This window comes from Diabrotica undecimpunctata, chromosome 6 (assembly GCF_040954645.1).
Source record: "Diabrotica undecimpunctata isolate CICGRU chromosome 6, icDiaUnde3, whole genome shotgun sequence".
In the NCBI taxonomy this organism is placed as follows: domain Eukaryota; kingdom Metazoa; phylum Arthropoda; class Insecta; order Coleoptera; family Chrysomelidae; genus Diabrotica; species Diabrotica undecimpunctata.
In genome coordinates this window covers 65,443,685-65,732,042 of record NC_092808.1, presented here as the reverse complement: position 1 = coordinate 65,732,042, position 288,358 = coordinate 65,443,685, and positions in this window count along the sequence as shown.

Sequence of the window (288,358 nt, the reverse complement as noted above, 5' to 3'; positions counted from 1 at the left end):
GTAGCGGGTGCCAGGCGGTTAGAAGCGAACGATTATAAGATTTTGACGAGAATGTGCTAGTACGTTGGTAGTTCATACAATTTCAACCGCTAGGGATTTTCTCAGGTTCCTCATGTTCTAACTGACAAAAAGCTCCTTAAAAATCAGGTCTTAGACAGTACTAAGCACAAATATTAACTCAGACTACTTCATGGTTGCAGCCCAGTTTTTACAAAGAATTTCTAACTCAAAGAAAAGAAGAAGTAATAGTCAACTAAACTAAAATTTACATAGAAACAGTATGACATGAGAAAAATTTAACATATTGGTAAGAGACATGAACCCTAACTCAATCCGACGAATTATCTGTATCTAATTACAAAAGAAAAGAAGTATGCGAAATATTTGGAGGGGCCTGTAAAAACAAAATATCCAGGCTCAGATGTAACTTTTACCCACATTATATAATATATGAGCATACGTAAAAAAGACAATCAAGCAAAACTGTTTACTGGACAAGCTATGTATTCCGGGCCCAAGAATCGAACATAATAAAAATAATTATACATAATAATTTTTTAATAAACAATTTTAATATTGCAGCCAGTGATTTCAACTAAAAACCCCAAGTAATGAATTTCGCAGGTATCTTAAGAAGGTCAAAGCCCTCCAAGGGCTGTAGAACCATAACAATAATGGTGAGATTTATAAGGTTAAGCCACAGGTTCAGATGAGGTACATATAGAGATACTTAAATTGGTACATGAAGAAAAAATTCCTATGTTAACCAATAAAATCTACAAATTTTGTTTTCACAAGATTGGTTGAAATCAGAGTTTATATAGGTATATTCCAGAAAACAACAGCACAAACAAATGCAAAAATCTCAGGATAATAAGGACAGTTTGGTTTTAGACAGGAAATGGAAAGTAGAAACGCAATACTTGGGTTATCTGTTATATCACAAAAAATGTAGAGAACAGCACAGAAACGTGTATATCTGTTTCATTAGCTGTAATAAGGCTTTTGATAAAATAAAACACGCAGTGCTTTTCTGCAAGAAAAGGACCGAGATAAAAACGATATTTAATCCTTAAAATACCTATATTGGGAACAGGGAGCATCCGTGAGATTAAAACAAGACAACATGGATGAAATACTTATTAAACAACGATGAGTTCATAAGAGATGTGTGCTATCGCTGTTGTTGTTTAATATATGTTCAGGATTCATCTTTGATAAGGCTTTACTTGACACAGACAAGGGTAAAAAATAAACAGCATTTCAATTAACAATCTGTGATATGCAGATAACACAGATTAAAGCTGATAACCCAGAAACTTTATCAACTGAATAAGCTAATTCAGGAAGGAGATCGACAGGGTCTTAAAATAAATATTACTACAACGAAGATAATAATGTGTCAGAGTAATAATTTATAACCGCACATTACCAGAATACACGGGAAACAGAAATAGTAAAAAAGTTTAAAAGTGAGTAAAACCTGAGTTCCAGGTAAATATCGTACTTAAACCCTGATTTAAATGTTTGATCACGAATAAAGCAAGTAAAATTAGCATTAAAAAAATGAGAAATCTATTATGTAACTAGTCGCTCAACATTAACTTACGTTTACGTTTTATTAATTTCTATGTTCATTTGACTAAATGGACTGACGACCCGAAGCGTGTTAAGAAAAACTGGATGCAAGCCGCATAAGACAGAGACAGATGGAAAGAGCTGAGGGAGACCTATGTCCAGCAGTGGACGCATACAGGGTGATGATGATGATAATGATGTTCATTTAGTTCTCCTATATTGCTGTGAAACTTAAAAAAGCAAAATTAATACTTTAAGCAGAACCCTTGTAATGTGGATTTACAGAAGGCTCTTGACGATTAATGTTCGCAATGAGGAGGTTCTTTAAAGGCTTATTATATAAAAATAGTTGATTTCTAATATTAAAAAAAAAGAACTGCTTACATTGGCCATATCAAATGAAACAGTAAAACACAGCTTTTGAAATTAGTAATAGAAGGGAAAATAAAAGACAAGAAGTGGCTGGGAAGACGTAAACATTTATGTTTAAAAAATAAAAGAGATTTTACTGGTTTGGAGTCATATTCACTGTTTCGAGCTGCACAAGATTGACATCACTTTGCTGAGATTGTTGCAATTTTTAATAAAATATGTTACTATACGAAGCAGGAAGGTAAAAAAAAATAGTAAAATTAAGTAGAAAATAAAATTCGTTGGCTAAAAACGTTTATCAAGATGGAAAAAGTTCAATCAGTCAAAAATGAAACTCATGGTTAAAGAAGCGTCAGATAGTATTTTAAAGAAGTTTCCAAAACTCCTTCAAAGAATATAATATAGATAATATAGATAATAAATAGAATATAATAAACAAAGCAAAAAAGTTTTTATTTATTTTAATCTTTATAACTTTGCTTCCGAAAATGAAGACAAATCTACATTCATAGTAAAACGTATGATATTTTTCACCGATTTTGATTTAAACTGTCTATTTTTTTATTTTTAAGTACCAACCAAGCGTCTACTTTAACGTAGTATTGGCAATTTGTGGGAAAGAAAATTGTATATCTGAGTGAAGACTTCCAACAGCTTAAATATTGTTCTAAAATCAAGTAATTTCTATTTTCCACGGTTGCCAGAGCTGGGTATAAGTAAGCTGCCTTTAAACCATAGAATTAAATTGGCTGGCGTAAAAAATGATACATAAATTTTAAGCTCTTATTTCATTTAAGGACGACGTTAAGAATAAGAAAATATTTATAACGAAAAAACTGTGAATCCTCATTATTACTCATCAATACATAAAAATTACCTTCACAATACATCATAATTACTCATATAGGAAATACGAAAAAAAATTTTTAGGCAAAAGTTGGAGCATAAATAGCATACTTTGAAAATAATTTCAATTATCAGGGAAAACCCATATTGACAGGGTAGAATAAATTTATTATTTTTTTAATTAAACATCCTGTTAATTCTTTCATTTTTGGACCCACTTCTATGTTATCGTTTTTTTAATATAAGATTTTGCAGTGGAATACGAGGTGATTTAATAGATAATTACAATAAATTTTATAGATAAATATAGATACATTTTATTACTTTCGTAGCAAGAATATTAAGACCCTGTAGAATTATAAAGATTTGATACCAAAAAATCTATTTATGTTTAAAGATGTTTCATATGGTCTTATTATTATTCAAATTTATTAACATAGCGAAATATTTACAATTGTTGTTTACAGTATTGCCCGAAACTTTTAAGTACCTATGTTTGGTCAAATGAGTATTTTTTGAATCCTATATAATAGAACACCCTGTATTTTAATATTGTAATAAAATGTTATTATATGATTCTTTATTATTACTTAAGCATTTACAAGCTTAAGTAATAATAAAGTACCTATTCTATATCTATCTAGAGATTAATAAGCTATAGACAATTACTTTAATTTGTGAGTTATTTGTGATTTTTTGAACCAAACATTAATTGCAACAAAAATTAGGTAAAATTTTATTAAGTTGGCCCTAAAAATATTCAATAAAAATAATTTCTTAAAAAAATACATAATAGGTAAACTAGACTGATCCTTAATTACTTATTATTGGATGAGATATGAAAATACCTAACCAATTAAGAATTTTGGTGTGTAAAATGTTAATGAAAACACACATTAACCCCTCAAAACCTACCGTCTAAATATTCATACGCAAAACATACCATTTTTGTTTAAGCTTGCAGCGAAAAGACAGCGCTGGTTTCTGTTTATTGCGTCAAATATCAATTAAACAACGTGTGGTGTTTATATTTTACCGGTTATTTGGTGTATTTAGTTAAAAATATGGCTTCTAAATCAAATCAAAATGACGTGACAACTAAATTCCGTCAAAAGTGGGAGAGGAGGTAAGTCTTTATACAAAAATATTGATAAGTTGTTATGTTTTTAGTCAGATTCTTTGTTTATTTTTTCATTTAGAGGTTATATTATACTACTGTTTAGATTTAGTGGTATACAGAATCACTTTGTGTTACCGAGGGTATTCAAAAAGTAAGCGTATGAAAATTCATACGTTAGGATTTTATGACCATTAGTTTAGTTAGGCATTGTAATTTTATATTTGTTTTTTTTTAGGAGACCACTCACTACCGAAGAGCTAATAGCGTGTCTGGAAGAGTCTGATAGTGACGATGAACTTGCCGGTGCACAATTAATAGACATTACATTGTTTCCCCCTGAAAACGACGGAGACACGGATATCGATGAAGTTCCAGAGGAAGAAAATTTGGTGAATACTAATAGCGTGAATTTATGGTCTACTAGCAGAGTGCTCTCAGGTGGAAATAATTACATACGACCGTGAAAGGATGGAATTGAATTTGGAACCCTCTACTTCAAAAATGAGAACAGAATCAGCAAAGAACATACCTAGGCCTAAAATATTGAAAGTCGAAAAAACAAGACGTTCGTGGAAACCCTTGCATTTTGTAGAAGAGTTGCCAGAGGATTCTAATTTAAAAACAAAAAATCAAATTCAAAATCGACCTCAAATCATAAGTGATATGATCGAGTCAGGAGGTCGCCCAATTGATTTTTTAAGCTTTTCTGGCCATTGGAATTTGTTCAACAAATTTGCGAAGAGTCCCAAAAATATGCGAAGTACAAAAATGGAAATGAATCTTTTACAATTGCTCCTGAAGAGTTCTATACATTTTTGGCTATTTTGTTGCTTTCTGGATATGTGAAACTTTCAAATTGAAGAATGTATTGGGAGAAATCGGCTAACACCTACAACCCGGCTGTGTCAAATGCTATGTCTCGTGAAAGGTTTCTGGTTATTTTTAAATACCTTCATTTTAGTGATAACAACGAAACTAATCCACAGGATAAATGCAGAAAAGTAAGACCATTTTTGAAGCACATGTCATCAAAGTTTCAATTGTATGCAAACCCGTTACCTACTGTATGGTCTCTGGATGAGGCGATGGAACCCTATTACGGTCGTCATCATTTCAAACAATTCACTAGGGGAAAGCCCATTCGATTTGGGTTTAAGTTTTGGTGTTTAAATACTCCTAATGGATACTGCGTTAAGTTTGAACTATATGAGTGGAAAAGCCAAAGAGATACTAATATGCCTTTAGGCAGTTTTGTTACAAAAACGATGGCTTTAGGATGTGTTCCTGAAGGAAGTGAATTTTCCTAGATAATTATTTCAATTCCTTGCTATTACTTGAAGAAATGAAACAGCCATCTTTGATTCAGGAATACAATACTGGCATGGGAGGTGTGGATTTGTTTGATCAGTGGCGTGGTCGTCATCGCATAAACATTAGAAGTCGAAAATGGTATTGGCCAATATTCCGATTTTGCCTCAATGCATCGATAGGGAACTCCTGGATATTATTTAGAAATAGCGAGCCAAAAATCAAACAAATAGATTTCATTCGACAAATAGTAAATCCTATATTATCAACACCTAATCTTCGTACTCCTACACCTCAAAGAACCTCAAATGTCCTTGATGAAGTTCGATATGACAGACTTGATCATTGGCCGATCAAAAATCAAACACAGAGACGTTGTGCAAGATGCCATAAATGTGTAACTTTTATTTGCAGCAAATGTAATGTTGGACTTCACATTAACTGTTTTAAATTGTACCACTTGAGATAAATTTATTTCGTTTATAATTTTAAGTTTTCTTTGTAAACGTTCATTCGTTCATTAGTTTCGTTTCTATTATTGTATAATTTCGAATAAAAACATGGTGTTGTGAAAGCCTAGCGTATGAATATTTAGACAGCTATTTACGACCACCTAGGTATATTTGAAACAAAAATGCCTGAAGTATATTGTATCTTAATCCATTTTATTGCCAAATTGAAAAGAAAAACATTTTTGAATAAGTTTTAAGGGGGTCAGGTTTTGGGGGGTTAACTAAGACTTACACAAAATTACACTATGAAGATAATAGATATTCACACCACAGTAATTATACAAGAACCAAATTTTGTACGCACTAACAAATCATATACTGTATATAGGCATTAGTGTTATGAATTGATTTTCATCATCTCATTAGGTTCGCCATTCTGATAAGTGCTTAATCTCAGTTTTTGTATAGACCCGGTGATGATGCCTCTATTATGAGACGGTGAGAATGATGTTTGAAGACTGTATTTGTCATAACCTTTTAATTTCATATAAAAAAATTACATATTAATTCGTTCTCTATAATGATTTTTTTCCCAAATTCATGTTTGCCAAAACAAATAGGTATATCACAGATATTAATAAATACAACATGAGGTTCTGAAACCATTTTCTGGTCGCTTGTCTAAGTTGCATAATTGTATTTAGATGGTATTGTTACGATAAATATATGATTCATATTTAACTGTAAACATCTTTTTCTAACAAGTATTTTTTAGCAGGTAATACCCAAACGGGTATTACCTTTTATACCTGGTCCTAATTCTCCAGAAAAGGGTCAAATAAATTCGTTGGCCACCGAAGATCAAAGAAGCTTCGAGACAATTCAAGGGTCAACATCCGTGTGCATCGAGAGATTCCAGACTAACGGCTGTTTGCTATAAATAGAGGAATTCTCATGGTGTTAGTTGGTCTGAAAATAATATCGCGTCGAGTTTCTAATTGTAACGCGGAAATAAATATTGTAAATAAATAATATAAATTAAAGTAGTTGTGATAACTGTAAGAATATTGTATATATAAATTAAATAAAGACTTTAAATAAACTAAGTGTAACAATATTTTATAATAAATAAAGTTAATAAATTAGACTAATTAAACTCAGTACAATTGGTGTCAAAGTGAAATATAAAATAAATTGTGAAAATTACTACGATTTATGAAGTCACAGTTACGAATTTAAGAAGACATCTCGAGGATCGAGAATTAGCTTCTACCGGAAAAAAGGCTGATTTAGTCCAACGACTAAAGAACGCTTTGGAGAAAGAGGGTTTAGACCCGGAAACTTATATAATTGAAGACAAACATGTTGCTGCCATTTCGTCGATTTCAAAATTAGAGAACAAAGTTTCTGACGATATTTCGAAAGTTTCTTCTGATATGGCCAAGGTTTCTGGTGGCATGGCATCATTAGAGAACAAAGTTTCTGGCGATATTTTTAAAGTTTCCGGCGACATCGCTTCTTTAGAAGACAAAGTTTCTAAAGAGATTTCTTCTCTGGAAAACAAAGTTTCTGCTAACATCTCTTTGGAAATCTCAAAGTCACTTCTGAGATGTTTGCCCTCGACGATAGAATATCTTCGTTAACAAACCAAGTTGCTGCCGATATGTCGGCCTTCGAAGAAAAGATGAAAGAGATGAAAAGGAAGATGGAGGAAACAGGGACAGCAGAGAGAGGAAACAATCCAATTATAGTAGACAAAAGAAGACGAGACGAAATGTAAGTTGGAAACAAGGCCGAAATTTAAAGGAAGTGGAGGTTGTGTTCATGTTAAAGTCCCAACTTTCGACGGAAAATCGTCATGGAACAACTACATGAAACAGTTCGAATCAGCTGCAAGAGCGAATGGATGGTCTGAAAAAGAAAAGGCTGTAAACCTGCCTATCGCTCTTTGAGGAGATGCCTTAGATGTGCTTCAGACCATAGCCGTAGAGGAGACGGATGATTTCGAACAACTGAAGAAGAGGTTAAATATGCGATATGACCACGAACATTTGGAGCATGTATATCAGTCGCAGCTTAAAAATCGAAGACGTACGATATACTTATCCAACAGCTCTTGAAGACATGATGTAAAAGTTGGTCGTTTAAACGTTTATTGAAGGTCTTCGTGATCATGAAATGCAGAGAACACTGCGATTAGCTCGTCGCAAGACGCTGGTTGATGTCTTATCTGCCGCCCTCGAATATGAGTCAGCTACGCAGGCCTCTGGCGGGCACAGTAAAGTTAGTGAAAAGTATTACATACAAGAAAACGAAGACCATAAAGTCAAGAAACTCGCCATCAGGAAAACTAGAACGACTCGGCCTTAGGGGGGCAGCTTCGACCCGGAACTTTTCCAAAGACCCTCATACTAATAGCTTCTTTGAAATATCGTGAAGATAGGGTATATGCAGATGAAGAAATAAATGGTAAAAGTCATACGTTGTTGGTGGATACCGGAGCGACCAGAACCATTATAAGCCCGACAGTCATAAACAGCCGTAAGAAACTGTTACTAACGGGGTGTTACTTCAAACCGCTACTGTTAGCTGAACAACGTTACCAAGAAAGATAGTTATCCTCTGCCTCGGATCGACAACACATTGGACACATTGGTTGGAAGTAAATTGTTTTCTACTTTGGATTTAAAGTCTGGATACTGGCAGGTAGAAATGGACCCAGTAGATAAAGAGAAGACAGCCTTCACCACAGGATCTGGATTGTGGCTATTCAATCGTATGCCATTTGGACTCTGTAATGCTGCTGCGACATTTAAGAGGCTTATGGAAAATGTGTTGAGAGGGTTATCTTGGAAAACATGCCTGGTTTATCTAAATAACATAATCGTCTTCTAAGAGACATTTGAAGATCATCTGAAGAATTTAGAAAACGTTTTTAATCGACTTAAAGCTGCCCAATTGATGTTAAATCCCAAGAAGTGGCAGATATTTTAAGGTAAAGTCTATTATCTGGGTCATATAGTCAGTAAAGGAGTGGCCGTGGATAAAGAAAATATCGATTCCATTAAGAAATGGCCAGAACCAACTGACAGACATTAAGTGAGAAGTTTTCTTGGACTACGTACTTACTACCGGAGGTTTATTAAGAAGTTTGCAGATATCGCTAAGCCATTAATGCGACTTACAGAGGAAGCAAGAGACTACCGCTGGGGTACAGACTGCCAAAATGCCTGTGAGACCTTAAAAAACCATTTAATCACAGCACCAATTTTAGGGTATCCACTGCCAGAAGGAGAGTTCATCTTAGATACAGATGCAAGTAATGTGGGAATTGGAGAAGTGCTGTCTCAGATTTAAGGAGGATAGGAACGAGTCCTTGGATATTTAAGTAAAGTTCTTTCAAAACCTGAGCGGAATTATTGCGTCACGAGAAGAGAACTTCTAGCAGTAGTGAAATCAGTAGAGCACTTCTATCAATACCTATATGGAAGGAAGTTTTTAATCCAAACCAACCATGCCATCCTTAAGTGGTTGATGCAGTTTAAGAATCCAGAAGGTCAGATAGCCAGATGGATCGAACGACTCCAAGAATACGATTTCAAGATTGAGCACCGGGCCGGAGTTAGCCACAGAAACGCTGATTCTCTTTCCAGAAGGCGAGAAGGCCATGCCCAGCAGAGTGTTCCCACTGCAACAAAACGGAATCCAAGGAAGCAGCAGTGCTAAGAACAACGATGGTCAGCGACGACTGGACGCCTACTAAGATAAAGGAAGAACAAGAGGGAGATCCAGTTATATAAATAATTCGAAAATGGAAAGGGAAAAACCGTCGACCACCTTGGCAAGAAATATTAAACCTATGCTCAGTAGTTAAGACGTATTGGACCCAGTGAAACTCATTTATCATGGAAGATAGCGTGCTCAAACGAGTACTGAAAAATGATGACGGTTCAGAGAAGTGAAGACAGTTGGTGATCCCAAAGAGCAGAATAGCCGAAGTACTTCGTCAGTTACACGACAGTCCATCAGGAGGGCATTACGGTGTAAAGAAAATCATTCAGCGAATTCGGGAACTGTTTTATTAGATGAACAGTAAAGAACTGGTGTAAGGAATGTACTATTTGTGCTACGAGTAACGGACCCCACCGAAAAAGGAGAGCTCCTATGAGACAATATAATGTTGGAAGCCCGTTTGAAAGAATAGCTTTGCCACCACCGTTGCAGATAAGTTGATAGAAAAATAAATATGCCGATTTAGAGTGCCTTTGGACATCCATAGTGACCAAGGAACGAGCTTCGAAAGCGATCTAGTCCAAGCAATATGTGATAGACTATGCATGAAGAAAACAAGAACTACAGCGTATTATCCGCAATCGGATGGTATGGTAGAACGGATGATAGGACAGTTGGCAAATATTTGACAAAGATGGTGTCTGATCATCAGCGAGATTGGGACCAATATCGCTGTGATGACGTTCTTTACAATGGTCTACAGATTTGCTGTTAACGAATCAACAGGCCAGACACCAGCCAAAGTCCTACTCGGACGCGAGATGCGACTACCTTGTGATCTAGAGTTTGTGTGTCGACCTGGAGAAGATGTAGCAGGTGAAGATTATGTGATTAAATTACGAAGAAGAATGGACGATATACACGAGTTGGTTCGTTCCCATCTTCAGATTGCTGGCGCTCTAATGAAAAAACGGTACGATACGCAAGCCGAAAAGGGGGCTTTAAGAAGAACGATAAAGTCTGGCTCTGTAATCCCAAAAAGCGAAAAGATTGTTCTCCCAAGTTGCAGCAGTTTTGGGAAGGTCCATACCTCATTATGGAGAAGATCAACGATGTCATCTACCGAATAAGCAAGATTCCGAGGGGAAAGCCGATGATTGTACACCATAACCGGCTGGCGTCTTTCGAAGGTGACCACGACGTAGATGAAGAAGTGGTAAACCAAGTACAAGATGTCTCTGACCTCACGTTTAAGGAATTCATGATGCTTTACTGGTACCTATGGAGGTACCGGTAAAACACGACATGGTGTTACCACTGGAGAAAAGCAAGATCTACTCGCGCTTCCCGATGACTACTCACTGGCCTTTACCGTCCCGGCCAGTATCAAACACGCACCAGGGTTAGCATCCGTCTTTCGCAGAAAATTTGGTCGAGTTGCAGAACTTCAATGCCAAGTGCCAGCTCCCGTGCCAGCTCCACGTTACCGTCTCTACCTGGTAACAAAAGACACTGCCCGTGACCAACCTACCTACCGAGATGTATGGGAAGCCTTACTTCAATTGATAGAGCACGTACTAGAGTTCGACGTGCAAAAGTTAGCTATGCCAAAGTTAGAGTGCCTCCAATTAGATTGGAGGGTTATCCGAAGTATGGTGGAGGAGATCTTTAAAGACACCGAAGTCCAGGTGTTAGTCTGTTGCAATCCGCATAGTTACTGGTGCGGAGATAAAACCTTCGCTTGTCATTTTTATACAACTGGAAGTTGTAAAAGAGGGTCCAGTTGCCTATACCAGCATACCGTTCCAGTTCCAGTCCCAAAAAGGTCCCAGAAGGAACCATCTTTTAAGAGGGAAGCAATGTTACGATAAATATATAATTCATATTTAATTGTAAACATCTTTTTCTAACAAGTATTTTTTAGCAGGTAATACCCAAACGAGTATTACCTTTTATACCTGGTCCTAATTCTCCAGAAAAGGGTCAAATAAATTCGTTGGCAACCGAAGATCAAAGAAGCTTCGAGACAATTCAAGGGTCAACATCCGTGTGCGTCGAGAGATTCCAGACTAACGGCTGTTTGCTATAAATAGAGGAATTCTCATGGTGTTAGTTGGTCTGAAAATAATATCGCGTCGAGTTTCTAATTGTAACGCGGAAATAAATATTGTAAATAAATAATATAAATTAAAGTAGTTGTGATAAGTGTAAGAATATTGTATATATAAATTAAATAAAGATTAAAAAAACTAAGTGTTAGAATATTTTATAATAAATAAAGTTAATCCATTAGACTAATTAAACTCAGTACAGTAGATTGTCATTAAAATTACATTTTTTGGTTTGATTTTAAAACTTGACTTCTCGATTTCCATTCCGGAAAACGATTTCCCGATAGACTTCCGAATATTTGTAAGGCCAATTAGTTTTTTCCCAAATTTGTTGATACAGCACACTCTCTAAACAATTATTTTTTTCTTGTACATGAGTGCAAGTCGTCCCTGGCTTGAGAGAGTACTTACCATCAAATTTTGTTTTGGTAATTTAGATCATTATCATCATCAATCAGCCAATCGCGTCCACTGCTGGACATAGGCCTCCCTCAGTTCTTTCCAGTGTTCTCTACACTGGGCCGCTTGCAGACAGTTTCCCGCTACACGTTTTATATCATCGGTCCATCTAGTCGGTGGTCGTCCTCGGCTTCTTTTATAGTTTCTGGGCCTCCATTCCCTAATACGTCTTGTCCACCGTCCATCTTGTGTTTTGGCTAAGTGCCCTGCCCAGTTTCACTTAAGCGTCGTGGTTCTTTCGATGACGTTTTGAACTCCTGATCTTTGCCTGATTTATTGGTTTATTATGTGGTCTTGAAGGCTCACGTTCAGCATTGCACGTTCCATGGCTCGTTGTTTAACTCTTAGTTTATTCGCAGATTTTTGCGTGAGTGTTAAAGTCTCTGCACCATAAGTTTGTACAGGCAAAACACATTGGTTATAAACCTTTCGCTTGAGACACATGGGAATTGAACTTTTTAGAATATGGCTTAATTTGCCAAATTCTGCCCATGTCAGGCCTATTCGCCTCTGTATTTCATGTGTTTGATTGTCTGTGCTTATTTTGATCTCGTGTACCAGATATTTGTAAATGTCTGTTTGTTGTATGGTATTATTGTCTATAGTTATATTTTCACTCATTACGAGATTTGTCATTTAGTTTAGTTTTCTCAAAGTTTATCTTTAATCCTGCTCTTTCAGACAGACTTTTAAGCAAATGTATCATGGTAACTACGATGGCCATTCGTAAAATAAGGTTCCCATGAATTTTAAAAAATAGATCGCTTTATTTTTGTTCTTAGTGTTATACATCATTTTAAAACTTAGAACCTACGCTATTCTACATATTCGCCGTTTCTATCCAAACAACAACGATGCTTCAACTTCTCTATTCCCATGTTATATAATTCTACCGCCAATCGTTTTAGGAATCGAGTAACCTCTTCTTTGATTTTATCATCGGTACTCAAGCGTAAGACACTTAAGTATTCCTTTCATTTAATAAATAAGTGATAATCACTTGGTGCTAGGTCCGGACTGTAAGGAGGTGGTGCATAACAGTCCAGACAAAATCTCTTATTAGTTATTCATTTTGATGTGAGATATGAGGCCAAGCGTTATCATGGAGAAGCCTCATACCACTGTGGCACAGTGAGTGTGAGTGTGTATGGCACAAATTGTGATGTGTGAAGTCTCAGGAATAAGGAAAGTAAATTCTCTACACCATTTGCATTCTTACAACCTTAGATTAACTGACGATAGATATCATTAGATGAAGTCCGTTTTGCATTTAAAAAAAGGTGTCTTTACATAGATTTCACATGGAAGGCTGTTAAGCTGGCACTAAGCAGCGCAGTGAAGCGTTAGTGTTGATGCAAGAAAAAGGAGGGATTGATACATAAGGCGCTGTTGACAGATTTCTCTCAGTACGTCGCATTCTTTCTCAACGGCATAGGAAACATTTTTTTACAACTGACTCTCCTATTAGGTTAACGAGCGAGAAGCGTTGAATTCACATTCCCTGGCTAGTAAACCCATAGACCAGTTATTAAGTATTAATGATAAGTAGTATTGCTTCTTAAGGGCATTATTTCGATTTTTTTAGCTAGATAGCCTTTTCATAAATATTCGCGGGTATAATTCTGCACCAAAGTATTTGCATTATACATCTGAATGAGTTGTCATTAGTTGTCCTTATAATTAGTGTTCTATGTATAGATCCGATATAACTATTATCAGTATATTACCACATGCACCTTCAGTATCAAATAATGCATTAAGTGTTCCTTTTTTTCTAGTCTAAGCTCCTCTCGAGATTGTACACAAAGAGCAAAATATTTTCGAAAGATTTTTATTTTTTATATAGCGTTCAAGAGTTGTTTCGTTGTTTTTATTTGTATCATGTCAGACGATTTGCCAGAGTGTATTCTGTTTGATCATGTGATCCATATAGAAATTAATTCCCTGCTGAAGCAGCCTTGAGAATATTTCGTCTAGTTCAGCTGCTCATTATTATTTTATATAAAGCTTAAATTAGAAATTAAACCTTAAAATACGTTCACAGAACAAAACTGTAACAATTTTTAAACTTCATAATCTTATCAAGTTTGCCTATCGACCGTTCTCATTAAATAACTTACAGCGATCTAATTAATACGTAATATACTGACATGACAGTTTTGTGCAGCCTTTTTGTTATGGAGGAAGACATTTCATCAGAAATAAACAGTATGAACAGATCTTTAGCATTTACATTTTGTAAGCGGTTATAAAATATTAATGATGTATATTTTACAAAAATTTGATTGATTTATTGTACGCGATTCTGATTGCTATCGATAAATCTTAGGCGTTTAAGTTGTAGCTTTAAATCTACCTTGATAGATTACGATTTATTTATCTTAATAGTTTCAGAACTAATTGATACACAAATATATGTATATGTATTTAGGAGTATTTTAAAGCGAATAATTAGTAAAACAAGACAAGTTTATATTTGTTAGAAAATTCTTTTTAAGGTAAGTTTTGCACACATTCTAATATTATTTCATTAATTATATCAATACATATTTTTTTATTTAAAACTGCTTCAACCACAAGGGTTATTAGCAATGGTCGATTTAACAGATATTATAAATATATAAAAAACAAAAAATACAATTAGATTTTGTTGATTAGTCTGAGGAAACCAAAAAAATATGGTACGATTGTGGTCACTATGTTTACTTAGAATGTCTTTTATAGTATTAGGTAACTAATTTTCCAATAAAATCCTTTATAAAAGAAATCCAAAAGTAAAACTCTACAAAACAATAATACGCCCAGTCCTAACATATGGTTCAGAAACCTGGACTTTAACAAAAAGCAATGAAAACATGTTAGGATGTTTCGAAAGAAAAATACTAAGGCGCATCTATGGAGCGGTAAATGAAAATGGTGTCTGGAGAAGACGATACAACTTCGAACTCTATAGGATATACCAGGAACCAGATATCGTAAAACACATAAAGATAGGACGTCTGAGGTGGGTAGGCCCTGTTATGCGGATGGAGCAAACCGACCCAGCTAGAAAAACGCTCCTTGATAGACCTATTGGTCAAAGAAGAAGAGGAAGATCCAGAACAAGATTCCTAGATAACATCGATGAAGATATGAGAAATATGGAAATACGTGCTTGGCGGAGGAAGGCGATGGATAGGGACGACTGGAGAAAAATTCTTGGGGAGGCTAGGACCCACACAGGGTTGTAAAGCCAAAATGATAATCCTTTATAAAAAGGTATATAAAAAACCCCGTCGGGCTATGTTAAAAAGACAAAACGTTTTCGGAATAAGTATTCCATCATCAGTGTCCTAAAATATTTAACCACTTAATTAAAAAGAACATGAAATGATTTAAATTTTGACTAAGGTTAATGTGAAATGTGGTTAATACTTACAATATATTACATGAATGAAGCCACTAAATATGAGGGTAAAAACCCTTTAAAAATTAATATATGAAGTTTAGTTTACATTATGTCGTGTTTACAAATAGGATGGTAAAGTTACCGTTGGATTGGTAACATGGCGACATATGACTCTACATTAAGTTGCAAGTCCTGAGACGGTATGTCTACGAGGACTTTATTAAAGCAACTGATTGAAATGACAATCTTAACAGGTTATGACGGAAGTCATGACAGAGCAGTCAGTGTAACTGTATGTGTCTATTTGAGACAGAAGCCACTGTTAATATATGAAGTAATATATTTAAAATTGTGAAAGTTGAAATAAAATTAAAAAATTATAACAGTATCAACCATCATCAGATTAGGTAACTATTCAAGTTGTCTTTCAAATGCGTACAACGGACACTCCACTAATAAGTGATGTACTTTTATATCACTATCACAAGCGTAACACAAAGGTTTGGGTTGCTTCTGTAGTAGGAAATTATGTGTGATCTTGGTGTGTCCTAATCGTAGTCTGGAGATGATAACTTGATCTCTCCTTTTCATAGGTAGCCTCCTTGGTAAGACAGTTTGTTTTGATGAATTTGCCATTGTTTCCTGCCATTTGTTCATTATTTTCTTTTTAAAATCTTGTTTGGCATTAAGGTAGTGACAAGTAGATATTTATAATGAAATTGGTTTCTTAATTGCTTGTTTTGCAACGTTTTCGGCTCATTTATTTTCTTTTATTCCACAATGTGAAGGGGTCTGAAAAACTGAACAGTTCGATGATTGATTTGGCATATTATGAGTTCCGGTTTAATTAAACTTAAAATAGGGTGTTTAGTAAAAAGTTTGCTTAAGAAGGATAATGAACTCAATGAATCACTAATTATTAGGCTATTAACAATGTTATTTTCATTGACGAATTTTATTGTCTGAAGAATGGCAAATAGTTCAGCAGAGAATGTAGTGAATTGCGTAGTAAGTTAAAATTGGAAGAGATATTGTCCATGGTGGAGGACTATCAGAATTTTTAAGTTTGTATATAAGAGGTACAGTGATGTCTAGGTTATTTAGAATTGTGCTAATACGATGATAGAATAGTGGATCTAATCTTATTCTTAACTGAAACGTCGAAAAAAATCTGTCAGCAAAAGTGTTTCTGAAAACAGGTATGGTTGGATTTGCCGCCACCCTCTTAGCATATGAAAGACTTAAATATTCCCTTCTAAGCTGAAGTGAAGGTTTCCCAGATTCACAGTACATGCTCTCAATAGGGCTTGTGTAATGTGCCAATAATGCTATCGTAATTGCGGAATTATGAACTGGATCGAGAATTTTTAGTACTAAAGTTTTTGCTGAGCTGTACGCAACTGCCCCATAATCAAGTTTTGAGCGAATTAGGCATCTGTATAAAGTCATTATGTTTGAAAGTCCGCGCCCCATTGCTTGTGAGCTATACTTCTTAACAAATTTAGTATATTTTGTGTAGATTGTCGAAGAAAGTGCACATATTCTTTCCAAGTTACATGATTATCTAATTTCATGCCAAGAAAATAAATAGATTTTACATATTCAATAGAATTGTTATTTAACACTAGGTTTGGAGGAATTAAACTAACTCTAAAGCTTAAAAGTATAGCTTTTGTTTTATTGGAAGGACATCGCCGACCAGTAGTATTAGACCAGTTTTCTAGTTTGTTAATGGCTCCTAGAATATGATGTGATATTGGTGATAAAAATTTTCCACTTGAGTTGATGACCAGGTCGTCCACAAATAGACAGGCTTTGACTAGATGCGAAAGTGAGGTGGGAATATTATTGATTGCAATAAGAAATAAAGTAACATTAAGAGTGGACCCTTCAGGAATCCCGTTTGATTGGGATTTAATATCAGAATAAGTGCTGTCTATTCAAACATGGAAAATGTCGCTTCAGGGTACATATCAATATTTTTTCATAGTGTATTGGAAGTTATTAGTGCAAATATACAACGTACAAAAATATAACATTAATAATAAAACAACAATAATTTTATGTACTTTAAAATCAGTATCGTAATAGCGCCATCAGATCAAATTTGTACCGCGTTTGACGATCTGATATAATTTAGAACTTTCCGTTCGTTTTCATTAATCTTTTTTGTATAAAAATGTTTGGTTTTTTTTAATTTAAATTTATTGCCTAGACAAAGAGGCTACTGGCACGGAATAGTAAGATATCAAACGCAGAAGTTACTAGAAGAATAGAAAATAAAGTTGAAATATTGTTGACTATCAAAAGAAGAAAATTTGAGTACTTAGGACATGTGATGAGAGGGCCAAAATATTCATTATGGCAACTTATTATTTAAGGCAAAATTCAACGAAAGCGAAATGTGGGAAGAGGAAAAATATCGTGGCTTAAGAACTTGAGGGAGTGGTTTGAATGCAGTAGTGCAGAACTATTTAGAGTGGCACTCAAGAGGGTTCGCATAGCTATGATGATTTCCAACCTTCGATGGAAGATGGAAGTTGAAGAAGAAATAGGATTATATTATATAACTTAACATAAAATAAAACAAATACATATATTTTTATTGTCCCAAAGACAGACAAGAAGATTCAGGCCGTAGAAATGAAGTTCTGAGAAGAGTTCCGAGTTATGACTAAAATACATAGATTAGGTAGTTCCTAAATTATTAGAGAAGAGCTTAAACTTAAAATCTATTCTAAAGTTTATTGAGCATTTAGCTCATATTTGTCTATGGTTGAGTTAAATTCTCCCGTAAAATTTTTCATCTATTTCTATCTTGATCTTCGTGCATTCAACTTATGGGTGGTGATGCGCTTTGTATCATCCGTTTACCTAGTCGGTGGTCACCTCCTGCTTCGATATGACTCTTATCATGGTTGGTTGCCATTTCAGAATATTTCTGGTCCATCTATCTTTCATCAATCTGGCCACATATCCGGCCCAAGCCCATTTAGTCATGGCTATTCTTTCAACTCCGGTTCTTCTTATTTCTAGGTGTGGTACTTTATCTCTGATGGTGATACCTAACATTGATCTTTTTATAGCGTGTTGTGTAACTTGTATTTTATTTATTGTTTTTTTTACCAGAGTGAGTGTTTCTGCACTATATGTGAGAACCGGCAACATATATTGGTTTAAAACCTTTCTTAAAAAAAACTGGAATACAAGACTTGAAAATGTTGTTTAACCTATCAAAGGTATCCCATGTTACACTTTTCCTTCTTTGTATTTCCGTTGTCTGATTATCTTGACTTAACCCAATCTCAGGCACTAGATATTGATATACTTGATCAATGCCATGGCTTTCAATCTGAAATTTATCGCTGACTACAAGGTTAATCATAAAGTTTGTCTTTAAGGTGTTAGTTAATTTTAAGATCAATTTTTTTGACGCTTTATAGAGCGGTTCCAACATTTTTGTAGCTTTATCAATTCTATCAGATAATAAAATGATGTCATCGACCAATCTAAGGTGGTTCAGATCCCTTCCATTTATATTGATTCCCATAATATTCTCTCATTCCATTAGCTTGAAAATATATTCGAGTACAGCTGTAAACAATTTCGGCTAGATAATATCAGCCTGTCTTAAACCACATTCTATTTGAAAATTTTTGGAATTTTCATGAAGTCGGACACAAGGTGCATCAGTTTCGTAGATACTCTCAATCAAGGTAGGCAATATACCGGTAGTCAATGTGGCAGTCTTCTAATACTCGAATCATTTTATGATGATCGATATTATTAAACTTCTTTTTATAGTCTAAGAATATAAGAAAAATAGGCGTATTGTATTCTATGTACTTTTCTATTAGCGTTTTAATAACTTGTAATTGTGATTTGTTTCGTATCTGGAGCGGAACCGAGCCTGTTCGCAAGGTTGGTAACTACCCAGTTTTTTTCATAAGCCGTTTTGTTGTTATCTTCATAAGTAGTTCGCATGTATGAGAAAGCAAAATAATAGATCTGTAGTTATTTAGGTCTGAAGTGTCACCGTTTTTGTGCATTATGATTATAATTGCATTATGACATTGGGAGGGGGTTACGCTTCTTTTTAAACAAACATTTAATATCTTTTTTAACACATTTATTAACGTTTCTACTCTTTCGTTGATTTGTTTAATTACTATACCATCATCTCCAGGTGATTTTATGCCATCAGTATATTGCACCTATTTTATTGAGTTTTGGAAGTTGTAATTTGATTGGAAAGTTAGTAGAATATTTAATTTGTAAACTTATTTAACTTTCAACAAAACCTTCAGGCCCTGGCATACAAATTCTACTCTGCTACCAGAATACAAAAGGTCCACTTAATCGAAAGAGCAAAGACTGCTGCAAGTAAAGAGTGAGTTTATTTGAAAAGAACTTCGAATCTGTGTTTTCAAAGAACCTGAACTGGAACCACTGTTCACGAACTTCAGGTCGTATAAAGACTAAAGAAAGTTTAATTACCAAATAGGCTCCTACGATAAGGAAACCGTAAGCAACGATATATAAAATGGTTAAAATAACTGACAAGGCTCCTACCATTAGGAAACTGTAATAAAAGACATATAATATGGGCATTATAACCGTCAAGGATCTTACAACTAGGAAACTGCAATTAGACATGAAAAAAGGTATCTACTAGCAGAAAAACCTAGACACCCATAAACGTAGTAAAAGAAGAAGGCTAAACATAAATAAATGTTCCAAATAAGATAACAATGTCTTTTAATTCTCGGCACAGTACTAAATAGAGTTCAGCACAAAAAAACATTAGTTTGCAGCAAATATTATAGGTTCTGTACTACCCCAATGGAATGGTAGCACCATTACCCAAAAACGATTTGTCAACCATAAAATTATCGGCTATTGAGTAGCGGCCTGCTACCTACAACTAAGGTATGACTGTGTCGGTTAGCAGGGTTAACGAGTTGTTTTTTATAAGTTACCGCCACGTATAGGCGATAATTACCCAAGCAATCTACAACTTTAACGAAAGACACCCATTTTTCTGTGGTTCTTTGTTTACAACAATGTATGAATAAACACTTTATTCATTGCAATATTGTACTAACAACCGTTTATTGTTTGATAGTGTCTTGGTTTTTGTAAGCGACATCTTGGCTACATATAAGCAGAGAATTAAAACTAATAAAAAGTCTCTTAATATTTTGTCAATGTTTATATATAGCTGTGAAACTGCAACCCAGCTCTTTCATTTTACAATGAAATCTGCAGAGCTATGCTACAATATAATAACTTAATGTAATTAACTACATATTTAAATGTAAACATTATGTATTTAACTATCTAAATTACATTTAAATAGTTAGTTACATTAAGTTATTACATTGCAGTATAGCTGTAAAACTATTTGCTTTGTAAACCGAAGGCGCTCAGCTAGAAATTAAATGCTTTACACACTTTTAATGTACTTTCCTTTATAGAGTGTTAATAATATGTACTCTAGAGAAACTCTAAAAAATTAAACTATAACTCTAAAAAAAAACTATAAACTAAAACTCTAGAAAATTCGAAACTAAAAATTCGGAAAATATAAAGTTAAGTTCTTGCTTTGGGTGAAATGGAAGAAAGTGTTTAATAATATATACTTACAAAAAACTCTAAAAAGCTTATTTTAAAAGTCGAGGAATTCTGGAACTAAGAAGCGTAAACTTCCTCGAAGGCTGGACAATAATCTTGATAAGGCGTTTGTGCTTGAGGATAAAAAAAAAACAAAATTATTTATTTTTATCTTGTGAAAAATAATTCTTTAAACGATAGGTTTAGCCAGTAAATAATAAATATCATCTGCGCTGTGGGTAAATTATTGAAGTTTTAAAAAAATTATTTAAAATCTGTTTTAGATCAACTTAATTTAAACTATTTAGAACTGGAGGCAGAAGTTCACATAAAAATATAAAAAGTGAAAATTTTCCTCCTGTAACAATTTTTGAATGGTTAAATTAGCTGAAAGTTTATAAGAGATAGACAATGTTTAATAATTTTAAATAATTAATGATAAAATTTACCCACCACTATCCCGACGCACTTGCTTGAATGTAGCTTCTCCAACATTCAAGCAAAGCATGCAAGGCATTATAAAAAAAATTGGTAGACAACAGAACAAGAGCAATAAGATACTGCTAGTTTAGATCTTGATTTAGTTTTAGACGAATAAAAAAGTTGTGCTTTTCAATGGAAGAATATCACTATATTTTTATTACTCAGGATTATGACTTTGTTTTATTGTCATATTTCAGATACTTTATTACTTGTAAATAAAATAAAAGTTTAACATTTTCGTGAATGACAACGTTAATTATTCTTTCATAAATGAAAAAAAAAAAGGAATGATTAAATGGCACCCACACGAAAAATTCTAAACACGCCAATGAATATAATTATTCTGCTTTAAGAAAAATTTACTTCAAAAGAAAGTGTTAGTTAAATATAATTGATTTATTACACGTCTAATCAAAAAACAATGTTAAGGTACATATTTTAAATAATAAATTAATAGTAAGTAGTAAATACTCGTCCTAAAGCAAAGGATTTGGTTGAAACTGATTGCCAATCGTGAACTGGTTTCTGCAGAAGCACCCCACTTGAGTTAAATAGGTAAAAACCAAAATTTCTAACAGAAAACCAAACAAAACGCGAGAACCACATCAACTGAAATTCTTTTTATCTTAATCATCAACTGACGCATACTGTAATGAAGAAAAGTTAAATGATTTGTTAACTACTTTTGGAGTAAGCACCAATTGGGGCACACGTAAATGTAGTAAAAAGTTTCTGTTTTAACAGTGTATAAATATGTAAATCAATAATTTAAATAAAAAAAAAAGATTAGAAAAAAGTTAATATTATTAAACCCTTAGGTTATTCCTTACTTACCGACGAGCTTATATCATTTGTACTGTAACAAAAAAAACAACAAATAAATATTAACTTTGATTGAAAATGGATGGTTTGATTAAATAGCATAAATTTTAATCAAATATAAGGCAGATATCGAGCACAGTTTTTATTTTTAAATCTTGCCCAAGTACTTTCGCTCCAAGAGCATCTTCAGGGGCATTTCGTCAAATTATATATATATATATATATATATATATATATATATATATATATATATATATATATATATATATATATATATATATATATATATATAGAATGTCATAAACATTAAAAGATACACTGACACAAGACACAAAGAAAAACAGTTTAAAAATTATTGAAAACGACGAAGCCTCATATTGGGTAGCATCAGGAGAAAGAATTTCTCCTGAAATCTTAGAGCAACTTTATATAATCAGTGTATTATAACCGAAACTACTCATGAATGGCAGACACGATACTGCAACTAATGGACCAAAGAATATTTTTATGAAAAAATAAAACTCTGAATGAATACAAGACTATAAAGAACAAAATCAGAACACAACACAATACAACCATAAATGCTATTAAGTAGAAAAACTAAAGAAATGGTGAAAGTTTTAAATCACATATAGCCCAGTCTGGTTAAAAAAAAGGTGAAAAAATGTTTCGCAGATATCTGAAGCTTTTAAGACATAGGTGGGGGATACTAGATGATGAATAGATGAAAAGATACTCCTAGTTTTACCTTGCGTTTTTTTTAAGCAATAATTTATGGTCACAATTTGATTTTTTGTCTATACATTTTTTCCCTTTAATTTTAAATAAACAATATTTATGTCATTTTTTTATGGCAAGAATATCTTTATTTTTCCGTTTTTTTATTTAAAATTGATAAATAATTTACAGAGATATTTGCAAAAAAGCAGTTTTTTTGCACTAATTTATAAATTTTATTAATTTTTTTATTAACAAAACAAAATGGTATTAATACATTTAAACATCAAGGAATTACCATATTTTAGATTTATAAGTTATTTAATTTGTTTATCCCTGAGGTTAATTATTTAAACTAATGAGCTTGCCCTATGCATGATGCTAAACACATTCAGCAAATTTAATAGGATTCTTTAAGACTTAGACTATCTCAGAAGTTAAATGCATATTGAGTTTTCATTGAAATTATTTACAAAATAAACGTTTGAAAAAGGGGTATGTTTTTTACTTATAAACAATTCTAATAACTTCTATATTTTTCAAGCTACAGACTTGTACGTAAAACCATTGGATAGCAGGTAAAAAAGCTCACATTAAAAAATAAAAAACCTGCTATGACCAATAGGAACGAAGTTAGTGACTATTTTTAAAAAAATCATATCTCCATAGTTTATAAACATTAAGAAGTAAAATTTGCACAAATTTTGAATGAAAATCTAAACTTTATATTGAAACTTATAGCTATAAAATTTATCCAATTTTTCGAAACGACGGTACTTTCGAAAGATCGACATAGGAAAGTGGAAAGGATATCTGTTTTAGCTCCGTTTTTTTTTTCGGCATCGGAACTTCAAATTGCAACATGTAGGAAAAATTTAGGCTTCCTTTGCAGTTGCAAGCCTCTTTTTTTTATTTTGGGGTAGCTCGTCGAAATATGAATAACTACATAGTTTTCACTGGCCGGAAAATATGGCAAAACTCGGAAAAATTGAGTCCATTTGACATTCACCCTAAATACTTACTTTTTTTTAATTTGCTCGAATAGTCTTTCGCAGTATTAATAATGATGACATAATTTTCACCCCCCATAAATCTCGGAAAATCCCGGAAAATCAACATATGTTTTTTCATTTTATAGCAATGATGTCATAATACTTACATATTTTATAAATTAAATTTCAGGTAATTTTTTACACATTATATTATTATATTCCTTATATTAATTATAATTGTTTGTATTTTTATAATTAACAATATTGATTTTTATTCTATTTTTCTTACAAATATGATATACAATATTAATCTAATCTTTACTGCTTTGATAAAATAAGTCGATTTTTTCATCACTTGCCTTATTAAATTTTGCAATGTTTATTGAACTTTACTTTTTTTATTTTCTTTACATACATTGGTTTGAAAGTTAAAATTTGGTTCATTTATTCGACTTCACTGTCAGGTCTGAACCTTTTTGTTGCAGGTTGTTTGTCTTCACTTATTAAGCCAGCCTTTCCATATATTAACATATTAAGGGGCAATCTTAATGCCAGGGTGGGTCAAGGTAAGGTAGGAGAACAAGTAGGAAAATATGGGCTTGGAAATAGAAATGACAGAGGAGATCGATTGATTCAATTTTGCCAAAGTGAAGACTTCGCAATAACAAATACCTTTTTCAAATTACCTCCTCGAGGGTTATATACATAGACATCTCCACAACATACCAAAGAAAAAATAGTGAGAAATCAAATAGACTACATTATGATAGCAAGGAGGTATCATAATGCTGTTAAATGTACTAAGACGTACCCAGGAGCTAATATAGGCTCAGATCATAACCCGGTAGTTACTGTGATAGATGCGAGCCAAAAAAGATTAGAAGACCACACAGAAAGGCACTAGATTTAAATAAACTTACATAAACAAAAATATACGACAAGAAACAGGAGAAGAAATAAATGAAAACCTCCGTTCAGTGCAGCAACAAATTAACGATACAAAGAACGTTAACCAAAAATTAAAGTACATAAATACAGCTATACAAACAGCAGGAAAAAAACATCTTACAAAAACAACAAAAAAGAGTAAGGGGTGGATGACACAAGATATACTGGAGTTGATGGAACAAAGAAGAAAGATGAAGTATTACCCAGACAAATACAAAGAAATAAACAAACACATAAAAAAGAGAATAAAAGAAGCCAAAGAGGAGTGGATTAAAGAACAATGTGAAGAAATGGAAACCTATGAGAAAAAGTACGATGCGTTCAATATGCACAAAAAAGTAAAAGAGATAACAGGAAGCATAAAGAAATGCCAAATAGGTAAACTTAAAGACAAAGATGGAAATCTTATTGTAGATCTAGAGAATAAAATAAAAAGATGGACAGAATACCTGAATGAATTATTTGAAGACGATAGAAACAACTTAACTCAGATAATCAATGCAACTGGGCCAGACATATTGAAAGAAGAAGTAGAATACGCAATAAGAAACGCTAAAAATGGAAAAGCAAATGGACCTGATGAAATTCCTACAGAACTGTTGAAGCTTTTAAATGATAGATCCGTAACCATAATATTAAATTTTGCAGCGAGGAGCTAAAACAGTTTCCCCTCCACTTTCCTATGTCGATCTTTCGAAAGTAACTTCGTTTCGAAAGGTTTTAAGTTTCGAAAAATTGGATGAATTTTATAGCTATAAAATTCAATATAAAGTTTAGATTTTCATTCAAAATTTGTGCAAATTTTACTTTACTTAATTTTACTTAATGTTTATAAACAATGGAGATATAATTAACAAAAAAATTGTCGCTAGCTTCGTTCCTATGGTTCATAGAAGGTTTATTTTTTTTTGTTAAATGTGAGTTTTTTTACCAGCTATCTAATGGTTGTACGTACAAGTCTGTAGCTTAAAAAATATAGAAGTTATTACAATTGTTTATAAGTAAAAAACATACCCCTTTTTCAAACGTTTATTTTGTAAATAATTTCGATGAAAACTCAATATTCATTTAACCCTTCAACGGCGAAATTTATTTTTTGCAAAAAAAGAAAGGAAAAATCATAAATATTGGTCAAAACACTTTATTAAACATATTGGTACAAGTATTTTTCTCAAAATATATGTAATTTAAAAAAAAATAGTCGTTACGTTTTGGTAACGCTAGCCGGTTAGGGTATACAAAAAATTTTTGGACAAGAAAATTATCACTTTGGGCTGTGAAACATTATATTGCACTCTAGACATAATCCTACATCACATTTGACACACATAGTACGAATACTTGAGCTACAACCTTCTCCAGCACATCGACGCCTCTTATTATTGGGGATGTTTATCAAAAAATGGTCTGTTCTGTCATATCTCAAGTTATCCGAAACCCTATTAAAAGATAAACTTGATTTAGCAGCCGCAGGTCTTCCAACACCTTTTGAAGCCATGCCATATTTTATCAGATAGGCTTGAGCAATCTCTCGTATGAATTCTAGTTGGGTAAGCTGTGTTTGATGTTTACACTTCTTGGATATACACCAAGCATTGACTATAGCAGCTTCTAGTAGCCAAGTAAAAATTGACCACCACCACTTCTTTCTACGAATTGAAATCCTGTATCTGGATATCTGCTGGTCCATGAAGTCAGTGCCTCCCATAAATCGATTATATTCAGAAATCAGATAAGGTTGTGGTACTTGAATAATTTTTTTTTCGGCTCGAGAGTAGCGTTTTACTTGAGTGACTGGATTGACGCCATGACATGTAGATGCTACTGTCACTACATTATTATCCATCCACTTGACTAATATTATTGCATCTTCTTTGTCGATGACAGATATCGTGTCTCCTCTTTTTTTCGATTTCGAAATAATACTTTTTTTAGGTAACTCACAACTTGTAGGAATTCTATTTTCCCTCATAGTTCCCGTACCATCATACCCTCTTTGTTTCAAGGAATATAACAAATTAAAGCTTGTGAAGAGATTGTCGAAGTAAAATGTGAACGGGAGCTTTTTTATATCATCCGAAAATTCATCTATCATGCAAAGTAGAGGAGCAGCTCATTTTCCAAAATTGCTTTCGTAACTAGTGTTTGACTTTGGGTTTTTTCCTTGATATATATCAAAGTTCACCAAATAACCAGAAGCAGAGTTTAGGCACCACATTTTATACCCAAATCTGATGGGCTTACCCCGAATAAACTGTTTACATGAATGCTTCCCAAAGTATTTGATCATAGCCTCATCGTAATTCAAGTTCTGTTCAGGTATCCAGTTGTCAATAAAGCGGCGTTTCAAAAGGCCCATCAGTGGGCGTAGCTTCCACATTTTGTCACCATGTACAGGCTGTGTTGTCGGCGCAGTGCAAATATTTTAAAATTTGGCGAAACCGATCTCTTCTCATAGATTCAGTGACTAAAATATTTTTCATATCTTGTTTGGAATCCCAGTAAAAGTCCCTTCCAGGTAACTCATTATATCCTGTAACAATCATAATCCCAATTACACATTTCATTTCTTCGTTAGAAATGTTTGGATCCGGTTTATTGCAGAAAAGTGCGTATTTTCTTGATTCGGTCACAAGTAGTTCAATTATTTCGCTATCAACAAACATCTCGAATATATCTAAATAGTCCATATCACTATATTTACTATAATCTGGTTTAGGAAAATACCTGCTCACACGTTCAAAGTCACCTTCAATCCAGGATATTTTTTCTGACCCAGGGCGGACGATATTTGACACTGGCTCCGATTCAGGTACATCGATAAAAGCTCTGACAGCACGAGGAGGGACGATTTCAGCTCCTGGTGTCAACTGTCGACCGCTTAAATTATCTAGAAATCCGCCACCATCTTCATCACCAGAATCCTCATCGGTAAGGACATTCGCATCAGGAGGCTCGATGAATATTTCATGAACGTCCAGGTCTTCTTCATAAACCATTTGCAATGCTTCTTCCAGCGTAAACCCACGCCTAAAAGTAACAAATGAATATACTAGACAATTATTAATACATAAACAAGAGTCCTAGCTTTTCTGATCGCATATATACCACATACTCAACACGCAAGACATTTATACACGTACAATATTTTTTGTCTCCCTAAACCAGCTAGCGTTACCATACGGTAACGCCAATATTTCTGAGGTTACATTATAGAACGAAATACTTTCATAACAAAATTTGGTCTAGAACTGAAGAATAACTATCTATAAATACTCTTTTGTAAGTATTTTTCACAACAATTCAAAAAAGAAGTTTTAGTAATACTTACTCTAGACGGATGTCCATCTTTGGAAGCTCGTAACTGTTACCACAATTTTTAAAATTTGAATAAAACTGCCAAAAAGATTTTAAGTTGACGTTGTACCCAACAATGTGTTCATTCGCATACTAAAAGCGTGTTGACAAATAACCAACGCATTCCGATGGAACCAAAAGCTGTGTTGCCACTTCTAAAATGAGGTTGTCTACCGTTACGATATGGTAACGCTAGCCGTTTAAGGGTTAACCCGTTAGCGCCCAGCGTCCTCGTTTGACGATGGCTTGTTTAGGTGAAGATAAAACAATGTCTGCGTGAATGTGTTGCTCTGTTATTCTATGGTGAATATTTGGTGATTGCTTACCGCAGTGGTTTAGTAGAAGCACTATCGTAGACAGAAGTGTATGTGTCGGCGCTTTATTTTTATTTGACGAGATACTGGCCCAAGGTTAAAAGTACGATTTTCAAGTTTATTGAACTATACTTACATTGACGTGCATAACTTTTTTACTTGCAAAGGTGAGTTCTAAAAATTTGTATTTTTTATTAGGTTAGATCCACAACTTACACAAAAAAATTCAAAAATGACTGCCCAGTAAAAAAATGTCAAAAAAATTATAAGACTATTATGCGTCCTCAAATAAGGACGCTGGGCAAATTCATATATTTTGTGTAAAAAGTCTATACGGGTATTTTGATTAACTAATTGTTTTTTTCTATTTTAGGACGAGTCGAAGATATTTTCGTAATCTTGAAGAGGCCATTGATTATTTAAATTCTGAACAAATAGATGCTGATATAGCTGCATTGCCCCCCGAAGTCGATGATTTAACAGACGGGGACGAAATCAATGACGATGAATTAGGCGTTGCTGAGGTGGAAGACATACCCGGAGGGACCGAAGTTTTTATTGAGGAAGAAGATGATCAAAATCTTGATGATGAAGATGACTTACCACTTGTACCAATAACCAAAAGGAAAAAATATGAATCCAAAAAACCGTTTGTACCTAACTGGAGTAAATCGGATCCACAATATGAACACATTGAAAATGAAGGTGCTAAAGAAGTATATGAAAATGTAAAGAGACGGTACGTCAATACACCCCACTACAAAATTTTGAAATGTTTTTTGATGAAGTTGTTTACAACCTTATCATAACAGAAACACAACGCTATGCTACAGAGCAAAAAAAATAAACATGGTTACTCAATTATCAACAGCTGAAGAAATTAAAATTTTTATTGGATTTCTAATTTTTACTGGATACCACCAATTACCCAGCGAGAGGGACTACTGGTCTGAACAAGAAGACTTGGGAATACCGCTTGTAAAAAATGCATTAAGTCGTATAATGCATATATAGAAATAAAGCATCTAATCCATTTTGCAAATAATTCCGAAGCTGACAATAACAAACATGATAAGTCATTCAAAATTAGACCTTTGCTAAATCTTCTAAATGCACGGTTCCAACAATGGGGAGTGTTTCACCAACATCTATCAGTAGATGAAATGATAGTGAAGTATTACGGCCATAATTCACTAAAACAATTCATTAGGGCCAAACCAATTCGATTTGGTTTTAAACTGTGGGCGCTGTGTGGCGATAATGGTTATTGTTACAATTTTGCTCTTTATTGTGGAAAAGCTTCGGGAGAGGAATCAACTGAGCCTTTAGGTACAAGAGTTGATTCTAACATGCTGAGTATCGTAGAAAGCCCACAGAGACATATTGTATATTTTGATAACTGTTTTACAAGTTACAGTCTCCTTTGCCAATTAAAAGAAAAGGGGTATCGCGCTACGGGAACTATTAGAGAAAACCGAACTGCAAAGTGTCCTACTAAACAATCAAACGACCTACAAAAAGAACCTCGAGACGCGTATGACTGGTGCTTTGACAAAAACAACAAAATACTAATATGCAAATGGAACGACAGTAATTGTGTTTCTGTTGGAACTAACTATGATACGGTTTTTCCCACCAATCAGGTTCAACGATGGAGTAAGAAGGAAAAAAATAAAGTACAAGTGAGCCAACCATCCGCTTTTTCCAATTATAACAAACATATGGGTGGCGTGGATCACCATGACTGGCTATTAGAAAAACACCATATATCAGTCAGAGGAAAAAAATGGTATTGGTGTCTTTTTACACGAATGATAGATATGGCTGTAGTTAATGTGTGCGTGCTGTATAATATGATACATAAAGGAGAAAAAAATATATCCATCAAAGACTACAGGTGACAAATAGCTACTTCGTTTCTAAAACGTGGCCATGGCGTAAGAATAAGCAAAGGTCGACCACTTAGTCTTCCAAGTACATCAAGAAGCAATATCTGTGAAGACATTAGATATGATAGTAAAAATCACATTATAGCAAAACGGAAAAAACAACGAAGATGTCAAAATCGAGACTGTACGTCAAAACCACGAACATATTGCCAAAAATGTAATGTAACGCTTTGCGTATCAATTTGTTTTGAACAATTTCATAAAAAAATATAGGATTTATATAAACATTTTTTATCTCCATAGTGTATAATATGAAAATAATTTGAAAAACAACTAAATAAACTTATTTTGTTAAACTAAATTTTGTCTTTAATTTTATAATAGTTGAGCCCAGCGTCCTCAAATGAGGACAGTTGTTTTTCCAAAAATTTTAACACAAAAAACAAAAATTTTGATAGGACATCATTTTGTACCTCAAAATATATTACGAAACAAAAAATTACGTTAAAAATGCAAAAAAAAATAATTTGGGCGTTAATGGGTTAACTTCTGAGATAGTATAAGTCTTAAAGAATCCTATAAAATTTTTTAAATGTGTCTAGCATCATTCATAGGGAAAGTTCAATGGTTTAAATAATTAGTCCCAGGGATAAACAAATTGAATTGAACAACTTTTAAACTATTTGGCCGATCGGGGGAACATTTCGAACAAATTTAAAAAACGGTAATTTCTCTATGTTTAAATGAATTAATAACATTTTATTTTGTTAATAAAAAAATTAATTAAATTTATAAATTAGTGCAAAAAAACTGCTTGTTTGCAAATATCTCCGTAAATTATTTATCAATTTTAATTGAAAAAACGGGAAAATAAAGACATTCTTGATATAAAAAAAATGGTATAAATATTGTTGATTTAAATTATAAGGGAAAAAACTTATAGATAAAAAATCAAATTCTGACCATAAATTATTGTTTAAAAAAAACGCAAGGTAGAAATAGGAGTATCTTTTTATCTATTCGTCATCTAGTAACCCCCACCTATGTCTTAAAAGCTTCAGATATCTGCGAAACATTTTGCCGTGAAATCGATGATTTTTGTATAACCAGACTGGGCTAATATACAATAATTATAATGATATAAATTTAATAACATGCAATAAAATTAAAGACTTTGTAGAAATGAACGTTCCAGAAAAGATAGGCAGATGATGTCTCAAGTATAGTAATAAAACAAATGACAGAGATGAACGAAGAAATTTAAGAGAGATCTAAGAACATATGAAATGAAAAAAAAGAATCATATTTTTGACTTTAGATTATTGCCTGAGTTTTCCTTTGGCTTTGGTAAAATGAAAAAAAAAAAAATATTAAAACTTTAAAACGTTTTTGTCGGTATAAGAGACTGGACATTAATGACCGAATATGTGAAAAAGGCAAATAACGTAATTATCATTTTGATTTTAAACAGGAGAATCTAGACGAAAAGTGCAAAATAAACTTTAATTATATACTTAATAACAAGAGAAGTGGAAATAAGATAAGTCGTAGTCGTATACCACTAACATTAACCAATGGAAAAACAGCCAAAATATGAAAGGTAATTACTAAAAAAATAAATTATACAATCACAATTAAATATTGTTTTTATATTTTTTTGCAACGTACCAATTCGTCTGAAGAATATTCGCTAACCTGCATCACCATTACCCAATTACTTTATACATAACTTAGTTTAACTAAGTTTTTATCATAATACTAATCACATATCACTTCTAAAATAGTAATAGAAAAAAGACTAAGAATGAGTACTCTAGAAAACGTTGGCACTAACTAAACACCCCGAATACATCACACCGCCGATTGGTAAGTTAAACTGAACTAAATAAATGATTTCTGTTACAATAATTTCGATAAGGTGACAACGATGATTCACAACAAGAACTAGTATTTTAGTCATTTATGCTTTAAGTAAATAAAAATCATCTTATTCTTTTTATGTTAGGTATTAATTTGTACGTGATTTTAAAAGAGGAATTTATCTTTAAAAATTTTAAGATATTATTATTTCGTAGTAAGCAATCTTTGTTGATTAGAGAAATTTGGAATACGTATATTAAACTGAAAATAGAGAATTTATATTAGAATACTATACCAAAACATACTTACAGAAAGAATCAAACTGAACCCTTGAGATGAAACTAACAAGGAATCAAGTTGAAATACGGTAAAATGAAATATACAAGAAGAGGCACAAACAGCATGAAGAACTGATATAATAAACAGAAATATGTAACTTAAAGCAAAAATCTAAGTTCATGTTAATAAAAATTGTTAAGAGAAGAAAGCAGAATTTCTTAGATATAGATTATTAAGAGACATACGACAAATGGAAGATAATAAACAATATACACTAATTGTAAGTAAAACAAAGACTTGCACTTGCAAATACGAAAAGAGTCATTCTGGCTTTACAACCCTGCGTGGGTCCTAGCCTCTTCAAGAATTTCTTTGCAGTCGTCACTATCCGCCAAGGACGTATATTTCTTACGTCTTTATGGAAGTTATCAAGGACCCTTGCTCTAAGTCTTCGTCTTCTTCTCGAATCAAAGGAGCGTCCGTCTAGCTCAGTCATTTTTTTCATTCGCATTACATTTCCCATTCACCCTAGACTTCCTATTTTAATATGTTTTACGATATCTGGTGCCTGGTATATTCTATCAAGATCGAAATTGTATTGTCTTTTTCACACTCGTTTAACGCAGCCAAGTTAGAAAAGGAGCACTTTGGAAAGGATCACTACAGGGACCTTTTTCTTGTTGTTTGAACGTTTGGTATTCCTTTACTCAGGTGGCTTAGCTTCCTCCGCAGATGTGTTAGTTGTTGCTCTGGAAACCTCCTGGAAAAAGTTCCTGTAGTAATGCTTTTTCAAGTTAACAGCCTTTCAGCCTTTTCTAACTTGCCTGCACCTTTTTGAAGACGACCAATAGTCAGAAATACGTATATACGGTTACCTTTCATCTTATCTTCTTTTTCTTCAGTGCGTTATCCGGTCCGGATGTTGGCAATCATCAAGGCTATCATGGTTTTGTTGACTGATAGAACTTTGATAGAACTATACAGTACCGCCTCCAAACAGCAAAAGAGAAACTCGACACAATATATCCAAAATCCAGAAGCAAAAGAGGACTTACAAACGGATTGGGAAGTGTAATAAAATCTATTTCTGGTAATCTAGATTAAGAAGATGCTGAAAGATACAACGCTGCCATTAAATCACTTGAAAATAACCAACAGAACAATATTACCAACATCAATAGCCAATTCAGTCTTAATAAAAGAATAATGACAACTTTTAACCAAATAATTTTATTACTTACGCACAACCAAGAAAACATAGCTGAAGAGACAAACAAAATTAGCTTATAGATGAACCAATTCGTTTTCGATTTTAATGATTATATGCAAGTTCGAAATATCCTTGACCAGATAAATCTAAATTTACAAACAATTATACAAATACTGGATGATCTACAAACAACAATTACATTTGCAAGAATCAAAACTTTACACAACTGTCTCATCAAACCTAAAGAAATAAAATGGATCGTGCAAAAGATGCTTGAACACCACCCTGCATCACAGATTCCCTATATTCAAGAAGAACACTTAACCAAATACTATGAAGTCATAGACATTGATGGTTATTACACGAATCACACCCTTGTTTTCATTTTACATTTTACTATCCTTCATTCCAAGTCGTTCACATACTTCCATTTGTACTCCCTTTCAACTAATAATCACACAATAATCATTCCATCTGGTCCATACTAGTCCACAACTCAGACCTTTTTCAATATATGGGTGTACCATGCAAAAGAAGCAAATCCAAATCATTCATCTGTCATAAGAAATTTCCACCAGACTAATGACTGCATCGTCCAAATTCTCCAGTTAATCAATGATGCTGCTTAATGCCAAAGTGTTCCCGTCACTGTCACTACAACGATCATTCAAAAAGTATCCGATGCACACTACATTGCCGTTTTTCCAAAGGCTACGAAAGTATCTACCCATATTACCACCTCTGAAATAGAAGTACTCGAAGAGACCTATCTGATTGAGTTACCGCCAGGATGTGAACTACGAACCAATAATGAAGTTTACATGAATTCCAAAACAACCATTAAAGAAGAACCACTAACATTACCAAAAGTCAAGACCACCACTATTCTGAAGAACCACCCAATAGTCAAACCCCTAAAACTGGACAGAATTCATTTAGACGAACTACACAAGTTATCACAGGAAGAAGAAAGGTTCCAATCCATCCTCCCAACACAAATGGACCACAGCTACATATGGATACCACCGATATATTATATCCTAATTGCAATCCTTTTAATTTTTGGTTTTTTTAAGCTACGCAAACTGAAAAAAGAAAAAGATGAGCAGAACCCACCCAAAGCAAAAGACATCCCTAACCAAAGCCAAGAGTCCTCAGAACCAGTTTACATGGTTTTGTTCATTCCTCACAAAACTTCCCCAGGGGATGGATAAATTACAATACATTAACCCCGATTGTCAGCGGTATTGCAGTTCAATAGTCCAGCCGATCAGCAGTTTCGACACATATTGCAGACAGGTCGTCATCAATTAATTTCTTATAAATACTGTAAATTTTTATTTTAAAGTTAGTTTATATAAAGTGCTGTAACTCTGTTAATTGTACCTTTAAAAGGGCCTTTTTAAAAAGTACCTTCGGGAGTGACAACCCTTAAGTAGCGTTTTCCGTGCTCCCTACAATATTGATACTATGAGCGTAGGCAACCATTTGCAGATTTATTATATATTGAACCGGTGGTTGTGATTGATTTGTGGCATACGTATTACTTTCTCCAGTGCAAGATTTAACAGAATATAGGAGAGAGAGAGTCTCCCTGGCGCAGCCTGTTATTTGTTTTAAAATGTTCAGAGAGTTCCTCCTGGATTCGTACTGTATGTTCAAATTTTTCAAGTGTTATTTTTGTTAAATTTAACAATTGCTTTGGTATTTCTAGTTCTTTCATTGTTTTGAATATTTCTCTTCTATTTACAGAGTCATATGCTGCTTTGTAGTTTATAGATATGTGATCAGTATCTATGCCATATTCCAGTGTTTTTTCTAAAATTTGTCTCAGGGTTGCACTCTGATGAATTGTCGATTGATCAATTGTCCATATTGCCATAGGATAGTATAGTACTGTGGAAAATATTTTATCTGCTGCATTTAGAAGCGTAATTCCTCTGTGGTTAGAGTATTCAAAGATATCTTCTTTTTTATGTATGTTGTCAAAGTTATCCAATATTCCAATCACTGTTTTCTATTTCTTTTATGAGCGGCTGTAGTGTCATTATGGTATCGTTTCCACCATTTTTATATAGTTTGGCTGGGAAATTATATATTCTGGGTGATTTGTTTCTGGCTAGTTTTTTAACTGCATCTTTAACTTTAGGAATCGTTGGTGGTTTCTTTTTCCTCTCATCTGTTCCGCTAACTTATCCCTTTTGCCTTTTAGGTTTTCTTCTTCTTTCTCGATATTAAGTGCCTGGTTAAGGCATTACACCCATCTATTTAATACATCTTTCTTTGTTGTTAATAGGTCACCATTCTGACTTCTGCATTGGTTTGTGGTTGCCTTAAACTTTTTAAACATGATGTTAGCTTTCTTATGGAATGCCCTAATTTTTTTCTGTGTGTTGAAGTTATTTTATATATTCAAGTTTCTTATTGAAGTGGTTTCGTTTTTTCTTTTGTGTATCCTCTTTCCTTTTCTTCATTTTGTCTGGTCATACTCTACAGTTGTTCTAGTTCTTCAGGTAAGCATCTTTATGTAGGCTATTTTTTTTATTGCATTCTTGAATGCATTGTCAAACTGATGATTTTAACGGGCACAATTTTATGGTTATATTTTTTTTTCTCCTGCTTCAACATCTTCCTTTAGTCTGATTCAATACGAGTCTATTTCTATCTGACCTTCTTCATTTACATTTTAATTCGTTGTTGATATATTCCGAGTACCGTTTTGCAATTTTTGCATCCGTTAGCTTTTGCAAATTCCATTTTTTTTATTCATTTTATTTTCTTTTCAGATGTTTGAAATTATAACCCTTTATGTTGAGATCACTAGGAAATGATCTGAGCCTTTGTTTGCGCCACTATAACTACTGCAGTTAATTACCATCCATGAACCCATTAAGATGTGATCAGTTTAACTCGTTGGTCTTCCATCAGAAGAGGTCCAGGTTACCTTGTGTATATTCTTGTGTTCAAAATAGGTGCTAGCGACTGGCAAAATTTAGTGGTGCTGCTAAGTTTATCAGTCGTACAGTGGGGATGAACATTCGCTTTCGTCCTATTCTTGCATTCATGTCATCTAACACAATCTTGTGTCAGTTCGAACAGATTCAGACAGTAATCAGACAAAAGTATGGACATTCGTAAAACAACACATATACATTGGTAAACGTTAGGAGTATGTCAAGGGTGTGTTCGGTCCCCAATTCTTTTTAATGCATATGCTGGATAGATAATCCGATCTTTGATAGAAGAACGTCCGGATGGAGCAAGAACCATTTGTATTGTGATAAACAAGATAAGGTATACAGATGATACGGTGATCATAGCAAAAAATATAGAACATCGTCAGATACTAACGAATATACCAACAGAACAGAGCACCAGAATGGCGTTGGAAAGTAATATCATAAAAACAAAAAACATTATTTTTTGTTTTTATGGTAGTATTAATGAAATCAATGTGCAAATCGGTAAAAAATATATATACCTAGGTGGAAAAAAATTGTTAACTAGACCACTCAAAGAAAATCCAGAGAAGAATTGAAACCGCTAAAGCAAGATGAAAATCGTCAAAATTAAGAAAATCTCATATTTTGGACATGTAATGCACCATTAATAATACGAACAACGAAAATTTATTATTGAGAAAAAAATAAAAACGTGGTAAAAAAATAAAAACGGAATCGTGACTTAGGAATATGAAAGACTGGACGAAAACTGAATGAAACGCTCTTATACACTAAGACGACAAGGACTTTATCATACTGGTCGCAAACCCCAATAGAGATAGTACATAAGAAAAGAAGGAACAGAAAAACGAAATAAAATAACTTGTTGAAAACACCTAGGTACCTCAAAAAAGAAGAGTGAATTCAACAACAAGACCAACAGATCTAATAGTAAATGAAGTGCTCACATATGAAAGGGATATTCTTATTAAACACCTTCAAAATTTCACAAAAAATTGTTACACAAAATAAAACTTTTGATGAATAAAGAACTGAAATTCTTGTAGGTAGCTTATAGTAGGTTTTGTAGGTAGCTTTTATTGGCGATGAATATTCGTCTTCTCTACAGACGTGTTTACAGTGACGATACAGAAGATACAGATACACACGCGGTACGGAAGGGAAGCTGAAATGAGGTATTACTCTTCTAAAAATATAAAAAATATTCGATACAATTAATTTCCACAAACTGCTATCGCGCAAGTCCCACCCAAAATCAATTTTCACCTCACAATTGTAAACTATCATATTAATTATAATAGTATCCACATAGTTATTCAATGCAGTGGTTTCTTTTTGATTCCTCTGCATTTGTATGAGAGTAATCAAACATTTAATTTATCCTCCTTCGGGGTCAATTTCTTAACTTCAGGACAAGAGTGATCCATCAACTCATCTAACTAAAGTCGTTAGAATTATACTCTTAGTTAGAAATGAGAAAGAATTATACTCTTCAAAAAATGTATTTTAAAGAGTATAATTCTTTCTTTATTGCGCCTACTTCGTTGACTATAAATATTCATGTATTTTTTATTTTATTTTATTATTTTATTATAAATAAAACCGGTTACGGGTTAGCTTACATTTAGGTTTAATATAAGGCCCTGAACTACCCTTCAACTCGACCTCAAAAGTCTATTGTGACTCATCCCTCTAGTTTAAAATTGCCCTTTCAACCCAGTTGTCCCTTTTAAGCATCTATTATTATGCAGCCTGGTAAAATCTGCAATCTGCACTTTTTATCAATGCAATTCTATAGATGTGCCTCTAGGACGAGAGTGTCCTGTTACGAAACCTACGATAATTCGCAGATCATCTTGTAGACCTTCGGATTTCTTCTTCGAAACTTTATGTATAAAAGCCTTCTCCAAATAATATGTTGATAAACTCATCTTTGCAGCCAACTTCCTTTCAAGACATCCACGTCTCAAATATCTCGTGTGATTGTGCCTAGTTCATCAGGTCAGCAATCTTCGACTTTGCTTCATATAAATACTGTGCCTAAGGCGCTTTCTATTCACATTAGCAGTGTTACATATTCTCGTCCATCTGTTGCAGTGGTAACTGATAGTGACTCCTCCAAGACTCTTGTCGTCGACACAACATCTGACGTTATAAACGTGACAGTCTCACTGGGCCTCATACCATTCCAATATTCAGTCCTTTTTCAAGGACTTTCTTTTACATAATTTACATGATGAGGCTTCTGATAGTGGCACTGCCGCTACAGTTTCGCAGGGAGCTGACCTCGGTGTACTTGCTCGAACTAAAAATTGACACTGTGAGCCACAATTCGTGTCTTCTCGTGACAGAGGTAATTGTAAAGATTCTATTAACATAGATATTGCGACCATAATTGGGTCAAAAGTCCCTAGAGTCGTATTACACCTATCTGTAGCTTTAGCATTTAGGGTACATAATTTTCACAATGTATTTTTTCTTTTCTTGTTTTCGCTTACAATTCGCTTAATTTTAGATATTGCAGATTTAATTAGCAAATTTTATGATATTGAATGTATGATTGAATGTATATCATTGCGTTATTTGCTTTAGATTTCTCTATAATGCTATAGAATATGGGATATATTTTTTGCTTAAAGCTTATTAAACTTTATTTGTTTCTTATGTTTGTGTCACGTTATATTAAAATAACGTCTTTAATTTTTAAAAAAGCTAAGTATTTTCTTTGTACGTTGTACAAATCCGTGAAGGTAAAAAGAATTGGTAGGAGCTGAACCATTGTTGTTTTTGTTCGTTTCAGAATTTTCCTTTTGCTTACAAAAGCTTTGTTTATTGAAAAGTATAATTACAGAACAATAAACAATCAGAATGTCCACTCTGCTTGTCAAGATAAGTACTCGCATCTCGTTTGTGTGGACGGAATCAGCCATGTTTTAAACGGAACCAGTGCTGTTCAGTGATATTTTATCTGGTGTGCATAGAAAAATGAATCCGGTTTAATTTATTTACGGTAACCATAGACATAATATGCAAGATTTTTTTCGTACTTTTAGTTTAAGAATAGATTAAATTATTCCAAATTTACTAATTTATTAATCTCTAACAATTTAAATTACAATTCTGTCGTAACTTGTCACAAATTTCTCAATTCGAGTCTGTGTTTCCATTTAAAATATGGCGATCGCGTGCTGATACACTTCAAAGGCGGCATCTGAGAGTGGGCACTCTGATTGTTATTTATTCTGGGGTATAATATTCCTGTATTATTTATTCTCTTATTTATTGTAGTTCTGCTTTATCCGAATTTTCTAAAGCTACTTTTAGCTATTTAGAATTGTTTACTTTTTACCTTGCTTTACCGTGCTTTTTACCGATACGGAGCGAGAGTCGCAACCTGAGATATAATTTGTTTATTGTCTCATTCAAATTATCATAATTATTTTTAGAGATAAGGTTGAAGGAAGAAATAGAGTTTTTTGTTTTTTATTTTTGTAGTATCCTCATGCTTATGTCTGTCTATGTAGATTACTAAGATCTAGGGAGAGTAGTTACAGTTTATACCGTATTTTCTTGTTCGTTTGGTTGGTGTATTTTGTTTGTTTGCTTGGAATATTGTAGTGATTATTTTGGCTATAATTATTATTCTGTTGATTTATGCTTTACCTTAGTAGTTGTTGCGGAAAACCATGTACTTAGGTTGGTTAACCGGGATATTCGTTTTCTCCCAATTCCTTGATTTCGGAATACTTTATATTAGAAGGTTACTTGTAATATTTATATTGTCTTTTTTGCCTTCTAATCATATACATCACTTTTCTTTCTTTTCTTCAGTGCGTCGCGGAGTACGCACTAGTTGTGTTTTCTTGAAGAGAATGTTGCAGTTTTGCAACTGTATATAAACATTGTTAAAATAATAACAGACTTTTGTTAGTTTTGATTGTCCCCGTAAAGATAGCCAAGCTTTTGCTTACAAAAACCCAGACACTATCAAACAATAAACGGTTATTAATACAATGTTGCAATAAATAAAGTGTTCATCATCAGCATAGGCAAGGATTTGCACTGATTTATTATACAGTGCTTTTCAGATAAAACCATCCACCTTAAATAACTTTTGAACTTCAAATTTGTAGGAAAAGCATGAAAACACGTCAATTACTATTTGAAGGGAAAGCCATTATGTCATATTTAAGCTTGCTGGAAAAGGCACACTCTCACCCCCACATCATCCCTTAATTTTTTTTAATTACTTTCATCTTTTTTATTTTATATTTGGATTCTCATCTTCGTACTGTGTAACAAAAGGGTGAACTCTATCCAGTGTAGCAAAAGGATGGACTCTAAAATGCACCTTGATACACCAACGAACTAATATGTGGAATAACGGAAGATGGAAGGGATTAGATAGAAATAAATGATGTAAAAGAAATAAAAAAAAGGTAAATATGAATTTTAAAATATAACAGAATTAAGTGTTGGCTAGCGACTATGCAGGAGAATGACCACTTGACACTCAAAGATGGATTCGGCCAATTTGCATGCCCTACAGAGACCGTAAGATATAAGAACTAATGACAAGAAAACCACCAAGAAATAAACAGATGAAAGATAATAGTTGCTCTAATGAATGCTTGGGCGCCAGGAAGTTAAATGTTTACTTCCGAGATATCTTGTATTGCTGAAATATGAAAGATAGGTACTAATTGAAATATTAAATTTGAACCACAACTTTAATAATTACCAAACTTAGGTACAGACTTTTTAAATGCTTATATACTAAACCACCACCTCTTATGTACAGTTAACTATAGCTATATTTACAGTAAAATCCCTGAATATAATTATAAAACAATTTACCCCTGATATACCCCTTAATTTCAAATCCTGACAAAAGTCATACCCAATAATAATGTATAAATAATAAATATAATTATATACTACTCACTAATAGTTTAGTTTTCGTTCAATAATTGTTTAGGGTTTTAAGTGAAAATTCTCCGGATATGTGTGCACACGATAACCTAACAAAGAGAAATTCAAGGGAGAGTTATAACCTCATCCCTTGGTAGACAATAAATAATTAAATTAAATTACAATGATAAATGTTTTTAAAAAAAAATTGAAGATATTTATTATTAAGGATATTTTTAAATTAAAGTGAAACCAAAAGTTAAAACCTTGAAGAGGACGTAGCAAAAGTTATTTAAAATAATTGAATGATAACAAAAATAAAAGTAAGTTCTTCCTGCCGGTTTCCGTAGGTTTCCCTCGAAGATGATCCGGTGAAGAACTAGACTCAGGTGGTAAAAAGATACCAAACCTGAATTTCCTTGGATCAGGTACTATTGGACAAATAATTCCAACTAAAATTCTTCTTAATTTCCATAAATAAACTTGAAATTTCTTCCCCTTGTCCTAAGTAAGGATAACCCCAAAACTAAAAAAAAATCTTCCCCTGACTTGCAACTGGATTCTTGGAGTAGGCTAAAAGGAACAATTGTGTTACTTCATGTTCTTTGTACATACAAAAGGTAAGGAAAAACACAAGGGTTATCAACCTTGAAAGGCGATACAAAAAATGTCAGCAAGTGACCTTAAATTGAAATAAAAACCTTAATGGTTTTCGGTAAATAGTGACCTTCGAATGGTGTGACAATGTTTTTATAATGTATGGATATATTAAATAGATAATTTTAACGGAAAACATGATCTTTATATATTATAGAATAGGAAAAAAAAAAAGAAATATTAGCCGGTTTTAACGGCATGAAATTGAAATAAATAATTGTGTGCTTTCACTCTTGAAAGGAAATAAAAATTTGAGATATTGAATCTAATACTTATAATTTATTTAGGTATAAAACTTTTCCTTAATGAAATAAGGTGAAATATGACATGTATAAAATATATGAAATACCTATCAAAGACGAAATTAAAATAGGTCTGAATTTTACTAACAATGGCGGATGATATGAAGGATTTTTCTTTATAATTTATTTGTAATAAACAACAATTTGTTTGTAATAAAATATCCTCGTACAAAACAACAAAATAACTCAAATGATTTCTTCAAAAATAAACAGCTCTTTACAATAAAATAAACTTAAACTAAATTCGGGAAAAAGTGGCACTCCCAGCCGCAACTACTCTGATCGAATCGATGTTCCTTCCTTCACATCCAGTTGACAAGTAACCGTTAAGGTCCTACACGTCTTAGAATGAATGTACTTTCAGAATCTTGCCACTGGGGGCGCAGTTTAATGCCAACCTTAGAAAATAAGATTTACTGGGAGTTATTTAAATATTTAGTTTAAGAATATTTCAATATGAATTTAATTTAGAATTAAATTAAAAGATTCCAGTCACAAAAAAAGAAGGTAAACGATTATTTAAGTAACGGACTCGTTACACTCCCCTCTTACTTGGAGAAAAAAAATTTTAAGTGAAAAAATTTTTTTTTTCTTTTACTTGACTGGTTGTTTAGCTGTAGGTTAACCAATACTTCAACCATTTGTGGTACAATCAAAAATCGAGAAAAATAAATAAATAAACATATATAAAAAAAAATATCCATGGCACCAGTTTGCCAAATACAGCTATAAACTATAATAACTCACTTAAATACTTCCAAAACAATTTACATCGATTCACACGATTATTATTAACCACAGATTATGAGTGATGTAGAAATAAAGATATGGTTCATCTAAAGATACCCACATGTAACTAAGTACAAAGTCACATACTATCTAGAGTAAAATTAAAGTAGAGTAAAGCTTTAACATAGCATAGTATAGACTAGTACTACAAATACTCAATGCAAATAATCCAAAATAATGTGCAATCGGACCCTGGTTCCAAAATTGACTCATCAATGGACAACAGATTTATAGAAGAGCATATCCAAGGAATAATCAATCAGGCAAATAGGTGGACCGATACACAATAATAAGTAACAATAAAAATACCAAACGTATATAAAACAATATAAGTGTCGAATTGGATGGTAAATCCAAAATTGACCATACAGTGGACAACAGATTTATAAAGTAGCATATCCAAATATAATCAATCAGGCAAATAATGACCCAATTCACACTATAACCAACTAAACCAAATATGGTAGGTCCACATATACCCACATCTGGTAATATGTGCCTAACCTTAAAATTCATCAAATAAATTATTGGATCAAAATGTGGGACTAACGGCTTAAACAAAAGGACAGCCATAAAATTGATTCCATCCTGATGATCTGCCATCAGTACATTTGGGATCCAAAATAAAGACCAAAAATAAAAACTAGGAGGTGTTATAAACTTAATCATCCTAGCAAATGCAAAGCTGAACAACTTGAACTCAAAAGGTAGAGTACCAAAGCATGTGAACTACTGTGGTAACTCCTTACAACAAAATTAACTTATGCTGATACTCGATAACTATAGCAGGTAGCTACAACAAATTTATAAGAATATCTAACATAAGAGCACTAAAAGGAGTTTAATGTGCCAGTAACTCTAACAACCATAGCAAAATAGTAAGAGTTAAGGTAGAAGTAATAACAAAACAGAACATCAAGAACGAGTAGACCAATTTCTGAAGAAACTGCAGATTTATAATTCGTTCTGATATTAATAAAAGAGAACAGGATAATTCCTAGTTCAATATACCAAAATATAGATAAGTGCCTAAGGAAAGAAGTGAAAATAACTATAAATGGTCATTTGTTGTCAAAATATGAAATACTATCCATTACTGTAATCTAAACGTGCTAGCTGTAAAGGGAGCAATCCATGACTTGAATAAACTATATAAGTAAGAATAATAAATCAGCTAAGGAACAATTCTGTTATTAGACCAAAGTCTGAAAATATTAAGGATTAAAGCTAAATGTTCAAATCCTAGTTAACATTAACGATAATTTTCTATCTATGGAATACGTTCTACTGCCTAGATAACTGTACAACTTGTCATGAAAATGGTGAATTACGAAATTCATTAAACAACTGAGGCCTCTAATTGAACTAAAACTTCGAACCCACATATTCAGTCACATATACACAGGCAGAATAGTCTATATAATATAGGAGTGTACTAAAATATATAAATTCCTAATGACTGATAAAAAAAACCATCCCACATAGCAAATCCAGATACATGTTCCTATATAACTTGAGCATGACCAATAAACGGAATCAAATCCATAAAAAAAAATTACAACATTCTTTCCAACCTGGCAAAACAAGTAAGAAAAATGAGAACATAGGTTATACAACACATAAACATATAGCACAGTATAGTAGCATTACAATATTTAGTTCCATACCAGTGCAACATCTAATATAAGTAAATACTCTAATGGCCTTAATAATTTTAACTTATTATAAACAGATACTAATCAAAGTATAAGCTGTAGGTATACCAAATCTGGTGATTAATAACAAAAATCTAAGAAAATACCAAATCGTAACCAAACCGAGCCAAAACAATAACAATCAAAGGAATAGGTTAGCTTAATAGACATTAAGTTAATCTTCCTCTGAAGATGAAGATGTTGCCTCATCTGTTGTATTATCAAGGAGTAAATCCTTTATATGAAATTGACCAATTCGTCTATTTGTCGAATTGTCTTTTAATTCATATACTAAAGAAGATATTACCCTAACGACAGTACAGGGAACATATTTCTGACAAAAGTTAGCAGAAATGGCATCATTTTTATTTGATTTTACAAAATTCCGTTTCAAAACTCGATCGCCCACAAAAAATCGCAAATCTCGTTTCCTCAAATTATACTGATGCTGATTTCTACGGTAAGAAGCTTTCAACTTCTTCCTAATGTCAGCGAATATTGGAGGTAAGTTTTGGAGAACTTCCATACGGTGAAGTTTCTCAAAAATTTGAGGAAGAGTTGTTGAATTTTCAGAAATTAAACCGAAATAATCACCTGACAATGGAACATGCCTACCAAAATTAACATAAGCTGGAGAGGACTGAGTTTTATGAACAGAAGTTCGAATGGCTTGAGCAACTGAATGAATGTACTGATCCCAAGCTCTATAATCAGTGTAAGTGTAAGATCGAAGAGCAGTAACAATGCTACGATTTACACGTTCAGTGTGGTTAGCTTGCGGATGATAAGCTGCATTGTAAAATATCTTTTGAACTTTATATTTACTTAAAAGATCTTTAAAGGCTTTAGAAATAAATTGTGGACCATTATCACATGATACTATCTGGGGAATACCAAATAGTAAGAACACTTGCTCCTCTAAGAACTTCAAAATAGCTGGAGTTGTAGCCTTACGAAGAGGACAAACTAAAGGAAATTTGGTCAAGTAATCTACAACTACCAAGCAATATGTATTACCTAAATAACTACGTGGATACGGTCCAATAAGGTCTATAGAGATCATTTGCCAAGGAAAATTAATGTTCCTAAACGAACCCATTAATCCAGCTTGAGGTAGGTTACTCGGCTTGCATGTTGCACAAACTCTACATCTAGAGATGTATTTCTTAACTGAGTTGCGCAGACCAGGCCAGTAATATAACTCAGCTATTTTACTAAATGTTTTATAAAAACCAAAGTGACCTGATGTCACATCATCATGAAAAGTTCTCAAGACTTCACCCCTATTTGCTGTTGGGACTACTATTTTCCAATCAGACATATTCGATAAAGATTCAACTGGACTGATTACATGTTTATATAGGATATTATTCTCTATCTTGAAATCAGGATATCTAGTAGGTTCTTGGGTGACATTATGAATCATCTTTCGATACCAATTATCTGGAGATAAAGTGGACAGATCTAAAAGATTGATATCGAATGTACGTGACAACGCATCTGCAACCACAACACCATTCTCTTTGCGATGAACAATATTATAATCAAAGACAGAAAGCCTACAAATCCAACGGGACAAACGTTGTGACGGACTTTTCATGGAATGTAACCATAATAAAGAACTATGATCTGTGATGATAGTAAACTTACGACCCTCAAGATAGTACCGAAAGGCATCAAAACCATGGATAATTGCAAGAAGTTCTCTCTCTGTGGTGGAATAATTTTTCTGTGCTTTATTGAGCTTTTTGCTGGTATAAGCTATTGGATGTTCCGAACCATCCTTCATTTGAAATAGTACACCACCTGAAGCAGTGTTGGAACAATCTGTCATGAGATAGAAATGCTCTTTAAAATTCGGAGATGTCATGACAGGTGCACTAGTAAGAGCTACTTTTATACGCCGGAAAGCATCATCGGCTTCTGAAGTCCATGTAATAGTTTGGCCTTTTTTCCTGTTTTTAAGGAGATCTGTAAGTGGGGACAACAAAGTAGAATAAGACGGCACAAACCGCCGATAATATCCACACATGCCTAATATCCTACGGACTTGGGTAGTAGTCTTAGGTATAGGAAAATCCTTGATATCAGTAACTTTATCAGGATCAGTCCTTAAACCTTTACTATCGACTACATATCCTAAAAATTTAAGACTAGGACGACAAAACTGACATTTATCTAAATTAATAGTTAAATTAGCCTCTTTGAGACGTAAAAACAACTTATCCAAAATTTCCATATGAAGAGAAAAATCAGGAGTGACAACCAAAATGTCATCCAAATAATAAAAAACATAGGGCTCTAACTGAGGACCAATGACTAAGTCCATCAGACGACACATTGTCTGAGGAGCTGAAACAAGACCAAAAGGCATAGTGACAAACTGGAATAATCCTTTCCCACTAACTGCAAAAGCTGTATACTTTTTACTTTCCTCACTTAAAGGAATTTGTAAAAAAGCTTTAGATAGGTCGATAGAAGAAATATACCTAGCATTCTGGAGTTTACTTAGAATGACGTCTATTCGGGGAATAGGATAAGCATCCCGATTTGTAGTAATATTATTCAACTTTCGACCATCAAAGCAAACCCTAAAAGATCCATCCTTTTTCTTGGTTAACCACAAAGGACTACAGTAAGAAGACGTGGAAGGTTCAATGATCTTCAACTCTAACATGGAATCAATTTCCTTTTCCAAGTCAAGTTGCCAAGCCTGAGGAATAGGATACTGGTATTGTCGAAAAGGTGTGGTATCTCCCACCTCGATAGTGTCAGATATTAAGGATGTACGACCTAACTTGTCTTTCGACGAAAGAGTTATAAATTTAGAGATTATATTCTCTAATTGCCTTTGTTCGGAACTAGATAAACTAGTAAAATCCTGAATAGCACTAAGTAAGGACAGATTAAATTGAGAAATAGAAAAGGAAAAATTTGAGCAATTTAGTGTGCTATTAAAAACATTTAAGAAATCCATACCTAAAATTATGGAATTCTGAACTGAAGGAATGATATAGAATGTAATTTGCTTACATAAATCTGCTACTGTAATTTCGGTTTCAAATTTGCCTGTAATAGACTGAACTGTACAATCTGCAGTAGACACTTGCAGAGAAGAAATGGGCATAATGGAAACCTCAGCATTTTTCAGTAAAGCTAATGAATGTGAACCTATCACAGAAATGTTCGAGCCACTATCTAAAAGAGCTAAGCAAGATTGTCCTAAAATCTTAATAGGAAGATAAGGTCTATTATCATTATGTTTTCTCACTAATAACGAATTCAAATCAAAACAATCACTATCTGATTGGTCAAAAATTTTAAATGGTACTAAACTAAACTTATTATCTCTACTAACACAATCAGAGGATACGATAGGCAAACAAGAATAATCAGAAATAAAAGAATCCTCCTGAACTGTGGTAGACTCTGGTATAGATACTGGAACTACTACACTGCTACTATTATGTTTATTACTAAAATTTGGGGAGATATTTGGGGAAGATAATCTATGCAAATCAAATGTATTATATTGAGAAGTTACTTCTTGGAATGACTTGGTGTGGTGTGTGTTGGTTTTTTGGAGATAACCCCTTTCCCTTTCCGACTGGAAGACGGGTTTGGGTGGTTTGACGTGGTTGGACCAGTGACTTCGCTTGATGTAACGGTTTGATTCCCTGATAGGGGGTGTGGACGGAGAAACGCTCAGGGGACGGACCTCCGATCGTTCGTTTCCCGAACACTTAAAACAATTTCGTTTGAGGGTATTTTCCCTACCACAACCGTGGCAGAAAATACGGGTACGAGGGATGCCGCAATCATAAAAAGTATGACCAGACTCACGACAATTCCAGCACACTACAGAAGTTACAACTGAAATATTACGCTCAGGGCCCTTAGGTTGCCAAGAACGTTGTCTAAAAGAATTTTGGTGACCGAAAGATTCAGAAGAGTGTTTGGAAGTGGTTGGAGGTTGAGAAGACCAAGATAAAGTTTCCTCCAAACGTTTACACTTCTCGGTTATGTCTGCTATACTGTTGATGTCTACTAAAGCTAATTGTTAATGATAAAATGGCAATAGACATTTCAGAATAATCCTAATTTTTGCAGAATCTGTTAAAGGAGTGTCAAGGCGACTACACATACCCAAAATGTTATTGATGAACATCGTAACAGACTCATTTGGCTTCTGTTTACGATTTTTGATTTGGTCTAGAAGGTCATCTTGAAAAGAATATGGTAGAAAATCAGACTTAAGTTTCTGAGCCAAATCAGACCAATTAGAAAAATTATTGCGATTGTTTCTAAACCACGTAAAAGCTGCGCTTGTAAACAATTCAGCAGAAGCTGCAAAAAGATCATCTTCACTTACTCCTCTCGATACACGAAGACATTCCACCCTATCCAAAAAAGAAATTACTTGGTCATAATGACCTTCACCAGAAAACGAAATGCCCCATTTATATACCTGAATAGGTTTGGGGTGTAGAAATGAGTTAGCTGCTTGGACAGAAGAAATAGGAGTTGAAGTAGCAATTGGATTTACTCGTAAATCAAGTTCACCCTCTAGGCTAAGAATTCGGATTGAAATTGAGCGTTTATAAGATTGCTGCTCCTCATTCGAACACGACAATAAATGAACACGGCCTGAGACATGAGCTAGACGTGATATCAGCCTGGAGTATAGGCTATCTTGGACAGTCCCTCTAAAATCGGATATCTTTTTAGCCAAATCATCCACAGTCTCATCAATCTCTTCTTGCTGCTCTAGAAAAGGAATACTTGTGGCAGAAATTTGTCGAAAGCTTCTGTTTCCTTCTTCTTGCCTTAAAGCTCAACGCAATAGTTTGCGTTTTAAATCCACATTGGAAGACTCATCAATATTGATGTCCCTAATCCTTAACTCGTAATCCAATTCCTTCACTAACAAATGTTCTACCTTAAATGCAGACATTATGAAAACAAAAAAAAATAGATGACTAGATAGGATATACAAAAGAAATAATGTACTAACACACCACAAAGTCAATCGAAGAATAATCTAAAGTTTCCAAAAAAAAATATGAATATATATGTACCAACACACCACAAAATAAGTCCAAGAATAATCTAAAGTTATTCACAAAAAATTTCAAAATGGTTAAGTAAAGTTAAGTAAATATAAATTTGAATCCTTGAAGCAACACACAATGGTTTCAACAAGTATATGGTTAACAAATAATTGAATATAAAAAACCCACCAATATTGGCTAATATATATATATTGAAAAAGTTGTATTTTATTAATTTTATTTTTATTTATAATAAATGTTGTAATTTTTAAAATCTTTGGTTCGTTGTTTAATTTAATATATACCTCAGCTAGCTCAATTATGTGTTCTAAGCAATCTGTCACTGTGTGACGTCGACTCTGTAGTCTCCTGGTAGAGTTCAAAAAGAAATTAAACCAAAATTTACTTTAGACCTTTGATAAATTAACCCAAATGAAGCACGTTATTTATTAATATTGAACAAATTTAATATAAATAATAAAATTCGTCTGCAACTTGGGTTGCCTTTAAAAATTTACAAAAATAGGAATCGTATAAATCGTAATGTGGTTTAGAGTCGTGACAATAAAAATTTATTACAAAATGTGGAGACTCTATACAAGTACCTAAAAACTAAATAAATATTGCAACTTTATAAAGTGTTTAAATGAACTATAAAGAAAAGAAAATGAACACTTTATTCCGCTGACTTTTAACTTGCATTCAAATATAATCAAAATTTCAAATGATCCCCAAAATTATTATCCAACCTTACTTTAAAACAGTTCTGATTTATTTAAAGAAAACTAACTACTCGCAAAATAATTGGTGAAACTGGAATATCAATCCTCTCTTCGGAAGTTAAGGTACGTACTATTCTATTTTTAATTTAATGATCATTAATATTTTCAATTTTTTTAAGGCCTATCGCAATTATGTTAATTCATGAATTTTAATTTTCTCAATTTAAATGACATTTCTGTACTCCAATAATAATTTATAAGTTAAATTGTTTCTCTTACTCTCTGGAACAAATTCTGGATATCTCTGCTGTGGAAACTGTGGAAAAACTAAAATTCTCTTTAGACGAGTTAAAAAAAACACTCCCGACTTATTCCACAATTTTCAGGACTCCTTTTTTCCAAAATTCTTGTCGGCCTCTCCCCAAAATCTATTATTCGTTGCTAACAGCAACCAACGTTCTTTTCTTTTTTTCTTCTATTTTTTTTAAACCATAAAACTGTCCTGTTCTGACACATTTGTCAATCCACATTAATTTCTCATAATCACTTTAATCACATCTAATTTGGGAATTTATAAAAAAAAATGTTCAGATATAAAACTTATTCTATTACAATGCTAATACAATTTATTCTTTTCATCTCCACATCATTGTAATTTCTTATTTAACAAAACCCCTATTAATTTAGCTCCCATAGACTTGCTTGACAGTTTATTTTCTGACGTTTTCAAAATTTCTATGTTTAAATATTTTTTAAGAATTCTTCTTTTTTTGTTCTTTTTAAGGTTTAGACGATTCACCTATACACTAGGCAACTATACTATTCAGAAATTATTAACACTATACCAGGTAAGTCAAAATTAATTTATTTAACAATTTACTAATCTTTTTCTCTCTTTTATTTCAGAGTCGAACCCACATTGTGATGGCTTCATGAAATTCATGAACAACAAACTCATATAAAAATCCATTTAAGTTGTATCCTTTTTAACATATTCAAATCATTTGTTTCACTGTTCACACAAGTGAACTAGTGAGTGAACTAGAAGTGACTAGTGAGTGTAGTAGTGTCTGGGGGCTCGGGAGACTGAGACCTCGGAAGCCCTGAAGAAGACATCAGAGAGCATGTCGAAAGCTCGGCAAAATGGATATCGACGCGGTTCAACCCGGAAGACTGGTGAGTTTAATATTAATTTTTATAATAATATTAATCTTAGCTCTAAGTTTAATTGTACTAACCGCGGAAATCTTTCCGAACATATATATATATATATATATATATATATATATATATATATATATATATATATATATATATATACAATAGCACTAAAGGCCTTAGAGGCCCATGGCTTAAAAAGTTTGTTCTTTCTTCATTTTCGCTTTTCTTTATGTACTGAGATCTTCTCTGGCTCGATATGTGATTTTTCTCCATTCCTTCTTGTTATTCATTTTTCTTTTCTGGCCTTGTAGTCCAATTTCTTCCATATCTTTTTCTACCTCCTGATTCCATCTATTTTTTGGCCTTCCTTTTCTCTTTTTTAAAGTTATGGTGTAGTTCATTACCCTTTTTGAAGTCCTCGTGTTCGGCATCCTTTCTAGGTGACCTCGCCATCTTAGTCTCTGTGCCTTTATGACTCCTATTATGTTAGGTTGATTATATAATTTCTTTAACTCATTATTTGATCTTCTTATCCATAAACCGCCCCTTATTATTCCTCCATATATCTTCCTCAGGATTTTCCTTTCCCATATCTCCAGTAAATTTTGTTCATTTTTTGTCATTGTCCATGTCTCACTGCAGTACGTTACTATTGGTTGTATAGTTGTTTTGTATAACTGTATTTTTGCCTTTCTTGATAAAAACTTGCTTTTCAACATTCCACTAAGAGCATGTACACTTCTATTGCCTGCCATTATTCTAGCTTGTATTTCTTCTTTAATGTTAGGTTTGCGTGATATTATTGTACCTAGGTATGTAAATCTTTCTACCATTTCGAATTCGTATGATAATCTTTCTTCTACTTCTACTTTAAACTTTTGTCCATCCCTGAACTGATCATCTATCCACTGCATACATTTTGTTTTAGTTTCATTTATGTAAAGTCCCATTTTCTTTGCTGCTTTTACTATTCTCTGTACTATCTCCTGTAGCTCTTTTTTTTCTCTTGCCAGCAACACTATATCATCCGCAAATGCCAAAACTTGGTGTCTTTTATGATATAGGAGTCCTTCTCTATTGATTTTCGCTTCTCGCATTATTTTTTCTAGGCATAAATTGAAGAGTAATGATGACAAAGGATCGCCCTGCCTTAATCCTTCGTTTACTATAAATTTGTCCGATACATGATTGTTTACTTTGACTCTGTTTTCTGTATTCTCTAAAGTAAGATGTATCATGTTACGCAACTTTCTGCTAACTCCCAGTTCCTCAAGGGTCTCTTTTAATTCCTTCCTTTTTATTCTATCGTATGCTTGCTGGAAGTCGATGAATAGCGCTATCGTTGGTAAGTTGTGTTCATAGCTTTCTGCTTGTAGTTCTCTGATTATGAATACTTGGTCCCTTGTGCTTCTCCCTCGTCTAAATCCGCACTGGTATTCGCCTATTATATTTTCAACTTCTTTTTCTAGCTTATCTTTTATGGATTTTGATAGGATTTTATATACGGTATTTAGTAACGCTACTCCTCTGTAATTACTGCATTCTGTTTTGTCTCCTTTTTTGTGTAATGGGCAAATAATGGCTTCCTTCCAATCTTCGGGTATTCGTTCTTTTATCCATATCTCCTTTATGATCTTGTATATCCAATTATTTAGCAGTTTTCCACCATATTTCATCATCTCTGCTGTTATGTTATCGCTTCCAGGGGATTTGTTGTTTTTTTCAGATTTTTTATGATTTCCTCGACTTGTTCTTTGCTGGGTGAATTATCTTCTATGTCTTCTAAGTGTTCGATTCTTGCTTCGGTTTCCACGCATTCTATTTGGTTTGACTTATTATTGCCATTTAGTAATTCATCAAAATACTCTTTCTATCTTTCGGCAATTTCTGTTTCCCCGCTTATATTATTTCCTGCTTTGTTTTTGACGAATTTGGGTTTTGTTGGAAACCTTTTTTTTTTCATTTCTAGCACCTTGATATAGGTTTTTTATTTTTTATTTCTGTAATTCTCTTCTATTTCTTTTAGCTTATTTTCTATGTGTTTTCTCTTCTTTTCTCTCAGCACTCTCTTTACTTTTTGTCTCTGCTCCCTATATCTATTCTTTGTCTCTGTTGTTTCTTTCGTGATCATTTCAATCCTTAATTATTTTCTTATTTCTATTTCTTTTTGGCACTCTATGTCGAACCAGTCTTTCCCCTTTTTATTCTCTTGTTTGTTACATTCTTTTGCTGCTTTGTTCATTATTTGCTTTATGTTTTCCCATTTGTTCTCAGTTTGCTCTTCTATTTGTATCTTTTTTAGTTCTCTTTCCATTGTTTCCTCGTATATTGCTTGCTCTTTCTTTGTTGCTAATCGAATTGGGTTATGTATACATTTCTTTTTTTTTATTTTGTTTTTGTTTTCTGGTATCAGTTGCTTAATTTTGATGCCCACCATGTAATGATCTGAGTCGGCGTCTGGTCCTCTGTATGTTCTTATCTTCTTTATACATTGCTGTTCTTCTTTTTCGATGAGCACGTGGTCTATTTGGTTTTTAGTCTTTCTATCTGGCGATATCCAAGTTTCCTTGTGTATTTCTTTTCGTTCGAAATATGTGCTCATTATGATCATATTTTTTTCTCTTGCGAAATCTATCAGGAATTGTCCGTTCTCATTAGTTTCATTGTGTTTACTATATTTTCCTATTATCGGTCTAAATACTTCTTCCTTCCCTATTTTGGCATTTGCGTCGCCTAGAATAATTTTCATATCATATCTGGGTATATTTTCGATTGTTCTGTTTAATTCAGTGTAGAAACATTCTTTGACATCATTATCTTTTTCTTCTGAAGGCGCGTGAATATTTATGAGGGTGATTTTTTGGTATTTTCCCTTGAACCTGATACTACATATGAGGTCTGATACTGGTTTAAACTCTACTAGTGCTTCTTTTAGCTCTTTTCTTATCATAAAGCCTGTGCCTAACGTTCGATTCTTTCCACCGCTGTTAAAAAACATTGTATCTTCTATTTCTAATATATCATTTGCCAGTTGTTTCGTCTCCTGTAAAGCTACTATGTCAAAATGGAACTTTTCGATTTCTCTCGCTAAGTGTTTAAGTTAAGTCTTCCTGCCGGTTTCCGTAGGTTTCCCTCGAAGATGATCCGGTGGAGAACTAGACTCAGGTAGTAAAAAGATACCAAACCTGGATTCCCTGGATCAGGTACTATTGGACAAATAATTCCAACTAAAATTCTTCTTAATTTCCATAAATAAACTTGAAATTTCTTCCCCTTGTCCTAAGTAAGGATAACCCCAAAACTAAAAAAAATTCTTCCCCTGACTTGCAACTGGATTTTTGGAGTAGGCTAAAAGGAACAATTGTGTTACTACATGTTCTTTGTACATACAAAAGGTAAGGAAAAACACAAGGGTTATCAACCTTGAAAGGCGATACAAAAATGTCAGCAAGTGACCTTAAATTGAAATAAAAACCTTAATGGTTTTCGGTAAATAGTGACCTTCGAATGGTGTCACAATGTTTTTATAATGTATGGATATATTAAATAGATAATTTTAACGGAAAACATGATCTTTATATATTATAGAATAGGAAAAAAAAAGAAATATTAGCCGGTTTTAACGGTATGAAATTGAAATAAATAATTGTGTGCTTTCACTCTTGAAAGGAAATAAAAATTTGAGATATTGAATCTAATACTTATAATTTATTTAGGTATAAAACTTTTCCTTAATGAAATAAGGTGAAATATGACATGTATAAAATATATGAAATACCTATCAAAGACGAAATTAAAATAGGTCTGAATTTTACTAACAATGGCGGATGATATGAAGGATTTTTCTTTATAATTTATTTGTAATAAACGACAATTTGTTTGTAATAAAATATCCTCGTACAAAACAACAAAATATCTCAAATGATTTCTTCAAAAATAAACAGCTCTTTACAATAAAATAAACTTAAACTAAATTCGGGAAAAAGTGGCACTCCCAGCCGCAACTACTCTGATCGAATCGATGTTCCTTCCTTCACATCCAGTTGACAAGTAACCGTTAAGGTCCTACACGTCTTAGAATGAATGTACTTTCAGAATCTTGCCACTGGGGGCGCAGTTTAATGCCAACCTTAAAAAATAAGATTTACTGGGAGTTATTTAAATATTTAGTTTAGGAATATTTCAATATGAATTTAATTTAGAATTAAATTAAAAGATTCCAGTCACAAAAAAAGAAGGTTAACGATTATTTAAGTAACGGACTCGTTACAACTGATTTAAAAAATGTATAACAAATGATGCTTAAAGTGATTAGTTTATAAAAAAAATTAATACAAAATCAAGAAAACTCGATTGAAAAAATATTTTTTTCACAATGTTATTAAAAACATTTAGAATGAACATTTCACTACCAAAAATGTTTACAATAATTGTTTAAAATGACTGCCATTCACTTTCATACAATAGTAAAATCTATTTTAAAATTCTTCTTTGACATTGCTTACCACGTCTCCACCTAATTATCGATTTATTCATTGTCGTAAATCATCAAGAGATTATGGTTGAGTAGCATAAATTTTTATTTTTAAATACCCACATAAGAAGCAGCCTAGGAGTGTTAGATACAGTGACTTAGGTGGCCAATCTATCATCTGTTCTTATCCACCTATCCAACGAGCGAAAAATAGTTTCGTTTAAAAATTGTCGCACAGGTACAGCAAAGTGTGAAGGAGCTTCATCAGATTGAAATGCAATCAAATCTTCGGAAAGGTTATTATTTTCTACTATTTTTCTAATACAATCAACCACTTGCCTAAGTTACTCAAGATATTATGTATCAATGTACCAATTTGGTTTTAAATGGATGGAACTTAAATTTAGCCTCCAATTTAACTTACCCTAAAACGGCTATTTGGATTGCTTCGTTAATTACGAGTCCCTCGAGTTTTTTATTGCAAACTGGCCCTCTTACTCTAAATTTTTGCACCAGTTCAATCACTTACTTATGGGTTGAATGTCTGCTTTGGTGTGTTTCATTAAACATTATGCTCTTGTACAACTATTAGTTTTGTAGTATAAACCTACAATTTCGATTCTTTCTTGCAACGTGTAAAAAAAGAAAAATTGTCAATCTCATAAACTAATTACTTCAAGCCAAAGGTATTACACAGTTATGAAATTAGTATAAAAAGGAGAATCCAAATCTATCTATCTAATTAGTCTTCTTCGGTCCATCTTTGGACATGGGCCTCCACTATGACAAAAGGATTTTGGTCTTACTGTAATTCATATTAAGGCCTATCTTTCCAGCTTCTACGTCCAGTTCTTTCATCATTTCAAATAATTCTCCTTTTTATCAGTTATCAATGCGATGTCATCAGCGTACCTTAGATGGTTCAAGCGTTGTCCACAAATTTTTATACCTTTTTCTTCCCATTCTAATCTTTTAAAAATATCTTCCAGAGCCTGATTGAAAAGTTTCGGTGATATTGTGTCACCCTGTCTCACGCCTCTATTTATTTGTATTGATTTTGTTCCTTCGTATACTTTAGTTGTTGTTTTGGCTTTCTTATATATATTGGCTATTAGTTCCGTATATCTGTGGTCAATTCTGCTTTAATTAAAGAACTTTTCACTGCCCAATGTTCGACACTGTCGAAAGCCTTTTCGAAATCTATGAACGCTATTTATAGAGAAATGTGGTATTCATTTGCTCATTCTATAAGTATTTTCATACTTAGTAAATGGTCACTTGTGCTGAATCCCTTTCTAAAACCAGCTTGTTCTTTCGACTGGTATCCGTCGAATTTTGTCGTCAATCTATTGATTAAAATTTTTGTTAGGAGTTTATACATTACATTGAGGAGTGTTATAGGACGGTAGTTTTTTATATTTGATAATATCTGCTAGAATCCAAATATAAAATAAAAAAGGGTTAAAGGAATTTAAAAAAAATAAAGGGATAATATGATGGGCAAGAGGAAGTCTTTCCCAGCATTTTTAAATATGACATAATGTCTTTCCCTCCAAATATTAATTGACGTGTTTTGCAATTTTGCTAAAAAACAGAAGTTCAAAAGTTATTTAAGGTCGATAGTTTTATCTGAAAAGCACTGTATATTAAACCAATGGTTGGGATTTGTGATATACGAATTACTTTTTAAAGAGCCAGATTGAACAGTATACAGGAGAGAGTGTCTCCCTGGCGAAGCGCCTTATTTGTTTTAAAAGGATTAAATGTATATAATGAATAAATTTGTACTCTACATTAAACTTTTTCAAGAGTAAGTTTTGTTAAATTTACCAACTGTTAATAATAACAATGTTAAATTTACCAATTTGTAAATAATGTTAAGATCACTAGCAAATGATCTGTCTATGTTTGCGCCTTTATAACTTCTGCAGCTTATTACGTCTGTTCTATGCCTTGAGTCTATTAAGATGTGATCAATCTGACTCGTTGTTCATCCATTAGAAGAGGTCCAGGTTACCTTGTGTATGTTCTTGTGTTCAAAATATGTGCTATCAACTGTCATATTTAGTACTGCTGCTAAGTTTATCAGTCGTAATCCAGGATTATATATTCATCATATGCAATAAAAAGAATTGGAGACCGAACACACCCTCCTCGGGGTGGAATACTCTGACATACTCCTCGTTAAATTTTTACCACTGTCTTTCTGTTTGAGACATGAATGTAGATGTACATGTACGTTTTATTTATTATCGAAAAACATTTGACGGCGTTAACTATCGGAACATCAAAAGATAATCAAAAATTCTGAGAACTGAAATTGACGAACAATATTTGCGAATTATCTTGGCACCAAACGACAACAATTGAAATAGAGCACACAATATCCGAAGATATACGAATCCGACGAGGAGTGCGACAAGGTTACGTCTTATCACCGCTTTTATTTAATCTCTATTCTGAATCTATATTCAAACAAGCATTAGACGAGGTTCAAGGTAAAATCAAGATTAACGGAACCAGCATATACAACATCAGGTACGCTAATGATACCGTCATAATAGCAAGCAACGCACAAGTACTACAAAATATAATAAATGCGGTAGTTCGTCATAGCGAAATGTTCGTGTTGGTTTACATTTAAATGTCTCCAAAACTAAAATGCTAGTATTTTCAAAAATACCAACAAACGTACATTTGTATGATAAGGGACAAATAATAGAACAGGTAACTTCCACAAAATAGTTGGGAGCAAATATCAACAGCCAGTTTAATCCAAAAAAATAAATCCTATCAAGAATCGAACAAGCGAGGAAAACACTCATGAACACGAAAACATTTTTTACAAGATCAGATCTTAGTCTAGAGCTCAGAATTCGAATGATCAGATGTAACGTTTTCTTTGTTTTGCTGTATGGCTGTGACAGTTGGACAATGGACTCTGAAACAGAAAAAAAGAATAGATGCCTTTGAAATGTATGTATACAGACGGATGTTCAGAATTCCATTGATACATAAAGTTACCAATAGTGAGGTACTTCGGCGCTAAACAAACCAAAAGAGAATTACTCAGCATAATTAAAGAGAGAAAAATACAATACTTGGGTCATGTGATGAAAGGTGAAAGATATGAATTACTTCAAATCATATTGGAAGGTAAAGTTTATGAAAAAAGATCAGTTAGAAGATGCCAGAACTCGTGGCTGAAAAACCTGAGGAGATTGTTTGAACGCTCATCCACAGAAATTTTTCGTGCCGCAGTCTCCAAAGCTACAATTGCTATTTGGATCGCCAACCTTCGAAAGGAGACAGCGCAATAAGAAGAAGTCTTCCTCTTGTATTACGAATACCCATACTTGTTTTTGTTGGTCATAATACTCTGTATCTAATCTTTTCGAATTTTCCAGTGCTTAGTCTTTATTTTACTTACCTTAGGTAGTGTGTATCATTTCTTATCTTACATTAGCCGTATGTCGTTTAATAATCTATATCTAAGAAAATCTGCTTTTTTCTCTTGACAATTTTCATTATTATCTTTATTAATCTCAGACTTTTTGATTTAAGCTACATATTTCTGTTTATTGTATCAGTTCTTAATGCTTCTTGCGCCCCTTCTTGTATGTTCGTTTTATCGTTTTTAACTTGATTACTTTTCATTTTCATCTCAAGGGTTCCGTTTAATTCTTTCTACGAGTATGTTTTGGTATAGCAATATAATTCAAATTCTCTAATTTTAATTTATTATGAGACCTAACTCTCCTACAAGTTTCTATAATCAACAAAGATCGCTAAGTACGAAATAATAATATCTTGCATTTTTTTAAGTTCCTTTTTTCCTTTCATTTTTTACTGGAGCATAAATGACTAAAATACTAGTTCTTGTTATGAATCATCGTTATCACCTTATCGAAATTATCGTTTCACTTTAAGCCAAAATAAGAATAAATTTAGTTTGGTTCAGTTTAACTTACTAATCAGAGGTGTAATATATAATGTATTCGGGGTGTTCTGATTGTGGCGACGCTTTTATATATTAAAAACTTTTTAAGTTATATTAAATATTTAAATTTTAAAGTACTAGCATTTCTATCTTCTAAAATTTTGTTCTAAACTTTTATTAATGAATGTTTTTTGATTTTTTAAAGATCTGTTTTTTAATATTTTGTATATTAAGCGTTATTTATTTGTGGATACGCACGGAAGCTCCTACGACCACTTAAATTATGATCTTTAGCAGTTGCAATTCGTTAATGGTGATGCAGTTTAGCGCATATTCTTCAGGCGAATTGGTAAGTTCCAAAAAAATATAAAAACATTGTTTTGTTCTGATTATATGATTCACTTTTTTAGTAATGACCTTTCATATTTTGGGTACTTTTTCATTGGTTTATGTTAGTGATAGAAATTAATCTGGGTAAAAGTTATGCACTTCCATTGTTACTAAGTGCATAATTAAATGTTATTTTGCATTTTTCGTTTAGATGCTGCTGGTTAAAATCAACTTACTTACGTTATTTCCCTTTTGTACGTCCTTACGTCAATAAATATTCGGTCCTTTATACCGACAAAAACTTTAAAAATTTGCATTTTTTTTTATTTGAAGAAAACCAAAGAAAATCTCAAGCAACAGTCTTAAGTCAAAATGTGATACTTTTTTTTTTTCATCTCATATTTATCCCTTACGTTCTTAATTCTCACTTACACATATTTTGTAGATCTCTCTTACATTTCTTTATTGATCTCTGTCATTTGTTTTAATAATATACTTCAGATATTATCTGCTTATTTTTTCTAAAACGTTTATTTTTGCAAAGTCTTTATTTTTATTGTACGTAATTTAATATACAATTATAATTATAATATTATAATTGTATGTGCAATTTAAAACTGTCACCATTTTCTTAGGTTTTCTACTTATAAGTATTTATGGTTGTATCCTTTCTCTTTAATGGGTGTTCGGATATCTTTCTGTACTGCCTTTTTATTCGAATTTAATTTTTATCTAAATTTTTATTTTTGTGTAATATTTTTTTAGTTCATTAATTGTAGTATCTCTTCTGCCATACATGAGTAGTTTTGTCGAATTAAGGTTTACTCAGCGACTTCTGAATTGGGATAAGTAGTATTTTTAACGGAGCACACTAGTTCGCTCCCAAGTTCAAAAACCCTCTTAATTACATACTAGTTCGCTCCGAAAACCATAACCTAGTTCGCTCCCGTGGTCAAGCGAATTAAGTATTTATCTATTAAGTTCTGGGAAAATTAACACCAGGAAAATAGGTACTGCGGCTTTTGTATTTTATATTAGAAATTATATCAAATATTGGTAGTTACATATTTATATAAATATGTAACGCGATTAAAATCGATTATAAATTGGGTTACGTTTAGGTTTAATATAAAAGGGCCCTTAACCTCCCTTCTACTCAATGTTAGACGTCTATTGTGACTCATCCCTATAGGTTAAAATTGTCCTTTCAACCAAGTCGTCAATTTTTAAAAATGTCTATTATCGTCTTTTGTGACACTTCTACCAAGTCGGGCAGTAGGGCTCGAGTTAATAATGCTGAGATTTATTGAGCATTATCCTATTGAACCCTGAACAGTTGCACAGAAAGTGTTCCGTGATCTCGTCTTCAGCCTGACAAAATCTGCAATCTGCACTTTCTGTTAATGCAATTTTATTGATGTGACTCTTAGGCAACAGTGTCCTGTTAGGAAACCCACGATAATTCGCAAATCATTCCTATTCATATCTAGCAGATCTTTGGATCTCTTATACGAAGGATTTTGTATGTTTAATGTTTAAGAGCCACTTGTTCATACTTGGTTGCATTTCATTTGTACCACCCACTCCGATTTTTTTTTGGCTTAGTTCTTGCTATGCCAACGAAAGGTTTTGGTTTTGTAAATATTTATAAAAACGATTTATCACACAACGGTTGCTCTAAGATTTTAAAATTGCAGATCATTAATTAGAAGTAATTTTTTAGATTTGATCCTTTTTTATATAAAATTATAGGTTTAGAAATTTTATCTGACAATCTGTAATTTGACATATTTGACAGGTGTTAGATTTATACTTAAAACAAAGTTATTGTTTTTATGTTATTTTCTTTTTATTCTTATGAGACACCGTTTTTTGATCTTTGGTTTAACCCTTTCAGTGAATTTGTCCCTCCAGAGGGACATAATGATAAGTACCCTTGAAGTATACATCCGTTATTTTTTGAGGAAAAAATTATATTATTTATTTTACTTGCTTTATTTGTCATAGTTCTAAGGTTGTTATTCGTAAAAGTACCATTTTTACACTTTTTATTGGTTTTTTGTAATGTCCCTCTGAAGGGACATTGTGTCTTGGTGAATTAAAATAATAAAAAATTCTATTTACGCTAGAAATATTTATTCACATAAAAATATTAAAACAAACATTATTTTGAATGAAATTTTGAAAAACAGTTCCTTCCCTTCATCAGACACAGATGGACTTCACATTTGGAACAAAATATGTGAGTCTTATTTTTGCACCCCTCCAATTTGCATCTAGAATTATCTTTTTTTTCGTCTACATTGGGCATATGATTGTAGCCGTCATATCTCATTTCTACAAATGGTCTTGCTTCACACTTTTTTTTCACTTGAACTGGCGAATCCGTGTCACTTGGCCTTCCTCTCTTAGGAGGATTTTTAAACAGTATTAGATGCTCCGATACACTTTCGCGAAATGCCAGAAGATCAATTATCTTATTTTTGTTGATTCCTAAAGCAAGAGCTTGACGTTTGTATTCCAGCCATGAATTCACTAAAGCCTGATCAATTGCATGAAATATCATTCTAATAGTCCATTTTCTAGATCTGACGAATGACCTATAAATGCTCAACAAAAAGTCAACCTTATCCACCCCTCCCATATTTTCGTTATATATTTTTATTGCTTCTGGTCTTCGGACTTGGAGGTAACTACTTGTTTTTTTTGTCCCATCTAGTACAATAGTCCTCTTTTCCGATTCCAATAAAATTGGACGCTGTGATAACCGATGTGTTATCGTACCATTTGGATATTACAATTCCGTCTTTACTAAGTGCAATAGAAGAAGAGCCACGTCCTTTTTTCTTTAATTCTTTATCAGTGGGAAGTTGGGGATTTAAAAAGCGGTTTACTCGTATTGTACCCACTGCAAAAATTGATTTTGATAGCAAAAATTGGAAGAGATGGTAATTTCCGAAATAATTGTCGAAGTAAAGACCATGATTTTCTTCACTTATTCTTTCTGTTAATTGCATGACAACCCCAGCGGCACAGCCAAAATGTTTGTAGACCGGCTTTATTTCAGTAGTGCTACCTTGATATATTAAAAAGTCATACATTATACCACTTTGTCCTGCCAAAACATAAATTTTAATTCCCCACTTTTTCGGCTTATTTTTGACGTACTGTTTGATGTTCAGTTGGCCTTTAAATGGAACTATTTGTTCGTCAACACAGAGATTAGTTTCTAGAGGAAGCTCCTGACATCTTCTTCTAATACAATCATATAGGTCCCGGACTTTCCAAATTCGATCTGTGTTATTTTCGGGACGGCTAGAAATATCCACTAAATGTAATGCTTGTCTCAGCTTAAAAAACCGGTGTAGGCTAATGGAATCTTTTATTAGAGAAATTCCATAGAGGGGACTCCAATACGTCCGAACTCTCGGAAACTGCAAATTGCCTATTGCGATATGGACACCAATAAACTTTTTTATTTCTTCCAATGTGGTTGGACACATTCGTGGTATATTCTTTTGAGTTATATACAAATTAGTCATATTCACCATCTGCTGCATTATTTCTTCTGGAATATAGCTCATGAAAAAAACAATAGGAGGAGGTATTTCATAAACAGGGTCTGGAATAGGTTTATACCACTTAACATGTCTTGTTTCATATGTAACATTATTCATCCATTTAATTTTAGATTTTTCAGTGAGGTCATATGTTTTGTGAAAGTCTTCTATTTCTTGTTTTAGATCATCAACATTTTCTTCTAGTTCCGTTTTATTTTGATTTGGTACTTCTGAGCACGTTTTGTTTACTTCTCTATTTTCTACATCATCTGCAACCGGGACTGAAAACATGTTATCTTTGACAGTTGTGTCTTCTTCTTCATTGTCATACTCCTCGTCAGACAACAACGGAATGTCTGAGTCGTCATCATTTTCTAAATAGTACAAAAGTTCCTGTTCAGTAAGGGGCTTTCTGTTTTTCGACATTTCCTAAAATAAAAAGGATACCATAACTGTTTAAATTTGCATTCAAAATGCAGTAGAAATAAACACACCAAGACACATTAAATGCTACTAGGAGCACTCCCGAATCATAATTTACAATGTATAAACTTTGGAAATCATGATTTGAGATTTACAATGTATATACATTGTAAATTATGATTTGGGAGTGCTCCAAGTAGCATTTAACGTGTCTTGGTTTGTTTATTTCTACTGCATCTTGAATGTAAATTTAGTAGGTATAGTAACGAGTACCTAAGTCAAAAGGTCCAAATCATAAAAATTACATACAGGTTTTAAAAACTTCATAAAAAGAATAGCACTGATGCATTATTTATTTAACCATAAAGTCAGTTTGTCCCTGCACAGGGACATAACAAAAATACCACCTCTATAAACACCACACTATCTTTAAATGCAAAACTGTTGATAGGTGTAGCAAAAATAACTCTTATACTTACCAACTTGACAGTATTACAGTTGTTATTTGTCAAAAAACCAGATTTTTACGTAATTATTTATGCACAAGTTTCACAGCACAGCAAATATAATTGAAACGGCTGACTTATGTCAATCGGAAATCGTTTGAACCACGCCCATAGGCGTACGCAGTATTTTAAATGATTTAGAAAGGTTGTCGGTTGCAAGGTACCGTTCGCGTCATAAAAAACTGGTACAACTCTTATAACCAAAAACCGTGTTTTTTAAGTTGTGTACGTTGGTCTTGTCACATGTGTCATTCTAATTTCTAGAGCACTGTTGCCAGTTCAACGAAAATATTATATATATACTACGAGGGTTCATTTTTTTTAATATAAGTGGAACTGAAAGGGTTAAGACTCTAATTTATGTTATTTATTTAGTCAAACAATCCATTTTCAATAAAAGTTGAGTAAGTCAAAAATATTTATTTGTTGTTTTGTTGTTACAGTACAAATGGTACAAGATCGTCGGTAAGTAGGGAATAAGCTAAGGGTGTAATAGTATTACCTTTTTTTCTAATCTTTTTTGATTTCAACAATTAATTTAGATATTTATATACTGTTAAACCGCGGAAACTTTATAGTACATTCAGTTATGCCTCAATTGGTGCTTAGGTACTCCAAAAGTAGTTAATAAATTAGTCAAGTTTTCCTCATTACAGTATACATCAGTTGATGCTTAACGTCAAAAGAATTTTATTTCATGTGGTTTTCACGTTTTCTTTGATTTTTGGTTTACCTATAAAAATCCCATTGAGTGCTTCAGCAAAGTTCAGTTCCCGACTGGCACCCCGTTTCAATCAAATTGTCTACATTATGGCGAGTATTTCTAACTTTAAAGGTGTACCCTGAGATTGTTTTGTTATTGGTTGTGTAAAAAAGCAATTAATTACATTTAAATAATAATTTCTTATACTTTTGGAGTAATAACTTCTTTATATAAGTGTTCAAGCCTTAAGTGAGCTCATTCCCAGTTTTAGACATTTACTTTTTTATAATTGATTTTTTTATTATTATTAATCATTTTCTTATTAATTTGTTTTTTTTTTATATTTTCTTTCAAAATGTTATATGTAAATTTTGTTTTGACCAATATTTTTTATAAGTTGAGTAAAAATTAAAATCTGTGTAAAACTAATTCACGAAAATGTTGAACTCTTAACTTTATTCATGAGTATTAAAATATTTGCAAACATCACGATGGAACAAAATCATAATCCTTAGTAATAAAATTATAATGACATTTTTTCGTTAAAATCACCATGTTTTTTTTTAATTCCTTTGAATTTGAATTTGAATTTAAATCTCCAGTTTATTTTTCTATATTTTTTTGGTCATCTATTGTTAAGCATTCTCTGCAGATGTCCATACCAGTTTAGTCTTTTAGCTTTTTCTTTTTCTTCTTCTTTTTATATAGACATGACTCTTTTTTCACATAGACATGTTTGTTTTTCAATGTGCCTCCAGTTAGTTGTCGTTCTATCGTTTTTGTGGTCTTCCTATTAATCGTCTTCCTATTGATCTTCTTCCTATTGATCTTCTTCCTATTATGGAACCGTCTCTTGCCGTCCTTACTACTCTATTTGTTGTCACTCGGCTTATATGATCGTTCCATTTTACCCTTCTATTTTTTACCGAGTTCTTGATGTTCTCCACCTTACATCTACGTCATATACCTGTACTTCTAGCTCTGTCCTATGGTGTCTTACCATCAATTTTTCAAATGCTTTCATCTCTGCTGTTTCTAACATTTTTTTTGTCCTCTCTGTGTCAGGTCGTATTTCTGCCGAGTATGTCATTATTGTCTGAAGACTTTTTTTATAAATTATGCCTTTCATTTCCTGTTTGATTTTCCACTTCAGGTTCAAGCTTTCTGTACCTCGAAAATGAGATGCCTAGATATTTAAACTCCATCACTTGTTTTATTATATGACCTTCCAGCTCCAATTTACATCTTAGTAAATTTGCTGTTATAACCATGCATTTTATCTTTTTTAGATAAATTAACATGTTAAATTTTCCAGCGGTTATATTAAATTGGTGCAGCGTATGTTGTAAATCATCTTTACTTTAAGAGAGTAGTATTGTGTTGTCTGCATAGCAGATTATTTTAAGTTCTTTTTCTACCATTTAATTAATAGTTAAACAACAGAGGACTTAGTAATTCTTTATATCTTATGCCATTGGCAGCTTCAATAGGGTCGGTTAGTTCTTCTTTTACTTTGACTTTTATTGTGTTGTTTTGGTAGATAGTTTTGATTGTTTTGATTATTCCTAAAATTATCTCTCTAGCATACAATCAGTTTATAACGTCCTTTAATATGACCCAGTCAAATGACTTATTAAGGTGCACGAAACATAGATATGCCGGTTTGTTGTATTCTAATGATTCCTCTTGCACTTGACTCATTATCAATATAGCGTCATTGCGTGGTCTTCCCGACCTAAAACCTTGTTGTTCTTCTACTAGTATTATAATTTAATTCAGTTTATTTGTTCACTTTGGTTGTTAATTTTAGTGTTGTCTAATAAATTAGTTAAGTCCTATTTGTCTCCCTTTTTAAAGAGAGGCATTAGAATGTTTGATCTCCATTCTTGAGCAAATCTGTTTTGTTCTATTACTTTTTGGATTAGTGTTATTAGTTGTTTGGTCAGATACTACTCCTCCGTACTTTAGGAGTTCGTTGGGTATGCTGTCTTGTCCTGGTGTTTTTTTTTTTATTTCCTTAATGCTTCTTGCTTTACCTCTTCCTCCTTAATATTTATTTCTTCGTTTGTTGTCACCTCTAATGTTGTTGGTTCATGATCGTCACCTTCAGCAAATAGGGATCGAAAGTAGTCTACTAATGTTTCTTTCTGAATGTGTTTCAGTTTTCTTTGTCCTTTGTTAATTATTTTTGATAGATGTATATCCTTGTTAGTTATAACATAATCTATAATAGATCTTTGTCCACGCGTGTTACTAAATGTATATTTGTGTTGGTTTTTGTGGTCAAAAAAAGATCGTTATTCATGCAGAAGTTTATCATCACTTTTTCATTTTCGTTTGTAACATTCTCGTTATGTTTTTGCTTAATTCCGGGTATTAATTGATTGATTGTTCGAGCGTTAAAATCCCCCAATATTATCATCGTCCTTCTGACTTGATCTACTACTTGCTGTAATTGGTCATAAAATTAATTACTATTTAAATGGGAATAAGCCACAATTAAAGGTTAAAATACGTTTATTGACGTTTCAATTTCCACTTCGGAAATCGTTCTCCAAATACAAACATTAGTAAATTGATTAATTTACTAATGTTTGTATTTTGAGAACGATTTCCGAAGTGGAAATTGAAACGTCAATAAACGTATTTTAACCTTTAATTGTGGCTTATTCCCATTTAAATAGTAATTAATTTAAAATGCCACAAAAAAATAGTTTCAGAACAATATGGTCATAAAATGTTTCCCTTTTTGTTTGAGCCTTTTTATTTTTTAGGCCCTACACTCCAATGATATTTAGGTCTTCCTTCTCATTTTTGCTATTACAATACTTTCTGATACTCTCTGATTTGATTTCTTTTGGCGTTAATAGTGTCTATTATATCTAGGTCAATTTCAATTTCTCATTTAATGTCTACGTTGCTCAGTATATCAAGTCTAGTGAGCCGTCAGCATCGTCTCCAATAGTCCATTTCCATAATCTTAATTTTTTATTTGTTTCTTTGACTTATTTCTTAGATTTCGGCGCGTTATAACTCAATACTTTCTATTTTTGTTTTATAAATTATTTTTTATTTTCTTTGATTATTTTATTATTCCACAATAGTCCGTGTAGCTATCTAGTGACTAATCTTGATTGGCCAATCCTAGAATGTATTTCTTCATTACTTTCTGCTATTGATGTTATTTGGACTCCATTGTCTTTGACTGAGATTTCCACATTGTAGCATTTTCTTATTCACACTGAGAGCGCTTCATTCAGATATATTTCTAGAAATGTAAGTGCCATGAAGTAGCCTTGCTTTAGACCCTTACTAATAGAAAAGCAGAAAAAGACTTCAAACCGAGAACAACGATGTGTAGAGATAAGGAAGGTAATATATTGACAGAACAGCAAGAGATACTAAGTAGATGGACAGAACATTTTACGGAAAAGTTTGAAGGAGATCGGAGAGAGACGACCCCTGACATACCATTAGACCAAGCAGACAACAGAGAAAAGACTCCACCAACAATAGCCGAGATTAGAGCAGCAGTAGAAAAATTAAAGAACAATAAAGCACCGGGATCGGATCAAATAGCATCGGAGTTACTAAAGGAAGGAGGAGACGCACTACAAAAAACCATACATGAATTGATAACAAAGATATGGTCGAATAAACAGCTACCAACGGAGTGGAATAGCGGTATTATTGTACCACTACATAAAAAAGAAAATCAGTTAGAATGTGGAAACTACCGTGGAATCACGCTGCTGAATGCAGCATACAAAATAATGTCCAATGTCATTTATGAAAGACTTAGACCACACGCTGAAAAAATAGTTGGCAAATACCAAAGTGGCTTCTGTAGACAGAAGTCAACAATAGACCAGATATTTGTTCTGCGACAGATCCTCGAAAAAACAAGTGAATATAACATCGACACCCATCATCTCTTCATAGACTTTGAAAGCGCATATGACAATATAAACCGAGAATTCTTAATAAAAGCAATGAAAGAATTTAATATACCAACACAACTAATAGAACTGATAAAAGAATCTTTAAAAGTAGAAAGTAGAATCCGGATACAAAATGAATTAACGGAAACAATAGATGTGAAAAAGGGACTACGCCAGGGAGACGCTCTATCATGCATCTTGTTCAACATCGTGCTCGAGAAAATACTGAGGGACACAACAGTCAATACACGAGGAACAATCATTAATAAAAGCGTGCAAATACTAGCATTTGCAGATGATGTTGACATAATTGCAAGATCAAGAAGAGAAATGATAGAGGCATACAACCAAATGGAACGAGCTGCACAAAATAGTGGTCTTAAAATCAATCAGACCAAAACAAAATATATGCAGGTAAGAAAAAACGCAGAAATAAGGCAGCCACAAAATATAACAATAGGAGAATACAACATAGAGGAGGTAAAAAACTTTATATACTTGGGATCCCTAGTCACGTCTGATAATAACGTTACGGAGGAAGTGAAGAGGCGAATATTTATTGCAAATAAATATTACCATGGCTTAATTAGACACCTAAGATCAGATAACGTCGCAAGAAAGACAAAATGCCAAATATATAAAACCCTAATAAGACCGGTACTCACATATGGCTCAGAAACCTGGACACTTACTAAAAGAGAGGAAACGTTGTTAGCCACCTTCGAAAGAAAAATCTTGCGACACATATATAAGGGCACAAAAGAAAACGGAATATGGCGAAGACGATACAACTCTGAACTATACAAAATATACCAGGATCCGGATATTATAACATTCATCAAAATAGGACGGCTGCGTTGGATAGGACATGTAGAAAGAATGGAAGAAGGCGAAATACCAAACAAAATATTCAAACAGATACCAGTAGGAAAAAGAACAAGAGGAAGACCGAAACTGAGATACTTAGAACAAATAGAAAATGATATAACAACCTTAAAAATAAAAAACTGGAGAAAAAAAGCACGAAACAGATCGGAATGGAGAAGAATCCTAGAACAGGCCAAGACCCAAAAAGGGTTGTCGAGCCAGTGATGATGATGATGATTGTAACATTCTCGTTATGTTTTTTCTTAATTCCGGGTATTAATTGATTGATTGTTCGAGCGTTAAAATCCCCCAATATTATCATCGTCCTTCTGACTTGATCTACTACTTGCTGTAATTTATCATAAAATTAATTACTATTTAAATGGGAATAAGCCACAATTAAAGGTTAAAATACGTTTATTGACGTTTCAATTTCCACTTCGGAAATCGTTCTCCAAATACAAACATTAGTAAATTGATTAATTTACTAATGTTTGTATTTTGAGAACGATTTCCGAAGTGGAAATTGAAACGTCAATAAACGTATATTAACCTTTAATTGTGGCTTATTCCCATTTAAATAGTAATTAATTTAAAATGCCACAAGAAAATAGTTTCAGAACAATATGGTCATAAAATGTTTCCCTTTTTGTTTGAGCCTTTTTATTTTTTAGGCCCTACACTCCAATGAAATTTAGGTCTTCCTTCTCATCTTTGCTATTACAATACTTTCTGATACTCTCTGATTTGATTTCTTTTGGCGTTAATAGTGTCTATTATATCTATTTCAATTTCAATTTCTCATTTAATGTCTACGTTGCTCAGTATATCAAGTCTAGTGAGCCGTCAGCATCGTCTCCAATAGTCCATTTCCATAATCTTAATTTTTTATTTGTTTCTTTGACTTATTTCTTAGATTTCGGCGCGGTATAACTCAATACTTTCTATTTTTGTTTTATAAATTATTTTTTATTTTCTTTGATTATTTTATTATTCCACAATAGTCCGTGTAGCTATCTAGTGACTAACCTTGATTGGCCAATCCTAGAATGTATTTCTTCGTTACTTTCTGCTATTGATGTTATTTGGACTCCATTGTCTTTGACTGAGATTTCCACATTGTAGCATTTTCTTATTCACACTGAGAGCGCTTCATTCAGATATATTTCTAGAAATGTAAGTGCCATGAAGTAGCCTTGCTTTAGATACTTACTAATAGAAATTTTTCTAGTTAATTTGTTTCCAGTTTTAATGGTTACCGTAATTTTTTTGTAAAGATGTTATACTGCTTTTACATTATTTTTTGTTTATTCGTTGTTTTTCTACTGCTACCCAGAGCATTGAAAGTATTATACTATCGTATGTCTTTGCCAGATGTATAAAGACTACATGAGTTGAAAGATCGTGGGCTAATCTTTCCCTAATAACCTGCTTTAGAGAAAATATGCTGTCTATACAGGATCTGCCTACATGAAAACCATGTTGTTCTTTTACATTTTACATCCATCATCTCTTTTTTAATTTTATTTTTTATTATTTTTCCATAGAGTCTTAAGTGTGAATTTATTACACTTAGCTCTCTGTAGTTTGGACAATCCTTTCTTTTCACTTTTTTTGTAAATTTCGTTAAATGTAATTGTGTCCGCTCTGGTGGTAAATCATGTCCTTTATAGAATAAGGTGAAAATATAGGTCAGTAATTCCTGTAATACTTGTGTGTTACACAAGTTAGTTTGAATCTTTTAAACAAATAACGTTCTGCGACAGGTAGACCCTCTCTCCTGTATACTGTTTAATATGGCTCTAGAAAAGTAATACGTTTATCACAAATCACAACCACTAGTTGAATAAATAATAAATCAGTGTAAATGCTGGTCTATCCTGATGATATCAATATTGTTGGGAGAACAGAAAACGCTGTACGAAAGGCGTATGTAGCATTAAGAGAATCAGCTACAAAAATGGGTTTAATAATAAACACCAACAAAACAAAGTATATGAAAATAAGTACGCAAGCACAAATCATACCACTATAAAAACTATAAAAACGCTCCTTGATAGACCCATTGGTCATAGAAGAAGACTCTGAACAAGGTTCCTTGATAACATTGATGAAGATATGAGAAATATGGAAATATGTGCTTGGCGGAGAAAGGCGATGAATGGGACGACTGAAGAGAAATTATTGAGGAGGCTAGGACCCACGCAGGGTTGTAAAGCCATAATGATGATATATGTAGTATTTGTTAGTAACTAGAAAAAAGTAAGTATTAAAAAGTCTTAATTATACATCCTGACGTATAAATATTAAGTAGACGAGAATTGTGTAATAATCACTAATTAGACATAAACTGTAAGATACACAAGGAAACAAAGTTCCTGTAAACTGTAAGCTCTTCTAAGAAGTTATAGAGCAAGTGCCTTTGAGATGTTATAAAAATGTGTTACTTTTATCTATGTTTAAAATAGATTTCCGTTACAATCCACTTTGTTTTCTTCTTTTAAATTCGAATAGCTTTATATAATACAAAGACATCCGAATGGAAATATATAAACCAGCTAAATAAATTCATTAAAATATCTCCGATTCAGAAATGCAAGCTGAATGATACAAACAAAAACAATGTATATATTAGATACCACACAATCTGAATAAAAGAGCGCGAACAATGGCGATATAAACAATGTGTTGTTGATCGAGTTTTAAAAAAGACCAACGGAGGCAGAAAATAATATGTATTTGTCGTGACCAGTAGAAATATTTCAATGTGCAAAAATTCTCGGCTCTATTCTTTCCTGCTATGAAAAATGTAGCTACTGGGCGTAGTAGCTCTCTACCTATCTCTATACAATGGAATTGTGCTGAAAATAAATGAAGTCCCACAAAAATATGCTACCTACATCCTTTGGAAAGTTTTTTGAAAAATTATAAAAAATACTAAAGATATATCATTTAAAATTTTAAAATGGATAGTATACTTAAATTTATGGAAAATATTTATTTCAAAGGTATTTTATTTAGAAAGTTCTTAAGTTAAACAACTTTTATTAATAAACTATTTTTATTTTTAAACTAGATATTTTTTTATTACTAAGTTGGTTAGCCACAATATAATGGTTTTAGAACAATTTTATAATTTATTTCTCTCTATTTTTTAAATTAAATTTAATAATTAAAATCAAATTAAAAAGTATTAATTTGATTTCACATTTTTACTAAAAAAAAAAAAACGATTTCATATTTTCCATTATATTTAACTTGTTGTCCGAAAAACGTCAAACAACTGTCAAAGTGTATAGACGCATTTCAAAGTTTCTCCTTAAAATTTAAATATTTAAATGATTATTCTTAAAGTCTGAACGAGTAAATAGTGAATAGTGGTAAAATCAAAATCCTATTCCATTCCAATTTAAGCAGCCGACGAGTAAAGACTGATATGTGACAATTTCACCGAAACATTTTAACTTTAATGGTTCAAAAGTGCATTGGTAAATTTGACTTTCCAGTGGCGTAAAAAAATTAAGGTAACTGTTATTTTTAATCCTTTTATCCACAGAGTCCCACTAGGACATCTGTTGCATTGATAATAAAAATTTATGTGTAGTGGTTTTATTATCCAGAACCGCTCACTAAAATGACCTCAACTACTACTCAAATGACCTCACAAAATAACACGATCAATAATACCAAGTCTTATGTTGCTGCCACTTTATCTAAACCTCCACCTCCTACGTTTCCTCATAAAAATCAAGCCATTATCTTACATGCCCTTCCTAATGTCGTTCTATTTGAGTACATAAAAGCTATAGGAGACATCGTTACCCCAAAAAATATCATCTTTGCGTCTCGAATCTCAAATAAACGCATTTGTATTTATTTAAACTCTGTTAAACTAATCAACGATCTTCTCAGTGCCCACCAAAGTATCATTATTAACTCAACAATTGTTCCTATCCGAAGACTTATAACACCTGCTAAGCGTATTCTTATATCAAATGTATCTCCCACGATACCTCACAGCACTATCGAAGAAGCTTTAAAATATATCGGTTTACAGATAGTCTCTCCTGTATCATTCGTGAAATGTGGCTCGCTAGGTGATGAATATGCACATATAATGAGCTTCCGAAGAGTGGCGTACGTTATTCCGGATAAAGAAAACTTTTCAGTCCAGACTACACATCATATCGAATATTTGTGTCTACTGACAAACTACAATGTTTTTTATGTAAACAAGATGGTCATACTGCTGAAACTTGTACCAATGAACCAATTTCTGTAGCCCAATCCGAACTTCTCTCTCCCACTACCTCCGTATCCCTACGCACAAATACAACGATACCCGAATGCACTCCCAATCAAATCAATGCACCATCCACATCTTACCCCGAAACTACAACTAATGTGGCAAAAAGCATCCCCTTAGTTACACAGTTAGCATCACCTCCCGTACAGAGACAGAAACAGGCTATATCCAGTGACAGTAATGCTGGCACCCCTTCTCAACTTTCTCCAGTTCCTACTCCAGAACCAACTATCAATCAAATGCCTCCCCCCTTATCTGTAAAATCTACCACTAATTCTTTTAGCCAGCCGCAAAAGAAAAAAAGTAAAACAACTGAAATAAAAGAACATAAATTGACACCCATTTCTTATAATGCAGTCCAAGCCATTTATAAAAATAATTTATCTGAACTAACTCTTACTGAAAACCAATTTATAGCTTTCCTAGAAATTACCTACGGCATACTGGACCCACTTAGAGAAGCTCTCAATTTCACTTCCAATATCCAGGGATTGCTTAATGATTTATCTCTTCTTCATTCGCAATCAAAAGAGATATCCTTTAAAAACCGAATAACAAGATTGCAAAAAAAAATTAAAAGACAGCTTAATCCTGAAGACTCCGACAATTTAAGTGCATCATCCGATTACCTATCTGACGATGAAACTAACGCTCCTATTTCTCAATGCTCTCAACAATCCTTACAGTAGTCCCACACTTATCACATTTAAACATTACATTCAAAATAATTCAATGGAATTGCGATGGTTTCTTTCCTCGCATAGAAAGAATCCAGCAATTAACTGCCGAAGAACAACCTGAAATCATATGCTTACAAGAAACTAACTCAAAAATTACTAAATTTCCTAAACTAAACAATTTTAAAGGATATCATTATATTCGAGCTGACTGCAACAGAGCCAGTGGTGGAACTTCAATTTTTATTTCCAGTGAATTATTTTCTTCGCACCTTCCTCTCACCACCGAACTTGAGGCTATCGCCATAACCACTTGGTGTCCTAATAAGATTACTATTTGTAGCGTATACATTCCACCCAATCACTCTCTAAAGGAAATAGAACTTCTTGACCTCATTTATCAGCTCCCTTCTCCCTACATTCTTGTAGGCGATTTCAACGCTCACAACCCTATGTGCGGTTCCAATAGCACGTCAAACAAAGGTAAAACTGTTGAAAACGTAATTAATTGTACAGATTCCTGTCTACTAAATACAGGCTCTAGTACACACTTGAATTTCTCATCAGGCACATTTTCTTCTATAGATCTTAGCTTTAGTGATGCAAAATCCGCACCTTTACTAAATTGGAAAGTCGCTGATGATCTTTACGATAGCAATCATTACCCCATATTTATATCCACTGATATCCCCAACTCTAAACAAACTATATCCAGAAGCTACTGGCAACTCAAAAATGCCGACTGGCTAAGCTACACTACCAAAACAGATACCACCTTACCTTTTCTCACACTATCCAACAATATTGACTACAATTTATCATTAGTCACAAACACGATACTCTCAGCTGCCAATTTGCATATTAGCAAAACTTCTGTTTCACACAAACATAAAAGGGTTCCGTGGTGGAATAATGGTTGCAAAATCTCCGTAGAACAACATAAGGATGCACTTAGAGATTATCGGAAAAATAAAACACCAGAAAATCTCACAGAATTAAAAAAAGCTAGAGCCAGGTCGCGATTTATTATAAAACAAAGTAAAAAATCGTCATGGAGAAACTATGTATCTTCTATCAATGAAAATACCAGTCCTACTAATCTCTGGAAAAAAATACGACAAATTCAAGGAATCAACACAAATACTAAAATATCTAGTCTAATTTTAAATGATAATGTAATTAGTGACAACCAAGAAATTGGTGATACCCTAGCCAGTCACTTCGACAAAAAATTTAAAAGCAAAATAAATTGCTCTCAAATCGAGCCAGTAGTCGATGCTTTCTTTCCAAGTTCTTCAGCAACTGTCAAAGATATCGATTACTTAAATTCCCAATTCTCTTACATAGAACTTACTTCGGTTATTAAAACTCTTTAGAACACTGCTTCCGGCACCGACGATATTCCTCACATTTTTATAAAAAAACTATCTAGTTTAGGTCATCTTAAACTTCCTGAAATGTTTAACTTAATCTGGTCATCTAATAAGTTTCCTAATCAGTGGCAAACCTCAATTGTAATACCCAATAAAAAGCCTAACATATCACGATCATCACCCAGCGCTTATCGACCAATATCTCTAACATGTACCATCTGCAAAATCTTGGAAAAAATGATCAATAAACGTCTTACGTGGTTTTTTAACAAATATAATATAATTCCAAAAGAACAGTCAGGATTTCGACGTAATCGCTCTACTCAAGACAATCTAATACTTCTCCAAAGTCATATTTCCGATGCCTTCAACAGGAGACAAGAAGTCATTGCAGCAGTGTTTGATATTGAAGGTGCATTTGATACAATTAGCAGGCAATCTATACTAAAGAAACTTTCTCATTATAATATTAAGGGTAACATATTTAATTTTATACAAAATTTCTTAACTTCACGAACATTTAGAGTCTCTGTCAATGGCATTTTTTCATCACTACACCATCAAACTGACGGCTTACCGCAAGGTTCAATATTAAGCCCCACTCTGTTTAACCTAGCAATAAGCGACTTGTGCTCTGATATAATATCCCCTATTAGGCATGTCCTATACGCAGATGACCTGATAATTTACTGCCACGGACGATCTATCTCTACAACTTCCAAGCTTATTCAATCTGCAGTAGATACACTAGTTAAAAAAACAAGCTCCATAGGCCTGTCTTTATCATATACAAAATCTAAAATAATCAAATTTAGTAGACTATCACCCTTCCAATCCCGTAATATTATGATTGAGAGAGCGAATCTTCCAGTAGTCAAGGAATGCAAAATTCTTAGTGTAACGTTTGATTCACGACTCACCTGGAAACAACATATTCTAGAAATAAAAGGTGAAGCAAACAAGAGGCTTAACATTATCAAAACTCTTTCAAACTATCATTGGGGCGCAGATGAGAACTCCCTGCTTAAGATATATAGGTCTATCATTCGTTCCAAACTGGATTGTGGTTGTTACATATATATCTCTGCCTCTAAAACACACCTTAACCTTTTAAATTCGATACATCACACAGCCTTACGAATTTGTTTAGGAGCCTTTCGATCTAGACCCGTAGAAAGTCTATATTGCGAAGCCAATGAGCCCCCACTTTGAATTAGACGTGAACAATTATTGCTTTCCTATGCTGCCTCCGTTTCATCCAATACCTCCAATCCAGTTTATCTTCTTCTTACTTCATCAACTAACAACCAGCATTACTATTCTAAATCACCATCAATAAAACTCATTCCTCTAATTTTAACACAATTACTTAATAACATCTCTCTATCACAAACAATCCCACGACCCCTACCTCCATCCTCCTTGGTCTATAATCACCCCTCAGTTTAACACATCTCTTACAAGATTCGATAAACTTACAACACCCAGGTAACTCATTAAAAAGTCTTTTAAAGAAATTATATTTACAAATAAATACGACATAGTACTTTACACTGATGCCTCAAAGAACGATACAGGAGTAGGCTGTTCTGTTACCACGTCAGATAACCTTATCACATCATCTTGTATCCCCTCGTTTTGTAACGTTTTCACTGGCGAACTATTTAGCATATTTCAGGCTTTCAAATCCATTTCTTCACCTGATAAACAAGTTGCAATATGCACAGACTCACTAGCCTCAATACAATCTATCCAAAACATATTCACTGATCATCCTATTGTCCAAAAGATCCTTGATTGTTACCAACTAATCGCTTCCCAAAAAATAACAGTTACATTAATCTGGCTACCATCCCATATTGGTATCACAGGCAACGAACTTGCAGACAGCCATGCAAAACTTGCCTCAACATCATCTGATAATACGGTTAATATACAAATTAGTAGAGATTTAAAATCTCACATTAAGAAACGAGCAAGAACCCGATGGCAACAACACTGGGACACCAATAACTCAGCATTACATCATATCCAACAGTTAGTCGATAGCCCCCTTGATTTGATCTCTGCCAGTATGTCCAGACGGGATGCTATTGTAACACGAAGACTTCGAATAGGACATACAAGATTAACACACGGATACCTGATGTCATCCAGCAACCGACCCACTTGTGAGACCTGTCAATCACATCTAACAGTTAACCATATTCTCACCAAATGTCATCAATATTCAGCAAAAAGACTATTTTATTGCCTTAAAAGTGATTTAAAAGACATACTCAATAACTTGGATCAAATAACCTCAAGTCTAAAATTCCTCAGAGACGTTCAGTTATATTATAAAATATAATTTTGATTGTATTCTAACAATATGTACTCTATAACATATTCTTGTAATTTATTGTAACAGTTTTACATTTGTAACCGTTTTCGTGTAAGTGGCCTTTGTTGCTGAGCACGTTAATTTTCAATAAAAAAAAAAAAACATGTTGTCCATTCACAATAATTTTTGGTATTAAAATTATAATCTTATCTTTTGTTTGATCATTTATGTGAAGGAATTCTCTCCAGTGAAGGAGTCCTATTTTGTTTTTATATCATCTGGTCAAAATCTTTAATTTGAGGTTGTACTTATTTCGACAGATTGCTATAACCCACATAAAATATCAATATTTAGCCGTTTTATTTTCTTAATGACATTACCCAGTTTTTCTGCTACATATACATAGAGTACGAATACATCTTAGATTTATCATATTAAACCTGAAGGTTCCTAGCACCATTTAGTGTATCAAGGGTAGCATTTTTTACCGTAATAAAACAGTACTGCCAATATGAATTAACAAGGAAATTGTATATATATATATATATATATATATATATATCTATATATAAATTACTAAGAACCGCGTTGAGAGAACTTAAAACTCGACGTTTCGGTATTCATCTCAATCTGTCTACTCCTCAGTGTCAAGTGACGACCGGTTTTATAACTCATTGTCAGTTTGAACTCTCGTTGGGTGATTTCGTCGATCTGGAGTTTTGATGTTCTGTTATAGGCTTTTTGCCTCTTCAGGACGTGGTTTTTTTTGTGTGGCTGGGTTTTTCTTGTCGTGGATCCACTGGTGTTTGGTGATTGGTCGTCGGAGGAGTGCCTGGGCAATAAGAGGTAAAAGGCAATGGGGAAACGGTTCTTTTCAGAATTTTGTTATCTAAAAATTTAATTAGTATATATTTGAAATTATGTGAGTTTACAAATTGGTAAATTATAACTGTATGAAACGCGACGCGAGAGGGCAGCTGTGGCTGAATCCTCTGCAATAGACAGGTATCGTTGTGCAATGGAATCGGGAAACCACAAAAAACCGATCCCCCCTGTCTAGAACAAGTGAGCATTTAAAGTTAATGTCGACGACGATAGTAGAGGGGAGTTGCCTCCTGTATGTCAATGTATTCATCGGGGAGTTCGTTGCTGGCAAGAGCCAGTAAAATAGCAGGTAAGAAAGGGATTTTGGGTTTGGATCTTCTTCTGAATACATTGCCGATGGATGAGCAGGTAGTTTTTATGATGCTTTGGGCTCTGAGGTTTTGGCCCCGGATGGTGCTGATTGTATAACTTGTGCTCAGAGAGGAAAGCCTCTCATTGATGGGCTGGATATTCGACAGGTGATGTATGAGGGCAGAAGGGTAATCGTGTCGCTTGTTATTTACTCTACGCAGGATTTTCCTCTCCAACGCAAGCAATCTTTGTGTGTGGTAGTCGTGCACCATAATATAGATATTGGATCTATACTCGATGTCCGGCCTGATAAATGTTTTATATGTATTGATGAGTGATCGTGGATATGTTCTTCCGAATTTACCACAAAGAGCGTTGAGTAGTCCGAGTCTGCTCCTGGCCTTGTTACAGGCTATGTCCAGATCGGCCTTCCAGTTCAGTGTTTGAGTAAACACCACACCGAGGTACTCCATCCGGTCACGGAGCTGTAGTCGGTCTCCCCAAAGTTTAAGATTGTGCCTTGCGAAAATTATGGGTGTGATAGATTGACTGCGATATGGATGTCTGAAGAGAATCACTTGTGTTTTATTTGAGTTGGGTGTTACTCGCCATCTCTGACACCACCTCTCGACCAGGTTAAGGTGATTTTAAGCATACCCAAGAACTGATTCAACGTCTCGTGATGTTGTTACGAGAGCTGTATCGTCTGCGTAGAGCAAAGTGGTTGTGTTTGTGAACCGAGGGTTGTCACTGTTGTATATTATATATAATATGGGAGCCAATACAGAACCTTGTTGTACTCTTGCTGTAGGAGTAAAGGAATCAGAGAATTGACCCCGCTCCTTTATCGTTATTAGACGAGGAGAGACATATGAATGGATAAGCCATACGAATGAGAGTGGCAGGCCGATGTTCAACAGTTTCTTGACCAGTCCCACATGCCAAACTTAGTCGAAGGCTTTTTGAACATCGAGAAAGATAGTGAAACTTTTCCGTAGTTCAGACTTTGTGTAAGGTGTGTGACGATTTCTCTCAATGCTGTTTTGGTAGAGTACCAAATTTAGATTCTCTAAAGCCGAATTGGAATGATCAGATGATGTTATGTTCAGTGTTAAAGTCAACGTATCTCTCCTTGAGGATCCTTTAGAAGACCTTAGGTAGAACGTTTATTGAGTGATATCGGCCTATAAGAGTGTAAATCGGTACGGGTTTTACCCTTTTTCAAGAGCATGATTGTATTGGCTACTTTCCATGGAGATGAAAATGCCCATAGTCTTACTACAGGGATGTTCATCTCGGAGAAAGTTTTGGTTAGGTCGATATCAAAGTAGACTTTGTCTACGCCTTTGACGACCACCATGTAGGTAGGAGTGGTAGGACGGGTAGGATTTCTTGGAGCTGGTGTGTGCTTGGGTGTGATTTGAACTTTTGGATCTCCCAGTGCGTCACGGAGTCTGCGTTGGAGCTCGACGTTATTTATGGGGTGGGTGAGAGTGAGGTGGGTGATTTGTGTAGGAAGGACTTTTACCGTCGAGATCTGGTTCATCAGTAGCTCTCTGGTATTAATAACTCTGAAGAAATCTCTTTGAGTGGATTTCTCCAGAGGGATGTGTGTAATAGTGGAATTGAATGTTTTGGGTTGGGTACCTGCGGTAGAGGGGGTGGCAGGAGAAGGGGTAGGTTGTGGTCTAGGGGTGTGCATGGCAGTCGCATACCATGGTTGTGTATTTGTGATGGGTGTAGTGTTGTGACTTTGTGGAGGGGATGGGTTTGTATTTTGAGTTGGTGTGGGTTGAATTTGTGTTATGTGTGTGGTGGTTGAGGTGTGTTGGGTAGGATTAGGGATGGCATATGACCGGGACAACTGCAACTGAGCGATCAACCGGTCAATCTGGTCGACTGGGAGGTGGGATACGAGGTCTGTAACGAATGTGTCCGTGAAATCATTCATTACAGGGGTGGTTGAATTTTGAGGAATGTGAAGGGTGGGTGGAGTGAATACTGGTGGAATAGGCTGTGTAAATGAATGGCTTGGCAATGTAGGTAAGGGTAATAGAGGGTTTGGTGGTGTTTTATGCGTAGGCAGAGGTAGGAAGGCTGTGTCGTCATGAATGGTGTTAATGAGTAGTGTCAGCTAGTCCAGATCCTTGAACGGAAGCTGGCAGCCCCGACAACAGCGTACATAGGTGGCATTTTCTTACTACAACGACCCAATATGCATACACCGTGACTGACAGAATCTCCGTAAAGAAATTGAAGCACTAACCTGATCAAAATTCAGTGTACTATCCCAAAACTTCACTGGAATTCTTTGTTTCCTTTGTTCTCCTTTGTTTCGAGCCACGTGGCGTCCCAAGCGGTCAGAACAATGGATTTGCCTATGACTGCCGTCCGACCCTGCGCTGTAGGGTTTCGCCGCACTACCTAAAAACCTAAAACACTTCCGTACACTTCGAGTACTCACAGTGAACTGGCTTACAAATTTTTTTAAGCTGCCTGACAGGTTTTATCCTGTGTAGCTGCTTTTATACTCTCAGTATGCGCGGAAACAGTCGCCATGTTGCCGGCAGTCACATCGTGCATGTTGAAGCTGTTGGGCCGATTTCGATCGCTTCGCAAATAATTCTCGATTTAAAGGAGCGGATGGGAGCGATGGTTTTTGCTTTTTCGAAATCTATTTTGTGGCCTGTCTGAATATGCTGTTTGGCTAGGGCTGAAGGAGTATGGGAATATTTTACAAATATAGAATGTTCTTAAATACGGTTATAGATTCGTCAGTTTGTCTGTCCTATGTATGTACGTGAGCAACGTCTTTCTTCATTGGGGATTTGGTCTTTTACGGATCTGATGCGATTGGACAACTTGGAGTAAGTAGTGAAGATGGTTTTGATGTTCAGGTGATTAAGAGTTTTACTGATCTTGTCAGTGACACCTTTAATAAAGTTTTGATTTTAAGATTTTAAGTTGATCAGGCGACAAGATTCCTTTTTTGGATGGAATGGGGTTAAGATGTTTTTGAATGCTCCTATTAATTAGCCGTGGTTTTGTGGTAGCCGTTTTATAAGAGTGTTTGCCTTATTGAATTGATTTCGAATGATCCGTGATTGTTATCAATAAGTCTTATGGAACATGAAACACGAGCGTTGATAACTGAAATAAGTTGAGCGGGGTGATGATGTGATTGGGCATTGAGATAACAGTTTGTATGGGTGGGTTTGCGGTACACTAAGGAGGAAAAACTGTGAGGTGGGTGTTTCTAAGAACATCAAGGAATGGCAAAGATGCTTCAGACTAATATTGTGAATTGAATACTAGAATGTATTCATTCAGAAGGGAGATGAAATGATCTAATGTATCTTTACCATGGAGCCATGTATATTCTTGGAATTCGTGATGATTTTTTCTGGTTATAAGATTTTTTGATATCTGGGCGTAGAGTAGACTTACTTATAATGAATTTTGATGTTTTTTAGATAGGTGGTGGGATCGTTAGAAATTCGTTTGGATTATATGGAATTAAGAAGTTCGAACCTTTTGTTGAAATAATTAGAAGAGTTGAGAATGGCGGTGACATTACCTTTGTCGGCCGGAAGGATGACAATGTCAGGGTTGTTTTAAAGTTCTTTGATGGTACGTATTTCTGAAAGACTAATATTTGACGGTAAGGGTTTGGAAGTATGGAGAATTCTGGCGATATCTTGTTTGGCAACTTCGGCTTGGTTGGAAGGTATATGAGAAATAGTTTCTTCAGTTTGACTAAAAATTTTCTCAGTTGGGATGGGAAAAAGAGTGACAGAAAAATTAAAGCCTTTTGACAGAGTTTTGATAGATGAATCGGCTATGAGAATATCTGAGAAATTGCATACAATAGTAGAAGGTTGTTAATTCGAAATTGGCTGTGAATTTTACTAACAGATAAGTTGGTCCAGTTTGCCTTTCAGGATTTGAGTTTTGTTATTAGAAATGCTTTTTGGAGATCGAAAGTGTCGCACTATAATGGACGGATATTAAAAGAGTAGATGTGATTGTAAGTTTTAAAATGTTATGCGTGTGAGAAGATGAGAAAAAGATGGGATATAGTTCCTTTCGAGTTCGGTGTCTCAATCTGCCTACTTCCCTCACTCGGGACGTACCAGTATCTTGTTCTGTAGAAATACTTCTTCTTTAGGTTCCTTCTCCTATCGGAGGTTGGAAATCATCATCGTTATTTTAATTTTATGTAGAAATACAAGAACCATCAAACGGCACGGAGGTCTCAATATGCTTATTCCTCAGTATCAAGTGATGACCGGTATTACCTTGTGTAGGTGCTTTACACTGTCAATCTGCTTTTATACTCTCAGAATGCGCGGGAATGGTGTGCGCGGACATATAAACAAATAAAACAAATTCAATTTTCATTACAACCAATTGCGTTTAAATTCCATATACAATTATACCTATTTCACTTAGATATACCACAAGGAAATAGTTTCAAAACCTGGTACCTCTCATTAATTCTCATAATACGACCAAAGTACTCCAATTTTCTTATTCTAACTAGAAGTTCATAATTCTTCACTAATCAAGTGCGTAAAAGTTCGTATTTGGAAATAGAGTAGTAATCGTAAAATAAACACATCTCTTTTTCTGATTTGAATCTGGATATAAATGATAGTGTGAAAATATAATTATTGTTTTAGTGTTAAATCCAAATAATGGTAATATATTAGTACAACCTTAAATTCAAATAGTAAAATCTTAGTATCTTAATAATTGATAAAATAATTTCTCTCTAATGGTACATTATCACACTGTTATTTGTAATTCTGATAGTAATGTATACTGGAGGTTTTAACAGTAGCATTATTTATTGACATTTTTTAACGATATTCTCTATCATTTTAGTTAAACATAGAAAGATGTCACTGAAATCATAGATACACAATAATAAAATATTAAATGTTCTCACAACTGTAATTTAATATTGCTGTATGTAATGTTATTTTACTCTGTATTCACATATTCTCACTAAATATAAAGTTGTAAATTTTACATTGATCACTACTTACTTTAAGCAGCTTATATATTGAATTTTTAACTCTCTTCATTGTTACAAACATAATTTATAAAGTACATACTTTGAAGATTTTACAATGTTAGAATGTTGTCTATTTGGTGCAGTACAATATTATTTCAGTAATAGTTTTACCTTATTTTACCTATTTTTTAAAGAAATTTTTTAAATAAATGAGCGGATACCTAAATAAAAAATAAAAATTTTCTTTTAACAAAGAAATTATGTTCAAAATTTATGTAACACTCCAAAAATTTTTGAAAATTTTGTTCATTCAAGCCTTAAAATAAAATAACTTATCTCTGAAAATCTTGAACAGACCAAACCATATCTTTTCCAACATTTTGAGTTTGTCCATATCGTTTAAATGTTCATTAAATATCTAGTTAGAGAGTGGATTTAAGTACTCCGGATTTTTATTCTATCCTCAAAAATATGTCAGATATTTAATTGTTTGTTTGGTTGCCAGTTGTTAAACCGTTATATTTTATAATTTTCATTTTGAAGTTCCCAGTTCCCACTACTTGCCACAAATTATTTACTTTTATACCTATATAGTCCAAGCTGTGAAGATAAAAATGGATGATTTTGAGCACTAATTAGTAAATTTTTAAAACCAGCACAGTGTTATGAAGGGCAATGCTTGAACTAACTTCCACGTGTTTGATATTCTAAACTGATGGTTATAATTTTTTATGGCACTTTTAAGGTAAAAATACGGTTTTTTTATTATTTTTATTTCTATTGTATCAAATAAACTTTTTAGGGTAAATTACCTAATAGTGTATGCAAAATTAATGATTGAAGGTGAAAAAATGTTAATTTTTGTCTGTTTTTAGTTTGTGAAATAACTTATATATAAATTTGTAATAAATTTTAAATCTTTTAATTATAAATCGAATAATACTTTGTAAAATCACTTTAGTTTGTTTGTTTTTGAGATATGTTTAATTGTTTATAAGCATTCTTAAAATTTTAAACATTATTTAATTACTCATTAAGTATCTCGAAAAGAAATTGACCGATCGAATCTTACGAATTCTCATGTAATTAAAAGAGCTACAATATAATGACTTTTGCATTAAAAAATGATGTTTACAAAAGTTAGAAACTTTCAAAAATAAGAAATGGCGAAACATTTACATTTTTGGACTTTCAATCGGTAATTTTGCATAAACTATTGGGTCAAATTTATAAATATAGCGTTTTATATGTAGTTTTATAATATTGTACTCATTTTACTCTAAAGTATTTATTTGATACAATAAAAATAATTAAATTCATTGTACACTTTAAAAGTGCCATAAAATAATTGTAACCAACAGTTTGGAGTTGTACGCAACTTAGAAGTTACTTCAGGCATTGCCCTTCATAACACTGTGCTGGTTTCAAATTCATTAATTAATAAACGTTTTTTCTCTACAGATTGGGCTAATATAGATTATATTTATTTTAAATTACTGTGCTTAATTTTCCCAAAAATCCCTGTTCAAAATAAAGTAGTGATCAAACTGTACACTGAAATATATATTCTATATGTATTATTTTTTTTGTAAATTTAACAGTTTTAACCGTACCCAAGCTTGGTTTAATCTAGTTTTATTCTGATGTGGACCTGTTCTCTGCTATGTTTTCTGCAGCCTTCGCTTTTCTGCGTTTTTTCTTAAACTTCATTAGATATGTCATATTTTTTCTTTACTACTATAATATTTTTTGTCCTCGTTGTATTGGTGTCGACCAGGCTACTTCTATTGTTTTAGTAACTTAGTGTACGGCTTTATCAATGATGTTATTAGTATTTAGTGGTGTCTTAATGTCCAAACTAAAATAAAGAAGAGCAAGAAATGTACCCTTAGCAGTATTTTTATTACTTAAGAATGGCGATTAAATCTTCTGTAGAATAGATATTATTGTAATAAAAATTAAATTTTACATTTAAATTTCATTTAAGTTTAGTTTCCTATAAATACAATATTTACCTTGAACGTGTGACAACAAATCAGTTTCAAATCCTCTTCAATATCTGTAGATTTAGTAACTATGATTAATGAATGATCGGACGAGAGTTCAGAATAATTAATTCTTTACATTTCTGTTTGTGTATGGTGTGTCATCAAGGAACGTTAATTGTAACAACTGTGAAATAACCATTCAGTCTCCTATACTAACACTAGTTGCTTAGATATAGTCTTTCCAAAATTCATATGATGTCTTATTGATGGTCTAATTATAATTGCAGTTACCCCATATGCAGTGCCGTATACATATGCAGTACCGTCTGGATGTTTAGTATCATATATTAGATAGTTCGGAACTCTACACATTTCAAAAATAGTTTTTTTTCCATTCATGCTTTAACTTTAGAGTTACCTAACTTAGATTTGTATAAGGTGTTTTGGATATTAAAATAATGTTGATGTTATAAATTGACATAAATATGTCTACATCCTAGACGTACTGATGCTAGCTAATTGGAGTTACAGATTTATATTTTTATAAACTGATTCATTTTGATAACAATAGTGAGACGATTTACCATTATGCACATTTATTATATTAGTAACTTCAGCATAATTTTTGGTTCAGTTTGAATTATATTAGTACACTTTCTTCTTGTGCGTTAATATTACTAGTGATTTTGCTACACTTGAGGCAAGCGCAGTTTGCTTAGGTTTGAGTACAGGATTTTTTGCAACTCTTTATAGACAGTGCACCCTTTATAGTTTGAGTGGTAATTTTCCTTGTAAATTAACTACACATTTAATATTGGTAGATTTTTTGTTTAAGTGAATTAATTCGTGGTATGATTGCCAGTAAATTTTACACAGCGTGGGCTTATGTAACAATAAGCCTGCGTTTGTCTTTGTCCGTAGCGCTGGCATCTGAAGCATAGTAGTACAGTTTTTATTTTATGGTTCTGTTTCCTTATATTGTCGATTTCAACTAAATAGTGTAGATTTTAGGGATGAGTTTGTAGCATTTGCATTTTCCCTGATATATATTTTGAAATTCCCTCGTATATGTATTGAATTGAAATCCCCTCATACATGTATTAAAATAATGAAGAATGTTTTTCATGTTTCTCTGTTTCTATCGTACGAGTTAAAACCCAAATAGTATTTCGTTCTTTTTACGTCGACGAAGTTAATGTAAACCATTTTGAAGTTTGTTTATATCACGGACGCAAATTCTTTGATATTTTTCTTTAATCGAAACCGCTAAATATTCTGCGTTTCAAATAAACATTCATTGAGATCGCTGATAAGTTTTGCCGGCAAGATTATTAGATCACTCTCGCTAGGGCGGCTGTCGGTTAGAGTCGCTTATAGTGTTAGTCAACAATGTTTCTTCGAATTTGTATTGTTTCCTGTTGAATCAGTTTGATGGTTCAGTTACAGTTTAAGTGAGGTTTGGAAGAGACGTTGTTTCCATCCTCGTTTTGTTTTCTCCCTGGTTGTCGTCCCATGCTTTTTGATAGTTTGGAGATGAATTTGTTCATGTTTAGATATTTCCAATCCAGTTTCTACCCCCAGAGGTTTTAATGGATCCAGTTCTCGACCCCAGACATTGTGCAGAGTGAGATTTAGTAGGTAACTTTTTCTGTGTTTAAATTTTAAAGTCAAGATAGAATTTTTTTTTAATAATAATTGCTTTTATTATTTAAAAAGATAATTTTTCATCTCCCGAGTTTGTAAAAGGATAATGACATGTAAGTTTTCTTTGTTATTTTGGTATAAATGTCTGTAACTACTAATATAGTATTTTTTGTGTCATCTGTATTTTTGTAACTATTTGTGGTGACACGACAATAAATGTTTGATTTATTTCTCTAAATCATTTTTGTCTTTTTATTTTAGAAAAGTCTCCTAACCACTTTTGCATTTTTAATAATTATTTCAATAGCTACAACTAGTTGTTGTAATCGTTATAATTTAGCACCTCGAAGCGGCGTCCATTTTAAATTGCTAGAGGTCTTTCCTGTTGTTTGTTTTGTTTTTGTCCATTTGTCCTAGGAGATTCATATAAGTACATACAAATACCCCTTTGTTTCATTTTTGTAGTTGCCCCAATCCAACCACATTGCCATTCCACTTATCCACGACCCAGCTCTCCAAACAAACCCTGAGTTTCGTTCGCACAGTTTCGTTTATTTTGCTTGCCATATCTCCACCTCCAGTAGTTTCTTTCCCCTAATTTTTAACCCTCATAATAATATCCTATGTGGTAGGTAAAATATTTCGTTACAAGTTTTAAACTGAGCTCAGTGTTTACTTAATAATTATAGAATTACTTATTTATTAATAAATAAACTATTTTCCAAAGTACAAAGCTTATATAGTTTTAATAACCTATAAATAAATACAATACCACTTACTACTAGTAAACTATATTTATTACTTAATAATAAGAGAAAAAACCCCAAAAAAATTACATTGCTACTTCATAAATTAAAAAAAATACTTCAACTACAAAATAAAGAAAAAATGTGTCATCCCTACAATGTGTTAACTGAAAAATAACAGCAACAAATAAAAAATAACCCTTACAATTATGAATCTAATATTCACACATTTATTTTATTTCTTGATGTCAATTAATCCATGAATTACTGTAAGAGGCACTGTAAAATATTTATTTAACCTAATTTGAAACTGTTTTATATTCCTGACATTTTAAATATCAGTTGAAAAAAAATTAAATGAGCTAGGACTTAGGTAAGTGAAACAACGATGTCCAAGTGTTTTTTCACTAGTCGGGGATATTGCTTTATACTTGTTTCTAGTGGAGTATTCATGTAAGGGAAACTGTAGTGTATGTTTATTTTTATATTGGTATACATTAACCGTTTTAAAATAAAGCTGCCCTTAAATCAAAAATGTTAGTTTCCTTGTATAGCAACTCAGTGGAGTAAAGCTTCTTGGGTTTGTGATAAATTGATTTTAAAATGTTTCTTTAGACAGCATTTAGTTCTTCCAAATGATTGAGATACGCTCCACTTCACCCAAGAGTGCCATGGCGTAATATTTATTCTACTAAGGCAAAGTACACAGTTTTTAAAAGGGACGGTTCTAAAATATTACTTAAGTATTTAAATTTATAGAGTAAACTTCGAAAGTTTTTTGTCACGTTCGCAATATGTAGGTTTCTTTAAATGACTATCAATTGTAGTTCCCAAATACTTTACAGTATGAGTAGACAAAATAAGTTGACCATTACGTATTTAATTGGGTATTATTAGTGATTCATAACAGACAAGGTGTTTTGTAAGAACCAAATGACAAAAACAACGTTTTTATGAAGTTAACAGTTAGTTGTTTGTATGTAAATCAATTAAAATAATTTTTAAATCATCTTTATCCAGTAACTTTAGGTTTTCCCAATTATCTGCAGTATACATTACAGCTGTGTCATTTGCATAACTAATAACTTTATCTTTTAATTTCATAGGCAGTAAATTATTAACATAAATTATAAACAATAATGGGTCAAGAATCGTGCCTTGCGGAACACCGTACTTCAACACTTTTCCCCTTACTAATACTTTTATTGATTTTTATCCTTTGTACCCTATTCTCTAGGTAACTTTCAAAAAATCTTAAAACTATTACTCTGAATCCTACATCAGCGAAAGCTTCTTATGACTTACTGTGTCGAAAGGTTTGGCCAAGTCTAAACATACACATAATATGCTTTCCTCTATCGACTAAATCATAAATGCGACCCATAAGTGAAGCAATTGCAGCTTCTTTACCTCTGTCTTCAACAAAGCCAAATTAATTATCAAACATGATTTTATGTAGGTCTAAAAATTTTACCATTCTAGTTTTAATGGCTTTCTCCATAATTTTTGCAAGGCTACAGGTTAGTGAAATTGGACGGTAGTTTTGACTTAAATCCCTATTTCCCGATTTATATATAGGTTTGATCATTGCGTCTTTAAATTCTGTTGGTCATTTTCCATTTTTAATAATTTTATTTAATAAATAATGGTAAACGGGATACAATTTCTTCAGCCACTTCTTTTCACAATTTTGCCTTAAATAAATCAGGTTCAAGTGATTTATTCAACTTAAAGGATTGACAAAAATAACACTTGGAGCAACTGAAATTCTACACGAATAATTGAATGGTTTTTTTTTATATTTTTAGCCAGTTTTTCACCAATATCCGAAAAATAAGTATTAAAGGTATTAGCGATATCCAAATCAGAATTTATAATCCGATCACCTTCGACTAACAAAATGTTTGACAGCAACAAAATTAACCTCACTTTAGGTCAATTCACGACTAGCCTTTCACGTATTTTTACTATCTAGTTTATTAGTTATTACACTTCTAAAATATTCTGCTTTAATATTTATTATTAAATTTGTCATACATTTTTTGTAAGTTTTGTATTCTTGTTTAAGAATTGCATCATGTGTTTTTTTTATATAATTATGTTCTGTCTCACGTTATTCTATTTTGGTTTAGTTTTGAAGTAGATTGGGGCCTAGTTCTATCCAATCTTCTTGTGGCTGGACCATTGTTGAATAATTCCCGTATTAGCTCATTTTTATGGTGAATAGTACGTTTATTTTATGACTCCGTGGCTCGATGAATTTCTTCTCTGATGAAAAGAATCTTTAAGTCGTCTTTAATTACTTACGTATCATGGTGCATTCACTATCAATTTAAGCACTTTAGACTGGAATCTTTTAATGATATTAGAATAGGTAGAACGAGATAGGTTTGAGTATGGCTTTGTATAGAAGAATTTTGTTTTGCATGTTAAGTTTTGATTTACGTCCAAGGAGCCAATACATTTGCGAGTATTTTAAGTCAAGCTGTCTTCTTTTGGTCTGGATATGTTTCCTCCATGTGAAACGTTGGTCAAGATGGAGGCCAAGCTATCTAGAGCGTCTGTTACTGTTGGTATCCTTACATTTTCCATTCTTATAGGTGGGCGTATGTTGCGATGGTTGGTAAATGTTATTTGAGTTGATTTTGTTTTATTTACTTTTGTTCTCCATTTTGTATACCAATCACTGAGTAGGTTCAGATGAAGTTAAGGTTTTGTGAGGCTTGTATGAGATCTTTATTTACAGCTAGTATTGCTACGTCGTCAGCAATGGAAGCAATTGGAGTATTTATTATTAGTCTCTGGACTATCGTCTGTGTACAGTGAGAAAAGCAGCGGCCCTAGAACACTACCCTGTGGGACTACGGAGTTGATAGGACAGATGTAGGATTGTTGGTCTCTGAATTTTACAGAGAAATATCTATAGTAGGAGAAAATAATTAATGGATAGGGCTATTTTTACTTTGTAAAGCAGACCTCTATATCAGACTTTGTCAAACGCCTGTGAGATTTCTAGAAATCTAGCGTATTATTTTTTTTCTTCAAGACTTTTTGATATTTCATCTATTATTCGATGGACTTGACTGTCGTTGAGTAGTTGAGTGAATTTCCCGCAAACCAAACTACAGTTTTGGCAGTAAAGTTAGGAATTCATGATCTGCGTATATCTTTTGTAGCAGAAATCTGTCAAAATCTTTGCTTACGGTTGGGAGTAGGCTGATGGGTCGATAAGACCTTACTTCATTGGGCTCTTTTTCTGGCTTAAGAATTATAATGATTTCAGCAAATTTCCATATTTGTTGAAAGTATGATAAGCTTAGCATGTAGTTAAATATAACTTTTAGTAAAGTAATGGCCTTCCGAGGAAGTTGTTTTGTTAATTGTGCCGAGAATAAATCATAACCTGGGACCTTTCGTGAGTTGAGTTTGTTTATTTCTTTTTTGACTTCTATAGAAGTAAAACTTTAAATTGGGAGGGACATTTGACATGCTGCGCTAATTAGTTCTTCCACTTTTTCATTAGGCTCTGCTATCTCTGTTTTAAATAAATTTGTAAGATGTTTGCTTTTTCTTTACTGGAACAGGCCCATTCGCCATTTGGTTTACGGATGGGAGGGATATTTGTGTATGGTTTCTTAAGCTTTTTAGTCGTCTTCTATAACGTCTGGTTATTTGCTATAAAGTTTCTAATGTAATTTTCGAAGGTTTTATTGTTTATGGCTTTGATGGTTGCTGATGAGCTTGAAGAATTGAAATCGTTATTTTGATTTGAAAATTTTATGTTTTATGACTAGTTGCATGAGTTTATATTTTGGTTTTCTTGATCGTCGTCTTTGCTAGACTTTATATCTGAGTTTTTTGAATGTGTAATTGCAAGTTTTAGCTTTGTGTTTGAGGTCTGCCCTACACTACATAGGTTGCTTGGATTGTAGTAAATTGATTGGGGTGGTGGAAATTGTTGTGGTTGTAATGGAGGGCGAATTGATTTTGTGGAATGTTTGATATAGGAGTATTTGTTGGTTGCCAGTATATATGGTTTGGTGCATGTTCGGATTTTTGTACAAAGGTAGATTCTTTTATTTTATTTTAAAGTATCGCTATAGATTGAGTTGCAATAACTTAAAACACCAACTACCTTCCAATCATACTATCGTAATGGTTTTCTTAATTAATTACACTTAATATAACTAGTATTAAATTTATTGATATTTGTTTTGCCAATGTACATATTAATATGTAGTTCTCCTATTGTACAGAAGGGATCGGTAGTTAGATATGTAATAATAAAAAGAGAAAAAATATCATTAATATACTATTTACTGGACTTAACAAACATTTCTATGATCTATACAGCTATAAACCTGCTTTAATTGGTCTAGTCATTTATTAATTAATAAATGAAATTTATATTTGTGCAATAAATTTAAATAAGTATTAGCGATTTCAACATCTGCAAGTATGTTAATATTAATATCACCAACAATAATGTTATAACATGTAATTAGTTCTGTCTTTAATGTATTTCAATAATTTTCTAAGGCTACAATATATGCACTTTCTGAGGAGGTGGACGATTCTGAGGTGGCGGATATATTGCAGGTATTATTATCAGTAGGTTATTTAGTTTAATTTTTAAGTTTAAGAATTTAAAAATGTTAATATCTACTACTTCCACCTCATAGTTAAAGTTTTTTTTTTTAATATTATCACGCCATTTTTAAAATATTAAATCCATTCAATTTAAAAATATCTATGCACGTCACTGGTGTGGTCTTAGTCCAAAACAGTCAATATTATTTTCTATTGGTTTCTTATTGGAACACAAATTATATTCGTTTTAGGAGTCAACTACGTTTGTATCAATAGGAGTATGATTAATTTATTCTAGAAAAGAATTCATGTTATAAATTAATATAACTTACCAGTATTACTAAGTAATAAGTAAAAACTATTCTAGAACACCAAATCTAAAAAAAGAAACAAAAAAAAACGGGTGTGGCAGTCCAGTGGGACTGCCGGTAGAAGTTATACTTCTATACACGCGTTCGCCGTTAAAAATTTATATAGGAGTCAATCTGCACAATCATTACATATGTAATGCTATAGGTAAGAGAGAGCAGAAAGAGAAAAAGAATTAGTTATATAGGTATATGGTGCATCGTTTGCTGTATATAAACATTTGACCTGTAATAGGAGTATAGTAAATGAAGGATTGTATCAATATTTTAATGAAAATATATATTTTTATTTTTATATATGTATAAAAGGAGTTGAATGCAAAAAAATTACACATACTCTGCAGTAAAATTCATTGTTTATTTTGTTATTAATATAAAAATTACAATACAATAAATACACTGCAACATAATTCAATATAATAATACAATATAAATTAAAATGTTATATTCATAAGTATTTAAAACTGCCAATATACATAACTAACTTTACAAAGATAAAAATAAAAAACCAACAACTCGGATTATGTTGTAAATTTTCATTTTATTTTAAAATTAATGTTTTTTGCGTATATTACATATATTTAATAAGATTAACGTGAGGTTTTTAAATATTTCAAAAATAAAAAAGGAAATTCATAATTGGGATTCGAACTCACAACCACCAGCGTATGAACCAAACACGTAAAGGATTTGCCAATTAGACATGACACTAACGGATTTCAAAATTGACAGTTCTCGGTAAAATAGTGATTATTTTGTAATACAAAAGCCTAAAATAATTATAAACGTTTAATTTTAAATAATACAAAACATATCACATAAATAATAATATTAATACATATAATATTATATATAATATTATATATATTTATATAAATATATACAATATTATATATAATATATACACAAACGGAACATTTTTATTCTCGAGAAAGGAAGAGAGAGAAAATATGTCTTCTGTCTCTCTCTTACTCATTATCTTACATATGTAATGGTTTCACAGATTCACTCTAATGCAAATTTCCAACGCCGACCGTGCGAAGACGTTGCTCTAGTGTGGTAACGATTTGTTCTTCTAGTTTTATCAAATAATGTGTAGGTTTCTGTAACAGTCTTCTTAGGATAATAAACTCGGACAGTTTTTCTAGTGTTAGTGATTGCCTATCGACTATAAGCCTATTTTCTCTTAAATTCACAGTTTTACCTTTCAACCTCAGTTCCGACTGGCATTTTAATGATCCTTTCCTACAGCTTGTTGAGATCGCGAAAAATCTTCAGCAATGAATATCTAATAATACCCTAAATACCTAATAATTCAACTTGTTCGTATGATTTTTGGAGTCAAATCTCTGACCACTGGACTAAAAGCGATATCTTTAATAATTTTGGTTTTAGGTTAGTTTTGCACTGTTTATTTGTATGTAATTACTTTCCATGTATTTAAAACAGATAACATAGTAATCGATGATGTATTGTAAATGCATCTATCGTTGCCTTACCTCATAATTTGCTTCACTATTTCGTAGATAAACTTGGTTTTAAGGATGGAGTATTTTACAATGGCTTTTACTTAATCGAACCACACACGCATTAAGACACATACGATAAGTATGAAACTCTTGATTTTTTACTTCACTAAAGCTTTTTTTATGATTGTATAACTATCAGGCATTCTAACTATATTATGAGCTACAATTCTCCTTGATTAAAACTTAAGATTTTTAGTTCATAATTATTATTTTTTACTTTTTTATTTACAAGCTATGGAAATTGGTATAAATATATCAATTTAACTTTGTCTTTATCATTTTTATTGTTTTTGATTCGTAGTTTTGGACCTCAAACTTGAACAATAATCGTTAATTGGTGTCTATTGTATGATTCTTTTATCTGAAGTCGTCTGATACATTTTGTTTGGATTTTCGATATATGTCCAAGTGCCATTAATGTTTTCGGCAGTAGAAGTTTTGTGAAAATACTAAGGTTGTTTTATTCGTTGATTATATGGTGTCGTTGAAGGTTGAAAAAGTTGAACATTACATTGTATTTATTATACTATTGTGTATTTGGTATTGCGGAAAGTCTTCCACTGGTAGATAATTGGAGTTTTCTTATCATATTATAGCTGGGCCACAAAACACTGGCTAAATAGATTATTGTTTATTTTTTCGCGGGAGAGGCAAAATTCATTTTTACTTTCTAGTTACAATAAAAATTCGATTATAAGGAGAAAAAACTAAAAGAGATAAGACTTAAGTCAGATGAACAATATATATAAATAGCTATGAGCGGGAGGAAACACAATATCCTTCCAATTTATTTTTTTAAGGCTCTGTGTTGTCTTACCGTCCTAAGAAATAATATGGATGAGTAACTTATTTTTATACAAGTACTTTATTTTTAAATTTAAAAAAATTTAATCTATCGGTTGCAATAAAGGTATGCAGTTTAGCGGTAGGAAGATGGTTTGCATATCCATTACTTGATATAAGTTTTTGTTTATTTAGGTGATCTGGAGCATTGTAAAGAACGAATAAAGCTGTTATGGGCAAGTTGGATCTTTTTATAAATGTAAAGGTTTTAACTTCAATATTTTGCTCTTCAGAAAGATAGCCTGATATGACAAGTCCTAAAAATAGCAAACTGGAACGCCAACGGCCGGAGTGAACATGCCAATGAACTAAAATACTTTATCACCAACGATATCATTGATATTATGCTAATGTCGGAGAAACACTTTACCTAGGAAAACTATTTTAAATTAACAAAATATAGTAGCTACTTTATTAATCATCCAGATTAAAATGCCCAGATTAGCATTTAAAGTATTTAAATTATTATGTTATTTATTTATATTATCCGGGACGAGCCGGATCTCCGCTTTCAAGTAAGACATACTGAGAACGTCGTGAAGGACTAGATAATAGATCATGGACTTGAACTCGCAGCAGAGAAGATAACAGCCATCATTTTAAAGGGTAAACAAAAAATAAAAGCGATTGAACTTGAGTCTGAAGTGAGGCAATAAAGATACTGATCTAGAAAGGGCTCATGATACAAGTAGACAGAACAAGCCCCTATAGGACTGTATCTGCGGTGCCCCTGTGGACTATCACGGGTTGTGTTTTTCTGCATCTGTTAACATTAGAAAAGAGACATCTCCATGAAAGACCAGAATATTTGACAGCAGCCATAAAAAGAAGAAAGAGAAGAATCAATAGAAAGATGGCAAAACAAGTGAAAATACACAGAAGATGTTGCTCAGTGGACCAAGATGCTGATTCCGAGCCTAAGCGACTGGGTGGACTGTGGTCACAGGCAACTGGATTGCTTCTTGATGCAAGTGCTTACATATTTTCATAGACCCAGAAAGACAGATGCAGATAAATGTCTATACTGTGAATACTCTGACACTATTATACACGCAATGCTGGAGTGTAATAGATGAACAGTGTAGAGAAACAAAATATATAGAGAAATTGGTGTGAACCCTGTTACTGTAAGAGGATGGAGTATTGTATTGTAAAAGAAAAAAAAAAGAAACACCAGACGGACCAACGAGAGAGATAAAATAAAGATAAGAGAAGGGAGTGCTCCGAAAGTGTCGTCAGCTTTACAGCGGCCATCCCACTTTCAGGTATGGGTTAAACTGGTCCGGTTTTTACATTTCCGCCCTCAGAAAAAAAGATTTAAATGCCCATGATGGAACTGTTGTCATCATGAAAAGCGGCTTGAAGCACTAGCAACTACATAGCAATCAAAAGTAGACAACAGTAGAAGATAAAACAGAAAAAAATAACTTCAGCAGTTTACTGTCCACCAAAACTTAATAACAAGCAGGAACAATATGAACACTTTCTCCAAACAAAATGAAATTTACATCTACCGGAGAACCTACATACTGGCCGAAGGACCCTAATCAAATAGCAGATCTTCTAGACTTCTATATATCAAAAGATATTAACACTAAGCTATGCAAAGTGGGCCTGTGTAGCGCAAGCGGTAGGATGTTTGCCTCGCAAGCCGGTGGTCCGGGGTTCGAATCCCACCGCCGGCAAGAACATCTAGACATTTTAAAAATGTCTATAGGCCCCAGGTCGACTCAGCCTGAATAAAAATGAGTACCTTGGGTAAAACCAGGGGTAATAATAGACGGTTGAAGCGTAGCACTGGCCATGTTACCTTCCTTGTATACCGTAGGCCCTAGATATAGCAGACTACCCTGCTATACTCCCAAAGCCGCGACAGCGGTATAAAACGGGAGACTATTATTATTATGCAAAGTTGAATCGAACCTAGATAAGACATCTGATCATAGTCCAGTTATCTTATCTTATCTTAACAAAAGCCTCTACCTTCAAGACTATGCAGCCATAACACTAGATTGAAATAATTTCAGGAAAGAATTAACATAGTAACAAACCTGCAGGTATTATTAAAAACACCAACCGAGGTTGAGAATGCTTTAAGGGAATTCTCAAAGAATGTACAAAAATATACCTGGTTACTCAACAAAGTATGCTATCAACCCACAAAGAACATTGCCCAGTAATAGTAAAACAAAAAATTGCAGATAAAAAGAAACTTAAAATATGACAACGAAACAGATTCCAGAGTAATAAGAACAAATTCAATAAAGCTGCAGAAAATTAAAAAAAAAAATGAAACAAATGCTTACCAATCAAAACATACAAAATTGCCTCGAACCATTGTCTACATCACTTAACAACGAATATTTACTCTGGAAAGCCACAAGTTACTTAAAGAATCCTATAAAGTCAATACCACTAATCAGAAACATTGCTGGATATTGGGCAAAAATAATGCAAAAAAGCCAAAGCATTTAGTAAACATTTAGTAAAAGTATTTCGACTACATAATTTTGCATCAAGCCCCAAGAAACTCAAGATATAGGAAGGGTCATAGAAGAGCTGATTAAAAATAGAGTTGACAATAGAGAAATTTACACAAAGAGAATTGAAATCAATCATCATGGAAGAAATCGACCAAAAAAAATCTTCTGGCTACGACCTTATAACGGTAGAAGTATTACAAAAGCTACCCAGTAAGGAAAAAAGTTGTATCCTGCAGATATTTACAATAATGTAAAGTAGAGGAAGTCATAATGGTGCAGAAACCAGGAAAAAAACCTAAGAAATTTACGTGGTACAGGCTAATCAGTCTAGTGCCAATTCTATTCAAAATATTTCGGAAACCCCTAGAAATAAAAAAAAATCATACCTGACTACCAATCGTCGGGAATATAGCACTACCCAACGAGTATATAGAATTGTTAAACAAATCGACAACGACCTAGAAACTAGACGATACTGTTCCTCAGTCTTTCTGTATATAAGTCAGGCTTTTGATAAGGTCTGGTACACCGGCCTACTATACAAAAAAAAGCATCTACCTCATAGATTCTATGGTGTACTAGAATCTTATCTAACCAACAGATACTTCCTAGTTAGACACGAAGAGGAATGTACTGGCCTGTACCAAATTATATCAGTTGAATCAGGCAGTGTTCTTGGACCTGTACTTTACAAACTATACACCATGATATTCGCTGAAATACACTCAACAACAGTAGGTACATTCGCGGACGATACTGTAATATTACCATCACATCAGAATGCAGCTATTTCTACGAAGAACCTACAAATTTGTCTCAACAAGATCGAACTTTGGCTAAAGAAATGGAAAATAAATGCAAATGAAGCCAACTCCAGGCACGTTACCTTCACAATGAAAAGGGATACCTGCCCATTGGTTACGATGAATAGTATACACTATAATTAACCAATGATTTAAAGTACCTTGGTATGCATTTAGATCGTCAAATGACGTAAAGAACACATATCTTCACAAAACGTAAACAATTGGGATAAAAACTGCACCAAATGTACTAGCAGATTGGCAGGAAATACGACCTAAAAATAGAAAATAAACTTCTAATCTACAAATCAATCCTGAAGCAGGTATGGACATATGGAATAGAACTCTTTGGTGCTGTTAGTTACTCCTTATAACAATAACTAAAAAATTTAAATCCACCAAATATTTCAAAATAAGATCCTGCGCATAATGACACATGCCCTATAGAACGTGCCCAATATACTAATCGAGAGAGACTTGAAACTATCATCCGTAAAAAGATAAATAACACGTTACAGTGATAAACACAAACATCAAGCCAGTGATCATCTTAATGTGCTGGTGCGTGAGCTACACGAAACCTCAGTTGAAGTGCGTCGCATAAAACGATTCAAACCAACGGACTTAAGTAATAGATTTAGTTAGATAATAATAATATGTTCTGTAGTTTTGTAAACTAATGTTAAAGTATTTTCTCATTGGAGGAAATTCGTACATGTCCTAATCAATATGAGTCAAAAAACCTTATTTATTGTTCATAGCTTAGAACATATTGTAAACAAAGTGGAGGCAATAAAAAAAAGTTGTTTTTTTATGATAAATTTAATTTTGGATACTATGTTCATTTCTAGTCCAAACCTTTTAGTTACTTTATTCACTTTGTTCATTGGGTAGCTATTGTAAACCTTTTAGTATGTAAAATAATATAAAAAAATTATATTAATTTTCTTTTCTAGTTCCACTTTGTAAGATATTTTGTATTTTTTAGCAGCTCTTGAAAATGATTTTAGACACAATTGAAAGCTCGAGATAAAAAATAGTTACCTAATAGCCCCTTTTATTGACTCCAACTAATCCAAAACATATTTATATATACATATAAATATATATATATATATATATATATATATATATATATATATATATATATATATATATATATATATATATATATATATATATATATATATAATTACTTATTTTAATTATTACCATTATTATTATTACTATTCAGATTTAGCCATACGGCTCACACTCCCTCTAAGGCGAAAATTCACTCATCCCTGATACCTACAGTATCAAAAGGATTGAGCTCTGGTGGGACTCTTTCCGTGTTATCGAGCCCTAGGTAACTTGGTATGTTGCAGTATCCCCCAAAAATTTTCGTACACATCTGGACGTCGCGAGGAGTACAGCTTTCTGCATGGTGTTATAGAGATGTTTATTTAGACCCAGCTGTTTTACGTTCTCTAGGAGCTTTTTGGGAATAACACCAGTAGTATATAAAATAATGGGTACAGTCTGGGTACTTTCCATTCTCCATTGTCTCCTGATTTGTATTTCTAGATCTCTGTACTTGGCGATATTTTCGTTGTATGTAACACGTAAATTATTGGTGTTGGGTATCGCCACATCAATAAGTGTTGTTTGCCTAGTAATTTTATTATGAACTAGTTATATTTATATATATATATATATATATATATATATATATATATATATATATATATATATATATATATGTATATATATATGTATATATGTATATATGTATATATTAATAGTTATTAGTAGTTATATTTATTATATATATATATATATATATATATATATATATATATATATATATATATCGAGTATATGGTCTATATTAAATAAAAATCTTTGTTTTTTCTAAAGCTCAATATTTCGCCATTGATTTAATAGCTGCATCGGGAGTAACTGTAAAAAACAAACATTTCAAAAACACTGACGTACACTTAGATTTACAATACTTACAGAAATTAAAAGATTATACACATAAATAAAATTGAATATTAAAATAACATTATTGTTGATGAAACTGTACATTTACTAAAATGCATGTTAAAATTTAAAATATCTTTGAGCACGTTCGTTAACAAGAAATAAGATGGAACAAGTAAAAATTATTTCAAAATGCAAAAAATAACAATGTAAGAAAACAGAGGAATAAGATATTTTAAATTTTAATATGCATTTTATTAAATGTACAGTTTCATCAACAATAATGTTATTTTAATATTCAATTTTATTTATGTGTATAATCTTTTAATTTCTGTAAGTATTGTAAATCTAAGTGTACGTCAGTGTTTTTGAAATGTTTGTTTTTTACAGTTACTCCCGATGAAGCTATTAAATAAATGGCGATTGAGCTTTAGAAAAAACAAAGATTTTTATTTAATATAGACCACATACCCGATATTTCCAACATATTTATAAATTGTTTTTTGGTCGAAATAATCACGTTATATTTTAATATATCTATATATATATATATATATATATATATATATATATATATATATATATATATATATATATATATATATATATATATATATATATATATATATATATATATATATATATATATATATTGTTATGATATGCAAAATCGAGAAAAATATTGGGTTGATTAAAATATTTCAAAGTTCAAAAACATTAAAATAATTCAGATAAGTAAGATAATAAACAACAAACATTTCAAGGAAGGAAAGTTATTAAATTCTTGGATTAACTGTACTAAACAAAATGTAAGCTATACATAAATTATTTCTTTGTTATACTTGAGTGACCCGCATAATTTTAAGTGAAATCCAAAGACAATTGAAACGGGTTTTCCAAAATACATTAATGCAGTGATTAGAGACAAATAGAAGAGATTTTAGAAAGAGGTTTTTGTTAGTTTTTAAGAATTATAGAAAATATTATTTGTAAATAAGTTTTAGGAAATTTTATAATTATAGGTAAAAATTTGTTTGTTATCGAAATGAAAAAATGGGCGAATTGTGACGAGTTTTGATTGGCGGAGATTGAAAAAGGTGGGATAAGTATGTAGGAAAAAGTTTAGCGAGATTGAGGAGAGAGAAAAGATAATCAGTTGGTTTTCCAAGTCTGTAAGACGAACAGTGATGGTTCTCTGGCTGTTCCCGAGATGTAGCAAGCAGTAGTGTTGAATGTTAGTGAGTTTTTGTGGAGTTAGTGTATCTGACAGAAGCTGAAGCAGCAAAATATTGTAAGTCATATTTTCCTACTTATATTCCAAGAGTCACTGTTCAGGCCAACGAGAGATTCAGTTTATCGTAAAGAGAAGATATTCCAAGAGTCAATTTTTCACTCGGGCCAACGAGAGATTCAGTTTATCGAGAGGAGAAAGGCTATCATAATTTGAATGATTGTTGCTTTTGAAGGAGATCATTAAGGACGATATACTTGCAACAATCTGTTGTAAAATTGCTGATTACATAGGGAGCGGTTGAGAGGAGATAATACAGTCTACAAGGAACAAGGATTTGGACCACTCATCATCAGAGAGAGATATTTTTGTTTTCTGCAGTTTTTTTCTTTTATTGATAACACAATTTTTACACGTAATTTAGAAAGGATATAAATATTTTGATTAGGAGAGTTAGAATAGTTTGGGATTTTGAGTTTTCAATTAATATTGTTTGTACCATTAATTTTGATTGTTCACGTACGGAGAACAAAATTTTGAGAATCCTTATATGAGATTTGTTTATGGAAAACTTTTGAGTGTGAATTATTTCATTATTTTTATTTCAATATATAGTGTTAGATCATATGTTTTTTTATTATTCCGGTATTCTCTGGACCTTACCTTTCACATGTAATAGCATAGATATTGAAGCACGAATTTAACCCTGAGATAAAAGAATTAAAAATTGTGATAGTCATAATCATATCATTTAAATAATTTTAATTAATCAAAAAAATTAATTAGCTAATTATTGCTTGGCGCACCAAGACTTTAAATATCACAATAACTGGCTTCCAAAACGTGGGGCTTGAAAATATCGCAGCTTTACATTTGAAGGAAGGGAAAGAGATCTGGAATAAGTACAGGTGATCCAGAGATAAAAACATATAACATTGAGGGAATTTGAATTTGAAAGTATTTTGACAATTTTTCCAGGAAATATAAATTTGATTTATTGATTGATCGTAGTTAGTGGATATTTACTGCTATTGAATTATTTGATTTTATTTTCTTTACCAATCGTACATTTGATATTTATTTTGAATTATTTGAATTGACTGATTGCATATTTGATATTTGTCGTGAAAATTTAATACATTTGGGGAGAAATATTGTCGTGTTCTGAAACATATAGAGTGTTGTAAAATTTCACATTTGGCGGGGACAAAAACAGTAACGAAAAGAAACAACATGTCGACCACAAGGAGTCAAAGTAAAACGCAAGAAAGAAAAGAAACAGGAATGCTGGAAAAATTATTAGCAATGATGCAAATACAGACACAAACAATAGAGAAAAACCAACAAGAAACATTACTAAAAATGGATAGAAATCAACAAGAAACAAAACAAACAATAGAACTAAATACCAGAAATATAGAGCAGCGTTTGGAAAACTATGAACAAAAATTAGAAGAAAATGATAGAAAAATGGAAAAGCGTTTGGACAAATATGAAAATGAGGTAAAAGTCTGTTTAAAAAAAATCAGAGAAGAAACAGAGAGGAAACTAGAGATGCAGAGAGAAGAAATAGAAACGAAAATGAAAGATATTAAGACTATACAGAAAAAGGAATTAGAACAGTTAGAAACAAAATTTGAAATGGCTTTACAAGAAGACAAGAAAGAAATAGAAAAACAAATTGAGGATATCAGAAAACAACGAGAGATGGGAGACAGGAGAGAAGTACTCATCCAAAGTCCGGGTGACATAAAAATACAGTTTGGCGGGGATATTCGGAAAACACACCCAGTACCCTTTGTTAAAAATTTGAAAACCAAATTACAACATATTAGATATTTTGACGATTGCAAAGAAACAATTAGAAACCATTTGAAAGAAGGAGCAGCGTTATGGTATGAAAGCAAGGAAGATGAGTTTGAAAATTGGACAGATTTTGAAAATAAATTTCTCAACTATTTCTGGGGGAAAAATAAATAGAGAGAAATCAACCAAGAGCTACAGAATGGAAAATATCACGAAAAAATGGGAATATCTGAAGAAAGATATGCTTTGCAGATATATAACAATTCAAAATATCTAGAATACAAATATTCTACCGAACAGCTGGTAGAAATGATCAGCAGACATTTTGAGGAAACGTTGGAAGATCACGTGATTTTGAGAAACTATCAAGATATTGATAGTTTGTGCCAATTCCTTCAATTAAAAGAAGCGAAAAGAAAAGAAATGAGAAATAGAAGACAACATGACCAATATAATGGACCGGAAAGAAGGTATTCATCAAATGATGACCAGAGAAACCGACATCCCAGATCAACAAACGAATATAGGCCGAGAAATTACAATAATTACAATAGACAACAAAATTACGATAACCGGAATGATACACAAAATAGAACAAATGAAAATCACAACAGGAATAGAGATGCACAAAATCCTCCGAATAGGAATATTAACGAACAAAGGGACGATAGAAATAACCAGAGCTTCCAACAACAAAATAGAAGGGAGATGAATCATGTAGCAATAGGAAACGAAAGACAAATTTCTAATTCTAATCTAATATTTTTAGATGCATTTATAAAACATAAAGCGATTAAAATTGTGATTGATTCTGGCTCGGAGATATCGCTAATCAATAAAAAACTAGTAAAAGAATTAAATTTGGACAGATTTGTGTATAAGATTCCTAGGGTTGATTTAGTGGGTGCAAACAATAAAAATTTGACGACAGTAAACGAAGGTTTGGGAGTACAGATAAGAGTGGGAAACAAATTCCATAGTATGAAATGTGTGGTGATTGAAGATTTAAATCATGATATGATAGCGGGAATTGATGAATTGAGAAAAAAAGATATCACCATAAACTTTTCGGAAAATAAACTGGAAATCAGAGCAGAACCAGACAACACAGGAGAAGAAAAGCAAACAGATAGGAAAACAAATTTTGGAAGGATCAATGCACAGGAAAACGCAAAGAAATCGATATGACTGTAGAGGATAAACCGAAAGTACAAGAACAAGATCTAACAGAAGAGAAAAAGAGAAGGAAGAAAAAGAAGAAGAGTTCGAAAAGAAAGCAGGAAAATAAGATGGAGACCAGAGAAAAACAGGAAATAGAAGGTACAGAAGAATTGCTGGCAACCGACGATAAAACAGAATGGAAGCAGGAAGAAAAAAAAGGTATCATCAGAGAAATGAAAGGAATAGAAACATGGTGCTCGGAATACCAAAGGGAATTAGAGGATAAAAAGAAAACAGAAGAAAAAATGGCACTGATGGACGAGAATCCAGAATTTTGTGAAGAAGTATTATGGACAGTGAACACATGTCAACAAAAGGAGGATGAAAGAAAAATAAATTGTAAAGAGAAAACATGGGAAAGAAAATAGAGAAGATTTTAGGAAACCATGGAGATCTTGTTAATGAAGTAAACCGAGTGGCTAAAAATTATGAACTTTCTTTTAAGGGAAAATACTTGGAAAAATTTAAAACGAAAATATATGCAATCCCGTATAAGGACAGGCAATATACGGGGTATTGTAACATTCACGACATTTATCAATATCATGAATAGATTTTAATAACATAGTAAAATAATTTGATCCTGGAAAACTTTTGTCATTTTAAAATTTAACAAAGAGTTTTCGGCAGATCAAATGGCGGGGATTTGTTATGATATGCAAAATCGAGAAAAATATTGTGTTGATTAAAATATTTCAAAGTTCAAAAACATTAAAATAATTCAGATAAGTAAGATAATAAACAACAAACATTTCAAGGAAGGAAAGTTATTAAATTCTTGGATTAACTGTACTAAACAAAATGTAAGCTATACATAAATTATTTCTTTGTTATACTTGAGTGACCCGCATAATTTTAAGTGAAATCCAAAGACAATTGAAACGGGTTTTCCAAAATACATTAATGCAGTGATTAGAGACAAATAGAAGAGATTTTAGAAAGAGGTTTTTGTTAGTTTTTAAGAATTATAGAAAATATTATTTGTAAATAAGTTTTAGGAAATTTTATAATTATAGGTAAAAATTTGTTTGTTATCGAAATGAAAAAATTGGGGAATTGTGACGAGTTTTGATTGGCGGAGATTGAAAAAGGTGGGATAAGTATGTAGGAAAAAGTTTAGCGAGATTGAGGAGAGAGAAAAGATAATCAGTTGGTTTTCCAAGTCTGTAAGACGAACAGTGATGGTTCTCTGGCTGTTCCCGAGATGTAGCAAGCAGTAGTGTTGAATGTTAGTGAGTTTTTGTGGAGTTAGTGTATCTGACAGAAGCTGAAGCAGCAAAATATTGTAAGTCATATTTTCCTACTTATATTCCAAGAGTCACTGTTCAGGCCAACGAGAGATTCAGTTTATCGTAAAGAGAAGATATTCCAAGAGTCAATTTTTCACTCGGGCCAACGAGAGATTCAGTTTATCGAGAGGAGAAAGGCTATCATAATTTGAATGATTGTTGCTTTTGAAGGAGATCATTAAGGACGATATACTTGCAACAATCTGTTGTAAGATTGCTGATTACATAGGGAGCGGTTGAGAGGAGATAATACAGTCTACAAGGAACAAGGATTTGGACCACTCATCATCAGAGAGAGATATTTTTGTTTTCTGCAGTTTTTTTCTTTTATTGATAACACAATTTTTACACGTAATTTAGAAAGGATATAAATATTTTGATTAGGAGAGTTAGAATAGTTTGGGATTTTGAGTTTTCAATTAATATTGTTTGTACCATTAATTTTGATTGTTCACGTACGGAGAACAAAATTTTGAGAATCCTTATATGAGATTTGTTTATTGAAAACTTTTGAGTGTGAATTATTTCATTATTTTTATTTCAATATATAGTGTTAGATCATATGTTTTTTTATTATTCCGGTATTCTCTGGACCTTACCTTTCACATGTAATAGCATAGATATTGAAGCACGAATTTAACCCTGAGATAAAAGAATTAAAAATTGTGATAGAGTCATAATCATATCATTTAAATAATTTTAATTAATCAAAAAAATTAATTAGCTAATTATTGCTTGGCGCACCAAGACTTTAAATATCACAATAATATATATATATATATATATATATATATATATATATATATATATATATATATATATATATATATATATATATGGTTTCAGTTGTTTTCCGGGTTTGACTCCGCGTTAAATATTTTTGGTTTTTAGAAAAACCATTGTTTTGACGACGTTTCGGCAAGGTCACACTTGCCATTGTCAAGTCAGATTCTGCTTCGTCTTGATGTTACAGGCGAACTGATTTCTCGGTCGCTGCACGCTGAGTTTAAATATCTTGTTGCGCTTCTTGTCATTGGTCCTGTGCGCAGAGTGGGCGTGGTCTTCTTCGCTATTTTAATTTTTACGTTTTTCTGCAGAATTGTTTTCCACGTATTTGGGAGTCTTTGGGCATCATCTCTGGTGTTTAAATTTTTCGGATGTTTTTCGATCTCTATGGCTTCTCTGATTACACGTTTGGCCTTATTTTCGATGTTGGCTAGCATTGTTGTTCCATTTAAGTCTATTTTATGTCCTGTGTTTATGACATGTTGTGCTAGGGATGAAGTTTTTTCTTTTCTTTCGATGGCGTTTCGATGTTCTTCGCGTCTAACCTGTATCCTTCGATTTGTTTGTCCGATGTACGATTTATCGCAGTCTTCACACGGGATCCTGTATACGCCTTGATTTTCTAATGCAACTTTTGTTTTTGCTGATGGTAATATGGTTGCTATTTTTCTGTCGGTGTTAAAAATAGTTTCTATTTTGTTTTTTCTTAGAACTCTGCTGATTTTGTCTGTCGTCAGACAGACAAAATCAGCAGAGTTCTAAGAAAAAACAAAATAGAAACTATTTTTAACACCGACAGAAAAATAGCAACCATATTACCATCAGCAAAAACAAAAGTTGCATTAGAAAATCAAGGCGTATACAGGATCCCGTGTGAAGACTGCGATAAATCGTACATCGGACAAACAAATCGAAGGATACAGGTTAGACGCGAAGAACATCGAAACGCCATCGAAAGAAAAGAAAAAACTTCATCCCTAGCACAACATGTCATAAACACAGGACATAAAATAGACTTAAATGGAACAACAATGCTAGCCAACATCGAAAATAAGGCCAAACGTGTAATCAGAGAAGCCATAGAGATCGAAAAACATCCGAAAAATTTAAACACCAGAGATGATGCCCAAAGACTCCCAAATACGTGGAAAACAATTCTGCAGAAAAACGTAAAAATTAAAATAGCGAAGAAGACCACGCCCACTCTGCGCACAGGACCAATGACAAGAAGCGCAACAAGATATTTAAACTCAGCGTGCAGCGACCGAGAAATCAGTTCGCCTGTAACATCAAGACGAAGCAGAATCTGACTTGACAATGGCAAGTGTGACCTTGCCGAAACGTCGTCAAAACAATGGTTTTTCTAAAAACCAAAAATATTTAACGCGGAGTCAAACCCGGAAAACAACTGAAACCACATATAGCTCCCGCGGAAATTTCAAATTCAATATATATATATATATATATATATATATATATATATATATATATATATATATATATATATATTGTTATGATGTATTGTTTGTTAATGATGAGCAATGAGTATTTTTAATAATAATATATAGGGTTTTTATCGCGGTTCTCAAAGAATTAGTTTGTAAGTACTTTTTTAAATTATCTTTATTATATCTATTATGAAACACACATATACAGTGATGAGTGCCTTACCACCCGGCAAAATAGCGGAAAGGATAGAAGACAGATTAAGTTGTGAGATAGTACGAGATAAGGCTAGTTATTGACGTGGATATTTCACTTCAGTCATAATTATACGGATGACCTCGAAAATATTTTATTTTAATAATTTCTGATGTTAGAATAAATGATTGAATAAATTAAGATATATTATAGTAAAAAACATTAATTATTAGCGATTTTAAATTATAAATCTTTAAGTTTATTTAATAATAAAAATAACTTAACTGAAATATTTGATGAAACTAAAGCTAGGTATGTTCAATCCAAAACAATGATTGTGTGTAGAATTGGCGTAATAGGTAGAGACGGGGTCTACTGACAAGAAAATTGGAGGTTCAATTCACACCAAGGATAAAATTTTTGTTTTATTCAATCAAAAAATAATAGAAAATATGATACATATTGGGTAAAAAGTTTTCGAAAAACTCATTATTTACAGTTTATTCTTATTCCAATGTTAAAAAATAGAAATACAAAATAATTCAAATTCAATTTCAGTTTTACAGTCTTCAGTTGTGATTGCAAAATAATCCGGTTAAGACTGTTTAATGCCAAATCCATCACTAAATTCTCAGTGTTAATATTAATTCCTCTGTACAGGTAATGATTTTTAAAACAATTAACAACATTGTAATGGATGCGCGCGAACAGCTGCCTGCTTTACAGCTAACCAAATCATCAAGCCATTAAAAATAATATCATACCGAGAAGTGTTTTTGCACGGTAAACAGAAACTTTTTATTAAAAAAATAATTCGTGAAAATGGTTTTAATGGTCGAGGAAAAAGTGCAAATTGTTGTCTGGCATGTGAATGGATTATCAGACAACATGATTAGACAACAATTTGTAAATATGTTTCCAAATAGGCCGGCTCCAGCACGATCAACAATTCAGTCTATTATACGTAATTTTTTTATTTATGGATCTGTGTTCACTCCAAGAGGAGTTCGTAGACGAAGGGAGGTAAATTCAGATTTGGAACTAAGGGACACTTTAACTTGTGCAAGTATTGAGCAAAATCCTACCCAATCAACATCTCGTCTCGGAGAACAATATGGAATTTCAAGATTTAGAGTAGGTAAAATTTTGAAAAGACATGGATACCGTCCCTATAAACTTCATAAATCCAACGAACAATTCCCTGGGGATCAATATAGACGTTTAGAATTTTGTCAAACTGCAATGGAAATGTCACATCAAGATGAACATTTTTTAGAGAACGTTTTGTTCACCGATAAATGTACGTTTTCATTGCAGGGCCGTCACAATTCAATGAATGCTCGGTATTGGTCTCGAGGAAATCCTCGTCAGATTTATGTCGCTCGTACCCAGCGTCCTCGAAAAGTAAATGTTTGGGGAGGCATAATAGGGAATCATGTCATTGGTCCATTTTTTATAGACGGTATGTTGACTGGGCGGAAATACTTGGAACTTCTGCAAAATCAAATTGTCCCAGCCCTTCGTAATTTACCAATACCTTTCAATTCCATATGGTTTCAACACGATGGTTGTCCCGCACATAATTCTCGCATCGTCAGTGAATATCTCAGTGCGACTTTTCCTAATCGATTGATTAGTGGCCACGGAGATATTTTTTGGCCTGCAAGATCACCTGATCTTGCACCTTGTGATTTTTTTATGTGGGGATATATCAAGTCCAAGCTATATGGAATTGAAGAGAGGATTGATTCAATGACAGGTATTAGTCCAGAAACATTAACTAATGTTAGACGAAACTTTTATAATAGATTGGGTTATTGTTCTGCTGCTAATGGAGGCTTATTCGAACATTTATTGTAAATACATTTCACTAGAATAATTTTTTTTATTTTTATAGAATTTCTACCTATTTAAATATTTTTGGAAGTATATTTATTTAGAACGTTCTTTTATGTTTGAAGAATTATTACTTTATTTTCGATAGTACGACATTGTTTTTTTTAATAAGATTTTCATGTTTTACTATAAACACTTCTAATAAAAACTGAAATAAATGTCTAGTGATTTAAAGCAAAACGATATAATATCTGCATAATTTCAAATTTTTAAAAAAGTAAAACCTTCTTGTGGGATTTGAACCCTGAGCGCCTGCATGAGAACATCGTGACTTGAACTCTGATCTATCAAACTTTTATATTTATTTAGTGACAGTTTGGGTTATTGTTCTGCTGCTAATGAAGACTTATTTGAACATATTGTAAATAGGTTTATTTACAATTTTTTTTTTTTAATTTTGTAGAATTTTTACTTAAGCAAAACGATCTCTGCATAATTTCAAATTATTAAAAAAAAAAAAAAAAAAAAAAAAACCACATGTGGGTTTTGAACTCTAATCGTCTGCGACGTCTGGGTCGAGTTCTTACCACTAATCCACGAAGGAACCAGGTTACCCCGTGACAAGAGTGTATTCAATCGTCACATCATAGTAGAAATTATTCTAATTATTCTTGATTAATAATTTAAAACTTTAGATTAAATAATTACTATTAATTAAATTATTTTATTCGCATTTTTGCTTTATTTTGGTCAATCAGTTTTTACTTTATGTGAAATTAAAAAATGGAAATACGTCACACATACGTCACACATAATAATTATGACCGAGGTGATTTAGCTCGAAGCTAACGTCTAAAGGTGTGAGACTATCGATTTATAATGCTAATTATAGGTTTCTACCGATTATTTCCCACCTCTACTATTTTCATCACTTTTTATTTCACAACGTATTATATTTTCTATCTTTTGCGTTATTTTGCCGGTTCTTAAGGCACTCATCACTGTATATCTAACCTAGCCAATGTAAATTTAAAATAAACTATCTTTAAATTGAAATTCTTATGAAACTAATTAAATTCTATAGACAATGTAAAATTTAAACAAAACTATCTTCAAAATTGAAATTGTTATGACACTAACTAAATTATATTAACAAATTTTTGTACCTTTCTGTCACTGAATGCCTAAATGAACTGTTTTCCACTGTATAGATTATAATCACCACTCAATGTCTTCTTCGCAGCTTCGGTTATCCTTGTTTTTGTGAAATTACTTTTTCCAATTATTAGCTTCCACCAATTTAAGATATTTTTCTTCACCAGCATTTATAAACCACCAAGCAAACCAGCAAACAGCATTTATATTTCTTCTTCTTTTCAGAATACCAATATCCAATTACCAAATATATTATATAAATTTAATTTTCAATTAATACTTCTTGCATTATCCATCACCTACATAGCATAACACTACATAACATATTTCTTAATCTTCAATAATATTTTCTTTATACTATTTCTTAATCTTGATTTAACTCATAACTGATTGACTAACTGAATGCCTTTCTTACTCTTGATTTAACTCATAACTGATTGACTAACTGAATGCCTTTCTTATTAAAACTGCCTGACTGACTGACTGAATCCAAATCACCGGGTATTTATATCTTTTTGGATGTTCCAGAACCATCTGGTAAGAAATCATGTTCCATTTGTTCTATTAAATACATGTCTGAATTTTCTGGAACAAACCATTTCGCAAACAAGGCCATCTCCGGTGATCTAGAGAATTCCATACTTTTCTATTAATAATTTTGTTGACATTTAGGCTTTTCAGATCAGAATATACACTTAAATCAGTAAATATATATAAATTAAACATTTTAAACTAACATTATTATTATAACCCCACTTTATATTCCTAATTATTTAAAATGTCACTTGGAGAGTATGTATATCTGTCTGTCACTCACATGTATAGTTGGTTGCCTAGTCACATGGCTCACTTAAATATATTTACAACATTAAAATACAACTTTTTACAATTATTATATGCTAATTTCTTAAAAATGCCCTCACATAAATAATTTTTATTAAATTCTCTAGTATATAACTTCTTAAAATAACCAAATACTTGTTATATCTAATATTATGTAGTATATAACTTATAAATTATTTTCTATAAACCCCAATCATATCAATACCCCAAAATAATATTTAAAATAAATAATTTACTTATTATTTTTTTAAATATTAATTTTCTATCTACATACCTTAGTAAATTAATAATTCAATTTTTTTTTATTTAAAATGTGTTCTATTAGATACATCTCTGTTCGCTGTCTATGTCAAACTGTCATGTCAAATAGAAGTTTTTGTGTTTATATTTTACAATTACAATGAATAAAGATAATCTACGTGTCCATATTGTTTTAAGTTTATTTATAGACAAAATCTAGGAATTCCTTTAATTCAACAGGCTTTCATCCATATGAATTGGTAAGTTTTATACTTTATTATATTAGAAAGACATTTATTTATAGAATCAATTTTGTATCTAACCCCAAATTATGATTTTTAGGGTACAAAATAATTTCCATATGTATCAGACAATAAATATGATGTCAAATTGATTCACAACAAAGAAATCTACCATCTATCTAACAAATCAAGTTTATTGACTAAAATGGATATATCAGTGAACTGTTAGTGTTTTTATTAGTGTTAAAAGTATAGAAAACATTATTCATTCTCTTCATAATACTTAAAGATGTCGTTGATATGGAACATGCCTCTTAGTCTGTTCTCTGCATCTATTAACACATAACTATTTAGTCCATTCTGATTTTCAATTGTATATGGACCTTCAAACATTGGTTGTAATTTCTTACAACGGTTTTCTTTAACATTACTTTTTCTAAGTGAACGAATTAACACTAGGTCTCCTTTTTGAAATGTGATTGGTTTTTTATATTTCGATTTTGTCTTCTGATATATTTTTCGGCTTTCCTCCTAATTCGGTTATTCACTTTCTGCATTACTTGTTCTAACATATCCTGATTATATTCACTAATCCACTTTCTGTTTCCTATATGGCCAAACATTAAATATTATGTGTATTATTTAAAAAATATTCTACTTGTGGTATATGTTGCTGCCAAGTTTCATGTTGATTTTGGCACAGTATCCTTAAATATTTTATAACTTCTTTAATATCTAATAATCTTTCTGCAGGATTTGCCTGAGGATGTCTGATACTTGTAAAATGAATGTTGATTCCCTTTTTCTCACAAAATGCCCGAAATTTTGGTTGTTAAAATATGTAGCATTATCTATTATGCAATTTCTAAATGGTCCTATTTCTTCGAAAAATTGATTAATATATAATTTTAATGTTTTAACATTTGTTCTGGAGCAGGGATATAGTTTAATAAATTTTGTATATAAATCAACTATCACTAGTATATGCTTTTTTCCTGTTGGACTGAGAACTAAATTTGAAATAAAATCCATGGAAACTGTATTTAGTTTTTCATATACAACATTAGATTTATATGTGTTCTGGTTTTTGAAATTCTTTTCTTTGTTTAGTTGACATATTGGGCATTGGGTAGTAATTTCTTTTGCTATACTTATGTCATTCTTTGCAAAATAATTGTCCCTAAATAGCATCCATAGCTTTCTTGAACCAATATGCATGTACCTAATTGTTATGTAAATTTTTCAATATTTTCTTCGCTAAAGTTCTAGTTATTACATATACTTCTATGCCATTTATTATTTTATAATAAACTCCATCTTTCTTAAGGACTTTTTGTTTTTCACTCAAATTGATCTGATCTCTTATAATTTCTTCCTTAGAATATAATCCTGTACTTTCTACTAATTGATTTAATCCAATTTTTATTGTTTGCTGCCCTTTTTGTGATGTATTTTCTAACCTTGATAAAGCATCTGCTATTATATTGGATTTTCCAGAAATGTATTTGATTTCAAAGGAGTATTCACTCAATATTAGACTCCACCGATGTATTCTACTGTTTCCATATTTGTTATTTAATATAGATGTTAAAGCTTGGTGATCTGTTTCTATTGTAAATTCATTACCCAACAAATAAAATCTTAATTTTGTGACACAGTGTATAATACTTGCTAGTTCTAATTCTGAAACTGAGTAACCCTTTTCATGTGGATTTGTAATTCTTGAAATGAATTGTATTGGGTATTCGACCCCATCATGTATTTGTAATAATACCCCTGATAATGTCTCTATGGATGCATCTGTTCTTAATATGAATGGCTGTGTGTAGTCAGGATAGTATATTTTCAAATTTGATAGAAAAATGTTTTTGATCTCTTGGAATGCTAGTGCTCTTCTCTGATCCCATCTCCATTTTACACCTTTTTTTAGTAGTTCAAGTAATGGAATTTCTTTTATACTTAGATCTGGTATCATCCTTTTATAATAATTAATTATTCCAATAAATCCTCTTAAAGTTCTTAAATTGTGTGGTGTTTTATATTCCTGAATGACTTGTGTCCGTTCTGGATCCATTTCGATTCCCTTAGTGTTAAGTTTATAACCTAGATATATTACTTCTTTTTGAAAAAATGTACATTTTTCTTGATTTATTTTTAGTCCAACTTTGTCTAATCTGTTGATTATAATTTTTAGGTGTTTCTCATGATCTTCAGCCGTTTTAGAAAAAATTAAGATATCATCAATGTAGTGAATTACAAAATGTTCATATTGATCCAAAATATCATGAAGACATCTAAATAGAGCACTGCAAGATGATTGAAGTCCAAATGGTACTACTTTGAATTGATATACTACTCCATCTATCTGAAATCCTGTATACTGTCTACTTTTTCTTTCTAGAGGTATTAACCAGAAACTATGCTGTAAATCGATTTTAGTGAAAAATGACATTCCTGTAATTCTTCCTAGTATTCCATCTATACTCATTGGTGCTTCAAATTGCTTTTCAGTAATCTTGTTAATATTCCTTGCATCCAAACATAACCTGATTTCACCTGATCTTTTACGTACTACCACTATAAGGTTGATAAAACGTGTATCTGCCTTCTCAATGATTCCATCTTCTAACATATTATTAATTGTTCTATTTACTTCTTCTCTGTATTTATATGGTATTGGGTATGATTTTGTTTTAAAATCTTTTGCTTCTTTAACTTTTATACTATGGATATAATTTTGTGCAATTCTATTTTCTTTATTGACAAGTCCCTTGTGTTGCTGCAATGTGGAAACGACTATTGATTTATATTCTTCAGGGCAATTAACTTTTATCACATCTTCTTCTTTACAAATAAAATTATTCTTCATTATGTACTCATTATTCCTTGCTTCCAATTTTACGCACTCCACCTCGTAGGCATCCATCTGCTTAAAATTTCCATTCCTTAAATATTCACTACAATAATTATTCTTTACATTCTTTTGGGACATTTCCCTATCATCAAAATACATTTCTTCTTCATAAACATCATTATTTTCTTTTAATAATATCCTATCAACTCTTATTCCTTCTTCCACCTCATTTTTCTGCATAAATTTAATTATTTGCCCTTCCAAAGTTACCATTTTTTCTTCAAAATCTATCTTTACTTTCTTCTTTACCAATTCATCATTTCCCATTAATATATCAACACATAAATCCTTGACAATAAATCCTTGCATATTACTTTCTTTATTAAGAATATTAATTTTAAAATTGGCTAGTTTATCAATTTCACCCAACTTCTTATTATTTGCACCAACAATTTTAATTTTTGGAATCTTTATTATATCTGATAGTTTTAATGTATTAAAAATAAAATTCTCCGAGACTAAAGTACTTTCTGAACCAGTATCTATCATAATTTTAATCATTTTATTTTTGGCCAAAGCATTTATATAAATTAAATTAATAGATTTAACAATTTTATCTTCATCTAAAGAAATAAATTCAGAAGGTTTTTCATAATAGCAATGGCCTAACTTGTAATTCAGAAAGTTTACTGAACAAAATTTTGATTATTAGAATTGTCATATTGTATCTGACCACTTGGATCTGATGTCCTATGTCTTTCCCTACTATGACTTCCACTCACATTTTCTTGCCTTGTACTATTTCGTTCCCTGTCTTCGCAGCTTCTATTTCTTCGAACACAATTTACCTGTCTGTTATAGTTAGGTCGCTCTGTATTTCTTCTATTGTTAAAATCTTGTCTATTATTATTAGTACTGTTATTAAAATGTTGTCTATTATAACTAGTATTGTTATTAAAATTCTGTCTATTTTGATTACTAATATTATTATTAAAATTTTGTAAACTATCACCATATCTATAATTATTATATGATTGTCTATATTGTTGATTATCATTTTTATTATATTGAAAGTTATTATTGTTTTTTCTGTTGTTATTATTACTTGTCATATTGCCTCTTTGTATTCTTTGAATAAAATTAATAAAACTATCTATTGTTTGAATATTTTGTACAGTTACTGTTTGCACAACATCAGCATCAAAATGTCTAGATACATTTAAGACTGTTTCTTCCTCTCTAAGTGGTGGTTCTAAATATTTTGCAACTGTTATCAGTTTCAATGCATAATCTACCATATTTGATTTTAAATTTTGATTATACTTTTCAAAATATAGAATTTCTCTAAACTTAGCTTGCTCTAGTTCACCCCAATAATAATTTAAAAATTTATTTTCAAATGTTTGAAAATTATCTAAATCATTTTCAATACTAGCAAACCAAGTTGCTGCATTGTCATTTAATGTCATTCTAATATAATCTTTAATATCATTAATATTATTCACAAATCTTAATTTATGTTTTAAACTATTTATGTATACCCTAGGATGCAAATTTTTTATATTACCAGTGAATTTAATCCCAGTCTCATTTGTTAAATTTCAGTAAGGTCTCCCTATGTCTCTCATTTGTGAAATATCATCTATTCTCTGTTCCACATTTCTTATTTGATTACTATTTATTTGGATATTTTGTTGTATATCGTCTAATTTTTCTTCTGTGTTTCTCCTGTCTTCGTTAATTTTTACTTCTAACTTACATTTCTGCAACTCTATTTTCTGTTCTATATCTATCTTATTATCTTGAATAATCCTCTTCACTTCTGTCCTCTCATTGTCTATCCTTTTCTTGTAGTCATTCCGTATACTTTTTATTTCATTTGCTACTTTTTTCTCTGCAGTTTCAAGTTTTTTATCCATTTGTTTTTCTATTTGCTTTACAATTTTATTATTATTATCTTCTATTTTCTTTTCTAATTTTCTATAATTCTCTTCCAATTTCTGTTCCATTTTTTTCATGTCCTCTTTGACTTCTTGTGAATTCTCTTCCATTTTTTTCGTATTCTCTACCATTTTCTGTTCTATTTTTTTCGTATTATCTTCCATTTTTTTCGTATTCTCTTCCATTGTCTTGTTCATCTGCATCATTAATGACGTCAAAGCCATATTGACATTTTCCTCTCTGTCTGGATTCATTTCTGCAGTATCTTGTGGAACTTGAACTAAACTGTCCTCTTGTATAGGTTGTGTTTCTACTTCCACATCTTCTTCATTCTTTTTGCTTCTTGTACCTTTCTTTCCTTGAGACATTTTGAGACTTTACTTGTTCAAATATAATTAAAAATAAAATCTATAATTTTTTCTTTTTACTGATAATTTAATTATATGAGAGCACTTATCTTCCCAAACTAATTCTTTTAAATAGAGAGCCCCACGTTGGGCGCCAAATTGTTATGATGTATTGTTTGTTAATGATGAGCAATGAGTATTTTTAATAATAATATATAGGGTTTTTATCGCGGTTCTCAAAGAATTAGTTTGTAAGTACTTTTTTAAATTATCTTTATTATATCTATTATGAAACACACATATATATCTAACCTAGCCAATGTAAATTTAAAATAAACTATCTTTAAATTGAAATTCTTATGAAACTAATTAAATTCCATAGACAATGTAAAATTTAAACAAACTATCTTCAAAATTGAAATTGTTATGACACTAACTAAATTATATTAACAAATTTTTGTACCTTTCTGTCACTTAATGCCTAAATGAACTGTTTTCCACTGTATAGATTATAATCACCACTCAATGTCTTCTTCGCAGCTTCGGTTATCCTTGTTTTTGTGAAATTACTTTTTCCAATTATCAGCTTCCACCAATTTAAGATATTTTTCTTCACCAGCATTTATAAACCACCAAGCAAACCAGCAAACAGCATTTATATTTCTTCTTCTTTTCAGTATACCAATATCCAATTACCAAATATATTATATAAATTTAATTTTCAATTAATACTTCTTGCATTATCCATCACCATTTATACATAACATATTTCTTAATCTTCAATAATATTTTCTTTATACTGTTTCTTAATCTTGATTTAACTCATAACTGATTGACTAACTGAATGCCTTTCTTACTAAAACTGCCTGACTGACTGACTGAATCCAAATCACCGGGTATTTATATCTTTTTGGATGTTCCAGAACCATCTGGTTAAAAATCATGTTCCATTTGTTCTATTAAATACATGTCTGAATTTTCTGGAACAAACCATTTCGCAAACAAGGCCATCTCCGGTGATCTAGAGAATTCCATACTTTTCTATTAATAATTTTGTTGACATTTAGGCTTTTCAGATCAGAATATACACTTAAATCAGTAAATATATATAAATTAAACATTTTAAACTAACATTATTATTATAACCCCACTTTATATTCCTAATTATTTAAAATGTCACTTGGAGAGTATGTATATCTGTCTGTCACTCACATGTATAGTTGGTTGCCTAGTCACATGGCTCACTTAAATATATTTACAACATTAAAATACAACTTTTTACAATTATTATATGCTAATTTCTTAAAAATGCCCTCACATGAATAATTTTTATTAAATTCTCTAGTATATAACTTCTTAAAATAACCAAATACTTGTTATATCTAATATTATGTAGTATATAACTTATAAATTATTCTCTATAAACCCCAATCATATCAATATATATATATATATATATATATATATATATATATATATATATATATATATATATATATATAGTACCGACATACAAGCTTGTTTTTCGTCGAATATTCGTTAGGTTTTTTATTAGTTATAATTCTGGTTTTATTCGTAAAAAAACAGAATAAAGAAATTGATTTTTAAAGTTTGGAAAATGGTACCCTGTACAACCGAACATAAAATTTAAATTATTAAATGGCATTATTCTGGAAGTAGTGCCGACGATATAATCGGTAGGTTTTCGTTTTCATTCGAAGGCCCTGTACCAACAAAATCTACAATTCACAACATTATTTTTTAATTTATAAAAACTAGTTGTGTCAAGAATTGTGGAAAATGCACGGATAGTGATAACAATGAAAATCAACCAGCTGCTGCAATGAATGAAGAACGGGAACAGCGTGAAACTGCCGTATTTAGTCTAGCTGAAATCAGTTTTCCTTGTAACAGCACCCTAATGTTAAGAGAAACAGGTATTAGTGCTAAAACTGTAAAAAGTATATTAAAAAGAAACAAGTACTATTGCTACAAAGTTTAAAAAACTCGAACTTGGAACATACTTGTAACGCACTAATCGTGACAAAGATTTAATGAAAAAAATTTTGTTTACAGATGAGTCTTTTTTTCTTTAATTAGTCATCACAATTCATCGGTTACTGTAGGGTACTCTACAGAAAATAGGCACATTAGTGTTCCTTACAAAACACAATACCGTCAAAAGTCAACGTCTGGGCTGATATTTTAGGTGATAACGAAATTGGCCCTTTTTTACTGTGGACACTTTGTGTCATCGTAAATACTTAGATATCCTAAACAATCACATAATTCCAGAAGTTCGAGCATAACCTATTAATATAGGTAAATTCTGGTTGCAGCAAGACGGCTATCAAGCTCAAAATACACAGGAGGTGTCAGATTTTTTAAACATTACGTTTTCAAAGAGAGTTATTAGTACAAAAGGTGCCATAAAAATGCCACCTCGCTATTCCGATCTTGCACCTTTTTAATTTTTCGTATGGGGTTATGTGAAGCAAAAAATTTACCGACATTAGCATGGACATCAGGACAATCTACCAACAATGTGTTAAATTTTATAAAAGGTATTATTACAGTTGCATCTAATTTTCAAATAATTAAATAAAGTATTAATCTAGAAGTACTTTGTGATCATAACCTCTTTTTGGATAAACACCAAAGGCTTTGAAGTATATATATATTTTAGACACCTACGTTAAACCGATTATAGGACGTTAATACGATGTCAATAGCGTTTTGATAAATATGTGACCTAATTATGGTGCACATTCTTACTTGCTTCGAATAAAAGTATAATATAGAATAATAACAATAATCGTATCAATATTTGAACAATAAAACCAATTAGCCTAGTATATATGGTTGGTAAATAATATTTTGCCATTAACTAATATACTTAGATCTTTCATTGATTTGTTTTAAAGATCATTCAGCATCACAATATAGGAAAATTAAGTTATTTTTCTTTTTATTACGTTATTTATCAATCAATTAATCAGTTTATAACCTTCTACGCCGTCTTCTGATTTCCAGTCTCCATTGATCTCGGTCGTTCCAAGGGTTTTCTTCAACTCCCCTCTCCCTTAAGGCTTTATCGATTCCTTCTCTTCAACTTAATCTCGGTCTACCTTGCTCTCTTCTTCCATGCGGTGTCCAGTTCAATACTTTCTTTGGTAATCCGTGTTCATCCATTCTTTGGACGTGTCCATGTCCTCTGTTATATTGTGCTTAACACCCATAATTTCTCGCATTCTTTTGTTTCTTAATCTGTCTAATCTTGATTTTCTAGCCGCTCTTCTTTAGAAGTCCATTTCTGTTGCTTTTTATCCTTTTAAGTTTTTTCCTTTCAGTGGCCATACCTCACTTCTATATGTAACAATGCTTTTTATAATGCTGTTATAGATTTTGTGTTTGTTTTCTTTCGAGATTGTTTTGTCTTACAGTACACTATTTAATTGCCTAATGGCTTGTATTCGCTGGTTATTTCTATATGTTTCCATATGTTATATGGTTAATTATATTTGTTCAAAAATATTTGTATTTTTGACAGTGATTAATTTCTTGCTGTATTTCTTCCAAGATTAAATTTTGTTGAATTTCCCAATACACATGTAATTCAGTTTTCCTGATATTTACTTCTGGCCCCCATAGTTCGTATTCTTCGATAAGTTTACGGGTCATATATTCTAGGTCTTCATAGTCTTGGGACATCACTATCTGGTTGTCTGCAAAACACAATGTGTACAATATTGCGTCGTTTAGAGGAATTCCCATGTTTCTGCATTTTCTTTTCCATATCTTCATCGCTTGCTCTAAGTAGATCTTAAACAAAGTAGGAGACGTAGCATCATTGTTTAAGTCCTTTTTATTATTTTTATGTCTAATGTACCTTGTGATAATCGTAATGTTAGTTTCATTATGTATATATAAGGCTCGCTATATGCGTCAACAGCATCACATTATATTGCCTATAAGCATTTAGCGATCTTCTGTAAGACTATAGCTTGCTACTCCGTATGGAGTAGCAAGCTATTGTCTTACAGAGCTTTTACTTAGCTCAGGAAGAACACCTGAGACGTAGCAAATAACACATGCATATATTAATATTTGAGACAGCTTACATATAACTTTTTTTAGGCAACTAACAAGTACTTCTGTCACTTTCACTATGAGTTCTTATGTCGTAACTATAATCCCGTGTATCTAATATTGCTGTCGAGTTAGTTTTTTTTTTTCTACTATTTTTCTACTTAGTTATTGTACATTTGGCATTTATATTATTATTCATACTAATAATTGCTACGTAAATATACTAAGTAAAAACTGTAATTAATAATTTTATATATTTTTATTACTAATTGAAAATGAGTCAATGACCTTAGTTAGAGAGACACGTTATTTTAAATAAAAATATTGTTTATATATAGGTACTACCTTCGACTGACTCGTAAATTTGCTAGGCAAGAATATTTACCATAACTTTTTCTAGCGTATTTAGTTACCTTGAAGAACAGGTTAACTACCAACCATTGCTTTTTAATTATTAAAAGTAAAAAATGTACTTTATTTTTTTAAGTAGTAAATTTTTTATATATTTTTTTATCACAGAACCATTTTTTTAGTGTAACGTATCTCGTCCAATTTTCTTTTATGTTAGAAAATTGGTGGCTTTCGGCAGAACGCCTCTGGATAGTGAAAGAAGAGATAGTGACCGGAGGATCCTTATAGCACAAGCCGGCCGCAGACATAGTATATAGTATGCTGCCGCCTGCTTTCTTGTACAATAACCAGTTCGATAGCGTGATTCTGTAGGTGGCCGTTAGATACATTGTTATTAGTTGTTCCGAATGATTTGCACTCTATACAGCTGGACTCCTATATAACTCATGTTCACTTCCCAATCGATTGTATATTTATTCCGCCTGCCTGCTTGGATGTATATATACTTTGAATAATGCAGAAAACGTCTTTGATATCGATAGATATAATCCGAAATAAATAAAAATATTTTCTTTTATTCTCGTCGATATCGATCGAATGTTATAAAGAAAAAAGTAGAACATTATTAATAATAAAGATTAGTTTTGTTTATGACAATCATTTTTGATATTCTATATAAAATTTATTAGGTTAATAATTTAATAAGTCACATTACACAATTTCTTTCGCTAAGTGCATTTGCCGAGAGCATTTCGTATGTGGGCATCATTTTTCGGTGTTTCGTATGTTTCAAATAAATATCCTTATGCAGAATATTAGAGATAGTCCTTTATAGTTCCTTATATTTCGCTACTAGCTCGTTCATAAACAAATAAAGTTTATGACATATTTTTTCATGGCTACTAAAGAAAATTAAATGAAATAATTGGTAATACTTTTGGTACATATGTACAGAAAATACTCAAACAATTTGGAATTTTTGACTACTTATATTATTTCGGATAAATGATCATAGAAGGTTTTCGAAATAATGAATTTAACTTGTTAATAATACTATCGATTGAATACAAAGATATCAGATTCCCGGGTCTCTCGTATCCAAGGATATCAGATTTTGAATCTGGAATATGATTTCGTCAACATCCAATTATGGTTGAAATAATTGTTCAGTATAGCCGGGAAGACACTTTCAATTAATTCGTATTTTGTAGGTATATTACCAAAAGTGCAGAAATTATCTGGATATTTGATGCGTTGTGTATTTGGATGCAGTTTTATTTTACTGTTGCCAATATCCAGCAATTGCTCGGAAAATATTTTCGAATCAATATTAACCCTTTCTTTACCAGCGCCGTATATATATATATGACAACAACTAGATGGGCTATCAGTCCCATCGCCGTATTAATACGTTCGCCGGTGAAATTGAACGTAAATTCTAGGACAATATATAGGCGACACTTTATTTCTTGGTTACATTTTAAACCCACCATCACATTTATACAGCAGTCTAAACAAGTCTGTACGCCCAATGCCGTAGTAATTCGTTCATATAAACGTGCTATCAGAACCACCGCCGCAAATATATGGCATCAGCAAAGAATATCGATGGAGCCCGGGTGCAGCTGCCTGAACTGAAGCAATATGGCCACTCGTGGCCATATTGCTTCAGTTCAGTTTCAAATGGATTCCGGCACCGCCAGTCGGTTATATTGAACAGTGCAACGTGCCAAGCTGTAAGAAAAGTAAATAAAATGGCGTGTAGTTCGAATTGGTCGCGGAAGAGAAAACGTGTTAATACTAAAGTTAGTATGTGAGGATTTGCAGAGGACTATATCGATAAAATACTAGAGTGTCTAGATTCGGATGAATAACCCTACATTGACAGTGGAAGTGAATTTCAACCTACTGGCTACAGTGTAGCCAGTAGCGAAGACGAGATTGATCATATGTTGTGTGCCGAAAACCACAGCGACAGTGAGGATGAGATAAATGAAATGGCGGCCAATGTTAAAGATGAACAGAAAGAAGTACAAACGGTAAGGAATGCTTTACCTAAAAACTTTAGCTTGAACTGGACAAAAGACAAGTTTATTCCTCAAATACATAATTTTGATGATAAAACTGCCAACGGCAAAGTTCCATTGAGTGAATTGGATTATTTTCTATTATTTATGAATGATGAGGTAGTGAACATGAGTATAACGCAGACTAATAAATATGCTTTAGAACAGACACGTTTGAATAAAAAAATAACTTGGACAGCAATGACTAACAAAGATTTCTTTAATTTTACTGGTGTTCTTTTCCTTGCTGCTCGTCATCGAAAAAACAAACTTGTCGAAAATTGGTCGACAGATGAATTGTTGTACACTCCAATATGTGGAAAAGGTATGTCCAGAAACTGCTTTCAAATTATATTACGCATGTTACATTCTGCAGATAATGACAAACAAATTAAAGGCGACTGTTTCCATAAGTTACGAGGAATTTTCGAAAAGATCAAAAATACATTTGCTCAGAGATTTTCGCCATTCCAGAACTTAGTAGTTGATAAGAGTTTAATGCCTTTTAAAGGACGCCTGCTTTTCAAGCAGTTTATAGGAACAAAACATCATCGTTTTGGCATTAAACTATTTCTTTTGTGTGACTGTGAGACAGGATACTTTTTAAATTTTATCGTATATATAGGCTCCAAACGGAAATAGAGCGATACCAGGATCTGGGGATATGAGAGTCAGTTACAACATTTATAAAGTTTTATTTAGATGAAGGCCACTTTCTATTTACGGATAACTGGTATACCTCTCCAACGCTTTCTACCTATTTATTTGAACACAAAAAAAATACGTGCGGTACCATTAGAACTAACAGAAAACAAATGCCTGATTTATCAGGTAAATTAGAAAAAGGCGAAACAAAATCGATGGTTAGCGATAATATGTTAGCCGTTAGATAAAAAGATCTTCTTCTTCTTCAAGTGCCATCTCCGCGGCGGAGGTTGGCAATCATCATAGCTATTCGAACTTTTGAGACGGCTGCTCTGAAAAGTTCATTTGATGTACATCCGTACCACTCTCTAAGGTTGCGCAGCCATGACATTCTACGCCTCCCTATGCTTCTCTTTCCTTGGATCTTTCCCTGCATGATCAGTTGGAGCAAGGTGTATTTCTCTCCACGTGTAATATGTCCGAGATATTTCAATTTTTTTGTTTTTATTGAATTTAAAATTTCCATTTCTTTGTTCATCCTTCTCAGAACCTCTTTGTTTGTGACGTGTTCTGTCCATGATATTTTCAGAATTCTTCTGTACACCCACAGCTCAAATGATTCCAGTTTTTTCATTGATGTAGCATTCAAGGTCCAAGATTCCATTCCATAAAATAAGGTCGAAAAAACATAGCACCTCGCCAACCTAACTCTTAGTTCCAGTTTTAAATCCCTGGTACATAGAACTCTTCTCATTCTGTTAAAATTTGCTCTAGCCTTTTCTATTCTTATTTTTATCTCCATCCATCCATATAACGGGGGTCCTACGGCGATTGCCGCTTCCCGCATTTCAGCCTCCATCTTTTCCTATCTCTCCAATCTCCCTCTTCTAAGCCTCTAGATTGCATTGTTTTTGTAATTTCTCTTCTCCAGGAATTTGGTGGTCTTCCCCTTTTCCTTCTTTCTGGCGGAACATACATTAAGGCTTTCTTTGGCCACCGCTCCTCCTCCATTCTCATCACGTGACCATACCATTGTAATTGCCTTCCTTGTATTCTATCTGAAAGAGTATCTCTAATTCCTGCACGGTTTCGTATTTCCTCATTCCTGATTCTTTCCATTCTCGATACTCGACATGACCTTCTAAGATAATCCATTTCCACAACGTCTACTTTATCTCGTTCATTCTTTGTCATCGTCCAACATTCGGCACCATATGTAGTAATTGGTTCTACAATTGCTCTGTATACGCGAAGTTTGGTATGCATCTTTATTTTATTAGACCACAGTAATGAATTCAGTATTCGGATGCATTTTTTCCCTTGGGTTATTCGGTTTTGTACATCTATCTTAACTCTGCCATCTGCTGATATGACGCTTCCTAGATATTTATACTGGTTGCAGCCTTTTATGACTGCGTTTTCAAGCCTCAGATCTGTGGTATTTCCTCCAATTTTTAAATATTCTGTTTTGCTTATGTTTACAGTAAGCCCCCATTTGGCATATTCCTCAAATAATTTTCGATTCATATAATTTATTTTTATCTCCTGATTGTAATCATTTGTGGAGTTAATCATTGTTCCCAGGTATGCATATTTGTCCACTTGTTCGACGTTGGTTTCGTTAAAAAAATAAAAAAAAAAAGAATAAAAAGATCGTAGAGACGTTAATATGTTGACAACTTTTCATAAAGACTAAATGATAAATGTAAATAAAATAAACAGGAAGACAGAGGAATCTGTGAAGAAATCGGAATGTGTCGTCCACTACAACCAAAATTTGGGAGCAGTAGATAGAATGGATATTAGGCTAAGTTCCACAGAATGCGTTAGAAAAACATTAAAGTGGTACAAGAAATTATTCTTTAACATTCTTGATCTATGTGTCCTGAACAGTCATGCATTATTCCTTACGCAAAATCCAGGGCAGTTGGCCTTGGCAGATTTTCAATTGAGGCTAACTCGACAGCTGCTTGAAAAGTAATTTTGTGAGAGACTATAAATTTATTTTATTTACGAAAATCTTTTGTTACAGTTTATAATGTACCAAAAACACATCAAAGCATCAGCGTCTGGCGGGGCGACATTTTCCGGCTATGGTACCAAATAAAAAAGTTCGAAGATGCATTGTTAGTTCACATTCTAAAATTCATGACGAAAAAAAGAGGCGAGATTCAAGATATATTATGTGCAATGAATGAGACGTGGGTCTATGTGTTTTTCCTTGCTTCGGAGAATATCACACAAAAGAAATGTATTAAAAACTTTTGACTTATATTTTCGCAATCCTAGTTATTTGTTTAAACTTATTTTTTGCCAACATATATTGTTATAATAAAATATACAAGGTGAATAAATTATTTCATATCAATAGTATTTATTATCTCCTCATAAAACTACTCTTGATCTATTTTCTAGAATGCCGTATACAGATAGATCAATTTGTAATTGTATTCTAATTTTAAGGGTCAATTGCACTGTTCACAATGAAAAAAAAATTAAATAAAAATAACCTAAGTAAAACTCACCTGCTGTTTTATTTTATTATAATACTGCCATATTTTTTTGCCGTCAAGACTGTCTTAAGTCTAAGATTTTAATAAATTATTTCAACACATTGTAATCTGCAACATTTCTTGTTTTTTCTTCCGGAGAGAAAACAAAAATAGTACTGATGGTTTGCCGACTCTCAAGCTAGCAACGTATGCGCAAAAGATAACAGTTTATTCCACAAACTTTCAATGCGATTCAATGCAAACCTTGCGATTCATTAATAGTAATTGCAAATGCGGTTTGTACTAAAAACTGTAGACGTTTAAAATTAACAGAACTGAGTTGGCATTAGTGTTATTCTTAGAATAAGCACATCCCTGCTTTTAAACTGTTCTATGATTATAGTAGCTTTAATAAAATTTTCATGATTTTTTAAACACATGAGTTTTGTTTGGATGCACAATTTTAGTTGTAAATTGTGGGGCGGTAATCATAGAAAATCTAATGAATTCGGGAATTTAGTTGGATAATTTTCTATTTTATTTGGATCTATAATGGAATCTATTGAACTAAATAAATGCACTTGTCCAATAACTTGTATAAGAAATATTATATTTTAATCACGTACATTCATATGTTTAAAGCAAAAATGGGTCGTTCGCTCAGACAGAAATAGTTTTCATAATTTACACCAATATTTGAAAAGAATTTAAAACTATTTCCACCAAATTGAAAAAAAAATGGTGAAAATAAAATAAGCCGAATGGAAGTGTAGACAGGACTCTACCTATTACCAATATCTAATAATGCATTTTAAAATACTTAAAAGGACGCATTTATTTTATCAGATGGTGTTGATCTAAGAATGACTGACAGCGTTTGGCAAAAGTCTCTAGCCAGTAGAATTATCGCACCCCTGAGTAAGTTCTGATTACTACGCAAATTTTTTAAGGTTGAATTGCACTCCTCTAAATCTCGTTTGTGTGCCATTGAACACTAATTTCAAATTATCAATATACAATGTTGTAGCACTTTCATTATTGATGATGTTTTGGTTACATTCCATGTTGGTTCATCTTTTGATTGTGAATTCAATGTCCACCTTATAACAAAGTAGCAGCGATCCCAGACGATGCTACTACTAGCGCTATTTTACTTTCTTTCCAAATTGTATCTAAAATTAATGAAATCAAAGAGCGTCTTACCAGTAACGTCTGGTGAATCAAGAGAAAATCCTGTATTGCCACCATTACTGCATTAATTATTATATCGTAAGCTGTTTTTTGTTGCTGATTTAAAAATGAAACTTTACCTGATACGGATTGACACAACACGTTTCTATGGTATTTTAATATTATTATTAATCTAATTTATTGTTTTTATTTATTTTTAAAGGTTCTACACTTATAACACTTATAAGTTTATTTACAGTCTTTATTTGTACAACATAACTAATTTATTTACACTAAGAATTATATAATTTATCTACGTGCGTTACATTTTAAAAACTCGACGCGATGATCAAAAACTAACTGTTTTCTTTACAACAAAATTCCTCTTTAAATATAAAATTGCATTAGTTCCGGAATTGCCGCGATTTCCCATCGAAGAGCCCAGAACGTCGCTCAGACTGGTTTTATTCGGCCTGCTTCTGGAAATTTCAAGTCGCAGGTGACTCATCAGAATTCAGGTAGACAGGTCTTTCAACTGAGCGCCGAAATAACTAGAATAGAGAAGATATTAGTAATAAATATGGTTACAGTTACAGTTCAGTTCAGTTTAGTTTACAGTTTCAACTTATTATGCAAGGCAAAATCCGAGGAAAGCGAAATGTGGGAAGACGAAGAATATCCTGGCTTAAAAACTTAAGGGAATGGCTTGAATGCAGTAGTGCAGAACTTTTTAGAGCGACAGAGTCCATCATAGCCATGATGATTTCCAACCTTCGATAGAAGATGTAACTTAAAGAAGAAGATGTTTACAGTTTTGAGTCATATGAAGCGTCATTATCTGTCGTAACAGTATTACTGTTCTCGTTCACATTTACGATTGGATAGATTGTGTATAAATATGGCGATCAAGCGTAGGCATTCCTAATCCATTTAACATCTTACCAGACACCACTACGCAGTAATCCTCTAAAGATATCAATACATATTGTCTTTGAACTGTATTTGTGAGTTTTCTCAAATATTTTGAAGACGACGTTTAACAAACGTCATTTTACTTTTTTTATAACTTTTTATAATAAATCGAGAACAACTTAATCGATTTTACTAATTTTAATGAGATAATATGACGAAATTGTAAGGAGAAGACTAAGAACAATTTTATTTTAACATACAAACAGTTATTATAGATATGTACATATATATATATATATATATATATATATATATATATATATATATATATATATATATATATATATATATATATATATATATATATATATATATATATATATATACGAGAAAAGGAGTACGACCGTCAATCCAAAATAAACTAAGGTACACTCGAAGAGTGGTGGGTTTATCGGTCAAAGTGGAGAAATAAAAGACAAAGAAGGTGGCTACTTCATCTATTTATTGAAGACGTTTCGCTTTCTGCTCAGAAAGCATCATCAGTTCATCTAAAAAGAACAATATAAAACCAAACATCCATAGAGAAGTTACAATAAAAGTGTATTACCTTACAAAGACATGTAGCAGTCAAAGATGTTAAAAATATGAAAAAGCTTACGAAACTGGACATTTAGAGTAAAGTTGTATAAATCAATTAATTGAAACTTGGTATAGTTTGCAATTTAACAAAATTAGCACAGCAAAAGAACATGTGATAAACATACATGTATATAAAAAAGTTATTATAAAAACTTAAGTAAAAAAACATTAAGATTTATTTTAAAGTGTAAAGAACTAGAAAGATCATGAGAAAGCACTTCCAACAATTTATTAAATCAATTAGATTTTAAATTTCACTTTAGGTAACATTATAAGTTATTTAAATTAATTTAGTATAAAGATAAAATGAAGTTACCAGTCTTGAGCTTACTGAGTCTCGCCGATAAATGAATTTACAGGTTAAACACCTACGCAAACACGTGAATAAGGTGGCCTTGAGGTCAGAGTGACAAGAACAGCAAGGCGAAATACCAACCTCTATGTAATAGGGCGGTGTATTAAAAAAAAAAGGTATAAATTTAGTTGACCACTTGTCGTTAAGAAATCAAACAATGAAAGGAAAAGGTGGTTAAGATCACCATTCATCCTACAGTGATTGCTTTGTCAACAAAGAACAAAGTATGAAAGTCAAACAAAATATCATATATTATAATATGACGTCACTGGTTAGCCAGCCAACAGGTGAAGATTAATACAACTTCCACAGTCCAAAGGTTCAAATCATTTCGGACCGTAATGAAAAAGATTCTATGAATCAAATTTCAGTTTAAAATTTTAACAACTAAGTTCATCAAAAAGAACAATTACTTAATTATGTAAAAGTGATATTGACAAATAGTTAATAAAATGTAAGTTGATAAATCTAAGTTTAAGAAAGAATAATTTATTTTATTTTATTTTTATTTAAATTTATTATATGAAAATATGATAAGAAAAAACCCATTATGGGACAAAGTTTGAGTAAACAACATATCAGGCCTAATTCTGCAAAATTAATGCATGGTAGATTTGTCTCAAATTACTAATGTCGGTTCTCTTATTAAGGGTATTAGGGTGTTTTAAAATTGAACACATTTCTAAAAACTGTCTTTTAACGCGATTACGTTCAGTGCCAAGAATTTTAACTTCATTAAAGTTTACTTCGTGCTTAGTGCTAATAGCATGTTGGGCAAGAGCACAAGTATGTTTAGATAAATTAATATCACTGCGGTGTGTCGTAAGACGTCCTCTCAGTGATCTCCCTGTCTGACCGATGTAACATGAGTCACACTCAGCACAAGGTATATGATATATTACATTAACTTGTTCCAGAAGGGACAGAGGTGTTTTAGTTTTAGAAAGACAGTTTTTAGAAATGTGTTCAATTTTAAAACACCCTAATACCCTTAGTAAGAGAACCGACATTAGTAATTTGAGCCAAATCTACCATGCATTAATTTTGCAGAATTAGGCCTGATATGTTGTTTACTCAAACTTTGTCCCATAATGGGTTTTTTCTTATCATATTTTCATATAATAAATTTAAATAAAAATAAAATAAAATAAATTATTCTTTCTTAAACTTAGATTTATCAACTTACATTTTATTAACTCTTTGTCAATATCACTTTTATATAATTAAGTAATTGTTCTTTTTGATGAACTTAGTTGTTAAAATTTTAAACTAAAATTTGATTCATAGAATCTTTTTCATTACGGTCCGAAATGATTTGAACCTTTGGACTGTGGAAGTTGTATTAATCTTCACCTGTTGGCTGGCTAACCAGTGACGTCATATTATAATATATGATATTTTGTTTGACTTTCATACTTTGTTCTTTGTTGACAAATCAATCACTGTAGGATGAATGGCGATCTTAACCACCTTTTCCTTTCATTGTTTGATTTCTTAACGACAAGTGGTCAACCAAATTTATACCTTTTTTTTGAATACACCGCCCTATTACATTGAGGTTGGTATTTCGCCTTGCTGTTCTTGTCACTCTGACCTCAAGGCCACCTTATTCACGTGTTTGCGTAGGTGTTTAACATGTAAATTCATTTATCGGCGAGACTCAGTAAGCTCAAGACTGGTAACTTCATTTTATCTTTATACTAAATTAATTTAAATAACTTATAATGTTAGCTAAAGTGAAATTTAAAATCTAATTGATTTAATAAATTGTTGGAAGTGCTTTCTCATGATCTTTCTAGTTCTTTACACTTTAAAATAAATCTTAATGTTTTTTACTTAAGTTTTTATAATAACTTTTTTATATACATGTATGTTTATCACATGTTCTTTTGCTGTGCTAATTTTGTTAAATTGCAAACTATACCAAGTTTCAATTAATTGATTTATACAACTTTACTCTTAATGTCCAGTTTCGTAAGCTTTTTTATATTTTTAACATCTTTGACTGCTACATGTCTTTGTAAGGTAATACACTTTTATTGTAACTTCTCTATGGATGTTTGGTTTTATATTGTTCTTTTTAGATGAACTGATGATGCTTTCTGAGCAGAAAGCGAAACGTCTTCAATAAATAGATGAAGTAGCCACCTTCTTTGTCTGTTATTTCTCCACTTTGACCGATAAACCCACCACTCTTCGAGTGTACCTTAGTTTATATATATATATATATATATATATATATATATATATATATATATATATATATATATATATATATATATGTACATATATATATATATATATATATATGTATATATATATATACATATATATATATATATACATATATATATATATATATTTATATATATATATATATATATATATATATATATATATGTATATATATATATATGTATATATATATATATATATATATATATATATATATATATATATATATATATATATATATATATATATATATATATATAGTTTGAGTTTAGTACACATATTAGAAAAAAGCTTTTTTAAATGAGAACCCCAATTTAGTTGTTCTGATACCTGACAAAACTAACAAGATTGTTATTATGGAGTCCGATGACTATGAGAGTAAAGTGGATTCTCTATTGAATGACAGTACAACATACCGTGAAATGAAAAATGACCGAGGGACACGTTGGGCGCCATGTTGCCGAGAGGGGGCATTTGGGCCTGTAGGACCCATCGCCGGCTCTTCGGGCTTCTTCCTATCCCCGGAATTGGATCGGGTATTCACCATCTTTGGTTTGTCGCTGGTAGAAAGGTTAAATACCACCGCTGTTATAAATAACAGTTCCAGTGACAAATATCTGTTATAGGTAACGGTTCCAAGGAACAGTTACAAAGTAACAGAGCAGAAATGGAAAACAGATAGGTAAAAATGATCTAAGTATTCCTTGACTTACGGAAGGAATAACTTAGTAAACAAGTAAATTAAATGGTATAAAAATATAATGCAAAGAAAAATGTTTCCAAGTGTTTCTTGACTTACGGAAGAAACAACTTAGGACAGAAATATAGATAAATGAAATATGTAAATGTGAGAGTAAAATATTTCTAAGTGTTTCTTGACTTACGGAAGAAACGACTTAGAGTGGAAACATAAAATACTCAAAATATAAAACGAGAAATGCAAAAATGAAACAGATTATAGAAATATGTCTAAGTGTTTCTTGACTTACGGAAGAAACAACTTAGAACAGAAAATAAACAAGAGAATCAAATATAGTAAAATTTGTGCACAAATATTTATAAGTGTTTCTTGACTTACGGAGGAAACGACTTATAATAGAAAATAAGAAAAATCAAATATAGAAAAGATGTGAAAATATTGCTAAGTGTTTCTTGACTTACGGAAGAAACAACTTTGCATAAAATAGAAAATGAAAGAAACAAATGTATTAAGTACTTTCTTAACTTAAGAAAGAAAATATCTTAGATAAAATATCGGAAATAATAATGCAACAACGATTATGAAAATATTTCTAACTGTTCTTTTGACTTACCGGAAAAGAACGGCTAAGACGCACAATTAAAATAACAAGTCAAATATTCAGAGAAATATTTCTAAGAGTTCTTTGACTTACCGGAAAGAACTACTTGGACAAAGTACAAATCAAAATATAAAATAGGAAAATCAAGATAAATATTTCTAAGTGTTCTTAACTTACGGAAGAACAACTTAGACACAAAATACAAGAAAAATAACAATCAAAATAATCAAAATATCAAACAATCAGTACATGAACAAATATTCTAACCTGAAAAGGTCTGAATATACAATAATGCTAAAATAAAAAAAATGGTATACAGGAAATCAGAAATAAAACAATAACTTAGTAGGAACAATAATAGCACCGACTAGGTCTACAGTAGAAGAGGCAAGCTCGAATTTCTAATTGACTCGATGCAGGGAAATTCCACTTTTGCTACGTAAAACAAAGGATTTGTTTTATATAAAAGCAGATGGAATTTCTCTCATCAGTCAGTCGAGCTTGCCTCTTCTACTGTAGACCTAGTCGGTGCTATTATTGTTCCTACTAAGGTATTGTTTTATTTCTGATTTCCTGTATACCATTTTTTTTATTTTAGCATTATTGTATATTCAGACCTTTTCAGGTTAGAATATTTGTTCATGTACTGATTGTTTGATATTTTGATTATTTTGATTGTTTATTTTTCTTGTATTTTGTGTCTAAGTTGTTCTTCCGTAAGTTAAGAACACTTAGAAATATTTATCTTGATTTTTCTATTTTATATTTTGATTTGTACTTTGTCCAAGTAGTTCTTTCCGGTAAGTCAAAGAACTCTTAGAAATATTTCTCTGAATATTTAACTTATTATTTTAATTGTGCGTCTTAGCCGTTCTTTTCCGGTAAGTCAAAAGAACAGTTAGAAATATTTTCATAATCGTTGTTGCATTATTATTTCCGATATTTTAGATATTTTCTTTCTTAAGTTAAGAAAGTACTTAATACATTTGTTTCTTTCATTTTCTATTTTATGCAAAGTTGTTTCTTCCGTAAGTCAAGAAACACTTAGCAATATTTTCACATCTTTTATATATTTGATTTTTCTTATTTTCTATTATAAGTCGTTTCCTCCGTAAGTCAAGAAACACTTATAAATATTTGTGCACAAATTTTACTATATTTGATTCTCTTGTTTATTTTCTGTTCTAAGTTGTTTCTTCCGTAAGTCAAGAAACACTTAGACATATTTCTATAATCTGTTTCATTTTTGCATTTCTCGTTTTATATTTTGAGTATTTTATGTTTCCACTCTAAGTCGTTTCTTCCGTAAGTCAAGAAACACTTAGAAATATTTTACTCTCACATTTAAATATTTCATTTATCTATATTTCTGTCCTAAGTTGTTTCTTCCGTAAGTCAAGAAACACTTAGAAACATTTTTCTTTGCATTATATTTTTATACCATTTAATTTACTTGTTTACTAAGTTATTGCTTCCGTAAGTCAAGGAATACTTAGATCATTTTTACCTATCTGTTTTCCATTTTTGCTCTGTTACTTTGTAACTGTTCCTTGGAACCGTTACCTATAACAGATATTTGTCACTGGAACTGTTATTTATAACAGCTGTGGTATTTAACCTTTCTACCAGCGACAAACCAAAGATGGTGAATACCCGATCCAATTCCGGGGATAGGAAGAAGCCCGAAGAGCCGGCGATGGGTCCTACAGGCCCAAATGCCCCCTCTCGGCAACACTTTGCATGAGTCTTTGAAGCTCGTTGCAGTCATTTGCGATAATAACCAATGTCGTCGTGTCGTCAGCATATCTAATATTATTGATTACCTCTTCGTTTACCTTGATACCCTCCGAAACTTCTCTGAAGATTTGTTCAGAGTATATATTGAACAGGAGCGGCGCATCCCTGTCGTACACCTTTTTTAATATCTATCTTCCCACTGTGTAAGTTGTCCATCTTTATCTCAGCACTTTGGTTCCAATAGAGACTGGTTATTATGCGCAGATCCTTGCCATCAATATGCATCTTCCTGAGCATTTCCATGAGTTTATCACGTTTGACCTTGTCAAACGCCTTGGAGAAGTCGATGAAGCACAAGTGGGCGTCCTTGTGCATGTCTCTGCATCTTTGAATTAAAACTTGCAGACTGAAGATCGCCTCTCTTGTGCCCAATGCGCTTCGGAATCCAAACTGTGACTCCGATATATTTGCTTCGCATTTGTTATATATTCTATTGTGTATGATTTTGGTGAAAACTTTGGTAATGTGATTTATCAAGCTTATTAAGCAGTATTGATCACAGTGTTTTGCACTTGGTGTTTTAGGTATGGCTACAAAGGTCGATCGAAGCCATTCCTCCGGAATCTCCCTTTTGTCGTAATAGGTGTTAAAAAGGCCTGTCAGAAAATCGAGGAAGTGGTCATCCGTTTCGCATAGGAGTTTTATGATCTCGCCCTGTATGTTGTCGGGACCTGGTGTTTTGTCGTTTTTTAGCGATGAAATGGCTTTTTCCACTTCAGACCTTAGTAGTTCGGGTCCAATCATGTCGTCATCTTGGTCCACTGTCGCTCTGCGTTTATCGTTAAAAAGTCTTTCGACGTAATCTTTCCATGTGTCAATGAGCTTCAAGTCGTCTGATATAAGGTTACCGTCTGCGTCTATTAGTGTCGGGTGGGGATTATTGGTTTTCTTTTCAGTTGTTAATTCTTTGATCTTTTTGTGCATGTTGTGGTAGCCATATCTTCTGTCGCACTCTTCGATTTCATCGCATTTCTCCTTCAGCCAGCGTTGCTTCGCTTCCTTTATCTTTGTTTTTATATTGTGACTTGTTTCTTGATACTTCACTTGATTTTTGCATTTGTGTTGTCTTCTTTCTTCCATCATATCCAGGATTTCATCCGTCATCCATTCTTTCTTCTTTACGCACTCCTGTAACAGAAGTGTCTTGTTTGTCATTTCAACAGCTCTTTTTATTTCTTCCCATTTAGCAACTGCGTCTTGTGCGGGTTCACTCAAGTTTCCAATGTTTCTTCTTAAGGATTCCTGTACTTGTTGTTTAATGTTGGGATCCTTTAATTTCCTAATGTTTATCTTGGTTTTGTTAGGCTTCCCTTCTATACGTTTTAGTTTGATTCCCAGTTTACCCACCACTGGGTTGTGATCCGATTGAGCGTCAGCCCCGGGATAGGTTTTTACTAATGTTATTGAGTTTCTGAATCTTTCTGGTATGGCAATGAAGTCGATCTGGTTTCTTACATTTGTTTCTTTCGAGTCTGCTGGCGACTTCCAGGTGTAGTTTTAAAAAAGTATTAGTTATCAATAGTTTTGTTCCTAAAAGAAGCGTATGAGACGTTCCCCTCTCTCGTTTCTAGTTCCTAATCCGTGACCGCCCACAACGTTTGACACCTTACCTCTGCCGACCTTTGCATTGAAGTCGCCCATGATTAATGTCACTTCGCTTTTCTTAGTCATTCTCATCAGGGTCTCCAGTTGTTGGTAAAATTCTTCTACAATCTCGTCATCTTTGTCCGCTGTTGGCGCGTATACTTGTATGATATTTAGATCGAGTGGATATGCTTTCAGCTAAAGGAGTGACATTCTGTCTGAGAAGGGAGTGTATGCTTTTACTGCACTTTTTATAGATGGGGACACGATTACGCCTACTCCATTTCTGTGTGTCTTAGTGAAATTACCGGAGTAGTAGATTGTGTGGTTTCGAATTGTACATTGCCCAGAGTTAGGCCACCGAGTTTCACTGACTCCTAGTATATTAATGTCGAGTCTTTCCATCTCTTTGACGATATTGTGCGCTCTGCGGCTTTCATACATGGTTCGCACATTCCATGTAGCAATCTCCTCCCGGGGATTCTTCGCACCCTATGCCCATCTAAGGGCTGCCGGGGACTTAGGGCCATTTCTACTTTGTCGCTTGCCATGTTAACTATACTAGGGATATCTTATAGATCTTTAATGCCGTAGTTTCCCGTTGCTTTCCGCATCTCCATGCCGTTGATCAATCTTGATTCCTCCGCCTTAAGAGGTAATTTCTCGCCTCTAGGACAAGGGGTTGCCCTACCACTTGTCAATTCTTCCACTTAAAGCTGTTGACCGACAAGTGGGGGACTACTTATACCGGTAGTCATTCGGTGAAATTTTCGACATATCTGTCTACCCTCACTTAGTTTAGCCTGCAGACCAATGCAGTTGCCCGGGGTGTGGCGCGTGGAGCCATAAGTGAGAGTTAGGTGTCTTATGAGGACCAGTTATCAAGAACCATCTCCCGTCTATGACTCTCGATGTGGTCGTTCCGATAAAAGGTGCTACCTCTATAACACAACCCTACACCCATATTTCTTCTATAAAAACAAAATCTTTCAACAAACAGATGGATGTCCTATGGGTGCTAGCATATCCAGTGCCATCGCTCACTTAGTTTTAGAGCATCTAGAGGAAATTGTTTTAAATCAAATAGATTTTTATATACCTTTTTTCTATCGCCATATAGATGACTGCTTGAGTGCAGCACCAGAGGATAAAATGGATACTTTACTAAATGAATTTAATAACTTTCACCAAAAACTAAATTTCACATTAGAAGTTGAAAAGAATTTTCAAATTAATTTTCTGGACCAAATCTTACATAGAGAAAACAGCGGTACACCAAAAAACCTGGTCGTCAAGATATCTAAATTTCAACTCTCATCATCCCTTGTCTCAAAAAAATCTGTAGTTATCGGACTCGCCGATAGAGCTATTATATTATCCAATCCTATCAATAGACCTCATGCCATTAAGAAAGCAAAAACAGCACTAACACTTAATTCATACCCACACCACCTTATCGACAACACTTTCAAATCGCGACTGCATAAATTTTACAATAACAATAAAAACAATAAGACCAAAACGGTAAAGAAAAACTATATGTCTCTCCCCTTTATTTATAAAAAGGTTATCAGAACAAATTACAAATCTTCTGTCTAAACATAACATTACGGTTGCTCATAAAGGGCACAATCTTTTGAAAAAGAATTTTACAAGACTAAAAACAAAAACCCATCTATTAAAAAAATCGCATGTTGTGTATGAAATTCCCATATGCTCGAATTGTGATGGAGTATATATTAAACAAACCAGTCAGCTACTTAACTTAAGAATACGTTCCCACAAATATGACAAAAAAACTCACACCGCCCTCACAAAACATGAAAACGAAAAGAAACATAAATTTGATTTTGACAAAACCAAGATCCTAAAATGTGAACATAACAAGAAGAGGAAGCTTCTAGAGTCTATATAAATCAAAAAGAATAATAACGCAATAAATGATAAAAAAAATGTCAAAAAATTTAAACAAGATATATTTTAATTTAATTTAAAAACACACAAAAAGATTATATGAGAACGCCTACGATGTTAAAATAACTGATTATTTAAGTGGGTTTGTCTTATGCTTTTAATATTATTTTAATTGTGGCGTTTATGTATACTTGTTAGCACCGAATTTTTGCATGCTTGGTAAGTCAAAAGTTTCACTTTTAAACCGTATTATGTCTTTGACAAATGTTTTTTTAGTCCATATTTCTTCTTGAAAAACGCATGGATTTCCTGCCGAAACGTCGAAAAAAAATATAAAAACGTCTTAGTATCAAAACAATTTTTTTATGACCCTAAGCAAGCCCAAGAAAATCCACTAAAATATAATATAATATACACACACACATATATATATATATATATATATATATATATATATATATATATATATAAAATATATATATATATATACATATATATATATAATATATATATATATATATATATATATATATATATATATATATATATATATATATATATATTATATATATATATATATATATATATATATATATCTATCCAATATCAGACAGAATCCTACATGAGAGTCAGAGGAGAGTATAGGAAGATAAATATCATTAATGTACTTGCACCCACTAAAGATAAAGATTTAGAAAGCAAAACAGAGTTCTCCGAAAAGTTAAGTACGCTAATAGGGAATATATAGAAATACAATATAAAGATAATCATTGGTGACGTGAATGTGAAAGTCGGAAAAAAAGAAATATATAGCAGAATAACAGGGGGATGAAGTTTACATAAAGAATCAAATGAAAACGGGAAAAAGTTAATAGAATTTGCTACAGAGAACAAATTGAAGATAGCTAGCAGATGGTTTGATCACAAAGACATTCATGAGTTAACATGGATTTTTCCCGATGGAAAAATAAAAAATCAGATAGATCACGTAATAATTGAAAGCAAACATGATAAGGCAATAATCAATTGTAGGAGTTACAAAGGAGCAGATACCAACAGTGACCATACACTAATAATAGTAAACTAAAACTAAAACAAGAACTACCAAGAATACCAAAACTTGTTAAAGATAGATAAATTTACCAATTAAAGCGCCTTTAAGAGAAGCAGGTTGTAAGCAGACTAGAGGAAGAAATAAATAAAAGACTACAGAATCCAGTCAAACAGGATAGAGAGGAAGAATGGCAGACCATACAGACAGCCATGTCAAAAGCAGCAGAAAAGTACATAGAAAGAGAGCACATGGAAAGGCGACAAGACTGGTTCGATGAATATTGTAGGGATGCTTTGGCAAGAAAAAACAGGGCAAAACTACAAAGAGATAAAGAAAATATCCAAAATGCTATCAAAAACTATGTGGCAAGAAAAAGGGAAGTGAAAAGAATTTGCAGAAAAAGAAAAGAGAACAGCTAGAAAAGCAATTGAAAAACACAGAAGAGGTACATAAACAAAGAGGTAAAGAATTTCTACCAAGAAGTTAAGAAATCCAGAGAAACTACAAAGAATAATCCACAGTATTGCAAGAACAAAAAAGGCTTATTTCTAGGTGAAACAACACAAAAATTAAACAGATGAGCGGAATATTTCGAAGATATATTAAATGCAGACCAACAAGAGGAACTTGAGGGAAATGAGAATCGGCAAGAAGATAAAGAAGAGACGTGCGAGGAACTAACTCTGAATAAAGTCAAAAAAATAATAAGAGACCTAAAAAATAACAAAAGTGCCGGAGAAAGTGGTATACTAACTGAGATTTTTAAGGAAGGTGGCAGAAGATTGAAGGAAATATTTCACTTGACACTAATAATTTGGCAAAAGAAAATAATGCTGAAGTAATGGAAAGTGCTCTTGTTTGTCCTATCTATAAAAAAGGAGACAAAACGGAGTGCAAAAACTATAGAGGTATAACACTATTAGAAGTATTGTTACGATAAATATTGTGGCTCATAAAACTGTTAATATATTGTTTCTAATTATTTTCTATTCTAGTGATTTCGCCGCTCAGTTGAAAGACCTGTTTGACAACCTGAATTTCTGATGAGTCACCCACGATTCGAAATTTCCAGAAGCAGGCCAAATAAAACCAGTATGGCGTGACCTTCCAGTCTGTTCGCCAAGGGTCAGGAAGGTCGACATCCTTCTCGAATAACGGCATTTTATATTTAAAGAGGAATTTTGTTGTAAACAGTTAGTTAGTTTTTGAACATCGCGTCGAGTTTTTAAAATGTAGCGCACGTATTGTAATAAATGTAGATAAATTATATAGCTAGTAGTGTGAAATAAATTAGTTATATTGTACAAATAAAGACTTTAAATAAACTTGTAAGTGTTATAAGTTTAGAACCTTTGATAATAAATAAAAACAATAAATTAGATTAATAAAAACATAACAGTATTCTATAAAATACTTGCAAAAATTATTAGGAAGAGATTATTAAAATATGATAACAAAGTGATTGGAGAATACCAGATCGGAAAGAACAACTACTGATCAAATAAGTATGTTAAAATTAATACAAAATAATAGCTACGAACTAAGCTTAAGATAACATATGCTGTTTATCGATTTTAAACAAGCATATGACTCTTTAAATCTAACGATGCTATATGAGGCCATGAGAACATTAGAAAGAGAGAGAATCTTATGTTTTTTTTAATTCGTTCAAAGATGCCAACATAACGAATACAAAAAAATAACTTCCTACATATTATTAAGTCTTAAGTTATTTTAATTGTTTATAAGCTTAAAATAATAGTACTTTCTTAAACCTATTTTACAATATTTAACATAAACGTTTTAATTATTAAATGTTTTAAATTAATAAAACAAGCCTTTTTTGAATCTGGTTTGCAAAAACACTACAGACATAAACTTAAAGATAAATTTATAGAAGACAAAATGGTAAAATACCAAAAAAATAAGTTGGTATTTCTAGAAACCTCTTACGCAAACAAAACTCAAAGACAGAATCTCTGACTATCCTACAAATTAGGCACTTCAAAGATACTACTCGTTTATTCATTACGTAGATTGAGAACCCATATAAAAATAAATGGATAGTTTAAAGTTTTCCTACCGAAGTGTTCAGCTATAATCAATTAAACAAAAAATTACTTGGTCAATATTACTTGATCATAACTTAAAAGTAGATCTTATTAGCGGATTAAGCTCTCTCATAAAAACTTTGGCATGTACTATGACATCGCATTAAACAAATTCAAAGATAATCAAAACAAAAATGTAAATGGACTCAATAAAAAACTTCCTTATCCGCATTACCTAGAAATATTTTAGATCAAATTATTATAAGTCTTTTTACAATTTTACAAATATTAGTAAATAGAGAAAATTCTATAGTATTAGCGAAATTAAGTAGTTTAAAGTTTACAAAACAATATAGTAAGGACTTATTTCAAGACTTACATTTCAAGGCTCGATTTAGCTGATAATAAACGCCAATAACAGACACTGATCCAAAACAAATTGCAGACACTGGAAGAAGAAGAAACATCAACGCCAGAATTAACCATAGATCAGAAATGACAAAATATAACGATCGCCATAGAAAGTGCCGCAGCGGAAACTATAGGAAAAGAAAGGAATAACAAGAAGAAAAACCAGTGATTTTACCAGGAGTGCGAACAAAGCTTGCATCAGAAAGCAATCAAGAGGCTAGAGTTACTAACACTCCTTACAGATGAGAACAGGGAAGACTACAACAGAGTAAGGACCCAAACGAGAAGACTTTCGAGAAGAAAAAAGAAACATGATCTAGAAGCGCGAATACAGCAACTGGAGGAGGAACATAGAACCGGTCAGTCTAGACAGTTTTGTAAGGACCTAAAAACAATGAAGGGCAACACGACCAACAGCCCAAGATTTACAAAAGACGATGCAATACAATTGCTCACAGACGACGAGGAGATACGCCGCCAATGGAGAAAGTATTTTTAGCAACTCCTAAATACAGAGAAACCCACAACGACAGGTCAACAAAGACAGTACCAGTTAGCCGAACCTGAAATACCAGGACCCACACTAGCTAAGTAAAGTTCGCAATTTCGTCCCTAAAAACCATAAAGCCACAGGCCCAGACGCCATGCATATAGGCGGAACTACTAAAAAAAGGGGGAGGAAGAAAAACTCCACCTTGAGATATATCATCTTATAAGAGAAGTCTGGGATAGAGAGCAGATACCGAAACACTGACATGAAAGCCATATAGTACCTATCCACAAGAAGGGAGACAAATAAATATGTCTAGAAGGCTAACTCCATACGCAGAGGAAATAATAGGCGAGTATCCAAGCGAATTCGGACCGGGAAGGTCGACCATAGACCAGACATTCGTCCTAGGGGGTTGGAAAAAAACTAGGAATTCAACCTCGATGTACATCAAATTTTCGTGGACTTCAAACAAGTTACGATTCTGTTAGCAGAGAAGCATTGTGGGAGACCATGGTAGAAATGGGAGTTCCTGGAAAGTTGGTACGATTAGCACAAATAAGCACAGAGAACGCTTCCGCACGGATCCAAATTGGCAGCATCACGTCAGAGGAATTCCTCATTGACGCCGGGCTTAGACAAGGAGAACCTCTCGCCCCTCTGCTATTTAATTTTGCACTGAAACATGCGGTAAGGAAAGCTTAACCACAACTGACAAACAAATTTGACGCCCAAGGATCAAAAATAATATTGGCTTTGCGGATGACGTGGACACAATTGCACAATCCACCAGAGATGCAAAAGAAGTTTTCACCCTATTCGAAAACGAAGCCAAGGAAGTGGGTCTGAAGGTCAACGAGGACAAGACCAAGTACATGGTGGTTAGGAAGAACCCAAGACAAAGGGTTAGACAAAACGTAACAATCAATGACTACCACTTTGAAGTCGTCAAAGAATTCAAGTACCTGGGAGCGATCGTAACATCTGAAAATAAATATGAAAAGAACGAGGCAGCCAGGATCATTGCAGGAAACAGGGCATATTACTCATTAATGACCGTACTTAAATCAAAAATACTCTCAATACCAGCAAAAATAAGAGTGTACAAGATAACAATTCGTCCCACAATAACGTATGGAAGCGAGATATGGACTCTGAAACTGCGGAAAACGACAAAATTAATGGTACTGGAAAGAAAGATACTGCGGACTATCTATGGGTCTTGCAGAGAAGAGACAGCAGGAGAATAGAGAAGAAGATACAATGGCGAACTCCAGACAGTATATGGACATGAAAGCAGTACGCTACATTAAAGCAAACCGAATAAGATGGGCGGGCCACGTACTAAGATCGAGTGACAAAAGGCTCCTGAACGCCACATTCTGGGAAATGCCCGATGGCAGAAGGTCAGTTGGCTGCTCAAGAAAGAGATGAAAGAACGCAGTAGCCAGTGATCTACGCAAAATGGGAATACAGCAATGGGAAATAGCTGCTCAGGACCGACAACAATGGAGGTAAATAGTAAACGCGGCCAAGACTCACATAGAGTTGTAGAGCCCAATGATGATGATGAAGGACTTATGAATTTTAATGAAATATTAAATTTAATTATTGGACGTCATTCTGTTGATTAACACTATTCTAATATAACGACGTAGTTAAATACTAAAATGTATATTGGAAACATAAACCTATACTTTAGGTTTAAAATTGGTATTATAGTTTATGTTTTCACAGTTTGTCCATAATAATATTTTTACTATCATTTATACTTTATTCCTAATATAAACCATAATATATTTATATCTTAACCTGATACTGAATAAAGATTTTTCTCAATGCACGGGAAACAGCACTTCTTTTATTTTGACAATCACCTGGCAAGCAAATATAACTAAGATTAAGTATTATTAAATAAGGCAAGTTTTCATTTTTATTAATTTTTACCGCATAAAAAAAGACGTATTGTTCATTGCTCTAACTACACCTGTTCAAAGTTCCGACGTGTCAGCTATTAAAATATGGTTCGACCTGATTAAAATTTAACTAAAGTTGGAACAATATAAATTCCGATGCACGACATTATATACGCTAGAGATAGTTGACATTGTCGCCAAATTACAAAAATTCCAGAATTCATTTTAAATCAAATATATCATATAAATATTACAGAAGTGGATTTTACAACAAAACAAATTAATATTCAATGTAAACAAATAAAAAAAATGGAAATAGAAAACTAGAATTAAGTAATAATCTTATAAAAATAACTAATTATTTTATTACTTATTTACTTTGAAATGTTTTGTTAGAACTAGATTTTTAAATGTTAATCAATATTCTTTTCTTCAGCTTTAAATAAAATTAAATAAAAATAAACAAAATTAAATAAAAATAAATAAATTTATAAAAAATTACAAAAAATAAAACATTACAAAAAATTATAAAAAATTTATAAAAGGTTTAAATCTTTGTAAATAAAATAAAATTAAATTGTATAAAATTTAATTAAATTAAGCTAAATTGAGTAAAATTAAATATTATGTAAATAAATTAAATAAAATTAAGAAAAAATTAGGTTAAATTAAATAAAATTAAATTTAATAAAAATAAATAGAATTACGTATCTAAAATTAAATAAAGTTAAACAAAATTAAACAAAATTAAACAAAATTAAATAAAATTAAAGAAAAGTAAATAAAATTATAAAAAATTAGAAATATTAAAAAAATTGGTAAATAATTTAAAATTATAATTAATTATAAAAATTAATAAAATTATATAAAATTTAATAAAACTAATTAAAATAAACACAAGTATATTTTAGAATCTTTAAAGTCGTTTATAGATAAGTACGAGTATGTATGAATGAGAAGTTTCTAATTAAAATTAATTATTATACCCCCTAATTATTCATGATTCTTTTTAGAATATATTTATATTTAAAATTAAATAATTAAACATAAATACAAGATATTACTAAAAATGAATATGATGAATAAATTCTATATTATATTTAACAAATTTTATTAACCTTCATATATTAATAACTCGCTATAAAAAGTATTCACTTCTGTTGGCAATCCCCTAGTGCCAAGCTTTTTTTTTTAGAAAAACTTTATTTAATCATCAGTTTTAACCAATAAAAAATGAAGCTTAATTTTAATGTTTAACGGGCCATAAGATTTTTTACTTACTTACACTGTTAATGTCCTAGTTGCTACTGGAATCACTTAATTATCATAGGTAGAATTTTCTGTCTATCTAGTGTATGCTTTCGGTGATAACACTTTTGAATTACATTTTTTGTGTGGCTAATAAAATTTTATTTTGCCATATCGGGTGGGGGGGGGGGTTAACAGTTTGTAGAGCTTTTTTCCACATATTTCAAGCATCACATTCTTTATAGCAATCTCTACCAATATGTCGGTTACAATAGTCATTGACAATTCCCCATATTAATTCCATAGCATAGAAAATATGGTGGTATAAATTTTCTTATTAGGGGTATTTACTGGCAGCAATCTGCAAAAGCTTATTTTTCAACATTGTCTTATTAAAAGTCAGTTTATTGTTAGTTAACCAATATTTTATTTCAGTCTTGGTTGAAGACATGTTTGGTGCTTTTTCTTACAACATGTTATGGTATGAAGCGTTTTCCATTATGATTAGGGAGGGTTCAGACAAACTTTTTAATAATTGATTTTCAAACCACGATAAAAATTTGTCTGATTTATTTCCTCATGGTAGTCCATTAAAGCAAATTTAAAGAAAAATTTAGCCTATGCACCCTCAATGAAGCCATTTTTATTACCAGTATGAAGAATGAAGTATCTAATGATGAGCGACACATAGATTCATTCTGAAAAGTGCAAGATTTATCTATAAAAACAAACTTATTTAGTTCTTCATGTTTATATTTTTAATTTTATCTTCTGAATCTGAAATCTGAAAAATTTTACACCCTTCGCAGTAATATAAACCTCTTCTATCAGTCGTCGCCTTGCATTATCGTTTAGCCATTTAAAACCAATATCTCTCAGTACAATACTACGACTACAAGTAACATACGACACTACAACCACTAAACAGTTTTTGTTCCATCAATTGAATCCATAAAGAGGTCAAAATCATATCTTCTGATTTTATGTTAAACAAATCTGTTTAACTTGATACACTTTATAATACCTAATGAAAAGTATATTTACTTCGTTCATGCATACTGTAAATTGGTATTACGAATTTCGATTGTATTTATTATTTCAGTATATTTCAGTAAAGTCTATTACGTTTTTTGGGTGACAACTTTAAAGGTGTATTAGTTTTTATGAGAAATAGAACCGACAGTTGAAATATGTAAATTTAAAGCAGCTACGCGCTAAAACAAGAATGTATATTTTAAGTATCTATATAAACATATAAAAATACATTACGTACTTCCTCAATAGCAGTCAACTGTAGAATTGGGCCGTTATTATCTCGTTCCTCTTTAAAATTATGATTCAAAGAAGATACCATCTCTTTACAACGACTATTTAACTGTTTATGTGTCATTTTGGAATTTTATCACACTAATTTTGTTCTAAAAAGTACAGAGTTTAACTAATAGTAAATAATAAAAGCAAATCTGAAGTGTCAACACCTGAACTGTCAAATAAGTGTTACTAATTCATGTCAAAATGTCACCTTCGTTCTATCGCAGTTATCTCACTTATACAAATTGAATGAAACAAGTTATGGTGTATTTCGTAGTTATGGTGTATTTATTATTTCTTATTTTTACAAGTTTACATTAATATAAATCTTTAAATATTGTTTCTACGTTTTGTTTTTCTATTTGGCCAAATGATTTTAAGAAGGAACAGACTCACGACTTAAATATTTTATGTTGGTATCATGTGACTTCACTTATTATGACGCGGATAACATGCATAGGAATTTATAGTGTATCAACTGTATTTACTATTTTGCATTTTTCGTGATGTAAAAATTAAAGATACATTCTTATTATTATTAGTGAGTGTGATCGTTACTTTGTACCCAGAAGACAAATAAATTATTAATTCTCGCAAATGTGTTATTTTTATTTTAATAAATCGTTTTCAAAAACCGTGCCTGAACTATTACCCGCGTTAAAATCTCTGTCCGCCCCTGTCACCAGTCTTGTGTAAATAAATGCATTCTTGTTAATAAACAATAGCTCAACGTACCAACTGCAAAAGCCGACTATGAATCAAACAAAAGTGGTTCATCTAAGATATTCCAAGATAGCAGGTGAACTATAGTAGTTGGTTGTGGCTCGTGGCGTCATGGTTCGAAACAAATGACTGACAGAGCGAGGATAATGCCAAGAGTTACCTAGTAACTGTTATTAAAATAATTATTATTAGGTTTTTTACCTTTTCCTTATAGTAATAATTGTTTTATTTTCATAATTTACATTTACTGTTACTTATATTTCCTTTTATATTCTTTTGATAAATCAAAATGTGTTTCTTAAAAAAATGCTAGCTCAAACAGTTTCTGTTTTTATTTGATAATTTAATTAATACATTTTTTAGTATAGCATTTTTTTTTTAATTCATAAATATTTAAATAAGTAGATTCGAAGTTTACATCGAAAATTCTTAAACTCTTCAATTTCATATTTTCCTATGCTTATATTTGTATTTAAAAACATATTTAAAAGAGTTGAGTATAAATTATATAAGTACTTGTTACATTTTTCTTCAGATAAAGGACTTCACAGCAATAAAATTAAAAAAAAAACGTAAATTATAAAGCACAATTAATAAAACTGGAAAAAATTGGAATTATCCTAAAAAAGGAAAATTATAAACAATGTTATCACTTTAGCGTTGTTAACATTACAGTTCTTGACTTCAGTAAGGGATACTCTCGTTAATTAGGACCTGGCAGGTATCGAAATTGTGTCGTCGTCTGCTCACTTGTACGTATGTCTGAGTGCGATCTCGTTAGAGTTGTAGAGCCTAGAAATTTTAAACAGGCTGTGAAATAATGAATCCTGTTAAAAGTTGAATTAAATAGGTCAAATGTCAATAAAGTTATAGATAAGTCCGTCAAGAGAAGACGTGAGTTCTTAAAACTTACTATAAAGTTCTTCTAACGCATAAATAAATGGTTCAATTAATTTAGGCACAAATGGTTTAGAATTTTGAAAACCAATCGTCCCATATCTCAAATTGCATCCTATCTCCATTGTATTCTGTAGGTTAAAATTCAGTGATCCTGCTTATTATTTGTCATAAAAATACTCTAGGGTATAAAATTCTTTCTCTGGTTTTGTATATTTATTATTATATGCTCATCATTAGTTAGACCAATTTTGTAATTTTACAGCAGTAAGTGTGCCTTTCAAAAATTCTACTCAGAAATCGCAATGATATGGTCTGTTTGATGGTATTTCTTTTTATTTTTTACGACTGTATTGAGGTAATTATTAAATATTTTTTGCTTTTTACCATGTTAAATAAAATTGTGACTTATTGTTCTTAAAAAATTTATTAAAAATATACTTATAAAACTAAAATTTACATTGATAATATTAAGTTATACATGTAACGTTATTTAGAATAAATTGTTGTTACACTACCACCAGGTCTCAAAATATTTCACAAAGATTTCTCATCCAATATAATTTCGACAATACAGTGAAGTAGCGAAGAACCTTGTAGTAGTATAAGTTCTACTAAAAGTTTGCCTGTTATAACGTAATTATAATTAGTGAGACCTATTTGGTCTTATACTCTTCAACCCAACGTGTTTCCTTATATATATTTGTAGACTTTTTAATATTTGGAGAATCATTCACTTTTGTTTCCTATTCTGGATCATTTATGTTTACTCCGTATCCATTTAATTCCCCGAGTTAACGAAATACAATAAAACTAAAACATTGGACAAAGCATAGAGAAAAATTAAAAGATACAGAGAGAAGAAAAAATCACCAATAATTATAACAATTGGTTATTTCTACATGTAGATTAAAATTTAGGTATGAATTATACGTATATTATGGTTGTTTTGTATAATTTAAAACTAATATAAACTTATTATAGAGATATGGGTGAATTGTTAAATTTACGCTAGTTATTAGATTTAAACTATGTATAATAAATAATTTTGTTTCGTTAGCAAAACGCGTGTTCTCCACGGTTAGAAAGAACAAAATAGAAGCGATTACCGGTTTTTAATGTTCTATTGTGCCTCGTTTCGATTTAAAAAAAGTCCGGAAAATTTTGTAGGAAGCTAATTATAAAGTTTAATTTAGTTTGTTTACCAAACAAAAATGGTAAAATGAAAGTCATTTTGAGAACTTGGGATTTTTGGGTGATTTTGGACTAAAATGATCATTATTTGAAACAATGAGGGTGGAAGGAGAATTTTGATTTTGATAGATTTTTAGAAACGGGGAAGGAAGTTATTTGTTGCTGACCATGAGAAGAAGATTCAATCTTGACAAGTGAACTAGTGCTGCCAGTTTTAAATGGTGTTAAAGTCATTTTGTGTGTAAGAGAATAAAAAACTGTTTGGAAGGAGTTTTGAAGAATTTAACTAGTTACCTATGAATATTATTGTTGAACATATTTATAAACAATATTGCAACGCCATAAAGCTTTAAAACGGAAAAACAAAATAAAATTATTATGTATTATTTTTATTTGTTAATTTTATGTTAAATAATATTTGTTTTTAAAAACTAATTTAACTTGGACTACGCTGTTCAATTTGTCAACATAGGATAACATTCATATGTCTAATGTATTTGCTTATACGTGTAATAAGTTTCCAAGGTATTTTAACATTATAGGTATTTAAATGTATTGAACAAATTTATTAAACTGAAATACATGTCAACCAAAACACAGACGCATACCATAATTACAAGACAATTAGAAACTAAACACATACACTTGTAAAAAAAAATAAAAAAAGATCACTGGGAATGCTTTTTAACCGAAATGGAATAGGAGTTTTACGGTCTTGGAAAGGAAATATGGCGCTTCATAAGAGGCCAAAGAACGAAGATAAAGGAACTAATAGAACCAAAACACAAAAAAAGAATACGTGGATTGACTACCTAAAAAGGCTCTATACAGAGGAAGAACAAACGATCCTGGAACCGGAAATACCAGAAATTACCACAAATGTAGAACTTAATATAACTGTACAGGAAGTTCGGAACACACGTGAAAACCTAAAGAAGAGAAAAGCAGTAGGTAAAGACGGGATACCAAACGAATTACTGAAATATTGTGGAGCAGCAATGACAGAACAATTAACAACATTAATTAATAAAATTATAAAACACAATAAAATACCGGAAGAATAAAGAGCGAGCGAACTAATTCTACTATTCAAAAAAGGAGATAAAAAACAGTCAAAAAACTACAGAGGTATACACTTGTTAATTACTACGCTAAAACTTTACAATTAAAAAAATTACAACTAAAAAAGCAGATAAACAACAGAGTTTTCGTAGTGGAATATCGTGTACAGATGTAATATTCGTTATAAAGCAAATTACTGAGAAATCACTAGAGTATAATAGACCAGCATTTCTGTATCTGATTGACCTAAAATAAGCGTGTGACAGAGTAAGACTTAAGATGTAATATAGAACCTATATAAATAGGCAGCGGATTGAGACAAGCGGATTAATTGAGCCCCCTGCTCTTCAATCATGGATAAAATCATCAAAAGCGTTAACAAAGGAAGTGAATAAAGAATGGGGAACAAAGAAATAAAAATACTCTATTACGCAGACGACGCAATATTGATAGCCCAAGATGAAGATAATCTGCAAAGACTGGTCCACAAATTTAACATAAGAGCAAAGAATGTAATATCACCATCTCATCTCAGAAAACTAAAACAGTTGTAGTCAGCAAAGAACCAACCAGATGTAAAATAGTAATTGATAGCATCAGTATTAAACAAGAAATGGAAATAAAATACCTAATTATCTAGCTATGGAGACCTCTACAAAAAGTAACAGATCAAGTACAAAAAGCAAATACACTGGCAGGATGCCTTAATAACACTATATGGCGAAACAGACACATTTATAAACAAAAACAATTTATAAAGAAAATTGTGAGATCAATAATGACCTATGCCTCAGATACAAGATTCGACACAGCCACAACGCAAAGACTACTGGAAACTGCAGAGATAAGAGTACTGAGAAGAATTCCAAAAAATAAGCTGAGAGATCGAAAGAGAAGTGAATAGCAAGAGATTAGTCACCAATCGGCAGGAGAAATATCGGACGACCACGCAAAAAATGGAGTGACAACCTTCCATAGAGGTATTAATTCACCAATGGACAAGCAGAATTGCTTATAAAGAGGAAGATGAAGACGAACAAATTTGAATTTTGTTTATTTCCTTCTACTCCTGTTGTTATTTAACGATAAAAAGAGGCAAAGCTATTTCTGAACTCAAATAAAAACGCTAAGATATAAAAAATCGAATTAATACAGGACTGCAAATCAACAGGACAGATTTATTTAAAGAGACTGACTATATTTTACGAGTATTTAATATAAAAAGTCAGGAAAATTTTGATAATGTAAAAGGGTTGCTTTAGTTTTTTTTATAAAAGAGATTAATTGTGGAGACTATTTAAAATTGCTAAAAGGAAAAAATGTCGGTTACAAGAAAAAAAATGCTGCAAAGGAAGGAAAATATCACACAAGAAGTAATTTGTAAAGAAGAATGTTATAATGAGGAAAATGTTACCATAGTTGAGAAGAAACAAAAAACAGGCATATGATGAAAGCCCATTAAGAAGAACTAAAATAATGATGCAAATACAGCAAGAAAAAAATGAAGAAGAAAATAAAAAATATGAATAAAGTCTAGTAAAAAAAAATTAAACAATGATGAAAGCAAATCGAGAAAACTAAAATAATGATGAAAACACAGCAAGGACAAGGTAGCACAGAAAAAAAAACGTTGATTGTAGTACAGAAAGAAGAAAATAGAAAAGAAAATAAAAAATTATTGAAGCGACAAGAAGAAAACTTCCTAAAACTTAAAAACACAAAAAAAAATGAAGATTATATAAAGAGCTACTTGTGATAAAGTCATTAAGCTCCCAGTTTTTGTGACAATTAGAATATTTTAATTTCATCGTGTTTAAAAATATTTACATATTGTAGTAAAATAGTGATAAAAAAGTAAAAAAAAAATCTCCCCTGATGGGGGATAATACCAATAAGACGCCAATGCGCGAACTAAATACTTCTGAAGTTTTTAGTGTTAGTGAACAAGATATGGATACAGGAATTAATAACACCTTTTCTCCTGCTACAAGGGAAGTAAAACTTTTTAATATTAATTCTAGTAATTACGACTTTCAAAATTGATGTGTATATGTTGAAAAGACCATTGATCAGAATATAAGCCGATTGCACCCTATGGTTGTGGATGATATTTTACATCAAAAATTAAAGATCAACAATATTAAGGAAATTAAAAGTATAGGTAGAAACCGTGTTAAAGTAATCCTCAAATCTATTTTGGATGCAAATAAATTAGTCAGTAATAGTCATTTAAAAGACGATAATTTAAAGGCGTACATTCCCAATCACCTCTTAGAAATCAAAGGACTGATACGTGATATCGATACCAAATATAACATTGAATATTTGAAAAAATATATGACCTCTAGTTTACAAATTATTGATATTAAAAAAATGCACAGGAAAATAGAAAAAGATGGAAATATAGAATATGTACCTAGACGTAATGTTATAATTACATTTGAAGGCAATTGTTTGCCAAACTATGTTGTAATTAATTATGTATATTTTCAAGTTGAAAAATTGTTAGGTAAAGTTACACAATGTTATAAATGCCTCAAATTTGTACACATTTCTAGACAATGTAAAGGTACACAGGAATACTGCATACGATGTGAAGAAATTAAAACTGATACACATACATGTGATGAAAATAAAATGTATTGCATACACTGTAAAAGTGATAAGCAGATATCGATCTCTAAAAACTGTCCTTTTTGCGAACATAAAAAAAAAAAAAAATTATCATGATTGAACATAAAATTTTATATTTGGAGGCCAAAAATTTAAACGCTTCTTCTTTTTCTGGTCTTATTTGTAATAACAAATTTGAAATATTGTCAAATTCAGATAAAGAATTTCCAAAATTAACTAACACATCTGAAGTTAATATACCTGCTTATTCCAACCTATTGCTTATTCATTTACAGAAAACCAAAAATATTAGTCAACCAAGTTGTAATAAATCAAGCACTGATTATAGGGAAAATAAAAAAAGAAAAGTATCATCTCCAACTTCCGAGTATCCTACATCTTCTCACATGCCTTTCAGATTTGGACCATTTCAACTTTTACCACCCTTAAACAAGGAAAGTTTTTCAAATGTAGACAATAATAAAAATAAATTAGTAGATTCTTTAGTAATTCTTTTCTCAGATTTTATTCAAAATATTAATTGTTTAGAAGAGGCAAAATCACTTGATATCAATATGTTAGCCAAAGGTATTAATAATGTTTTAGATAATATTTTTAAAAAATAACTAGTCTAATTACTTTCAAAGCTAAATTTAAAATAATACAATGGAATGCTCGATCAGCTGTTGCTAACAAAAACATCCTTCTCAACTTTTTAATAACCGAAGATATTGATATAGCTTTAATAAGTAAAACCTGGTTTAAACGGGATGTTGTTTATAGTTATAGAGGTTATAATGTAATACGCGAAGATCGGGATGACGGCTATTCCGGAGTTGCTATTTTAATTAAAACTAGTATTCCCTTTGAAAACATAAAAATTAAAAAAAATTATAATAAAGAATTGCTTGCTTGTGGTATTAAAATCAACTATAAGAAAAGTCATTTAACTTTACTCTCTGTATATAGGTGTCCGAAAGCTAAAACTAATACCGAAGATTGGGATAAGTTATTTTCTCAATTAAAACATCCTTGTAGCATTGGAGGAGATATGAACGCACATAATTCTCTGTGAGGCTCATCTAAAAATGATAAAACAGGCCATCAAATTGTGGAGACAATTCAGAATCTAGAGTATGTGGTAATGAATAATGGACAACCAACTTGCCAAAGAGACCAGGAAACACAGATTCCATGATTGATGTCACATTTTGCTCACCTTCTCTCTTTGATAAAATTTCGTGGTTTGTAGATACTGATACTTTGGGATCAAATCACTTCGTTATAAGGGTTGTAATCAATATCTTGGGAACTGATGCGAATATCATTTATCCCACTAGTAAGTGGAACATTAAAAAAGCCAATTGGTCATTATACTCTCAGTTTATTGAAATCTTATTAACTAACAACCCTCACGCCTACTCAGACACGCAAGAAAAATAGAATTTACTTATTGACTATATTAATGAAGCTTCTAAACAATCAATTTGCCAATATAAATCATTACAATGTAAACGTACTCCCCCTCCGTGGTGGGATTCGGAATGTGATGAATCCGTTGCGGAAAGAAAGAAAGCATTAGTAAACTACAAAAAAAATCCTTCTCTTGAAAAGTTTTGTAAATGCAAAGAAGTGAATGCTCGTGTCAAAAAATTCCTGAAATTAAAGGCCAAACAAAGTTGGGTTGAATGGTGTTCAAAATTAAATAAACAAACTCCATCTAGTCTTATTTGGAACCAAGCAAGGAAAATGAACAGGAAAAAAGTTAACTTTTCACTGCCTCTAAGTAACTCATAAGTAGACGACTTTTTTGATAAAATAGCTCCACCTTACGTAAATAACCAGATAGATGTAATGCCATCTGAAACTTTCTCATCTGATCAGAATCATTTTGTCTTAACACCTTTTTCAAGAGCTGAATTAGAGTTTGCCCTTGATAATCGCGTTAGTATTTCACCAGGATATGATGCAGTCAAATATCCTATGATACAAAATTTGCCAGATAACGCAAAAGAATTACTTTTAAATATATTTAACCAGATAATTATTGAGGGTAACGGCATAATCGATTTTAAGCGTATTATAGTTGTCCCTATTCCCAAACCGGGAAAAAACCCTAAATTAGCTGAAGCTTACCGACCTATATCATTATTATCATGTAAATTGAAGACTCTTGAACGGATGATTAAAATTAGGTTAGATTGGTGGATCAAAGTCCCTTACCCGCTAACCAACACGGCTTTAAGAAAGGTTATGGAACTTTAGATTCCTTAACAACTCTTGTTGTATACATTCAGAATAGTTTCTCCAGGAACAGTTATGTACCTGCTTTATTTTTAGACATCAAAGGTGCTTACGACTCGGTATCTCTTACAATTCTCCAAGAAAAAATGAATACATTTTTTCATATTCCAGCACAGTTTGCTTCTAACGTTGTGAACCTGTACACAAATAGGATAATTTATTTAAAAGACAATTATACTCTTATAGGACCTAGACTTAATAACAAAGGATTACCTCAGGGCTCCGTTTTGAGTCCTATTTTGTTTAACATTTACACAGCAGATCTACACAACATCACTATTACTAATATTGCATTTAATATTGTATAATATGCTGACGATTTCTGTTTGTATAAAAAACACAAAAAATATCAGCAATCCATTGAAAACCTGAATGAAGTGTACGGATTCCATCAAAAATGGTTTATAGAAAATGGTTTCGAATTATCCTGCAGTAAATCGCAAGTTTGTTTATTTACCAGACATAACTTTCCTAATGCCAGTACAATCAATTTAGGTGGGCATCAATTTTCCCTTAAAAACACAATTAAATATCTGGGAATAATACTCGACCAGAAATTGACCTGGAAGTTATATATTAATGACATGTTGAACAGATGCAATAAGGGATTAAACTTTCTTAAATCAATTAATAAAACTTGGTGGGGATCGGACGTTGAAGTAAGTTTATTATTTTACAAAGCTTGCATACGATCTATTTTGGATTACGGAAGTGTTTTGTATGGATCAGCAAGTAATGTACTACTAAACAAAATCAACGTTTTACAGAACTCAGCCTTACGAATATGTTTAGGAGCCATGAGATCCACTCCAGTCTTCTTCTTAAAGTGCCTATCCGTTCCGGACGTTGGCGATCATCACGGCTATCTTCACTTTGCTTATTGCAGCGCGGAACAGTTCAGTGGTAGTCGTGTTATACCACTTTCGCAAATTTTGAAGCCAGGAAATGCGTCTTCTTCCCGGTCCTCTCTTACCATTTACTTTCCCTTGGAGAATCAGCTGGAGAAGGCCGTAACGTTCTTGATTTCTCATTACATGACCTAGATATTCCAACTTTTTAGTTTTGACGGTCATGAGAATTTCACATTCTTTCCCCATTCTACGCAGGACCTCCACATTAGTAACTCTGTCAACCCAGGATATACGTAAGATGCGCCTATAACACCACATTTCGAAAGCTTCGAGCCGATTCATAGATGCAACAGTCAGTGTCCATGCTTCCATTCCGTAGAGCAGAACTGTGAATATGTAGCAGTTCAATAGACGGCATTTTGTTTTTAATGATATGTCTCGACTGTTGAAAATAGTTCTCATTCTAACGAATGCTGCTTTTGCTTTTATTATTCGCTGTTTAATTTCTGTTGAGTGGTCCCATTGGCTATTTAAATTGGTGCCTAGATATGTATATTGCTCGACTCTTTCGATATTCTGTTGGTTGATTGTAAGTTGAGCGTTTAGTATTGGTTTTTTACTAATTGTCATAAATTTGGTTTTCTTTATGTTAAGAGCTAGTCCGTATCTGTTGCTGACTTCTGTTATGCGATTTGTTAATATCTGTAAGTCATTCAGATTATCGGCAAAAACTATAGTGTCATCTGCATATCTAATGTTATTCAACCATTCACCGTTTATTAGTATTCCTTTCGCACAACCGTCTAAAGCTTCCTTAAATACCCATTCAGAATAAATATTGAACAACAATGGAGACAAAATACAGCCCTGTCGTACTCCACGTTCTATTGCAATTTTATCAGTTAACTGGTCTTCTATTTTGATTTTGGCCGTTTGATTGTAGTAAATGTTTCTGATAATTCTAAGATCTTTGTTGTCAATTCCAATTTCTTGCATTAGAGTCATTAATTTGTCATGTTTTACTCTGTCAAATGCCTTCTGGTAATCTATAAAGCATACGTATATATCACAATTCACATCCCTGCATCTCTGAAATAGCACCTGTACAGCAAAAAGGGCCTCCCGTGTTCCCAGAGCATCACGAAATCCGAATTGTGTTCTTGTTAGTTGTTCCTCACATTTTGTATATATTCTTCTGTGGATGACCTTTAGAAATGTTTTAAGTAAATGGCTCATAAGGCTTATAATTCTATAGTCTTCGCACTTTCTCGCATTGGGTTTTTTTGGAAGATTTATAAAAGTTGACACTAACCACTCTTGGGGAACCACGCCCGTATCATATATACTGTTAAATATATTTGTCAACCATTTTATGCCATCATAGTCCATAAGTTTTAAGAATTCTGAGTGAAAATTATCAGGGCCTACTGCTTTACCATCTTTGGTGCTTTTGATGGCATATTTTACTTCTTCGACTGTAAATGGTGGTCCAGATTCGCAATTGGTGTTTGTTGTAATACCAGTGTTACTTCGTATATCTTCAAAAGTTTTTTCCACGTATTTGATCCAAATATCTCTTTTATGCTCTATTTCCAGTACTATGTTTCCCTGATTATCTGTCAGGAATCCAGTGTTCTTGTGTTTATATAAGCCTGCCGCTTCTTTAATCTTTTTATGGAGGTTAAATGAATCATGTTTTTGTTGTAATGACTCTATCTCTGTACACTTCGAGCTAAACCAATTTTCTTTTGCTATTTTAATAGCCCTTTTTATTTCGTTATTTATATTGTTGTAGTAATTCTTATTATCTTTAGCGTTTCTTCTGTCTTCCATCATACATAGAATCTCCTCCGTCATCCATTCCTTTTTATTTGTTCTTTCAGGTTTTAAGTATTTTTCTGTTATTTCTTGACTTACTTTGTGCAAATTTTCTAGTTCTACATCTGTGTTATCTGTTTCTGTACGGGCCCATGGTTTTTCTGTACGAGCCCACGTTTTTTCTTTTAGGCGTTTTTGTACCTTTTCCTTTACTGTTTTATTTTTCAGTTGGTTAATATCGTACTTCATAATTTTTGGTCTTTGAACTTTCTTTAAACTAAGTTTCATTTTGGCGATAAGTGGATTGTGGTCCGAATTTATGTCGGATCCCGGGTACGCTTTAACAGATGTTATAGAGTTTCTAAATCGTTTGTTAATAAGAATATAGTCTATTTGATTTCGTACTGTGTGATCTGGAGTATCCTGGGGAGATTTCCACGTATATAGTCGTCTTGGAGGAAGATCATAAAAGGTGTTTGTCACTACGAGCTGTTCTTCAGTTGCAAATTCAATCAAACGGTCTCCGCGTTCATTACGTTCCCCTAGACCAAAGGATCCCACTAAATTTCCACTTTGTCCTTTGCCAACTTTGGCATTAAAGTCTCCCATTATTAGTATTATTTCGTTTTTCCGAATCCTTTTGACAATATTAGTAAGGTCATTGTAAAATTCTTCTATGATTTCTTCTGGGGCGTCCGCTGTAGGAGCGTATACTTGAATAATGTTTGTTTTTATGGGAGTTGTGTTTAGCTGAACTAAGAGCATCCTTTCTGATACAGGTACAAAGTGACTGACACAATTGGCGATTTTATTATTCATAATTAGGCCCACTCCATTTATATGTTCGTTCTTAAGATTTCCTGAGTAAAATATTTTGTGATCTTTGATAACTCGGTATCCCGTATCTGTCCAGCGCATTTCGCTTATTCCCATAATATTAATCGAGAGTCTTTCCATTTCTTGAATGGCATTATAGATTTTTCCCGCCTCGTACATTGTTCTAACGTTCCATGTACCTATCTTTATGGCTGTTCGCAATACTCTTAGAGATCCATCATCTAGAATGTAGTTTGGTTCGTGAGGATTTCTCTTGATAACGACCTGGAAGGCCTCACGGTTTGAGCTAGATTTACCTTCCCTGCCGGATCTTGAATTCCGATTTTCATGATCAGTAGTCGGAATCTTAAAGTTTTTTATCACCATGATAATTGTACTAGAGATACTTACAAGAAGTCTTTAATGCAGTGGTTTCTCCTTGCCTTCTGCATCCTTATGCCGTTCACTAAAAGTCTTAGTTCCTCCGCCTTCGAAGCCGATTTCTCAAACTCCAGGACAAAAGAGTGCCCTAAGATCGCAGTATCACAGCCGCTTAACTCATGATGTGAGTGTCGCCTGTGAGTATCTGGAATTAAGCCTACAGGATTTTTACTTCCCACAGCCTTAATCCAGTAATGACATTACTGCTGCCTAATGTCATATCCTCAGTTGATCCGCGGGTACTTATTTGGCAATGCCTTATTCGTACCTGTCCTGCATATCTGCAGGAACTTTCCCTATCAGCCATATGGGACGTGCCGTGTCGAGGTTGAGGATATCCCCCGCCCAGTCTGTCTTCCGTGAAGTACAGAAGAGCCCCTACTCAGTTCGGAGCTCCTCCTCCACGAAAGCGGAGACCGGCCAGTACAAGCTTTATATTTGAAAACCCTGGAACCTCCTTTAAATATAAGACGAAAGTTTTTGTCCAAAAAATATTTAATGAAAGTATACTTACTGAACTCATCTCTATACGAAAAGATAATCACTTTGAATTGCCATGACCTGACAAATAAATATTGGCAAAAAAAGAAATCTCCTTTACTTTGCGAAGCGTATAATCAAAATATAGCACTTTTAAAAAATATAGATAGAACGAACTACATATTTAAAAATTACTCTTCTTTTTTTTACATACAGATATTATTGTACCAAATTATAGTGAAAATATATATTTAAATAAAAATATTGTTCTATCTATAACAAGCAAATACAAAGAGGCAATAGCTCTATATACAGATGCGTCTAAATCTCCAGATGGAACCGGATGCGCTTTTTTTATACCATCGGAATATATAGAAGAGAAATTCAAACTGAACCCGGAAACTTCGATTTATACAGCAGAGGCTATTGTAATATATGAAGCTTTATTATATGTAGCTGAAGTTGATTTTGCCCATATTATAATTTTGTCGGACTCCTTAGCAGTGTTAAAACCCATTGGTAAATATGGACCACCAAACTTACAAGACTGCCCATACATTTATAGAATTAAACATATTATTCAAACTCTTTTAACCAAAGGAATCAATGTACATTTTCTCTGGATTAAAGCACATGCAGGATTTGAACATAATGAATATTTCGACTTATTAGCCAAAGAAAGCATTTCAACCGATACTGGTATTCTACATAAAGTAACGCTTTCTGACAGTATTGTTTCTTGCAAGTCAACATTGCTTCGAGAATATAGCTACCAGTGGAAGGAATACTCTTTTGTAAACCAAAATAGATACTCGATAATTCAGCCAGATATTTCCAAATTTCCTTGGTACAAGTCTTTTAGAGCTTCCAGGAGACACATAACTTCCATTATTAGAATACGTTTCGGACACGCATGTTATCCAAAGCACTTATTTAAAATAAAGGTTTTGAATGATGACAAATGTGAGCATTGTGCAGAGGAAAGTGATTTAGATCATATATTTTTTGGTTGTTCTAAAAACAGAGTCTACTCATCCAAACTTATAAATGATTTATTAAAATATAAAATAGCAGCTCCTTGGAATATACTATATTTATTATCACTTGGCTCTGTAGATATTTACAACTCTTTAATTAAATTTTTAAAAGACAGCAAATTATCATTATAATTCTCTAAAAATTATTTAGTTAATCTTGTTACCTTTGTTTTAAACCATTTGTATAACTTCCTCCTCTCCGTGATCTAGTGTTGTTGTGTCTTATATAAATCAATGCCTTGATAGGTCCCTAGACGAGATGAGTGTGTCCCTGTTCTTCTAATATCGATGTATCCTTTTATTTTGATAGGGCATTTAGGTAAATAATTATAATGATGACTGTCTTAGTCCTTTTGTGTCTGGCTGTAATTAGTAACTAGTCTGTTATTAATTCTCTACTAACAATTGGTAGAATTAATAGCATTTTATTTTGATAAAACCCTGGAAGTTTATGTTTCACTAAAAAACTATAATGATATAGATAGCCTATTCCAATTTCAACAACTGTGAGAAGCATTTAGAAAAGAAAATACGGAGAGAAGAAGTCACTATATGAGTCGAACAACACCATACAGAAATAGATACCATAATAACAACCAATTCAATATACTGCAAGGACAATTAAATAATAATTTTGAAAAGAATAGATTCAGGGATATTCTTAAATACAACAGACCAAATAGAAATGATAACAACAAATCTCAAGGGTCATCTTTTCACGAAGGTGCCTCCTAACTAAAGAAAGGCGAAGGCTTTCCGTCTCTATACCTATATCATTTTGTTGTTTTATTCTTGTTGCGGGACATGCCATTACAGTTTATTTATAGATATATATATATATATATATATATATATATATATATATATATATCTATATCTATATTTAATGATAAGCAAAAATATGAATTTTAAATTATAATAGATTACTTCCACAACCTTACCTATAATTCAATTTGTCTCATGCTGTATTCTCGTTGCTTAGTATCTCTGTTGTTGTATTGCAAGTAAGAGGACGGAAAGGAATAATAAGAATACACATAAATATCAACTGAAAATTTCATGAATATATTGTATTCCGAATAAAATAAAAAAAAATACATCAATATACTTTATCAATACAAAATTTATATACCTGCTTTAAAAAATGAAAATAATTTTCTAATAGATAAAAATTACATCTTAATTGTAAAAATCCACACATACAGATTAAACGTTCCTAAGTTATTCTTTAATTCTAGGAATCAAATAAGAAAAACTATTTCTATTCACAAAACCGATAACTTTTCAAAACACCTCTATCTCCGTATGACTGTCTTTTGAAAATTTTAAATTAAAGTTTAATCGGCAAATTAATAGGGCTTCTTAAAATTCTGCTTCTCCTAGTTCAAGGTACTCTCCTCCTGGGTCGATCTTTCCTCAAAAAAATTATCTCTTATCAAAAAATATTGACAATCAAATGCTGCTTACAACTCTTCAAATCTGGTTAACTCTTAAAAAGACTTTGACAGTCTAGCCTCACATAATTTGCTGTATTTAAAGAAAATATACTTGCAATTATTTCAAAATATCTGCTTTGCACTTCTTGGCTGCTACTACAAAAACTTTTTGGATTTTTCCCACTATTCACTTTTTATCCAATCGGCAAAAACACCAAAATTTATTTTTCTTTAATAATTTTACGAACAAATCAAAATAGCCTTTTCTCTTCCTAATCTCGAATCGAACTCCAGTTTAACATTCTTTTCTTTTCAAACCAAACCTCTCGTTTTCCTTCATACCATTTCCTAAAATCTATTCAGAATGAATCACATAAAAAGCAATAACTACACTACGTTATAACAACATGTGAGTCACAGGTAAGATAAACTTACCACTCAAGGAGGTAAGTTCTTTTTGGTCAAACACTTTTGTACGGTATTTACAACTTAGGTAGGTAATACAAATATAATAACCTACCACCTAATGCCGTACAAATATATTGGTAGCAGGACAAGGGACAATTTTTTAATCGGAAATTTTTTCCTTATTTTCGGTAATTTGACACAGTACGGTATTCATATACAAAATTTCGAATCGGTATTTAGATTAATTTTTTTGCCACTTCGTTCATTTTGGCTGTGACAGGGGTGAGAAATTTAAGGAGCAACCCTTAATTTGAATCTCCATGCTTTTTGTACCGATAAGAATTGCCGGCATAGTTTCTAAAATTGTTATTACGTATTGTAGTATTGATTTATATCTGATTCATGCTGGGATAACTAACCCATTAAAAATGTCCCATGGGCAGTTTATTTGGAATACCCCGAAGTCAAACTCCATTGTTGTCTGATATCTTAGAAACCAATTGCTTTATTATTCCTAAACAAATTATGTAAATTACTGCTTTTCTTGTCTGTCTTACTGTCTTTACTACTTATTTCTATGTAGAATCGTTTACAATTAAAAAAATTTAATATTAGGAACAAACCGTAACCGTATTTTAATTTTCAATGTTCATTGATTCATAGAACTGTTATATCTATATTTGTATATTTGTCCTTTCACATCTATTAAGGATTAACAGTTTTTAAAATCACTTTAAATACTATGATGCACTTTTTTACCGGAGTATAAAAATATCCTTATTTATATCTTTATTCTAAAACAGATGCCTGCATATATAATTTTTTTTTATTTTCCAAATATATGAATTAAGAATCATAACAATATATATATATATATATATATATATATATATATATATATATATATATATATATTAGAAGATTGCCGCAGATCCGCAAAAGAAATTAATGCTATTGTCAAATCAACTGGCTTAAAAATATCTGACCAAACTATCAGAAGAAAGTTGTGTAAAAATAAATTGCGAGCACGAACTCCTAGAAATAAGCCGTTCCTGAACAAAAACAGAGGCAAAAACTCATTGATTGGGCTTTAGCACACAGAGGGTGGACAGAAGCAACAGTGAAGTAATTAAATTTGGAGTGATAAAACCAGAATCTCGATCTTTGAAAGTGACGCAGTGAAGTTTGTTCACCGCCGACCGGAGGAAGATCTTTTGCCCCAGTGTACTACGGTCACTATGAAGCATCCTAAGAGTGTCATGATATGGGCTTGTATGACCACTAACAAAGTTAAAAGTTTAGCCGTAATAGAGAGCAATATTAATGCAAAAAAAAATATCAGAAAGAGATACTGCAAGCCAGACTGCTGCCGGACTATCAGAGATTTGTTTGAAGGGGATGCCCAATAATGCATCTTCCAGCAGGATGGAGCGCCCTGTTATACGGCTAAGACTTCCATGAAATAGTTGAGAAACCATCACGTTACTGCAATGCCTTAGCCTGAAAATAGTTCCGATCTAAATCCAATAGAAAATTGTGGTCAAGGCTGAAAGTGTTAGTATCACGCCGAAATCCAAGTAACTGAAAAAACTGAAAAAACTTGCAGAATAGAGTCTGTCCTAAAAAACAAAGGTTATCCCACCAAGTAATAATTTTTTTAATAATAACCTTAGTACCGTTTTTTAAAATATATCTACTAATAGCAAACGGCTGTTATTTTATTTATTTATAAATTTAAAGAGGGTTTTTTTCTTAAAATAGGTGTTAAATATTAAATAGAAGCATAAAACGATGCAATAAAATTATAGATCAACTTACAAATAACATAAGTCTTATAAAAAAGCGGAATGCTGATAACAAAACTAAAATTTTTGTTGTAAAGTTTCCAAAATTTTGGCCACTATATATATATATATATATATATATATATATATATATATATATATATATTCAATACATGTATAATATATATTTTGAAAGATTTCAGCGGTTAGTAAAATTAAACCTAGAGCTAAGATTAATACTATTTCCAGAATTAATAATAAACTCAACAGTTTTCTGGGTGGAACCGCGTCGATTATAATTGCTCCGAGCTTTCGACATCCTCATTGGTGTCTTTTTCAGGACTTTCGAGGTGTTTGTCTCCCGAGCCCCCAGACACCGCTATACTGCTCAAAAATCAATGCATTACTACCACTGGGAATAGAGAACGGTTCATTTATACTGTCGACAACGACGTGGTTTGGGTGGAGGTTGGCGTGGGCTTCAGCGTGGAGATTGGCGCGAACATTTCTGACAGTAGGGTTTTGATTCGTGGTTGGAGCGGACAATATTTGCTTTATGAGAGGTCTTCATGTCGAAGGCCTTTAAGACAATTTAGCGTTTTTTCAATTTCTATGGAGTCTCAAATAATTCTTGATTTATAGAAGCGGATGGGGGCTATGGTTCTGGAGTTTTTAAAATCAATTGTGTGACTTATATGAAGATGGTGTTGACCTAAAACTGAAATTGAATCAGAATTGTGAATAGAAATGGAATTTTCAGAAATTATATTTTGGAATATACGACTTGTTTGGCCTATATAATCGGGGGAAGCTTCCTTGTGCAGATTGGATAAATTTTCCGTGAGTAAGTTGATAGTTAACATATTCGGTTTATTATCCATAAATAGGGACGAAGCATAGTCTGTCAACATTTTAGCTAGTTCTTTCTGGGTATGTACGTAGTTTCCTTGACCATTTTTTATTCGAGTCTGAATCTTTTTATGTAGTCCAAAGGTGTCTTCCCTTTCTTGTAGTAATTCGCATTCTTCACGCCGTTCTTTCTTTCAGCTTTTCTTTGCGATTTTAATTTTAACTTGGATTAGGATGATATTAATAGGTTGACCTGCTAACTTCACTATTATTACTCTGTTTGAAAAAGGTATGTACTTTATAATCGACATCGCAATTCTATTATCAAGCATTACTGCAACTCTTTGCCTGTAGTAATTATATGTGACGTCGCTACCGGAATGGTACTCTGTAAAGTTGTCTTTGTGAGAAATACCTGAGCCAGACCACCTAAATTCACTTACATTTAATGCTTTCACTTCTAGGCACCGCATTTCTTGGACAGGTTATGTAACTTTCCTGGGATGCTCAAACTATTGACGTTCCATATCTCTACTTAAATAACATCTTGAAAGCGGACCCGGGGGATTCTTAGCAGCCTCTGATCGTCTAAGATCTGCTCGGAACTGATGGCCTTTGGTTCATTTTTTTCTGACATATAAGATAATAGATAATTATTCCAGGGATATCCATAGGGATCTTTAATTTAGTGGTTTCCCCTTACCTTCTAAATCCTTATGCTCTTTAACCTTATCCCATGACTTTTTTGTATCATGACTTTATTGACGTTTACTGTCATTTTAACTAATCTTATTAGTTACTCTGATATTCCTCATTGCTTTGTGTAGTCCGTTTCGTGAGATGAAGTCGTAGACCGGTTTAAAATAAGTATAACAATTTAATCGGTTATTGTTCTTTCCTGTCTGAAAGCAGCCTGGTATTCTCCTGTTAACTCTGTCTCGTAGGTTTTTAATGTACTTCGTATAATTTTTGCTAATACCTTTCTTGTGAATTGGGCAGATGAATGTTGTGTTCCATTGCTCTGGCATTTTTTTGCTTTTCCAAATTTTTATAGTAATTCGAGCTATTTTTTGCTGCAGTATATCTTCCCCTAATCCACAAGGAAACTAAATTCCCGTAGTTGGCTTAATGCCATGTATCAACAAACTAAATATATGGGTAAAACTACATATAGACCACGTAGTATTCCTTCTCACATTTGAACGACGTTAATTATATTTCTGACACATAACTTCTCATTATATAATACAAAATTAACCCAAACGCTTAAATGTGTTTGAATTCGTGTTAGATTTTTTTATGTTTTCTGTTATCTCGTAAGAAAACAGATAATTGTAAACAAGTTCAATTATGTTATATATTTTTGTGTGAGAGTGACTAACGTTGGTTTTGATATTATTTTATTAAGCATTATGTTAATTTATAATTCTACAGGAATTATCGTTAATATTGTTAGATTGAACTTTAAATTAAAATCATAACATCAAAATGGTAATTAATTCGCAAATTTTAGTAATAATTAAGTTTTATTTTCTTAAGTATTAAACATTGTCATGATTTTAAACTACCTCAGTTAGGACTCTCTGTTAAGATTTAACTCACACTGAGCAGAAAAGTAGAAATAAATAGAAGTATTTCGCAAGTCACTCAACTAGATTAAAAACTAATTGGTTAGTTTACTTATTCGATTTATTACCAAGTAACATGCCGTGATAAATATTTAACACAAAGCAGCTAAAATTTCTGAAAACATTTTTCTACTATATATATATATATATATATATATATATATATATATATATATATATATATATATATATATATATATATATATAAATATATATATTATTTTATTATTAAATTTATATATTAAATTATAAATAAGATATAAAATAACGTTTTTTAAACCTAATTTGGAACATTTTGAATTAACAATTAAAAAAAAAATAAGGGACATTCATCGAGATAAAAAATATTCTATCTCCTAAATTGGACCAACAAATACACTTTCACAAAATTTTATTGCAATATAAATATATATATATATATATATATATATATATATATATATATATATATTTATATATATATATATATATATTTATATATATATATATTTATATATATATATATTTATATATATATATATATATATATATATATATATACATTATTATGATTGTTTATTTTGACTTTAATCTTAGTTTATTGAGCCAATAAAAAAGAATTATAACTTATTTGTTATCAAAAGTAAAATAATCCTTATATTACCTGTGTTCGATGGATTCAAAAGATTTTCTAGTTGTCTTTTATCGGGAGAGAAGAAAGGATAAGAATACAAATATATTATATTACAAAGATTTACGTTTCTTTATTTTATATGAACGAATAAAACAATTATTAAATTCTGTCGTTATCTTATCAATCAGCATACAAGAAAATAAATCAAATTTTTATAATACAGTAAAACCTCCGTTAACCGAAATAATTGGGGGGGGGGGAGGCCATTTCGGATAACAATAATTTCGGTTAAAAATAACATTGTTTTTTATAATATTCTTGATCAAAGTATTGGTATTAAAAAATACTATGAGTTGATTTCGTAATGTTTTCTAATAAGTAAATCCAAAATAAAGTAATAAAATTAAGGAAAATGAACAAGTTTAACATGCTTTTTTAAAGAAATCTGCTATTTTTTTGCGTTTTCGTTTGACAACGATGTTTCTCTCTCCCTCCATCGTTAATTTGCAGAACGTCATGAGTTTGTCTCATTCGATTGTTCAACGAAACGTAAAGCAATCTGAAAAGGACAAAACTTTATGTAATGACAACAAAAATTAAGAATCTAGTCGTGTCCCTAACTAATTAGGCCTACTGTATAAAATTCTTTCGTCTAAAGCATTGAAAATCTCGTCGACGGTCTTGTGCTGCCTGTTGCCTCTTGGGTCGTCATCTTCGTCATCTGATATGCTCAGGTTGTCTTGATAAAGAACCATATCAATGATGTCCTGGTCGATGAATTCACGTTCTGAGTCATCAGCTGCTAACCAGTCACGTATCTCTTCTTAGTTAATTTCGTCATGTCCCGGCAAATTTTTAATGAAAGGTTTAATTTCTTCTGTCGTTTTCTTGCCATTTTCTTCTTCAGGATCGTCAATCAAAATCTTATCAAAAAGTTTGTTCCAGCATTTTTCCAAAGTTGAAGATTTGATCTTCGCCCACGACTCAGCTCACCAATAAAAATGTTTTATTGTTAAAGATTTGAGAATTTCGGGAACACTTTTGGATTATTTCGTCTCCTGTAATAACAGATGTCTTAAGAATGCTTCTCTATAATGTCTCTATGACTCCCTGGTCTAACGGCTGGATTAAGCTTGTGATATTCGGTGGAAAAAATCTGACAATTGTCACCATTTTGTAGATTTTGAGGGTGAGGGCGCATTGTCAACAAGCAACAATGATTTAATGAGAAGGTTTTTTGATTTTAAAAAGGATTTTACACTTGAGACGAATTCATTTTCAAACCATTCTAAAAATAAAGTGGTCGACATCCATGAACTTTTTTGGCTTCTATACCTTAAAATGCCTTTTTGGAATATCTTTTAGAGCTCTTGGTTTTTGTGATTTCCCAACACACATAGACATCAATTGGTGAGTGAAATTAACAGAATTGTTTACGTTTTGCGACAAACATTTACTTTTTATTGACGAAATTATTGAAACTGTCAGCCGTTTCGGTTAAACGATGTTTCGGTTAAAAAGGTTTCGGTTAAGGGAGGTTTTACTGTAATAAGATTATAAAGCTACATACATTTATATTACGTGAAAACCAATTTTACTTAAAATTTTCTTTACTTGAAACAAGAAACAACAAAACTTTAAACTTTTGATTAGCCTAACAAAACCTCAGTTCTTAAATTTGAATGCTAATGACCATGATGCCAAAACCGATCCTCCACAGATATAAAATTCAATTGTACAAACACTTACAGCTTATTTTCTTCTTGAGTTGTATGTTGGAACATACCCAGAAAAGTCCAGTCTCCTCAACGATGTGTTCTCCCTCTTTGGCACCTCGGCTCCTTCTTAACGTCTCTGCAAACCTCCTGCAGACTACACAAAAAACACCTGATTCACTTCTTCAAACTCAGCTACTTATTTATGACACCAGGACCTCCTTTTGTCAACTTGATGCCGTAAGAATACTTTCACATATACTTTATAAAATGCCCACGGTAGATACAAGGACCTCTTTTAATCTACTTGTTATCTCCTTCTGCAAACTATTCACTTCTTTTCGTTACGCCGGTATCCAAACTCACGAACCACACCCTATCTTGAGACAAACGACTGTTTCCTTTCGATGACCAAAATATAACTAACTTCTCCGGTCTCATGATCGGCTCACAAATTCCCATTTAAAAACGACCGTCCAATTAAAAGCTCAAATTGTGTTTACCATGATTTTGGAAAAGCCTAATTTCGGTTTCAGAGAAAAACTAAATAGCTTACTTTAAAATTGGTTTTGTCAATACACAATTTATACATATTTCAAAAGATTAGAATATGGTCATTTAATACTCGACTATACAAACAATAATAAGGTTAACTAAGACAGGTAAAATATCTTCTAATTATAAACAAAGGTTTTTTGATAATTTTGTTTGAAACGGAAAAAGGTCGTTTGCCAAACAAATTTCTATTCTTATCTACACTAAATCTTATCTTAAATTACTATATACATTTTGTTTACAATGATATCTTAAAATTTTATTCCGATGGATCTTTTTATTTATTTTTCTTTGGTTGGGAAAAAAGAAACATAACAAATCCCCGCCTTTGCATATGATAAAAATTACTGAATTATTTAGGGATTTTTCTCTATGCAAAAACAATAAAGAATAGTTTTTCAACATTTTATTAATTTCTTCTTTCACCTGTTGTTGATATTTATATGGGATCGGGTAAGTCTTCGATTGAAAGTTTCCTAAGTTTTTTACCTCAAAAGAATGTTCGTACTTTTTTTCCACTCTGTTTTCCTCATTTATTAAAGTTTCGTGTTCTTTTAACATCAGACGCACCTCATTTTCTTTTTCTTCTCCACACATCAATTTTCTTTCTTTTTCCTCAGATTCTTGACACATATTTATCGCACATTTTTCCTCCTCTTTTTCATCAATCTCTTCCTTAAATACCACTGTTTCAATCATATCCTTTTCGTTTTCCTTTGTTGACACTATTTCTTCTTCTTCTTCGGGGCTCATTCCTTCTTTTGAGGAATCTCCGGCATTGACTTCCTTTATCCTTTTCTTAAGTTTTCTTCCTTTTCCTCTTTGTCCTTGCTTCGTTGCCAAATTCATTTCCACTGTTTGTTCTTTTTCCGAATTATCAATTTTCTTTTTTCCATGTTCATTTTCCTGTTCTCCTTCTTTTTCTTCTGTTAGTTTCATCGTATTATTTTTGAAATCTATGACTACATGTTTTTCTGCCAGTTCGTCCACTCCTACAATCATGTCATGCGACATGTTTGGCATTATTACACATTGTAATGCATACATTTTCTCATCCAATCGTACCCTCACTCGTATTCCCTCATTTATCGTTGCCAATGTCCGTTTATTTGCACCCACCAAATTTACCCGTGGTATTTTGTAGATTAAATTTGTCAAATTCACTTCTTCTATTAATTTTCTGTTTACCAATGTTATTTCTGAACCGGTGTCTATCAAAATTTTGATTGGTCTATTTTTGATGAAACCATCTACACCTCATTATTTCCTGCTAATTTAATAAATTCCTTCGGGTGACAAAAATTTACTGCCTGGTTTTTTGGTTTTAGTGGGTGCTTTCGTGAAAAAACCGACTGTTGTTCTTCCGTATTTCTTCTTTCATCGTTGTGTCTTTCATTCTCATTTTTTTCTATTTGTGTATGATTTACCTCTCTTTTATTTTCTTTTGGTCTGTCATATCCGTTCCGGTTCCCACGATATTCCTGTTCATTTCGTCTATTGTAATTTCTGTTTTCGGGATATGCGCGTGTGTTATTTCTGTTGTGATTTTCTCAATATCTGTCCTCATTCCATTTCCGAGTTCTGAACTCATCATTTCCTCTTCTGTTTTCCCTATTTTCGTTGTCCCTCCTGGGAATAAATTCTCGTCTAGTGTAATCTCTCCTAAAATTTTGTCCTCTCTCTCTGTATTCCTGAGTTTCTCGGTGTCTGTAATTTTCTTGTGACCTTCTTGCTCTTTTTTTCCTGTATCCCTGATGCCCTTATTTGTAGGAATTGGCATAAACTATCGATGTCTTTGTAGTTTTGTAGATTGATTTGATCTTCAATTGTGTCATCAAAATGTCTTGCAATCAACTCTACTAATTGCTCGGATGAATAATTGTATTGCAGATGTTTTGCGTTATTGTACATTTGCAATGTGTATGTTTTTTCTGATATACCCATCCTCTCATGGTATTTCCCATTTTGCAATTCCTTGTTTATCTGTAATTGCTCTGTCTTTCCCCAGAAAAAACTCAGAAATTTATTTTCAAATTCTTGCCAATTTTTAAATTCCTCCACTTTGCTGTCGAACCATAGACACGCCTCATCTTTGAGATGATTTCTGATCATTTCCTTAGCTGTCTCAAAGTTTCCCATGTATTGTATCTTCTTCTTTAGATTATTCATGAACGGTACGGGGTGAAGTTTTCTTACATCCCCGCCAAACTGTAATTTTACCTCGCTTGTTCCCTGGATAAACATTTCCCTTCTCTCCCCGGAATTTTGTTCCTTTTTGATTTCCTCCATTTTTCTTTCTATTTATCGCATGTCTTCTTGTAAAGCCATTTCAAATTTTGTTTCTAACTGTTCTAATTCCTTTTTCTGTACAGCCTTGATATCTTTCATTTTAGTTTCTATTTCTTCTCTCTGCATCTCTAGCTTCCTCTCTGTTTCTTCTCTGACTTTTTCTAAACAGACTTTTACCTCATTTTCATATTTGTCCAAACGCTTTTCCATTTTTCTATCATTTTCTTCTAATTTTTGTTCTATTGCTAGCCTTGTTTCCCGTTGGTTTTCTTCCATTGTCTGTTTTGTTTCAATTTGGTTTTTCTCTATTGTTTGTGTCTGTATTTGCATCATTGCTAATAATTTTTCCAGCATCCCTGTTTCTTTTCTTTTCTCCATTATTGTAGCATTTCCTTCATTATCCGATCCTTCATCAATAATTGTTTCCTCTTCTATCTTATCCTCTTTCCTTTCTTGCGTTTTGCTTTGACTCCTTGTGGTCGACATGTTCGTTAGATTATTTATCCCCGCCAAATATGAAGCTTTGAAATTTGTGCAATAATATCCCCGCCAAATATGAAATTCGAGTAATGTTGCAAAGACGAAAACTTTTCCTCTTATCTCATATGCAATAAATTCAAATAAATGCAATAAAATTTTAAAACTTTTGTTAGTTGTAAAAATCAATTAAATATCATAAATTATATCATGTAAAAATTTGTACCTAGAGAAATTTGAAATGTAATGTCATAAAAGCAAATATTATAAACTTTAACCATCGGCAAATAAATTTTCAATCAATCTGCTTTCTTTCTCTATCCGTTTAAATTTTAACTAGAAATACTTTCTACGCCTTACACGTTTGGGGCCATTTATTATGATTGTTTATTTTGACTTTAATCTTAGTTTATTGAGCCAATAAAAAAGAATTATAACTTATTTGTTATCAAAAGTAAAATAATCCTTATATTACCTGTGTTCGATGGATTCAAAAGATTTTCTAGTTGTCTTTTATCGGGAGAGAAGAAAGGATAAGAATACAAATATATTATATTACAAAGATTTACGTTTCTTTATTTTATATGAACGAATAAAACAATTATTAAATTCTGTCGTTATCTTATCAATCAGCATACAAGAAAATAAATCAAATTTTTATAATAATAAGATTATAAAGCAACATACATTTATATTACGTGAAAACCAAACTTTAAACTTTTTATTAGCCTAACAAAACCTCAGTTCTTAAATTTGAATGCTAATGGCCATGATGCCAAAACCGATCCTTCACAGATATAAAATTCAATTGTACAAACACTTACAGCTTATTTTCTTCTTGAGTTGTATGTTGAAACATACCCAGAAAAGTCCAGTCTCCTCAACGATGTGATCTCTCCTCTTTGGCACCTCGGCTCCTTCTTAACGTCTCTGCAAACCTCCTGCAGACTATACAAAAAACACTTGATTCACTTCTCCAAACTCAGCTACTTATTTATGACACCAGGACCTCCTTTTGTCAACTTGATGCCGTAAGAATACTTTCACATATACTTTATAAAATGCCCACGGTAGATACAAGGACCTCTTTTAATCTACTTGTTATCTCCTTCTGCAAACTATTCACTTCTTTTCGTTACGCCGGTATCCAAACTCACGAACCACACCCTATCTTGAGACAAACGACTGTTTCCTTTCGATGACCAAAATATAACTAACTTCTCCGGTCTACTGATCGGCTCACAAATTCCCATTTAAAAACGACCGTCCAATCAAAAGCTCAAATTGTATTTACCATGATTTTGGAAAAGCCTAATTTCGGTTTCAGAGAAAAACTAAATAGCTTACGTTAAAATTGGTTTTGTCAATACACAATTTATACATATTTCAAAAGATTAGAATATGGTCATTTAATACTCGACTATACAAACAATGAAAAGATTAACTAAGACAGGTAAAATGTCTTCTAATTCTAAACAAAGGTTTTTTGATAATTTTGTTTGAAACGGAAAAAGGTCGTTTACCAAACAAATTTCTATTCTTATCTACACTAAATCTTATCTTAAATTACTATATACATTTTGTTTATAATGATATCTTAAAATTTTATTCCGATGGATCTTTTTATTTATTTTTCTTTGGTTGGGAAAGAAGAAACATAACAAAATATGTATATATATATATATATATATATATATATATATATATATATATATATATATATATATATATATTTATATTGCAATAAAATTTTGTGAAAGTGTATTTGTTGGTCCAACTTAGGAGATAGAATATTTTTTATCTCGATGAATGTCCCTTATTTTTTTTTAATTGTTAATTCAAAATGTTCCAAATTAGGTTTAAAAAACGTTATTTTATATTTTATTTATAATTTAATATATAAATTTATTTATATATTTATAATTTTTTTTATAACAAATCGAGAAGAACCGAATTAATTTGGCTAATTTACCTGACAGTTTTAGTTCATTTGATTCACGTAGTTATAAAATATCCTATACTTTTAGTGTGCACTCATAACGAGTCGCCGACCCTCGCTTGAACCATAGGATGGTGTTATATTATCATCGCCATGTAAAATAAATGCATTATTTTAAAAATACCAGCGTTCACCGTCAAAGCGCAGCGCCCAGCCTCGAGCCAGGTATCGGACCATAGACTTGGACCATAGTATTCTAGCTTAGTATTTTTTCGACCCTCGATCCTAGTACTCTACGATTGACACGTAATCAATACATTTGATTATTTATAAATTTAATGAAATAATTCTAAATAAATTTAAATTTTAAAATCTCCTGAGAATGTTAAAATCTAATTAAGTATACTAAATCCATAAAATTTTTCGAATTATGTTTTTATGGTGTGAATGAAGAAAAAAAGCTCTTATCTTTAAAAAAGTATATTTTATAAAAAAATTTATAATAATGTGCAGTCCTTGAGTTGCGCCAAATTTTGGCAACTTACAATTGTTCTAAGTAATGCGGAGAGCTGAGATATCATTTCACTTAACACTTCCTTAAAATGACGAAAAAAAAATAATATTTAATATTCTTATCTCAAATTCAAAGTAATGATTCTTAATGAATTTCAATATTTTACTGAAAATCGAGCAACACTGTTTTGCGATTTTATATTTCAAATCAATATACAATTTCAAAAATAAACATAAAACCTTTGATTTATTATTTCAGGGCAGTTTTATTTTGCATGCGTCAGTAGTGAATAATTGTTAGCTTACAGGCAGACAGGTATTACCGGTTATTCTTCTCTTACATATGAGGATGAGATTAATATATGTTTAATACAATCTTTTTTATGGCGAAATGTCGAAACAGTTCGATTGACCATTAAAATACGATTACAAGTGCAAAATGATCTATCGGCGTAATATTTTCCAATCATTTTCTAAATATTGAAAACGGTTAAATAAAACTGCATGCAAATACACAATGCATCAAACTTTTAGATAATTTTTGCAATTTTTTTGAGACCAAACATGAATTCATTGTAAATGTCGTTAGGGCTATATATACCAAATAATTACTTTAAACTTTATCACCAATTAAGCTCAGATTCAACAGTTGTTATTTGGTACCTTCTAAATCAATCCACACAATTGTTAATGAAGACGAAATCGTAATGTATTCAAAAGAATTTTTAAATAAACTTAAAGAACTGTTAAATAAATTGAACATAATATTAGTCATATAATACTAAAGCCACAGCATAGTGTGGCCGGGTCGGTATGTATATATATATATATATATATATATATATATATATATATATATATATATATATATATATATAACAATTTATTGTAGTGGTGTATATAAATATAAGGTGAGAATAAACAATGAATTACTTACAGATTTAGAGTTTAAAATATTTAAAAATGTACATAATATGTTCAAAACAGTACTAACAATATGGGTTAAAAGCACCGGTCACCAGTAATTAAATATAAAAAGCAAACAAAAACAACCAACAAACAATTAAAACACAATAAAACTACACATTAAAAATATACAGAGTGATTTAAAATATAATTGTAAACAGAAAAATTATTTTAACGTACCTACTAAGAATATTATAGTAGATATTGCTCAACTGTCCTGTGTCTGCCTTGTAATTTACTACATGTTTTTCTCTATTAATATGACACATTTCTAAAAACAATCGTTTTTTGTAATTATTCTCTTGCTGTACAACCCTGATATTTAAGTAGTCAAATTAATGCCCAGTTTTTAAGTAATGGTCAACTGCTGCACATGTATTCTTCTTTTTTGTGCAGTCACTTTTGTGCTGTATGACCCTTTGTGTGCTGTGTGGTGTCTTGTCTTTTACTTTAGAAAACAGTTGTCGGTTTTTTAATAAATTATATTGGACAATTTTAATGTTAGTTAATTGTTTAAATAAACTAGTCACTGAAGGTGTTAACTGTTTTATTAATGGTAGTTTTTTATATTGGATTGTTTGTACTGCTCCGATATCAGTGGGACCGTCAAAAATGTCTGAGTTAAATATCAATTTTTTAAGGATATGTTTTGGTTATCCATTATTTTCAAAGATGTTTAACAGCAAATCAAAGTTTCTGTTTATGAATTTATCATCACTAATATGCCTTACCCTATTCTTCATTGCAATCACTGTATTAAACTTTAGATGAGTAGGATGATTTGAAAAAAAGTTTAAATATCTTCCAGAGTGTGTTGGCTATTAATACCAATCTATCAATATTTTGTTTTGTCCAGTTCTTATTAATTTGGTATCCAGAAATGATATCGAACAATCATTTTCAATCTCTAAAGTAAATTGAATATGTTTGTTAAAGTTATTGAAATTGTTCAAGTTATTTTGAATTTGTGAAGTAGGAACAGAACATATAAGATCGTTTACAAATTTTTTAATGAAGGGTAAAGGGAAAGGTAATTGTGAAATAATGACATCCAGCAAATGGTCCAAAATGATGGTTGCTATTATGGGGCTGAGTGGACTACCCATAGGTGCTCCAAATATTTGTGGATAGAATTTATCATTAAAACTAAAATAGGTGTTTTTAAAAACATAATTCAGAAGTATTAAAAAACTACCCTTAGAATTTGTTGTGTAATTGTTGTATAATATAATTATACAACAAATTCTAAGGATAGCTTTTTTATTACTTCTAAATTATGTTTTTGGGAACACCTATTTTAGCTTTAATGATAAATTCTATCGACAAACATTCACACACAGCACACAACGGGGCACCATTTGGTCAGAAATATTGCTCCTTTCGGAAGCTCAAATTTCTAATCTAAATCTTGTTAGTTGCTCAGGATTTCTGGCAATCTGTAATATCCCATTTTTGCCTCCTTCATATCTTAGCTATATGTAAAGGAAAATTGTCCTTATAGACCCTGGGCTGTCAAAACAGTTATGTCTTTGCACCTTGCTTAGTCTGTTCCTCTTAGAAAAATTGCTCTTGAGACTTCTTTATAGGAGGTGTTATCGAATGCTACCTCTATATCGAGAAATGCAGTTAGCATCACCTCTTGGTTTCCTAGAACGTTCGCCACTCTCTGAACCAGATGGTGTATTGCCGTGTTCGCAAAGAGTCCTTTTCCATAGACATACTGTTCCTGATATATAGAACTTTCATTCAATACTCCATACTTAATATGCCTATCAAGCATTTTTTCTTTAGTCTTCAGTACGAATAACATCAGACTTATCGGTATCAGGGACTTTGCTTTTTTTGTCCCATTATTGCCAGGTTTGAATACAAAAGCCACAATTATGCGTCTTTATACTTTTAATATATATTCCTTATACTAACATAATTTTTAAGCTTCTTTTGTCGTGACATTATGTCCCCTTAACGTTGGCTATTATATTGGCAAGTTGTTCACGGTCTGCAGATAATCGAATAGTTATTCGGCACCACTTGTTCCTATTTATTCGCGAGTGTTCTATAGCTACTTCTATTTTTTCCAATTTCTCCTCCATCTAACCTCTTATGATAAGGTGAAGTATTCTGTACCAATCTCCGCTATGAACATGTCTTAGATGTCAAATTGCTCTTTTAAGAACAGTTTCACATCTATCTATCTATCTATCTATCTTTTTTTATAGTTTTCCATAAATCACTAATGACATTTGCCCTATTTAACACAGATTCGTTGGTCCGCTTCGCTGTCCAGGGTATTTAGAGCATTTTTCTATGCAGCTACATCAAGCTAACGGTATCAGCCGTCAGAGTCCAGGTCTCGGTGCCATATAACAACATTGACCAAACATAGCATATAATTCATTCATTAAACTTAAAAAAATTCTTTTTTGTCGGTATATAAGGTTAGAACTACTGAGAATGCTTCAATGTTACGTGTTCTCTACTTTTATTTATGGCTTGGAAGCGTGGACACTAAAACAAATCCATCTGAATAAGTTGGCCGCCTTTGAATTTTGATGTTACAGAAGAATCCTACGAATATCATGGATTTAAAGAATGTCAAACGTGGAAGTAACTAGAAGGATAGGAAATGAGGCGAAAATAATATTAACTATCAAAAGACAAAAACTTGAGTACTTAGGACATATGACGAGAAGGCGAAATACGCATTATTACAACTTAATATGTAAGACAAAATCCGAGGAAAGCGAAATGTGGGAAGACGAAGAATATCCTGGCTTAAGAACTTAAGGGAATGGTTTGAATACAGTAGTGCAGAACTTTTTAGAGCGGCAGTCAACAGAGTCTGCATAGCCATGATGATTTCCAACCTTTGATAGAAGATAGGACTTAAAGAAGAAGAAGCATTTAATTATTTTTTTACGTAATGTGAAGTTTAAGTTGTGGTTAAAGTAGATTGATTTCGTTTTTAAAAACGTTATGCGAGCTGCTTGGATTCTGCACTTCGGTTCTTTACTTGGGAGTTTGTTCTTTACTTAAGAGTTTGTCTATAATGTATTCCACATATTTAAAGTGAATAACTCTCTCAATATTTTGTTGTTCTATCTTTACGCAGGCATTATCGTGAGGTAGGTGACCGAATATCATAAATTTTAAATTAGAAACATCCAAGAAACAACACAAGATTATTAATCAGTTCACTATTGAGTTTCATTCCAAAATATTTATCTTTCAAAACCCGTTTAAAAATTATATCCGAGTAGTTATAAAATAATAGCGTATGTATCCCTTTTTGACGCCTCTTTATTTGTAACATTATTCGGTTACTCTTCCATCAACTCATACCACAGCTTTCTACTTCCAGTTCCAATATAAATTGTCTGATACTTATATCTCCACCATCAATTTCTTAGGTTCTTTCTATGTTCAAAAGCGTTCCATACTGTACTCTATGGAAGGCTTTTTCTATTATATTCGACTATTATATATATATATATATATATATATATATATATATATATATATCATATATATGTATGTATATATATATATATATATATATATATATATATATATATATATATATATATATATATATATATATATATATATAAATATACTATATTTAGTCTTTGGTTACTCAGAAATTTCCTCATTTTTAAAAAGGCTGCTCTTGATTGCTCTATTATTGAGCGAATTTCTCATTTCGAATTCAGATCTTCCGTAATCCACACTTCTAAGTATTTCATTTTGTCCACTTGCTCAATATCTTAATTTTTTATCTGGATAATTGTAATGACTTTGCCCCTCTTACTGATAACCATGGTTTTTGTTTTCTTTATGTTTATTGTTAAACCAAAAACTGTTCTCCAGTATCACATTGTGTTTAGTGACGTCTGCAGGTCTGTCTCACTTTCAACGATAATGACTGTATCGACAGCATAACGGATGTTATTTATATTTTCACTATTAATCTTGATACCTTTGTACAGTTTTAAAGTGCTTGCGTAAATAACTCTTCGGAATATATATTAAATAATAATGGTAAAAGTACACAACCCTGTCTCACTTCTCTACTTATCTGTTGCGCATCCGGGCTATTTTTATATAATGTTACCACATGCTGTTGGTTCCAATAGAGATTTCTCACTATGTTAATGTCATTTTTGTCGAGTCCTTTTCTTTTTAGACATTCTTCAGATATATATATATATATATATATATATATATATATATATATATATATATATATATATATCATCACTCAATCTTCGCTTATCCACTGCTGAACATATATATATATATATATATATATATATATATATATATATATATATATATATATATATATATGTATATATATATATATATAGATATATATATATATATATATATATATATAGATATATATATATATATATATATATATATATATATATATATATATATAATGGTCCTCAACAACAATAAAATATTAAAGAAACGAAGATGACCATATATCAAACAATAAATAGGCCAACACTGATATATGGAGAAGAAAACTGGATCTTAAAAAGAAGACAACTGAGTAGGGTATCACCTTATTTCCCTGATAGCAACCGCGTTTCACAACCGTATAAATAATTTTCCTGGGTTGGTAAATATTAAACGTTTCTTTTTGTTGTCCCAGACAGTTCAATTTAGAATTCAGGCCTGTATAGCGTTTCCAGCTTTTCTTTTTTCTAAGTAAAAATAAAGTTCTAGAGCGGTCCAGTATAAAAATTCTTCCCTCACAGATCACAGAATCACTTAATTGATATGTTTGATGCTTCCTGCGCTTTATTTGTTTTCTCATAAAATTTTAAATTAAACGAAAATTACGGTTCTGTTGCTGACATAATATCGCTTACTTAATAATTATATTACCTGAATCGAAGAGAACAAATTATAAAGACGCCGGCATGAATAAACTACAAAAAGTTTAGCTTCATCTTTAAAAATTTGCGGTATAACAAGGCAACGATAAATTTCACACACTTTTAGTAGCACTGTTTCAAAAAATAAGCAAAAAACCAATCAAACAGTGCCATCGATGAGAACAGATTCCTGCAATCAATTTTTATGGTCGTCATTGGCGTACAAAACAGTAATTTTTAACATATTTTTAAAACGGCAGTATTATATATATATATATATATATATATATATATATATATATATATATATATATATATATATATATATATATATATATATATATATATATATATATATATATATATATATATATATTTGGGTGTGCAGCGGAAGATAGGACAAAGAAGTACTCTTTTTAGTAAACCAAGCTTTCGCAAATCTTTATTTGCATCATCAGGGTGCTACAATAAACAAAATTAGTACAAAATACAGAAAAAGAATTATTTTGCATCTTACACTAATTAAGGTTAGTTGTCGTGACGTTTATTAAAGGAAATGAGCAACTCATTTGACCCCTACAAATGATGGCGAAAACTATCCAAAATTGTTTTTTAAAAAACGTTCTTTAACAAATACATATTTAAAACACTTTAAAACACATATACATGAACACTTAAATAAAATTATGTTAAAATAATTACAGAACATGTCATAATATAAAATTTAGGTTATAAACATTCTTATCAGAAACAAAAGAATTGGTTGTGAATTCGTTCCTGCCAACTTAAAACGATAGAACGTTAGATCTTAATGATAACAATGTAAAGGTAATAGTATACCTGATAGATGCTGAACTTCTTGAAACAGAAAAGGTAAAAAGACTTATTTTAGAAGAAGTAGGAGAGGTATTGTATATCTCATATATAATGAAACTTATATTGTTGATGATGAATTGTCTGTATTAGTAGATTCGTGTTTGTCCAAAGTTAACAAAAATGAATATAAGTTGCTTAAATTATTGGTATCTGTCTTTTTGTTAATAGTTTCTTTTTCTTGAAAAATGAAAGCCATCTCGAGAAACAATCTTTTTAAATAATTGCTCTCCGTGGATAGGATTTTTACATTTGGAAAATCGAAAGAGTGCCCTGTTGTGTTAGCATGTGTGGCTAGAGAACGTCTATCAGGGTGTAACCTAATGTCACTCTTGTGAAGAGTCAAGCGGCTAGAAACTTTTTGGGAGGTGTGACCTATATAAGAACCTTCACAGCCCAAACAATTAAGTTTGTAGACAACATCACTTTTATCTAAGTTTGGTACTTTATCTTTCAATGACTTGTACAAAGATCCCACAACTAGAGTGCTTTTATAAGCAATTTTTACATTTGGTAGGTATTGAGCAAAAATTCTGGTCAATTTGGGAGAGACGTCCTTAATAAATGGAAGTGATAAAAAAGATATATTAGGAATATTGTTAGTCAGTGAGTGGGAATCAGAGCTAACTTTCATAGCACCTGTATTTTGGGGAGGGTTTACTTGTGTGTTGAGTATAACAGAGGATGTGTTAAAGATGATTTTCCTTAGTAAGGATTCGGGGTAAGAATTATCTAGGAACAACTGTAAAAGGATGTTGAGATTCTTCTTTCTAAAAACAGGGTCAGCTAGTTTACAAACTCGTGTGGTCATTTGTTTGACTAGATTAATTTTCATGCTTGACTTGTGGTAAGAGTGGTAGTTGAGATATCTTCCAGAGTTACACTTTTTTCTATACCAATCAATTGTAATGATGTTATCCAGTTCTCTAATAAACATTGTGTCGAGAAAAGGAACAGATTGGTTTTGATCCTCTTTTTCAAGAGTAAATTGAATGTGGGAGTCGTAGCTATTGAAAATGTCTAAGAGCTCAAATTCTAAACCTTGTGGGCACGACATAATAATGTCATCAACATACTTTTTAATAAAAGGAACATTGAAAGGAACAACCTGAAGAATAATATCCAACAGATCATCCATTACATATGTAGCTAGAATTGGAGAGATACTGGCTCCCATAGGAGTGCCAAAGGTTTGTTTATAATATTTGTTATTGTAAGAGAAGCAAGTGGAATTAAACAAGAACTCTATCATATCAATAAACATATCGTAATCGATGCTACATACTTGTGAAATTTTATTCCAGTGTTTATGAATAGATCGGAGAACGGCATTTAAATAAACATTACTGAAGAGGGAGACCACATCTAGACTAACGAGAACATAATTATGTGGTAATACAGTTGTGTTAAATAACTCAACAACTTGGAAAGAATCTCTGATGTAGTAATCATTATTTGTATCATAAGCTTTGGTCAAAATATTTGTGAGAAAGCCTGCAATATGTTCAGTTGGTGAGCCTATGGAGGAAACTATAGGTCTCATAGTTAAGCTAGGTTTATGGATTTTAGGGAGGGTGTAGAATTTTGCAACAACACTTTTATAGGATGAGAGTCTCTTTTTTGTGTTCAAATCAATTTGTTTCTGTTGCCAAAGGCGTTTTATTATGGCATTCGATTTATTTTGAACATTGCTAGTTGGGTCACTAGGGAGGGTTATGTAGGATGAACCCTGATCAAGAATCTCTTGAGAAAGTTTAAAGTAATCATCTTTCAACATTAAATTACGGTAACATTACCTTTGTCAGATTGAGTCACTACTAACTCAGGGTGAGATTTGAGGAAGCGTTTAGTTTCTTCAAAGAGATTTTGTAGGAGAGAAGGGGAACTCCTACGTTTAAACGAGTTATTAGTGATTATGTTAATCGATCTAGCAATTGCAATATTTCTACAATCAGGATCCGGAATAAATGATGATATAAAATCAATATCTGATAAAAGCGGTTTAATAGGAGAATCAATACCTAACCGTGGTTCAATGCTAAACTTAGGACCTAACGAGAGAAACTTAATAACGTTTGATGGAATTTCAACTCGGGAGATATTTTTTATCCAAGCATCCTTAGTAATAAGTTGGTTGTTCAACATAGTAGATTTTAAATTGTTGAATTTATTAATATTACTATTTTTTATCTTATGAAAAGAAAAATTATAGTGTTTCATTTGTTTCTGAATAAAATTATTACAAATATGTTCACTAGTACTACTAATTATATTTGACTTAAGGGTATTTAATTTATTCTCTAATGATTTTATTAGTTTATGATTAATGGTAATTTCAATAGTTATTATTAGGGTATAAACTTTTAACTATTGAAATTAACATTAATCATAAACTAATAAAATCATTGGAGAATAAATTAAATACCCTTAAGTCAAATATAATTAGTAGTACTAGTGAATATATTTGTAATAATTTTATTCAGAAACAAATGAAACACTATAATTTTTGATGGATTCGACCGTTACTTGATGGAAATTCATTTTATGTAACAATAAAACACTGAAAACTTTGTTTTCAAAACTTCCACAAAATTTATTTTAAATTCTTATCACTACAGCTGTTTCGGCTGATTGCCTTTCTCAAGTGATCTGTTTTTGGCATGGGTTTACACTTTATAGTCTCTAATGAAATAGGTTGAGGAGGGGAGAACTGTTTGTCTCAAGCTGGTCATTCAGAATTATATCTGTGTTTTTTAACTTGTTGATTTCCATAGATTCTAACAAAGATAGCTTAAGGCCTTTAGTTTGACCTCAACGACAACTAACCTCAATTAGTGTAAGATGCAAAATATTTCTTTTTCTGTATTTTGTACTAATTTTGTTTATTGTAGCACCCTGATGATGCAAATAAAGATTTGCGAAAGCTTGGTTTACTAAAAAGAGTACTTCTTTGTCCTATCTTCCGCTGCACACCCAAATATTTGAGTTTTGTATATAAATATATATATATATATATATATATATATATATATATATATATATATATATATATAGAATGGAAAAGAATAATACGAGTGAATATTAAAAATAAAAAGTAATGGCATGTCTCGCAAAACAGAAAACCAAAAATGGTGTATCGATGGAAGGCAACCGTATATACGTATTTCTGACTATTGGTCGTCTTCAGTACGGTGCAGCCAAGTTAGAAAAGGAACATATTAACTTGGGAAAGGATCACTATAGGAGCGATGCAACCAATTTGTAGCATTAGAGTTAGAAGAGTTGTAGAAGTTGTTTCCAGGGCAACATCTAACACCAACCACGGAGGAAGCTACAGCTACCGGGGAAAGGAATGCCAAACGTTGAAACGTTTAAAACAAATGGAAAAGAATAATGCGAGTGAATAATAAAAATAAAAAGTAATGGCATGTCTCGCAAAACAGAAAACCAAAAATGATATATCGATGAAATGCAACCGTATATACGTATTTCTGACTATTGGTCGTCTTCAGTACGGTGCAGCCAAGTTAGAAAAGGAGCATATTAACTTGGGAAAGGATCACTACAGGAGCTATGCAACAAATTTGTGGCATTAGGGTTAGAAGACCTTGATGGTTTCCAGGGCAACATCTAACACTTTTTTTTTAAATTGCTGGATGATATCTGAATTACTTTTATTGGTACAATCCCGCAAATAGATGCAATATGTGCATGTAGTTTTTAGTATCTGTTTATACAAAAGCATTTTTTTGTAAATTGACAGAATTAATTTTCTTCCGAAAGCCGAAACACATTGTTACATACTTGATGTTAAGCTCATATTTTTATTTTGAACATGGATGGGACTATGTTGAGTTTTCTTGTTTGTAAAATTATTGTCCACTGACTTCAATTTTCTGTAAATAAAAACTGTATTTCAATTAATTTAATTCGCCAGCATTAAGCCCAGTTGCTCAGTTTTTAGCAGAGGTTTGCAGTTTCCTTGTTGCATCTTTACGATCTTCACCCAAAGCCAGTATGTCATTGGCATTATTAAAGGTAGCTATGGTGGTATATTATAATTTTGGGATACGAAGTGTACTGGTCCTAACACATTACCTTGTCATACGCCTGAATTACATTTATTTAATTCCGATAAGTCTTCTTCTTGTTTAATATTATTGATAATAAGGAAATCGGCCTCTGCCATGATATTTTATTTGGTTATTTAACAGGTTTAACCATTATGACTTTTGCTGCTATCCACATATTGGGCATATATCTTAATAAAAACAATGCATCAATATGATATTTAAATCAATACAATACTTGAAATTTTAATTTTAGATTCTTCCGTTTTTCCACCTAAGTTTATTATCACCTTCATTTGACTGGAATGTTGTTTTCAAAATAGTCAGAAAATTTTTTAACTTTTGTAAGTAATCTGAAATAGTCACTTATTGATTATTTTTTATTTTTTCTAATTTCTCTTATAATTGGTTAAATAGCATTATATAGTTCTGTTTTAACAAATAGGCCTTTAGATCACTGCCCGCTTCTTTGAAATTTTCTTCCCATGATAATAATTTTTCTAATTTATTTAGTATCTATAGTACTATAGTATTATACAAATCGTATCAACTATATAAAAGTAAAAAAATGCATTGAAAGGAAATTATTAATTTTGATGATGCTTATAATTAGGTTTCTCTAGATACGCCACTGAAGGTCCTTTTTCATAGCTACTTGAAAAACGGAGGATGTGGTCTTAGGTGGTAGACCGGATGTGGAATCAGGTAGCTCTTAGACCACAAAAGTACGTGAACCACAGCGAAACTAACACAAATAACGTTTAGACTCTTTCATTGCTACTGCTACTTTAATGAAAGATAGATGCTATATTTCGTAATGCTAGATGTAAGTATTCATGAACGGATTGAAGATACCCGGGAAGTGTGAGAATGAAAATAATACTGAATGAAACGAATCAATTGAAAACTGGTTTCGGGATTTCTTCATTTTTACTAATTTGATGTCTTCTGTGGGAAAGGTCTTTTGCAAATACAGAGTGATAAAATAAAATTAAATTCCAACCAAAAAAAAAACGAAAAATTTTTATTTCTTCCAAAAAACGAATTTTTTTAAAAGCTATATAGAACTAAAACCTCTCCCTAATAACAATCCTATATTAAAGTAGATCCGTATTTCTGTTTTTAAATATTAATTTATTACTAAGAAATTATTTTTTCCCTGTAATATAATATACTTTTAAGGGATTTAATGTTTTCTGTAGGAAAGGCCCTTTGCAAATACCAAGTGATAAATAACAAAAATTAAATTCCAAATTAATAAACGAAAAATGTTTGTTTCTTCCAATAAACTAATTTTTTAAAAGCGAATATATAACTACAACCTTATCCTAAGAACACTCTAATAACAGTGCTATAAGTAGATCCATATTACGTACAAAAAACACAAAATAGAGAAAATCTTTAGCTGGATGGAATAAAAACCAGCGCTAGATGAGTTAATGACATTAATACACCTTATTTAAAAATAAATCTATATCAAGACTAAATTGGAAATGAAAGCACAAAAGAAATCAGAAACAAGGTTGACGAAGAAATAAAAACGATAGAGAACTTAGTACAAACAGACGTTGAAGTACCATGAACTGCTCTAAAAACGAAAATAACAAAGATTCAAGAGGAAGACACTAGTTTTATACAAAACAATAGTAAACAAAAATGGATAAAGCAAGAGATCACGTAATCATGATCAAAAAGATACACGACACAGGTAAAAAACCTACAGACTGGCTAAAATCGACATTAGTAATATTACCAAACACCCAATTCTTTGGCCCACCCAATATTTGGCTGGTATTGCATATATATATATATATATATATATATATATATATACACATATATATATATATATATATATATATATATATATATATATATATATATATATATATGAGTTTGAAATGAGTTAGAAAAATGAAGATTACTGAGTTTGTTTATAAAAGTTAAGATCTATCATATCATATATTGTTTAGTATATTGCTGTAGATATTACTCAAATGGTTAATGTCAGTCTTATAATTGATAGATTCAGGAGTTTTATTAATGTGTACCATTTCAAGGAAAAGTCGATTTTTATAATTATCAACTTCCAAGCTTTTTACATGATTAAAGTCAAAGTTATGTCCTGTCTTCAAGTGGTGGTCCTCTAAGGCACAAGAGTTTTTTCGTGTGTTACAGTCACTTTTGTGTTGAGTGACACGTTGTTTAAGCCACTGTTGACTTTGACCAATATAACAAATTTGACATTGACTGCAATTTATTCGGTAAATTACATTACTCATTAGTGAATTTGGAGTTTTATCTTTTAGTTTTGAGAGTAAATTTGAATTTAGAAGTGGATTGTATGTAATTAATTTAATGTTCGGAAAAGTTTTGAAAAGTGGGACAATTTGGTCTGTTAAATTTTTTATGTAAGGTATTTTTTTGTATGAAACTGGTTGTGGATTATTTATTAAAGCTCTATTGTAAAAGTGAGTGTTATAAATAAGTTTTTTTAATATATCTTTTGGGTAGCCATTGTTTAAAAACATTTCAAAAAGTTTTAATAAATTTACATCTAGAGAACTCCGATCACAGATTGTCGTTACACGATTTTTCATTGATACAATTGTGTTGAATTTTTGATTTCTAGGATGATTAGAATAATAATCTATAAATCTGGCGGATGCAGTATATTTTGATACCAATCTAATACGATTCTGTTGTCATTTGTTCTTATGACTTCTATCTATATAAGGATTTTTACAGCTGTCGCCGCCTTCCTTCTTTCAGTCAACGTCTCCAGTCCTTTCCTTTCTGCCATTCTACATCTCTATGGTCTCGTCTTTCCATGGCCTCGTCCACTTCATCCCTCCATGATCTTCGGGGTCTACCTCTTTTCCTCCTTCCTATTGGGCTTCAATCCGAAATCTTTTCTATCCACCTTGTATGATCTGTTCTTATCACATGTCCATACCAAATTAAACGTTTTTCTTCGATGTAGCTGAGTATGTCTTGTTCTACTGCCAATCTTCGTTTTATCTCCTTATTTCTGATGCGATCCATTTCTGTCACTCTGCAGCTTCTTCTGCTTCACTTCTTCTGCTATAGGCGCATTCTCAGAATATCATGGATGGACCGCGTCACTAACACGCAAGTACTCCAAACTTTAGACAAAAGATGCGAAATTCTAAATAAGATAAAAACTAGAAAGATGGAATACTTGAAGCACATTGTGAGAGGTGAAAAGTACGAACTTTTAAGAAATATCATGCAGGGCAAAATTAAGGGCAAAAGAAGTGTGGGAAGAAGAAAAATATCGTGGCTTCGTAATCTACGTGAATGGTTCGGGTGTAGTTCGATTGAACTTTTTAGGCGCGCTGCTAACAAAGTCGCAGTGGCCATGATGATTTCCAATCTCCGCTAGGAGTGGCACGAGAAGAAGAAGAAGCAGCTTCTTCTCATGAACTCCATTTCAGTTGCTGTGATTTTGGACCTGTTTCGTTTATTTATTATCCAATTCTCTGCTGTATAGGTCATTATACTGCGTACCAAGATGTTATAAATTCTCTTCTTTGTATTTCTGGTAATCTGTCTATCCCACAGTACCCCGTTCATTTGTTTAATACATGTTCTTGTCTGTGCTAATCTATTGGTTATCTCTTGCTTGGTGGTTCCATTTTTTGAGAGTATGAATCCTAAATATTTGAATTTGTAAGTGCCGTTAATTTCTCTATTATCGTCCATTTCCAAGTTTCGCACTGGTTCTTGCTCTGTTGTTAAATATTCGGTCTTTTCTAGATTTATTTCCAATCCATTTTTTGTGTATTCCTTTTCTAATTTTCGGAGCATATAGCACAGATCTTCTTCATCTTGAGCCGTTATCACTTGGTCATCTGCAAAGCTTAATGTGTACAAGAAGTTGTCCCGGATTGGTATTCCCATCCCTTCACATTTCCTTTTCCATGGTTTTAATATTTGTTCGACGAATATCTTGAACAGTGTCGGAGATGTAAAGCATCCCTGCAATAAGCCTTTTGTGGTCTTGAGTATTTATTGCCGGTTTTAACTCTTACCTTGTTGTTGTTGTAAAGGTTTTTTACGGCTTTTATTAACCTCTGAGTTATTCCGATTTCCTTCATCGTGTTCCATAGTTGTTTTCTGGGAACCGTGTCATATGCCTTTTTTAAATCTATGAATGCCATGTGTACTGGTCTATTTTTTGCCATTTTTTTTTCAATTAATTGTTGGAGTGTATATATGTGGTCTATGCAAGATCTTCCTGCCGTAAACCCTGCCTGATCTCTGATTTTATTTGAGATAGATTTCTCCAGTTTTTTTCAGTATTTTTCCATATAGCCTGCCCATACATGCTATCACACTGATGCCTATGTAGTTCCCGCAATTCTTCTTATCTCCCTTTTTATGTATCGAGGTTATATATGCTTTGGACCATTCATCTGGTATTTCGTTCAGGTTTATAGCGTTACTGAACATTTCGTGTATAATTCTGTGTAGTTTGTCCGTTCCGTACTTAATTAGTTCATCAACGATTCCTCCTGGTCCCCCTGATTTTTTGTTCTTTAAAGTCTTTATGGCATTCTTTACTTCGATTAATGTTATCTCAATCTGTTCTTCATTTTGATTTTGTTTTTATTCCTGTTCTGTGTCTGTCTCTATGAAATCTGGGCGGTTTTCTGTGAGTAATTCTTTATAGTAGTCTTCTCACTCTTTTTCTGATATCAATTGTATTTGGACCTTTTCGTTGTTATTCTTCATTAAAGATATCAGTATTTTCCAGGATTCCGAATTCCTTGTTCCTCCTATGTATTGTTCAATTTGTGCACATGTTTCTTCCCATCATTCTTTTCTTTTGCCCTTCGTTTTACTTCTATGTTTTTCTCTTTGTACTTCTGTGTGTCTTCTGGGGATTGGGTGCTCATACTTTTCATATATAGGATTTTCTTCTCCTCAATACATTTTTTGGTTTCTTTGTTTATTTTTACTTTGTGTTGGGTATTTCTTTTCTCAAGTTTCCCCAAAGCTTCTAATGCCGCCTTTTTTATGCTGTGTTTGACGTGCTCGTACGTTTCTTTGATGTTTCTGAAACCGAAATCCTGTAACTTCTGGTCCAGTCTTCTCTGGTATAGGTCCCTTATGAATTCTTTTTGAAGTAAATTAATGTTGAACTTAATTTCTTCTTCTTTCTGTTCATTTTCTACTTGGTCGTTTAGGGAAACCCCATTTGTGAAATTATTAATCGGTGGTCAGTGCCACATTTGGCTCCTCTCTTTACTCGTGTATCTCTAATTTTAATAGTACTACTTTTGCTGACAATGATGTAATCAATAATGGATCTGATGTTTCTCGTTGTTTGTACAAACGTGTATTTATGTATGTCCTTATGTCTGAAAAAGCCGTTAGTAATTTTCAGATTGTTCAGTTCGCACAGATCAATTAGTCTTTCTCCATTATCGTTCGTCACATCTTCTCCAAAACGGCCTATCGTGCTATAATTTTGTCATTTCCCTCTTCTTCCATTTAGGTCCCCTGCTATTATTATTTCTTGTGTTGATCTCACTTTTAGGATCTCTTCTTGTAAGGTATTCATGAACTGATCCTTGTCTGCTACCAGACTGTTATCCGTAGGGCCGTATACTCCCAGTATCACGATTTGCCTGCCATAGATTTCTACTGCATATTATGTCATCAATAAATTTATAAATAAATGCTATACTAAAACAATTTTTAATCGAAGGCGATTAATTGGCAACATCGCCATTAAGAGCGTAGGCGCAAAATTTCTGCCAATGCTTTTTAAATGCTTTTTCGAATCTTGAGAAAACTAATAAATATTTTTGAAAAATTTAAACGCAGAATGAAAGATTACATTATTTCCGAATGCCAAAAGGTTAGTTTGACATAGGAATTGCCTGTGCTTGATCGCACATTTTTTCATAATAGGTAGAAATGTTTAGTTTACACTTGTAACACAAATAACAAAAAATTGATTTCATTTGAATTTGGAGTAACTCCTGTACACTGTGTTATTATTATTTTTTGTGTAAGATAAATATCATTATTTGTATTTTTCAAATAATCACTATGTAGTTATGTATAAAAGTTTCTTTAGTCTTTTTTAATAATTCGGTTAATTCTGGATACACCTACAACATATTACGTATGCATAGACTTATCAAAAGCACTATACTTTATTTCGTATTATATAATGAGTTTAGCTCGTGGATACTGTAGTGCAGAATATGTAGACTCCAGAAAAGTAATTTATAATTGATTTTCTTGTTGTTTCTCAACAGTCGAGTTGATGTGTAGAAAACGCGATATTCATCATATAATACGAAATAAATGTAAATAAAAATTGAACGTACAACTAGAAATTTCAATTGCATGTGTATATTATGTAGACACAAAAATTACACTAAAAAAAGTGTTAAACCCTTTTAAACTAAAACTTTCAATACCACTAAAACTAAGCTGTACAATTTTAAGTACAATATTTAATATTTAGCATAAGTCAATAATAAATGTGTTAAGCGTATTTTCTTAATATTAAGTTATTGTTCCATGTGACATCAACAAGGATAATTATGTATAGATTTGAACATTCGGCAAGTACATGTTAAAATGATTTAAAGGTTATGTTCAGTTCGAAGAAAATCTCTTTTATAGTAATCTTTGAACATCATCATCAGTTGGCGCTACAGCCCTTCTTGAGCTCTGGCCTGCCTCAAAACATTCTTCGATTCTTCCCTGTCGAATGTGTCTTCTCCATACCCTTACTCCAATCTTCCTTAAATTTTTAGCATTTAGCAAATTGGTTATTTTAGCAGGATTACTTTTATCCATCCGCATAATGTGGCCCACCCATCTTCTTTTTCTTCTTTAAGTTCCGTCATCTATCAAAGGTCATCATGGTTATGCGGACCCTGTTGAATGCATCTCTAAATAGTTTTGTACTACTGCATTCAAATCATTTCCTCAAGTTTTAAAGCCACGATATTCTTCATCTTCTCACATTTCGCTTTCCTCGAATTTTGCCTTGCCTAATAAATGTATTTTGGCCTTCTTATCACATGTCCTAATGACTCGCGTTTTCTTCTTTTGATAGTCAATATTATTTTAGCTTTATTTCCTATTCTTATAGTATTCTTCGTTTGACATTCTTTGAATCCATGATATTCGTAGTATTCTTCTGTAACACCAAAATTCAAAGGCGTTCAACTTATTCAGATATACTTGTTTTAACGTCCAGCTTCCAAGTCATAAAGAAGAGTAGTGAATACGTTACAACGAAGCGTATTTAGGTGTAGTCCTAACCTTATATCCCGACAACAAAGAAACTTTCTAAGTTTAACGAATGATGCACGTGCTATTTTAATACGTATCTTAATTTCTTTGGTTTGGTCTTAATTTGATGTTATCCATGGTCCTAAGTATTTGTAGGTATCAGCACTCTCAATTACAGTATCTTATACAATCGATTGGATGTTGGCATCCGCTGATTTAGTCATGATCATGCATTTAGTTTTCTTCAAATTCATCGTTAGTTTTATTTATGACAGTATTAATTATGTCATTGCACAATAATACTTCCTTTATCACTTATTGGAATATTTTTTCTTGTTCTTTTCCATCGAACCTGTCATTTCTTTAATTTTTTATGCAAATTAAAGCTGTCATACTTTTTATCCAGATCTTCTATGCATTTCCACCATTATTGAAGCCACCTCTCTTTTGCCTCGCAATTTTTTTGGTGTTTTTATGAATTTCTTTGTATTTATTCATGTCTTTTGCTTTATGTTTTCTTCGTTCTGTCATAAGTTCAAGAATTTCTACTGTCATCCAAGGTGTCATTTCTACTTTTCAAGAAACCCTCATGTTGGGCATGTTGAATTTTTCTCCATTTTTAGTCAATAGTTAGAGTTTTTGCAGTATCTTCTTTAACTGTTCGTAAGTTCTCATTTATTTTAAATAGGGTGCTTTACGTTCTTTAGTTTCACTCTCATCGACATAACTAACGCATTGTGATCGGATAAGTCCGCTCCTGGATAAGTTTTGGATGTTATTATAGAATTTCTATATCTTTTTTTAGCGAAAATTTAATCTGTTTTTTTAAGTAGTCATCCTATGGCTTTCCACATCTCAATGCCAATGACTAATTTAGCCTTTCCGCCTTCGAAAATATTTTCTCAGCTCCAGGGCAATGAAGTGCCCTACCAAGTGTCGTCTCTTTAACACATAGCTGTTGACAAACAAGTGGAGGGTTACTTATACCGGTAATCGTTCGGTTAAGTTTAAACTTGTACTATTAAATAATAGACCAATCTAGGATAATTTCTTTTACGCTTTATATGGATATTAGTGATGCCACTATCCGACATCAGAGTAGGATATGGGAAGAGAAACTTTGGTATTTAATGGATCTAGAACATAATTTCTCCCAGGTACCAGTAGATTAGGAGAGAATTATGGCTCACGTAAGCAGGGTCGCATCCCTCTTAGGCGGTTTAATTTAATGTGTTTCACGATATCTGCATCATCAAAAAGTCTATAGATTTCGAAATTATATTGCCTTCTCCGCAGACCCTGTTTGTTTACTCCGCCATATATGATCCTCAATACTTTTCTTTTTAAGATTAGTAGTAACTCTTCATCTCGAGTCGTCATTTCCCATGTTTCCGACCTATAAGTGAGCACTGGGCAAATTATAGTTATATAAAGTTCTCTTGATATAACTCTAGCTCTTAGTTGAGGCCCTAGGCTAAAATAATAGCGGTTACGCGCGCATATTTTTTTCTTAATTATTTGGATGTTTTTTTTTCTAGTCAACTAGTGACTCTAAGTACTAGAATTCTTCCACCGTTTCTATAGTTTTGTGTTGTACCTGTAAGTGCTTTGTTGTATTTTTGTTACCTATTGCATATATTTAATTTTCTGGATGTTAAACTTCTTCTTATTTCGTCACCTTCTTTCAAAGTTTGGCAATCCAAATAGCAATTGTAACCTTGGAAACAGTCAAACCATCTCCTTGGGTCTTTTAGCCATGAGTTCTGGCGTATTCCAACTAATCCTTTTCCTTGCATTTTACCTTTCAATATAATGGATGTTAGGTTAAACAACGTGCATGATACCGCTTCCCCATGGCGCAGTCCTCTGTTGAATGTAAATGGATCTAAAAGATCTCCTTGTACCAGCACCTTACATTCAGCTTTTCTCATTGTCATTTTAGTTCATTTTACCAATTCTTTTGGTATTCCAAATTTGATTATAGCCGAATAAAATTTGGGTCTGTCAACAGTATCGTACGCTGTCTTAAAATCTAGGATCATGTAATGGTTGTCTGTATCGTACTTCGTCGTTTTTTCTAATATTTGTCTAATGGATGATGAATCTTTTGACATTTGTCATAATGTCGTTTATGCAAATTCGTTATTATTTAATTAGCGTTTTTTTGACATAACTATTTCTGTCAGTGCCACTTATTCTTCAAGATCATCTAGTCCTTTGACCATGAACAGATTTCTTGAGTTTTTTAAATGGAAATAATATTCCACTAGACTTTTTTACTTTTAATTCTTTTAATTATTTTTTTAAAAGAATTATACTGGCAAAGATTGTAACGTAATAAGATGACAATATCAAGAAACAGGAAACTTAATAGAACAGTTAGATAATAAATTAGATTATATGTACAGTTAGATTAGACAATATCCGAACCAGAAAAAATGTATAATTAGATAGGTACACTCCGGTAGTTATGAGAATGGTACATTAGTACAAATAGTATGAAATACTGACAAAAATTGTAAAAAACAAAAAATTCCAAGATTTTCGATAAAAGATCGAGCTGAACAAGTGACACAAGCTGAACAGATGTTCGACACATCTTTTTTCTTCAATAGAAACTAAAATACTTTCTTGTTTCAGTCGAACAAAGCCACTAGCATTGGAAAATTTATGTCTGTACTTTTTGATGCTTTAACATAGAATTCCATGTTAAACTATCAAAAAGTGCACATACAAAATATAAATATTGTGTATGATATAATGTTTTTATAATTAAAGAGTTTATTAAAAATGACAAATAGCCGAAACGTTTAAGCAATAATGAAGTGTTATATTTATAACCCAGGAATTAAAAAAGTTTATATTTATATATTTATGTATATATATACATATATATATATATATATATATATATATATATATATATATATATATATATATATATATATATATATATATATATGTATATATATTTATATATATTTATATTAATGACCACCTCCTATGAGATGGACAGATGATCTGAAAAGGACTGCCGGGAAAAATTGGCTACAAGTAGCGTACAATAAAAAACAATGGAAAGGAAGACTTGAAGAGGCTTATGTTCAGATGTGGACGTGAATGGCTAGACGAAGAAGAAGAAGAAGATATTAATATGTATATATATATATATAAATATATATATATATATATAATATATATATATATATATAATATATATATATATATATAATATATATATATATATATATATATATATATATATATATATATATATATATATATATATATATCATAACAGTCCCACCAATACACAATTTCAATTTCAATACACAATATTTACTAATTTGTTTATTTGCAGTTTGAGAGCGATTTTCGGACTGAAAGTCGAGACGTGAATGAAATATTTAATTTTAATTACGACTATGTACTGTGGTTTATTCCCAGAAAAAAATATACTAGTCAACGCAAAAACCGCCACATGAAAATAGTTTATAAAATGTAGTTTAGTTCATAAAAATGTTCTAAATTTATAGGTGGTCTTTAAAAATATTGTGATGTAAAAACAACAATAATCATTTATGTTTTCTCAGTATAAACAGATATGTCTAAAGTATGATATACCAGAAATCACTAAGCAGTAAGGTCGAGGAGTGAAACGGGTTGAAGCGTGATCTTGCTGGGAAACTAATTAACATCACTCAAATTCACACCAGGCCGTTCTTCTGTGCATACATTACTTTGTACAATTCTAGAATATTATTGCATTTCTTCAAGCTATATCTGCCGTAAAATCTGACTGTGAAATTCATATTACTACTTGATGTTCAGCACTTGACGCGCCGTAAATTTCAAGAGTCGGTTTTGTAGAGAAAATATTCTTCTCGTATTCTGGTATTTACAAACAAATGCTTCTGGTATTCAAATAAATGATTGCTTGCACTTAACAAGTGCTTACATTTAATTAATTTTTTTTACCTTTATTCCTTATTATTTATAAATATTAAACCGAATATAATTTAACAGTAAATATAAATTGACAACAAATGTTAAACAAAAAGTAGAACATTTTATTATATATTATACAGCAATACATCCTGAATCTATTATTCAATAATATCCAATAATATCCAATAATATCCAATAATATCCAATAATATCAGTTTCATAAGGCCGTCCGCTCATGAAGCTACTAAAAAGAAACCAGTTGGTAACTTTAGGTACCAATCAGTTGCTTATTAGTTACTGTCCATGTATTTTAAGTGTACACGCCCCAACCGAAGACAAAGAAGAGGGTGTCAAAGATCAACTCTATAACGAAATAGAAACGATATAACAAGATCCTTATTGACGATTTTAAAGCAAAACTAGGTAAAGAAAATATTCTTAGACATACGTTGTAAAATGCTGTGCTCATGATTTCATTAACCATAATGGAAATAAAATAATGGGATTTGTAGTTTCTAAGAGCATGGTCATTGAAAATACTTAGGTACTTTCCCCGAAAAGTATCCATAAACTGAGCTTTGTAAAACAAAAAAATCAAATAACAAATACAAAAAAGGCCAATAAAAGCTCTCGGTAAAATATAAAACTGTTGAAATAGCTTCATATACTAGGAAAGTATCTAAATTACCTTAAAAATAAAAATGCGAAAATTGAGAATTAGCTAGCAAACAATAAAATGTATGTAGAAGAACAAATTGAGGACGAGGCAAATGACGTTTTTGGACCAAAACGACCCACCTACCAAAAAAAAAAAATATTACATATACATTTATGTAACAAACAAGAACACGGTATAAGTAGCAAACGTATAAAGAACTCGGGGGAGGAAAAACTCGTACATGGAAGAAAATGTCGATTAATTTAAAACCAGATTATGAAAAACAAACGAGAAAGTTCTATTAACAATAGAAAATAATTTAAACCACGGCTGATAATTTCTAGAGACAAAAGTAGCTCGGGTAGATGGCCAAGTAGATGTCTAGAAATAAAGAACACTCTTCGTAGATTAAAAAAAACGCGTTTAATATTATTGAGATCTGGTATCCAGAACAAGCCATTAGTAATTATAAAATATATTAGAGAACTGGAAAACTTATACCTAATGTAAATGAAAACGCAACTATGATAGTAAAACTAGATGAAAATACAAATCCCATCCCTATTAAGAGAGGAGTTAAACAAGGCGACGTAATATCTCTAAAGCTTTTAAATTTAGCCCTAGAAGTCGTCTTTAAAACTACAAATTGGACAACAGATGGTATCAAAGTTAATGGCAACAAGTTAAACCACTTCAGAATCGCTGACGACATCGTGATTATAGCGAACCCATTCTAGAACTTACAAATTATGATGAAGGAACTCGCAGACAGCTCCCAATACGTCGACCTTAAAATGAACGACCCCATATATATATATATATATATATATATATATATATATATATATATATATATATATATATATATATATATATATATATATATATATATATATATATATATATATATAACTTTATGTGGCAATGAGCTAAAACGAGTTCAAGAGTATATGTACCTAAGCCAAATTTTGAAACTTAACAAAAAGAATCAAAATACGGAAATCACTAGAAGAGCAAGACTGAAATGGGCAGGATTTGGAAAACTTAGTTGAATACTTAGTCTGGAAAACCGTAAAACACCTCAATATTTGAGGAGCAAAGTGTTCAACCAGTATGGATGTCAAACCTGGACCCTAACTAAGGCACATATAAATAAACTAGCCACAATAGACAGGGAACTGCAAAAAGCAATGTTAGATAATATACGACTGTCATATAAAAAAAAGAACGACTGACAATATCACAACAAAAATGGCTAAACTCAAATGTAGCTCCGCAGGTCATACTGCTAGAAAAAAAGATCAACTTTGGAACGCCATAATACAATAGACTACATAATAAGAATAGCCAGAACAATTTGGAGGGGTTTAAATGGGGGTAATAATGAGCAAAATATGACGCGGTACGCGGTTGGTAACGCGGTGAACCCCGGTAATCTGAGCAACTATGTGGAAGATTGTGATAACCAACCCCAGTGAAAAGCAGAGTCAGGGCAAGTGGATAAAATGAAAGCCGATGTAATGGCGACTCAAGAGATGAAATGGACTGGTTCATGAATTATCTAGAGAAAAACTACAATATATACTATAGCCGACATAGCACCTGACACGAGTTTGGCAGACTTTTCAGTCTAGTTCAGACTAGTCAGTAAAAAAAACAAAGTAATTAGTCCTTCACACCCATAAACAACAGAATATGTTCTAAGTCTTACAGGAAAATTCTTTAACTTTAGCTTACTTAGTGTACCCACGGAAGAAAAGAAAGACAACGAAAAAGATGAATTCTACAACACCTTAGACAAAGAATATGATGTCCACGTCATGACATAAAATTAAGTGTTGACTACCTTAATGCAAAAATTGGCAAAAAGCAATTTTTCCAGCCAACTGCAGGATGTAAGAGTTTACATGAAGTGTCAAATGATAACGGGTTGCGACTAATAAACTTTGCAAGCACCAAAAATATGATATAGGAACAAAATTTCCCCATAAAATGGTAAACAAAGGAACATGGAAATAACCTCACAACAAAATCGTTAACCAGATGGATCACATAGTAATAGATGCCATTTTTCTGACCTCATGGATGTCAGAAGCTACCGAAGTTCAAACAGAGATAAAGACCACTTTATTGTAATGACAAAAATCAGAGAATAATATCAAACCTAAAGAAGAATAAACATACAAAACAAGACATAATTAATGTTGATAATCTGCGCATTAAAACCGTTGCGAGAGAGTATATGAGACATATGGATGAGAAAATAGAGAGACTAGAAGCGAAAGCAAATGTGGAGGAATTGTGGACAAAGTATAGAAACAGACAAGGAGTGCCAAGAAGCAACAGATAACAAAAATAGAGGATACCTAGAGACAAATCAAGCTAGATGCACAATAAGAGCAAAAGAGCAATAACGGACCCTAAGAAGAAAAGGAAAAAGATAACAAAAAAAAGGCATTAAAAAAAACAGTTAAAAAACATAGAATGACTAAGAAATAAAAATGGAACTCGATCGTTTTACAGAAATGTAAACCAAATGAGTAAAGAATTTAAGCTAAGAATAAGGATCTGTTAGGACGGAGAAGAAAATATTCTAAGTCATACGGCCTAAACATTGACAACTATATCGAAGAAGCACCTTAGCAAATCAAAATTATTGGAATCTATATAACCCAAGCAGAAGACCACCTACCACTCAAGAGTTTGCCCAAGCCATTAAAAAGCTTAAAAATAATAAAGCAGCAGGAACTGATCAAATTTGTAATGAGCTCTACAAAAATGGTGGCGACGTCCTGCTACAAGCATTGCATAAACTTTTACTTCTTGTCTGGCAAAATGAGGTCATGCCCTGTCAATGGCCTCAAGGCGTAATATGCCCGTTATGTAAAAAAGGCGATCAGCTTCAGTGTAACAACTACAGAGGTATAACCCTCTTAACAACTGCTTACAAAATACTAGCAAATATTTTTTAAAAGGGCTACAAGTTTGCACAGTTGGCATAGTTGAAAAATACCAGGCCGGATTTACTCCAGAAAAATCAGCAATTGTCCAGATTCCTTCAATAAGACAGATCCTCGAGAAAACATTAGAATTTAACATTGAAACCAATTACCTACTCGTCAACTTCAAGGCCGCATACTACAGTGTCAAGAGAAAAGTACTATACCAATCAATGCGTAAGTTTGGTATACTAGAAGAACTGATCCGACTAACGAGAATGACAATGTCTAATTTAAAAGCCAGCTTTAGGATAAAGGGAAAAAATTCTCGATCCATTGAAATAGGGGATAAACTCAAACAAGAAGATGCCCGGGCTTCGAAAAGGCAGTCCAAGACACACGAATTAACGAGGAACAAGAAACAACCTTTGGAAGTCATATCTTCGAACGTGTTGATAGCTTCAAATACCTTGGCTCTCTAGTGACTACTACCAACAGTACAAGCTAAAAAACTTAAAGATGAATAAATCTTACAAATAGGGCATACTATGGACTTTAACAATTTCACTTAAGAAATATCCAAAGAAAAATAAAATTATCATATACAAAAAACTACTGAGGCCGGTGCTCACACATGGACTCTAACTCAGGATGAAAGACTACGGGGAATATTCGAGTGTAAGATACTCCGCAAAATATTTGCAGCTATAAACGATCAAGGGCAATGGCGCAAAAGATAGTGTTTTGAATTATACCAACTCTTTAATGAACGAGGTATCGTTTACTAAAATACAGCGACTTAGATAGGCTGGATATATAATACCATACGAATGATGTTTAGATGGAGTTGACACCGACTTAGGGATACTAGAGATCAGCAGATGGCAACAGGTTGCCAGAAACCGAACAGAATGGCGACAAATCTGAAAGTAGGCCAGGATCCACAAAGGATTGTCGAGCCAAAGATGAAGATGATGATAATGGAACAAATTGGAAGTATATTGCTTAAGATATACATCAATGGACGGAGTTGGAAGACGCCTTTGTCCAAAAATGGACAATAGAAGGCTAAGAAGAAAAAGAAGAACTCTCCCTTTCACTATATACAAGATTCCAACATCCTATACATCCGTTTAAGTACATACTTAGAACAACCCCATGGTGAGTATCAAAATGGTTTAAGACCACGAAAATTAGCAATTACCTGATTTGTGTGCTACGTTAAATCTTAAAAACCATCTTATTTAATCTTATTTAATAGTGTTACTTTTCATCACTTAGTGAATTTTAAATCAGCGTATGACAACGTATATTCGCACAGTGTCCAGACAGGGCTGCATATCATCATCATTATTATACAACATATATTCTGAATATATAATTAGGAAAGTATTAGATAAATGGGATGAAGGAATCACTATAGGAGGCAGGAAAATCAGTAACCTGCGATTTGCAGAAAAGACACTTATACTAGCAACGAATGAAGATGAAATGGCTATCATCACCTAACAGCCAGATAAGCAGATTTTGTACTTCAGATCAACACCGGAGAAACAATAATAATGATTGTAGATAGGGCAAATAATATTCTACCTCACATATACCAAGTAGCGACTTTCGAAGTAGTAGACATATCTGTATACTTAGACTCCCTGATTACCAGTTTAATATAAAAATATAAATGTAGAAAGAATAGCTTAGTTTGTAATTTGGCATGTAAAAATTGTGCTGGGTCTAATAAATTGCACGTATATGGAGAACTATAAACTAAATCAATTATCTGAGACAGAAAAAGATAAATTTAAATTTTAGGATTATTTATTAATTATATTTTTTTACTGAATAAACATTTTTTTTGTATTTATATTCAAAAAATCATTTTTTAACTCCTATTTGATACCAAACTTTTATAAAAATCTTAAATGACAAATTAACATAAAACTTCAAAAAAATAGGTCCACCCTGAGCACCAGATATCTTGAAAACAACCGCCATCATATTACTCGTGTTAAGCAACTGCAAAAACAACCGAGTAAACGACTTTTGACTAATTTCGACTAAAAGTATCATAAAACTCCAGGACATGAGGTTCTAACTGGGCAGCAGGTAGCTCGATGACTATTGCCATCAAAATATTCATATTCAACGACTTCTAAAATCCCCGAGTAGTATGTGTAATGACTGTCATCTGATTTAGAATGAAATTACCACACCTTTGGAAACAAGTTCTTTCCTGAGCATCAGGTACCTCAAGGACCATCATCGGTATGATATTCGTATTTAATGACCTCAAAAAGCCAAGAGTAACAAAATGAACTCATTCCTGCCGATATTTTCAGAGTTGCAAATTTTTCACTTTCTATGCACTTTGGAAGTGCATTTTTCTTATGCAAAAAATGCAATTTTCGTTTTACCACCATGAATTTTGTTCACAGACTTTATTAAAACGGTTCCGAATCGAATGCAAACATTGTCATAACGATAAGGCATACTTAAAATTAGCAGATAGAACGTTTAACCAAGAGAGCGGTAACTAAGTTAATGGAAGCCAGACGCACTCATGAAAAATGTTGCACATAAACTAGACGAAAAATACAACAAATGTTATATTGGATTTATAACATGGTAAAGCCCACAATTACATATGCATGAGTGGTATAGTGGCCAAAGGTGTAGCAACAAAATGCCATCCTCAAATTAAACAAGGTGCAAAGACTTGAAAAAGACAAACAAAAACCAGGAGCAGACCAACGGCAGCTATGTAGGTCCTCCTAGACCTCCCTCCTTTGCATATAACTATACAAAGGAGGTGAGAATGGGATATTATATACTGCGAGAAAACCTAAGCAACGTAGCGGTTAGATCAGAACATAACAACATATTAAATGAAAGTACTTACGTCGAATGGATGATGATTTTTTCCAAGATTTCCAAGTGGACATTTACCATGAGAGGAATGGGATAGAGAAAATTCTCGACCCAGACTGTGGTGTTATACCTGGTATATGGAAGAGTATAAAATTTCAGAAGAGTCGGGTGTAGGAGTATTTGGTAGTGGTAAAAATTTCAACATTTCAATTCCACTAAGAGGATATACCTCTGAATAGTGTGCAAGAGAAATGAACTTAGAGAGATTTCGAACCGAAGCGGAACAATATATGCACAGATAGCCAAGCAGCCAATTGGGGCTCTCATAAGCCCTAGGGTAAACTCTTGGCTAGTGTGGAAAAGTCGACATGAACTAGACAGACTGGGGAAACATAACAGTGTTAAACTGGTATCGATTTCAGGTCATCGAGGCATATATGGCAATGAAAGGGCGAATGCACTTACCAGAAAAGCACCAGCTGCAAAATATTTTCGAAAAAATGCCTGGATCCAAAGATATCACAACTCACACTGAGGAAATTACCTGATCAAACACATGGCAAGATGTATATTGGACTGACTATATGCGAACAGTGCTGAAATACTGTGAAAACCAAGCAGGAATCAGCTTAGAATCAAAAGGCTTCCTTACTGAACATGCGCCAGTTGAGGGGCATCTGCATACAATGGGACTGTTTCATGTAGGCTTGACTCTGTAGCAGAGAACCTGAAACAACTAACCATATCTTGCATAACTACATGGCATTGGATCATAGGCGGCAAACACTTTTTGGAGACGTGACTCCAAATATATATGTTACCCATTCACTAGTCCTATATAATCTGGTACAAGGTTTTAGAATTCTCGAATGGGTGTCATAAAGAATGAGAGATGTACAGTAAGATAATTGGTTGCGGTACGACCGGTTCATAACGGACGGCTTCGAGAAAAAAAAACTGTTTAATTTAAAAGGAATGTTAAACAATCGCTTATTCTGAAACTAGTTCTTTCCGGTAATATCACATTTTTGTTTTTGTTGATTATCTCTTTGAAAATAAAATGCAATTATAAAATAATTTATCTAATTTATCTTTATTTATCTTATTCTGTTAAAAGAACAACAAAAAAGAAGACACATATGAAGTGAAATATGGAAGGTAATCATAAACGTATATTTATGACTTGCTGGTCTTCACTATACAGCACAGAAAAGTTAACTAACAAATAACACCTCACTAAAAAAGCTACAGCAACCTGAGAAAAAAATGACGATACCAAACAATATATAAAACAAGATGAAAGGTTATTTAGACTTAATAGTAAAAATTAAGGTAAAAGTCATCTTGCAATAACCTTTAATTTTTTTTTCTTTTTTTTTATACGTTAGGTCTATAACCTGTGCGTACTGGTTAATATTGAGTTATATTTGTGATACTTTAAAGACCAGCTCTCTTGCCATCTTTTTGGTGGTCTTCTTCTTTCTATTTTCATTTCACTAGACCTTGGACATCACATTTTTTCTGATATCTTCATTTCTTACTCGATTCCGTCCAGTTTTTCTACTATTGATCTTAATATCTTTATCTCAGCTTTTCTTAGGGTCTGTTTTGCTTTCTTTGTATTATCTCTTGCTTCTTTGACGTGTACAATTATGTTAATGGTAAGTTTTAAAAACTTCCTATTATCAAATTTTATTGATTATCAGTGCTTTTACACTCTTTATTAATTTGTCCAGTATCAAGTTGAGCAAGAACGTACTTTAGATGTTTCCTTGTCTTATTCCTGTAGTTATTAGTATTCGTTCAGTTAACTTATCAACTACTTTTATTTTAGTTAAGCAGTCAGAACTAAGTTCTTCTATAATTTTTATTATTTTGGAAGATGCATTTAGTTTCAGAAGTGCAAGCAAAACAAAAAAAGGACCATAAGAAGACAGGGCTTAAAGTATGGAAAACCGAAATTAAAAACACTTTTAAAAGAAAAAAGTAAATTACTAAAATTAGCTGCAAACACCAACGAATGAAAAAAAATACACGATACAAAATAAATAGCATATAAAATAATAAAGCATCTAAACAAAGAGGAAAAGACATTGCGTGTTAAAATGTTATCTCAACAGAATAATAAAAAGGGTACTGTAAAAATCTGTAGTACAATGTAAATTCAGACTCTCTCGAGGAATACGGAGAAACTTATAGTAAAGCTTTTGACAAGGTTAATGGTGAACTGCTATGGAACATAAAAAAATAGAATTTTTAAAACATCTCATACAGGACGTAATAATTAAAAGCTTGTATCAGGGAACATTAATTTAGTGTTAAACTAATTACAAAGCTCAGCCTTAATAAAATTCAACCAAGGGGTTTAGGCAAGGTTGTTGCCCTTCACTAATTCCTTTCAACTTTCTTCTTTTGACTATCATCAAGACATTGACCCTTAAGTTAAAAAATTTTTCAACACTGCTGTAAAAATAGCCACAGGAACACACACCAAAATAAATACAGAGATGAAAGTTTATGAAACTATGACAACTTAATTATTCCACAGGTCAACGAAACATCGACCTAACCAAAAAAAGATGAAAGTAAAATTTAGAATAGTGACAAGATTTTTGAGAAGTGAAGAGAATATAATAAGGCTGACCGAATAACTCATGAAAAGATTAGACTAGAGTTGCATATTTTTACGCTTAATGACAAAATTGCAGAATATCGAAACAACTGGAAAGACCATCTAGACAAAATGAATGACGACCGATTTTCGGGCATTCCATGCCGCGTATGTTTATCTTTGTGATTTTCACAGTATGCATCACTCACACATTTTGTCGTAGATTGATCACCGCGTTGTTTGTGACACGATCAACGTATGAAATCCTGAAAGATTTTAATCATTTAGGTGTTAGCTTCATTGTCAGCTGATGGAACTAAAAAAATATAGTATAGTATATATATAATAAATATAATATAGTATAGATTATTCAATAAAAAATAAATTATAAATTATTGATTTTGCGAAATATATTATTGCCCAATAGAAGAATAATTGACTTACCTTTTGAATTTGCAGTAAAATTACTTACCAACCCTTGAGTTAGCTTTGTATCATAAAAGAAATGACTAACTAAACATGAATCTTTTGTGAAAAACATGCATGATACTATTTACGTAGAAAGCATAGTAGCATTTGCCATAGATGTGTATCTAAAGTTGTTGTTAAAAACAATATAGGGACTCATCAGTTAAAGTTGATTTTTATATAATCAACTGAACTAATCTCAAAAAAAGTCGTGCTAGGATCTTAGAAAAATATTGAAGGTTTCTTGCTTTAACTCCCCATGGACTACTTACTGGATGTATCATAAGATTGTTTAAGTTTCGTTACATCAAACTATACGTTCTTTTTTTATATAATTGTTTACTTTTATACATGAATTCTATTTATTTGATGTATGATAATAAAGAATAAAAAATTCTGTTTTACTAGATTCTAGAATCATAAATTATTTTTATCGATGTACAATATCTTAAAATCATCTCAGTTTTCGTTCTTCCGTACTTAAACAAAGTACTCTAAAAAGTGAGCCGTGACTTGTACTGGTCGTAATCTTTAAACAATTATTTTAGATAAAGATAAATCGAATTAAAATAGATTAAACCGAATGCAAATAAATCGACACGCCCTATATTTTGCTACGTTTATAGCCTATGTTTATATCTCCATAATAATTTTTTTCCTATTTACCGACCAACAAATCCACTAGGTATGTTACTTTCAAATTTATGCATCTAATAAACTTTATAATAATTAAATTGTAACATAAATTACTCAAAACTTTCACATTAGTTTCGTATTCGTTGTTGTTGTTTATGTGGATTAGTAAATTATTCTATCCCGGAACGAAATTAGGGACACGCATTCGCATCTTAATTATCTATGGTAAGTGCTACGAGCAAACTGACCATCCATCGACTACACATTGTAAAACAAAGTAGGAAAATCTCTTATTACAATAAACTGCATGCATGAGTTACTCTACGAGAATTCTACTAAATGATGTTCTAGAACCGACAATATTTTTACCACTTCTATCTACATTAACCTTCAGAAATTATAGCAGAGTAAGTAGTAATTACTCTATTATAGATATGATTTTTTGACATATTTTATTAATAATAATTTTGCGTTTTATCTAATACTAATATACTTTTTATTGTTATGTAGTAAAGATTGGACAGGACATCTAATGACCTATATTCATTAGATTTGGCTATATACCTATATATATATATATATATTATATATATATATATATATATATATATATATATATATATATATATATATATATATATATATATATATATATATATATATCATATAAACACAAACAAACAACAACAGATTTGGCTATAATATTGTTTTTAAATAAATTGAATTAACTAAATATGGATTGAATATCTCAAACAATAACAACAATATCTCCAACAATACATACAGGAACTACGTATCATTGCTATACATTAATTATTTTTCCAAACAAATAGACCCTTTCTAGATATAATATAAATCTTGGCCATAAATCACTAAAAATATTTAATAATATTTTTTAAAACAGAAATCTATTATTAATAAAGACAGTCAATCAGACGTGGTTTATAATATAGATACTAATAAGGACTGCAATTCAACTCTACAGACTCATCAGTATTTCATAAATAAACTACTGCAAACAAAAACAGCTTAACTAAATATTGTATTTTTATAGGATTAAGTAGCACTTATTGATTATATTAAAAATTACATTTTAGATTTGTATTTGACTTGTCCATTTACAATTCAGAAATCTTTCTAAAAAAATTATTGTGAATAGAAATTATACTCAGTTACATTAGAAGTGTTACACCCAGAAGAAATAATTTCTTGAACCTAATTTTTTGGCAACCGAATGACTATATTTATCACATGCTATGATAAGAATACCAATGTTTTATCTTTTCTACTTTTTGTAAAAATATCGTTTTATCTTTAAATTTTTTGTGAAGAGACCGATTTTTGGAAAACGGGTCGTCTAGAAATTTTTAGTTATTTACTTAAAAAGCCTCGAGTTTGAAGACACCAAAATTTCCACCATGTTAGCGATTTTGACAGGGGTAGAATTATTGCGTATAGAGATATGGGTTTGTCGTATCGCGAAATTGGCCGTCGAGTTAATTGTACGTCAATGACGGTTATGCGTATCTGTCGTGTGTAGACAAACGAAGGTAGATGAACACGAAGAACTGGTCAACCGAGGCGTACCACAGAGCGTCAAGATAGTCGCTTTATATTACTGGCTCTGCGAGACCGTTCTGCAACTACGCGTCAAATTGCTGACCTATAGTTTGGAATAGTAGGTAGACCTGATAGTATGCGTACACTATACTATATATTGTATTAGTATCATTCCGCCCACAACTAGTGCTTAGTTTGACTACGGACAACTGTCATCAAGGTTTGAATTGGTGCAAAAAACAGCAGCATTGGGTGGCAGAATGTCATAATGTAGCATTCAACGATGAATCACGATTCTGTTTAGAATTCATGATGGTCGTAGTAGGTCGTAGAATGCATGTACACAGAACAGTTGGAGTAATGGTTTGGGGGGTTATTGTATATGGTAGCCGATCACCACTTGTGTTTATTGGAGGCAATATGATAGCTGCGACGGCCGTCAAGCCATCCTTTTTCAGCCTATATATATATATATATATATATATATATATATATATATATATATATATATATATATATATATATATACCTATAACAGCGCTACAGGCCTTGTAAGCCCCTAGCTCCTTTATAGTGTCAGAAAAAATTACCGTACCATCTGTATATCTAATTTATCTGAATGGCGACAGAATGTATATTATGTTGAATAGGCGAGGTGATATTACAGAACTAACACACAACCCGGTCGAACTTTTTGCTTAATATACAGCAAAAAGTCCTACTAGTACTTGTGCCTTTTGATTCCACCAATATATATATATATATATATATATATATATATATATATATATATATATATATATATTGTTTATAACTTTTCGTTTTATTACCGTTGATTTTGTAAAATATGTGTGTGTGTGTGTGTGTGTGTGTTCTCATACATATAAGAAATGCTCTGTATTCTATTTAGCTAATATCATAAATTATAAAATATATTTCACAATAATATATTGAAATCATTTTAATGAAAGTTGAAAATAATAGGCCCATTAGAACATAATGTCCACAAATGCAGTATAATTTAATAAAGTCAGTCTTTGGCAACTAATAACACATATTCAAAACGCAATTTTAACGAAAGTCGGTAAAGTACATGAGAAAAGCTTGTCCTGCTGAGTCACATGGTCTGCGTAGGATGGGCAATGCAATAATAATTAAGTGCATCAAACGGAAGATGACCACTTTTTCTTTTATATTACTTGATAAAGGCAGTTTTGTCATTTTCTTGAAAGTTATGAGACTGCTACTCTTTTAAGCATTTCATTGATTTTTTATATAACTTTATATTTAAATTTTTTTATATATGGTTAAATTTAAAACTAAAAAGTAGTATGTTAATTAATATATACTTTACAAAAATAAATATCACGATTGTTCAATAAAAGGGTGTTTAATTCAAAACATATCGAGGTATTTGTTTATATTATCCAAAATCGCTAAAAATGCGCATTTTTGACTTACCTTGAAAACTTGAACAAGGGAAATTAAAATAAAAGCGATCTCTATTGTACTTTCTCTTAGCGGAAAAAATAACGATAGAGAAAAACTTATTAGCAGAAGGAATACCGATAGAGAAAAACCATACCTCATCTTTCTTTCCGATAGAGAAAAATCACATCTCTTTGAGGCTTGTTTATTTTTGTTACCCTTTGTGTAGCATATAAAACTACCTCTACCATCGACTTTGAACTCCGCTCAATTTATCTTCACGTGGTACACGTCACTTTTTTCTCGTAGGTACTTTACCGATAGACGTTAACGTCTAAGTTCTTCAAGGTTAAGAACAAAAAGAATTTCCATCCCTTCAACAGAATTCTTTAAGCGTACTTAAAAATTTTGTTAATTTTAATTATTCTTTAAAATTTATAATAAACGAATCCAATCAAATCTAATCTAACCTCAATTAACATTAGTTAATAACAAATGAAATACAAAATATAAAGGAAATGCTTACCAAATATTAGACACCCTTAGAAAGAGGAAACGGATCTTATGATGATACTAGAAAATTAGTAGTTTTGGAATTAACAATATTTTTGAAAACTGTGGCAATATCGGTTCAAAAAAGTAGGCCTTATAACTTATAAATATTCTCATCGTTGACAGCAGCATTCATGGCAGATGCAGCTTAAAATTGATGTCAAATATCAGTTTTTTTTTAATTGAGAGATATAGTAAAACTGGAGCTTTGAGAGGAAAAATATATAAATTGTAAAATAAATAAGAAGTAAAGTATATATTACATAACGTATGTCCTAAAAGTTTTAGCACAAATTCATTGGCATTAATATTAACAAAAACAAAACAATATCACGTTGCCTTTGGAAACAAAAGTTTCTTTACTTTGTTTTTTGTCAGCTAAGATTTATTTATGTTGAAGTTTTCTATTTAAGACGTATAAATTAAAGATAAGAAAAAGTATCTACAATTTGATTGTGGGGGTACCTAAAGCTGAAATCTGTCGAATATTCCAAAATAAAACCATGTTACGCAGAACCATTTATAGAACAATAGCGGAGTGCGAGCAGGGAATATACCATGTCTAAATCTCCTTAAAAGTGGAAGACCACGTACATTTATTGCACAAAGGTCGAAAATATTAGTGAAAAGGGCAAAAACAGGTTGCAATGAAGAAGGAATAATTATAATTAAGGAACAATGATCTTAAATACCCACGTCAACTGAGGCGGGTACACTTTGTCAATAAGAAATTGTTATTTTAGATGACGAAAAGTATTTCAGTTTGAATAATTCTGAAATGACGGGGAACGATGAATTTTATATGTACAGATTCTTAATAAATCGATTTTTTCATGGTTTTACCTCCCTGCGAGTGGCGTTTCAGGGAGAAGCCCGGGGGTAAAAGTGGTAAACTTTTTGCATCTTTTTTGGGGTCCCAAAATTATTACTCTCTACAAAATTCAGCTTGTTCATATGATAATTAGGAGTCAACTCTCTGACGACTGGACTAATACCATGTGATATGAACTGGAATCGCAGCCGATGATCTTGTGGTCCATTCCTTCTACAGTGGTCGATTAGTTTTCGAATCGCCATGGAAGCGGATCTGTTGCTTGTCTATCGCCCGGAAAGTATGCCAAACATATTATGACTATATCACATCTGCCCGCTTTCTCTCATACAGTGATTTGAGCTGCAATCACATCTTCCGTGCAGAAACCTGAAAGTAAGATGTGAGTTCAAATATTTTTAATAATTCGACGTATGGCTGTACATCTAGTACCGTACATCTATGGCTGTAACTGTTGCAAGTCGAAATGCTTTCCCACGTCATGTCTGCTCTCCAATATATTTTTCTCAAGCCTGTCTATAAATTGTTGAATGAAATGTCTGTTAGCAGTAAGACGTGTGTTGCTTGCTCTGACAATTTTATAGTGAATACAAAATTTATAATTTGTGATTTTTGTAATAAATGTCATCTCCTTCATTGTGCTAAAGTAAAGGAACAACTTTTGAAGATGAAACAAGATTGTGGTAACTGTAAGTGGTTTTGTAATGACTGTCTACCCAAGTTTAATGATATTCTCAACAAAAAAGCGGATACAAATATGAACTAATTGAAAAAGCAAGTTAGTTAATTGATTTATTGGAATCATCAAATTCACCTTTCTTTTTCAAAATCTGATGAAAAACCTTGTTCTGATGTTGTGAAAATTAAAAAAACGAAACCCTGAATTATAAAACCAAAAACCTGAACCAAATTAGTTTAGTTACAAAAAGTGTACTTATACAAAAACTTTGTCCAGCTGATATGGTTGTTTCTTTAGCTGAGGTAAAGGAAGGAGCAAATGGTCGTGTTATGATTCACTGCCAAGATAAGAAATCGTTGGAAAATTTAAAAAGTAATGTAGAACGGCATTTGGGCGCAGAATATGAAATAAAAGTTTGCAAATGGAATAAACCTAAAATTAAAATCATTGATGTTAACCCTTATGACTTGAATGATAATGGTAAATTTATTAATAAAGACATATTTAACAAATAATTATAAATTTAGCCACTTTTCGGACAAATGTAAATCAAAAAATTACGTTTTTCCTCTCTGTGGGGATAAATATAAAAAGGATCAATGTAATAATACAACTAATTTTAAATGTTCTAACTGTACGTACGCTAAGGATATTATGAACCTAAACGATATTGATGTTGATCATCACGTTTTTGATATAAACTGTTCTTGCTATTTAAAACAGTTAACTAAAAGTAAGGAAAAAGTTAACTATCAATTCTAGCAATCAAAATCTTTCAAAAAGCATCCTGAAAAATCTTATTGAACATTTATTTCAGAATATAGGAGGATTACGTACCAAGCTTAACGACTTACAACAAGTGGTTGCTTGTTTTGATTATAATATAATTATACTAGTTGAAACCTGGCTTAATTCTGACTTTAATAATGCTGAGTTGGGACTTTCCAATTACAGCATTTTTAGAGCTGGTAAAAATCATCTAAGTCATAAGCAACTTAGAGGAGGTGTTCTGATAACTACATCTAAACATTTACAAGAGTGTGAAGTTGTTATACCTCAAAATAATATTGAAGTTTTTGTGTCACTTAAGTGTCACATACAAATGCTTATTTTGGGTTCTGTGTACATCCCTCCTGCGTCTGAACAGCAGTGTTACATTGATCATTGTAGCAGTGATGAGTTTATTTTTGAAAACTTTGCAGATAGTGATATGATTATATGCGGTGATTATAACTTACCCAATGTTAAATGGATAAATGATGAATTTGAAATTAGAGTTCAATGTATTCCCAAGTGTGCGTTCATAACGAGGCGCCGCCTCTTGATCGGACCATAGGATGGTATTATATTATCATCACCACGTAAAATAAATGCATTATTTTAAATGCGAGCGTTCACTGTCAATGCTATGCTATAGGCGAGGATACCATGCGATGATCTCCTTAATGAACGGTCCCCAATTCTACTGCTAATGATTTGTGTAATACTGCCAGTTATTGTAATTTATCTCAAATTAATGTGATACCTAATAGCAGAAATACTTTTCTCGGCTTAGATTTTTCTAGTTTATCTAATATAATTGTGTCGGAACCATCAGATCCCTTGTTTGACAAAAGTGTCCATCATACTCCAGTTTCTTTTTTGTGATTGTTTGTTCATGTTAACTCATCAACTTTGAATTATGAAGAATACTTTGTAGACTTCAGAAATGGTGTTTACTTTAGCATAAATTATCTTTTGGCTGAGATTGGTTGGAAATTAGTTTTCGTCAACAAATATATCAACGAGGCTATTGAAACCTTCTATGAAATTCTATACAATTTAATACATAATTTTGTACCCATTAAAAAATATGAAACATTCACATATCCTAATTGGTATAACTGTGATCTAAAATCGCTAATATTAAAAAAGAAAACATTCTCATAAAACATTCAGACAGGTAGGGAAGAAGATTATAATATATTTTCAAGTATTAGAACTCAGTGTAAAGAACTTACGTAGTTAATCAAATTACTATTTTGCAATTTGAGAAATCTGTGAATGTAAGCAATTATGTTGTTGACATTAAGGAAATAATTGATGAGATTCTGAGTAGCCCGTGGAAACTTACCAAGGGACCTGACGAAGTTCCGTTGTATTTAAAAAAAAATGTGTATACACTTTGGCAGAACCAATGCACCATTTATTTAATCTATTACTAACATCAGGGATATTTGCCGATTTCTGGAAATCTAGTTTTTTAAAACCAATTTTCAAGTATGGTCAGAAAGATAAAGCTAAAAATTACCGTGCAGTTTGTATACAGTCAGAGTTACCAAAACTATTAGATTTTTTTGTAAATACAATGTTAAGTTTTGATTGTAAAAACATAATAATTGGTAAACAACATGGTTTAAGCCAAGGCAAATCCACAGTTACAAATCTCGTGTATTATACAAATTTTTCTGAAGCTATTTTCTTATGGCATTTTAAAGTAATTACTATTTAAATGGGAATAAGCCACAATTAAAGGTTAAAGTACGTTTATTGACATTTCAATTTTCACTTCGGAAATCGTTCTCAAAATACAAACATTAGTAAATTAAACAAATTTTTTTTTTGTTACTTAGTGAAAAATTCTTCTAATAATTTAATTTTATCTGACTCATCTATATTGACAATTCAGACATACATTATACATTTTAAAGTAGACGACTTTGAAATAATATTGCCAATATTGTTGAGTTGCGTTCCAGGGACGACTTTACTTATAAGATAGTTCATTCGAGTACATATAATCAACTTTAACTTGAGAATATCCGTCAGAAAAGATCATAGCATGTAATTCGTCTTAAAAAAAAAAAACACATGCCATGATGGCAGTAAAATTCTCCTGTTAGTGATTCCATAGTAAATTATGATGGACAAACCAGGAAAAAAACCTCATAATACTATCCCGACATGGTAAGTATTTGGTCGTGCATTTAATTTACCTTCAATAAACACCTCAAATATGTAAACACGCATGGGATAATGAACATAGGATTCAATGGAATGATTCAAATATAGTCCTAAAAGAAACGGATGGTAAAAAGAGAAAAATCAAAGAAGCGGCTCTAATTATGCTAAATGAGACCAATTGTGTCGCGAATTCCTCGGCAGAATGTAGTAGGATCTGGTTACCCATATTGTCGTAAGTACCCAAATACTTACCATGTCGGGATAATATTATGAGGTTTTTTTCCTGGTTTTTCCCTCATAATTTACTATGGAATCACTAACAGGAGAATTTTACTGCCATCATGGCATGTGTTTGTCTTTTTAAAGACGAATTACATGCTATGATCTTTTCTGACGGATGTTTTCAAGTTAAAGTTGATTTCATGTACTCGAATAAACTATCTTATAAATAAAGTCGTCCCAGGAACGCAACTCAACAATATTGGCAATATTATTTTAAAGTCGTCTACTTTAAAATGTATAATGTATGTCTGAATTTTCAATATAGATGAGTCAGATAAAATTTAATTATTAGAAGAATTTTTCACTAAGTAACAAAAAAACAAAATCTGTTTAATTTACTAATGTTTATATTTTAAGGACGATTTTCGAAGTGGAAATTGAAACGTCAATAAACGTACTTTAACCTTTAATTGTGCCTTATTCCCATTTAAATAGTAATTAATACAAATTTTATCATTAACTCGTTGGAGTTTGGTTCTCAGGTTGATTCAATCTATGCGGATTTTTCAAAAGCTTTCAATGGAGTCAATCATGAGATCTTGATTGCCAAACTTTGTGGCTATGGCATTAGCGATAATATCTCAAATTGGATTAAAAATTATTTGTCTAATCGTTCTCAAATGGTTAAATATGGTAGTTTTTTGTCAAAACCAATTCATATAACATCAGGTGTTCCACAAGGTTCTCATTTGGGTCCACTGTTTTTTAATATATTTGTTAACGATTTACAAACAGTAATTAACTTCGACCAATTTCTCTTATTCGCTGATGACATAAAAATCTTCAGATCTATTGCTTGCCTCTCTGATTGTGAATGTTTGCAGTTGTCCTTAAATAATTTTTCACGTTGGTGTGAAGTAAATATTTTAAACTTAAATCTAAAAAAATGTTTTAAAATCACGTTTAGTAAAATATAGGCATTTTTTAATGATAGTTACACACTCAATGGTACTGTTTTGCAAGAGATACGTCAGGTACGGGATTTGGGTGTAACACTGGATAGAAAACTGAACTTTAATGATCATATTAATGGCATAACGTCACGTGCCCTTAAAATGTTAAAATTTATCCAGAGAAATTCAAATTCAATTCAAATTCAGTTTTTATGTTTAAAATATTATACTGTTCGCTAGTGCGATCAATTATAGAATACTGCTGTATTATATGATGTCCTTTTTATAATACCCAGAAAACTCAATTAGAAAAAGTTCAAAACAGATTTTTAAGGATATGTGGTTATAAAATGGGTTTAACACGTGGAGATTATAATTACAGTTATTATTCTTAATCAACTTAAAATGAACAAATTAGAGACAAGAAGAGCTGAATTCGAATGATATTTTTTACGTAAGCTTCTAAATGGATTTATTAATTGTCCTGAAATTTTGGGTTTAATCTCATTTAATATACCTATGCGAAAAACTTGTAATTCTGACCTGTTTTTTTTTGTAGATTTTCATTCTACTAATTATGGACTTAATGAAATTATTTCTAGGATGTTACGTACGGCGAACAATTACAAAACAGATTTAGAATTATTTATTACTTCAACTGCATCATTTAAAAATCATGTTGAAAAACTGTTGTAGCTAGCTTATGTATCTTACTGTATTTTATACATATTGTACAAAAACTGTAAAAGGGTTTAGCCCGTCAATAAATAAATAAATAAATAAATAGTACATTTTTATCTTGTTCCGCCTTTGTTTGGTGGAATTGGTGGATTGAGTAGCTTAGTAATTTCCAGTGCTAGTCCCAAGCCCAGATAAAGGAGGAGGGTTGGGCGACATGGTAGTAACTTATCCCCAGAAAAAAACATTACTACGAAGCCCGATAACAAGCTTCGGAATGGATGGATATGAAGGTAACGATAATGGCAACGGAACATTGATTTCTCTTTTGGGATTTGGTACGTCAGAACTTTAAATAGACACGGCGCATTAAGCGCCTTGCTCAGTAAATTAAAAATATACAAGATTTGTGTGGTAGCAATTCAGAAAGCAAGATGGCTAGGGTGCGATTTTGTTAAATCTACTAAAAGTAAATGCACTTCTCGAGATCTCAGTGTTCTTTTCTCGAGTATTTGGGATAAGCAGAAAATACTATCTATTGTGGATCATCCTGCTCTTATTTACGATATACGCTTCTTTAACTTATCCATAATAAATATTCACTGTCCAACGAATGAACAAGATGAGGACACCAAAGTAGCATTTTACCAATTATTAGAGCAAAAGAGCATTATTATGACCTAATACCAAAAAAATGATACAAAGATAGTCATAGATCACACAAATGCGCAGACTTAGGAACTCAAAAAGAATACATCGAAATAATTGGGAGGCATAGCCTACACAGAGACCAGAACGAAAACGACCAATATGTTATTGACTTTGCAGCTAGTAAAACCATGATCATAATAAGTTCTATTATATTTCTTCACAAAAAAATACACAAAGGCACCTGGCCAGGTTCACCTAAATGATATCCAGTGAATATCTTCTGTAGGGGATATTATGAATCAAATAGACCACGTCTCGAAGTCTTAATAGAAAAGCGACGAGCTATAAGCATTCTGGACGTGAAAAGTAGAAGCTGATGTTCAGACCACGTACTAGTTTAGATACTCTTCAGATGTAGGATTAGCCTGCAGGCAAAAGAAAATCAACCAAGAAAGGAAATTCTAGATCTGTAAAAATCAAGGGAAAGTAACCGAAATTACTATTCCGTTGTCTCTCCAAAACAAAATTTTTAAATAATACGACGTGTTCTGTGGGACTAGAAACCTTAAATTATTTTAATGGAGACAACTTTAGCATGATTCTGATTAATATTTGTTCTATAAAATATAAAACAGATGAATTATTTTTGCTTCTAGAGAAATTAGGATTTCCCCCGATGGTTGCGATATTACTAGTTATGATCGTCCAAGTTCAGCTCATGGTGGCACGTTAATTATTTCTACAAATAATGATTTCTCTCCTATAACAAAATATGACTTTTTGTTGAATGAAGCCTTTTTTGAGTTTTCATTGGTTTATAACAATAATCTTAATTTATACACGCTTTGCATTTATAGATTCCCTGATTCTTCTACGGAACTACGTGCTACCCAATTATCCTTGGTCAATATATTCGAATCGTATGGTTTCACAATGCACGTTGATTCTTCTACAAGAATTACTAAAACAACCATCTACCATAATTGATTATATTGTATAAGATTTCTCATCCCTTGATGTACGCTCTACAATTATTAATGCAGGACTATCTGATCACGAAGCATACCCAGTTTAACACTCTTAACAAACCATGCTCGAAAACAAAACGTTTAGGTAGGATTTTTTCCGCTCAGAACGTTCGTAAATTCCAAAATTTGTGCTTGACTTCTGGGTGGCACTTTCCCTCTGTGAACGTGGACTATAATCTCAGTGATTTTTTTTTATAAGCTTGTCTGTATTTTAAATAAGGCATTTCTTTTAATTGCAATTAAGTCAAAACATCACAAACACTGGACTTCCAAAGATAATCGCATATCAGCCAAGAATATGCGTTCACTACTGTCCATTAAGAAATTTACTACCAACGTCTTTTTCACTTAATATATCTTCAAGTACAGAGAAACCTATCTAAAATTTACCAAAACAGCTAAAAAAGTTTACTACAAAAATCATCTAGGAAGCTTTAAAAATATTTGCAAAAGAAACTTGGTCCATAATAAAAGATCTTCGAAAGAAAACTAACATAGCTCAAATATTTTCTCTTTCATACCCTGAAAATCTAAATGAGTAAAAATATAACTATTTTGTCATAACAAGATCCTATTTTCTATCTCCTTAATTTAAAAAAGATCTCGAATTCATTTTTTATAAGACAAGTTGATAAATCTAAACTGATTCAAACCATAACTAGTATCAAGAGCAAATCTTCCTGTAGTACTTACTGATGGACTATCCATAAAAATTTTCTTAGATCTCCCAAAAAAAGTGTTCAAAGTCCTGGTCTCACTAATTAATGATTCCTTTGAAAAAGTTATATTTCCGGAGTGCCCAAAGACAGCCATTATTATTCCACTTCATGGGGTGGTGAAAAATCGAATGTCTGCAACTATAGAACTATTGCCTTACTACCGATCCTATCCAAAATTATTGAGGGACTTATAAAAGCCCGACTTATGTCCTTTCTCGTTGAAAACAATATTTTATTAAAAAGTAAGTTCGGCTTTTTATCCAATAAATGTGCCAGTAATGCTATGTGTTCTGTACTACATGAGATCTATGTGTACAACTAAACAATAATCTTTACATTGCCACTGTTTTTGGTGACCATGGCAAAGCTTTTGATTGTATAAATTAAGACATTTTGACAAAAAAACTCAATTTCTACGGAATTCGAGCTAATTCTTTGAATTGGTTCCAATCTTACTTAAAGAATAGGAAACAACTAGTTCGAGCAAATGATACTGACTATAGTCACAAAAGCATTATATGTGGAGTACCACAAGTTTCAGTATTGGATCCTCTACTTTTCCTTATCTTTATAAATGACATCACTAATTTAAAAATATATAAAAATTTTTTTAAGAGCATGGAATCTATGGAATCGATGAAAAAATATTTCTTTTTGCTGATGGTACCAGTATCATTTGGAGAAACTCTAATATTGCTACTCTTCATGCAACTATAACTACTATCTCTACTAAGAAACAAAATCCTGGCCCGACTTTAATTTACCCTCTTTTAACGTGAATAGCTTGAAAAACTTAAAGCCTTCGAGATATGGCTATACAGAAGAATCCTAAGGATATCATGGACGGACAAGATAACCAACGAGACTGTACTACGAAGAATAGGAAAGAAAAGAGAAGTGATGTATACGATTAAAAGGAGAAAGTTTAGAGAGAGAAAGTTTTTAAGAGAATTTCTTAGATATATAATGAGAACGGCAATAAATAGAGATTACTGAAAATAATTCTTCAAGGCACAGTATTCGGAAAGCGAAGAATTGAGAGAAAGTAAATATCATGGTTAAAAAAACACAAAAAAATTGTTCTCCACAACAACAACTAATCTATTTAAAGCATCAGTTATTAAAACAATTATTAAATTATAGCCAGAATGATCGACAATATTCCAAACGAATAGGCACAAAAGAGGAGTGAGACAAGGTTGTATATTGTCGCCTTTAGTTTTTAACTTATATTCGGAGGAAATATTTAAGGAAGCCTTAATGGAGACAACCGAAGGTATTATTGTGAATGGAGTAATTGTCAACAATATTAGATTTGCCGACGATCCCTTAGTGCTTGCTAATTGCGGAGAAGACCTTCACAATCTAATGAACAAAATAAAACAGACTTGTGGTCAGTATGGATTAAAACTCAACGTTAAGAAAACTAAATATATGATAGTTAGCAAACAAAATTATATTGAGGATGGCGGTATAAAAGTCGGAGATGCCTCACTGGACAGAGTAGAGAAACTCGTGTATCTCGCCAGTAATTTCAATGAGAGCTGGGATCCAACCGCAGAAATTAAAAGCCAAATAGAACAAGCCCGAGCTGCCTTTGTAAAAATGAGAAACGTACTTTGCAGTCACGATCTTAGCATTGAATGACATCTTGCTACATCTTTCTTGTCCTGCTGTACAGAGTGGAAGCGTGGACTCTAACTCAGGCTATCCTTAGACGCGTGACAGCCTTTGAGATGTGGGTATACAGACGACTACTGAAAATAAGTTGGGTCGACAGAGTTAGAAATGAGTCCTTAGACGGCTGAACCAAACAACACAACTGGTCAATATAATAAAGAAACGCAAGCTGGAATACTTCGGTTACATTATAAGATACCCTGAAAAATATGATCTTTCACATCTGATTATTCAGGGAAAGATCCAAGGTAATCGTGGTCCTGGTAGAAGAATAACATCATGGCGGAAAAATCTAAGGCAATGGTATGGAAAATCAACTACATCGTTATTTAGAGCTGCTGTCAATAAAGTCATGATAGCGAATATCGTAGCCAACATGATATCCAACGATCGATAACGGTCATGGAACTAGAAAAAGAAGAATAGGCACCAAAAGAAGAAGAGCGTGGATAGATAAGACAGTAGCATTGTCCTATAAAGGAGCTCTTTAACCCTTGCTTTTTAATAACAGCCAGATCAGTATCGTTTATTTTGTAAAATTTCTTGGTATTTTTATAGAGAGCAACCTTAAAATGGTCCCTTTATATCGATTTGTTAAATAATAAACTGGCCCCATCCTGCTATGCAATAAGATCTGTTTCGAAAGAAATCAGTTTAGCATCTTCCATAAATATTATTTTTTCTTTGTTCGAGTCTCACCTTCGATATGGTCTTCCTTTTTGGGGTTCTAGTACAGCTGCTTCTTCTTTCTTTCTAGTACAGCTGGTTCTAGTACAGAACTTCTTTCCTTAAGTTCCGTAAAATGACAAAATCCTATTTATCTGAAAGACCATATTATTCAGTAGAAGAATTTCTTAACGAATAACTAAGAAATTAATATATATATATATATATATATATATATATATATATATATATATATATATATATATATATATATATATTAATATCACTAACTGCTACATATCTTTTTAAGGTAACACATGTAACAACTTTTCCTTGCTTGTGTGGTTTTCTCATATAGTTCTTTTTAGATGAACTGATGATGCTTTCTGATTAAGAAAGCGAAACGTCTTCAATAAATAGATGAAGTAGCCATCAACTTTTTTGATCTCCACCTTTTGACCGAAAAAACCCACCACTCTTCTGAGTGATCCTTAGTATATATATATATATATATATATATATATATATATATATATATATATATATATATATATATATATAGAAATGTAGCCATAAGCTCCCTTACTATTAAGAATCAGCAGATTCCGATATCCGACGTTATAAATAGGAAGAAATGTCTTCAATAAATAGATGAAGTAGCCATCAACTTTTTTGATCTCCACCTTTTGACCGAAAAAACCCACCACTCTTCTGAGTGATCCTTAATATATATATATACATATATATATATATATATATATATATATATATATATATATATATATATATATATATATATATATATATATATATATATATATATATATATATATATATATATATATAGAAATGTAGCCATAAGCTCCCTTACTATTCAGAATCACCAGATTTCGATATCCGACGTTATAAATAGGAAGAAATCAATATTATTATTATTATTGTAATTATTATGTTTCAATAGTCAAGTTTAAATCATTAAATGTAGTAGTTTGTAGAATTTCTCAAAAATTGTAACTTTTTATTTCGAAATAAAGATTTTTTTTTGGGAATATCGACGTTGAAGAAACATTTCTGGCGCTGCGAACCACAGGATATTTCATACAGAAACATAGTCGTTTCCTGGTCTACATTAGTTTAACGAAATCCTGAAGAACCTGGTAAAAGAGAAAAATGTATTGGAAATCAAACACGATCATCCTTGCGTAAGTTTTTCCTTTCTTTACCATTGTTTATGAGCATTTATTATTTTAATTGAATTCTTAAACATTTACATTGAATTTATTATTTATTGTTTATTGAATTTATATTATTTATAACATTTTAGTTCAACGAATTTTTATATATACTTGCATTTATATTTTTGCATATATTTTATGAGTACATTGAATGATATTTCCCAAAATAGTATCGAAAATTTAAGTTTACTATTCGACAATTTAAATTTAAAAATAAAAAGAAATCTACAAACCTCTAAATCTAAGCCTGCATCTAAATTACGTTCCAAAATGCCGATGACCAATAGCGATATTGCTAGCCTTTGCTCAACTCTGCCCGAATTCTCTTCTGGAGACAACCTCTCCACCTTTATCAAAGCAGTAGATAATTTAATAGTTTTCTTAGGCACCCAAGATTTAAATCCGTCCCAAGAATTTATCTTAAATTCCCATATCGTATCTCGAATTAAAGAACCTAGAAATTTCTTAAACTATTCTAATAAAACCAATTGGACAGAAATTCGTCCAGCGTTATTAACTAAATACGGAGAAAGACGTTCCGAAGACATATTAGTAACACAACTATCCACCACCGTCCAAAAACATAGTGAATCCTACGACAATTATCATCAGAGAATAACTACAAATCTGAACGATTTACTCCAACACATCACCCTAAACGATAATCCCGCGACAGTCACTTTTAAAACTCCATACTTCAAAAACATTGCCCTCAAAACTTTCTGTACCGGAATCAACTAGCCTTATTGCGAATACTTATCGCATTTTGAATTAAATTCCCTAGAAGAAGCCCTTCAAAAGTGTATTGCCTACGATAACCACAAAAATCAACAACAATACATGAACTTCCTTAAGAGCCAATAAAACAAAAAGGCCCCACTCAAAAATAAACCCTATCAATCTTCGAATAATCAAAGATCCACAAACTTCCAACCCACGCATTCAAATTATGTGAGACCTTCAACTCACAACACAGAGCCTAATTTTAACTTCGCTCCACAACAGAACTATAATTTTCCTCAGAGACAAAATTTCAGTTCTCACGAACAAACTCAATCCTTCCAACGAAACAATGTTCCGAAAAACAACCAACAAAGATTAAATAAATATAAAGCTCCTCGACCCCAACCAAATTTTGCTACTCCAATGAGCGGTGTTCAAACTACCACAACCAGAAACCATCAGCCCATGACAATTACAACTAATAGAAGCCACAATTTTCACATAGACTCAAATGATACCCAATATTTCGAAAATGATTTCGAAAATTACGAATCCGAACAAGAGCCCGATTTGCATGATGAAAATCATCAGGATTTTCAAGCCATCCCGTTAGACGATCATCCACCCCCTGTATAAACCTACATAATATCGAAAGTTCCCCTGGGTTACCCTGCTTCGTTACACCCAAAACACATCTACGCGTTTAAATCGATACCGGCGGTTCCCATTCAATTTTAAATCCGCGAGCTCTCAAACTATTTGATAAAAATCATATTTATCGAAAACCTTTTTCGCTAACGTCAATGAAAATTACTTCCAAGCACGACTTAAATATTAAGACGCCACTATTCCTAGAATATGGAATTCCACAAACATTCGACGTAAAAGTCGCCGACTTTAGTCAGCACTTTGATATCCTCCTTGGAACTTACGATCTGAAAAGATTCCACGCCACAATTAGCTACGCAACTCATACTTTAACCTTTGAGAATCCTCACGTTAGCATTCCATTTGAAACTTTATACCAAAAAATTCCAGTAAGCGTTCATAATGGCGAAGTTTTATTGCGCGAAAGACACTTTCAAGGTATCAAAATTCCCCATTCTATTCACGTTGCAAAAAACGGCTTTATAGACACTATCGACTTACCTATGCCTATGAAATTTAATAAGAGAATTGAAGTTGAGAACTTTTGTAATTATAATATAGTAAAAATTCCAACGACGCATTTTAATGAAAATAAAATCCGTACTTCGCACTTAAATAACGAAGAAAAATATAAAATTATAAATCTTTGCAAAAAATTTAAAGCCGTATTTTACGACGAAAACAAAAATTTAACTTTCACGTCAGCTGTTAGACACGAAATTAAAACGAAGGATGAAAATCCAATTTATGTAAAGGGATTTCGGCATCCCAAAGCAATGCAGGAAGAAATAAAAAAACAAATAAATAATTTATTAGATAATAAGATAATTCGACCGTCAATTTCACCGTACTCAGCTCCAGTTTGGATAGTACCAAAAAAAGCTGATGCCTCAGGTCAGACAAAATTTAGATTAGTAATTGATTACAGGAAGCTTAATGATCATACTGAAAGTGATCGCTACCCACTTCCTCAGATAGATGAGATACTGGATAACTTAGGAAAAGCCAGTTATTTCACAACATTAGATTTAGCTCAAGGTTACCATCAGATTGAAGTTCATCCGGATTCTATTCGGAAAACAGCCTTTTCAGTTCCGCATGGTTACTTTGAATTTTTACGTATGCCCTTTGGTTTAAAGAATAGCCCAGCAACATTCGAAAGGTTAATGGACAATATTCTTAGGCCCTTTATTCATAAGTTTTGCTTCGTCTACATGGACGATGTCATTATTTTTTCCAAGTCACTGCAAGAACACTTAGTTCATATTGCGACTATTTTTGACACTTTCAGGAAAAATAATTTAAAAATTCAGTTAGACAAATCCGAGTTTCTCACGAAAGAAGTTTCTTTCTTAGGTCACGTAGTGACAACCGAAGGAATCAAACCTAACCCAGCAAAAATCGAAGCTATACAAAAATATCCTCTACCAAAAACAGTAAAAGAAATTAAATCATTTCTTGGTTTAATCGGTTACTACCGAAGATTCATACCCAACTTTGCAAAAATAACATCCCCATTTTCGAGATGTACTCGAAAAGGAGCAGATATCGACCCCACAAATCCAAATTATTTAGAATGTTTTGCAAAATGCAAACAATTGTTAACTAATTCTCCAGTCTTACAATATCCAGACTTCGAAAAGCCTTTTGTACTGACTACAGACGCCTCTAATATAGCTATAGGATCAGTATTATCTCAAAATAATCACCCTATTGCCTACTATTCTCGAACTCTAAATTCCGCAGAACAAAACTACTCCACTATTGAAAAAGAACTTTTAGCCATACTAAATTCTTGTAAACACTTCCGTATGTATTTATACAACCAAAAATTCACTGTAGAAACAGATCACAATCCTCTCGTATGGATCTACAAAATTAAAGACCCCACTTCTAGATTAGCCCGATGGAGACTTAAACTAGAAGAATATGATTTTGAAGTTAAATATAAAAAAGGCAAAGAGAATCAAGTCGCTGATGCTCTTAGCCAAGTCCAAATAAATGCCCTAAGCTCGAGTTCAGAATGTGCTCAACCCCCGAATTCAGAATGTGCTGAACCACCCGACAATTTCGACATAGACGATTTCCTTGCCGATTTTGACAACTTACAAAACAGTACTAACACACAACATACATCAGCTGAGAACCCTATCACTGGAATAGAGATTTCACCTGAACCAATTAATTTATCCTCAAACCAAATTATTTTTAAACCAGAGTCAAATAATTTTGAAATTAAATACAAAAGAATTTTTAACAAACACCGTTACACTGTCACTTTGACAAATAATTGGAAAATAGAAATAGCAAATACCTTCCAAAATATCCTTAGACCAAATCAAAAATTTGCAATAACAATCCCTCACGAATTTAGACCTTTTATCTGTAACTATTTTAAAGAAAAAATAAATTCCACAGTCAAAGCAATATTTTGCAATATACTACTTCAGGACATAGAAGAAGAAAACCAAAAATAGAATGCATAAAGAAATATCACGTAGAAAATCACAACGGAATAATTGAAACCTACAAACATTTAAAACAAAAATTTTATTGGCCCTCAATGCAGACAACTATTTCTAATTTTATCAATAAATGCGAAATTTGCCTAAAAAATAAATACGAACGACGCCCTTATAAACTTCCCCAATTAGGACCGTTGTTAGGTCAAAAACCTTTTGATATATTACATATCGATCTATTCCACTGCAATAAAAACCTGTATCTCACAATAATAGATTCTTTTTCTAAATACGGTCAATGCTATAAGCTCACCGACAAAACTTCCATTTCCATACTAAATAAATTAAGACACTACTTTTCGCACCACAATTATCCAAAAAAGATTGTATGCGACAGCGGCACCGAATTTAATTCCGCAGTCATTAAAGTATTCCTAAATATCCACAAAATCGAAATACATGTTACAACAGTAAACAATTCTTCCTCAAACTCTCCTGTAGAGCGCTTTCATTCAACTCTTATTGAAAAACTTAGGACCTTACAAGCCCAAAATCCAAATGATTCGTTAGATGACATTCTAACACACGCCATTCTTATTTACAACCAATCAATCCACAGTTCCACAGATTATTCCCCGTTCTCAATTCTGTACGGACCCTATGCAGAAGAAATACATTTCGACTTTGATCTTCCGATATACGAAACATATAATCAAAGACATAAAGAAGAACTCCAACCCTTTATTGCAGAACTATATAATAAACAAAAACAAAAAAGACAACAACTTTTAGATAGACAAAACGAAAATGCCGAAGATATTCCGGAAATAGACCTTACAAAATCCCTATATGTTTCTAAGAAAAAACATAAGTCCAAATTACAAGCCCCTTTCTCCACTATTCATCCAGAAACGCAAGACAAAACAAAAATAATCGGTAAAACAGATAAACAAAATTTAACAAGCACTCACCTTAAATATGTAAAACGAATACGAAAACATGTAGATAAACCTACTCAAGACCCAAATTTTTCACAGGACAATCCTTGCCCTGGTCCATCCACTCAATATTGTGCTATGCTGAAGAGATAGGCAAATCAAGAGAAATCTCCCACTATCACAGACATTTTCTTCACATTCCACTAGACAAATTATCCGACAGTATTGACGCTAGTCCGACAAGCTATTTCAAAGATCACTTCAAAAACGCACCTCTCTCGCTACTCTACTCCCAATACACCCACATACAAGAACAAACAAAAAAAGATCTACACAAGATTACGCGAAAACAGAAACGCGGACTTTTTAATTTTCTAGGTACAGCCATCAAATACGTGACTGGAAATCCAGACGACTCTGACTTAGACTTGTTAAAATCACACATAATCTCTTTAGAAAATAAACAAAACGAAATCATAAAAAAATTTAATAACCAAATATCTTATGGAAACTCTTTTAACACGAGATTCGATAAACTTTTAGAAAAACTAAATTCTGATAATTCAATTCTCATATCTGCACTCAACAAATTATCAGCTGATTTTGACAGCTATATCATTCTACACAATGAGATAATAAATCTCCAAAATATAAACGAATTTCTAATGAAACTTATAAGAACCATTACTTTATCTGAACTTAATATCTCTAATATAGAATTATTCACTTTAAAGGAAATAATAGACCTTAAAGAGAACCTTCTCAAAATTTATCCCAGAAATTCAATTCCCAATAGTAATGAACACCCTTACGAACTTATAGAGTCAACAAAAACTTTAGTTTGTGTAACTTCAAATACAATGCTCATAATAATTAAAATCCCTATACTCCATGAAACTCCTTACACTACCTATAAAATCTATCCCATTCCAAACAAAGATCATGTTATGATTCTGCCACCTGCAAGCTACTATACAAATAATAAATGGTTCAACACTTGTATAGGACAAGGCGATAACATAGTTTGTTCCAACTATGTACAATCCAAATGTAACATACCCAATGTAGATAATTGCACAAAAACATTAATTACAGAGAACTTTTTCCAAGAAACCAGCAAAGTCATATTGCTAGAAATAGTTCACCCAATGAGAATCCAGCAGATAGAAATTAATTTAACCAGCCTCTTGACGACAGATGTACCAATAATGATTGAAGGTATCCAATTTAATAAAAAGACGTCTCAAGACATTTCCATTCCAAAAATTGTTCCAATAAAATTAATACCGAACCATGAGATGAAAATCGAAAAATTTACAATCCCAGAGACACATGGCCAAATTCAACCAATAGATACCATAGAAGTACTACCCCGATTATCCATAGGACTGAGCACCACTTCTGTTATAATATTTTTAACTATTTTAGCTTTCCTAATAATCTTCCTAATTAGGAAAAGAAAACGAATCTCCAAAATCCTATTTGGAGAAAAATTGCATCCTACCCAGATCCAGATACTAGACGAGCTGATAGCCGAAGTAACCAAAACTTCGAGGACGAAGTCCCAACCAATGGAGGGAGGAGAAATGTAGCCATAAGCTCCCTTACTATTAAGAATCAGCAGATTCCGATATCCGACGTTATAAATAGGAAGAAATCAATATTATTATTATTATTGTAATTATTATGTTTCAATAGTCAAGTTTAAATCATTAAATGTAGTAGTTTGTAGAATTTCTCAAAAATTGTAACTTTTTATTTCGAAATAAAGATTTTTTTTTGGGAATATCGACGTTGAAGAAACATTTCTATATATATATATATATATAATATATATATATATATATATATATATATATATATATATATATACTAAGGTACACTCGAAGAGTGGTGGGTTTTTCGGTCAAAGTGGAGAAATAAAAGACAAAGAAGGTGGCTACTTCATCTATTTATTGAAGACGTCTCGCTTTCTGCTTAGAAAGCATCATCAGTTCATCTTACAAAGACATGTAGCAGTCAATGATGTTAAAAATATGAAAACGCTTAAGAAACTGGACATTCAGAGTTAACGTTGTATAAAACAATTAATTGAAACTAGGTGTAGTTTGTAATTTAACAAAATTAGCACAGCAAAAGAACATGTGATAAATATACATGTATATAAAAAAGTTATTATAAAAACTTAAGTAAACAACATTAAGGTTTATTTTAAAGTGTAAAGAACTAGAAAGATCATAAGAATGCACTTCCAACAAATTTATTTATTTATTTAATAAATTAGATTTTAATTTTAACTTTAGGTAACATTATAAGTTATTTAAAATTTCATTTACCGGCGAGACTCAGTAAGCTAAAGACTGGTAACTTCATTTTATCTCATTACTATTAATCTTAAATAACTTATAATGTTACCTAAAGTTAAAATTAAAATCTAATTTATTAAATAAATAAATAAGTTTGTTGGAAGTGCATTCTAATGATCTTTCTAGTTCTTTACACTTTAAAATAAACCTTAAAGTTTTTTACTTAAGTTTTTATAATAACTTTTTTATATACATGTATGTTTATCACATGTTCTTTTGCTGTGCTAATTTTGTTAAATTGCAAACTATACCTAGTTTCAATTAATTGTTTTATACAACGTTAACTCTGAATGTCCAGTTTCGTAAGCTTTTTCATATTTTTAACATCATTGACTGCTACATGTCTTTTAAGATGAACTGATGATGCTTTCTGAGCAGAAAGCGAAACGTCTTCAATAAATAGATGAAGTAGCCACCTTCTTTGTCTTTTATTTCTCCACTTTGACCGAAAAACCCACCACTCTTCGAGTGTACCTTAGTTTATTTTGGATTGACGGTCGTACTCCTGTTCTCGATAGATATATATATATATATATATATATATATATATATATATATATATATATATATATATATATATATATATATATATATATATACATTCGGGTATCACATACAGCAGCACTTAGACTTATTAGTTCGTAAGGTTTTCTTATGCAATTTGCAATTTATTTAAATTTTTTATTTTGTGATATTGACGATTTATGAAATTTCAGTACATAAATGGTTATAGTTATTTTTCTGTCTCTTTATAAGCTTTGTCCATAAAATTATAAAATTTTTAGTGATAATAAAGCACATTTTTATTCTATAATATTAAGAAAATAAAGAGAAATCATTAAAAGACCAGTGGAATGCTAGGATCCAAAAAAAAAGGAAAGATGATCAATAGTTTGATAATTAGTGTAAGGCGTTAATCGAAGAACGAAAAGAGTGGATAAAGAGTATCATCTGTCCAATAATTACTATTTAAATGGGAATAAGCCACAATTAAAGGTTAAATTACGTTTATTGACGTTTAAATTTCCACTTCGGAAATCGTTTGAAAAAAAGAAACCGTTATGGGCCCGAGCGTTATTTAAAATTTTCGGAGATTGGAAATTCTAATACAAGAACGATTTCCGAAGTGGACATTGAAACGCCAATAAACGTAATTTAACCTTTAATTGTGGCTAATTCCCATTTAAATAGTAATTACTTTAAAATGCCACAAGAAAATAGCTTCAAAACAATATCTGCCCAATACATAAAAAATATTTATTTATAAAAATATTTACCAGTATACTTAATAGGAGATCATCGCAGAGTATCAGGCAGGATTTAGGCAGGCAAAATCAACCATCGAACAACTATTTACGGTTAAGCAGGTCTTAAGCAAGGCCTGAGAACATCACATAAATGTCTATAATATTTTAATCGACTTTAAATAGTATATGTATATAATATGTATATATATATATATATATACATATATATATATATATATATATATATATATATATATATATATATATATATATATATATATATATATATATGAGGGATATACCCTCTAAATTAGTTAAGCTCATCCAAATGACGATGTCAAACACAGTGGCTCAAGTACAGATACAACATGAGATGACTGACTTATTTCAAATAATACAAGAATTTAAACACAGTAATGGGCTAGTACCAACATTGTTTAATTTATCACTGCAATACGTAGTAAGAAAAACAACATCAAAAGGTATAATTGCACACTTATTGATAAATTAGTCTAACCGGTAGCACATGCAGATGATATAAATATCAAGAGTAGAACCATGGCAACAAATGAGAATACGTATACGGAACGTTGATCACATACTAAACAAATAGGTCTATTAATAAAAGAGAAAAGAATAAAATCCTATTACAAAGGTCATTAAAAAGAGCAAAACGACCCTACCTGACAGTTGACAATTTAGAAAAAGTAGATAACTTTATCTGTTTAGGAGTCAACATTACAAAGGACAGTATTGACGATGCAGAGCTTATCAGAAGAACCATACTAGCCAATACGGCATACTTTGCTATAAGATTGATATTTAAATCATGAGAAAAACATCAAAGAAATAAAATACGACCATAATCTAACCGATGATAGTGAGCTATGGATGTGAAACTTGGGTGTTGAGTTAAAAATCTGTAAAGTGGAGAATGAGATATAATTATAAAATATATAACATATAAAGAACCATTTTTATCTTAGTATGTCCGGCTACAGGGTCTTCAATGGGTGGGCCATGTATTCAGGTAGGAAGAAAACAGGCTTAAAAAAAACTGTTGAATGCAAGAATGCAAGAGCAGAGCTATTGAAAAACCGAGAAAGCGATGGAAGGATGAAGTGGATAAAGACGCCAGAAATCTCCTTGGCAATCGATAGTGGAGGAGAATGGCTACATACCGTAAAGGATGGAGAGGTTTGATGAGGGAGGCTAGGGCTCGAATTGAGCTGTAGAGCCATAGGATGGATGGATATTTTTAGCTGTAGGTAACACATAAGCTTTCTCATTGGGTATTACTAGCCATATGCATTTAAAATAATATTACACAATGGCTTCTGTCTCCCAAATTTGTTATTTCAATGTTTTGTTTTCACTTTTAAATAGGTTTATTCAAATACTTTCACGCTGCTTTATATTTCTTCGAAGTTATGTTGTTTAAATAATGTTTTAAATTAAGGTCTATAAGATCTTAGTCTTGTTTAAAACCTTGATATATTATTATAAGTGCATTTTATTGGTTTTGTTTTATTTTTAATTACATTATATCCTCCTTATATTTTTTGTCTGAATTCCATAGTCATACTACATTTATTTGAAAACACTTTTGAAGTATTTTATCATTCCTCTGAATCTCCATACTCATAATTAATTATTTTAGATGACTTGGTTATCCAAATATAATTTGAGAACATATATATAATATTTATAAATTATTTTTCCTATTAATATTTAGATTCAAAGGAATGGTACAAAGATTAAGATAGAAATTTTTAATATACAAGAATTGTGATCCAAGCTGTTAGATTATATGCAAAAATAATAATAACGTAATAAAAACAATAAAGAATGCCGTTTACGCCTTTTAACACTTTGGGGCGTCATGTTCATTATTTGCCCGTCGACATTTTTTGCACGCGTTCGATTCAAATCTCACTAGAAGTCCTTGAGTACTTTCGATACGTATAAAGCACATTCTCGTCCACTATTTCAATCCATTTATCCTTTATATCGATTCACACGGTCAAAAACCCATCTAAAGCAACTAATTTATCTGATCAAACACTAGGCGGCCAGCATACCACTATGATATTACAGCCTTATCGAACGCTCGCAGCTAGCGCAAGTGGCTGAACCACAAGCATCACACTGTAATCATATACTGGCACATTTTTACCGAGGATATCTCTATATGTAGCTGTCAATTTATGTGTTATCGAACAATTACAAAGTGTGATGGCTAGTTAGAGTTGTTAAATAGTTGTTAAGTTAAAGATGGCCGATATAGGAGGCATTGGCGCGTTAATAGGAAACATAACAATGTTCATTTTACATGGGTTTTTGTGATTGTAAACAATGTTGTTTAATAGAACAATTATATAGGTAATTTATTGTAGTTTTACAATAAACTGCATGTCAATTTAAACTAAAATGAAGTTAAAAAATAGGTCAAACTTATCGTTTATATATAAGGTTAAAAAAATAGTATGTTTACCTTAAAACTTAAGACTATTTTATACGATTCTGCCTGATCTATTTCATAAAATCTTACACAAAACATTTTTAATCTAAATATTATATGAAATTTGATAGTACAAGCATGTGAAAAAAAAATATTACTACAAAAATAGTAGCAAGAAGATTTATTGAGATGAAAGTCTCAAATTGAATAAATATTCAATGAGTTAAAAGCGCTAGACAAGATTAAACAATATCACCATTGCATTTCGAACTCATGATCCTTTATGATCATCATGATGTTTGTCTTTATCAATTCTCGAACAAACATACTTGCTAGGGTATGTACAATATATTCACTGTTTGACCCCGAGACAAATCACAGAGAACAGAATCAACAAATATCTATTGCCACTCACTCTCACTCTAAGAATCAGATAGAGACCATACCAAAGATTCTCGTCAATGTTTTACACGTGTCAATAACAAAATAGATAAAAAAATAGATACAGTTAAAAAATTAATAACCTTAGTATGACAAACGCTTCAAAATTTGTAATTATTTCATTTTTATTGAGTGTTTTCTGCATAGCTTTTCAGTTATTATTATGGCTTACAACTCATGACTTCTAAATGTATTACGGAAAAAAAATTTTAAGATTTTGATAATACAACACAATTATTAAAATAAAACAAACCTATTGTAAATTCAATATTATATAGAGATACTCTTGTAGTCTTCCCAAGACTATATAAGACGTAAATAACTTCCAAAATGTTATGCTTATTCTGGCATAAATTTCGGTGATCAAATATGGGGTTCCATTTTTGATTACTGGTAAAAACTTTTTTATTACTCGTATTTCTAATACTTTAATAATCGTAATATGATCCAACCATGAGATCTTTATAATTTTTTTATACGTTCACATCTCAAATGAGATAAGTATAGCTTCTAAAATAAGCGTCCACGATTCAACTTTATAGTATAGGTCACTGTAAACGTATCATTTCTTCTTCTTGTAGTGCCTATCCGTTTCGGATGTTGGCGACCATTATGGAAATCTGTATATTGCAAACTGCTGTTCTGAAAAGATTTGTGTTTTTTGCGTGATCTTTTGCTATTCCTGATGATGAATCACATAGTAAATTGTATTTTTAGAGCTAATGACTAATACCTGCCACAGAAGATATGATATGAGGACTATATTTTATGGAATTGATAATTTCTAGAAATACTAGCCACTAAACTAAGAACTTCGATCTTTCGTAGGTCCGATTGAATCTGATACCAGTTATACAGCTCTGTAAACGAAAAGTGATAACAAAGTACAACAGCACCACTAACGTAGCCAAAATTATATTTCGGGGGTGTCCACACCCCCCTTACTACAAAACAATTAGAAATTCAATCCATCACTAAATTATTTAGTTTTTAATAATATTTTTTAAAAATTTTTCTAATATATTACTTACTTTTTTAATATATGTTTATATTAGTATTAAGCGTGTTAACGAAGAAACTTGCAAATGGTCCTGATAAAAGCATTTTTGTAAGTATTATTATTGGATATATAAATATATGAGAAACAGTATTTTAAAAACAGTATTTGTAAAAAAAATAATTGATTTTTAATTAAAAAATAAATAAATAAATAAAAATTTATAAATTATGGTTTACACGTCGTTCATATATTACTTTTAAATTGCATTGTTTGAAATCTTGGTGTGCGAAAAATAAGAGCATGTTTTAACTTACAGAAATATTTATTGAAATGCAAAAGTTTTAAGTAACGAAGTAAAAACAACATACATTTTAAAAAAGTGAATATAGTTATTATTTAATTTTTTTATTTTTTCCTCTCTTCATAGTTGAAAATGAGCATTTATCACTGGTCGTAGTGACAGGAATAGTAACTAAAATTCCAAGAAGTCCATTGATGTTTATAAAAAAACCTTGTACAACGAAACTCTACAACAACTAAAACTTCGGTATCAGTCTTCAAAGTTTTTATTCTGTTACAATATATTAAATACTCTCCTTTCAGTTCTGCCAGAGAACAATTATCTTCAAAATGTGAGGATGGCTTTGTTAACTGATTAAAATTATCGGGACATGCAGAACCAAGAAAGAATATTTGAAATAGTCAAAATGCCTTCATTAATAATAAATCTTTCTTTTAACCTAGAACTTAGATTGTCTTAACCAGGAGTGAATGTTGATACTCTAAAATAATCTTCAAATGAAGTTATTAAATGATTATCTCTAAAAGTCCGTCTCCTATTAATTTTTGGAAGTTGAAGATCTAAAGTTGAAAAAATCTATTGAGATAAATTAAAAGAAGAAATAGACAGTTTTTTAAATTAAATTTCGGATTTTTTTTAAATCTTCTAGTGTAGAGATTATATCTTTGGTACATTTATTAGAACTAACAAAATCATAAGAAACACTTTGAAGAAATAGACATAATGAAAGTGTAACGTTTATGATGTTCACAAACCAACAGGAAAATTAAGAAACTGTTTTTTTTTATCGCTGAACACAACATAATACCTGTTCTCGATCTTTCGCGACCAAATTGGGAAATGTCTTCAGGACTGATAGAAATAGTTTCAAACAACTCAACAAAGCTCAAGAAACCAGTGTGACGTTCAATAAACCTAAGTTCGCACGAGCCACTAATCCTTATTTTTTTAAATATCTAGAATGTGAACTTAAATTGCATTTTAGAGTCTTGCAGGATGAGCATTTTTTCTGAAAAAATTGATTACTTGATTTTATTTGAATAATATCTAAGAAGTCTCTTATATAATACACTGACATAGTAATGGACAATTCAAGATTGAATCTGTGACTGACGGAATGAACAATAAACTATAAAAGGGTAAAACTCGTATATTTTGTTTTGGGTAGCTTTATACTTGCCACTTATATTAGAGGCACCATCATATCCTTGGCCTACATAATCATTTATATCTAGTATAAGTTTCCTAATGAATTCTAAAATAGATTGTTTTCGCCATTTAACTCATACATAACATTTTTTCTTGAATAATAGTTGACTTAGTTAAATTATCTTATTTTATATTTATGGACTAAAATATGAAGCATTTTTACTACAATTTAAAATGTGTTGTTTTAAATTATCATCACGAGAGTTTGCTCTAAATCTTAAAGATGATTTTAAGCTGTAACCTTTCCTTCTTTTTTTTCAGGTTTTTAAATAGTTACGGTTCCACCGTCATCATCGCTTCTTAAAGAAAGTTTATTTTCACTGCAAAATATAATTGTTTCTATTATAGGTCTTAAAGCTTTTCTATTTTCTTCTCGTTCTTTTGCTAGTTGACTATTATTTGAATAGGTATATCTTCTACTTTCTTTATCATAACTTAAATGAAATTTTCTACTGTTAATAAGCTGTTTCGATGGTATTGAAGATTATTGTGATACTTAACTACTCTCGTAACTAATGCTTAACAGTTTTCGTGATTACCTTTCCCGGCTTTAAAAGCATCATTTCAAAATATAAAGTATACTTTGCAGTTGGCTTTATCTTCATTTTTAGAGTATGTCAACAAAGACATACCGTCCATCAAGGTTTTGTGAATAGAACAAATATCTTGCATCTTCACAATAATCTTCAGAAAAATCAAAGTCAAAACTGATTTGAAAATTAATTGGCAAATTTAATATTTTTTACGTATTTATTAAATTTTAAAATCGTTAATATTTGATATTATTTTGGGGGTGTCTGGACTTACTAAACACCCTTCCTGGTTAGGTTACGTAGTACGTATTATGCCTCTTGGCATTTTCATTGATTAACCAGGAAAGCTTGCAGGATACAATTTGGAGAATCTTGTTGAATATACCATAAAATAACGATTAGGACTCATTAAGACTTTGGGGTTGACTTCAATAGGCACTATACCATATGTGGGAGTGCTCACGGAACCAATAGGAGAAATTAATTTTTTTTTTATTCCTGGTATGCTACTGATCTTAAACAAAAGAAATAAAACCCCTTTAGAATTTTACAAGCAGAGTCACTCTGAGCATGATTACACATGATCTGAAATATATTTTGTTAGTTGATTCTTACTCAAGTGAAAGAAGTAATTATGACGTTAACTGAGAATAACTGGCCTTAAAGAGAGAGTTGCTCGCCAAGGAAACCACTTAAGGGAATTAAGAATTTTCAAAACAAAACAAAAAAAATCAAATTAAAAAAAAAATCAAAACAAAAACAGGTACTGTTTTTAAAGAAAAAAAAAACAACTTTTTTACGAAAAAAAAACGAGAAAAAAAGGTACTTGGAAAGCGCATAAGCTGACACTGAAAACCTATAAACCTATAATAAAACCATTATAATCCAAAATAATTATCTAAAAACATCGAAAGTGTATCGGACAGTGCCAGGGTAAAAATAATTTTTAAATGAGGAGACATCTTAGATTATTTTTCATTGTTACTTCATGATAATGATAAAGAAATAAAATATAGTCCAAACACACTGAAAGACGTCAGATGAAATGTTTGGCTCTCATAAAATCAAATTTTCTGTAGAGATATTTGAACTGCATAATTCAGCAGGCCCAGATGGTAAGTTTCCTAGGACTCTCAGAATGCACTAGAAATAATTATGAAGCACATAGTACTAATATTTAGAGTAATTCATGCACAGTGCTATATTCAATGGGCCAGTATATTCAATCTTTTACTATGCATGCGAGACATGGACAGTCAAAGAATCAGATCGACGACGCATAGACGCCTTTGAAATGTGGACATGTGGAATGTGGAGACGACTGCTTATAATTCCATGGTCGGCTCGCCGTACAAACATCTCGGTTCTAGATAAAATTAAACCCAATCAGGGTTTCTGTAGTACTGTTTACCCTAGAATTTTAAAGTTCTTTGGTCATATCCAAATGATCTTAAAATGGAGCGGTTGATGGTCCAAGGAACGCCAGAGTCAACGCCAATACGACAGATCTCCTGAACGATGAGCAAACCTTCTGAAGAAGCAGTATACTGAGTACATATAACAGATGACCTCGACCAATGGGGAAGTATCATTAATCAGACTATCCGAGCTGCTAAAGCTCAATCATGGACCACAACATATCTGCCAAGACTATGATGATGATATTCAATATCAAAACAGGTGAAATCTGACTACACTTCAAAAATTAGAAAGACCCATAAGTCTAACTTAATGTCCGTTAAAGACCATGGAAAAATCCATCTTTGTCCTAAATTAAAACAAAAAAAATAAAAATATTGATTTCATAAAATAAAGTCTCTTGCAATATTACTCCAATAAAAATTTTACTTCCTAAAATATGAGTCGTTCAGATGCGCTACTGATTATATTTATATTGCCTGTTATTTTTTAAATTTTTTTATCGTTGTTACTTTTGTTGTGTCTATTGGCTATTGTGTATTTATTAGTTCAGGTATTCATCAGTCTCATTAGATAAGCAAATCTAATAATGAAACCAATAAGGATTCGGAGAGAACAATATAGTATAATCTTAAACCGAATCATATTCTTGATGAGAGTTAGTATGAGTCAGGCTATACGATTTTAAAAGAAATCTTGATTGAAATCGTTTTATAAGTTTTAATTGTTATGATTGTTCGTAGTAAAGCTAAAAGATGATTTGAAGATATTTATGAACGTGGGACGAATGATAGATCTTTATAAGATATTTCAATATAGGGTGCAATAACGAGTGTTAACAAGTTTTCCAATTGTCCTCAAATTGTTTGGATATAAAAGTACAATTATTATTCTTATTCTCCGCATATTCTTGTAGCAATTAACGTTGTCGAAATTAGCTAATTTAGCCCCCAATCCACTTTCTACAGGCTTTACAATTCTTTACACAACGTTATATATTTTTTTAAACTATTAGTTATTTTTACTTTCTAGTTTGTCTACAAAAAAGTGAGCAGAAAGTCTATGTTAATAGAAAAACCCGAAATTATTTCTTGGTGCCATCGATATTTACGAGAAATTCGTAAATTGTGTGAAAATTATAAATGGACGGACACTTCTATATTATCATATAGAATCACTGCATGCCGAAAGTAAATATTATTTTATTAACGACGCTAAACTATAGTGGGTGATCGACGAGCGAGCCATAATACCGCGGTTTTAAGAACGACGGTTTTACTCGCGGCTCGTTGGTGCTGATCGACTAGCGAGCAAAACAGTGATTGTCAACCGTCCACAGCTAATATGTCGTGTTCAACTGAAAGTGAAGTTTTATGTTACTTCGCTATAGCATACTACGAAATTACAAAAAAAACGCGGAGACGCCCTAGACGTTGGGTATTTAAAAGTTTAACATATGCGGTAAGTCCAGTTGTTTTTTTTTTGTATTCTGGCGATGTTCATTTCCATAAACAAACACAGTCTCGTAAACAATATATAAATTCTAATAAAAAGTCTTGGCTGAGAGTTTGCATATCCATGATTAAAAACTGATCTTTTCACTTCAACGGTCGCTGAAAACTGTCGGTTTGGCTCGCCAGTAGTGATACACGCGCGATTTTAAATGACGAGCCAAGTAAAAAATAAAACAAACTGACGAGACACAAGCCAGGCTCGTCGGTATATAAAATCGCGGTATTGCAGTGATACACTCGCGAGCTTTACCGACGAGCCACAAAACCGCGGTTTGACTCGCCTGTCGATCAGGGCCTTATCTTTCCTAACCAATAAAATTAAAACAGATTATCATGACAAAATGGAAGGTCCTCTTTTTGAAAATTGGTTTAAAACTAAAATTCTTTTAAAATAGGAAATACAGAATACATAGTCTAAGATTTCACTGCAAGATCCATATGTTCATAACGTAGTTAATCTAACTTACGTTTTTGCATATATTTAAAATAGGATACAGATAATAGAATACATAATAACAGGGTTCCAGTCACAAACTGGCTGCAAATAGTTTTAATTTAATAAACACAAATTTTATTTCGTTAATTTATTATTTAAATAAAATACGCTGCCTAAAAGGACGTAGAAGTATACATATTTTTTATATAAAATTAAACCTAATCGTCGATATCGTTTATTAAGTAATTAACTTAATGATGAGAGTTACACAATTAATATTACTAGTATTGAAAAACAGCACAACACGACAAACGGTTCAATATCTTTCAAGTGCAAGTTTTTTACTGACCAAATAGTAAGGAATCTCACCAAGAAATCCAATCTACAACTAGATATAATTCATATTGTATGGAATTTATCTTTTTCTAGCAGTTTAATATTATTTATTACCTTTAATGGGGGTTAACCAGAATTTCAATTGAAAATACGTTTATTTTGACTGTTCGGTTTTCCCTTCAAATCTCCGAAGTGGAAATCGAAAAGTGATTTCAACTGAAATTGTGGATAAGTTCTATTTAAGATTAAAAGTAGATATTATTTAGTTTTAAATATTTCCAAATTTTTGTAGTGCACTTCATAAACAGTTTAATTTATTGATTTACAAATCACAATGTAAAAAACTCAGAAATCACAAAATAGAAAATAGTGAAAGAGTTTTCTTATAAATGCTCCTAGTCATACATTTAATTTTCATTGTCGGATAAATTTTGCAGCTGAACTTGACTTAATCGTGCTAAACACATTTTACAAAATACCACCTAGACGCCTGTATACATAAAAATCGCCTAGAGACAACGGAGAAGGTTATTATAAGAAACCAAATAGACTATATACTTGTTAACAAAAGATATCGAAATAGTTTCAACAGTGTTAAAACCTACCCACCCAGGTGCTGATATTCAATCCTTTAGTGGGCGTGTATAGTACCAAGTTAAAGAAAACACCCAAAAAAACTGTAAAAAAAATATGAAATAAGAAAACTGAAATGTAGTAAAGTAAAAGAAATAGTCAGCAAAACAATAAATAGAAAATTCATAGAAATCGATAATACTGAAACAACAATCACTAAAGAGAAGATAGAATCCCTTAATAAAACGATAGACGACATTAAAGACAATTTTATGAAGAACGAAGAAGGTAAGAATAAGACATAAATGACGACAGTAATTCGGCAGCTGATGGAAGAAAAAAGGAAAAACAAGAACAAAAACTCTATGTATAAAACATTACAACGAGATATACAGAGAAAGATCAGAAAAGCCAAACAGAAAGAACTAAAGAAAAAACACCTAGAAATCGAAATTCTACAAAGTAAATTTGACGACTTAAAACAGTGCACTAAAACTTATGCACAACGTGCATTAAAAGGTAAGAGAAATTACAGGCAAATGTAAAAACAGAAGAGTAAGTAAACTTATTAATGACAACGGAGAGATAATCGTGGACAAAGAGAGTATTGATAATACCTGGAAAAATTACATACGAAATTTATTTTTTGATGAGAGGGAGAACCAGCCTCCAATACCACCACAGGAAACAGGACCACCTATAATAGTAACAGAAATAAGAGCAGCCATATTATCACTAAAAGAAGAGAGAGCTCCAGGAACAGACGGAGTACAGTCTGAATTTCATAAACCTCTTGATGATAAATCTTTAAGAATGCTATGTAAAATCTTCGAAAATATCTATGACACAGGCAATATTCTAAAAGATTGGCTAGTTTCAGCATTTATTACGTTACCAAAGAAACAGAGAGCAAAAAAGTGCGAAAAATATAAGCTAATAAGTCTAATGAGCCCTACATTAAAACTTAATAAAGTTCTTAATATATAATATATAATAAAACTCTTAAAATTATACATCACAGATTATATAAGCTATGCGAAGAGAGAATACAAGACACACAGTTTGGATTCATGAAAGGCGTAGGTAAAAGAGATGCACTGTTTAGTCTACAGGTATTCTTCCAAAGATGCAGAGATATGACTTGCGATATCTACACCTGCTTTGTGGACTACCAGAAAGCATTTAACACAGTTCAACACCGAAAAATAATGGATGTTTTAACAAAGGCCCAAATAGATTATAAAGACCGGCGTATAAAACAAAATTTATACTGGAACCAATCAGCCACCATAAGAACAAATCTTGGAGATAAAACTGACAGAAGCTATCCAGATTCTGCAAGGCGTTAGACAAGAATGTATACTTTCACTTGTATTATTCAACCTATATTCAGAGGAAACATTTAGTGAAGCCTTGGAAAATTGCGAACATAAAAACCTTTTAAATGGAGAACGCTTAGTCAACATCCGCTATGCAGATGACACCGTTATTTTTGCAGACAGTTTAAACAGTTTACAGCAACTAATAAACAAAGTAAATGAAGTAAGTAAAAGATTTGGACTACAATAAACATATTAAAAACTAAAAAAATTTATGGTCATCAGCAAAAATAAAATTATAGACGTCCAACTGCTTATCAAGAATATACCAGTGGACCGATTAAAACAGTTTACCTATCTTGGAACAATAGTAAACGAACAATAGGATCACTCACAAGAAGTAAAATGTAGAATAGTCTAGGAGTGCATTCAACAACATGGCCAAACTCTTTAAAAGCTACAACCTTAATCTGGAGTAAGGCTCCTACGATGTTATATCTTCTCCATATTATACTACGGAGTTGAATCCTGCACAATCACTGAAGCGATGGAGAAAAAACTTGAAGCCTTCGAGATGTGGCTATACAGAAGAATCCTAAGGATATCATGGACGAACAAGGTATCCAACGAGACTGTACTATCAAGAATGGGGAAACAAAGAGAAGTGATGTATACAATTAAAAGGAGAAAGTTAGAATATCTCGGATACATAATGAGAAACTGCACTAAATACAGATTACTGAAAATGATCCTTCAATGCAACGTATTCAAAAGGCAAGGAATTGGGAGAAGAAGAATATCATGGTTAAAAAACAGCAACTAATCTATTTAAAGCATCATTTAATAAAATAATTATACCCAGAATGATCGCCAATATTCGAAACGAATAGACACCAAAAGAAAAAGAAGTCGGATAAATTGCTTTTAGTTGAACTTAAGCTTACTTTGCTTATTTTGCACGATTTCCATATAGTTTTGAATTTTTGAAACGACTTAAAATAAGCGAAACATAGGTAAATGAACTTTGAGTTACCTGGTCTATGAATTTAATTACTAATTACGTAACTAACAACTAGTAACTCTTAAGGCGTATTTTGTAAAAAATTGAGCAGTGTATTTTGAAGGATAAATACTTATTATATACATACTGTCACTGTCACTGCAAAATCTTTAAATTTTTCAAGATATCAAGTTCTGTTCAACCTCAAAAAATGGCTCCACGTCCACATGCTAGCAAAGAACTAAAAGGAAGAATTGTAACGAAATTAGAAGATGGTTGGTCACTATCTGCCCTAGCGAACCATTTTAACGTAAGCAGAACAACATTTTTTAATATTATTAAAAGATGGAGCAAACAAGAAACTCTCGAAAGAAGGAAAGGTTCTGAAAGACCAAAAATGTCTACCACTCATGAAGATCGTACGCGTTTGGAGAGATTAAAAGAGAATCCTTTTGAAGATGCGAAAACTGCAAGAATTACCGAACTACAGCAAAAAAACAAGCTCTTACACTGCAGCAGACGGAATCAAGATTTATATTTGCTTTAAACCATCAGCTACAAAATCAAGAAATTTTTTGACAGGGTAATATTTACAGATGAGAAAAGTTTTCAATCTTTTACAATGGGCAAAATTGGGGTGTATAGACCAGAAAATAATAGATTTAATCCTTTATATGTTGATAGATATCGAGCAGCTGATCATTTTAGCGTATGGAGATGGATTTTGTCTAGAGAAATGGGAACAGTATAGCGTATTGATGGCAGGTTTGTTGGGCAGACTTATCTGAATATTGTAAATATTGTAAAGCGGTTGTATAGTTCACACTCCAAATATAATAAACCAGTGGCTCCATAATAAGAACATCGAAACCTTGTCATGGCCCAGCAATATGTCTAGATTTAAATGCAATGGAGAATGTGTGGTGGTTATTATAAAACGGTTGTATCGGCGTAATTTTATACCTAAAAATGCTGAAGAGATGTGGCACGGTATACAACAAGTTTGAGAATAGCTCTCTGAAGAAGACAATTTCATAGTTCTTTCACGCAGATGGAGCGAAGACTACAAGCTGTTATTAACGCTGACGGAGATATTACAAAATATTAATTTTATTTTTACAGACCTAAATTTAGCATAGTTTTGGTCTACCAGACCCTCGCTTTCTTTCGAGAGTTTCTTGTTTCCTCCATTTTTTATTATAAGAAAAACTGAGCTTTTGCTTATGTTTAAATGTTTTGCTGCCTCTGATAGTGCCCAGTTATCTTTTAATTTGGTTACAATTCTTGCTTTAATATATTGTTGAGTAAGTCGTTTGTTTTATTCCTTAATAATAATAAAAATAATAACAACAACTCTATTTTATGTAAAAAATATTATTTATATACTCTTTATAAAATGCAGAAATTCAAAATAATCAAAATTTAGACCTTAATAGTTATTACAATTTATAAACTAATATATGTAATCAATTGTTTGTTATTTGTTTGTTTATTTTAATATGTTTCTGTTATAATAAATTTAATATAATGTCAGACCAATCAAATACACTGCTCAAAATGATCAAATCTTACTAAGTATCGTATCAGTTTTGTTAGGAACCAGCTATTCAAACCTAAACATATTAGATAATTTTCCATATCATCAAAATTACATTCCTTACCTAAAAGTTTGTTGATATTGTTCAGAATACTGGACCTACATGTTGCGTTTATTTACAAAAAGTAAACAGTCAATTAAAAAATGTTTTACACTATTTGCTTCGTCACAAATTTTACATTTAGGTAGATTATCTCTGGTAAACAGGTAAAAATGCGTGTGTATTGTATGTCCTATGAGTAATAATAGTTTGAAATTTTCGGCTTCGAACTCTAGGAAACTACGGATAAATATTTTCTTTAATTTTTTTTTGGTGTATGAATAATTCCATCCTTGATTTCACTTATACGTAATTTGATTTCTAATATACAATTTGATATCAAATTCGTGATTACCACACTCCGTTACATCTGTTTCGGCATTTTCCGATACTTTCCTGGCGCACTGGTCTGCTGCTTCGTTTTCATCAATATTAATGAGATGAGATCCATAAGAAAATACTCTTTTTCTTGACTGGCTTTACGGTCGCGGTGAGTCTTCGCTTAATTCACACTACATTTTCTATGATCTTGCCCTTATATTTCCTATTGTTACACCACAATACTAGATAAATCGGCTTTAACATCATCCTTACATCTTTTTCTGCGACGTTTTACTGATTTTCTACCATCTAGCCTCTCAAAAAACACTGTCTTTAGCAGTCTGCCTTTTTCTGGTCTTACCACATGACCTATCCATTTGATCCGGTTAGTTTTTATATGTCTGACGATGGTTTCAGTACCATACAGAGTCACCAATTCAGCATTGCAGCGCCTTCTACACTCTCCTGTCAATTTATCTCTTTGACGTCCAAATATCATGCTGAGAGCCTTCCTTTCAAATACCAGCAGCTTATTTATTTCCCGCTTATGTATAGTACATGTTTCACTTCCATATGTAACAACTGGGTAAATAATCGACTTGTGTAGTCTTAATTTCGATTTTCTTTTTAGCAGCTTAGTTCTTAATAATGATAATAGGGATTATAATGCTCGGTTCGTCGCAGTTATCTTTGTTGAGACTTCTTTTTTTATGTGGTTGTCATTTTTGATTACCGTCCTCAGATATTTAAACTCTTTTACCACTTCGAAGTTGAGGTCATTAATAGTTATATTTTACCTAACTCTTGGTCTGGGATTTTTGCTTACTACTAATATTTGTCTGATCTGATAAATATTTAATCTATTGTTGACCTTCCAGCACGAAAGCCGCATTGGTAGATGCCTCCTAGAATATCTTGCAAATATGGAGTGAGCCTCTTTAGTAAGATAGTTGTGAACTTTATACGCTGTGTTAATAAGCGATATGTCTCTATAGTTTTGAAATTGTTCTTTATGTCCCATCTTATGTATGGTTATTATGTCGCTTGCATTCCATTTTCTAGGTATTTTCTGTTGTCATACTCTCAGAATAATGTCACACAATTTTTGATGTAAAGCGTATCCTCCTTTTTATCAATTCTACATTTATACCACGATTTCCTGGCGCTTTGTAATCATTAAGAACTGCTATCGCATTCTTTACTTCTTGAAGTCTTGGTACTCATATTTCAATATTTGCAGAATGAAATATAATATCTGCTTCCTCCATATGAAAATGTTGCATTTGGAATCTTCTTAAGCCTGTTTCAGTTCAGATTTTACCATTTTCTCCTAGGAGCTTTTAGGATACACATGATTTAAGGTTTGTGAAACAACAAGGGAATCGCTTGGAATCAAGCTTTTTAATATTATATTCAACAAAGAAATTGCTAAAATTTGTGGGAAGTCTAAATTGAAATTGATTGTTCGGCATAACATATGCAGCACTAAATCCAGAACTACATTTGGATGCATCTGTACATATTCTGTAACATTTTTCTCCATGTTTGTCTATGATTGAATTGAGGTTTGGTCCAAATTTATTTAGAATATATCTGTAAATTCTTGGTTAAAATACCTTAGATAAAATCTAACTTTCTTGAAAGAGTTTGTGTGAATTAGATCTTTTTTGGAATGTATATATATATATATATATATATATATATATATATATATTATTGGATGTATTATCACAAGGTCTCTTTCTATTAGTAGTTATAGAAGTTGCATGCGTTAATATAAATAAATGCGACGGTAAAATAAAGATGGTTCTTGAGTTTCACTGTACAAGCTTTCTACCGTTGTATAACAATTCAATACAATAGTATTGAATATTAAATTTTATTTATAATAAGTTCCATTTTATAATATCTCTTCTAAATTAATTAAAAAGTCACCTAATTTTATGCACTTAGTAAACTGTAGATTCATTCATCAAATAAATGGGACTAATCTGGCTTTTTAAAATCGAAAAATAGAAACAAAAAGATTTTTTATATTTACTCACTTGCTCTGTATAGTTCAAATATTGGTTAGAGACCTATAAAAATATAGTTGAGAGATAATATCTAGTTTAATAATTTCATTTTGAGATACAGCCTCATAGATTTTAAAATAAGTAGTAAGCATGTGTCTTGTTTGAAATGTTACAAGAAATCCAGACATCGAATGAAATATAGAGCAAGCACTTCAAAAGATTTTTTGTTTAAAACACAGGTAAATAAAATCGCCTGCATTGATAATTATTTTTCAAACAAAATCAATAACAAAAACTGAAAGCGGTACATCCTTGGCATGAAAGAGAATGAAAAATTATGAACATATATAGAAATACGAGGTCTAAACTTGGATTTTCTCATACAGGAAAAAAGGGAACGTATTCAATGTTCATCACACAATACTGTAAAACGGATGAAGATGTAAAGTAAAGATCGTACGTCTGTTACATATTGCATGACATGTCTTAAAAATTACTTATACGGACGCTGATCAGAGGTAGGTGACTGATGTAAAAAGTTGATCAGTTGGAGTTGATTACTCATCAGATCTTGAACACACTGGGTGAGCGGTTACAAATTGCTTCAAAAGAATTACACGCAGAAAAGCCTTTAAATAATTGATTGAAATAAAATACTTTTCTTTCTCATTTTTTATTCAATTAGTCTTCAAAATATTTTTTTATTTATGCAGCAGCTTTTGTTTAATCAGGTCTTCAAGTTATTTTTTTATGTATTACTTTAGACAAGCTTTTGATGATATAAACGGTACACAATTTTGCTAAAAATTATCTTAAAATACCAAAAGTTCTTAGTACCAAATACCAAAAGTTAGTAGACAATTTTATTAGTGAATTTAAAGCTTTTATTTGAATTCTGCATTAATAGATTTAAAATCGGCAAAATTATGTATTTAAATATAAGCTTGATGTGAAGTTGTTTCGTGAAGTTATTCTATTCTGTTAGATATTAAATGTGTTTGGATTCTATTTTTAAATATGTCACTTAAAAGTTATGACTACTGTAATGCTTTTTAATAAAGTAAATCGCGGTTAACTTTGGCTGTAACCCTAAAGTGCTGTTTTGCTGGTGCTAAAGTAAAATCTTTTAAAGAATTGTATGTTATCAGAAAAACAAACTAAGTAGTATTGAATATTATTAAGCTGTATATTTCATACATATTAATGTTAAGTATGAATGTATAAAACAAAAATTAATAAAAACCTAACCTCTAAATTATAAATAGGATTGTTTTGGAAGTGTGTCATATCCTGTCCCTTTGGACATTGTTATGGATCGTACCTTGGAACTGTCCTGAGGTAAGGTGCTAAAGTTAAATTTTTATTTTTAGATGCCTAGTTAAAGTAAAGAAGTAAAGCGAGTTAAGTCGAGGGTAGTGATATTGAAAGGGCAGCAGTTTTGGTTTGGAAAAACAACTGGTCTATCCAGCAGGATGCTGTCGATTGGAAGGTTTCGAAATTTACATTATCAAAGCATCTAAAAATAGAAAAGGCAGGCAACAACAAAGTTTTCCAATATAAAACCAATTGCGATATTAATTGTGTATTTACTTCTGAAAAAGAAGATACACTAAAAAAGTATCTGTAACAAGCTTCACAAATATACTACGAGCTTACACAAAAATAATTTAGTATTTTAGCAAATGATTTTGCTCCGGTAAACAAAAAAAGTTCCTGAATTCTAGATTAAATATGGTTTGGCAGGAAGAAATTGGTATTATGAATTCATAAATTGTCACAAATAAAAAGTCACGTTCGCAAGTAAAACAAAAAGAAATCACAAAAACGAGTGGATGACGGAAGAGATACTTGATCTAATGGAGCAACGCAGACAGTACAAAATACATCAGAATCAATAGAAATACAAGGAAATCCAACGTACGATAGGGGCTAAAAACGCAAAGGAAAGCTGGATGAAAGAACGTTGTGAAGAATTGGAATCACTACAAGAAAGGGAAGACAGCTTTGGACTACATAAAAAGGTCAAAGAAATGTCGAGTATATACAAGAAACACCATTAGACTCGCCTAAAAAATGATTAAGCTACGTTCATACCCAGGAAGAACTAGCTAAAATCTGTGCAAACTATGCGTCGTCCCCTTTGCGGATAATAGATCGAATCTGCCAACTACTAACTTACCCACGGAAAATTTATCCGGCTCTCCCATTATTCGCGCCGAGGTGAAGTACGCTATAAAAGTAGCAAAAGTAGGCAAGGCCCCTGGACCGGATGAAATTACTACGGAATTATTACAGAATTATCACTACGGAATAACACCGGCCACATTCCAATTGATTGGATGTTTCTTCGCATCCTTCTCACAAGAATGTTCAGAAAACTGGAAGATCTAAGCGGTGAGACACAATTTGGTTTCAAAAGTGGACTGGGTACACGTGAAGCAGCTTTTTGCTTGAATACGCTTGTACAAAACTGCATGGATCAGCGAATGGATATAGTCATAACATTCCTCGATTATGGAAAAGCATTTGACACTGTAAAACATGAAGCAATGATAAAAATGCTACACAACGCTAACATTAACGAGAAAGATATAAGAGTTATCCAGAATCTCTATTGGAATCAAAAAGCACGAGTGAGACTGAGCAAATCAACCAACACAGAAGAATTTGAAATTTTAAGAGGGATGCGATAGAGGACTATGTTGTCTCCTTTGCTCTTCAATCTGTATGTGGAGAGGCAGGCTTTTTGCAGAGGAACTGGAAGGCTCTGAGTGTGGAATAAAGGTAAACGGGTTCCCGATAAATAACATTCGTTACGCCGACGATACCGCTATAATAACAGACAACGAACATGATATGCAGTTGATGTTAAATAAAATAAACACCGCAGGAAAAAGTATATGACTTGAAGATAAATGCTGGAAAAACTAAATGCATGGCAATAAGAAAAAACGCATTTTTAAGAATACAACTGCAAGTAGAAATCGATCAAGTTAAAATAATTAAATACTTGGAAATGATGATGAATGACCAATGGAATCCTCAACAAGAAATAAAATGCCGTACCGAACAAGCAAGACAAGCCTTAATCAAATTTAAACCGGGACTATGTAACCGCAATCTTTCCTTTAATCTTCGTTCAGGATGGTTAAATGCTATATATGGTCCATATTGTTATACGGCATGGAAACATGGACGTTAGGAGTACCTTCCATTAATAAGTCGGAGGCCTTCGAAATATGGACGTTGCGAAGAATGTTCCGCATACCATGGACAGATAGGGTGAGAAACGAGAAAGTCTTAAGAAAGGCAAATACTGAGAGAGAACTACTAAATTTGATCAATGTACGAAAAATTCGGCCATATTCTGAGAGGAAAAAAATACGCAATCCCTCAACTAATCATCCAGGGAAACATTGAAGGCAATAGGAGTAGGTCGCAAACAAATGTAGTGGCTACGGAACATAAAAAACTGGACAGGCATAAATAATACTGGCGATCTTTTGCATAACGCAAAAGAGAGACGTCTGGCCTTAAGATAATTCGCCAACGCACTATATATATATATATATATATATATATATATATATATATATATATATATATATATATATATATATATATATATATATATATATATATACCCCCGATATGTAGGGCAAGAACGCTTTGCCTTTACATTCTGTTTCTTCGTCGTTTCTTCTAGAGATGTTGTTCATCGCTTTATGTATTTCTCTTCTGATATAACCATTGGAGGTAAGCACTTTTTCAATATGAAGAATTTCACTTTGGAGATGCTGTGGTTCACAAATTCTCTTCGCCCTTTTTGCCAGAGTTTTGATGATACCTTGTTTTTGGCTTGGATGATTATTTAAGTTCCTGTTTAGGTATCTGTCCGTGTGTGTAGGTTTTCGATACACTTTATGTCCTAAGTCTTGTGGATCTTCGGCAAGCCATACAAGCGTGGTGGGACTGCTTTGCTGTTGCATATTCTTGGCTTTATATCCTCTGGTATGGACGAAGATTTTATAAGTCTATTGATTTTCCGCAGGGTGACTGCTGTGGGATTATTTTTAAGTTTATTATATTATACCGCAGGATCTAGAAGATTTTGTATTTTCGTTTTGTAGTCGGTTGTCTTCATTACGACGGTGGCGTTTCCCTTGTCTGCTGGTAAAATTACAACATCTTTGTCTGCGTTTAATGATTTTATGGCACTGATTTCTTGGTGGCTCAGGTTATTTTTCGGTGTCTTAGCTTTATGCAGAATTCTCGCTGATTCTGTTCTTATTTCTTCAGCTTTTTCGATTGGTAAGTTGCGAATCGCAGACTCTATATTCGAACAGGGGAGGATTAAAGGGTCAAGGATTAAAGTTTATAATGGAGTGTATTAATTGTAAAAATTAAACTGAAGATGTTACCATAAACTGTGATAGCTGTACCAGGTCGACACATAGGGAGTGTTCTAGACTGAATGCCAGAGAACTACAAGTTATAGATCTCAAAGGTAAGAGATTGCCTTAATTTTATTGTGAGGATTGTCTGAATGGGATAAATTGTATTCCTAAATTGCTTGCGAAAATTGATCATATGGAGTTAGAAATTAAAAATTTTAAAAACATATCAGATTCTGTTGACAGTAATGACCCTAACACTAGGGAAGATAAAGAAGAAATCATATGTGAGATGATTGAGAGGCAGAGTCGGGCTTCTAACATAATTGTCTGTAACTTTAATAAATCAAAAATGAAAACGCAAGTAGAACGTGATTCTAAAGATGCTGAAGATGCTGAAGATGCAACAGCTATTGGGAAAATATTGAATAATTTTAATATTGACAAAAATAATTTAAAAGTGTTTCGTTTGGGAAGATATGTGGGAAGCAAGAGTAGGCCGCTCAAAGTTATTCTTAATTCAAAAGAAGATGCCAAATTTGACAGTAAGTCAAGAGTTTTCTTTGTCTTGTGGGCCAAATGGACTGACTGTATCCTTAAGAATCACCACTTGATATTTAAATCAACAGTCAATAATACCACCATCTTATATATATATATATATATATATATATATATATATATATATATATATATATATATATATATATATCTATATATATATATATATATATATATATATATATATATATATATCTATATATATATATATATATCTATATATATATATATATATATATATATATATATATATATATATATATACATAAGAAGTATAAATTTTGCAATCGATTGTTTATTTTATTATGTTTTATTTTGTGATATTGAAGATTTATGTAATTCCACTAAATTGTAATTGTTATTAAAATTTTCTGACTTTTTGTCAGCTTTATCCATAAAATTGTACAATGGTCAGAGACAATAAAGCATCTTTCTAATAGATGGGACAAAGGAAGACCACGAAAACTATGGAACGACTAGACATACATAAAGAGTCTACATAAAAAGAAGAGTCACGTATACATAAAAAGAAGATTTAAAATGACAATTTAGACAAACCTTATATATTTTAAAGTACGCAGCTCTAAAATCACATTAGTGAGTTAATATTTGTCAGGTGCATTCCTGGGACGACTTTACTGGGAGACGACTCGAGGTTAATTTTAACTTACGAGCAAACAAGTAAAAACATTTATAGCATGTGCTTTGTCTCTAAAAGGACCACCACATTTAATCTTAAGAGAAAATTCTCTCGTTAGTAATCCCATTGTAAATCATGATGACAAACCACAAAAAACTCATTATCCCGTTATGGTATTTGTACTTACATTTAGTTTACTCTAAATAATAACATGAAATTTTAATTTTATATGTATATGACTTTAAGACATAAATGATAGTACGTAGAACGTATTATCGATATATTATTGACTTAATAATATGGCCACGTTCTTTTCAGTGAATTCCTTTTTTTAAGATGAGTACCAAATTTTTTAAGGAGTACCCAGGAATTTGCAATGCAATTGGTTTTATTTAGCAAAATAAGAAAATCTTCTTTGATTTTTCTTTGTTTACCATCTGTGTCATTCTTGACTATTGATATTAAGTTGTTTAATTGATTTCTAGTCTTTTATCATAAGTGTTTCCATATCTGAAATCTGTCAATTTCTCCATTTTTGATATAAGACTTATGTTCACTTATTTTAACATTTAAAGGTCTGTAAGTTTCTTCTAATTGTAATTCAATTTACAATAATATTATAAATCAGTTTACATGGTAAATACAATCGTTTGTTCTTTCCTGTTCGTTGTTTGATTCGGCTATAGTAGTAAGTATTTAGTAGTAGAAGATCCCAGTTTATTTGTTCTTTTAAATGTTGTTAAAATATTGATTGCATGTCACATCCTTTTAAGATTTTCTGATTAACCTTCTGTGTATAAATATTTCTGACTATTCAGAACGATTTTATTATTTTTATTTTTGCTATAGATTTTGTTTGTTTTTGTGGTATTTGGTTATTTTATAAAAGTTTTAGACAATAATTGTCCTAAGCAAATGTTAGGTATATACTTTAAAGATTCCCAATACATGTTACGGGTACCTGTACCTAAATCAAATTTTTACCATGGATATCAATTTTCAATCGTTGTCTGCGAGAAGCGTTACTTTCTAGATATTAAACCGTTTCAAAATTACTTTTCTAAATCCGTCGAAAGGACTAAAAGTGCCGTTTCATCTCAACATCATAACCTCACCGTTCGAAACAAAGCATTAGCTACACATCACTAAAAACAACTGTGAAATAGTGGTTTGTGTTGAAGAACACCCATGCTACCAGTGTCCTAGCCAGTAGCAGCGTCAGGAAATCTTGTGAACAGACCGGCATGACTTGTAGAAAATAATTTGATTGATAAAACTTTATTACTGTCCTTTTTGTTAACTTGTTCCACTTAATTTTACTCTTTTATTGAAATGGAAAGGGGTTTGTTTTTCTCAAGGTTTTTGTTTTCTACGGTTCTAGTTTTAATCCGCTATCGGTTTCATTTAAAAGACAGTTGGGTATCATGTTAAGATGAAACTTAAATCATGCAATTGTATACGAATACAAAGAATAATTGTATTTTAGCAAAAAGCAGAACGATTAGATTTCATCTTATCAAGGTTTTTATTTTGCAACAATAATTAATAATGACAACAATCACCCAATTTTATTTAGTTACATACAGTATCTAGTGAATGTATTGTTTTATACATACATAGTGAATGTATTTTTTTATCCAATACATTCACACGTACATATAGATAATGCATACCTTAGTAAAAAAATACTAATAAAAGAAGAGTATTATTTCTCTTTGATTAGATTAGTCTAATTAAAGGCTTAATTTATGTTTACTATCTATGTGTTCAATTCATAGGACTTAATAACACATATTTCTAAGATATTCTTTTATATGGAAATAAACCACATTTGATTGTAATGAAAATTAAACGGTTGCTTTTAAATTTCGATTATCAATGCGGATATCGTTTTCAAAAAATTCTCAAGTAAAATTATAGATGATGTTGGTTGATTGAAAATAATTTATAATTTTTATTTAAAATATTTTTGAAAACGATTTCCGCGTAAGAAGTTAAGAATATAAAAACAAATATAAAATGTAAGTTTCATTATTATCGATTATGGTAATCTCATATATAATAATATCTAACCTAAATATGCCACAAAAAAAGAATTTCAGAACATCTTTATAAAAGACCGACAGTCGACTTAACATTAATATTAAGGATATAACGAATGAACGTGCTTACGATTACTTCAATTTGATGGAAAAATACCAATTTGAATCTATGGTCAACAAATATACAAGTATACAGGGAAATTCTAAAAGTTGCCTTGATCACATTTTTTTAAAATCACAAGGAATTCTTAGACAAACTAAAGCAGCAGTCGCGGACACTTGTGTTACTACTTGTAAAGCGACTGTTATTTGTTTAACACTTAACCTAAAAAGTAGTTATATAAAACTAAGCGGAGAAAAACACATAATCAATTTCAAAGAACTAAAAAAATACAAACTTACAGTAAAAAACAGTTAATATAAAAAACACAAAAAACATGAAAAGAAGCGCCAAAGTTGGATAACTGCAGGACTGGTTAAATCCATAAACATAAAAAATCTCTTGTATCGTAAACATGTCAAAGATCCTGACAATGTTAATAAAAAAAAATGAATATTTCAATATATTATATATATATATCTTCTTTATGTGCCGTCTTCTACCGAAGGTAGGCGACCATCAAACGATAGGTTTCTCTGTTTTGTGTCTCATGTATTATGTTCGCAGCTTCTGGTATTTGAAACCATTCTCTCAAGTTTCTCAGCCAGGATTTCTTCTTTCTGCCCAAACCTCTTCTACCTTCAATCTTGCCTTCCACGATAAGCTGTAGCAGACTGTACTTATTATTACGGAACACATGGCCCACGTATGACGCTTTCCTCCTTTTAACAGTTGTTAACAATTCCACCTCTTTACCCATTCGTCTTAATACCTCTGTGTTGGTCACACTGTCTGTCCAAGGTATTCTCAGTATGCGTCGATACAGCCACATTTCTAGAGCCGCTAACTTCTTTATAGTTGCTGCTCTTAACTTCCACCCTTCAACTCCGTAAAGTAGCGTAGAGAGTAAGTAGCATTTCGTGAAGCGCCATCGGAGGTTAACGCTTAGGTGGCGGTTACTTAAGAGCTTTCTCATTTTGATGAATTTGGATCTTGCTATTTCCATATTTGGATATATATATATATACATATATATATATATATATATATATATATATATATATATATATATATATATATATATACATATATATATATATACATACATATATATATATATATATATATATATATATATATATATACAGGGCGGTCCTTAAGTAATTGTACAAACAAAAACCGTGGATTGTACACTTTAAAGTATTACGATTTAAGCCAACTTTTTTTAATAAAATGTTGGTATTAAGAAAGATACAGGGTGTAAAAGTGGAAATTTAAAAGTTTATTTTTCGCTGTAACTTTTACGTTTGTAAATATTTTTGGACAAAAATTTACAGTCGGATGCTTTTGAGTAGGATAAATTATAATTTTATACTTACTTTAATGTAACTAATAGAGGGCGCCACATATGCCACATGTGTGGCATAAATTTGCGCTTAACTTTTTTGCTCTTTAAGTTGTAGGCTATGTGTGAGTCGTATGGCTAAATCTGGATCATAACACTAATTGACTTAGTTTTTGAAGTATTATCTCACCCGAGCAGTGCTACCGATAACTTAAATGTTTCGAATTTATGATTCAGTCAGACTATCTAATTAAAATCTAAGCTTATTAAGTGAAACTGATCTAGGAAGGGAAGTTTTACTTAAATTTGGTTGTAATACCGTATGTTTTTGAGGCGCTGGATGGGGTTGTATGCAAGAACCTTGATTTCTTTGTGTTCTGGCTCTCTTGGAGTTTCGAATATATCTGACTACTTTCCACATAATGATAATCAACATAACAATGAATATAGTGACTAGTACCGTGGTTAAATAAGGAATCTACTGATGGTTAGCAATGGTTTTCCACGTGTGTTCGGATATATCTTGGTCAAACTGCTCTGCCTCAAGTACAATATTTGGCAACTCATCTCCCCGAATATCCTGGAGTCACCCCACGAAAGTCTTTAAATAACTTCCAATTGCTGTTTCCAATCCATTACTGGATGTAAGTTATGTTATGTTTCGGGTCTGAGCAACGCATTTTTGTGACAGCTTTATAAAACTCGTTTGATATATGTTCAGATCAAGTGAAATGTGGAATATGGTGAAATGACTAACCAGAGGTTTAGTGGGCTCATTTTCAACTGGCTTCCTTTATCGTGTACTCTATTATATTGCAGCTGGTGTTGGTAGTTATATTATATAATTAATTTAATTTGGCTTCATATCCATATTAATGATTCCCATTGGTGAACATGCCAACTCTCCTTTGTTTAATTTTATACACCTTCCTTTATCTTCAAAATAGTGTCAGTAATTGTAATCTACTGCAACTAGATTCCTTGGGACCAACAACGAGCGCACAACACCACCTCTCATCGACAACGGAAGAGCTGTGACTCTCAGTAGGTTGTATCTAGTGTTCATCTAGTCAATTATTAGGAAATAGCCAATATTGACGATGTCTCCTTTTTCAGTTTGTACGACCGTATCTATTAGTGGCTGGCTTCTTATATATACTCCTTGTGGAAGGAACCTTGTAGAATTCGAAATGATTGGCATTCCACGGTTATAAGTGGCTTCCACTTTAAGTCGTATGTACCCTTTCTCTAATGTGTCAGCTCTATATAAGACATCACTTAGGCCTTTAGGCATTTCCTTAGTTCCGTTTATCAGTGCTTCTCGAAACCTATTTAAATGTTTGTTAATCCTTTCGTCTGTAGAGTTAATCGAAGCTATTGTTTGTAACATCAGCTTCGTCTGATGTTTTGAATTTTTTATTAGATCCTTCTGGTAGATACTGATGTGAGGACTGTTCCTAGAAGAGCTCTCTTCGGCCTTCTTTTAACTTGCAGATCTAATCCTCGACTTATCATTTTTGCTAGTTCTTGTTCCTCTTTAGCTGGCTCGATTGTGAATCACAATTTATTAAATTGTTTGTCTTACATCGCTTAGATGATTTAAATATTATCCGGGGGATGGGGTATAAATTTTGTACAAATCTGCATTTTATGGCTTCAAAAATACTAAAAATAGGATGCAAAACATAAATTTTCTCCACATACTACGTGCTCTACTTGTTTTTCGTGAGGTGGACTCTCGTACTATTGGTATTAACTTGTGTATAGGACAAGTAATTACTTTTCCGTTCTACTTTTGAACTGTTGCGACTCTTGTCAAACCTTCAGCTTCGGGATGTGTTTCGATCATCTTCGCTAGTGGCCATTTCCCCGTTGAGGTGTCATCCTGCTTTATTATCACCACTTCTTCTTTTTCTAGGTTTGTGACGGGTTCTTGCTACTTATATCGCTGTTGTAGATTTGACAAGTAGTCATGTCTCCAACTGTTCCAAAAATCTCTTTTTACTTTTTTTAACTGCCTCCACCTTTGTGGCATATTCGTATATGTGCTCAACTCTTCCTCCCTTTTTGGCGAAATTAGTTCTCTCCCAATTAGGAAGTGTCCTGGGGTTATTATTATTCTGTTCTCCGTATCTTCCATATCAGCGCATAGAGGTCGGGAATTCAAGCATACCTCTATTTAAGCTAGCACTTTGCTTAGCTCTTCGTATGTTAATGAACTATCCCCAATTGCTCTCTTCAAGTGATATTTCATAATTTTAACAGCGCTTTCCCATAAACTTCCAAAATGTGACCCATACGCTGGTATGAAGTGCCAATGCGTTCCTAATAATGTTAAGATGTCTTTTAATGATGCCTTCACTTTCTCACTATTTTGGAAAAACAGGTTTGCTGCTTCTACAAAATTTATTCCATTGTCACTGTATATATGACTGCACTATACCCTTCTTAAAGTAAATCTCTTAAATGCAATTACAAATTCATCCGTTGGTATATCGCTTACTACTTCGAGATGTGCAGCTTTTGCGGCTAATAATACAAATACTGCTATATATCCTTTATAGCTCTTGTACCCTCGTCCTTTGGTTGCTCTTATTTTGATTGATCCGGCGTAGTCTACACCAGTATTTGCAAATGTATGAGCTTGGTTTACCCTCGCTCTTGGTAAACTTCCCATTAATTGTTAAGCCGTTTCGGCCTTGTATCTTTTACATTTGACACATGTGTTTATGTCTTATCGCACTACTCTTTTTCCGTGCGTGATCCAAAATCTTGTCTTTATGTAGTGCAGAGTTGGTTGTAGGCCTCCATGCAACATTTTTGTATGGCAATGTTGTGTTATTGTTTACTTAATTTGCTTTTGTGAGGTATTATTAAGGGATGCTTTTCATCATGTGTTAACTCTGAGTTCTAAAGTCTCCCTGTAACCCGTAATATGCCATGGTTATCCACATAGGGTAGTAAGTTTATTAGTTTACTCCTCCCGTTTAGTGTTTTTTCACTCTTTAGCGTTTTTATCTCCACTGTCTAATATAATTCTTGAGTATTCTTTATTACTCTTTGCAAGGTATTCTCTAATTCTTAAGGGGTGAGTTGTTCATGTTCTACCTCTATTTTTTGCATTTGTCTACAAATCTAATGTAGTGAGATAGTACTGTAACGATAAGATTACGTTATCGTTACTGAGAAATCTAAAATAACTTAATTCTGCCTGTAAGGTATGCAACCAACTATACATGTAATCGTATTATCAATTGTTTATCAATTGGTCAAACTGCTTACCGCCGCTTCCGCTTAACTTGGAACTGACGGAAGCCGACGATTTTAAAAGTGGAAGAGCTCACTTTATATCCAACCTTCGAACGGGTCAGAAGAGTGATCTTTCAACGACCAACGCCACATGGCTCAAGTTATCAGAAAAGAAATTTAAGTTATTCAGAGGTGATATTAAGTTAAAGAAGGCGTTTTTTTTTTATATTAGAAGTTTTGGAAAAAGAAGATTTTGGTTCAATTGTTGAAATATTGTTGCGTTGGGTGAGTTTCATTTTAATTAAAGTACATCATTTTTTTTAACCATTATTAGTTTCATATTAAAATCATTTATTCAATAATTTTACCTTAATTATATTAGTCAAATCACGTTCAGAATTCTTTCTGTTAGAAATTCTCCTAAGTACACGTTCTCATCAATATCCAAGCAATTCGGTAATGTAAGGAGATCCTTCATTACTACTTGCCTATAATATATTCGTGATAAGTTAAATTTTAGTTCTTCAGTGAAATATTCATAGTAAATTCCCAACATTTTTTTTTAAATACATAGTTTTCGATTAATTTTCCAAGGTCACAAAAAGTGTACGAAACCTTCACTAATTATCATCTTCTGACTAGTTTTTCTTGTCCTAACCGCCTTGTTGTTTACCAACTCTGAATAAAGCTAATGAGAGCTTCTTTGATTTTATTTTAGTCGTTGAAGGAAGAAAGAATATAAAGTCAATACAATAAACATTATTTTGGATTTGGGGTAATAACTTTCAGTTGAGTTTAGTTTGGAGTTTTTTGGTTTTTCCCGAATATTGGAATAGCGGTTCAGTTTGGTGCTAGAACAGTGGGCTTACAGCGTTCACCCGAACGAGTCCCGGCGGCGTAAGGCGTCCGGAAGAAGAACCTTCTCGGCTTGAGAGTAGACAGGTTTTTTTTTTTACTGTTTGGTAATATCGTAAAAATAAGTTACTTAAATATTGCTTAAACTTTAGTGAGTGAACGAACCAAAACTTAAAAATAATCCTAGTCAATTTTCATAATTCATATTTGCGTATCATTATATATCTTACATTCAATTTTTTTTCTTAACATCATTTGCTTATTTTTTTTTTGTGTCAATAAATATTTTAAATATATATATGTATTAGTAATAACAGGGTAGGGGTGGATTTTAATACACTTTGTAAGGTCATTTGTGCACAAAGGTCCATTTTGTATTTTTACAGCCCTACTGGTAACGTCACTGATTCATCTTGGATCTGTTCCTTTCTGAACAGACCAATTGAAATATATTTACAGGTTATCTGATTGGAATCAACTTAGAAATTGTCGAACTGATACATTGTGTTAAATATAGGGAAGGGTAATAATTGTTTTAATATATATAAATAGGTTGGTTGTAGTAAATTTTGTTTTAATTCATGAATAAAACTTCATAATAAAAGTTCCTACTTTTCTAGCATATTAGAGTGTGTAAATATATTGTAAATAGGGACCAATAGGTTTTTTGTATGATAGGGTATTTAAGTTAAATTGTATATTACGGTTTACAGGTTTTTCTATTTTATTATTATTAAATTGGGTTATAAGTAATAATCTGTTTTATTAAACAACCTTTTTTTTTAATAAAGTTATATCTAGTTACAGAAAACATAGTTAGCAGCAGCAATAAAGTCACTAGGTGAAGTGTTTGTTAGACTAAGAGTCCAGTAAACATCTTCCCTGGCGCCCAAATCATTCTTCTCTCATATATTCCTGTTGTCAGTACTTACCCTTAGTTCGTTTTGGTTATTCTTATATTTCCTTAGTTAATATACATCTTTTCTATTCTTTACTGTTTTCTCAGGGCATGCAAATAGGCCTAACCCTACCTTGAGTATCAACTGGCCAGTCTCAAGAATACCCAGCTAGCCTAACTGCATTCAGTTTCAACTCTTATTTTAATTTAGTTTCAAACTTATCTTCACACTACTCTACAGATCTTATAACATCAGGGACATAGTCCCAAGGGATCTGCCTACTATATTTGTTACAGTAGCGCCCAAAGTGGAGAAATATAAAATTTGTTACAGTGGCGCCCAACGTGGGGCCCAGATTTTCAGTAAGATAGTATTCCTTAATTCATTTGTCTCTTTTTTAAACTGTTTCTAGTTTGTTTGTCTATTTTTGCATATTTTATAGTTATTTAGATCCAGTGTTCGTTGCTACAGTATCTCAGAAATATTGAATAGTGTCTTATATTGCTGTGTTGGTGGTTTTGTTAACTTTAAATTAATAACTAATTGTAAACCTTCATTTAGTATAATATTTTTCATAATTATATTGGTTTGACATTTCTGGTTTGATCGGGTTAGTGATACCTGTACATTTGTTGAGAAATATTGAATAATTTATTGTATTACTATTTACATTGTTATTTGCCAATAGTGGTTTTGTTTAGGTGCGATCACACTATATAATATATATTTTTTTTTGGTCAATTATTGCATACTATATATAAAAATAAGTTCAATTTACTTATTGTCATTTGATCTCTCAAACCAACTTTAAATTATTTTAAATATATTTATATTTAAAGGTATAGGTACACCTTTATTAATTACATTTGGTTAAACACATTGTTGATTTTGGTTTGTTGGTGATATTTTTTTTTTCTTCCTCTCTTTCATCATGTGTACCTTTAAGGCTGAGCATTTATTAGTTAAGGAAGTGGATTATGAGCTGAGGATAAGGGGAATTCCCTTTGAAGAGTCTACCAAGGTTGAGAAAAAACACCAATTATTGCGCGGTGCCTTGAAACAAGAGCAAGGAAATAGGAGCTTTCGACAAATTTCTTCTGTAGATATTCCTTTTCTGGAACAACAACAGGAGATAAACCAGACGTTGGAGGACCTGGCTCAGAGGATATCCGATTTTAGAGGGACTGTCCATGATAGCATGTATTCCAGGTTAATTTCTCGTCTTACTCATATCTCTGGTCGTGCACATTTACTATCTTGCTCAGATGAGGAGCAACAAATTTTCAAGCGCTCTATTTCCATTAGAATTCTTAGTTTAGAAGGTGAACTTGATTCTCGAGTAAATCCGGCAGCCACTTCCACTCCTATCTCTTCTGTTCATGCAGCTAATTCGTTTTCACACCCTAAACCAATTCAGGTACATAAGTGGGGAATTTTGTTTTCTGGTCAAGGTCATCATGATGAAGTCATTACCTTTTTGGAGAGAGTGGAATGTCTTCGTATTTCAAGAGGTGTGAGTGAGGATGATCTTTTTGCAGCTTCTGCTGAATTATTTACAGGTCCTGCGTTTACTTGGTTTATGAACAACCGTCATAGCTTTTCCACTTGGTCTGAGTTGGCTCAGAAATTAAAATCTGATTTTCTGCCTTATTCTTTCCAAGATGATCTCCTAGACGAAATCAAAAACCGTAAACAAAAGCCAAACGAACCTGTCACTATGTTTATTAACACCATTTTGGGCATGTGTAGTCGACTTGAGACTCCTCTATCCGACTTTGCCAAAATAAAGATCATTCTTAAGTGTCTGTTGCCTTTTTACCATCAGCAATTAGCTTTAATGGACATTCAGAGTATCGAGGATATCACGGAGAAGTGTAAACGCTTAGAGGAAACTCTATCTTGGTCTTCTTCTTCTGCAAGGACGTCTCGACCTACTTCTGGTCCTTCATTTAACTTAAGTTTCTCTAGAAATCGTTCTTGGCAACCCAAAACTCATACACAGAATGTGTCTGTGGTGAATTCGTCTTTGACTTGTTGGAATTGTCGTGAGCCTGGCCATGCATTTTATGAGTGCGTGACACCTCGTACACGTGTTTTCTGTCACGGTTGTGGTAGAGACAATACACTCAAACGTAACTGTTTTAAGTGTTCGGGAAACGAGCGGACAGAGGCTCGTCCCCTGAGCGTTCCTCAGTCTACAACCCCATCAGGGACTACAAACACAACAGTAAACGAAACCACAGGTCCAATACTCCCCAGCACTTCGAAATCACCCACTCAAGAAAAGAAAAACACTCACCAACCAAAGCACAACAAACAAAAACCAAAGCAAGCAAAAAAGTAACTGTCAACCACACTGCGGTTAACTCGAGCTGTTTGCTTGACCTTAGATTATCTCCACCAGTCGTAAGTCATAATTTTAGTAATGAACATAATCAGCACAGGGAAACAGTTCCATTTTCTACACCAGTTTGTAAATTTGTTGGCAATGTTAATATGTCTAAGTTAGTACCATTTTATAATTTGGATGGCCAATATAATATTTTAGATTTTGATATTAATTCTTTATTAGTCAGAAAACATAATGATAACCGACCTTATCTTGAAATTGAGATATTAGGACATTCTTGTTTGGCTCTATTAGATAGTGGCTCTAACATTTCTTTAATAGGTTCCTATTCATTACAATTGTTAGAAAACACTAATATTAATATTATACCTATTTCTTCCCTGCAAGTCTCTACTGCAGATGGTACCATTCAGTCGATCACAGGTAAATTTGAAACTGAAATTTTAGTTGCAAATATTCGCAAAACTATTACCTTTTATATTATACCTTCCGTGCAAAATTCTATAATTCTTGGCATGGATTTTTTAAATGCATTTAATAGCACATTAAATTGTTCGGACTTTTCGTTCTCTATTTCTTCCTTTAATTTATCAACTGTAAGTGTTATTCGTGAATTTTCTAGTTTGTCTGGAATGGAACAAAAACAGTTAGAGGATATTATCTCTAAATTTTCATCTATTTCGTCTAAAGATAAATTAGGCCGTACACATTTAATGTCTCATACTATTGAAGTGAAAACTTCAACTCCTTTCAGACAGTATCAATATCCCATACCTCAAGCATGGCAAGCAGATTTAGGTAAAGAAATCGATTCAATGCTCTCCTTAAACATTATCGAACCTTCTACCTCTTCATATTGTAGTCCTCTGTGGCTTACAAAGAAGAAGGATGGATCATTCAGAATTTGTTTTGATGGTCGTAAATTAAACAGTATCACATCGAATAGGGACGCTTATCCTATCCCTCGAATAGATGTTATATTAAGCAAACTCCAGAATGCGAAATACATCTCTTCCATTGACTTATCCAAGGCCTTTTTACAAATTCCTTTGAGTGAAGAGAGTAAGAAATATACTGCTTTCGCTGTTAGTGGTAAAGGATTATTTCAATTTGTCACGATGCCTTTTGGTCTAGTTTCAGCTCCTCAGACGATGTGTCGTTTAATGGACTTAGTTATTGGTCCACAACTTGAACCATTTGTATTTTATTATTTAGATGATATTTTAGTTGTTACTCCTGATTTTACTTCGCATATTGAAATATTAGAGAAGTTATTTTCACGCCTTAAAGAGGCTAATCTCACTGTCAACTTGGATAAATGTAATTTTTGTCGTCCTAATCTCAAATTCCTGGGATATGTTGTTGATAGTCAAGGTTTGAGGACAGATCCTGACAAGGTAACCGCTATCAAGGACTTCCCCATACCTAAAACAACTACTCAGTTACGTAGGATCTTGGGTATGTGTGGGTACTATCGAAGGTTTGTACGTTCTTATTCCACTTTATTATCACCTCTTACTGACCTCCTTAAGAATAGGAAAAAGGGTCAGACTATTACCTGGAATCCTGAGGCTGATGATGCTTTTCATCGTATTAAAGAAGCTCTTACCAGTGCTCCTGTCATGACTTCTCCTGATTTCAGTGAACACTTTTACCTCATGACAGATTGTTCTAATACTGCTTCAGGTGGTGTCCTCTTTCAGATGAAAGATGGTTCTGAGCACCCCATAGCGTACACTAGTAAGAAGCTCAATAAGGCCCAGAAAAATTACTCCACTACTGAGCGGGAACTCCTTGCTATAATTCATGGCTTGGAGGCCTTCAGGTATTATTTAGAAGGTCGTAAGTGTACTTTGATCACTGACCATAGTTCGTTGTTGTGGATGCATTCTATGCGTAACCCATCCCAACGGTTGTCCCGCTGGATTTGTAAGTTATCAGCGTTTGACTATAACATTGTCCACCGTAAGGCAAATGGTGTTGTAGTAGCTGATGCTTTGTCTCGAACATTTGATGTCAATCTTCTTGACGTATCCACTTTAGTTCCGGATGCGTGGTACCATAAAATGTTGGAGAATGTTACTCAGAATCCTGGTCAGTACCCTGATTTTAAAGTGGAACATAATATCCTTTATAAACATGTTGTTAGTCCAATTGAAGCCTTGACTAATATGTCGGATTGGAAAATTGTCGTCCCAACCGCAAATAGGGATGAAATTCTTCGTACTTTTCATGATAATGTGACATCTGGTCACTTTGGTTCCTTTAAAACATTTAGTAGGATAGCGGAGCTATATTATTGGCCTGGTATGCGCAACTGTATTAAGAAATATATTTCTAGATGCAAAGTTTGCGCTACATGCAAGCCAAGTAATAAGCCACAAGCTGGATTAATGGGTTCTTTTAGGAACATTGACTTCCCATGGCAGATGGTATCTATGGATTTAATTGGACCATACCCTCGTAGTTATAAGGGCAATACCTATTGTTTGGTGGTCGTGGATTACTTCACTAAATTTCCATTAGTTTTTCCTCTTCGTAATGCCACAGTTCCTGCCATTGTGAAATATTTGGAGGAGCAAGTCTTTTTGTTATTTGGTGTTCCCCAAATTGTCTCTTGTGACAATGGTCCTCAATTTGTAGCTAAGGCTTTTAAAGACCTTCTAACTAAATACAAAGTTCAGAAGATCTTTTATAACGCTGCGTACCATCCGCAAGCTAATCATAGTGAGCGTGTAAACCGCAGTATTGTTACAGCCCTAAGATCATATACATACCAAGACCACAGAGCTTGGGATCAATATATTCACTCCATAGCTCAAGCCATAAGAACTTCTGTCCATGAAGTTACGCAGTGTTCCCCAGCTTATTTAAATTTTGGTCGAAATGTTGCCTTATCTGGTGATTATTTTGGTTTAGTTTCAGGAAATTCCACAAATCTACCTCAAATATCAGATAAACTTCATCGTTTAGATGATATACAGACTCTACCTCCAATATTTGCAGACATCAGGAAGAAATTAAAAACTTCTTACCTTAAGTCACAGGGTCAGTATAACTTGAGGAAAAGAGATTTGCGATTCTTTGTTGGTGATCGGGTATTAAAACGTAATTTTGTTAAGTCTAGTAAAGGTGATGCTGTTTCTGCCAAATTTTGTCAAAAATACGTCCCATGTATTGTCAGTAAAGTAATATCTCCTTTAATATATGAATTGAAAGATAGTTTGTCCAACAAACGTCTTGGTCGATTTCATATAAAGGACTTATTACCAGATAACACTGTCAATGACTTAGACTCTTCATCGTCAGAAGAAGATTAACCTGACAGGATTGATTAGGTTAATTCCTCTTTCTAAATTTTGGTAATACTTGATTTTTTAATGAATAGGTAAATGATTTGATTTTGATTTTAGTCACCAGATAGACAATATGGTTTATCTATTATATAATAGTTTTAGCTTCCCTTACTAAATTTAGCTTTGTTGTTATTAGTTATAATATTGAAGTAGGTACAGCAAATTTTTTTTTTGGTAAATCAAACTGGTGTAGAACTGTCAACTCTTCGTACCTTATTATGTTTATATGTGTCATTGCTGTATATTGGTATACATAAATACATGTATATGTTTAGATTTTGTTTATTTGATCCTGAGGTTGTTTTTGGTAGTTCCTACAGGAAAATTATTAAAATACTTAGTAATATTCTTTGATACATTAGTTACCATTTGGTGTAAAGAAGTTATCGCGTCATTTGTTTTAGATAATACAATAGTATACAGTGTGATTTCTAAGTTAGACTTCATTCGTTAAAAATTCAATGAAGTTAGTTGAGATAAAAGTTACGCCGAATTATTATGTAACCTTTTGTTATTTTTTTTTTGTATCTAACATTTCTTATGAAATTGGTTTGCCTCGCATGGCTATGCAAATACGTGGGTTCGAAACTTGTGTTACTATCAATAGTGCGCACCCGATAGGAAGCAGATTTCATGGCTCACAATTGCCTGGTTATATATATCAGACCTTAATCAATTTAAATGCTGAATCTCTATGATAGAATGTTTAATCATCGTCATCATTATTGAAGGATGTACTAAACATTCTAGTATTCAGAAATATTATTCTGTTGAAACATAGTCTTAATTTTAATCTCACTTCTATTATACATATATTGTCTACCCTTTTTAGCTTTATTATCTAGTTGTGCTGATACAAAGGGTAACCTCTTAGATCTCAGCCTTATTAGAATATATCTTTTGTATTCAACAATTGAATATTGTGTTTAGCATCAGCTTTCCTGGGAACTCATTTTGTTTTTATATGTAATTAGGAGTCAGGATCAATGTTCTGTTATATAGATACAAGTAACTAGTGAACATACCCTAATCTGCAGTTTCTTAAGAAATTGACTTCCTTGTTCTCTAGTACTTCTTTGATTGAATATTTATAAGAGTTATCCATTTATGATGTCTTGAGGTATTGTATTAGCGATGATTTAGTGATATTTGGTTGCCTTTTTCTGGCTATTCTTATAAATCTGTTGTAGCTACAGCTATAGTTAGAGAATTCCAGAATTAGTTAACTCCATTTCGTTATGTCAGTTCTTTAATTTGGTACACTTTCTTCCTGTTGTATTACTCTTATATGTGAAACTCAACGGTTCATCTATTAGTTCATATATTACTAATATTTGTGTTGGAATACCTTACTAAAATAAGTTTGTCATTCTTGTGTAGATCTTATCTTGAATCTGATGCATAACAGATGATGAGCTTAATTTGGGGTGTAATCCATCGTAGGTTGTGGAACTTGATAGGGATACAATGTAGTCTGGAATTTGGTAACCTTCAATGACACGAAAGGGAGTCCTAGGAAGATGATTTGGGATTCTTCCGGATGTTCGGCCTAGTCAGGTTGAGTCGTTAGTAGATTCTTGATTATGTTGTATACTGACTAAGTATCCCTTATTATACCTATCTACTCATGACTGGAATCAGATCAATTCACATATGCTGCAGACACTTAGTCTGTTATTTCGTTCCAATGGTTCAGTTTCATGGTACCAAATATTTAGCATCTATAGAGTATAATGATTATTAGGTTGTGGTGATGACCCATGAATTTGCCTGATTGTTTCACATTGGATATGCCAATATAAATCTGTTGTCCATTGTCGGATCAATTTAGGATAAAATGCATGCTACGATCATTTTTCCTCAGTAACTCTTATATCTAGTGTGGTTTTATATTACGGTCCATATTTTGGTTTATTGCGAATTGGTTACGAAATCTACTGATTGCTTCACCTTGGATATGCTCTAAAATAAATCTGATGTCCATGGATGGATCAATTTTGTATCGTTCATCCCATTCGTCAATTATTTTGAAGATTTGTATTTTTATTAGTTATTTAGTATAAGGTTTTAATAAACATACTATAACTTGTGGGCATGAGTGCTTGTGTCATATTTAGTATATTGTATATTAGAACTACCCCTCTTGCATGACTCATAATCTGTGGTTAAGTATAATCGGTCGAGTTAAATGCAAATGTGTGGAAGTTATTTGGTATATTCGGTTATATATTAGCAAGTTTTGTATTCATGTATATGATTGGTTTAGTGTTCTTGTTGACAATAATTTGGGGTTTATTTAAATCTACTTAATCAACTTGAACAATTTTGTGTTTTTAGAATGTCAGTCACGGATGGAAGATTCTGTGCATTTCATATGTTAGCTAGTGTGGTGTCCTGGACACGCTATATTATTGGCTATGTTGTTCACGTCTGTGATGGATCCCACAGTATATGATTGGTCTTGAATATCTATAGTTACACAGAGAAAAAAAAAAAAAAATTGTTCTTAGGTCAATTTTTTTTTTTCTCCAAGTAAAGGGGGAATGTAACGATAAGATTACGTTATCGTTACTGAGAAATCTAAAATAACTTAATTCTGCCTGTAAGGTATGCAACCAACTATACATGTAATCGTATTATCAATTGTTTATCAATTGGTCAAACTGCTTACCGCCGCTTCCGCTTAACTTGGAACTGACGGAAGCCGACGATTTTAAAAGTGGAAGAGCTCACTTTATATCCAACCTTCGAACGGGTCAGAAGAGTGATCTTTCAACGACCAACGCCACATGGCTCAAGTTATCAGAAAAGAAATTTAAGTTATTCAGAGGTGATATTAAGTTAAAGAAGGCGTTTTTTTTTTTTTATATTAGAAGTTTTGGAAAAAGAAGATTTTGGTTCAATTGTTGAAATATTGTTGCGTTGGGTGAATTTCATTTTAATTAAAGTACATCATTTTTTTTAACCATTATTAGTTTCATATTAAAATCATTTATTCAATAATTTTACCTTAATTATATTAGTCAAATCACGTTCAGAATTCTTTCTGTTAGAAATTCTCCTAAGTACACGTTCTCATCAATATCCAAGCAATTCGGTAATGTAAGGAGATCCTTCATTACTACTTGCCTATAATATATTCGTGATAAGTTAAATTTTAGTTCTTCAGTGAAATATTCATAGTAAATTCCCAACATTTTTTTTTAAATACATAGTTTTCGATTAATTTTCCAAGGTCACAAAAAGTGTACGAAACCTTCACTAATTATCATCTTCTGACTAGTTTTTCTTGTCCTAACCGCCTTGTTGTTTACCAACTCTGAATAAAGCTAATGAGAGCTTCTTTGATTTTATTTTAGTCGTTGAAGGAAGAAAGAATATAAAGTCAATACAATAAACATTATTTTGGATTTGGGGTAATAACTTTCAGTTGAGTTTAGTTTGGAGTTTTTTGGTTTTTCCCGAATATTGGAATAGCGGTTCAGTTTGGTGCTAGAACAGTGGGCTTACAGCGTTCACCCGAACGAGTCCCGGCGGCGTAAGGCGTCCGGAAGAAGAACCTTCTCGGCTTGAGAGTAGACAGGTTTTTTTTTTACTGTTTGGTAATATCGTAAAAATAAGTTACTTAAATATTGCTTAAACTTTAGTGAGTGAACGAACCAAAACTTAAAAATAATCCTAGTCAATTTTCATAATTCATATTTGCGTATCATTATATATCTTACATTCAATTTTTTTTCTTAACATCATTTGCTTATTTTTTTTTTTGTGTCAATAAATATTTTAAATATATATATGTATTAGTAATAACAGGGTAGGGGTGGATTTTAATACACTTTGTAAGGTCATTTGTGCACAAAGGTCCATTTTGTATTTTTACAGCCCTACTGGTAACGTCACTGATTCATCTTGGATCTGTTCCTTTCTGAACAGACCAATTGAAATATATTTACAGGTTATCTGATTGGAATCAACTTAGAAATTGTCGAACTGATACATTGTGTTAAATATAGGGAAGGGTAATAATTGTTTTAATATATATAAATAGGTTGGTTGTAGTAAATTTTGTTTTAATTCATGAATAAAACTTCATAATAAAAGTTCCTACTTTTCTAGCATATTAGAGTGTGTAAATATATTGTAAATAGGGACCAATAGGTTTTTTGTATGATAGGGTATTTAAGTTAAATTGTATATTACGGTTTACAGGTTTTTCTATTTTATTATTATTAAATTGGGTTATAAGTAATAATCTGTTTTATTAAACAACCTTTTTTTTTAATAAAGTTATATCTAGTTACAGAAAACATAGTTAGCAGCAGCAATAAAGTCACTAGGTGAAGTGTTTGTTAGACTAAGAGTCCAGTAAACATCTTCCCTGGCGCCCAAATCATTCTTCTCTCATATATTCCTGTTGTCAGTACTTACCCTTAGTTCGTTTTGGTTATTCTTATATTTCCTTAGTTAATATACATCTTTTCTATTCTTTACTGTTTTCTCAGGGCATGCAAATAGGCCTAACCCTACCTTGAGTATCAACTGGCCAGTCTCAAGAATACCCAGCTAGCCTAACTGCATTCAGTTTCAACTCTTATTTTAATTTAGTTTCAAACTTATCTTCACACTACTCTACAGATCTTATAACATCAGGGACATAGTCCCAAGGGATCTGCCTACTATATTTGTTACAGTAGCGCCCAAAGTGGAGAAATATAAAATTTGTTACAGTACTCGTTGCATTCTATTCAGATTTGAAAATCTTTAGCAGATGTCACTAACCTTGAAGTTTGTGTTAACTATTATTTCTATTCTCTTTTCCTCTTCGTTGGTATCCAATCTCTCTGGTATTGGAAACCTAATATTTGTTAGTTTTAGCCAGATTAGTCCATTCCACCGTAGGTCCATCCTTCTTTAAATTATAAGAATCAAAATTATCGAATATAATTCTTATCAAAATATTAAATTTGAATTAGCAGTAGGCAAAATATTACTATTTTAAGTAAAAAGGTATGCAGAATAAAAATATTTCAATTGGGTATTATTAAAAATTTGAAGCTTAAGTTTCTTCAATAATCTTTTTAATTTATAAAAAAAAAATGAACTGCTCAAAGGCTCTCGTAAGGCTCTCACTCCTAGTTTCGGTGCTCTCTGGTCTTTGTTTTATTTTTATTTTCTCTACACTTCGAATTCGATCGTCGATCTTGTACGGAACTGGGGAACAGCTATTCAGGTCGCTAAGTGTTGTCTCCTTTGAAGTTCCAATCCAAAAAACGCCCTTTTGATGTTGTTTTGTCGAAAGACCAATGGACAGATTCGAATGTTGTTATAAGGATCGAATTGTTTTGTAATGCCCCATTGTCCAATTCTTCTCGATCGACGATGGTAATACAATAAAATGTTAAAGTCGTGGAGTAAAAATTATAGTTTTATTGACAGCTACTAATAACTGCACTCTAGTTGTTGGTTAGGTAACTTTCTATAATAGACTGTACTCAAGGCTAATGCTTCTATCATACTAACAAAATTTGAACTATAAGCTTACAATACAATTTAATCCAGGCCATTATTGCAACAATTAGGCAGTTCAATTAGAAAAATATATTATTCGACAATTTATTAAGTGCAGGTTTGCAGGTGAATAGACTTTAATCATTAAAATATTACTCGATATAGTTTTACAATGTCTCAATTATACACGGTGAAACTACAAAACGTTAAGAAGTTAAGAATAATATGAAATTATAAATTAAGGGATTTATTTTTAGATTGAACACTTTTATTTACAATCAACTCTGCTCACTTTTACTGCAGGCTAAGGAGCAACAGAACAACCAGCTTCTTCAGAACTTCAGAACACAGTAAAAACTTCTACGGCATCACAAAATCGGCTTGGCGTCATTTTGGTCTACCTTCCGCTTCTACCAGCCATATTCCAGCATCATACACCTCACACCTTAAATTCCAATTAATCACATTTAATACTTTCTCAGTAATATATAAAGTTCCTCATAACTCACCCTGTATATATATATATATATATATATATATATATATATATATATATTTATATATATATATATATATATATATATATATATATATATATTTATATATATATATATATATATATATATATATACTTATATATATATAAGGACACTATTTAATGTGAAATGTGTGAAATGAAACATTTAAGGTAGAACTAATAAAAATTAAAAAACTATGGCTAGCATTATTAGGGATATTGCAGTTGAATCATTTCAAAAACTTTAGAAAAAAAATTGGAAAATAAGATGCCTCATAGGATAATTCAAAAAGGTAATAAATAAATAAAAGAAGCCTTTATTGTAAAAAATGGCAGACGATAAGTCTGGCACATAACATTAACATCATGGGGTTACCAAAAAGAAGCCAAATAGTAAGAAATGTAGCAAAACATAAGACATTAGCCTATATATATATATATATATATATATATATATATATATATATATATATATATATATATATATATATATATATATATATATATATATATATTTTTATTTATTTATGCCTGAACCTCACGTTGTACAATTTAGAGTTTTACAATTTATTTAATACATGTATGGAATGTAAGTACGATGTCAAATTTTTCGTATCAGTTCCGTCACTTAATATTGTCTCTAAGGTATCTTGTAATTTATATTGAAGTCTCTCCATGCAATATAAAGGACATTCCAGTAAAATATGGCGAACACTGAACACAATATCACATATGTACGTTGCACTATGGTTTTAATTCACTCTCCAGCAGATGTTTATGGGTGATGGCGGTGTGGCCTATTCTCAGACGAGATAGGATGGTTTGATGTATACGCTTATTTGGGGTTGATTTCCAAGGTAACATGGAATATTTTACTTCTCGTGGTTTGGATGTTGACTGATTTCACTTGGTCTGCCAATCATTGATTATTAAGTTCTTGATTATAGGTTTTATATCTAGATGTGGAATGCTTCTGATTTCTACAGCTTCCGGACTCGAGATTGCTAGTTTTGCCAAGGAATCTAGAACTTCATTACCAGCAATTCCGATATGTGAAGAAATCTATACAAAGTTGACTTTTATGTTCATAGTTTGCAGTTGGCTTAATGCTGATTTAATAAGTAGTAGACTTGGATGGCTAGAATATAAGTTATTTTAGGGCAATTACAGAACTTAGGGAATCCGTAATAATGACAGGGTTTTTGATACTATTTTATACCACAAAATTTATTGCATTGAGAATAGCGAATAACTCGGCTGTGTAAATGGATGTTAATTTAGGGAGTTTCATTAATATTTTTGTTTTATTAGATATAAATGCTGCTCCCACTCCATCTATAATTTTAGAGGCATTGGTATATAAGATTATGGTTACTGTATGTCTTGAGATCTTGGAGGACATATTGATATAATGCTTTGGGATGGTTATCTGCTTTTTTATACATGGAGAGTTTAATATTGATAGATGGGATGGGAATAGTCCAAGGGGAAACAGTGTTAATATCTGGTATACAATAGGTATCTGGAAATTTGAATACAAGTTCATTGAGGTATCTATTTACCCTTTATAAAAAGGAAGGTCAAGCCTAGCATGTCTTGTAAAGATATTCCTCAAACGGTCTGAATTTACATAGTGGTTAACAGGATTCATAGGATTTGCCTGTATTGATGCCGCGTATGTTAGTGAAAGTTGTTTTTTTTTTCGGAATTCCAGGTGGACTTTTCCACCTTCACAGTGTAAACTTTCAGTAGGACTAGTATAAAAGGCACCTAGTACAGTTCGCAAAGCACTATTTTGTATTCGATCGAGTTGTTTTATAATATATGGTTTTGCTGAATCATAAATAATACAAGCGTAGTCGAGTTTGGACCTGATCAATGACTTGTACATAAGGGTCAGTGTTTTACTATCTGCCCCTCACGTGTTGTGTGCAACAGTTTTTATAATGTTAAGTGCAGATTGACACGTACTTTTTAGATCATAAATGTGGTGGTTCCAGGATAATCTGTTGTCAAATGTCATGCCTATAAATTTAATTTTCTCAACATATTTTATTTCTTTATTAAACAGTTTTAATTCTGGAGTGATATAACTTCTTTTTTTTTGAAATAACATAGCCTTTGATTTTGTTGTTGATAATTGAAGACCTGTGGAATTTGTCTATAATTAGAGATTCCATAGCATTTTCTGTAGATGGGTCTGAAGGGTTTTATCATTTATCCCCTTAACAAAAATGATTAAGTCATCTGCAAAGAGTCTAGCTTTTACTGGCAAATCACAAGTGGAGATAATATTATTTATTGCAATAACAAATAGGGAGACGCTTAAATTAGATCCTTGGGGAATTCCGTTTTTTTGAATTTTTGTATTAGATAAAGTACCGTTAACTCGTACATTAAAAGTTTGATCAGATAGGAACTTTTTTATGAATTGTGCTATATTACCTTTTATTCCCCATCGACTAAGTGTTTAAATAATACCATGTCGAAAAACTGTATCGTATGCTCTAGTTATGTCAAAAAATACTGCGATACATTTTTGTCCACATGCCATTGCTTCATGAATCTCAAACTCTAAACTAATAAGATTATCCAGTGTTAAACGATTTTTTCGGAATCTGATTTGTTGCGAGGCAAGTAATTTATTATTTTCTAAACACCACATTAATCTGTTGGATATGATTTTCTCGAGAATAACACAAGTTAGAGAAATAGGTTTATATGAATGTGACAGAGACTTTGGTTGATTTTGTTTATAAACAGGGATGACGATAGATGAACTCCAGAGTTTTGGAAACTTGCCGTGTCTCCATATATTATTATAGATATTCAGCAAGTGTTTCTTTGCAGATGAAGAAAGTTTTTGAAGAAATATTGAAGGGATGTTATCAGGACCGGGAGAAGAGTTTTTCGTATTGAGTGAGTATTCTAATTCATCCATGGTTATGGGATAATTTAAAGGAGAAAGGTCATCAGGCATTATATCAATACCTTTGGATTCCTCTCTTTCTTTTTTGGTCGAAAAATCTGGAGAAAGAACATCATCACTTGAGAATCTTTCAAAACTATTAGCTAGAATATTGGCTATGTCTAGAGGGGAAGTGTATATTTTTTGTTTTTCTTCTAAGAAGTTAAAGTGGTTTGTGGTATTTTCCCCGGATATCTTTCGTACCATTCGCCATACTTTATTAATTGGTGTAGATGAATTTAATTCTGAAACAAACTTTTTCCACGATTCACGTTTACTTCTTTTAATTATAAATATAGCTCGTGCTTTTAGTCGTTTGAATTCCAATTTATTTTCAAGTGTATTATATTTCCTGAATCGATTTAATGCTGTTTTTGAAAGTTTAATAGCTTCTTGACATTGAGACTTCTACCAAGGGACTGACGAATTTAATTGTTTAGAATTCATTTTACCAACGGCTTTTTTGGCGGCATTCAATAATATATTGGAAAACTCTTGAATTTGACTATCAATATTATTATTTGATTGTAAAATTTTATGTAATACATTCATTTCATTTAAAACTAGATTATAATACTCTTGCCAATTTGCATTTTTGATATTTCATTTTTCAACATTACAAGAGTATTGTATACTGTCAGGATTTGTTATTACAATAAGAAAGTGGTTACAATCATTTAAATCAGAAAGTACATCCCAAAGACAAGGTAGCTGATAATGCTGGATCACATATTGAAAGGTCTATGGCAGAGGATTTACCAGCAGAAATCTCAAAATGAGTATTGCTTCCATCGTTTAGTAGGTTTAACTGAAAATTGTCCAACATTATTTCGATTCTACGACCTAATGGAGTAATTATTTTTGATCCCCATATGTAATTATGTGCATTAAAATCTCCAACTATTAGACGAGGTGAAGGTATTTGTTTAATCAAGTCTGAGATTTCATTATTGCTTGGGTTTTGTGTAGGTGGAATGTATATATTACATATGTTCATTTTTAAAGGCCCTTTGATAGTAATTGCGACCGCTTCAAGTTGTGTATTGATTTGAAGAATGTCTACATCGATGGATGAATGAGTGTTAATTGCTACGCCACCACTAGCATGGTCTACATTTTCTCTATTTTTATATGTGCATGTGTAGTGTTTTAAATTATGAACTTTAGTATTTTTAAAATCAGTTTCCTGTAAACAAAGTATGAATGGAGTAAGTTTTTTAATTATTTGTTGTAATATCTCAAGGCGAGTGTAATACCCTCGTAGGTTCCACTGGATAATTGAGAAAGCCATTATAATATATCTTTTACAATTTCATTATCGGATTCGGTGTTAGTTTCTGATTGTATGGATTTAAGTATTTTGTTTCGAAGTGTAGTGCACCTATTGTTTGATTTCCCATTTGATAAATTTTCATGTAGTTAATTTAAAAGTTTCAATAGGTTTTCTAGATCATTTGTATAAGTTTTTATTAAGCTTACTGGGTCAGGGGAACCATGAGCATTTTCCAGTATATCTACTAATGTTTCATTAGATATTGAATGGTTTACTGAAGTATCTTCATATATTCGTGTAGCTGAATTTTTTATATAGTCAGTTACTTTAATCGTTCTTATGTCTGTGATTGAAGACTTTGCTTTTTTAATTTAGGGTCTGAAAAGGGGCTATTTACTGGAGTATCATTTGGTGGAGGGGTTATAATTTCAGAGCGATTTCGTTTGTTTGAGGGAGAATCGTGGGACATTTGTTGAAAATCAGTGCTTTCTGTAATGAGTAGATGGTAAAATATGGATATCCGGTTTAGTCGATAGTGTAGGAGCCTAGGAAGATATGTTTTGCATTAGGGAAATGTATTCATTGTATATTGGATCAGTTAAAGTAGTTGGATCAGCATTTTGCGTTTGAGATATTTGAGTTTCCTTAGTAGTTGGGCAATTTTCAGCCGAATGTCCCGCTTGCCTGCAATAAGTACATAGATCCTTCTTCATTACAAGAAATATACGATATGATGTCATTTCGTAATTCACAATTATTGAGTCGGGAATTGATGAGACTGGGGAGGAAATAAAAGTATGCCTTCTGAAACTGAAAATGTGTTTGTAATTAGGATTTGATGTACCAATTTTTAAAAAATTTATTTAAAAATTTATTTATTTAGTTATTTAGTTACCAAAGTTAATCCCAACTCAGAAAGTGCATTTTCAATAATTGAATGTGGGATTAAAGGACAAACATTTGATATCAATAATCTTTCATTTGGTGACATTAATTTACGAGCCTGAATTTTTTGGTGGTTTACAGTTATTATCCCTTTGTTAATTTGTAGAAAATTGTTAACTAAAGTTTCGCTTGTTAGATCAATTCAAATTCGACCATGTGACATTCTAAAGGAGAAGAGAATATTTTTTGGATGCATTAAATCACCAACTGCAAATAGATAGTCTTCCAACTTTGTATTTTCCAGCGCAGGAAAAACTATTGCTTGTGTTTTGGATGGAAAAGGTACATTTTGATTTGTGACAGTTGCAAAAGATTGTTTCATATTTGTATTTGATGAACTTTGCTCCAGTTCTTGTTCAGCGGCCCCAAAAAGCAGAAATTATCCATTTTTAAAAATTATTATATATAATTCTCAAAAACCCAGTCCGGTCCTGTCCCCTCGATATCAGAACTGATAAACGGTAGCAGTAAAAAGTTGTTGCTTTATAACCAAAATTGATTCTTGTTTACGTGGATTTAACTTAAATGTTAATTATTTAGATTAAAAAAATATTTGTACTCACAGATTTTATACTTGTGGAGAGAAAAATCACTTAGATTCACTTTTTAAGTAAAAACTGTAATGTTTGTTTTAAACCTCGTTCGACTTCAGAGGTCGATATCAGAATTCTACATTTGTATATTATTTGAACAATAATTGAAAATAAAACGCGTGCATAGGAAATATTTTCTGTAATATTTTTCAAAACAAATTATTGTCTTCAGAGTGGATTTAAAAATAGTGTGTGGGAAAGAATTACAGATTATAAGAAAGTTTACTCACAAATTTGATTCAGTAATTAAATAAATTATTTGATTTGATTTGATTTGATTTGATTTGATTTGATTTGATTTGATTTGATTTGATTTGATTTGATTTGATTTGATTTGATTTGATTTGATTTGATTTGATTTGATTTGATTTGATTTGATTTGATTTGATTTGATTTGATTTGATTTGATTTGATTTGATTTGATTTGATTTGATTTGATTTGATTTGATTTGATTTGATTTGATTTGATTTGATTTGATTTGATTTGATTTGATTTGATTTGATTTGATTTGATTTGATTTGATTTGATTTGATTTGATTTGATTTGATTTGATTTGATTTGATTTGATTTGATTTGATTTGATTTGATTTGATTTGATTTGATTTGATTTGATTTGATTTGATTTGATTTGATTTGATTTGATTTGATTTGATTTGATTTGATTTGATTTGATTTGATTTGATTTGATTTGATTTGATTTGATTTGATTTGATTTGATTTTATAAATAAATTGTTACTTATTCTGAATAATATATTTCCACTTTACTTTCCACTTCCACAGATTTCCATTTCCACATATTTCAAATATATGATTCGCACCTGTATTTACCAATGTTATCACCGAAGTGTTGTCGTAAATAGTGACCACTAAATTTTTGTGTCTTTTCTAAATTCAAAATGTGCTAAAAATTTTTTAGGGATACTCATACTACTTATATAGAGGTTTTTACATTCTGAATCTAGCATACTAAAAATTACTGTTAGTTGCGAAAAATTGACTATCGTAAAAGAATCAACTAATCAAATTAGTTGATATAAGGTTGAATGCTTGAATAAATGAACTTTGATCAAATAAAAGGCAGATGTCAAGCACAGTTTATTAATTAAATCTTACCCAAGTACTTTCGCTTCCTCGAGCATCTTCAGGGGCATCTGAAATAAGTTAAGACACGTTTATTTAACTGAAGAAAAATTAATTAACTTCGATAAAAAACTCGAAGTTGATGGTTGATAAAGTTTTAAACATAAAATTGTACATTACACTACACTACACAAGGACAAACAGTTTAAAATTTTTTAACAAATAGGCGAAGCTACATTATGGTTGGCATCAGGAGAGAGAATGGCTCCTGGTCTTAACGGAAATGTGATATATGACAACTTGTATGGGTAGTCACAACCCCGGAGATGTGATCTGCACATTTTAAAATTCTATGAAACTAAGCATTGACCAAAGGTCCAAGTGACACTACTATAGGAAAATAGAATATTTTAAGTAGGTTGCATAATCCAGATCTCACACCCAAATCTGTCTATAATAATTAGGGTTATTTTGAGGGCAAGTTGACGTAAAGTATGAATGCAAGAAATAGACTAAACAATCTACTAGACAGTGGATGGTTGACTACAATAAAAGAGTCTACCAAGCACTATTAATACTGTAGAAAAGAAAAAACATAAAATACTAACTACTAAAATTAAAAATCAAAATTGAAAGCAGAGAGTATAAATGAGGTATAATCCAAGTAGTTCAGTTAAACCCACAGTCAATATTAGAACTATAAAATTAATATGTCAAAGCATTACTCAAGACCAACTGACTAACAGTGGGAGATGTTGAAATATACAACTGTGGAGATGGGTATATCTAAATTACGTACAGGTATGGAGAGTCTAATTAACGCCAACTATAGATCAATTGAACCTGAGCAAGCTAGTTTTGTAAATTATTGAAGAATAAAATAGTAATGTAAAATGTAATGTTTAAATTTAGTACAATTTAAATTAATTTGAGTATTAAGATTACTTAAAATATTCAATAAATTTAATATTACATCTGTTGATTTCCTATAGTAGTGTCAGTTGGACCTTTGGTCAATGCTTAGTTTCATAGAATTTTGAAATGTGCAGATCACATCTCCTGGATATAGACTGCCCATCCAAGCTGTCATATGTCACATGTCACCTTAACATTTCCGTTAAGACCAGTAGTCATTCTCTCTCCTTATGCCAACAATAATGTAGCTTCGCCTATTTTTTAAAAAATTTTAAACTGTTTGTCCTTGTGCAGTGTAGTGTAATCTACAATTTTATGTTTATAAAATTCCATGTTTGTTAGATAGACCAAAATTGACGAAGTAAGTCTAAAACGTTAATCACATAAAAACTTTATCAACCATCAGCTTCGACTATTTTATCGAAGTTAATTAATTTTTCTTCAGTTAAAAAAACGTTTCTTGACTTATTTCAGATGCCCCTGAAAAAGCTCTAGGAAGCGAAAGTACTTGGGCAAGATTTAATTAATAAACTGTGCTCGATATCTGCCTTTTATTTAATCCAATTAGAACAATTTATTTTAATATAACTCCACTTTTCATTATGAAGAACACTTCTTAAAAGAAAAAGTATAGGGTATTTGCTCATTTTTTGTCCAACCTGGCAATAAAATCTTATTACCCCCTGAAAATAAAAACAAAAAGAAGAATTAGATGTCTGCCATGTTAAGACAAATTAAAAACTAATTTTTTTGCATAATATCCTTTAGATCTTTAGAATATGCATGATTCTACAACCGATTTTATCACTTTGATAATAACAGTCATAATCACAGACCCATACAACAAACCAAATAAATATCCTACACCTATATAAGGAAGGCCTCAGCAACTATTTATAAATTTTAGTTCTCTTAAGTTATAACATAAAGTAAAGTAAAACTGTAGAAGTAAATGGCAAAAAATTTCCATTTGCATAAAGCTAATTTGCACTAAAAACTTTGACAACTATTCCTTAACAACTGTCGAAGTAAATGTAATCCCGTTTCTGATAAAGATCTAGTACCAGTCGTTTTATAGAATCTGAAATATTGTGCGATACCAAAATAAGATGTATGGAAATGGGAAAAGAAAACGAACGGAACAACGTGGTCGCATCTGTCAGTGATCAGAAACCCGTTTCTGTCTTCGCCTTACTTGTAGGTATGGAAAGCAGTGAGTTGGAAGGGACAGGTGTGAAGAAAGTATAAAAAAATTTTTTGTTAAAATCCTTTATAAAACGTATATAAAATTAAAAAACCCAAACGGGCTATGTCATGAAGACAAAACATTTTCGCAATCCATATTCCGTCATCAGTGTCCTAAAAAGTATATAACCACTTTAATTAAAAAGAACATGAAGTTAAAATTTTGACCAAGATTAATACAAAATGTGGTTAATACTTACTAGGTGTACATGTTTTGAGCCACTAAATATCTGGGTAAAAACCCGTTAAAAGTTATATGTTACAATTTGGTTTACATTATTTAGTCTTATATATTAGGATGTTAAAGTTACCAGTGGATATGATAACATGGCAACGTATGACTCCACATGAAGTTGCTGGTCCTAAGACAAAGTGTCTACGAGGACTTGATGATAGCAACTGATTTGAATGACAAAATTGACATGTTAGGACGGAAGTCCGAACAAAGCAGTCATTGTAACTTGATGTCTGTGTCTAAATATGACAGAAGCCAGCAATATTTAAAAATTGAATAAGTTAAAGTTAAAATAATATAACAGTAGCAACCATCAATGTTGTAGTTTTAAATTGTGAATTTTGTCCTGAATTCATGTTAAGAACATGGAGAAAAGTGTTTTATCGATTAATGTATGTGGAATGAATTGTGGCGAAGAATTGTATGGGTGCTGATAGGCAACCAACTATACATAGGTCTGATAAATTTTGTGAAATCGGGATTCTAATAAAAGGCCCTTTATGTTTTGCAACATTTGGTACCTGGAAAATGCAAAATAGACATATGTGGGAAGTTGGATGCTTGAGACTTTATTGTTGATGGGTGAAATAGGAAATAATATTTTTGAAATTGCTATTAAGTGAATACAATAAAATACTTTTGTAATGTGATGTTAATGTGGTATATAACATATAACTTGAGTATAGAAGGTCCTGTATGTTAAAAAACAACATTTGGTACCTGGTAAATATAAAAGAATTCTTAAGTTACAAGTTCTTGAACATAAATAACTGATTATGTGTTATCGGATAAAGTTGGTTAGTTGTTGTTTTTATGTTAAGAACTATATGAGACGAACAGAAATTGATGGTTGAAACGTGGTTTTGTAATATGTTGATCATATATTACTTCATGGGATTTGATCATTTAAATGACTTTTTGAATGATGTTCAGGACAGATTGGACAATGTAACTTTTATTAAATGCAACAAACTTAAATCAAAATTAAACAATTTTATTAAAAATAAACCTTATTCTTCAAATCGTAACAGTAACAATACCAACAGTAAATTCTCTAATTTTTCTTTCCACCCAAGACTAAAAAATCTCTCTTCAGTTACCTTCGACAATAATGAACTTCACCTACTAAATCAAGACCTCAAATACTCCATTCCAAATAAGGTCTCTAAAAAAGACCTTCAGAGTCTCTCTATTGAGCTAGATATCATCATCCAAAATCTCTCTGTTCCTTTAAATCAATAAACTTCAATCAGAAACTCCTGTTTTAATACTATTAACAAATTCAAAAATAAAAATTCTTTTTTTAATTCTTTAACAGCATTTAATACCAACATCCCCTCAGCTATTAACTTTTCTTCCACTGACCAAAACTTCCATCGAACACCTAATTTTCCTAAACTCTCTCAAAACAAACGTAATGAACACTTAAATACCCTCAAATTTATCAAAAATAAAATCAAATCCAACAATTTAATTATCAGCAAAGCTGACAAAGGTAACTGCCTAGTGATTTTAAACCAAACTTTATACAACAATAAAGTCTCTACTTTCCTCAATAATAATAACTTCACTTTACTAACAACAGACCCCTCTAAAAAGTTTATAAATAAATTAAAAGAAAATATCAAACATTTTACATATTTCTTATCACAACATTTTGCACCATATTACAAAATTCCAAGCAACTCTTTGACACCCAGACTATATGGTTTACCGAAGATACACAAGGAAGGCATTCCTATTCGTCCAGTTGTTAGTTTCA